We start from the raw sequence: 288,358 nt of genomic DNA on the forward strand, positions 1-288,358 counted from the left end.
GCACAGCTTTTGGAAGAGATAAAACAAAATTCCTTTTGGAGTCCCTAGTTACATTTATCTTTTTTAGGTATTTATCAACTGGTTTTCCAAAGTTCAAAGTGGTATATGGACTATAAAAACCACTGTAAAGCAGAATAAATACAGTGGAAATAAAAAGCCAATGGCATAATACAAAGAAGTAACAGAACAGAAGAAAATCAAGCAAACAACATGCTGGGGATGGGGGGAAACAAAAGTTTTACATCTTATTCTAAATTCCAACAGCAGTGTATATTTTAGTGTCCCTCAAGCAGAAAGTTATAGAGTTTAGAGGCTACTACTGTATAGTAAAGGTTTTGGGTCGCATCCAGCAGTTGTGCAAGCAGAAGCAGCCCACACAATTGGTCTTTCTCTTCCACTCTGCAGTCTTCCCTGCAGTAGGGACACAGTTGGCACTGTGGTCTAAACCACTGAGCCTCTTGGGCTTGCTGATTGGAAGGTCGGTGGTTTGAATCCCCATGACGGGGTGAGCTCCCATTGCTCTGCCCCAGCTCCTGCCAACCTAGCAGTTCGAAAGCCTGCCAGTGCAAGTAGATAAATAGATACCGCTGTGGCGGGAAGGTAAACAGCATTTCCATGCACTCTGGTTTCCGTCACGGTGTTCCGTTGCACCAGAAGCGGTTTAGTCATGCTGGCCACATGACCCGGAAAGCTGTCTGTGGGCAAATGTCGGCTCCCTCGGCCTGAAAGTGAAATGAGCACCGCACCCCGCAGTGGCCTTTAACTGGACTTAACCATCCAGGAGTCCACCTTCCCTGCAGTCTACCCCTACAATCATTCCCCTGGAGTAGGGTCTGCTGGGCAATGCATACAGAACTACAGCGCAAGGGAGGAATAATTCAGAACTGCTGGAGGACTCTTGCTGCAGTGAGAGGGGAAGGAGTGAAAATAAAGATGGATGGTTTGAGCTGCCTTCTGCTAATTTAACCATTGGAAATAACTCTCTGGTCTCAGCTGCTACCATCCTTGCTTGTCCCCAAAACAGAACATTGTCAGGTGCCCAAACCTAAACTGGTCTGCAGGCTCTTACAGGGATTTAGAGCATGCAATGTTTTCTACTCTAATCCCTTTAAGAGACTTCCAGCATTTATGGCCAGGGAACACCGTTCAGCATCAGAGAATGCAGAGGAAGTCCCAGGCTCAATCCCCGCTATTGCTAGTGGTTGTTTTGAAAAAGAGCAGGCGGGACATAGAATCACAAAACGGTAGAGGTGGAAGGCACCACGAGGTTCACCTAGTCCAACCTCCCGCAATGCAGGAATCTCAACTAAAGCATCCATGGCAGGTGGCCATCCGACCTCAGCATGATGGGAAAGCTTTGAGAGCCAACAGCAGACAAATCACACACTACTGAACTAGATGAACAAAGAGCCTGATCTAGAACATAGCAAATTCCTACCTTCCTGTGGCTATTATTGTTGTTGTTGTTATTATTATTATGCACTAAGAGACTGATCTCTTAGGATGAACAGGTTATTTCCACACCAAGGTCAGCCTGCCCTCAGCCTGAATCCCCTTGATCATTTTGGCTGCCCTTTTCTGACAGCCAATCCCGGGTACGACCGAAATGCAGTTTGAAAAAAGCAGTCCATTGCAGGTTATCTTGTGCCCATGATAGTTTTTCTGGTTTACAAATGTGTCCAGGGGCTCAAAATGGTTGGTGACCCCTGCAGTAAAGGTTGTGACATGTTTAGAGTATGTCTGTCTTGAGTTAACCCTTGTTTTCCATCTGTGAACCCCCTCCCTTTGTCCTACAAATAAAGTAAGCGCCCTGACCTATAAATAAAGTAATCTCAATTTTGAGGAATTCAGTGAAGCCCATGGTGCGCCTTCTTAATGGAGATTCATCCCCTACATTTTTCTCCTATGGCACCTTTTCCTTAACCCAGACTACTCTGTTATAATGCTTAAGGGTACTCAAAACCAAGCTAGGAGAATATTGCAGAACCTGCAATCACATATAGCAGAAACTGACTATATGTGATTTATTTATTTTACAAGTGAAGTAGAAAGTGCCTCTGCAGGGCTCCAGTTATATGGCAATCCTTACCTATAAGGAAAAAGGAGATGGGTTGTGCCCTTGAAAAAAGATCAAACTTTGAGTTTTGTTGTTTCTACAGTTAAGTGATTTTTTTTTTTAAAAAAAAAAATATCTATTGAAGATATGCACCTGCCACTTCCATGTTTATACTCTTATCAGGATAGTTCTGGTAGTGAAGAGAACAGTTGTCAATTCAATGATGGATCACCAGTGTGTTAGCATTATAGACCTGATTCCTTCTTTTCTCTCTTCCAAAAGAGGTATTCCCAGACATCTTCCTATTTTTAAACAACCAGCTGTTCTCCTAGCTAATTGTGTCCCTTTAAAACAAAGCTGCGGTCAACCCCTGATGTTTTTGAATACATGGTGAGCGGGCAACTTCAAAGACCCTGGAATTTTGGGATCTGTTTTATCTAACAGCAGAAGCCCAGGAAACATCTGAAAAGCAAACGTTTCCGTATTTTGTGTGCTGCTGTGATAAGCAGGAATTTTTTAATTGCTGTACAATTGTATGCAAATCTTTCCCGCTACATTTTCCAATTAGGGCAGGAGTCATCGATGGGGCACCCACAGGGGCACACATACCCACAGGGGCCCTCCCCTGTCACCCATAGTGCCTCCTCCCTATACAGTTGTACCTTGGTCCTCGAACACCTTGGTACTCGGACGTTTTGGCTCCCGGACACCGAAAACCCAGAAGTGTTTCAGTTTTCAAACGTTTTTCAGAAGCCAAACATCCAACATGGCTTCCAATTGAGTGCAGGAAGATCCAGCAGCCAATCGGAAGCCGCGCCTTGGTTTTCGAACTGTTCTGGGAGTCGAATGGGGACAATAGAATAAGTTGTGGTGCATGCTTGATTGTGGTGTGTGTGTGTGTGTTGTGTGGTGCCCACAACAGGTTTCTCCACTTTACAAATGTGTCCAAGGGCTCTGCCTTCCAGTGAACACAGACAAAACATTTTACTGTGTTGTAACATACTATGGAATACATACAACTACTTGCTAAGCAGGCCATCGCTATCATTCTGCCAACCAACAATGAGAACCTGATAGGCCTGGAACCAGCCGACAATCAACCTTGTCTTGATCAGTTTGGGTAGCATAACACTCACTATACTCACAATCACAGAGGCTATTTTTCTACCTTTCCCTAGTACTTGATGTCAAAGGATGAGAACAGCCCTAGAGGAATACAAACACTGCTGTACACACTACAGTTAGCCTGGCTGACTGGCCACATAGGCTGTAGCTTAGGCTTAATTTCCTATCCCCCCCCCCCCATGTGTGCAAGCTCAGCATGAGGCCTTTTCATGGTTTCTGGGCAGAAAAATCAACCTAGCAACCAGAAAAAGAAATTCTGGTTGTTTTCCACAACCAGTTTCCTATTAGTTAGTTAGTCTTTTATAGAGCAACCAGCTGAAAAGTTTTCCTTTGATTGTCCGACAGGAAGGGGAAATCTAAAGGTAAGGAGCAAGACTAGAAAGAGGGACCCTCAAGGAGGAGTTAAGAAAGAAAACACCCTCTGCCCTTTCTTAAAACTGTAGTATGGACAAGTTTGGTTTTTTTATGTGTACTGTTCTCTGCTCTCCCTAAACACTTGACTATGGTTGCATTATACTGTGCACTGTCTCTGTTTCTAAACTGGGCGCCCCCACCCCCTTTCTGTATCGCTGCTGTTGTGATACAAGATTAGCATAGTTTTTGAGCAAAGAAGCTCCACACTAGTTTTTAATACAGTATTTTAGTAACAGCACAGAACATTTTGTTAGTTTTACAGCTTTTGGTTCACTGTAGCCTTGAAGTCCCTTTTTTTAAAAAAATGAACATGACCTTTATATAGCCCATTCTGGAGGGTCAAGGTCACGGCCTTTCCCTTCCACTGGCTTTCCAGTTCACATCCTCTCCACCAGTGAACTGAGGGCCAGGATTGTGGTTGGTGCTATGTGCCTCCCCCTTCAATGCTCCACACAGAAATGTAGCTGTGCCACCAAGCACAGCTATTCAGGGATAGCTCAGTCAGTAGAGCGTGAGACTGTTAAACTTAACCTGTGCCCCACATAGGGCAAAAGGTTCCTGCATTGCAGGGGGTTGGACTAGATGACTCTCAGGATCCCTTCCAACTCTACAATTCTGTGATTAGAAAGAAGGCTGGATACAGATTCTGGGGGGTGAGGGCAGAACTTGTCAGCCTTAAATGTGGTTAGCCTATCTTTGCTGGTGTCACACAAAACAAGGTGTAACAACTGAAGGGAAAGGGAATTTGCTGCTGAGAATGGCATGGATGCAAGTTCCAAACCATGGCTTGCAAGGAGCAAGCGTTAAGTCTCCTGCAGCAAGAAATAAGATATTTTAACTGCAAGTGTAAATGTTTAATTTGGACTCAAAACCAGTTACAATGTTTTCTGACTGCCTTTTCAGAGATATAAAAAATGCCAGGAGGCACGAATATAATTCATATTTTCAAGTTAGGCAATGGCGTTAGAAGTACTGGCAGTAATTCATGTAAAAGGTGCTCCATCATTCAACTTAGGCAGTTATGAAAAATGATCAGTTTAGCACTGAAAAAAAGCAAATAAACCAACAGGGAAGATTTCATTTCTTATTTCCCCTGTTCTTGCATACGGAACTTCTGTGGCTGGTGCAATCTGATTTCAAATCTGCAGGAAAGACCACCACCACCCATCCCCACCGGCAACTCATTTGCATTTTACAATTTTAATATCTGCAAAGATAGGCGCATTGCACTCTTTCAACATTTCAGACCTGAAGGCAATTAAAAAAACAAAAACCACAAATGCTCTTGACCCTTCTAATTGGAACGTCTGGTCGCTGTAATCGTTAAGTTATAAACATGGCAGGCTTTATCCTGGATTCTAACTTATTCCAACACACTTCATTAGGAGAAAGAGATGAAAAATGGATTGAGCTGCAAAATATTCTAGGGGTTTTCTTCTTTTCAACCAAAGTACTCACTGTCTTGGCCTACTAAGGCCTCATACAATACACACGAACCAGCTCATCTGTGTACAAAACCTGAATACTTGTGGCCACTCAGAATTGTGGTTTTGCTGTGAAGATTTTCTATACGGGTTGGTCAGTACATACCATGCATAGACCACTTTGGTTTCTACTATCGTGATAATGCTGGGTTGAATCCAGATTTAATTTTCACTGCAAATACAGTCTTCCACACCAGTTTGCTTTGCTGTGGACTTGCCACCAGATTAAATAAATTGCAGTCAATCGTTCATTAATCAAAAATTAAATTTGCACATGGATTAAAAACAATAGTTCTATAAGCAAGCAGGTTGATTTTTAAAGCAAAATGTATGCTGTTTTTTTGTTTGTTTGTTTTCTAGATAGCACATGCATGTGAAACAGTGTCCTCTTCCAAGTATGTGAGAATGACAGGGACTTGCCTCTTTAAGCTAGTGCTTGCCATCTGTAGCTTTAAGATGCACTTGTATTAAACATGGTATTTTCTTTTTTTAAAAATAAAATAAAATAAAATAAAATCTGCTGTCCAAGTAATCAAGAGCACTTTTTAGGCAACTAAAAAGCATTCAAAACAATTAATTTAAACAGTTATTTGCTTAACCTTGCAGGTGTGCTTTGCTACTCTCTTCTCATTCAAAGCTCACCTCTCTCGGGTTTTCCTCTTTCTCCACCCAGGTTGAGCCTCTTTCTCCCTTCCACCCCCTCCCCGCCAATGCCACCCCCCTCAATTTCCTGTTTCAGAGGATTCCCAGGTGTAGGGAGTGGCAAATGTTTGGCTTTCCATACAGAAAAACAAGCATTTGGTGACGTCGTCATCACCCGAGGCCAGACTCTCAAAACAAAGCCTGTGTCGAAGGAAATGTCTGCTTAAAGACTTTGGTCTGGCTCCTGACTGTGGGTTCTAGCATAGCAGATTATATACGGTTTAAGAGACGGTTAACAAGTCTGGAGGTTTAATCTGGTTCTGTTCGCTGCAGATGCCAAGAAATCTTTCCCTCCCCTGCAGTTCTACCTCTTCACCATGTGTTTTTCATGATAAATGGCCAGTTTTCATTTTATAATCAGGAGATAGCTGAAGTTCCCCAGAAGCTCTCCTAATTTATTATGTTTGTTAAAAGCTTAAGATCTTTCCAAACTGCTCATATTGCATAGACTTTCACTCCCTCCTCTCTCTTTTTGCCAACCTAGTCTCTGGCCGCCCTTCCTTCTGCCCAACCAATCCATCTAGTCAAAAAGTGGAACACCTCAGGCATATTTTTTTTACAGACTTCTTCAAGTTTCTGACAAAGCTGCTAATCTGTTTCATCAGATAATTCACACGACTATATTTACATAGCAAAGAAGTTGTCCCAAGCTGATTTTCCCTCTTCCCCAGAATCAGTATTCAAGGAGGTTTCAAAAAATTAAAACACGGATAAAACCCAGAAAGGTAGAAACCTATAGTTTAAAAGATAATAGTTTAAAAGTATTTGAACTACAATAGAATCAAAATAATATAAAAAACAACACAGATAGTAAAAACAGCACAGCACAATGAAAAGCCCTTTCCTTAAAAAGAGTTCCCCAAAGCCTGTTCGAATAAAATGGTCTTCACCTGCTGGTGGAAGGAGAACAAGGAGGAAGTGTATCTAGGAAGGGAGTTCCAAAGTCTGGGAGCAGCCACTGAAAAGGCCCTGTCCTGCATCTCCACCAAATGTTCCTGTGACGGGACTGAGAGAAGGGCCTCCCAGACCACTGGTCCATTTTGGTCAGTGCTATCTTCCACTGAACCTGGAAACTGATGCACATGAAACATATGCTCTACCCTTGAGCAATTGCTTCTCCCCGGCTTAGTGAATTGATCTTAATGTCATGACTCAACTTGTCTAAGTCACTCTGAAAGGGCTTCTGGGATCTGTAGAGTGGTGGCCTAGATGTGCATTGGAACATTCTCAAGAGACCAATCTGGGAAGGCAAAATCTGCTGCATATAGTATGTTTGTGAACTTCATCATATTAATATACTACTTCATACATCTTAGCCCTTAAGTGGCACAAATAGCATGTTCGATGGATTTAGTCTACTAAGTCTTAAACCCAGTTCCCTCAAAATTGAGGAAAGTAGCCCATGATCCAATTATGTACAGCAAAAGATGTAGCGTGAAAGACATTGTTGTACAGTGGTTAGACTGCCAGACCAAGGATGCAGACACTCAGGGTCAAATTCCCATTCAGTCATGAAGTCCACAGAGTGACCTTGGGCAGGTCACTGTTATTTTATGTATTTATTTGTCACATTTCTTGCCTGGTCTTTAGATAACATGGAATATGGGTAATCATGTATGTCTCCTTGAACAAAAAGTACAATAAACAATGGCATCATGTAACATAACACATTGCATGCGAAAGTGTGTCCTATCAAATGTCCATTGACAGAACCATCAAACAGCTGCAGACATGGATAAAAATGGAAATATATTGTCAGATTTTAGGAAAATGGGACAAATGCTCTCTGCCTTCTACAATGATTTGTGGATGTCTGAAAGCTGGGAATCTCTTTGAGCATGGGATCACAAGTGAGAAGAACTCGCTCCACATTTTCACTAACTTCATATTGTGTGGGAAGGGAACTTTTAAGCAGGGCCTCTCCTGCTGTTCTGAACAGGTGCTCCCTAAAATTTGCCAAGATTTTTAGTGATGCATTTTCTGGTGAGGACCTGTTCCCCTTCCAAGAACACTGCATACCTTGGAAGAATAACACCCCATCCTTTAAGCAGCTTTTTTGCCTCCTGGCCTGAGGCAGATAATATTCTGTCCATCCATTCATCGATCTTACTTTCCACTTTTCATCCTTACCCATTTCAAATTAAAACAGACTATAGCACAGAAACATAAACATCGCAGATGAACGTATGCACAGGGACAACTACTAAGCACTGGCAAGGTAACTTTTGCTCTGGCAACATGTACAAGCACATGTAGAGCATTATGTTATGTGGGCCAAAGCACGAGGGCTCACCAGGGAGTCTACTGGATATGGGGGGGGGGACCCAATAGGCCCAGGTGATTGTTTCACACATGCTGTGAGGTCACAGAAGTGGTTTTTATGCTACTGTGTGCATCTGTGTTGGAGCCCCAGCTCCTTTGGTTTCTGTACTTGCCATTTCCCAGCTACGACCAAATGCTCCCTTCCCTCCTCAACACCAAACTGTGGCGCTGTATTCATATGGAAACACTTCCTCAGAGATCGGACGCCTTGGAGACCAGCTGCTTTTAAAAAAAACCAAAAAAAAACAACCCCAGCAAGTGTGATTCCAGCAAGATAACTAGTCTGCGAAGCAAAATTTGCTTCCAGTAAGCCTGGCAAGAGCCAGCAAGATCATATAGCAGCCAGCTTGTAACAAACATTTCACAACCACCCTTTCTTTCTTTTTAGCTCTAACTTATTCACTCAAAGCCTTTGGATTATTATTTTTATTTCTTGTACTTCTCTTCAGTCAAAATAGCTCCCTGACCTAGTACTTTCCATCCCCATATTTAAATTAACACTCCAGACTTGGCTGAGTTATGTCTGCACCATATATCCTCTCATTATATTTTTATATCATTGCCAGAGATGACACAAGGCATTTTGCTGCCTGAGGCGAAGGACAAGATGGCGCCTCCCATTCTATGGACAGACACCAACTAGACTGGCTTGGGATAGAATCTTCCACTGGACCTGAAGGCATCAGGATAGGCCATGTGGTCAACATTTGCCACACTCAGTGTGCAGCAGCGTTGAAAAAGGCAAATCCCATGCTAGGGATCGTTAGGAAAGGAGATGAAAAGAAAACTGCAGATCTCATAAGGTTGTTATACAAATCTTTGGTGTCACTGCATTTGGAATACTGTGTACAGTTCTCAAAAAAAGAACAAGGAAAAAAAGACAACGTGGGGTTGGGGAAGGTTCAGAAAAGGGCAGCCAAAATGATTAAGGGGATGAAGCAACTTCCCTTTTTGGTGCTTTGGCTGTATGACACGTATGCAACTTCTCTTTCTCCTAACGCTAGCAGGAGAAAGGTGGTCCTGTGCCCTACTTTACAAGTGCAACTCTCTATTCTGGAGGGCTGTCAGAAGACATCCATTTGAAGGCATCCTCTGTGGCAGCGGTGGTGAACCTATAGCTCACACCGTCGCCCTTTCCAACTCCCCACAATCCTATGATTCAATGGCTGGCCTTGCCAGGCTGAACTTCTAAAGCCTGTTCGTGCGGGAGGGAGCAAAATGCCACCGGGGCTTACTGGCAGTTCTGCACCGAGGCGCTTTAAGACAGCGGAATGGAATGTTCACGTTTCAGCTGCAGCCCGAACAGGCGGCAAACCAGCTACTCACACATGCGTGGCTTTACTCGGCACGCAGGCTGCCCCTACAAACTCTGTGCTGGGGCACCTCCCTCCCAGGCTCTGACTGATGGCAGCGGAGCACTGAACCACTGCACGTCTCCGGGCTTCGCTCTGGGATATCCTGTTCCCCTGCTTGGTCAGGCCAGGAAGCAAACCTTCGAGCTGAACTCTCTCCCATCACCATGGGTAAGTGCAAGATCCTCCCTGCTAGGGGACACACAGCAGAGGGCGAAGGAGACTGGGTCCCCCCCCCATAGGATTGTGGGGAGTTGGAAGGGAACCAGAGGGTCATCTAAGTCCAACCCCCTGCAAATTGCAGGGATCACAACTACAGCATCCATGGCAGATGGCGATTCAGCTTCTGCTCTGAAATCTCCCAAAGAAGAGTTTCTTGAAGGGAAAGTATCAAAACAGCCATGTTGTCTGGGAGTAATTCCCCTTTTCATGATTTCCCAAGCAAGGATAATGCAAACTTTTACCTTTCAATAAAAAATTGTTTGTATCAATGAAAGCTGTGTTGTTGTGTTTTTCTTTTAAGACAAAAGATGTTAATGTATGAGTTGTTTTTTCTAACTAAAACCTCAGTATTCAAGGTTAAATTGCTGTGTTGGCACTTTGCAATAAATAAGTGGGATTTTGGGTTGCAGTTTGGGCACTCGATCTCCGAAAGGTTTGCCATCACTGCTCTATGGTGTACGGAGTAGATGTGAGTTTCTTTTTTCTCATGTCACAGATACATTCACAGCAACATCCTGCACATGCCTACACAGAAGTTTGTCCCACTGAGTTAAATAAGGCTTACTACCTGGTAAGTGGATAGAGGATTGCAACCTTAGTTGACTTTAATAGGGCTTGCCAATGTGAAATGGTGCACATTTGCTGCCCATTGTTGTGTAAAATTTCCACATGTTTCTTTGGAATCTCCGGAAAAATTCTTTGGAGATCGTTCTGTACCTGGAGCTCAAGTATACAATTTGTGCTAGCAACATTGGATTGTACATAGTTCCAGGAACTTAAAGGAAGTTGAGATCTCCTTGATTACAGTGAGCCTTACTTCTCAGCACATCTATAGAAGTTCAGCCTGAAAGCCACTGTTAATACAGCCGTGCCATCAAAAGCTTTCTGTGTGTAATTTCTGTGTCAGGCTCCTGTTAAAGATAAAGGAGTGGGACCAATAAAAAAAGTGACTACATCTACCAATGTATGTATGTTTGTTTGTGGCATTTACACTACTGCCCTTTAGCCATTTTCTGACTTGCCCATTGCCCCACCAGCCCCAATGACCACCTGTCACTGGTTATTACTATAAGTAGGTGAGACAAGAGGAAGGGATTTATGATTACTGGAGTTTTTGGGTAAAGTAAGGAGCTTTGGGTTGTTTAAACAGGCCTTCTTGAAGTTGGTGTCCTCCAGGTATTTTGGAATACAACTCCCATCAGACAACGTAGCCAATGGTCAGCAATGATAGGAGTTGAAGCCCAAAACATCTAGAGAACATCAAGTTGGGAAAGGCTGCTGTGGGCACTTCCTACCCACTTTCTAACATATCTTTTGCCCTTACTTTCCCCCCAGTTTTTCTCCTATCCTTCAACCCCACAGGCAATGTGACATGCACTACCTCTCTTCCCACCATGGAGCATATAGACTTAAAAGAAAAAAATGAATGCATTGCAGCATTATTTATTCTGAGTTGTGAATTTGAGTTTTCTTGGCACACGACCTGGGATTGCTTCCTGTAGAATTTTGGGATTTTTGGCACAGAATCTTGACTCTCTTGCTCATAAGTAATGGCTAACCCAAGAACAGTCTGTCTTCACATTTCCCCTTGATTCTCAACATTCTGTTTTCAAAGCCAGAAACAGGAACTCTACACTTTTTTGTGGTTTTCATAATTTTCTAAATATATTCGGAAATGGCACTGTTTTCTCTTTCTTGATTTGCAGTTCTTAAGGTTCTTCCGTTGTCTCAGAACCCCACCCCCCCCCCAAAGAAATTTCAAGAAATCAGTCAGATGCCATCACTGGAATGATACTGAATTTGAAATGGGTATTATAATATATCTCTATATGTTTACTATTTTTAAGCAAGAGGAAAAAGCTGGTGAGCAATCTGACCATGTTTTCTGGAAGGTATTTTGAAAACCCATTACCCAGCAGGAATGAGCCATACATACGCAGATGCCCTGGATGTCCTGGGCCCTCCTCTGTGTCGGGCGCAGAAAGACACCTTGGATCAATTCCATGCAAGCCCCCCCCCTTCAAATAGTTGGCCCAGCTTCCGCAACACCAACCAGCTGTTAGAAGCAGTAAGTGGGGACCCAATCCAACTTTCTCTGTGTGCTCCATTTCCCTGAACAGGTGATCAACCAGCCTGCTATCCAGCCTGCTTTTACATGCAGGAGCCTGTGGGTTGGGGCCAATATCGCTTTTAAGTAAGTGCCGTGCATCACCAGCCTACCCCCCCCCCTTTGGGGTTCTGACAGTACTTTACAACTTGTACACACATTTTTGTTAATTGCAACAGCCATCCTACAACTTTCGTTCCAGTCATTCAACAGTGAAACTCAGACAAGCACCTTAAGGGGGGGGGAGTGTCTGCCAGACAGCAGGCCTTTCCAAAAATAAGATTTGTACCATTACCATTTGTTGTTGTAGCAAACAAGCGATGATCTATATACTGTTCATCTCGTTCCAAGCTATTTCGCTACCAAGAGAAAATGATTTTCAAACATCCAACCGCACTAGGCTCACAGTGGCCTGGGCTTGAGCCAGCACATTCAAGAGAGGTACACCTTGGTCGAAAGCACTGTAGTGTTGACAAGGTAAGGCTGCCAGGACCAAAGAGTTCAAATTCATCTTGGCATCATGTGCTCGCTAGATATTTCACAGATGCATTGGGGAATGGGAAGCTGTTGAAGACGAATCTGTTTCTCTGGAAGCACATAAGCAACATATCTTCTGGGGAGTGCAGGCTGTCCAAAGGCAACCTGAGCTGCAAACTGGAAGAAAAGAGGTGGTGATGCCAAGTATTTTCCAGTAAAGCAGCTGAAAATGAATAAAGGAAAAACGCAAAAATGTCGGGGAGGGAGGCACACTCCGCCCCCCTTTTTTGTGTGTGCAAGAAACCAATAAAAGTCTACAGCACAATCCCAGAAAGTGAAGAAAAGAAATCAAAAATTGTGCCCCATTGACTGGAAATGGGTAGCTACATTTATGGGAGGAGGTCTTGTTAGTCAGCATGGCTGCAGGGTTTGGCTAGACCACAGGTAAGCTGGCTCTTGACTTAAGACAAGAATTAGCTGGAGGGCCCCCCCCCCTTTTGTTGACACTTTCAAGTCTGTTCAGTGAGTCATCAGCTGCCTCACAGGCACTTTAGAGTGGATTAATGCTTGACTTCCAGCTAACACATTAGACCTCTTTAAAAAAGAAGTTGTCAATAAACTATAAAGCTCCATTTCTATTACTTACATAAATTACTTGGTAGCCACCTGAATTAAATTTAATGGAAAGAAGTCCTATTGACTCAATTAATTAATTAATTAATTAGGAAAAGGAGGAGCAGAGATACACACAGAGTGGTTTTATTTTGCAGCGTAGTCCCTGTCCCCCACTTTTTGGAAAAACCCTTAATATCATATTTACATGTTGTTTACTGCACTGTAGTGTAAGATGACACTAACAATATTTATAACACCACCCTGAAAATCAAGTTATGTTCAGTGGCTTATAATCACACCATCTTTTTTAAAAACAGAATGACACAATCAGTGACAAAATTCAGAATGTGTAAACTATGATGAAACTGTTCTCTTGCCTTTATCCCCAAGAACAACTGTCCTGTAACTGAAGTCACATTTGGCTTTTTGTATTTTGAACACGTGAACTCTTTAGACTTCTGAATCAAACAGTTGGCGCATTGCAGGAAATATAGTGCTTTATGCTTTCGAATGAACACTCTTCAATCAGCCGACCAGTTTATTTTTTTTGGATTTTAAAAATTAGCAAATAACTTATGAAATTTAAAGAGACATGTTATGTACAGCTGAGCTTTATGGCGGATACACAGACACACCTAATGGCACATTCACAGAATACTCTTTTAAATGTATGCAAGTAACTACACATGCATAGAAAAGGTCATGTGTATATGAACCAGCCTATTATGGAAATGGTTGGCATCAGTTTTGTATTATTCCAGCAACAATTATACCAGCTGCTTGCAAGGGGGTAGGGAAGTATCGTGTGAATCGACAGTCAGTGCTAATATGTCCCTAAGAATAAATGTCAATAGATTAAGTGTGCTGGCAATATTGTTCTGCTCACATTACTTCCCCTTCCCTCTGGGATGAAATTGCAAACTCAACCAGTGCAACTGGCACTAAACCAAACATATTATGTAAAATAGCAACTAGAAGGGATAATACTATGGGGATATAGGATTCCTTTCAGGGTAAGAGAAAGCCCAAAGCAATCTGAAGTTATATGCAACATTACTACAACTTTGATTTCTTTCCACACCTTTAACCAATTTTTATAGAGATTCTCCAGAGATGCAGCTATACAGGCAGCATGAAAATGAGAGGTTAAAGAAACCCAACTGTTAATCTTCATATTCTTTAATCAAAGAGTCAAGGTCATCTGACTCGCAGACCAGAATTGATGTAAACGAAAATGGACATGAAGCCTATTGCAGCGATTGCTACAGAAGAAATGCAAGTCTAACTCATTGAAGCAGACTTGGGACTACTCCAGGGGTGGGAGCAGATGCGGTACACTGAAAAGGCCGACAAGTAACACAAAACCATGGTTTTAGCACTATGTGGATGAGCCCAAATGACCCCTGAGCAGAGCATCATACTCACACAGTCCGCATCCTGCACGGTTGTGTGGACAGCTTTGGCAGAGTTTAGTTTTACTTTTAAAGAATCCTGGCTTAGCATTACACTCAAACCAGGGATCCTAGTGCAAAACAAACTCTGGTTGGTTTAACAAGCCAGCTGGGTTTCTTTAACACAGAAACAAAATCCGGCCAAAGAGCTTTGCCGTGTGTTGCAAAATGTAACAATCTACAAAAATTTCCAGCTGATGAAGACTTTATTCCGAAACAGTTGAACTATTCTGAATATAATGTACTGTCCTTTTGAAACTTCGGAGAGATGACTTCCTTTGAGACTTTTGTGAGACGTCTTCCTTTGAGAGGCAGCTTGGTGTTCCTCGCTGTTAATTGATTTTTTTATTCTTTGTTTGATTCTTTGTTTGAGCCAGTGTGGTGTAGTGGTTAAGAGCGGTAGACTCATTATCTGGGGAACCGGGTTCACGTCTCCGCTCCTCCACATGCAGCTGCTGGGTGACCTTGGGCTAGTCACACTTCTCTGAAGTCTCTCAGCCCCACCCACCTCACAGAGTGTTTGTTGTGGGGGAGGAAGGGAAAGGAGAATGTTAGCCGCTTTGAGACTCCTTCGGGTAGTGAAAAGCGGGATATCAAATCCAAACTCTTCTTCTTCTTCTTCTTCTTCTTCTTCTTCTTCTTCTTCTTCTTCTTCTTCTTCTTCTCTGATACATATAACAATTTGTAGTTACTTGCATATTTTCTGAGATGTGTTGTATGATATATACATCATTTTGAAGTGGCTTATCGTATATTTTGAATGACATCATAACCGATTATATATTCACTAATAGTTATTAGCCAGAGTGTTGCATTTGCATTTTTGTAGATTGTTACATTTTGCAACACAAGGGTTCATGTTTGTTCAAAGAGCCTTGCCCAGCCATGCAGGAGGGAGGTGTGTGAACTCAACACTCTGCTCACACTCATTCAGGCTTGTCCATGTAGTGCTAAATGACAGTTTGTTCATACACACACACACACACACACACACACACACACACCACTTCAAATGATAACAATCTCTAAGCTGTTTACATAAACATAATATAGAATGCATTCAAATTTCCAAAAACTAGATAAAAGTGAGACGTATCTCATAAATGAAACAGAAACAGCATACGGAAAAAATAAAACAAAATAAAAATAGAGGCAGCCCCCCCAAAAAAGCCTGGGTAACCCCAAGTCTTTGAGAGCTGCTTAAAGGTTATCACTCCCTCTGCCTCAGAGCATCCCAGAGGGATCATGTTACCACCAGGAACTCCCACTTCCATGGCATCACTGAGGGTGGAGTTGAACATAGCACTAAGTGGGGTATGCATGCCTCCCTCCCCCCCCCCCGTTGCTTCATAAACCTTTTCTGGGTGTTCATCCAATCCCTTAGAGCTGATTTAGGGGACAGAGAGATGGGAAGGGAAAGTCCCATTGTGTGAGAAGACCTCATTCTGTGCATGCAACAACTTACCGGTAGTTGAATCCTGCCCTAAGAACAATTTGCTGGTTTTGGAACAATCAACAAGGTCTCATCCGAAGATCTTAAAAGATTAGCTTGGTATGTACTAGGGGAGGCAGTTTGCTAGATCTCCTGGTCCCACGTTGTTTAGGCTGCAAATGTCAACAATGAAACCGTGAACCTGCCTCATTACCTAAAAGGCAGCCACTGCAGATCTTCCAGCTTCCTCTAAATTTGGTACTATGCCATGCCCCCACGGCAGACACTGTGTGTTATGCCACACACCCCACAGTGGTCACTTAATGACATGTGCCCTTGGCATAGATTATGTTTAATCTATAAAATGATAAACATTTTGATTTTTTTATTACGTATTTTTAGGTTTCATTTTCATCCTTTTAGTGCAAAGTGAAAAGCTGAGCATCCCACTTAAGCTCCTTGGTAGCTGCATCTTGGACAGGCTGCTGCTTCCAAACCATATTGTGGCTTAGCATGGTGTAGCACAGGCATAGGCAAACTCGGCCCTTCAGTTGTTTTGGGACTACAACTCCCACCATCCCTGACCACTGGTCCTGTTAGCTAGGGGTGATGGGAGTTGTAGTCCCAAAACATCTGGAGGGCCGAGTTTGCCTATGCCTGGTGTAGCATATATTCATTGTGGCTTAGCAGAGTGTAGCATATATTCCTTTGTGCAGCCTTTTCCAATTCGGTGCTCCCCAGATCCCCCAGTCAGCACAGCTGCTATTGTCCGAAACATCCAGAGGACACCAGCTTAGTGAAGGCTGCTGTAGAAAAGAAATATTGCATGTGTACAGCCCCATAACTCAGGTTTGAGGCTTGTCCCTACCGTCACAAACACGCACAAAGCCCTGTGGTCAAAGGTTTATCTAGCCCAGTAGCCTGCCTTCACAGTGGCTGAACAGAGCGCAACAACTCTTCGCAATTGCAATTTCCAGCAACTGGTATGCAGAAACATCATACAGAGTAAGTAGACCAGAACCATTGTAGCTTGCAGCCACTGATATTCGTTCAATCCTTTTTTTAAAAGCCATCCAAGCTGGCAGCCTTGCATCTAGCAGGACACTGAAAGGAGGACAGCATGTTATGGTGTAGCAGCCAAGTTCTTATTTAGTGCTGCACTAGAGCTGAGGATGGTTTCTGTAGAGTTATGTTTATTATTATTTACCACTAAGATTTATATCACACCTTTCCAATAAAATATCCAAAGGCAAAGCAGCATATAGTTGCCATAATAAAACAAGACAGACAGTATCAAACAACATCAAGGAAATCAGGTTTCTTGTTGTCAACTTCAGCCTTTGTCAATGTTACTTGTCCCAGCACTATAAAGTCATAAACTCCTTTTTAAACACTGGCTTCCCAGAAGACATTACCCAAGTTGAGTAAGCTCCCTTCATGTATTATTTTGTGCTAGCGACTATGTTCAGTGTGTGCGAGGCTAGAATTTATGACCTTCCAAAACTATTTATTTTATGTTTATAATCTGTCATTTCTCCAGGAACTTGTGGCAACATACATGGTTCTTTTATCCTCACAGCAACCTTACGAAAAAAATGTTTGGGCTGAGAAATAGGGATTGCCTCACAGTTATCCAGTGAGGGGGGATCTGAATCTGGGTCTCCCCCAGTCCTAGTCCAACCGTTTAACCACTTTGTCTTCCCACTTGCCGTTGATTTTGGTTTAATGAAGGCAACTTTATAAGCTTTCACCTTTATGCAAGAACAAACACCACAGTGCTTCTGCAGAAGCACAACTGGGCACCTTCCTCTGCCCCAGCTGCAACAAAACATGTCTCTCCTGCATTGGTCTCTACATCCACAGCAGGCGCTGCAACCTGCCAGCAGTTTGACCTTGCCCTCAAAGGTGCACTCCTCCATTGTCTCCCGAGACAGATGGATGCCAACCAACCAATCAACATAGGAAGCTCTACCAGGTTAGACTACTGGCCCATCTAGCTTAGTAGTGTAGGCATTGAGAGGCAGCAGCTTCCCAGGGTTTCAGACTAGGGACATTCCCAGCCCAACCTCAATATGCTTGGAGCAGAACCTGGGACCTTCTCCATGCAATGCAGATGCTGCACTACAGAACTATGGCCCTTCTCAACGGTTTGCTTCAGATGAGCTTTAATAATTGCAGTTGGCAAGTAGACATCCCCGTATCACTTTTCCATTACTGTCAAACAGGCAGTGTGAAATGTCATTGTTCTGCCCCCCTTTAATTTATAACAATATCTTTTGTTTCTACCAATCACAAAAGAGCCATGGACTTTGGGGTTTGTGGACAGCACCTAATGTATTTTATAGATGAGCTTTGCTACGATATGCAGCAACTTCATCACATAATTAATTTACATATAAGTTACACATTGTCAAGTTCATCTGACTTAATATTGGTTCAAGCTTAATTACAAATGTAGAGGCTGTTGAATTTTGTTGGTGTTTTTTTTTTTTTTTTTGACAACCAACCAATCAGGATTCAGAAAATCCAGATGGCAACTACATAGCATACTATTAGCAGCCCGGCTGCATCCCAAGACAGTCCCTGCTAGATATTTCTTTTACCTCATTATAAAAGAAGTGAAAACAGACAGGAATTCTTGGTTTTCAAACCACAGTACGTGATTCTTCTAATGGCCAGGTCAAAAAACTCAACAATAATGCATCAACATACCAAAAGGATCACATGACATTTGTGAGGTTAGATCAAGTATTAAGTGAACAGAGGGAGCTTATTTACAATCTGTTAGACTAGGCTCCCATGGTCCTGTCACTTTTCACTGGAGATGGGCCTGAACCAAAACCTCAGGCCTATTCTGAACTGTGTGTGAATTCAGATCCTCATCATGCAAAACAAGAGGGTTGGCAAGGGTACTTTCACATGTCCAGGTGCACAGAGTTTGCTGCAAGGAAGGAGGAATAATCTTGTGGTTTTGGCTGATGCCTGGGAGCCAGGAGACTCAGGATTATTCTTCGCTCTACCCTAGCCCCTGTGAATTTTAGGCACTCTGATACTTCAGGACGAAAACACACATAATGAGAGTAAAGAAGCGAAAATACTCAGCAAGTGAACCTTGTTTCAATAATAAAAGCAGGGGAGGAACTGAGTTATATTTAACTATAATAGCATATACATATTGTATCTTGGCACATCCCAAGGACTAAAATTAGTGAAACATGGTACTATATCTTGATATGCATTTGTTTGTAGTAACTTCTATAAATATTGTTGCCACTTCCATGGGGAGAAGTGTTGTCAATTTATCACTGCTGGCTAGAATTATTTTCTCAGCTGTGGAGCAGGTTAATTGTGGACACTAATAGAGAGGAATGCAGGGTAAACATTCCTTATACCATTAATGTATGTCATTATTTTAGCAGCTGTATGTTACCTTATTTACTGTCACACTAAGGTCATGCTCATTACTTTAAAGGTAGAGCAGCAAGTAAGTGAACACATTTGCACGGTGCAAAATCGACAGGCAAACTTTTAGCTGTTAGGATTCTACTGACAAAGAGAGGCTAGTGAAAAGTCAATGAGAACTAAAGGCTTAATAGTTAACAGCCTGTGCCTTCTTAAATTCAAAACGACTTTTAAAATTACATCTGCCAATATTTAAGTTTATTTGATAAATTAAAGCTGCAGTTCTGTTCATACTTATCTGTAAGTCTTACTGAACACAACAGGACTTACTTTTGAAAGACATGCATAGGACCACACGCTAATTAATTACATTATTCATTTATCTTGTGTACCGCTTTATATTTCAACAGAAATCTGCAAGAGATTTACATATACCAACAAAAATCCGTTTTAAAAAACACAATGGAGTGGGAGTGGTGACAATCCCACATTAAACACTAAGCAATACTATTGCTGCTAATTATTATTATTTACACATTTTAAGCAACATAATTAAGCAACATAATGTGTAAATCTCAAAACAATGGGGAGAAGTATCTCAAAACAATGCGGAGAAGTAGAGATTTTTTTTAAAAAGGAAAGCTTTAATACCATATCAGAAATGTTACCCTGATTAATTGTTGGGATGAAACTGAGTGGCCTACCACTATCAAAACACTGTCTCATGAACTGGCAGGACAACAGGGAGGAGGAGGAAGATCCTGGTGAGGGGTGCAGCCAGGACTGAGACAGACTGGGGGTGAGGAAGGAGAGGTTGGTGTTGGAAGTACTCACAGGGTGATGGAGGAGATGGGGTCAGTGCACACGAACCAGAGCAGCAGGACCCATCACCAGACCCAGAGAGGAACCTGTTTCCCGAACACGGCGGGCTCTGGGGTGTAGGGGGCAGCCGGTGGGGAGCACCAGGAGGCCGAGGCAGGCAAGGGCCCACAGCCCAGCTCACTAGCTGGCTAGGTGGGGCTTGCTAGCTCTAGGAGGAAGTGTGTGATTCCTCAGCTGGAGTAGGCTTGGAACAGGTGAGGGTCATATGCCTCATCAAGCCCAGATGCTGCAATCAGCAAGCAAAGTATAAAAGGGCATCAAAGCTGAAGTGCTGTGTCTACTCAGCTGCCCATGTTGACAGACCTCAGCTTGGATGCTCTGGAGGACTTTGGACATGTGGATACGTGGACTGCAGACTTTCACACTTTATGTGCATTGCTGCCTTCACACAACAGCTGATATTGTCTATTTTTAACTGATACTTCTTTTAAGGAGTTTTTTTTATATGAACTAGGTATATGCATTCAACTTGGGGTGCGTTTGTGTGTGCTACACCAGCTGTTGTGTGAGGGCAGCAATGCACATAAAACATGAAAGGCAAAAAAAAAAATAAAAAAATTCCCCTCAACACCCAGGAGACACTGCCTGGAAAGCAGTGGACCTATATATGTACACAAAATTTTATTGATATATTGTAAGATACAAGGTAGTACTATATTATAAAGGAAACACTCACTATTAAGGTGGGTTATCTAATAGATCCCCCCTCCCAATATTATAGATGTGAATCTGATGTTAGTGGCCTCCTCAGGGTCATACAGAAAATCCACTCTGTTTGCATTTTAATGTGAACCTACTGCATGTGCATTTCCCAAATGAATATACAAACAGAAAAAGCAATCATTTAAAACTTCGCTTTTCTGCACATTTTGCAATACAGTGCTCCAACCAAAATAATGCTTATATTAGTGTGCATTACACCAGGCAAGACTACATATAAAACTGTGTACTGTATAATAGATGAAATGCACATAAAAATATGTAGGCATTTTCATGTGGACATTTAAAAAGCAATCATAAACTAATGTGGAAATGGGAAGAATGGCGATGGGAGAAATGAGAAACTCAAAGAAACTGAAATTGACAGATTTTATGCATGTCAAAATTCAGAATCCACATTGATTTTTCAGGAAAGCTCCTCAGCTAAAGACCAGATTCCTGCTTGGTTGTCTTATCTTTTTGCAAAATCTACTGGAACTATTATTCCAGAATAAATGTTCTTCATACAGATTTTTTCATGAGAAAACTTTTCGTCATTGAGGGAAACGGATTAAACTTCAATACTACTTTTTTCACTTCCGGTTGGGCACCATTGAGATCGGTCGGGGAAATTTCGCTCCGAGATTCCCCGACACAGGGAGAGGGGAACCCGCAACTGTGCTGTGGACCCTGAAAAAACCCCAGGAAGAGCGTCCTGGGGGCATGGAGATCTGGCGGCAGCTCAGAATGTCACCCCTGCTCCCCAGTAAGCCCTAATAAGAGCGAGCCGAGAGCGAGCGGGAAGAGACGGAGCTCTGTGGATCCAGCGGCTACCCTTGCTGTGAGAAGCTGCAACTGCCGATTCTCGCTGGAGCGCTCAATTCCTCTATTAAATTCGGACTGCATTGGATTCCCTGGAATCGTGAGTAAGAAGCTAATTGGAACTAATTCGGAAGAGGAAGGGATTTAAAACAACGGAGGTCGATCTCTTGCCGTTGAAGCAGAAAGAACAGTGCAACAGTGTATCCAAGGCAATTGTCAATGTGTCAGTAACAAGAGGAAAGCTTCTGTAACTGTTTTCTCAGTTAATTTTGGATTTATTTTGAGTGAAATTGGATTGGAAAAAAGAAGTATCCTTTCTTCCGGAGGTCTTGAAAGGTTTAGCAGGGAACAAAGGAGTATGGCGGCTGGTTGTGCAACATAAAGGAGTTGTTTTGACTGCAAAGTTGTTTTTTGACCTTGAATATAACAAAGGAAAAATGGTCTGCTGCCTTTCAGAGAAAAACTTTGGAACTTTTACAACAGATGGAACAGGCCACAAGAGACTGGAATTTGGCTTTGCAGAACTGGGGACTGAGCTTAAATACAAAAAGGATGGAATTGATATCACCGGGTCCAGTAGAAATTCAAGAGCAGAAAGTGGAAGAGATTAAACCACCCAATGACTTGGGGCCAAAGGTGGCATCAAATGTAAAAGGACTGTCTTGCATGGAGGAAGATTCAGAGGATGGAACATATAATGATTTGCATCTTGAAAATTCTTCATTACAGAGGAAGAGAAGAGAGGTGCAACCAGTTTGGAGGGCACCTTGGTATGATAAGGAAAGACGGATTGTATGGCGAAATAAGAAAAGAGAAGGGAAGATGGTTTGGACTGGCTGTTGGGTTTGGGAATTTGCGAGCGTTGGAGTGGGTTAAATAGGATATGTTTTTGTTATCTTTCTTGTTATATTGGTTAAGACGTTCGGATTTGGATACTGGCGTGAATTGGAATATGTTAAGAATTTTTATCTAATAATTTCGAGACTGGAAGGAGGGAAGGGTATAGAAAAAAGAATAAATTTATAGGTATAAATTTAGTTTGATAGTAAAAATTAGCAGGATTTAAGAAAGGTTCAGAAGCATTTAGGAGCCGAGGTTTGGTAAAGAATATAAGGAGTAAAGCTCGATATCAGATTATTTGATACAAAAGGATAAAGGAAAAAGTTAGAATAGTTGTGTATAATAGATTTGATTATGAATTTGGAAAACTGTAAAGAGGATAGATAATGAATTCAATGGGGGGGATTCGGGGAAGTAAATAGATAATGAAATTAAGAAAAGGATGAATGTTTGGCCTAGGGAATTGGGCCAGACTTAAGCAATGATTTTTGTATGTTAAATATGTTAAATTGTAAATGTTTAGTTTTTTCCCTGTGAGAGAGAGGAGTAAAAATTTGCTCCCCCCAGTGAGAGGGGGGGAGGAGGAAAAAAATGTAACAACTATGTAAAGTGCTTAAAATTGTCAAAATTAATTAAAAAAATTGAAAAAATAAACTTCAATACTACTTTTATTGAGATAATCACAGTGTAAATAACTACAGGCAGTGACCATTTTACATGTGTCTCATTGACACACAAATGTGCACACATTGCCATGGACCTAGAAGTAGATGGGAAAGGGGCCATAATGGGTTGCCATGGACTTATGTGCATTCCACCAATGCATGTGGGGGCCAGGAATGCAACCCCTTCTTAAACAGGAAGTTGCCTGTACTGCAATCTCACTATATCCTCTACAACAGTGTTTTTCAACCTTTTTTGGGCAAAGGCACACTTGTTTCATGAAAAAAATCATGAGGCACACCACCATTAGAAAATGTTAAAAAAATTAACTCTGTGCCTATATTGACTATATATAAAGTAATTTTTCAATTTTTCCCACGGCACACCAGGCAACATCTCGCGGCACACTAGTGTGCCGCGGAACAGTGGTTGAAAAACACTGCTCTACAATAAGATGAGTGGCTGGGCTGTTGTGCATTTCTGCAAGAAACAGCCCTGAACTTACAAGGTCAATGAACTTTTTACAAATGAAACACACTTCTAAATGTTAATATTGATGGAAACAATCATATTAATGTGTTCTACAGAGCATTTATTTTCATTTTGGTTAGCATTTATTTCCATTTTGGTTAGCATAAGTTATATAAATCACAAACAGTTATTTCTGCATCAAAGTTGGCTGCATGAATGTGATAAGTATCAATGCTGTACTTTTAGTATAAAACCAGAGATATGGTGGGTTAGCTGTGTCAACCATTGCTTTTAACTAATATACAAACCTGGGTAATATAAATTATTTGCCATTATAAAAAGCAACTCTGTTAAGTACAAAAATCTGTTAACATCTATAACTTATGAAATGCAAGAAGCTCAATATTATGACACGTATTTCTCTTTTACAGTATTTGCATATGTAAGCTGAGACACATGACATATTATACAGAGGAGGATAAAGAATACTGAACACATTAAAAATGCTCAAAAAGGATAGCACTTCCAGAAATATTAGCACAGGATATAAACACGGAAACAACACAATGAGAATCTTAGAACTGATAGACAAAAGGAGTCACTGACAGTTGTAAAGCATTTGATGTCTGTCAGAAGCCTGTCAAAACAGCTCCTCTTGGATACAGATTGATCATGTTTATATTCTTACTGTCAAACTAGTATAGACAGTCATAGGTCTGAGAAAAAAACCAGTGCAGGCGCGCGCACACACACACACACACACTCATGCACACACATACATCAATGTGACAGATGTCTATAAAGATCTTAAACCACAACATCTTTCGTAAATAAAAAAAGAGACAATGTTCATTTTTTAATGAATTTCCACAGATTCTTAGGAATGGGGTTCATTTCATCTGTATGATGAAGGCCAATGAAGTGCATGAAGAACTTCGTTGCTGTTTGTAGATTAATGTAGATTCGAGATCACTTTAGATAGAAACATGGCATTAGATCATGAACTGTGTTCTTTTAATGAAGTGTTTAAACACATCAAAGTTCTACTGATGTTTAAATCCTGCTACCACATAGAACCACCAAAGAACAATTAAAAGGAAAAGGCTTCTCTGCCATCCTTTAGCAGATATGAGGTATTGTTTCACCCTGCAGTATGAAATGCAGTATGGAGTTATGTAAGAATTTTCATCAGAAATGTTTGATAAGTGATTGTGTACTAGGCAGGGGCAGCCCACCCTTGAGGCAAGATGAGGCAAGTCAGGTGGCAGGATCCACAGGAGCCGCAGATCCCAATATAGACCTTGATTTCCTCCCTTGTTCCTGATGTAGATCTTCACTCACCCCTTCTTTCCTGGTTGGGAGCGGTGCCATTTTATGCTTTGCTTCAGGTGCCAAAATGTCTTGGGCTGGCCCTGTCATTAGGCATTGTCATAAAGGTTCTGCAACCCATCCTTATACATTTTAACCCTAAGAAACTCTCAGTGGGTTCAATGGGGCTTTCTAGTAAGTGAGCATAGGATTCCAACCCTAGTCTATATTTACACTACAATGCAACTGAAGCTTTATTTTCTCTTTTGCTAGTTCAGCTCTTCCTTTTTCATAGTTTTGAAGCCCTTAAGAGTAGTGGATGGTCCTCGTAAAACTAGAAGGCAAACCCCTTTTAACAGTTTGAGGCACATCTATTGGTGATGACACTCCTTTGAGCTAATAGAAATTGGGATCTGTTAAGGAGTAAAAAGCAAGTGAGAATATTGTTTCCTCTTTCTCTGCAAATCCTCTCTTATTTGCACATTTTAAAATGCACACAAAAGCCTCAACTGTGTCAAAAATAACATATCAGGAACTACCTGGGTCAATGCAAGGAACCATAGCGCACCTCACATGCCGCTCATTTCTTTCAAATAAATTAGACAGCTACTGATCAGAGATGAACCATAAGTCTTTTTAAAATATTTGAAACTCCAGTCTCTATAAAAGGTGCATTTCAGGTTGGAAATGGGTACAAAATAATGGCAAAATGAATACATACCTTTAGTTATCAGAATTTCTGGCCCTCTGATCGCTCTCAGCAATTTCTCCACTTTGCTCCAAATCCTATTTAGCAGCCACCCGACTACTAAAGAACGTACCATGTGGCATTCTTCACAAGCAATTCACAGTTTATGACAGATGTTACCCAAAAAAAATCCAATGGTGTTTATTAAAAATAATAATAAAAAACATAGGTTCACAGATCAAAGTGCATTATATATTGAGAAATTGTTTGATACCCTTCACTTTTCAATAGTATCTTAGAGTAAATTATACAAAAATTACAAGTGGAAGATATTCTGCATTTAACTTTGGAAATTAAAACAAAACAAAGCTAAAAATACAGAAAGATGCCCAAATGCTATAAAACCACCAATGCTGCAATATTTTACCAAGATCTATTCCACTCCGTACTTGGTAGAGGAATATAATATTCAACATTCAAACGCAACTTATGAAAAGCTATCCACTGCTGTATTGTGCAGGAGTGGTTGGTGGGGTGGACAGCCTCTTTACGGCGGTGCCACTGCCACTTACTGGTGATAATAATAATAATAATAATTTTATTATTTATACCCTGCCCATCTGGCTGGGTTGCCCCAGCCACTCTGGGTGGCTTTCAACACATATGAACACACTTACTGGGATGGAGTGTGGGTGAGGCATGATGGCAGTGAGGACACAGTGGTGCAGGCCCACTGGCAGGCCCAATCTGGCGCTTCCACTGTGCACCTGCACTGTTCCAAACTGGCTGATGCCTTGTCCTTCCTCCATCCTGGTACGCACAAGCAATGCCACTGCCAAAAGCCCAGTTTCATAGTGCTGCACCACTGACTGCTACAACCCAGGCAGTATTGAGCTCTGAAGCAGTCTGTGGGCTTCCAAGACTAGGTAAACCTGGGGAGAGAAAGGGATACATTCCTGGAACTAAATGGGAGTGCTGTCACATATAACAAAAACAACAACAAAAACATACTATGCTCTGGGTGAAAAGCTTTCTACCAACATTCAGTCTGGAACAGCTTGGATCCCCTGAAAATAGGGGTATTTAAGAAACACAGACTTTTGAGTATAGTTCCAAGACACTGACTTTTAAAAATAAAAATAAAAAATAATAATTCCATGGCCACTAAGACTTCTAGCATAATACTAGTTATATAGAATACATCCAGTGATTATTTAAACCTGCTTATTGTTCATGCTCCATTATCTGTACTAGAAGTTAGCCCCGATTTCACCACAATTTTACACAATCATCAGCTTAACTGACACCTACAATTTACAAAGGCTATTTTTTGAGCACTTGAGATGCTTCCAAATTGATGGATAACAAAATACTGATATGCCTATTGTAATTGCCTCACCTTCTGCTAAATCAATGGTTTGTCTCTTAAAAAAAAATAAAACTGTAAATGTTAAAAGGTAGGTGTTCTGACTAGTCTTTGCATTAAAAATGTGTTCCTTGGCTTCAGAATCTACTGTGGTTCTCAGCAACTATAATTTCCACATAGCTTGTGTGCTCATCCCGCATAATTACACAAGTAATGGCCAGAGACCTGAAAAACATATTTTCTTTTCAGGAACATCACTAGATCTTTTAGTATCCAGTTACAGATTCTTTGAAATTTTGTATATGCATCAAAATTTTGCATTAAGGTTCTTCTAACAACAATGCATAAAAATGGCATACAGTACACAGAATTGTTGGTAAACTAAAGGAACTCTCCATTTCAGCATAGGCAACATTACTGAAAATAACCACAAACCCAATTCACAGAACTTATAAACAGGTTTTCCAGGCTAAATGCAAAAATATATTTATTGCAAGCTCTAACACAGTCTTCTGTATACCAAACCATAATTCAGCTGAAGGTAAGACAAACAGGAAAAATGCTGTCTGAGAACCATCTGACTTTTCTTCACATTCTTGAAGGCTCAAGATCTCTGTCTTCTAGTAAATTTATCAGCAGGCTGAAGCTGTCTTTTACTGCTTCCATATCATCCAAGGAGCAGGGCTTAAGTATCCAGCGTTTTCCTCGTGCAAGTGGTTCAAGTTCCAAATACTTTTTGATCTATTTTTTAAAAAAGCAATACGAAAAATCAGTTGTTGTATATAATTTTTGGCTTACTTTTCTTTTCAAGACAGAAGGTGTTGGAAGAATCTTGAATGCTCATTTTTAGAATTACTTTACAGCTGTTCTTGAAATAGGTTATATGCAGTGACATGCTGGTGTTTTTGTTGGGGGCGAATGATCTGCTTGGAAACCACCATTCTAACAATACATTTAGAAGCAAAGGAAGATCTTTCAAAGAATTAGATTTCATTTATGATACAGGCCACCCCTGATTATGAAACACATAGTTTCATCTTCAGAATTAGAACTTAACTTCTAACCTGCAGTACTGTTGTTGCAAAATGCAAAATATTCATCAACAAGAGAAATATATTTATCGAAAATATATTGAACAAAAGAAAATATATTTATCATGGTAACTTGCAGTGCACCCATTTCCTTGACAACGTCATTGGAGGTGTTGATCATACGTAATCAGATTTTCGTGTGGATGATCGTCATAGCATCATAAGCAAAAGCTGAATAAGACCCTTCAATTATTCCTCTGGACTTGCGACTTTTAAACCCCTAGCTCACCTTTTAATTTTACACAAAATAGCAGCTAAAGATAAAATGAATGGCTATAGCGACATCTGTATTTGTAACTATACAGTGGTACCTCGCAAGATGAATGCCTCGCACAACGAAAAACTCGCTAGACGAAAGGCATTCGCTAACGAAAGGGTGACTCGCAAGACGAATTTTTCTATGGTCGTGCTTCGCAAGACGAAAATTTCAATGCATTCCTATGGGAATTGAATTCCTATGCATTCCTATGCATTCCTATGGTCGTGCTTCGCAAGACGAATTTTTCGCAATACGAAATGACTCGCAGAACGAATTAATTTCGTCTTGTGAGGCACCACTGTATAACGAATAAAAAGAGTTCATTATATTTCTAACAAGTTTGCATGTGAATGATCAAAATATCTTATGAATGGCTTGTGGTTCAATCAGTAGAGCATGAGACTCTTAATCTCAGGGTCGTGGGTTCAAGCTCCACTTGGGCAAAAGATTCCTACATTGCATGGTGTTGGACTAGATGATCCTTGTGCTCCCTCTTCCAACTCTACTACAATATTTTATGATTCTATTATTCTCAGACCAATAGGCAACATATCAATGGATTTCATAACCCTCACTTGTAATAGCAGATACGAAAAATCTCTTTTACATCTTGTTCAAAACAATAGGAACCTATTTCATTATTTCAAGCTCTTTGGATAGTGATTAAGACCATTTAGGAGAATAATGCCTTGGCAGGCATTTCTCAAATATTTGTACAAGGCACCGAATGTATGTGAGGGGGGGAAGGACTAAAATCTAAATATATATAGTACTATATTTTAGGATTGCCATATTTCAAAAAGTAAAACATACAATGTATAAGAAGGAAAGGAGGGAGGGAGGGATCTTCGGTAACTGCTATTGTATGGACCAGAGCACCCCAGATTTTATTTCAAAAATCCCCAAAGTTGTTGTTGTTGTTGTTGTTGTTGTTTTTACAAAAATGCCAAAAACCATGAAATTTCGATTGACTTGTCTAACACCCCCCCACCCCCGATGTCAATTCTGCATTTGAAATCCCTGTAATGACTGGAAAAATCCAGACCCATGGCAGACCTATGTTCTATAAAAATCTATTATACCCTAAAAGTAATATATAACCAAGATACAATCTATAGGCAAAATTTATTTATTTGTAAAGTGATTTAAAATGGAGAAGATTAGTTTTGTTGGCTAAAGTATGAATTTAATTCTTCTTTTGAAGACATACTTCAGATGAAATCCTTGACATTACCATTTAGAAAGGCAGGAGAAAGACTTTTATTTAAATTTTTTTTTTATGATAAACATAATTTAAACACTAATTAAACAAATGGCGGCAACAACATTAATCTAAACCACCTCCTTGGGTTATTAAGAAATAATAATTTAGAAGCAGCTTGAAAAAATGCATTGTTAGAAGAGACACACAAGAATATGCTCCCTTTCTCCTATCTATACACTTAGGATATCTTACCGAATTATCCCTTCTACGTCAGTTTTATTGTGGCTAAATTAGCAACAACAGTTAGACAATGGGATTTGGATCTCTCTCTCAAAAAAAAATTCTATCATAGTTAAGGCAATGTATAATAGTATATAATTAAAAATGTAACCCACTTAGGTAATAAATTCCATAATGCTGTTCATACATACACTACTAAGAAGCTGAACTGAACTATAATTATAGGAATGCATGCTATGATTTTGGCTAGCTGAAAACGAAGGTTTTGCATTGATGATAGTACATTAACCGCATATTCTGAAGCAAAATGAATGACCACTGTGGCTTGTTTCAGCAAACACAATCTGACAGCTATATTCAGAGAGGAAGCAAAAGCTGTACAAAGCATAACAAACCACGGATCTAGCGCAGCCACTTGATAACAAAGCCAGCTGGTGCTAAGCTGACAAAAATGGCTGAGTAACCTGAGATTTTCACAAACCTCTAATGTAAAGAATGCTTAGCACACACACACACACACACACACCCCTCCTGGAAGAGCAGCGTTCTTTGCCTCACTAATTATACAGGGGCCTGTATTTACCAAGGTAGTAAAACTACCTGCTGGAATTAAGAATTTTCAAACATATTATTTGAAAATACTAAATATTAGTTTGTTTGTTCTTTTACAGAGCAATGACTAAAAAGAAAACCTTTTAGACAATCACCATTCATTCTCATTGCTCTGTAACATAATCAACCGGAGCCCAAATTTTTGCTTTTATTAATCTGACAACAGCACCCATGTTGACAGCCTAACTCATGGTAGTTGCTGCAACAAAAGGAAATTAATAATTTCATTACAGGCTTTGATGCTTCAAACTCTAGTAATATCACCCCCTGCTCTTATGAACATTTTTTTTTACCCTGTACACACACACACACACACACGAGAGAAAGTGACAGTTTCTTTCAGGCCACAGTGATAAAGAGTACATATAAGTCTCCAATAAAGCAGTTAGTACATATAAGTCTCCAATAAAGCAGTTAAAAGATTCTCCAGCTTCACTCTACATTGGAGTCATGGGAAAAAGAAAGTGCACTTTCTTTGAATTCTGTAGTTTTACATATCAGGACATAATAGCAATAATTTATTCCTTAGCACGTCTTAAAATTAGGTAAATACAACCTCAGATGAATGACACACTACATATTAAACTGTGTTATGGTTTATTTAACAGAAATAAGGATGGAGAAATAATGTGTGAAAAACTACGTACACCCTTTCTGCTGCCATAGGAATTAAGTAGCAGTCATGGGCTGTTGATCACATGCCCTTGCTTAATTGATCATCAGCAAGCGTGCCCACCTCTATAAAAGCCAAAGTTTTAGCAGTTTGCTGGTCTGTTTTAACACAATGCCAAGGAGGAAAGATGACACAATGCTCTTAGAGAAGCAAGTGCTGCTGCCCATGAAACTGGGAAGGGTTCTAAGGCTATCTCCAACCAATGTAAAGTCCATCATTCTACAGTGAGAAAGATTATTCAAAAGTGGAAAACATTCAAGACAGTTGCCAATCTTCTAAAGAGTGGACATTCCAGCAAATTCACAACAAGGACGGTCAGACCATGCAATGCTCAGAGAATTGCAAAAACCCCAAGAGTTACATCTCAGGCTCTACAGGTCTCAGTTAGCGTGTTAAATGTTAAAGTTCATGACAGCACAATTAGAAAAAGGCTGAACAAGCATGGTTTGTTTGGAACAGTTTCCAGGAGTCTCATGTCTCTAAAAATAAAAAATAAAACATGGCAGCATGGGTTTGGTTTGCAGAGCTGCATCTAAACAAACCATAAGACTTCTAGAACAATGTCCTCTGCACAGATGAGACCAAAGTGGAGATGTTTGCACAGCACCAGGTTTAGCAAAAACCAAACACAGCATATCAGCACACACACCTCATACCAACTGCCAAGCACGGTGATGGAGGGGTGATTATCTGGGCTTGTTTTGCAGCCACAGGACCTAGCACATACAACTATATCCCCGTTAGTCAGCATAACTGAATATTCTAAATAAAAAACCCCAAATGAATGGCTCACTTCCTCCTTTCAGTATTGAATGATAAAGACTTCTGAGAGAAAAAGTCATTTTTTGCAAATAATAAAAGGAAATCATAAGAGATGGCAAATCATCTTAAAAAGGTGTGGTAACAACAATCTGGTCAAAGGATGTCAGTAGAGGCGGATTAGGAGGAGTGTGACCAGTTTGCCTGTACTGGGCACTGAGCCGAAAGGCCGCCATAGGGGGCACCGCAACAACGATTTAGAATGGAAGGCAAGAGGTGGGGAGGGTGCGCCCAATGTTGGTACTGCATATGGTGCTGCTGAAATGTAAAGCCCAAAGTCCACCACTGGTGTCAGTGATTTAGGCACAGCTACTGCTATCAGCATGCAAGATCAATGGAAGCTGATTCCTGTCTCATCTCTCTCTCTCTCTCTCTCTCTCTCTCTCTCTCCCCGTAAAACAGTTCTCACTTTAACTACTTGTACACTACCACCCCAGTTTTAGTAACTCTGCCAATGTTGGTAAAATTGCCCTGCTCTATTTGCTGGTTGCTATTTTATAATGTTACCTAATAGATAATGATACATAGCATATGCATTTGAAACATTTGCTTCCAACTGGATTGTAATTGTTTATTCCATTGTCTTGATCCAGAGCATGCCGCATTTACTGCACGGAGGGGACAAACTGTGCACTTGGCAATTATTCTTCAATTGCAGTGAATGGAAATACCCACAAATGCAGGATAACTATGGATACTGGAATTCCTTTGCCCAAAGCAATCTTACTATGTGCAGTACATTTTTTAAAGCCACAAAACCACACATATGCACAACGAGCTGGATCCAAAGAAGAGTGAGTGGAACTCTTCTCAAGCAATGGAGGTTTCCTGGCTATAGCCCCTGGACCTGCTCAAACACCTCCTGGGGATCAAGGAGCCCTCTGATGAGACACAGGGAGCAGCAGGAGGAAATCAGAAGAATTTGGTAGGGATCCTTTGTGGAAGTTCCGTTCTGTTTGCGCAAGGCGTTTTTGGATCCAAGCCAAAACCTGCATTACAAAGCCAAATACACATATAGAGTAAGAGACGGTGACAATTTTACTGAAATAGTACAGAAATCATAATTAGATATATTGTGAGATATCTCACACCTAGTGAAAAGCCTGAAGGGTGACAGCATTTAATTAGCTTATTTGTGTCCCAAAGTTAAGCCTCTACTCTTGCATCCTATTTGTATTATATAAAAATAGGAGTGGCACTAGGAATGGCACCTGGTATACAACAAAACTGAGAAATATTCTGTTCACTGAAATAAGTTAATGAGTCTAAGTCCCAAACTCGAATATCAGAGACAACCAATTACCCTGTCTGAAACACAGGCTTGTAAAACTATCAGGTACTTGTAAAATGGTCTGCTACACACGAGTAATATGTTGTTTAAATGGCTTGTTTGACTAGATGCATTCACCATGAAATTGATTCTTTTAAAAGACTATTTTTAAACTAGATACAAGTTAACTGCATGGGCTGAAAATGAGAAAAAAACCTGGCATTATAAAGGGTGGGCTTCAAGTACGGGTCCAATTTTATGAGGTCGAGGGTTAGTTGAATGAGAAACTCATCAACTATAGCCATGTCCCATGCAGGAACCAAGGAGGCTGCATACCAGTAGATTATGCTGCAATTTCCATATCAAGGGCTGTAAGGTCTAGTGTTACTTCACCACACAGCTTCCCTCTAAAACATCACAAAAGACATACAATATAATGTCTTTGAAAAATAAGATAAGGAACTGGGAGGACAACATCCCCCCAAATCCTTTAAATGTAGGACCACCTTGTAAATGCTATTATATTGAATATGACAAAGTGTATGTGATTTCTGTGCACGGCTGACAGTTTGCAGCTTAAATCCTGGCCAGTCAAGCACCAAAAGCGAGATACAGCGCTAAAATCATGGACGACAGTGCTTCTGAGTATAACAAGGGACCCCAAAGTGTTATAATATGGTAGCATTTTATCTCTTTTAAAAAATAAGATGAAAAGGAACACAATGATCAGTGTGAGTGTGACTGTGAAACAGAATTTAATCACCATTAGTTAAGTCGCATATACATAATTTATCAGATATCCATGATACTTATACAACAAATTACCAAGCAAATATAGAGAAGAATATGTCTGGCTGAAGCACCATGGCATTTGTGAGGGTAAGTCTTGTCTCTTTAACCCTTTAAGGGTATTTGGTAGTGCCTACAAACATATAGATAGAGGTGATGATCCAGTCAACACTGTGTGCTTAGACTTTCAAAAAAAAAGTTTGATAAAGCATCTCACCAAACTTAAGCTTAAAAGTCATGGAATAAGAGGAGAGGTCTTCCTACAGATCAGTAACTGTGTTTTTATACTGTAAACTGCCCTGTGATCCTCAGAACATGGGTGGTATATAAATTTAATAAAATTAACAACTACGACAACAACTGTGAGAACAGGATGTGGAACTAGATGGATCTTTGGCTCTATCCAGCAGGGCTCTTCTTGCATTCTTTTTCTAAGCCTCACTAAATTAGAACTGATGTGCTAGCTGGGCTGGAGGGAGATTGCATCTTCCCTATGAGATATTGTGGTTTTAGGGTTGAGAGAATATTATATTTCCATAACCCAAAAGAGAGATGATTCCCACTTCCTTCAATAGAGACCTTTAGGATCCTTCACAGCAAACGAGTCACACAGAGCATTTAACATTCTTATAAAAATGATTGCCTGGAGGAAAAAACTATCCACTAGTTCCTGATGTAGGATTTATGAACTAAGGTTTGTTTGTAAGAAATCCCTTATATGCCATTAGCAGCGGGACTGACCCTCTGGAAGTGATGCCACAAAACTGTCACTCATTCAGATCACATTCACTGTTAAGTTCATATAGCTTCAAAATGAGTAATTTGCATTCTTAGAAAGTCAACTGAACTAAAATTATTGTTTTTATTATTCTATTTGTACTCCAAAATAAGACATTTCCCACTGGAAATGCAAGATGCCAAGTTGAAAAGAGGGTAATGGGAGTATCAGTGAAGAATAAATAAATATGTGCTAGAAAAATGTTTATACACTAGCACTGGGAGATAATGTAACAGCAAACTGTTCTGCCAACTGGAAAAGTTCAAGCTTTGGAGTAGATTCAAATTTCAAACCCCGAAAGGCTAGTCTGTGTTGTGCCACCGGATGATTAGCACCCACCAAAGAGTGCCAGCCACACTGTTTTGTTTTTAAAATAAGACCAGCTGCAGACAGATTCATGGAATGAATCTCTCTTCATCTTGTCTTTCACACCACAGGCAATGTGCCACATTGGAATCTGAAAGAGGAAACAGGCATAAGTGTCAGGAGAACAACAAGAAGTGAAGCTTCAGATTACACAGAGGTAATAAAAATGCCTTGTTTCAGAGTGTGCCTAGTCCACCACAGTGAAGATAGAAAATTCAAATCAAATTGGCAAATGCAGCCGCAAAGTGATTCCCCAATGCCAGTATATGCCTAGAGTATGATTCTTAGGATTTCAGACTCAGAGGAGATGAAGCAGAATGAGGAGGCCATAGCATCATAGTTTATAATGAACTGTGATTTATATGGTCAGGATTCAAAGTATGGGTTTGTCTTAGTGGCTTTGGTTTTATCATGCAACACTGGAAGGTGGTGGTACTGTTGCATGAGAAATTCATGCCCCAAACTCTGTTCAGTGTGCACTATTTACTTTTGTTGGTATCCCGACTGGTAAGTACATTTATATTCTTTTAAAAAGTGTATGAGGATTGATCAAGGTACTGTATAGGTAAGACAGAAGAGCAAATTGCCTGGGCTTAAACTAATGGGGGAGGGGGAGAGAGATTTGTTCAACAATTATACAGGTCAGGAACTGCAGAAACCTGTTGCCTTAAAGCAGCAGTGAAACACACACACATACATATACACACACAGCACATACAAAGTTGCAGAAAGTCACAATTACCGTTTTAGAGATACACAACAAGGAGTTTGAATCATACAGTTGTTAGGATCATAGTACATGAAGTAGCTCCATGTTGCATTATGGTGCTATATGGTGTTGTGTTGCTATGTGGCGCCCTGGCTCTGGAATTTTCTCTACAGGGAAACCTGCCTGGTGCTGAGTGATTTTTTTTTCGATTTTTTTTTTTTTCTTGTTTGGCACCAGATGAAGACCTTCTCATTTGCCCAGGCTTTAAGGATTGCTGACTTGCTACTTTAATTTCCAATGTTATTTTTAAAAGTCCTGCTGTTATAAACTTATTGTTTTAATTATTTATTGTATTTTTAAAAACTCCCTGGTAAACCACACCAAACATCTCTTCAGTTGTACCAAATGTCATAATAACCCTGTTACATTTATTTATACAAAGCAGCACCCAGCAAAACAAATTGTGGTAGTAATTAGTATTTCCACACTTCCAGGGGCCCAAAGGTTTGTCTGTCTGTGAATGTGTACTCCATTAGTAAGTTAATTTTCACATAGCTTTAGGCTCTATCAGAAAACTTTGCCTGTGCTTTCCCATGGTTTGGCACTACCAAAAAAGATGCCCAGAATTAGGTTTGGCTGCAAATTCTCTGACTATTGGGACGCCAAGTTTATCTAGGACAGACATCTATAAGCCTTCTTGAGCACATCAACACTGGCAACACTTAATTTAAAAATACCTTTAGCTACTGAGGGCTGATTCACACAAGTGAATGTTCACCACTTAGTGATAGTAGCATAAAATGGTGTTTTGCTAGTGCAAAAGCACCATGAGAGAGCTATGGGTGGGGATTTACCTAATTAGCCGGGTCAGCGGAAGCCTGTGCATGGGTGACTGGACAAAGAATTACAGGTGAAACTCGAAAAATTAGAATATCATGGAAAAGTTCATTTATTTCAGTAATTTAACTTAACAGGTGAAACCAATATATGAGATAGACTCATGACATGCAAAGCGAGATATGTCAAGCCTTTATTTGTTATAATTGTGATGATTATGGTGTACAGCTGATGAAAAGCCCAAATTCACAATCTCAGAAAATTAGAATATTGTGAAAAGGTGCAGTACTCAATCCATAACATCTGCAAAGGGTTCCTGAGCCTTTAAATGGTCTCCCAGTCTGGTTCAGTAGGAATCACAATCATGAGAAAGGCTGCTGACCTGACAGTTGTGCAGAAAACCATCTTTGAGACCCTCCATAAGGAGGGAAAGCCTCAAAAGGTAATTGCAGAAGAAGCTGGATGTTCCCAAAGTGCTGTATCAAAGCACATTAATGGAAAGTTATGCAGAAGGGGAAAGTGTGAAAGAAAAAGGTGCACAAGCAGCAGGGATGACTGCAGCCAGGAGAGGATTGTCAGGAAAAAACCATTCAAACGTGTTGGGTATTTTCACAAGGAGTGGACTGAGGCTGGAGTTAGTGCATCAAGAGCCACCAAACACAGACGGATCCTGGAGATAGGCTTCAAATGTCGTATTCCTCTCGTCAAGCCACTCCTGATCAAGAAACAATGTCAGAAGCATCTTACCTGGGCTAAAGAAAAAAAGAACTGGTCTGTTGCTCAGTGGTCCCAAGTCTTCTTCTCTGATGAGAGCAACTTTTGCATCTCATTTGGAAACCAAGGACCCAGAGTCTGGAGGAAGAATGGGGAGGCACACAATGCCAGATGCTTGAAGTCCAGTGTGAAGTTTCCAGTCTGTGTTGATTTGGGGAGCCATGTCAGCTGTTGGTGTTGGTCCACTGTGCTTCATTAAGTCCAGGGTCAACGCAGCCGTATACCAGGAGATTTTGGAGCACTTCATGCCTCCTTCTGCAGACAAGCTTTATGGGGATGCTGACTTCATTTTCCAGCAGGACTTGGCACCTGCCCACACTGCCAAAAGTACCAAAATGTGGTTCAATGCCCATGGGATTACTGTGCTTGATTGGCCAGCAAACTCACCTGACCTGAACCCCATAGAGAATCTATGGGGCATTGCCAAAAGAAAGATGAGAGATATGAGACCGAGCAATGCAGAAGAGCTGAAGTCCGCTATTGAAGCATCCTGGTCTTCCATAACATCTCAGCAGTGCCACAGGCTGATAGCATCCATGCCACGCTGCATTGAGGCAGTAATGGATGCAAAAGGGGCCCAAACCAAGTACTGAGTACATATGCATGCTTCTAATTTTCAGAGGTCCGATATTGTTCTATTTGCAATCCTTGTTTTGTTGATTTCATTCAATATTCTAATTTTCTGAGATTGTGAATTTGGGGTTTTCAACAGCTGTATGCCATAATCATCACAATTATAACAAATGAAGGCTTGACATATCTCGCTTTGCATGTCATGAGTCTATCTCATATATTAGTTTCATCTTCTAAGTTGAATTATTGAAATAAATGAACTTTTCCACGATATTCTAATTTTTTGAGTTTCACCTGTATAGAGTTAGGAGGGACCACAAGAGTCATTTAGTCCAACCCCCTGCAGTGCAGGAATCTTTTGCCCAATGTGAGCCTTGAACCCACAAGACTAAGAGTTTCATGTTTTACTGACTGAGCTATCCAGGTGAGCCACTTCAAATGGCTTGGAGGACCTGATCCGGGCAGCAGGCCACCCCTGATCTAAAGGATAGAGCAGGGGTGGCCAACTTCCAAGAGACTGCGATCTACTCACAGAGTTAAAAATTGGCAGTGATCTACCCTCTTTTGGAGGGTTCAGGTCAAAGTTGTTGAGCTTTTTTTTTAGGAAGGAAAGCCCTTTTTTAGGGGTTCACGTAAAAGTTGTTGAGCTTCTTTAGGGAGGAGGAAAGCAACATTGAGCTTTTTTTAGGAAGGGAAGCCTTGTTTTGGTGGTTCAGGTCATTTTAGGGGTGCAGGGCAAAGTCGTTGAGGTTTTTTTTTTAGGGGAGCCAAAGTTTTTTTGCTTCTTTGGGGAAGCCACTGATCTACCGGTGATCTACCACAGACGTCCAGTGATCTACCGGTAGATCACGATCTACCTGTTGGACATGCCTGGGATAGAGAATAAAAAAGCAAATAACCTGACCCTTGAGGAGCCCTGATAGACAAAAGAAAGGAAAGGGAGAATGAATTATTGATGGCGGCAAGCATAGTAACTATGGTAGAAATACTGTATGAGAAGAAAAAATTCACAAAGTGCTAAAACTAGAGCTAAAAAGAAGAAAATAATGAACAACTGTGTCAAAAGCACTGAACAAGAACCATATGCTTCTTAGACAGTTAAATACAATTAAAGTAAAAGAGTAACCATTTTGGAAAAGATTAGTGAATATCTTGTCTGTTGGTTGCAGTGACAGAGAGGCGGTTTCTGCTCCAGAGCTGGAGCCGATTGGTAGAACATGTCTTCCAAAGTGAGTGATGGGGAGGAGAATGTGTACAGTACATCCTAGTTGAGAGACAGTGCTGGTTTGATTGATGTTTCTTCTGCTTATTTGCAGATATTTCCAATATGTTTTCAGTGCAACTGCATTTTTGTTTTTTGCTGTTTTACTACAATTTTGCTATGTTTTGATTGTATGATTGGAGGCATTTGGGTCAAAAAGTAGTATATAAATTACACAGCAGAATGTTTTTTGTATATCGTAGTATGTTTACATGAGAGGCTACACAGATTTCCTAAGGTGGAAGTTTGTTTCAGCATCAGAAAATACATGAAGCATCCTGTCTGGTTTTGAAGGCTGGAATAAAACAAAAACAAAATATAACAAGAAACAAGTGGGCTGTGAGGAGTGCCCAGATCAGAAATGATGTAGCCAAGCTGGAAGGACTAAACAAATGTACAGTATATGATTGCCAAAAATTGCAAAAGATGTGCAGTACAGAATATGAATTTGAGGGAGAGGCAAGGAACCAGAAACTGTTCAACAGTTATGACAATTAATACTTGCGTATGTTTTGAACACACACGGCAAGAATTGCAATTCCCACATCAGAGTCATTTTCAAAGAGGTTCAAAAATATTTCTCAGTTCATCCTAGCCAAGATGAATGATGGGAGGTTTATTTTACATGGATCATCTGCCATCCTATCTGCAGCTTGTGTCAATGCAAGGCAGACAAGCAACTCGGCAAAATTAATGCACCCTAAAAACCCAGACTGTCTGTAACATTTGATTCTATTGGAGACTGCAAAGTCTCCATTACATCCTGGAAGTATTAGCTTCATAATATTATCATTTTGCCGTGACAATTAACTTCACTAACATAGTAGCTATGAGGCTGCCAAGTCATTCCTGGAAGAACTGCTGGGGACGAAACACAAATATACATATGCTAACAGAACAGAGATGTATCATTAATTTCTGCCAAAAAGTGCCATGATTCAATGAGTTTTAAATATTAACACCATACATGCTGAAGAGACAGTCTGCTAAAATGTTAAATTATTTTTCCTACTGTAATTGTGTTAGTTGGTCTCCCCTCTGCTACTTTATCACTATACATGAGATGGCACAGTGCCCTCTTGCTTAGCTATCAACTTCATTTTTCGGAATTCTATATCTTCACTGAATTACCGTGTATTTTCAGAATTATTTTTGATGCAGATAACATGAAAGCAAAGCAGATTTGAATAAACTTGACATCTGCATTTTTGAAGTAATATGGTCAATACTGATGTTGCCCTATCTATTTTAGTAGTACAGCTGGTGAACACTTGTTGAGGGATTGAACAAAGTCATTTTAATATATGTTAGTATTGGGATGCATCTAGATTAAGTTGTTGTAAGGTTAAACAGAGGTGAAGTGGATTAAATTACAAAGGCGGCATACGATGGAAGATTCAGTGTCTGAAGCCAAGGAAAATCTGTCCAATAGAGCCAGGTGAATTCAAGGGACATCTGAAGAATACAGTAACCCATTTCAAGTGTAGTTTTTTTGAGTGATATCCTTTAATAAGGGAGCACAGCAAGTTAGTTCACTAGCTGTGACTTCTTGTTTACAGGAAGAGGAGGTGCAGTTCACTACTCAAATGTTGAATTGCTTGTGTGAGCAGCTATTGGTATAACTGAGTACTTGTCTGAATGAGCATAGTAGAAACATCACATTTTTCTTTTGATAACCACATGGAGAGCAAGGCAATCATGTTTAAAGAAAGTCGGATCATGAATATGTGGACAATACAGATAGTAGAGGCCACTTCACATGTTATGTAGTCTGACTTTGCATGGTGGGACATTCTTTTCCTCTGTGGAGCAGGACATGAGGAAAGTCTGACTGGTAACTATAACAAGTTGCCTATCAAGTACCAGGCTCTTGCTTCTGATTATCTGTTTGTTTCTTATAAGTGCTCTTCACTGGCCTTATTTGGGCATTTTGCCTCATGTGACTACAACCATGCAGCATCTCATTGGCTGTGGGTTGCAGGGGCTTATGCGGAATGGACAAGTGAGTGGGTCCACTTGTCCATTCCGCATAAGCCCCTGCAACCCACAGCCAATGAGATGCTGCTTGTGTTTATCAGCTGCAAGCCAATGTTCAGGAGGCTGCTTCACTGTAGATGTGCCTAGCCCCATTCCCTTGCCTCAGGCAATTATACAGTGTGAGGCTGAATGTTTCTTCAATTGGAAGGGAAGACTAGCTTATATAGGGGAAAGTTGGTAGGCCAGGTGATTAGGGCTGCTTGTATTATTTATCTCAGAATGGCAGTTTAAGATACTATAAGACACATTATAAAAGACTAATACAACAAATTACAATATTGTTAATACCAGCCATATGAAATCATGTCAGAAGGAAGAGCAGAACCATAAAAAGTAATGTATTATCAGAGTCGGAAGGAAAACAAAAAGAATTTAAGCCACTGACTGTGCCCAACTAAATTACATCAAACAAGCTGCAAGACGTCAGGAGGATCTCCTTGGGGAAAAAGCTGTACAGTCCATGAGCAACCATGGAAAAGGTCCCACCTGCCCCTGCCAATATCTGCAGGTGGCACAAGGAGGGCTTCCTATGAAGGTCTCAGTTGTGATGGAGGTTCCAAGGGAAGCAAGTGAATCTTGTGATTCTGAACTTTGGAAAGTTGTCAGGAGTCCACAGACAGTATAAACAGCCAAGAAAGTGCTCCAAGGCATACATAGGATCCAGGTTCCCATCACAAAGTATTTACACCCTTGGTTTAAATAGTGGAGGAGAAAAGGAAAAGGGGGTCCAGTTGACAAAGAGAATGGCAAAGGTAACAAGTGATGACTTGTTATGTAAATAACACAAATCCACATTCATTCTGTTTATATGTTTGATGTCACTGTATGTTTTTAGGAGGTTTAAGGGTGGTGCTGTGGTCTAAACCACTGAGCCTAGGGCTTGCCGATCAGAATGTTGGCAGTTCGAATCCCAATGATGGGGTGAGCTCCCATTGTTTGGTCCCAGCTCCTGCCAACCTAGCAGTTCAAAAGCACATCAAAGTGCAAGTAGATAAATAGGTACCACTCCGGAGGGAAGGTAAACGGCGTTTCCGTGCGCTGCTCTGGTTCGCCAGAAGCAGCTTAGTCATGCTGGCCACATGACCCGGAAGTTGTCTGCAGACAAACGCCAGCTCCCTTGGCCTATAGAGCGAGATGAGCACCGCAACCCCAGAGTCGTCCGCGACTGGACTTATCGGTCAGGGGTACCTTTACCTTTTAAGATAAGCTACAACACATACAGTAAATGCATCTCAATAGCTAACTTTAAACAGGCTCTATGATGTCTCTCCCAAACCACATAACGGATACTGCAAGCCTGTCCCCGCAATATCAGTTTAATTCCACCCACTTGCAACCACTCAAACAAAAATGTTTCCTAAGCTTCAGGCTTTTTTGTAGAAGGACCTGCACATAAAAGAGCTAAGAGAGGTGCATACATCAGTATGTAATAATAATAATAATAATAATAATAATAATAATAATAATAAGGACTGAAAAGTAAACCGCAGTGAGGTGGTGGGAAGTCACGAGTGGAAAAAGATTTGTATGGGTAGATATATAATGTATTAATTTAAGGATTTATGCTGTAAATAACTCAAGAATATATGTATATGTATATGTATATGTACAATCTATAATCAATAAAAATTAAACATGAAATAAGGACTGAAAAGTAATGAGCCAGGTTTGTGCCTTTGCTTCACATTTACAACTGTCTGAAAAATCAAAGTGTAGACTATTAATAGCCTGAACAGATGTTCAAAAGATAGCTGGGGTTTCTGTTTGGCACCAAATCAATGTGATAAGATACTAAAACCTATTAACAATGAACAAATTAAAGAATAATGTGGAACAATAAACCATCTAGAAAGAAAATGAGAGAGATCATAACATTTGATCAGAAAGTTAATATATTTTTATTACTGCCTGGCAGCAGACTAGTAATAGACAAATTAAAATGTGTGGAGCTAACTGGGAGTTCAGCTACATGATAGTGAAGATGACTCCAGACAGCCCAATATTTATAGCAAATGAAAATGAATTTGACTAGACTCGGCATCAATATATTTTCCTTTATGCCTTACATTTCTGTACCTGTGCTTAGAAATCCTAGAAGAATCCAAAGGCTACTCAAAACCATATAATTATGGGTGAGAATAAGTCGCAACAAGGAGTTTTCACTGTATGTGAATATTTCAAACTGTAATGACAAATCCATGACTAGATGATAGGCCTTTATGGAACAAATCATTTCACTACTCAAATATACAACATAATGACAGCTAGTTTTATAAAGGCAATTTATTAATGCACACATTAAAAATGCCAAAGGTTATGAAGCATTTGGAGTCCTTTTAGTAGGGCAGCTAAGCTAAGGTTTAGCTTAGCATGTTATCTGAACCTGGGATAGTAGTTAAGGTCCCTTCTTTCTTTACCATGAACTGTAGCCAAGAAGAAACAATTTGCTCAAGCATGATCCTAGTCTGGGTGACAAGCTAAGCCAAACGTTAACTTAGCTGCTGCCCTGCACTGAGCTAGAACGTCTAGGGAGGAGAAAAGCAGCTATAATTTCCTCCTTGGGAGCCAGCGTGTTTGTGCCAGCCGTGGTTTGGCTTAGCGTTATGTGTGAGTGTAGTCAGTACCTGATATCAGGGTACATTAATCTAACCAACTGAAAACAGAATGTATGTAAAGAATGTAAAGCAATATGCTCAATATACTTAAGTACAAATTCTAGAACAGTTTCACATCAAGAAGAATATATAGTACTTGGATACTAAAAATATCCTAATCCATTCAGTCAGCAGGAAGCCCTTTTAATTTCCATCTATTTCATAGGAAGTTAAGGCACATCTGTGGATCAACAACACTGAAATACTAAGAGCACCTCATGTTGGCTGGATCATGCCAGTTGTGTTTTGTATACATGTTCCAATATTGATGCTGAACATTATGCAAGAGATGGACAGACTAGCAACAACAGTTCCTATAACCCATATACAGTTGTACCTTGGGTTAAGAACTTAATTCGTTCTGGAGGTCCATTCTTAACCTGAAACTGTTCTTAACCTGAAGCATCACTTTAGCTAATGGGGCCTCCCGCTGCTGCCACGCCGCCACCGCCCAATTTCTGTTCTCATCCTGAAGCAAAGTTCTTAACCCGAGTTACTATTTCTGGGTTAGCGGAGTCTGTAACCTGAAGCGTCTGTAACCTGAAGAGTCTGTAACCCGAGGTACCACTGTATATGTATTTTCCACTTCCTCTCTTAGTTACAATTCTGATATTTCAAAAATTGCACTGGGAATTATCAATCAATATATGTCCATAACAATGTTTGAAGCTGCATTTTATAACACACAAACACATTAAAGGGAGCCAGGCTCTTATCATACGCCAATTGCAGAAATAGACTAAAGCATGTGGTACAAGCCCACAAAATGGTTTATGTTATATTGCTCTTTGTGTTTTAAAGCCCAATATATGTCTGAATTTTTTAAAACATCAGAGTAAAGCAACGTAACTAAATACATGAGGTCAATGACTGTGATTCAACTCTTCCACTGATCTTAACTGAAGACTTAAGAAAAGGAGCCAAGGAAAGTAATGGGGAAATTGTATTTGTCTGACCTTGTGACAGATCTGTTAAAGCTATGAGCAACTTGACAGGTAACATCTGGGTTTACCGACTATGGGAATTTGGAAAGTTGCCATGCCCTTAACTCTTCTATTATAAACCAATCTTCTAGTGGCTGCTTTAAAAAAAAAAAAACCTAAAAGAAGTTCCTGGAGGTCCAAACGTAACTATTCTTATGGAAAAAAAACCCCCACCATTCACAGTCTTCCTGGATGCTTTTGCTTTCAGCGGGTGGGTTTAAATGGCAGTATGCAACATGCTGGAGCTGTTCAGCTGTCTAAAATGGAAAGGAACTGAGTAATGCACTGCTTCAGTTGCATATATCATTTCCATGTTCCCTTTGTTTACAATACTGCTTCTAGTTTAGCACTCTCAGAAGCAACGTGAAGGGGCTAATGCCACAGTCTGAAGTGGCAGGAAAGCAAAAGCAGACTCTATGAAAAATGAACCATTCATCTCTTCTCTATTTGTAAACTCTCCATCTCCCTACCCACAAACAGAAACTTTTAACACCTTTAAATTGCATTCCTGGGAATTAGTCTACCAAATTGATTTGAGATCTTAACTTGGGAGTTGTTTCTAATTCTGGTCAAAGTAGACTCACTGAAATGAATGAACCTAAATTAGTCAGGTCCACTAACTACAATAGGCTTACTCTGAGCAAGGCTAATACTGGATACCATGTTTTGTAATCAGTATTATTACCTATAGGAGCTGATTTATTTTAGTAATTAGCTTATTTTTCTTTCAGTGGTAATTTATATATGGGTGGCCAACCAACATAGCAAGTAATCATCACGGCTTGTCCTGATACTATTTTCTTCTTAGAATGAGCCCTCTATCCCCGATGATGCCAGGACCAAATGAATGCTTTCCTGGAAACAGAGACAATGTATTTTTCAACCGCATCTCTATTAATTCCTCCAAGGTGATTTGATAGAACACCATAAAATTTTATAACAAAAACCTTGAGATTCATGTTCCAATTCTCTGAATAAATAAACCAAAATGGATTGCATTCAGGTTTTGGAAATTTGTTTACTGACTACAGTGGTACCTCTAGATGCGAACGGGATCCGTTCCGGAGCCCCGTTCACATCCGGAGCAGTCCGCAACCCGCAGCGCCGCTTCTGCGCATGCACGGGTCGTAATCTGTTTCGTTACTTCCGGGGTTTGGTGCGTTTGTAACCTGTGCCATTTGCAATGCGCAGCGAACACAACCCGAGGTACGACTGTACTGTCCATGACACAACTAGCATAAGCCGCATTAAAAGTACTATCACATATAGACACCTACAAAAAAAAATTCAGCATATAAACAGCATACACAGCTGTATTTAAATTAAGATATCCTAGATTTGGGATAGGTTTTTTTAAAAATAATAATAATAATAATCCTCCAACTTAATGCCTGGTGAAATTATTATAACTGAAATGGGCATAATATGTTTTACACATACCCACTAAACCACAGAGGCTTACTAAAAGTGACCATCCACAGCCAAAGCTAAATTTCAAACACCACTGTGGTCCCTCACATAGCTAATGAAATTGGGGCACCATTGCTCCAAAGAGCTGCTCGATGTCCACTATGTGGGAAATGTACATAGAGATAAGCATTTTCTTTTATTAAATATAAAATCATAAAGCAAACAATGTGTGAGTGTTACCTTGTTCCCCAATTGTCCTCTTTCTCTTAGGCAGATGAAGTTAATTTCACTGTAGACAGTGTTGGAAAGTTTCCAGAAATGGAATTCACCCAGATAGAAGAGGCACTTGCTTTGGCTGTTGGAGTCAGAGAGTTTAGCCATGCAAGACTGGCACTTGTCTGTATTTGACTTGACGCTGAATTCTGATATTTTTTGCAGTGACAATGCAAGAAGAGACAGGTAGCAAAGAGACAGCAGCAGAGGAGGAGAAGGTGTGAGGAGTGTGGAAATATGGAGCTTTTGCTTTTTCGAAGGGCAAATGAACAGATATACCCTGTTCAAGCTGCCCAAGACCAGATGCCAGATCTCCAAAGGTGGGATTACATCAGAGCCTGACATCTCCAATGGCTTTAGTGCCCTGTTACTTAAGGACCACATAGGTAGAAGTGAGTTGCCAAATTAATGGATAGAACACATACATGCATTAGTTCTACAAGCTTACAAGGATAGTTAGATTTAAGGGAGAGGGGGAGATAATGCATAGTTCCTATAACCTACCTGATTAAGGATACCAGTTGTCTAAGCAAGGCATCTTGGGCAGAAATAAGCTAAAAATGATGCTATCTGTGGCAACTTTCTTTGTTATAGGTAAAGTGTACAAATAAAATAAAATACATGTTAAAAATGAAGCAAAAGTATCTTAAAACTCTACACAGTGTCAGCTAGCACATCAATTAATGCTATGTCTAGAAGACTCATTTTGTTGTTTTAAGTCCAAAGGTCATACCAAATCTAGCAAACTATTTGATATTGTATCACAGAATCAACATAAAAGTGACAACATAATCTCAACCAACATTAACACACAGGATGCCAACAAACCGTTCTTTCCCCATTTAAGCACACAAAGATCAGCGTGCATAACAGCTTTAACACTAGACTGTTCAAAATGGTTCAGAGCCTAATTAACAGACTGCCACTAGCTATTCCTGGCTGACTATCAGCTAAACTATGTCAAAATGGTTCACTTCTGTATTATCGTGCCCAATTAGAAACATGCAATGTATTTTCTTTTTTCTCCTGAAGATTTATTCACAGAGAGTATGCCCCTTCCTGCAACTACACCCCCAGAAGTCAAAAGGAAACGACCATAGAAGAGCTGGCCCAACTGAAGGATGCTCAGGTCCTACCTGAAGGCTTGCCACAGGCGTCTGGTTGGCCACTATGAGATTAGGATGTTGGATTATGCCAGCCACTAGCCTGACCCAGCAGAGTCTTCTCATGTTCTTATAAGAAAATTAAACAAGTATTTCAATGTTTGTTCTACATTATATTTGCAAGTGAAAATACCTTCCGCTATGTGTAGCCAATAATCTGACATAGTACAGGGCAGCTTCCAAAATGAGTACAGTATGTCTGTGTGTGCTACAATTCATTATTGTAAGAAATAGAATTACTTTACAAAATAGTACACGTGTATTTGGATCCTTAAACACTGCACCATGATGGACACTCTCCCAATGAAGACTCTGTAGAAAGGGGTTCAGTTACTGACTGTTTCTCAGCCACTAGCCAATTTGGACGACAATTACTCCTGTGAAATTCTAGCTCCAAAAGCTATAATAGAATAGGAATGAAATTTACCAGGTTTTGTTCTCTGTGCACTACTACTGGCCTCAAAGAAAAAATATAAATTCACAAGGTAATGGTGTTATCAATGCTCAGGAGCAGGTCAACTAAGGGTTAAAATAAATTTAGCACTGGGTTATTTGTGCTTGGGTCTCCAGATTTTTTTCCACTTCAAGAAAGTTGGGGAACCCAGACTTCCTCCCCCACCCCTCATCTAAATAATCATTTCTGCTGAGGAAGAAAAATGTGGATACACCAAGTGGCACAATGTGTATCCCCCCCAACAGGGTGTGCAGGCGTGAAGGGGAAAGCTTAAACACCCTCTCCTCCAGTGCAACAGCTCCAATCAAAATTAGGGGGATCTGCAGCTGCTATTAAGTTGGTGTCGGGCGGGGGGAGAGGAAAAAATGTTTGGAAATCCAATCACAGATCCCGTAAGTCACATCCAGTTTGTCCCCAGGACCACCCAGGCAAACAGCAGCAGCTGTTGTGATACAATGAAGCTAGTTATGCCAGTATTACTTAATTAAATGACTGAGCAGTCCAGCACCCTTCTCTGACTTTCTATTCTGTGGTCTTCACCCATTTTTACATCCCTGCCACTCTCTGGTGGTTGCCAACACCCTAGGCTCAGCACCACATGCCTGATTTAAATGATTGATTAAAAAGATTTTTGCCCTGCTTCAGGTAGCTTGCCACATAGATAAAACTTCAACATCTTCTTAATTAAACAATTAAAATCCCAACAATCAAAGGCAGCCATAAAATCATTTCAAAACACAGCATATCACTGAAAGAAAACCCAAGCAGGTATCAGAACAGGCTTCAAGACCGATTTAATTCCCTGAAGGCCAACTTAAAACAAGTAGACTTCCCATAGCCTCCAATGACTGATTGCACAGCATCAACAAGAAGCAGCTAGGGCTGTGCTGCTAGCATACACTACAACTATATGGAAGCAATAATTATTGGCGGGGTAGAGGGGAGAAGGAACGCATCTGGGCCGCTTAACCAGACTTGGTGAGCTTGGTGTGTTTCATGGGTGGCCTACGCAAGAACAGATAGCTACATCATAGGTAAAGTCTGCCTGCAAAGAAGACAAATCTTTTCTTGTAGTTGGTCCAAGATTATGTAACCACAGGGATCAAGAAATCTCATAAACTTCATTCTAAGTGAAAGGAACCATCTCTCTTACTGATATGCCCCTAAGAGCAAGCAGCTGTTCTCCACCTCCACAAGAGGAAAAAACAAGCAGGGGGTGGAGGGTTGGGGAAATCACCTTCTCATGTGGGGGAAAAAGTATGTGTGGGAAATCACCCTTTGCTACATACACAATCTCCTTCAAGGGGCGGGGAGATGTGAACTAACCACACCTGAACGCCTTCATAGTACTAGTACAGTACACATTGCATAGAATAATCTGTACACAGAAGAATGTTACAGCAATAGCACGATGAATCAAATGAAGCTTTTAGCCCAATAAGCACAACTCTATTTTGTAACTGACCTCTATTTGAAGAAATGCAAAACTTGTTTCTGGTGTTAAACTAGAATCTGAAATGTCTCTACATACTGAAGAAATGAATTATTTTCAATCCTCCCACTCTTACCCGGGAGCAATGTCTGCTTGTCACTTAGATACCTGTTCATAAAGAATATAAGTAGTAACAAGTTGATTTAAACAATTTATTGCCAAGAGTAGAAGCAGAACATTGTATTTTGTCTGCCAAGCTGATTAACCACCATAAACAAGCCCTTTAGGTTTAACATGACCACACCTCATAGCTATGTTACAAAAGAAAATACATCTTTCAAACTCACTTTACATAAAGAGTGTCTGATTAAATTGTATTTCTACTTACTGGCCTAGATATTTAAAGTATTTAGTAGAATGTGATTATATTGTTTCCCATTTGCAGAATCTGCAAGTTTGTTAGCAGCAAGTCTGTAATATATTATCACCCTACCCCATAATTGTGACTGGTCTTGAAAAACTCTGTATGCAGGTGTTTTCTAGAGAAAGTTATTATATATGCTTGGATAGTTACTAATGGCAGATCTTGATATCAAGATGCCCAATTCTTACTGAATGAAAAACAAGGTCAGATTACTTACATGATAGTAGAACTGTTGTGTTTCATCCACAGAAAACATTGAAGCCAATCATCTTTGTTTACTGCAATTTAGTTTATTAATTGTGAAAGTTCAGGCAGGTTGGCACTCAGAAGTAGTATGATATAAAAGCCGAAGTTTGAATCCAGCCATTAAATTTGTCAATACTGGTCTTGCTTATACTTCACAGTAAACCATAGTTAATGGTTTACAATGAGTATGCACAGGAGGTTGGATGGTCATCTGTCATGGATGCTTTGAGATTCCTGCATTGCAGGGACTAGATGACCCTTGGGGTCTCTTCAAACTCTACAATTCTATGGTTGTATGAAACCATGAACTCTAGCTTAGCATTATGTCTGAACTGAGGATCATGGCTTGTTTTGCTTACTACTACTACTACTACTACTACTACATTTATGAGTCACTTCCCATGAGGCCACCCAAAGCAATTTACAATGACATATATAAAACAGTTAAATCTTTAAAAACAATTGCATATATAAAAACAATTACAAAAATCAACTATAAATATAACAACAGTTTAAATCAACAGTAGCACATGCATCAAACCAAATCCCAAACAGATACCACCTGGGATAAAGATTTTACAGGACTATCTACTGTATTGTGAAATTAGATTTTATAGCCAACACATGACAGAATGAGAACTCTTGGTGTTGCTATATTCAAATGAATTAAGGTACTGACTTGCACTGGCCTATACCACTTTGGAAAGAGGTCTAGAGACAAATGTAACAAATAAAACAAATACAAATCAGGGATGTAACCAAGAAGTAACTAAAAGCAATAGTTGGAAAACAAAATGCTTGATCGATTCTTGCCTTAGTGATTCCCTACATCCCTATGTATTACTATAATCTCTACAGTCAGTAAGACTGTATTACTTAGCACATATATAGTGCCTTTGAGTGTTCAAAGTACTTCATTTACATATTTTGTCATTCTTTCAACAACCCTGTAAGGTAGTTCAGTATTACTATGACCATAGTGCAGGAGGAGGGTTTGAGAGTGTTGCTTGCTTGCTTAGTAGCAAGCAACTACTGTAGTGAGTTCATGGTAAATTCAATAGTTGAACTAAGGACTTCCAGTTTTCTAGCCCAATCTCTTAGCCACTATGCTATATTGGATGCAGTATGATATCACCCATATTTGCCCTTAAAGGTGGATAACCGATTACTATCGGCTAGAGTGCCAGGGCTATGTAGATTACAAACATCAGATGCAATGTGCAGTCACATGATTCCCCAAACAACCACTGTGCAGCTATGCTGTTGGCATTTATGCAACTTAACATCAGTTATACCTCTTATTTTAATATAATTCAGGCGCACTGCATTCCCACTGTTCAATGAAGCTTATTCCCAAGTGAATGTGTATGTATATATATATGTACCTGAAGAAAGTCTAATTTTAATTTCATATGACTTACTTCTGGAGAGACAACAGCTAGGATAGTACAGCACATTCCTTGAAAAATTGAGCTTGTCAAACAATTGTTCATTAAAGATATACAACATAAAATGTTACCTCATTCCGAACTACAACTCAGCTTCCCGGATTAGTTAAAACAGCACATGAATAGTAAACAGCTTCAGTTTACATGTGCAAATTAAATGTTCCCTATCACAGCTGTGAGACCTCATTCTTCAAATGGTGCTTCCAATGATGACAGAAAATGGTAGTACAAATGATTAAAACATTCTGAAAAGTCATGAGCCAGAATGGAATCCAACTGTCAAAGTATAAGCGATGTCTTGACTTCATTACAATGGGCCAAACTGCAGAGCTACCTGGCTGTTTTCCCCGCTCCACATTCCTGCACAAGAATGTACACTGTCACTTTCAAAATATACTTTAAGGACCTTGCATTTATTTTGTTAAAACCTTCAGGTGAAAGAGCTAGTATCAATTTCCTTTTCTTATTATTGCATTTTATTAGATTTCTTTCTCCAAAGTTTAAAAAATCACCTGCCCTCACCTGATTCATGAGTAGGTATGTTTACAATATATATGGAATAGACAAAACTAATTGCAAACTAATTAATAAAAACTAATACAAACATATTAATAAAAAGCAGGGGAGACAGCAACCTTTAAGATATAGCACAAAATAGAGAAACTTTACAAAAAAAGAAGCAGCTCTATTCAGAACTAATTGATCAGGGATTCAAAATATGCATAGCACTTTAAGATGGTGGTAACAGCACAACATAGTAAAATATTTAGCATTTACAGAGTGCTTTCTGAGTGTCCAATGCACTTCACATGCATTATCTCAGTAATCCTTACAAACAACTTGTAAGATATGTCAGTCTTATGATCTCCATCCTGCAGATGGGAGAAAGAGAGAAAAGCCTAAGGCGGAGAGATGTCGAGTTCCCCAAGGCCACTGATTAGTTCATGCCAGATATACGATTTGAACTAGAGAATTACTAACTCATTCCAAGCTCACGTTCAATCAAATTATTTGCCCAAAATAGTGTTCCAATGTACATGGATGCCATTTCCACAGTACCCAATGAGCTAAGCACTATTTTCTCTCCACATACTTCAAACAAACACAGAACTAGTGCTAAACATGCTCCTGGTATTGGGCCTCTAAATAGTTATGGTGTGTCTGGCAGGAAAAGAAGGAGGGACTCAGAACAGGAAAGACAGACTAGAAAAGCAATCAGAAGTGCTAGGTGCATGCGCAGCAGCAGCAGCCAAATCTCCCTCTTTGCATGAAGTGCTGGACACAGTAAGTGGCGAGATTACTAAGTGCCTCTGCCACAGGGAGGGGAGGGGTCCCCACCCGTCTTTAGGAGATTAGTTGCACATGCTGTTTTGAATTAATCTGTTCACAGTGTGTGTGTACTCTTTTGGGTCAAAAAGTGGCATATTAATAAACCAATGAATGAAAGAATGAACACAAGGCTGAAGCTTGAACCTGCCCTTTGGTAGAATAACTCAGCTTCATCTGCTATCTGAAATAGCTTACTTGATGGATGATGATAATATAATAATATTAATAATAATAATAATAATAATAATAATAATAATAATAATAATAATAATTTATTTATACCCCGCCCATCTGGCTGGGTTTTCCCAGCCAATCAGGGCAGCTTCCAACAAAATATTAAAGTAAAATATTCTATTAAACATTAAAAGCTTCCCTAAACAGAGCTGCCTTCAGATGTCTTCTAAAATATAACTCCAACCACTGACATGCCCGTGTTCAGTAAAGACAGCTCGGGGGGGGGGGGATACTACAGTTTCAGCTGTCAATATAATAACTCATGGGGCAAATATCCCTACCCTAATCCCTTTGAAGGGGTTTAACTTAAGGAAATGAAGTCTTCCCCCTCTCACTGCCTTTCCCAATCTGTAGGCGGAAGGTGTGGAGAGAATGTATTTCCAGGAAAGTAGGTAACTATAGCTCTCACTGTTTGAAAAGATGCAATAATAGAGACTGGAACATTGCCTAAAGCAGTTTTCTGGTAAGGGCAATTAGACATGAAAATATCAACATACATGCATCCAGAACTTACAAGCGTTTTTTCCCATGCAATACCAGACGTTCTCTGCCACTCTCATGTGGCAAGGGGGGGAAAGACACATGCTTATAAAAATAGCAGAGGGATGTTGAAAAAGAAATCAAGTTTCTTTGAAATACGTTTGTTTTCCATTTATGGGGCAGATATAGCCTGAACATAGCACAAAGTTAGCAAAAGAAGAGTTAATATCTCAGCAATCTCAAACAAGTCTTTCATGCTGGCAAATCTGGAGTAGTAATAATACATAATGTACTCAACAAGGGAGCCAGATCTCCAGGCAAAGATTTGAACACCTGTATGGAAAGACAGGGGAAAACCATTTACCCTACATTAAAGAGGAAATTCCCTGTGCAGGAGGGGCAAGGCAGCTGCAAATCATTTCTATCTATGCCCTGAAATGCACAGTCCTTTTATGCCCCCTGTCCCGTAGGAGGCTCAGGTGCCTTACTTTGGAAAATAACTGGAGATTGTGACTTGATAAATACCATGGCCATAATAAAACAGCAAAACAGCACCTCTGGGGCAGAAATTCAGATGGGAACATAGGAAAAAAGGAATGTGTTTTCATTTTCATTTTATTTTTTTAAAAAAGGAAATAAAGGAGAAAGTAGAAAAGAGTTGCAAACAGTAACATCACAGTGGCAAAGGATGAGCTGAAGCAACGCTGTTTAGCTGGGTGGTTAGTGGGTGGTTCCCTAGACCTGATGGATGGGAGGTTGCCTGTTCTTGAGGTGGTTACACTCCTTCTGAAGTGGCTCAGCTATGCCCCTATCTGATCTGCATAAGGGCACAAGGAGAAGGGGACAACAAGAGGATGAGATGGTTGGACAGTGTTCTTGAAGCGACTGGCATGAGTTTGGCCAAACTGCGGGAGGATAGGGGCAGTGGAGGACAGGGGTGTCTGGCGTGCTCTGGTCCATGGGGTCACGAAGAGTTGGACACGACTGAACAACAACAACAACAACAACAACAACAACAACAACAACAACAACATGCCCCTATCTGCACAGGGATAGCTTACCTTCTATGCTCTGGTAACCTCTAGGTTAGATTGCTACAATTCATTACATATGGTGCTTCCTTTGAAGACAGTTCAGAAACTGCAGCTGGTGCAGAATTCAGTGGCCAGGTTGCTTGTTGCAGCCAGATAGTCTGAGCATATAACACAAATCCTCACCTGACTGCACTGACTACCAATTAGTTTCCAGGCCTAATTAAAACTGCTGGTTTTGACCTATAAAGTCTTATGCAGATCAGGATCCCAATACCTCAAGGACTTCCTCTCCCTATGTGAACTGACTTTGACCCTGCAATCATCACCTGAGGCCCTTCATTGTGTGCCCCCTCTACAGGAGGCCTGGAGAGAGGCAAAACAAGAACGGGCCTTTGCAGTGGTGGCTTCCCACTTGTGGAATGCTCTCTCCAGGGAAACTCACCTAGTGCCATAGCTACAAAGCTTTAGGCACCAGGCAAAAACTGTCCTTTTCCATCAGACGTCTGGCTGATGAAGTTATCTATGGCCAATATGATCCATATAAAATGACAGTGATGGGATTTCAGTAGAAGCACAATCCACTGTGGAACAGAAATGTATGTCTCCTCCAAGCACAGTTCTGCATTATGATTAAATGAATAACGTATTTCTCTAACGAACAGAACTTAAACATGACACACTTAAGGGATGACCATCTACAAATAGACATTATGTCAGAGGCCTATTTCTCCAGTCAAGATTTAATAAAGGCCATATAAAATGCTTCTGGGGAGCACAGCTAGGGAGACAAGCTTATTTTTGCCGATTCAGATTGAAAGCTTTAGAGGCCTGGTTCCAGCCTTCAGGCAGCATACTGCATTGCTTGCCAATGCTTAAAGCTGTTACAACTAGGTACACATGCACATGCCAGAGAAAATAGAAGGAAGTATTAATTGGAATGATTGCAAATACATTCTTCTTCATAAATTATAAAATTGTTGTTTGCCAAGATTGGATTTAAAATAGAAACGCTCTCAGAAATTTTTATAAGGATCTGTTACAGTGTTTGGTGCAGCTATCTGAATCTGATCAAAACAAGTTTAAATCTATTTGCAATAATCTTTCAGAGATGTCTTATTCCATAAATAATATTCAAAACTGGCTTGGGATAAGTTTAAAAGGTTTTTGTTGACACTGGATTTTATGTTAATGGATGCAAATAGTTGAACACAGTGCAATCTTTTCACAAATAGATCATTTTACATTCTATGATAAGAGTTGAGAATTGCAAAGAAAACTAAAAGACAAACTATTGGCCCAGACCATCAATAACACTAAGCAAATCAAAGTATAAGAGCCCCAAACAAAAGTGGGAGATGAGATATCTGGTTGGGTTTTAGACAGACCATCCAAACAGCTGGAAAAGATGTTGATTCTCTTAGGGAAATTTATAATGCATTTGACTCATGTTTTTGTAGAGTTGTGGATTATCCTGTGGGATAAGAAAGAAATAATAAGAGCCAAAAAATTAACAACAGTATCTGGAAAGTGATACTATTCCTCTAGCTTTCTGCTAGTTTAAACACAATAGGAATAACGTAAAATAAAATTGACTATATTAAATAGTGAACTGTTTTTCAATTGTTTGCTAACTAAGCATTTTAAAAATCTAAGCATTTAAAATGTGGAATAAAAAAATTAAAATAAAGTACCACTGCATTAAGAGTAGAATCATATTTTATCTTCTGTAGTTATCACAATGGATTCATTTTTTAATGCTTAATTAGAAAGAGTCAAATTGGATGTAAATCATGCTAGCACATTATTCAAGGCTATTCAACATCTTCTATATGAAGCCACTGGGAGATCATCAGGGAATTTGAAGTCACAATGTAGTCACAATGAAATCACAATGAAACTAATATACGGGAGTTACTGGTCCTAAAGGAAGGATGGGCAGCCTGTGGCTCCCCAGAAGTAGGACCTCAACTCCCCTTTTCCGTTACCGTTGGCTATGAGAGTTACAGGGCTACTCCCGGTTCTAGAACATATTTAAAAATAGCCACAATCTATTCTTTCAGAATACAAAATTCTAATTGAGTTCTAGTATTGCGATGGTCATCACTGGGAGGTCTTAAAGTAATGACCTTTAACAAATCCAGAATGCAGCCGCTAGAGTGGTGACTGGGAGAAGCCGCCAGAACCATATAACACCGGTCCTGAAAGACCTACATTGGCTCCCAGTACGTTTCCGAGCACAATTCAAAGTGTTGATGTTAACCTTTAAAGCCATAAATGGCCTCGGCCCATATACCTGAAGGAGTGTCTCCACCCCCATCGTTCAGCCTGAAGACCAGCTCCAAGGGCCTTCTGGTGGTTCCCTTACTGTGGGAACTTGAGGTTATAGGGAACCAGGCAGGGGGCCTTCTCGGTTAGTGGTGCCTGCCCTGTGGAACGTCAAGGAAATAAACAACTATCTGACTTTTAGAAGACATCTGAAGGTAACCTTGTATTGGAAAATTTTTAATGTCTAACGTTTTACAATTTTTATGGGTTGTAAACTGCCCAGAGCGGCTTGGGAAACCCAGCCAGATGGGCAGGGTATAAATAATAAAATTAGTAGTAGTAGTAGTACAGTTCTGAATATATAACAGCAGAAGGCAGCTATAGTTCAGTGGTAGTGCATGCATCATTTCCTGGCATCTTTAGGATCTTGCATACCAGGACTGGGAAAGACCTCGTCTAAGACCCTGGAGAGTCACTTCCAGTTGGAGTTGACAAATACAGTGCTAGATTAAACAATATAGGGCAGTTACCGATGTTCACATGGGTGTTTTTATACATTTTAAGATAACCTTAGATTTCACAAATGCTATGCTGAATCATGGAATGATAATGAACTACAAATCATTAATGTTAAATGATGAACAAGTTCAGGTATTAATTTTGTTTTGATAGCCCAATAATAAGTCATCACAGTTTAAGCAGATAACAACAGAACAGATAACTCCAACCCAGAGTCCAAAAATAAGCAGCCAACAAAGAAACCTAAAGGGACTTCCTAATCAGTCCAAAGAATTTAAGCACCAAGCCCAGCATTTACTTAATCATAAAACTTAAAAACCAAGTACAGATGAAGGCCAACATATTCATTATATTTATTGAACCATGAAATTTTGACTCCATTTAAAGAAAGGTCATTTCAAGTTGCAAGTTTGAAAACTGAGTTCAAGCAAAGCATGAAGGACCATCTTGTTTGAGTAAACATATATAAGGTTCAGGCTCTGATCCCCCACCCGCACCCCACAAAAGGCATTTGGACAGAATGAAGAGTCATAATAGCAAGCTCATAAAACCAAAAGCGTTTGCCGTTGTTATTTAAAGAGGAATATTTTGTTTATAGAGGAATATTATTAGATCCTTTGTTATGCCCAAGTAAGAATTTTGATGTTTGTTTCTTGAATAGCAGCATCACCCCCCCCCAAAAAAAACCAACAACACAAAAAACCCACTATGAAACTCAGAATTTTGGAATCAGCTTGTGATTGAGTATGTGGTTCAGTTTTATTAAGCAAAGAATTCCAGTGAGTACACGCTTGCCCAAGAGCATGCTTAGAACAGTGTACTAGACCAGTGTTTTTCAACCACTGTTCCGCGGCACACTAGTGTGCCGCGAGATGTTGCCTGGTGTGCCGTGGGAAAAATTGAAAAATTCAAGAGAATTACTTTATATATCGTCAATATAGGCACAGAGTTAAATTTTTTAACATTTTCTAATGGTGGTGTGCCTCGTGATTTTTTTCATGAAACAAGTGTGCCTTTGCCCAAAAAAGGTTGAAAAACACTGTACTAGACAATATACTTCTAGACAACAATAAAAGCATGATAGAGGCATATAAGAGTATGTATGCATGGTGTGGAGTAAGTGGATAGAAAGAGGTTTTTCTCCCTCTCTCATAATACCAGAACACAGCCCCATCCAATGAAGTTGAATGTTGGAGGATTCGGGAAAGTCAAAAGGAAGTACTTATTCACTGTTAAACCATGGAACTTGTTGCCACAAAATGTAGTATTGGTCATCAACTTGGATGGCTTTAGAAGAGTTTTAGACAAATTAATGGAAGATAAGACTATCAATGGCTACTAGCTCTGATGGTTGTATATTGCCTCCAGTAATGGAGATGTTATACCTGTGTATATCGCCTGCTGGTGAGCGGAAATGAGGAGAGTGTTGTCTTCATGGCTTGCTTATGGGTTTCCCATAGCTAGCCAATATGACAGCGGGATGCTGGACTAAATGGGCCTTTGGCCTGATCCAGCAGGGGGCTCTTCTTATGTTGTTACCATTATGTTTATACTGAATTAGCCATTCTCACATACATATTTCTGAATCCTGCATCTTTTCCGCAATGATATAATTTACACTGAAGAACCAAGATACAGAAAAGGGTAAATGCACTTGCATTTGCATGTATTGTGGTTATCGGAGTGAGTGTTTTACTCTGGGTACAAGCCTTACTGTAAAACTCCCAACCAACAATATGAAAAGGTCAGCTAGCTAAACTGTCTTATCTGAAATTACTGGAAAGCTGATCTCTTAAACTGGTGTGGCCAATGAGCCAACAATATTAAGTAATTATATGGAGTGAATGTCTCATAACCTCAGCAAAAATCTCTGCTATATATTACATTGCATATGCAAGTCATCAAAGTTGCCATCAACTTCTGCTGGATGCGTTTACAAGATTTCTTTATGTTCTGCATAATGAGCCTGCATACACAGAACCATCAAACTGGATATAGTTTAGTTTGAGATGGATTCCCAATTGATTTCTCCACTATGAACTGTTGGATAGATTTATATAACACGCTAAACCCTGCCCAGATAATGTTGATCACCTGTTTCATATCCAATCCATTGTGTTTGTTCCTCCCACCCCGAAAATCCGTATATACAAATTTTGGTAGCAATATGCTTCAATGAAGACATAATTGTAGCATTAACTATTATGACATACATATTAATTTTTGTATATTTTGTATATTTTTAGATAAGGGTGGAAAACATTTTTTTTTTAAAAAAAAGGCTCTTAACTTTCTATTAAAAGTCTTTCTACTACCCCAACTCCGACATACGTTCATTGGTCATCTAGTGCTCTAGACATTCAATTTCTGTCCAGGCAAGTAGGTTTCTACTGGATACTTCATCCCAGAAATAAATAGGGTTTTTTTTTTGGCTACAACTATTTCTTCAATTCCAGCTCCTGGGACAGCTTGACATTGTCAAAACACTGTAAGAAAGCCCAAGATTAGAGTATTACTTTGGAAACTACTTGCACAGAGCTCTGGCATTAACTAGGAATTAATGAAGGACCATTCTAGGATGTTGAACAGGGCTACAGATAAAATGGAATTCATATATTTTTATTTATTTAAAACTTTTCTTAACTAGCCTTCACCAGAAGATTCGGGGGGGGGGGGATGCAAAAATGTGAAAATAATCCACACAAGAAGAGCAGAACTCGCATCCACATGCCATTTCCTAACTCAAAGAGTTCATATGGTCAATCAGGTTCCTCATATTGTTTTAATAACTAGCACTGCTAGGCTAGCTGTGATACAAACAGTTAGTTAGCTTAAGAAAAACTATTCTCAAAAAGGTCACAATGGCTTGAACTCCTCCAAACGACATGCATGTAAAGTAGATATATAAGGTGTGCTTTTATGAGTAGCTTATGTATCATTTAAGTGTTTTTTTAGTAAAGTTTTAAGAAACCAAACTAGGCATTATCAAGAGCAGAGCAAACAAACTGCAACAGTGTCAATATGTTTAGCTTCAAGATAATTGTCATTAATTACAGAAGCTTCATAGATATTTGTGCTGTCCTGTGGGAACAAGGCAAAATGTGCTGAAACACTGAACCACAGTGATACAAAGGGGCACTTACCGGTATATCTCAGCAGGATGTGTGGATATTTCTATTTTGTGCATGGTGTGGATTTTCATATAGGACCAAGAAGAGTTTCCTCATAGTAGTAATGTTAGAATGTAATTTATTTTATCTAACTTTTACGCTGTTTTGTTATCATATGTACCAAACATTTTTGGAGGCCAATGAGCAAAAAATAGTAATACATAATACCAGAAATCAGCAATTTAGAAATGTTTGCTTGTTTTTAAAACTAATTTAAAAGGCAGCTGTGGAAACTGTAATAGTTCATAACAAATCAAGGTTTTTCATAGGCCACCCATGAAATTATTTTTAAAGGGAGAGTTATACAACTAGAGAAGAAGAGAAGAAGAGTTTGGATTTGATATCCCGCTTTTCACTACCCGAAGGAGTCTCAAAGCGGCTAACAATCTCCTTCCCTTCCTCCCCCACAACAAACACTCTGTGAGGTGAGTGGGGCTGAGAGACTTCAGAGAAGTGTGACTAGCCCAAGGTCACCCAGCAGCTGCATGTGGAGGAGTGCAGACACGAACCCGGTTCCCCAGATTACGAGTCTGCCGCTCCTAACCACTACACCAAACTGGCTCTCAGAGAGCAACTGTTCTTATGGAAGAGTGATGAAATCCCCTCTATTCATGAATGGATCCAAAAGCTAACAGAAGATGTGGAGTTAGACAGTTTATCAGAAAAAATAAAGAACAAACCAAAACAGGAATTTGTCTCAAAATGGAAAGTCTTCAAAGTTTATTTGAAAAACAACTATAGCAGTTTAAGCTCTGTCGCAGCATTTGAATAACTTCAGTAGTAGCTTTAAGAAAGATATAAGACCTAAGATAAACCAATAATTAGTTGATCTATGATAAAAGTGTGTATTGGCAACAAATAATATATAATTGAAATAAGGAATAGACGGGAGGTCAGGTCTATAGTTCAAGGACCACTTTTTGCTTTATTGATTTGTAATTAATATTGTCTTTATCACTGTTTTTATTTGTATTTTTGTTTTTCCTTTTTTGGTGTGTGTGTGTGTGTGTGTGTGAGAGAGAGAGAGAGAGAGAGAGAGAGCAACAACCCTGCTTTAAAGCGAAATTATTTTCCCAAGAATGAAAAGTTTTCTGTCAGAAACTGACAGCATTACTTTTCTTAACAATGAGTGTTTTAGAAGTTACCATTAGTTTGGAGGAGGCTTAAACTGAACCACCAGAGTCATCACTGGTTGTAAAGGCAAGTAGTATGTTTCAAAAATTATGTTATTGTTTTCCATGTTTGCTGCATGTAAATGGAATGGGAAAATAGCTTTAGTTAATCTAGATCATATACTACAATATAAAGTATATAAAGTGTAGCTCAAAACTAAAGAGATGTCACTTGCTAAAATTAAATATTCAACATATCTATTAAATATATTGTGGTATCCATTAAATAAATTATAGTGCTGCATATATTATAATTTTATCTATGGTTCAATTTAAAAAATGGGGAAACTAGAATGCAACACTCTTTCCACCTTTATTTTCTATGAAACAAAGAGACAACGGGCAACAATCACTAAGTATCCACTGGATAGTGACCTTTCCAACTACTTGACAAACCAACTGGGAGCATGACATCTTTATTTACAACACTTTTTGTCAATGTTTCAAGAGGGTCAATGATACTGTCTTTTTGCAGCTGTCATCAGACAGCTGTTTTTTCTGCTGACCCATGCACTTTCCCCTCATTGTCAGTAATACCAGTTCTTCCTTGCAGCACTGGAAACATTGACTCTTCATGGTGGTTCCTTACTGGAGTTGTGTTTCCTGCCCTAAAGCTGCCATTTGCATAATCTACTAGCATCCCTATACCCTATTATATAGTTTACTGACAATGGCTCAAAGTTTTGGGTCTGCTAAGCAGATTATAGAATTCTTACGGAAATTTAAGTGGTACATGAGTGCAAATCATAAATATGGTAATCCTATAAAAGAGTGGGCTATGTCAGCTTCCAACACCCGGCAGCCATTTACAGTAAATTAACTGCAAAATCACGTTAGATATATGTGTAAATAGGTACAGTAAATTCTATATAGGAGTATTTTCTGTGTTGGAATTTTGTTACAAGTAAAGTGTATCTTTTTGCAAATGGGAGTATTATTATAGCTACTTAGCTTTCATTAACCTGCTCATAGTGCAAAAGTAGGACAGTTCTCTATACAACTGATTATTTGAAATCAAGGGTTAGTTAGCTAGAACAATGTGCTACTTGCAGCTCCTCAATGCGGCCACCCATAAAGGCAGTAAGCAGCAGAAGCATCTTTTGTTTTAATAGCAGATCTCATTCAGCATGTCAGAACCATCCACAGTATCATTGAGAAAACATAGAATGTTGCCTTATGTTGAGTCAGACCATTGTCATACTTCATTACAGGATTATTTGCTCTGAATGCACTGACTTGCATTTGAACAGGTCTCAAGTCTACCATCTTTGGTAAACAGTAACAAGTGTCCATTCACTAGGATAGGCAAATGTTTCAGTACAATTATGTTACATTTGCAAATTCTGCCATTGCTCTACTTTCTCTTGCCTTTCTCCATAAAGCTGCCATTTTTTTTTTTGTTGCTTTGGTGGCATAGCCCCAATACAGGAACCCTGCTCTATAAACAGTGGGCTGGATCCAAAGATGCTCCTTCACTCACAGCAAGAGTTATTTCATTCAAAGGCCTTCATTCCAGTGAAGACTTTTACTAAAGTTAGAAGGCAATTCTGCATCCCCTCCCACACTGTTCACTGTTTTCTGAAGGGAAAAGGAGGAAATGGGGGGGGGGGGAGAGAGAATCAGCTCCCCCATTCCATTAGCAGGTGTCAGAAGCATTCTGTCCATAAGCAGAACTCTGCTTTCCAGATCTTGAATCCAACCCACTCTATCTGCTCATGTGGAAGCCCACACAATATAAGAGATCCTCAATTATTGATATTTGGTGTGAACAAAAAACAACAACAAAACCATACTGCAACTGTTAAAGAAACAACCAGACCTTCAAAAGTGTTAACATTGATGGCTGCCCATAGCCGCAGATCCTCTGCATAGAAGTGCTGCTCCATAACAAAATAATAGAACTGCTATTCAAGGATAATAGAACTTCTCCTCTGGAAGCTCTCATTGGCTTGCTTTTCCCCCTAAAAGAATCTAATTATATCTTGGGTGGTAAGGAAGCATAAAGTTTCATGCAACACCTTTATAGTTTCGAACATGTGTAGTAACTGCAATGATTTGTTTATTTTTATAATGTTGCATCCAATGTTTTCTGTCTACTTAAGAAATAAATTTGTCAACAGAATAGGGGCAGAATACCTTTTTGGTGACTGCCCTTCTCCCTGCAGCCCCCCTCCGCAATTGTTGTTGTTGTTGTAAGTTATTTTTTATCCTGCCCTTCTACTGCATTTGCAGAAACAGAAGATGTTGTATTGATGCCCTATAATGCTAATTTACACAAGAGATATAAAGGAAGACAAAATGCTTCATATTAGAGATATGGGTCAAAGCAAAAGTTGCAACTGGAAGATAAATGGCACTTAACATGCCCATTTTTTTTCAGGAGAGCTGTTATCTATAATTAGGGAGAAACTGAATATACATATCCAACAAGTTGTTTTCTGAAAGCTCTTATCTACTTCTCTGCCCTTGCCAGGTTTTATGATGATGAATATGTTTAAACAGGGAGAGAGAGAGAGTAATATTCACACATTTATTTTCCACTGCACCTTTAACAACCATTTCTGTTTCAGATTACTGTGCTAGTCATTTCTGCTTGAACAAACAGAAGAGAATTGCAAGAATGGAAGACACTACATAGCGGAGAACAATCTTTCACAATCAGTGGCACCAATGGAAGAATGTGCCATTAGCTTAAACAGTTCTGTTCACTGATGGACACTATTGCAATATGCCTGGAAGCTGTAATGACTGAAGACATTGCATCAGAACATTCAGAATGACTCAAGCAGGACCTACCTAAACACACACTGGTGCCACCAAATATGGCAGTAGTGTGTTTCATTATGCAAGATTCAGAGCAACTATATTGTGACAGGCTTTCATGATGTTCTGTCAGGAACAGAACTTTTCAAAACGTTAGCATATACCTGTATACTATAGTTAGGGGGGGAATCTATAAAATACCTAATAATTAGACACCAGTCTTGAAATGCTCTCATGTATATATAATTTTATATTGTAAATTATATTCAGTCCATATAATCCAAGTGGGGTTTTTTGTTTATTTATTTGGGATATTTTTATAATGGCCTTTCAGGTGGACCTTGCAAAACAATTTAAAGCAACAAACATAAATTTGAACTATACAATAAAACAGCTACTGGGGGGACTTTTTAAAAAGTAGCTCTTTTCCTCCAGGGACAAGATGATTTTTGAGTAGCCTTGTGGTAGTGGTTGGGGAAACAGTGAGGCTCACTTATCTGGAACATCAGGAGCTATATCACAGAATCATAGCACTGTAGAGTTGGAAGGGACCCTAATGGTCATCTAGTCCTACCCCCTGCAATGCAGGAATCTCAACACACGGTCCCTTTTCCAATTTGAAACAATACTGGACCCTGCTTAGCTTTGTAAATGAGCTAGTGGTTTTATTGCTGTGCAGCAGTCTAGGCTGCTCTGTCTACTCTCTTTAAGCTACTCGAACTGCTTTTATGAATACAGTGAACACAGTGCACGGTTGTTGTTTTTAAATCCAAGCCATAGTATGCAGATATGCCCCAAAGCAATACATCTTATGTGGCAACAGGAAATATTGCAAACCCTCCCTAACGTGACTCTCACAAAAAAGGCAAATTATAATATAAAATATTTAACAAATTGTGTCCAATGCCAGGAAAAGTGTCAGGCTTTAAGGTGCTACTAGCCTATTTTCTCCATGTTTGGCCTGATACACCAATATATTTACTGTACCATAAGCTTTTGGGGACTAGAGCATGAATCCTATTTTTCAGCTGGGATATATGTAATTGAGGAAAACACAGATAGTTTTTTCTCTCTTTTTTAAGAAGCAAGAACATTCTTCTATGTTTTGGCAAACTGCAGCAACCCTGCAGAGACATTTTCCTTATGGAATTTTGATGTAAGGAAAGAGTAGTAAATACAATTATTGGAAAGTGCCCCAGTGTTTCTTCACTGACTAGGGCTTCATTTAGAATAAAATTATTATTTAAAAAAATTAATTGTTAAGCAGAATATCAGTACCAGCTGGGAATTTTGTAACAACCTATTACATAGAAATAGTTTGTATTAAAGAAGGGAAATGTTTAATGAGTCAAATTCCAGCACTTGTTCTCTGATCTCCATTTCATGAATCTCAACTAAACCATTTCTGTAGAACATTACCAAGGCTACATTTGTTCTTCAGTCCAGTACCTGATAGGGAATTCCTACTACGTCTGCACAGAAAATTTCCCTTCCTCCTAAAACAAAATACGGAAGCCCCTGCTGCACTCATATGGACCTACCATAGAGTAGAAAATGCATGCAAATTTGGCCACAAAGTACAGAGAAGGATTTTGTAGATGCTTGACATACCTGACAAAATCAAATGGCATCCCAAAGTTGCCTTTAGGTGTCATCAGACATGCCAGAAAAAGTTGGTGCAAGTCTTTTTCACACTGACCTCATTGTTCCAGTGTTAACATCTGAATAAACTACTCTGGCTGAATGGTTGAGTTTCCACACCAATGGAATACTGGAGAAACGTGTGAAACTTGCTGCTACAGTAAACCTGTGTGGCTGCTTGATGAGCTTGGTGGGGAGAAAAGCAGAACTTGACCATGACCCTATGACCTCCTTGGCCATGCCCCTGTGACATCCTAGCAGCCCCAGCAGGTCTACTGGGCACCAGCTGCCAGTGCTTAACACAAATCCAAATATTTGTCAAGTCAATGAAGCACTGTGAAGCTAAGGTTGAAACCAGATGTGATGCTATTTGCACAATTAGCAAGCATGAATGGCTTTTAAAAACTAAATTGCAGGTGCAAGGTCCTGATCTGGATCAGGACTCAGGCTTGGTAGGTAGGGGGGCTTTAAGGTTTCATTCCCACTCTGGCCCCAATTCAGGTTCAGTCCCCACTTTTGCTATTTACATTGGGTAGAGGCGATCCCATTGGAGCTTTCTTCCAGTACAAACAACAAATGCAGTACAAACAACAAATCAGGACTGCAGCAGGGAGTAAAGAATTAAATCAGATCATCCCCATGCCTCCAATGTACTTTTTAAAAAGCCATTTCAACCATTGTTAATGGTGTGAAAGACACAGTGTTTAGTATGGTCCTTAGGTGATCATGTGCAGTCTTACCAGAAGATTCTGGCCTAAAAGAATACATCAGGTAACAACAACTGTCCTGCTTAGGGGTTCAGTACCCATGGGTACCCAATACAGGAAGAGGCCAGCTGAAACCTGTGAGACTACCCCACCCCCCACCCCTTGGACACCCCTTGGAGGAAACCCAATGCAAGTTGAACTCTCTTCAGACTGGGCCAATTAAGTGTGAGCTAGTGGATGTTGCCAAACTGTATGTTTTGAAGGGCTGTGGTTAACCCCATGTGTTCCCACTGGCTTCTTCACATGCTTGGAAACCAAGACCTGAATAGGACTAAAGATAACAGAAAGTTTAACAAGCTGTCCGTATTTCAAGTGCCATGTTTCTCCAGTAACTACTGTTGTAAAATCATATTGAGAGTGCATAATATGAGAGTCTTAAATGATAAATTTAGCTAATATTACAGAGGACAGGAAAATAAAAAAAAATTGTTTGTAACCAAGTCTCCTCTTAAGTTAGAAGCATATTAGGATAGTATACACAAGTTCCTCTTGAGACATCAGGTTGTCTTGAGCAATCTCTTCTAGACAATACAAACACTTTAAGCCAACAGCTCATAATTCTACTGTAATCATCCAAACTGAACGCACTTGAATGCACTTATTGTTGCAGTCTATTGAAATAATACATCATGAACACCCATCTTAGAAAAGTGATGTTGTCCGTCTTATATTATATCAATAACAGCCAAAGATCATTAGATGGATCTATCAACAATTGTGCTTCCAACAAAAATTTGAAACCAAATTTCCCTCCCCAGGGAAACCCCCATCATTATTTAAGTCGTAATGTATATAAGGTTGTACCCAAAGGTTCCCTTTCATTGATGGAAGGGCTCCTGAGCTCCTTTGGTTATGTCCAATATATTCTCTATAAAATGCCAGTAAACCATATGGTTTTTTTCTAGCAACATTAAAATAATGCTAGATACTAAAAAAACACAATATTATATTTCCACTGAATAAAGGTAAATAAATAAAACATGTGGAAGATGAACTTAAAAAAAAAAACATGCATGCAAAATGCAGTTATTGCCTGCATTGCATATTATTAGCATTGATTTGATTTTGACCCAGCCTTCTACCCCTCTACTTCAATACAGTATAAGGGACCATGCATATTAGACATACAGCACACATGAAGGAAAAAAAATCCGTCGCTGAATAAAAATATTCCTTTTTTCTTTTCAGCCATTTTCTTTTATGTCACCTAAAATAAAATTAAAATAAAATAAAATAAAAAATAAACAAATCTGCTCACAGCCTTGTAAATTAAGCTGGGTAGTGGAAAATGAAAATGTGTAACTAAGGCAAATGAGTGGAGAGAGGTTAAGAGACTTGCATTTTCTTTAGACTTGGTGCCTAATCATTTGTAAAGGCTAATGTCTCCCCAGCCACTGGCTTCACAGGAACAAAAGATATGTCTGTTGCTAGAAGCCAATACCAAACTTATTCAAGATTATTAGAGTGCTTTAAAGTTATGCATGTACTTCAAAATTTTCAGCTTATCTGAACCCTGGAATGCATGATGCCTAAGAACATCTATCAACAAATATTCATTTATTTATCAACCTAATGCTTAGATTAATTTCAAAATTTGGCAACTTCACCAATTCCCCCCCTCCCCCATCTTTCATGTGCACAACAAATCCTGATAATTTTTTTTAAAATTGTGTTTGAGCAGCTTTAATTTAACTGGATGCTCTATAATTTGTCACCGTTTATCATTGAGCAATATGCCATTAAATCTTTAATTTGGCATTTCCTCTTGTTTGCAGTAGGCTATATACTATTTAAAATCCAAAGGACTGCAGACATAGATGGTGGATAAAAAATCTGTGAACCATAAGTAAATCCTTATAAGGAATGTAGGGGGGGGGGAGATTGTTCTTCAGTCAGACTTAAGCCATTACTTTCTTCAAAAGAAGAAAAGACACAAGTTAAGAAAAAGACACCGCCAAAGACCTTCTGCTCAAATGTGTATCTCCATGAAGTTTCCTGCTGAGTGCATATGAATGCACTACGATCTGGGAAAAGGATCCAAATAGGATTTCAAACATCCAAAAATTTTAACTCAAACATTTAGGTATTTCACCATGCTGCTATTCATTCATTCACTGATCTTTTTGTCTTAGTTTAAAGAGATGCTAAACAAAAGAAGACGAGCTCTACATGTATTTACATTCCAAAAGTAAGCTCCCTTTAACATCCCATCCCCCCCACAAGTCTGTCATCCCTTCATAGCTAAACAAACCGTAAAGTCTAACCCCATGTTCCAGAAGCTATATGTAACCAACACAGTTAAGCAAAAGGTTCCTGAAAAAAAGAAAAAAAGAGGGGAACCGAAGAGGTATTAAAAGTCATTATAGCTTCATGTACTGTTTTGACTATAAACGGCACACACTCCAATACTACACGTAGACTAAACTAGCTAAGGAAGGAGATCAGTTTCTTGCCTATTTTGGCTTTATTGAACTCTTTGTTCTTTAAAAGCTTTGGTCACTATTGGCCACTTTTATCACTAAAACAAACTGTTAAATGCAGTTTCCTGAAATAGTAGGAGTTGAAAAATATATACAGTGGTACCTCGGGTTAAGAACTTAATTCGTTCTGGAGATCTGTTCTTAACCTGAAACTGTTCTTAACCTGAGGTACCACTTTAGCTAATGGGGCCTCCCGCTGCCACCACATGATTTCTGTTCTCATCCTGAAGCAAAGTTCTTAAGCTGAGGTACTATTTCTGGGTTAGCGGAGTCTGTAACCTGAAGCGTCTGTAACCTGAAGCGTCTGTAACCCGAGGTACCACTGTATTGTACTGACAACAAAGATATTTCAAAGTATGACTTAATTAAGGGTTATACCAGATCCACTCCAAGTAAAGTTCTAAAGAACCACAGATTAATGAAGAACGTGGCAGGGCAGAAGAAACTCATCAACCTAGGTAGCCCATCTAAGAGAAGGAAAACTCAGATCCTAAACCTCTGCTGCCTTCTGGCTATACTAAATCATAAGAAAGGCTTTGGGAGTAAACCCAAGGAAAAATCCATACCATGTGCCTTGCAGGACACCTTTGGAAGAAGAAAAGGCTAAAGAGTAGACCCTATAAAAATCTTGAGCCCCTAAGATGGTTGGATAGAATTTTGTATGCCTTAAACGTATTGCTCTGCTTTCCTTTGGATCACATCATCAAGACCAAGAGAGGGTCTTGTTGTCTAGGCAGCTCAGGACCTCCATACACATAGCTTGTATCCCAGAGATGTCACTTTGGTGCTGCTAACATTTGACTTCACCCCCAGAGGTGTACTCCATTGTCTCTCAAGACAATGTCAACAACACTATCATTACATGGCTTACTGTAGCAGCTGTCCACTGAATAGCAATCTCAATACTTTCTCCACAAAGCATTGCAACCTACTTTTCTCAAATCCATTTTTTTAATGTTTAGCTAAATGGCACCAAGCAATCATACAACAGTATAACAGAGTGGGACATCATTTAAGATATTATTAGAATGAGCAGCAAAATTCATTGTGATAGCCAATCTCCCTTTTTCATAGTAGTAGTGATGTGAGAAGGGACATGGGTGGCGCTGTGGTCTAAACCACAGAGCCTAGGGCTTGCGGATCAGAAGGTTGGTGGTTCGAATCCCAATGATGGGGTGAGCTCCCATTGCTCGGTCCCTGCTCCTGCCAACCTAGCAGTCTGAGAGCACATCAAAGTGCAAATAGATAAATAGGTACCACTCCAGCGGGAAGGTAAACGGTGTTTCCGTGCGCTGCTCTGGTTCACCAGAAGCGGCTTTGTCATGCTGGTCACATGACCTGGAAAAACCATCTGCAGACAAATGCCGGCTCCCTCGGCCAGTAAACTGACATGAGCACCGCAACCCCAGAGTCGTCCAAGACTGGACTTAACGGTCAGGGGTCCCTTTACCTTTACCTTTACAGTGATGTGGAAAATATAACCCAATAGCTCTGTGGCACAAAATACTATTTTACCATGTTTTAAGTTTTGGCCATCATTTGACTTTTGAGTTAACATGAACAGAATGGAAATATAAGGAATACTTGTTCTTCCAAATAAATATAACTTGCAATAGAGGGGGACAAGAAGAAAGGTGTATGTAGTGTACATAATTGAACAAATAAGTGTGCAATGCTTGTGGCTTATTGTGCTTTGAAGGCTGGGGATATAAATATATAATTCACACATGGGGTTTTCCCGTATCAGTCACGATCCAGAGTAATACTGCAACAATTTAAAATTCTACTCTTTAAGAAAAGCCCTGAATTTATTTATTATTACATTTATATCCCACCTTTCCTCCAAAGAGCTCAAGCTGGCTTACATGGATCTCCTCTCTCCATTTTATCATCACATCATATGCTGACCAGAAAATTCACCATAAACTTGTGGCGCTGTGTGCTGGTGATAATCCTATATGCACCTCTCTTCCCTTTTAACTTTTTAGAAGAGTTCACATTCGTGGTATTTTGTTCTTGCCCAACACGTATCTTTTCCATGGAATGTAGCTCTTCAGTTCTCTACAGACATCCAGAGAGACATCCAGACATTCCCATGGAAGAACAAGAGAAGGGCAAAAGGAAGGGAGAATCAGTTCCTGCTGGCAGTGGGAATGAGATAGCACTTTTGGGATGAATGTTAGATGTGTGTAAAGGAGAACCAACTGGAACAGTTTTGACAAATAAATAAAAAAAGATTGAAACAGGAACGGCTAAGTACGGAAATAATGCATGAGCCTGAAACAACTAAGACAAAGAAGTCTGGAGTTTCACATGGCCATTTTGAATATAGACAAAATAAAATAAAAAACTGATTCCAGTAAGAAGGGGGGAGGAGCTAAGTACATAATTCCTGGTTTGATATTTCAACTTGTTAATTGCCTAAAGGTTACGGCAAAGGCAGCATAACCCAATCTATGGTGGCAGTTTCTACAGGGAGATCCTGAGATGTGATGGAGGATGTCACAGAATTCACTTGCATGCCATGCAATAACAATAGCAACCAGAAAGGCTTTCCTGAGGAAAGGAGATGCAAGTCACAAGAAGCCTAAGGTTCAAACAGTTTACATGCTAGCTGTAATAGCACTAGAAAGAAGCTTTGACATCTGGCTTAACAAATACATGCACTTTAAGATGACGCTGCAAGAAATAGTTCATCAAGTTGAAGTCACTAATAAGATAGCAACTCTTTGACAGGAAAGTAAAAAGTACATTTTGGCCATATGGATTCACAGTAAGGAGAAAGTGAATTCTGAACATCTCAGATGAAGATGCTAACAAAAAAGGGGCCAAAAATGACAATTCTCATCAAAAATAATACAGCTACTGCAGCTGCTAACATCTAAATAGCCACCTAAGGTAAAAAAAGGGGGGTTAAAGGACCCCCTAGATGGTTAAGTCCAGTCAAAGGTGACTATGGGGTGCGGCACTCATCTTACTTCAGACCAAGGGAGCTGGTGTTTGTCCACAGACTAAACCACTTCTGGCACAACGGGACACTGTGACAGAAGCCAGAGCGCATGGAAACGCCGTTTACCTTCCCATCGCAGCTGCACCTATTTATCTACTCGCGCTGGCATGCTTTCGAACTGCTAGGTTGGCAGGAGCTGGGACAGAGCAACGGGAGCTCACCCCATTGTGTGGATTCAAACCGGCACCCAAATACGGTGAAGAAAAATACTAACAGCAATTAACAATGGAGGCCAGGAGGAAGGAGTGCAGCCTAAATGGAAATGATGGTTCCATTTAATAGGTGTTGTGGGACCCATCGAAAAGACTACAGCACGTCACTGAGTCTTCCCCCCAAAGTACAAAGGATCAGCTGAGTAAACAGGGAGAAGGACTGATGAAATCACTTCTGTCAGGAAAATGCTGTTCTCACTCAGCATGTACTGTAGGACCTGTCACCCCTTCAGTCCCAAGGTGCTTGAATGCACCACAGGAAAAAAGACCCTGTGCTGACCAAGAATGAGTCAGTAGAAGAATGAAAAACACACACCTCTAAATAAAATACTAACTACCATTACAAATATATTGAAAGGAGAACACAAGGGAATTTCATTTCATTTCATATTTTGTGAGAAGAATAAGGGATGGATGGATGGAAACAGGAATGCTCATTTTAACTGAAACACTGAGCATGAGTAGGAGCATCGTTTCCTACTAGGGAACACAGGATATATCAGTTCCTTTGCCTCCCAAATGGAATCAGGAACCATAAAAATTGCAGATCCCATTCTCCCGTCAACAGGTTTTCCACACTTATCAGCCTATCACCCATTCCCACCACCCTTCTGAGTAATACCCCTCCCCACTCCCCCACTATATTTAAGGATCTGGTGACTTCTGTTTCAGTGTATCTGAAGAAGTGTGCATGCACACGAAAGCTCATACCAGGAACAAACTCAGTTGGTCTCTAAGGTGCTACTAGAAAGAATTTTCGATTTTGTTTTGACTATGGCAGACCAACACGGCTACCCACCTGTAACTGGAATTATTTCTAGACAGTGAATTGTATGGGAGCAGAATCCTGTGTGGGAGTTCAAAGAGACCATGAAGAATTATTAAGATAATTAAACCACTGATTTAATCTTTACTAGGCATCTTTCTTTTTTTTAAGTTTTTAAATCCATTTGGTTTGTTAAAAGAACACAGCTTTTGGCACACTTCATACTTTCTTTTATTCTAATTTTTTTAGTGTTGGCTATTTACAAACAAGTTAATACTATATAGAAAAACTGTGAAGAATATGGTTAAAACACACACAGGAGAGGGAAAAAACCCTTCTGCATCCATCTTGTCTTGATGGCCTTCTGAAGAGCAGATTCATCTGTATATTACTTAAACTTCCCCAATGAAATTCAGGTGAAATCCCTGAGGCTTTATAAACAGTATGCACTTAGCTCAACTACTGTACAGAACATGGTATTTGCCAAGGGGGAATTAATTATGTTTAGCTTGGTCTATTAAGACTACCATTCAGTGTACAATCATTGTATCACTACATGATAAACAAAGAATTAAATATTGAAAGCAACATGATCTACATTGTCGTGGAGAAAAAAACAGTTCCCTATTGGGTTTTTGAAGACTTTAATGTCATTAACAGCATCTTGCATAATTATATCACATGTAATACCAATTATTGAGGTCTATAAAATTATGAGAAAGGTGTATGAAATTATGCATAGTGTGGAGAAAGTGGAGAAGGAAAAGCTTTTCTCCATTTCACCTAACAGTAGAACTCAGGAATACCAAGTGAAGCTGAATGTTGAAAATTCAGGACAGACAAAAGGGGACAGTTAAACTAAGCAATCCACTCCTACAAGAGGCAGTGATGGTCACCAACTTGGATGTTTTAACTGTTGGAGGCAGTATGTGCCTGAATACCAGTAGCTGGGAATCACAAGCGTGGAAGAGTACTTTTGCAATCAAGTTCTGCTTCCTATAGGCATATCCTTATATTATTTTTGGCTCAAACCTCTCTGGTCAGATTAACATTTTCTGAGATATTCTGAGAGGTCCAAATGCATTTATTAGTTATTGAAAGCAGATAAATATATTAAATCAACTCTGGTATGAAATTATCATATTTTAGGAATTAAAGGTATGTTTTGAAATGAATCATGACAGTACATGCCCTAGAGTTGGCACATCTCTGTTCTACTATTTAGTCTGTCATTCTGTTGAGGCAAATAGATAACGCCAAGACTGTGCTTGTGATAGCTCTAATAGGCACTGACTAGATCTGCATAACAGTTGTGGTCATTATACTACTGTCAGTACTCAAGTGTTTCAGGTCATCAGTACTCAAGTGTTTCAGGTCATCCAATTCTCCCATATTATATGGAATTGTTGATGGACTTATTGACTATATGTCTGTAACAATATTGTAGCTCAAGTGGTGACTAAAACATGGTAACTAAAAGGTTCAACTAAACAACCTATAGGAAATGTTCAAGAGGAATTTTGCCTTCAATGAAGTCAGGGCAATGTTTCATCCTACGTAGCACTGTCAGATTCTGACTGACGGCAAGTCCTGTATATTTCTGTGTAAATTGTAAACTATAGCATGGTGGTGGACAATAAAATGATTAAACCATCTCAAGCATCATAAAATCTATAAAGACACAATAAGGGGCCAACACTGTATTCAATCAAGGCTATAAAGATACTTGGTGAAACAGAAATATTCCCAGCAGGTGACAACTGAACTGCATACAGAGCCTGAAGCAGAGTCCAATATGTGTCTGTGCACTTGGTTTAGTATGTAGTCAGTCTGCAACTCAGCTCATACCTACTTCTATAGCCAAGACACTCTAGCACAGTTAATGCATGTGCTGAACATGGAGTGTAGCCATGCCAAATTCAGCTCAAACTGATAATTATGGCATTCAATCATATTCATGTCAAAATTATAAGTAGCGCTTTAAAAGGAAGTTTGCTGTTCTTATGTCTCAGTTTGGGGCAGTGGCGCTGGAAACAAACAACATATAGCCACCTTCAAATATCTAAAGGACTGTCACATGGAAGAGGGAGCAAACTTGTTTTCTCCTACTCCGAAGGATAGGACCCAAACCAATGGGTTCAAGTTACAAGAAAGGAGATTCCGACTAAACATCAGAAATAATTTTCTGACAGTAAGTGCTGTTCAACAGTGGAACCGCCTTCCTTGGAAGGTGGTGGGTTCTCCATAATTGAAGGTTTTTAACCAGAGGTTGGATGGCCATCTGTCATGGATGCTTTAGTTGATATTCCTGTATTACAGGGGAATGGACTAGATGACCCTTGGGATCCCTTCCAACTCTACAATTCTATGATTCTAAAAGGCTTAGTCAGCTAATGATATAAGTGACATCCCAGCACCAGAGGCCTATAGCTAGAATGGCATCAGTTGAGTCACACTACAAAATGAGTGCCTTTTCTCACATTACAGAAAACAGAAAGACTGGAGAAGACAGGATGGTTTTCAACTGGTCAGAAAAGCAATACATTTAAAAAAAAAAAATTAAGGAAAGTCTTGACAAATGCAACTTTGAACAAATGTGTTAACATACTGGATAACAGTCTCAGATCCTCCTGGCTGATTTTCACCAGCTAGGATGGGCACTGATTCAACTTACAACTGATTGCTCACATTTTTCCAACCACACCCATCACATTAGTGGGTTATATTAGGACAAGACAGAACTTCCACATTCTTTGGTTTCAGGCTCTTCCTTCAAATCATTACACAGTCATAGGTTATTCAAATATGAAATAGTTGGTAAATAAATACAAGTTACCCATAACTCTAGGCAGAGACAAACTGATTTACTTGGGCATTTTTCACTCTAGGACAATTTAGCTAGAGATATGCTATTATTCTAGAAATATAGCACAGATTCTATGCCATTACATCTTCCATAAATCCAGAGATAGTTTTAGGCTAAAAGAAAACACTCACAACCACACATCAATTTGTTATATATTGTTCTAGTATCCTTCTTTAACCAGTTTACTCTTCTTCTTTTTTCAAAAAAGGGGTTCTGTAACCTACTCTGAGATGCATTGCAATGGCAAGGCTTTAATCAGTGCTTTTTTCGGGGTGGGGGTGGGGATGCAGAGGTAGACATACCCCTAAACACTTTGTGAATCTTTGTACTTTTACTGTATTTATTTCCCCCGATTTGAACTATAAAATGGTGATTTTCTTGAGTCAAAATGAGAGTATCCCTAAACATTTTTTAGGGAAAAAAGCACTCACTTTAATTGTTCCGAAGAAGTACTGAATTTGCATTTAGTTTGATCAGTGTCTGAAACAAATATGAAACGAAAGAACCTTAAGCAAGAAATACTACCCTGGTACAACTCCTCACCCTACCTGGCACAAATATGGATAGTATACCAGGACAAAGAAACCCCCAAGGATATTATTGCAACAGCAAATAATAAGGACAAAAGAAAACTAGAGCTCCAAATGGCTCACCCAAGAAGCCCCTTATGCATTTCAAGGAGTGTTGTTCTCTTTCTCTAATTCCATCTCTATACATATGCACTACCTTTGTCACTCCACTGAACACAAACACACACTGATCTTAAAACTAAACTGCAGCTCTTAAATAATGCATTACTTCCTAAGACACACACAAAAAAATCAGTATTAAGATTTACATTTTTTCAATTAACACAGCATTTAAAATATAGTATATAAATAAAATTTAATAGAAGTTATAAGAATTTAGTACAAATATCTGTTGAAAGCAACAACTATAAAAACGTTTCTGCCCTGCATCCTAAAAGCTCTCAAGTTACTAACTTCCCAATGCCTGGTTTTAAGTTACTCCACCCTTATTATTTAGGCCAAGTAAAAATAAATATATAATTGACCAAGGAGGAAAAATATTTTCCTTGTAACCTCTGATGAGGAAACTCTGGGTACACTTCCATAATATTTCACAGTATTTTAATGGCATAACTTTAAAGCATGCTAAAATTCTTCCATCAACATATAAAAGCATCTCAGCTCTATAAATAAACATCAAAACAGCAACTGAAATACTATCATAGCAACTCTATTGATGCCTGTGTGGCACCACAACACTTTAAAATAGGCTAACTAGCAGGGTACAGCTAATGTACTCTGGTGCAATGACATCAACAATTGCAATCAAACAAATAACTAGCATGTTTGCATCTTTCCCTATCTTTATCATTTGAAACAGAGTTTAGCACTTTTCATTATCAGGGTGCAAAACAAAAATGCTCAAGAACAAGAATCAATTACCTGAAATTACAACAGAACTGGAGAAAAAACAAACAAGGCACAGACATAAAGACATAGAAATCTCTCTGCACCGAGACACTGATGAAAAGAGTGTGCCCACCACACCTGCCCTTGAAAGATCACTCAAAGTCAAATTAGCATGGGCATGGGCATGCTCAGTCTAGTGCAGCCTTCCCCAAGAAGGTGCACCCAAGCTGTTTGGAGTCACAACTTGCATCACCTCTGACTATGGCCATACCGGCTAAAGCTAATGGCACTTCTAGTCAGAACATCTCCAAAGCGTAAGGTTTGAGAAGGCTGGCTTAGTGGATTCCCTGGACCTATGAAATATGCCTTTCAATTTCCCACCACACATTAGAATCAACACTGACAGGTGTTGAGTAAAGAAAATATCTCTCGTGTGTATCCTTTTTACCCTATGTAGTGAAGTCCACATATAAACACATACACCACAGCTTCTCAAAGCACACAGAAGACAATTCTAAATGCCTAATTGGAGCAAGTGCTATAGCTATACCATCTATTTCACCCTGAAAAAATATGAATATCAGTGTTAATAAGTGTCTACCATCTACACAGATAGGATAGGATAATCTGTATTGTCATTGTCCAATGCAGAACAACAAAATTGAACATCTACACTTTAGCAGATTTAAAAGTACTTAGCTTTAGATAGCCACAGGTAAAAGTTGTAAATAATAACTGCTGTGTAAATGTACACATTATTACAGATGAAGTGTCAAACCATACACAGAGGTCAGCTGTGTTTTTAGTTAATAAAGCTTTTGAAGTTTTGTTTGACTTCCATTGTGTTAGCAAGAGTTTCAAACACTAAAGGAAAACTGCTAAGATAACCCCATTTAAGATGATCACACACCTACTCATTTAATTAACAATACCATGCTTAAAATCACAGTATTCTAGCAGAAACAGATTTCCCATATTAAACAGTGTTGGCAAATCTTGCTATAGGTTTAGGAAGTCATTCCTGCAATTGATACCCACCAGTACAGCAGGGAGATCCCCTTCTCCCTATGTGACCATCTACAGCTTTCTACCCCAGCTCACTGATGGGAATTATTTCTCAGTGGACTATGTATGCAAAAGCATCAAACAACTAGCTCTGATCTTTGTAGATACCATTGCTGCAGTCATTTTGTGATTTTAAAAAACATATATACAAGAGGAGTATACATGAGAAAGTCAGGCTGGCTTGAGCTCAGGCTTGCAAAATAGGTTAAAAATAATATTAAAAGGTTTCTTTGGCCATGTGGAGAGCCAGTGTGGTGTAGTGGTTAAGAGCGGTAGACTCGTTATCTGGGGAACCGGGTTCGCGTCTCCACTCCTCCACATGCAGCTGCTGGGTGACCTTGGGCTAGTCACACTTCTTTGAAGTCTCTCAGCCCCACTCACCTCACAGAGTGTTTGTTGTGGGGGAGGAAGGGAAAGGAGAATGTCAGCCGCTTTGAGACTCCTTCGGGTAGTGAAAAGCGGGATATCAAATCCAAACTCTTCTTCTTCTTCTTCTTCATGTCTGAAGTAAGAGGAAGAACAAGCAAGTGGTACCGGTAGGTACTCTGTGTGGGGAAGAAGAAATGCTACTGGGTGACAGAGAAAAGGTGAAACTGCTCAACACCTACTTTGTCTCTGTCTTCACCCAAAAGGAAAGTGATGCCCAACCTGGTGATAACTAAATGACGTAAGAAGGGAGCTGCAGCCCAATATAAGAAAAGAGGTAGTAAGGGAACACCTAGCTACTTTAAATGAATTCAAATCTCCAGGGCCTGGGTTGAACAGGTAATTGTTAGGTGGATTTGTGGTAAGTTGATTGACCAAACCCAAAGAATACTCATTAATGGTTCCTTGTCATCCTGGAAAAAAGTGACAAGTGGGGTGCCACAGGGTTCTGTCCTGTCCGTTGTTGTTCAACATCTTTATAAATGACTTGGAAGAAGGAACTGAAGAGATGCTCATCAAATTTGTAGATGACAACAAACTGGGAGGGGTAGCTAATGCTTCAGAAGACAGAATCAGAATTCAAAATGAACTAACAAAATGAATTTCAACAGGGACAAATGTAAGGTTCTGCACTTAGGCAAGAAGAACCAGATGCACAAATATAGGATGGGGGACACCATTATTCTGGATTATGTGAACTATTCTGCACCGTCCCAAGTATAGAGGAGCCAGAGTAAACAAAGTAATGATCTTGTGCACCCCATTCTGATCCGATGATCATACAAATTTATGTAATCATTATGGCCCTACTTCCTAATTAACAGCAAAAATACATTTTGTGATTTATTTCCTTCTACCACAGTCAGCCAACAAAAACATCTGTTGGAGCAATATTATCTTTTAAAGGGTAAACAGCCAAACAAATGGGGAAATTTGTCAATTAGCTTTGCCATTTGGAATACTGTCCTTATTAGCAACAATGACACTATTTCTTGGCAAGATGAATGCAATAAAATCATAAATTTTAAAGATAAATATAATTTAGCCTCTGAATACTTCCATGCACTTGGTAATGTTAGCTCTAACATTGCCAGTAATTATCCTTAGTTTAGTGTCTATTCTGTTTCTTGGGGCATTCCTAGAAACTCGACATTGCAAAGACTAGATGTTGGATTGTGGTGGCATAGAGGAGGTGTGTTTTTTATCAGTTACATTTGGCAGGACTTACTTTTTCAAGAACTGGCTTCCAAGCCTTTGTAACCTCCAGATTTGATTACTGTAATATTGTGCTCTTGACTTCAGAGATAGTTCTGAAGCTTCAAGTTTAGCATAGAAAAATGTAAATCCTAAAGTGAGATACAGGGCTCAGTAAATATGTACCAACTTCTGGGGACAATTCACTGTGCACACTATGACCTGTTCATTACACTTTACCTTAACCATTTCACCTGGCCAAAACTTCTGAGAAGGCAGGACAGAAAGAAAACTTTTCACAACTTGATATGTGTGTGTGTCATATTCTGAAATATGTGTTGATTCTTCAGAACTTATGACCCCAAATAATGTACAAGGGAACGGGAAAATGTTTAGAACAAACTTTCAGGACTGCTTTCTCTCTCACCCAACCCCCACCCTAAAAAAATCCTATAGCCAGTCACATGCAGGTAATCATCTTTTGTTAGTTTCCACTTCTTCCTCATCTGGATCAGTTTCAACTATGTGACAACAAAGAAATGAAACACCAAAATAGCAGCAGCTACATATCCTCCGCATGACAGTGTAATTTCTTTTGCCTTAAGGCAGTGTCTAGCACTGAAATCATAGTCTGTTTATTTCCAACTGGTGCTACGTTAATATCAAAAAGGCTTAACTCTTCCTGATATGCATCTGAAGATAGATTGATGAATTTGAACACTATGTTCATATTAAAATTAGCAGAAGCACTCATTATTGCCAGTCCATACAAAATACAGGTGTGAATAACTAATCATTTAAGTTCATATGAGCAATAAAGATGACCTAAAACAATTATTTCAGTTATGACTACATATATATAAGTTCTTCAGACTTTTTCCTCTTTGAGGAACCACTGCTGATTATCCCAGGCCAATCTCACCATGGTTCTTCTTTGCCATACATTTTTATCCCTCATCGCAGCAAATGTATATGGTGGCCCCTTTTTGGCTTAAAATTAAAATATAATATATAAACACGAAGTAAAAGAGTTTGTGTAGGTGTAGATAATGTGACTTGCATCTGAATAAAAGTGGTAACCTACCTCCCACAAAAACTAGCCACACACATAAATATATATGCGGATGCACAGATACATACACAATTACACTCACCAGGGAGAATTCAGGAAGTTAATCATTTTTGAAGGAGAGTGGGAGCAATAAAGAATGATCAACTAATAGGTAAAGGGACCCCTGACCATTAGGTCCAGTCGCAGATGACTCTGGGGTTGCGGCGATGATCTTGCTTTACTGGCCGAGGGAGCCGGCGTACAGCTTCCGGGTCATGTGGCCAGCGTGACTAAGCCGCTTTCTGGCAAACCAGAAACGCCATTTACCTTCCCGCCAGAGCGGTACCTATTTATCTACTTACACTTTGACGTGCTTTCAAACTGCTAGGCTGGCAGGAGCAGGGACCGCACAAGGGGAGCTCACCCTGTCGCAGGGATTCCCGACCTTCTGATCGGCAAGCCCTAGGCTCTGTGGTTTAACCCACAGTGCCACCCGTGTCAGTGATGGGCAATAAAATGCCACTTCAAATTCAACTGAAGTTATTTATGTTACACTTTTGGCCCAAGTGGCTCAGAACACCAACACTATATTAGATATCAGGGCATGCTTGCATGGTAAGGTGCTGAGAGAAGAGCTCTCATCTTACTTTACTCATTATTGTGCATTAAAAAACCCCCACAAAACTACTGATCCTTCCAAACACACACATATTCACTCAATACTCTTGAGAGGGATGTTGTTTTTCCTAGAGAACAGAATCCCACCAATTACAGGTAGGTAGCCGTGTTGGTCTGCCATAGTCAAAACAAAATTTAAAATTAAAAAATTCCTTATTAGAGGTTTTTGAGAAGCTAGTTCCATCAGTTATTGGAGATGATGAAGGGGAAGAATTTGAGTGCCTCAGATGTTTTATCACCATTCTCAAACCCACCCTTCAAGTGCATGCAGTTCCTAAGGCCTGGGTCCTGGGTTGTCCCAACCTGCGGATAAAGGCTTAACTCCCAGCTGAACACCATAACAGATTACAGGATGGATGGACTTAAATCGGTTATTTAAATCAGCAAAAAAAATGTCAATTTAAATAAAGTTACCCACTGATGCTTCTTCATATGTATCTTAAACAGCAGTGCTCATCTGACTAATAAACTATGTTAATTTAAAGCTAAATAGAATTCTGCTTTCAATGTTGTCTCATTCTTGCATTATTTTGTCACACTGTACACACTATGCATTATTTCCTTTGTTACCTATACAGCAGTAGGGGGGGGAACTGTTGCTCATAGCCTGGATCTTGCCCAACTTCTAGTAGCCCACCAGCAGCCTCTTACCTTGGGAAAGTACCTCTCTTCCCTCTGGCAGGTGCAAATGATATGTTCAGTAGGCACATTGTTATCAATATTTGAGGAATTGCTTCTTCGCTTACATAGTATGGTATCCCTTAACTCAAATGTATCTGGTAGATGACACTCATTCAGTTTAGAGAATAATTGTATAGCTAATATAGTCTTGTAAGCCCCCCTCCCATACATATAATGGTTAACTTTCCTTGGGAGGGTTCTGGTGATTAATAGGGCCCTCCTCTGCTCCATAAGCCTTTCAGATGATTTTTCACTCATCTTCTATTGTTTCATCTCCTGTCACACTTAACTTGTATCCCAAGTTGCCAGCTTCTTTCATCCTACCTGCTCCTTCCACATTCACTACTTCTTCTGGTTTTGTTAGCCTTCCCCTCCATTCCCACTATTATTACTAATTTTGGGGCTACTGCTACCATAGTCAGTTCCTGCATGACCTGGGCTGCAGTGTTTATGCCAACAAGTTTGAGAAACAATTGTGTAAGGCACCTAATGAGAAGCATCATATGCATCCAGGTGATTTGAAGCAGAAATTTCTTCCTGTGCCTTATTAAATAGGACTTAAATGGTGGTCATCAAACTCCTAAAAAATGAACATGGTGTTTCTAAAGCTTAAAACTCTTAACACTAGCATGCTGATGAGAAGAAAGTGGGATTTTGATTGAAAGGAATGACTTAATTGGGCACGTCAGACCTTGTAGGTTAACCTACACTTGTTCTGTGAATTCAGCAATTGCCTACTGGTATGATGATCATTCCAAAAGGGTGTAGCTTGTTATGGTTACTAATTAGATAGATTTAAAGCATTTTAAAGACAGATGCTATAATGTGATTTATGGATTTGTTCTGTCACCTGGGAATGACCTCTTGAACTCTGCCTTACAAGTCTAGCACTGCTACTCATTTCAAGAGGTAATCTCCCTTTCAAGGGAAGCATTTGATACCTCTTCTAGAAGCAACATTAAAATGCTGCAAATGAATTGACACAAATTCAAAGGGAGTACTGCTAACAAGAACTTACATATGCAAATACAAGCTTTAAGGCTTGAAAGATTTTCACAGGGCAAATTATGAAGACTACAATGGACTGGAGCAATATAATTCCAATGCAGGTTAAGAGACTGTGTGCAACAAACAGAAAGGCATGCCAAAACGCTACTGCAATTGGTAATCTTGCTTGTACAATCCACAATTAAGCACCGAGGTCCCAGGGACTGATCTTTGTTTCACAGTACACCTGTATATCTGTTATCAACTATATGGATGGAAGAATGATTAGAAATGTTGTTTTTTTAATTGCTGCTTCTTCTAGGATCAACTCATTGATGAACTCTCCTGCTTTGGGTCACAGGACTAAGTCATTAATATCAAGACTTAGACACTAAGTAAATGCTCAATTACATCTACTGAAGATGACTTCTTCAAAGCTTCATTCTGAGACTGACATGCACTGATTAGCAGAATTCAGCATCCACTAGCTTTTTGCACATTACCTACATTCATAAGAATGCTCCATAATGAAACACTAGATGAATAACACTAATGAATCTTCCCGCCTTAACATCAGTACATCATGAAATAGGAAGTTATTGGTAAATTATGAGAGCAACAATAAAAACTATAGTTCATGAAACGCTCAAATTATCCAGCAAAATCTTTGGCTGCATTCATGTGGCTGTTTATTCCATTTTCACAAAGTTTCCCTAACTGTTAATTTCCACATTAAAATTGAGATTTCGCATGGTGTAAAAGGCATTTCCAGAACTATTGTGGAATATAGCGCATTATTGGCAAGTGGGTTTTTTTCTGGAGGCAAATAACACAGATATGAGCTACAGAAGTTGCTTTTATATTGTGTGAAAGCTCAAATATAATGCAGAAATTAACAGTTAAGGAAAAGTCATGAAAATGGAATAAACTACCATGTTAATGCAGCTATAAAACAATCTGCAGAAAATATGAAGAACTGAGATCCTGTTTAGTCTGCATTAATAGCTACATAAAGTAGATTTAAGAGATATCTATAGCAATGGCATTATAATTGTTAATTTAAAATATCAGTTCTTTATTTATTCAGCATGTAAGGAGACAAAAAGAACCTTAACATCTTTCCCTTCTTCCATTATGGAAGCACTATTTTATTTATATGTATGATTTACAATAACATATGTTATAGGTTTTTGCTGAATTTGAGGCTGATGAATAAAAAAAAGGCACTTTTTGCAGAATTTGTTAGGGACATTCACACAAGGAGGCAACACAGACTATTTCATAACTTGCTACCCGTTTCCAGTCAAGATAGCCTCACAGAAACAATATATTCAACCAATTTACTGCATTTCTCATAGCAAAATGACATCTTGAAACAGCAGGTTGCATGAAAAATAGCGATCTTATCATCTAAACTGTTTTCACAAACATTAGAATAAGTTTATCCTACTTTCAGATATGAAATAACAATGACAAACTACAGTATCTTTAAAAAAGTTTTGTTTGAGGAATTTATTTCTGTGAATCCCCATACAAACTAATTCATATCACCAGACTAATGTGCAGATTGGAACTTTGTTTCCTGCCTACTTTCCCCCTTTCTAGCTGTTCTATTGAAGTTCACATATTAAAATGAAAATGTCTATGCAGATTAGCAAAAACTGCAGTTTAATGCATAAATAGGGTTGAAGAGGCCTATGTGTGAGCAAATACAAAAGTGACCGTGCCCATAAATATACTGAGTCAGACCATTAGTCCATCTAGTTTAGTACTGTCTATTTTGACTTCGAAACTGTTCTCCAGGGTTTGGGACATAAGCCTCTACCTGGAGATGTCAGGGATTGAATCTGGAACTTTCTGCATTCAAAGCATATGCTCTACCATTGAGCTATGTGCCTTTCTCAAGCTTTTGCATAGCATGTCGTTTGAACTAGGACTTGCAGTTTGTCTCTGGTTAGCCTACAGCTCCTGGTTAGTGAGAAGAGAACTTAACCAGGAGTCCTGATTCACATAACATGCTAAGCCAAACCCTAGCCTAGCTTAGCTTGGGACAAGAATAAACTGGACAGCGAAGAAGCAAACTGGCTGTGAGCACACATCTTCATCCAGTCTTCGTAACCCAGAGTTTGGCTTATCATATGTCAGGGCTGGAGTCAGATGCAGGTCAGCCGAAGAAGCAGAGACAGTTGTCAGTGAAGTTAACTCCTTATTCAAAGCAATGAACATATAATCAGAACCACTCTCGGTAGGTATTGCCCTACGGAGCAGTTGCCAGGACTGACAGTCCCTGCCTTCCACCCCCTCTTCTGCCGGATGTTTTCCAAGCAATCTCAAACTGTGTCTGGGCATCTCTTTTGTTCTGCCCTACGCACCACTCAGCCATGTCCTTGGAGACAAGGTGGGAGGGGAGCTTGTCATAGTAGGGGAGGCAGGTTCCCTATTTGCTTCTGGAGCCTCCTGCTTCAGCCTCTGAATCTGAACTGCTACCTGTCGCAGGCTCTCCCTGCTCACTACGGTAAATCCTGTTGCCCCTTCAAGCATCCCACACGTCTCCCTCTGATCTCTTCTCAGTGTCCCACCACCAATCCCCGGGCTTTGAGCCTTCCTCCTCTGAGGGTTTCCCGGCTGGTGCCTCCCACCACACCTCATCATCCAACTAGTCCCTGACACCATGTCATGCAATCCAGCTCAAGAAGTTGTTTCACTCAGGTTTTTACTGCCATTGCAGAAAAACGCTACAATTAAAAAAGCCAAGTGAACATTTGTTCTCTAAGTCAAATTTTTGCAAAATCTTATCCACAGACTCTTAGCAATATAAACATTGCTGTTAAGTATAAGTCATGAGTTATGGCTCCTAAAGGATGCACTGAGACTTTCTAAGGCAACTATATGAGCATTTTAGGATTAATGCATTTAGCCTATTCCATATTTCTTTCTTCATAATACTGTTAGGATGCAAGCCCAGGTTTGAGTGAATTTTTGCATTCCCTAGGATTAATATACATAGTTATCTGTTAATTTAAAAAGCAGCTACACCCTACCTTATGAATCAGCTTCAACTGTACTACAATAACCCATTCTCTTAAGGCTGAAGCCCAAACTATATGCCTTCCTGCATCTCTTCTATTTGGCTGGGGTTCAAGAAGTCCACAGTTGACTGGAGAAGCTCTAGCACAGTTGAATGGGGCGGGGGAAGGAGAATAACTTGTGCCTGATTTAGGGCCACTGATTAAGGCCTGGTGCCAGATCCTATAATAACTTGCAATACCCCACTTGTTTGTATCATATCAATCAATCTCCTTTATTGGCATAGTAAGAGTATGTTGTATACATGGATTGAAACACAACACAGGTAATGAAACATAGTAGGAGGTACTTTCGGATAAAACTGTCCAGACATCCTAAGATACAAAGGTAGCTCTTAGGACCTATGGTGACATAATTCAATGGTGTCACTCAAAAGTCTTGCCACATTCTCCACAACATCATTCCTACAGTTATTCAACAGATAGGTCACCCTGGAAGAGTCAGTGCGATAGGTCCCCTCCTTCAATAAGGGGGTCAAATATTTGTCATATATTTTTGCATAGAATGGGCAATGAAATAAAATGTGTGTCATGGATTCGTTCTATCACATAAAATGGCCACAGGCTCATCTCATCATCATCTGTTTTGGAAAATACTAACTAGGATCCTAATCTATAAACTAGCCTTCCCCCTTTCCAGGTGCTGCCCAAAACCTGTAGACTACAACTCCCATCAGCCCTGATCATTGGTCTGTAACATCTTGAAGGTATGAAATTGTGGAAGGTTCGTATGCTTTTATGATTCACCTTTTTTGTTTTAAGTTGTTTTTAATATTATTTTTAATGCTGCAGTCTGCCTTTGGACCTTAGCGTGAAGGATGGGAAATAAATAACTAGGTATCTATCTGGGCAAGCACATTTATGGGACACATGGCTAAGCTGGGGGGGGGGGGGTGAAATCCCGTTGTACAAGTATAAATCCTTGCACTGATGGGATGGTTACTTAGCACAGCACTGGATACAAGCATAACCCAAAAGTGTAACCCACCTTGTATTCACCCTGGATGAGCAATGTATTTCCTGTATCTCTGATTCTCATCTAACATGTTTTGATTGATACTTCTGAGTATGTCAATGCTCTGTGCCCAGCACCTGTTAGCCTGGTGCCCAGGCCAGCTAACATTCCAAGCATGTCCCTTGAATCCACAGCTCCCCTGTGACTGTGCGAGCACAGACAGATGCAAGCACAACAAAGAAAGCCAACACTGGTGCACACCGGCTATCATCATTAATAGGAGACAACATTACTTTCACTGTCTAGGAGGAGCTAGTGCTCCAGAGATCTGCTGATGCATTACTCTGTACTTGATCCATTGGTCTACTGCTAACACAGCTATGCACCTATATTTTGCCATCAGTTAGTGGTGGCAAAAGAGAAGGCACCTTTCCCAAGAAGCACTGTCCTTACCAGTAAATTAATAAACAGCTGTTTGCATCTTTAAGGTTAGGATCCTCCACCTCTGTTTTGCAAATGGAACTCTAGTGGCACCCTGCAGTTCTGCACTTAAGTCCAAGTACAGACCGTGCTTGGAATATCTACTCAGGATTGCACACTGCCCTCTCATTTGCTGCCTAATTTCTTTTAACACATGTCTGGCAAAGCGTCAGCTCTTTAAACTGGCAGACTTTTGCTTAATTGCTGTGATGATCTGGTAAATAAAATGATCAAGGCAGCGAGAGAGCAAGCACCAGGTGTACAGCTAACTATGCAAGATAAAACAATTCCTCCCATGCAAATAGATTTCAGAGTTATACAAGCTTCCTTTTGCTGCTTAATTCAAACTGTAGTAGCCTGAAATATTTAGTTCTTAAAAAGTAATGAGCAACAGTCTGCGAGCAAATAGGTGTGTTTTATATTATGCTTGTTCTGGTTGAACAGTATTACCTTTCTGCTAAGAAATTACAATTAGAGATAAAATTTGTTGGACAAGGTGATGACTACAGAAACAAAAACTGAAGTTGATAAGCAGCAACCAGGCATTATTGCTGGGCTTGCTCAGCATTTTCTTAACTGTCTCCTGGAAACTCTCACGTGGATATATTTCCCCATCCAATTTAGAATACAAGACTTTGCATGGCATTAAATAAAATACTACTCCAAAGGATTTTTGATAAACATTTAACTGTTTAGCAATACTAAAACAGACAGTTAATTATAGAAAAACATGTCAGTGCACATATGGCAGCAGGATAAATTATGCACATCTGGATTACTTTTGGCACGAAATACAGTTAAGTGTCTACAGCCAAATTTAGCAATCTGTCACTAACAATATGTACATTTATTTTGAAGATGTTAAGGCCTCAAAGTATTTTTTTAAAAAAAATCTTCATCAACTTTCCAGATCATCTTAAGAGAACAAACAGGTGACAAAACATATTGCTAAAATTGCCTATGGCTGTATAAACAGGAAGAATTTCAAATCTCTTGCAACAGACACAACAACATCCATAATTTAAAGCAATTCTATTCCCTCATTGATATATGTTGAAATGTAGGATCAAAACATTTTACAACTAACAGGGGTAATCTGCACAGTAACTGGAAGATCTGTTTGGTACTGAGCAATGGTATCTCTAGTAAAATATATCATCTGCCAACAATTATTATCATTATAGAGTAAAATACAACAGAATCACATGGTTAAAAAAGCCTATTTGTTATTTTGCAGGGCAGAGCTGAACAGAAAACAAAACAAAATGATTTGTAAGTTAAGCTGCTCTTTTTTGGGTATAGCAAAAATTTAAATCTGGGCAAATGTGGATTACCATACAATACTGCAGAATTAAGTCTTACTGAATTCAATGGGGCTTACTCGCAGCTAAGTAAGGTTAGGATTGCAACGTAATTATTTTATGTATTTATTTATTGTTTTTATATACGTATTCCTTTTCTGCCAAACACACAAGATGGATTACAATTTAAAATATTAACACAAACAAATGCTACAAATATTCTCAGACTGACATCGAGAGCACCAGCTGCCCGGATTGGGCTTCCTTGTTTCTGCCTTGCTTCTGGACGCAGATATCTCCAATTGCTAGTAAGGCAATAGTCTTATTCTTTTTAAAATTTCTATTCTGTCTAATTTCCTAGAGAAACTCAAAGTGGCTAACAAATCAAATAACAGACTATAAAACAGAAAAAACCCACAATCTAAAGCCAGTCACAAAATAAAAATATTAGCATAAAACTAAAAACAAAAGAATGGACAATTCTAAAGCAACCATTGAAGTATATACCAAACTAAGCCAATGACAAACTTTATCAGCTGAAGGTCTTTTTAAAAAGTAATATAAATAGGCCGCTAATATACATTCAGCCCAGGTTCTCCGGATGGCTTTAAAAACATGTTAAAAATGGAGAACAAGCCTGTGATTCCCTGTCCAACCTAAAAATGGTGTGGGTGCAAAGGATCTAATGTATGGTGTTTGAAGACAACAGTGTATTGTCCCTACTCTAAAATAGAGAATCATTACGTATAAAACATATCCAAGAGTTGGAAAGAATCTATGCTTTACTGAACCATATAATTCCTTAAGGGAAACAGACCCACCCATCCTGCTTCTAAATGTAAATTCAAGTGTCTTTATAACAAATTCAAAGCCAGTAACCCAGCCAGCACTGTACTTCAGCTACAAGCCATGACAAACAACAAACCAGCATGAAAAACAAAATAGCAGAACAAAACTTGTATGGAAATGGGGGTGAAAAAGGCAAAGTGAAAACAGCAAACAACCTGACATCACATCATCAAGGCAATCCTGACCCTCAGGAAACAAAAAAATCATTCCCAGCTCTGCAAGAAAGCAGCAACAAGGAAAAGCCCACCAGACCATGTTTAAAGCTGGGAGTCTGGGGAGCACCCAAAATGACCCATGCTGCACTGAAGTGGTGGTAGAAGGGGATTATATGGCACAATGTTGGAAATTCATGCCAAACACCTGCTTGGCCTTCCTGCTTGGCCCCTCAGAGGACTAGTCCAGTAAAACTGTCTAGCAACAGCAGCAGAGAACACAATGCTGTCAGTTATCCTGACAAAGTGCCTGTATCACAAATGCAACCTATTTTACGCAGTAGCTATAATTTACTGCAGACATGTTGGTTACACCCTGAAGCAAACTGTAAATGTTCAACCTTTCCTCCAAGGAGCTCAAAGTGGTATGCATGGCTATCTGTGTTCCCAACAGCCCTATGAGATATGCTAGGTACAGAGTTGGTCACTGGCCTAAGGTCACACAGTGAGTGAGCTTCATGGCTGACCAGGAATTTGAAGCCTGATCTCACAGGTCCTAGACCAGGAGTCAGCAAACTTTTTCGGCAAGGTCCCTCAGACCTTGTGGAGGGCCGGACTATTTTTTTTTGGGAGGGGGGATGAATTCCTATGCCCCACAAATAACCCAGAGATGCAGTTTAAATAAAACAACACATTCTAGTCATGTAAAAACACGCTGATTCCTGGACCGCCAGATTTAGAAGGCGATTGGGCAGATCCGGCCCCCGGGGCTTAGTTTGCCTACCCATGTCCTAGACTAACATCAGCCACTACACCAAGCCACTACCTCCCAGACAATGCCATAAATATCTATACAGATCTCTTACTACTTCTCAGTAGTTCTTTGTAGTCCAAAAGCAATGAACACAGAAGCAGACTGAATTTGATATTATATATAATTTTTAATGATACTGCAGTAAATAATTTAATCCAAACCTGAATGCTTTGTAATACTTGTTTCCTTCATAAAGATTTTAATAAGTTCCCTACAACTGAACTTTTGTGGAAGCCTGAAACTAGACTGCAGACAGGTAAAAAGTGTACAATGTAAGCTAATGTTATGATAAGCTAGAGCAGTATAACTTTTGCTAAGGGAATACAGCTAATAACTTGTAAGGGAATCCATGGATAACTTTTGTCAGCTACAGCTTGCATCAATCTTGTTAACACCCCTTTTATTATTTCAAAAGAATGTAATGCGATATTTCAAGTTTTGTTTTTATTACTATGTTCCTTTAGGTAATCCCCACAGTTCGTTCAGCCCATGCAACAAACTCACTCTCTGCTACAGCAAAACACATTTGTTGAAATTTGAAAGCAGTGCAAAGATCTAAAGGTCTACTGCTAGACGAATTTTCTTGCCAGGCACATGTACAAACATATCTTAGCAGACAGTTAAATTCTTCTAAGGTCAATCACTCAAAAATAATATACGGTAAATGGCTGCCTGCAAACAAATCTTCAGCAAACATTAGAAACCAATACAGAGTTCAGTAAATGCATTCATATATCATAAATATATCATGAAAAGTGTAAATTGCTTTCAAAAATTAACTATTAGAGCTGTGATTATAAATACACCGTGGTATCTTAAGTGCCAATTTTATTTAAAATGTCAACAAATACTCAATAACAGATAGGAAAATATTGAAACCCTCATTAACAAATGACAGCATTTTAGTAATAATTACTTTGTGTTATTAAAACTCAACAGTGCACCAGCTGGAGCCAGATACAAAACAGTAGCTGTAGGTTGGGTACAAGTGTGTGTGACAGAACCAAATACTAACTGGTAGTTTAGGCGGCAGAGCCAACTATCTACTGCACCCCAGGAGCTATGCCCTTTCCATATACTGCTGCAAATTTACACCTAACAGTCTTCTTTTTTATGGTGAAGGCTATTTGTTAATTCCCATTTTCCACCTACTAAGAAACCTATGTATTTTGCCTAAAGACAAAGAAGGCCTGGGTAAGAGTCAGTTCTTGTGTTTTCAGAGATGGAAACTTGGTCATTGTTATTATTCTCCTTCCCAGGAAGCCTAGTTGCAACCTATAAAAGTGCCTAAATAGCCTTATTTGAATGTCAGCTATGTCCTCCCCCATTTCACCTTAAAACTAATACCATATGCAGACTCCATTGGTTTAATATCAGCTAAAATATTTTTCCTCTCATTCTCTCTCCCCCCCCCAGCCCCCAAATTTCTCTGAGCCAGTTTCAATCAAAAAGTTGTGCTATTGGGAGTCAGCACAATGAGTGCCGCTAGCACAATGGGGTTCCCCCCCTCTCCTCCCCCCATCATGACCTCCACAAATTGGCTCTGTGGGGTCAGGAGAACTCCAATAGCAGACAGAAGAAGGAGAAGGGAGATTGTTCCATCAGCACAAGCATTCTACTTGCCTGACAGGGCAATAATCTTAACACAATGTTGCTTTCCACCCTCTGTTTGCTATGTTTACTAGGGAGAGTTCCGGAGAACTAAAAAGCTTGAACACTTTGGTTTTGCCCTAATATAGGACAGCACATCTACCTTTACTTTACATAGCCATTTGATCAAACATACAATGAGTAACAAGATTCATGTCTGCTAGCTCTACCTCTCTAGCATGCCCTGCTAGGCTCTTCCTATACGTGTTCTTTGGACACTATGTAGAAGCATGCCCCTATACATCCAACCATCAGAGGGGATTGGGAGTTACAAAGTAAGAAGGGAGACAGGGTCAGCCAATGTAATCCCCTACTACGCACTGGATCAACTGTCTGCACGGGAAAATTTATAAGGGGAATGTCATAGCTCAGTAGCAGAGTACTGTACCTGCTTTGCATGTATAAGAACCCAGGTTCAATTCATAGCATTTCCAGTTATGGCTGGGAATGTCGTCCGTCAGAAAGCCTGGGGAGTGAGTCCCTGCCTGTCAGTGTAGACTGAGCTTGATGGATCAATGGCCCCGACTCAGTAGCAGCTTCCTGCACTCCAATATGTAGCCAGTAATATATATATATATTAATATGACACAACATGGTAGTAGCAAGGTAGAATTTTCTTGGCACTGCTGATAACTTAGCAAAATGTAACTTTTAAACTAATGTCTCATCTGATTACACTCAAGAACATTCTGTAATTTTAATCTGATAACGTGCCAGAAATATGCTCACAGTCTATGTGTACACAGAAACACACAGACACACACATACACAATTAAAACAAGAACAGCAATTAATTAGTAGCTTAAAGTTAAACATACTTTTTGTACTACTACATTTGAGCTATTTGTATAATTAGCTGTAATACTTATAATACCTTGTATGTTGTGTGCCTTACATTTGATATATCTAGGTATTGTCAACATAACTTTCTGATGGAAAATAAATTAATTTTCTCCAGCCGGAGAAAAATAGCAGGAAAGCAGACTTCTACAGTAAATCACATCTCATTTTGCAAGGCTTCAAGGTTTGAAGGACATCTCTGCTAAAGCTTTCAGTAACACTCAGCTTGCTCCCAGGGGCTTTAATTTGCTGCTATGGTGGTCTTCACATTGTCTTTTTAAAAGTAGTAACTATGATACATGCTGAACAAAACCTTCTATTATTTGAGGGAACCAGTGCTAACCTTACATCTTGTGTTGTACATGATGTGTCTATGCCATTAATTGCTTTTTAAACACTCTTTTATGGAGCAATAAAACTGGTGAGCTGGTAGACATGTCTAATGACTTTAACACAAAAGAACAAAAAAGCACAAGACAAAAAAGCATATACAGTACATAAAACAGTATATAGATTCCAACTTGAAACACAAGTTCTGCCAGCTCCTCCTCCGAGCAGTTCTTTTTTACCCTAAGAGGCTTTTGAAATATCTCATGAAGACTTGGCATATAAATATTTCAGAAGAAGAGAGAGGTATTGTTATAACACAGTAGGCTCCTGAAGCGTAAAAAGTGGAGTTTTTCAAGGGAATAGGCTTGTTTTTCTAAGGTACTGTTTACATTTAATTAGCAACAGAATTAGAAGGCACAGTCCTATAAACACTCAGAAGGAGTAACTTCTGAGTAGAAGAGTACAGGATTGCACCAATACCTCTGTTCCACTTGTGCAATGGAGTTTCTTTCTATTCTCCTCTGCAGCCTATCACACACTCTCAAAATGTGCTCTGGAGGGTTGGGGAACCTTCCAAAGCAGATGGGGTGGCATGTGGAGAGGAGAGGAGAGGAGAGGAGAGGAGGGAGGGGGAGTGGAACTCTGCTTGTGCATAATTGGATACAACCCTAAGATTTCCATGAATTACTACAATGAGCCCACTAGAAAGATGGAGGGCACAAGGAGAAGGGGACGACAGAGGATGAGATGGTTGGACAGTATTCTCGAAGCTACTAACATGAGTTTGGCCAAACTGCAAGAGGCAGTGAAGGATAGGCGTGCCTGGCGTGCTCTGGTCCATGGGGTCACGAAGAGTCGGACACAACTGAACGACTGAACAACAAAATCACTAATTTGAAAGTCAGATCTCCGGTTGTGAACTAGTGTGAAAATCAGACAGTTGTGAAGCAAATGGTGGAAGTGCAGATAACCTCAAGAAGATGCATCTGCTGCTTCCTGAATTTTTTTTCTAGCTGAAAACAGCTGCATAAGTAAAATTCAACATGACTATAGCATATTAAGGAACTCAGTTTTAGTTCTCAGCCCCTCTGACCTCAGAAATCCTCCGCCTAACCATTTCTATCTAGAAAATCTCATATGCGGGCCAATTTGACTATAGCCAATTTCCAGACATCCTACCTATTTTTGGCAGGTGATTACATGCAGATAATTCTTGTTATTCAGTAGTTCTCAAAATCCACATTGGTTGGTCAATTTCCTGACCAAAATTCAGCATCTAATGTGAACTATTTAAAAATACCTATAAATCTCATTAACCATCTCAGTTGCTCAAACATATGTAGGCTTTAATAAGAATTAGATTAAAAAGGACACAACTTTTGTACAAGATAGTTTGACTATGGATGCATGTCTAAACACACTTACTAGCGAGTAAGCCCCACTGAAGTTACTGGCACTTAATTAAACCACAAGAGTGAGGTAATGTAAAACTATTACCAGTATATTAAGATATACAAAGTGCATATATGCAAATGCTTTGACCCTTTGTCTGCGAGGAGTGGGGAGAGAAAGTATTAATATCTCAACTAGATATCCTACTCACTAAGAATTAAAATGACAAATAAAATCCTAATTTGGCATTACCGGAGTATATGGGGTAGCTTATGGAAAGAATTTAATCCTCTTTCCAGAGAAGCTAGGAACATAGACCTCCTGTTCTTACACCCAGTTCTGTGATGTCTGGCCAACATTGTAATTAAACTTTCATACTTTCACTGGATAGTTTCCAGTTACTTACAACAGCATGCAAATGGTGCAGGTGCCTATAGTAAGCTCCAAGAGAATTGGGTGTGGGTTGGAAGTAGCCTATATAGCCAGCAAAATGCTACCAGGTAGGAAATGTTCCATGAAGTACTACAAGTAAGAGCAGTGCAGGCAGTGACACAATGATTGGGTACACAAATAAATATTGCAAAAGACTACTTTGCATCATCCTTTGGTATTCCAAGTCATTGGTAGCATTCAAGTTTCTGTAAAAGTATGGTATTTACGTTCTGGGGAGAGGGGCAGCTTTCCCACAACATTTTAATGAAATTTTAAAGCCTTCAGTAATATTGTGCAGTATTGTGAAAACTGTAGATCACAGAATCATAAGAGGAATCAGTGCAGCAAACCCAGTGGCAAAGCATCCGCAAGAGAAGGCAATCCAGCCATCTCTTGAAGCTTTCCTGTGGTAGACCCCCTCACTCCATTAAATGGTTCCAATGTAGAACCGTTCTTGCCATTCAATCCAATGGTGCAAATATGTAAGATCTGTTTGGTAAATACAAGGAGACCAGTTTGCGCATTTTAATGTGATTTAAATTTTAAGGATGGGGTGAAAGTTTGAAGCAGGAGTGTTCTAATCATGTGAACATCCCTGCTCAAATGGTTGAAAGCAGAACTGAGGTGGGCGCAGCTCTTAATCCCCCTGCCATGTGTGTAGTATTTCAGTGTGCCTCAATGGCAAGGATTTCTTCATTGGTTTTCACAAGGCCTGCGAGTAGGAAAAGTGCTGCTGAGGACTAAAAGTTCACATTCCTTCCCATAGGGGATGTTTGGGGCAAGGGTCTTCTCTGTGGGGACTGAACTTTTACTTTTCCCAGACCCCTTCAAATTAACCCCTATGTAAACTGATAGAGAAGATGTCTTCCATCAGTTTGGATAGTGGGGTTCCCGAAAAAACCATCTCAAAAAAGCACACAGAAAGAGGGGTTTTTGTCCCTAGCACCCTTTCACCCACAAGCTTTATTCAGGTGGTCCATGGCACAATTCCCCATGAACAATTTGAAAATTGCCATGGGTCTTGGTGGACCACTTAATGTTTTTTTCCACCCATTGTAGCAATTGTAATGAGCTTTGCTAGATGCAATATGATTTTTAATTGCATTTTTACAGACATGCCACAGACTACCTGAATGAAGCTCATGGATCCCAGTTTCAAAACCCTTATCTAAAGTATGCACAGAGCTGGTTTTGTGATCCAGTGGGCATAAGACTTAGTTATCTAAACTTATAGGAGAATACAAAAACAAAGTGTGTCTTACTGTTTAAGAGCATCCATTTGTTTGGCTTCCTAACGCCTGAATGAACAATAACATAGCTTGGAAGACTGCACTTTCATTTTTGTAAATGACAGCTGGGCCAGAAATAATGTCTGGGTTTGCTACACATCAACGACTATCAGTGCAACAGCTTAAAAGTATATGCACACATCACCTCAGTTCTCTTAACACCCAAATGTTCCAACACTACTTCCAATGTAGATTCAAGGCAAAAAATAAAATTTAATAAAAATAGTCATAAAAGGCACACCATTATCAATATTCTTTTTAATATATGGAAGTATTAGTGCTTAAATTACTACTTTACCAACACAAAACAGTCAACCATTAGCATGGCTGTTTATACTTATATTTAAAGCAAAATGATCGAATAAAGCAAGGGTCCCCAAACTAAGGCCCGGGGGCCGGATGCGGCCCAATCGCCTTCTCAATCCGGTCCACGGACGGTCCAGGAATCAGTGTGTTTTTACATGAGTAGAATGTGTCCTTTTATTTAAAATACATCTCTGGGTTATTTGTGGGGCATAGGAATTCGTTGATTTCCCCCCCAAAATATAGTCCAGCCCCCCACAAGGTTTGAGGGACAGTGTACCAGCCCCCTGCTGAAAAAGTTTGCTGACCCCTGGAATAAAGCTAACATTCCAAACCTTTGGGAACGATGATGCCAACCACATGCTTATGCAAAAATTTCCAAACAATCATCACTTTTATAAGTATCAGAAATAAGAATTCTTTTGGTCAGAAGAGTTTTAAACCTTGTACATGAATAGTAGATTTGCTTTGGTGTTCCTTGACCTGTCATGAAATAAACCAGGCTTACTACTCTGGTCTAACAAGTCTTTTTCACACTGTTCAACCACACTGCATCTCTTCTCCACAGATACTACTTCTCTCCCACTCTCTGTCTAGCCATCCTCCCAGCAAAGCAAACAAAATGTTCACTGTAACCCTACATTATTGCTCATTAGATCATAGATTAGTGGAGTGGAACTGCCTGGAGTTCCCAAATGAGAGCGACACTTAAAAAAACACAACCCATCCATGCCAAATGAAGGAAAGAAAGACTGAGCATGGGGTCACCCAGATCAATGATCAAAAGAGACCAAAGGAGGAGGAAAGTCCCCCCCCTAAAATATTCTGTGTCATAAATCAGAATACAAACACACAACCTTCCCCTCTTTTTATTCATTTTGATATGCAACCATTTGAAGTTTTTTCACCCTTTCAAAATGTGGAAAGTAAAAAAAAAAATAGCATTCTCAGTTTTCCATTTCTTTAAGGATTCTTTATTATATCTGTCTATTGGCCTTTCTTCAGAAACCCAAGAGCTGTGCCCATAGAATCTCAGTCTCTTTCAAGGTACTGGCTGAACTTGGATCTACTTACTGCCAACCATGGAACTACACCATGGAACACTTTAATGCCATTTCTTGGACCCAAATAATAATGCATAATTATTTAGTAATTAACATTTAGGTTTCATTCATTTCTCCATTCCAAGATACTGCTTCTTAAGCGAAGAGTACTATTATGCCATTGTATCATAGCTTTCTGACTGGCAGCCAAGGTAATGAAGACCAGCCAGCATTTTGAAACAATGTATGATTTCCAGTAACTAATGTCAAAGTTTTTTCTTAAAAAAAAAAAATCAACTTTGTGGAGAAACATTGAAAGTGGTCTTATTTAACACCTATGCAAAGGGGGGAAAGTAATCTAACATTCTGGAAGCAACTTCAAAAGTAACCACGAGAAATGGAATTGACAGCCAGAAATGGAATGTGAAATGATTTTAATAATCTTTGATAGTAAGAGGTTGCCCCAAAGAAAACAGTAAGCAAGTTGTGTTTTTCTACATACTTGGCAGAACAGCTAAACCACAAACTAATTCTTATGAACAATGGTGGCCAAGCTAATAGCAAACAGCATGCTATCTGACTGCGCTATAAAAGGTGTAGAAACATAGTCCAGAATCCGTATTAGACAGACACATACTAGAGAAAACTATGCAGATTAATTTCCTGCATTTGTTGTCTCAGCACTTCCCACTGCAAAAGACACAAGCCTCTACAGTGGTACCTTGGTTCTCGAACTTTAATCCGTTCCGCAAGTCCGTTCGACTCCTGAAACCGTTCCAAAACCAAGGTGTGGCTTCTGATTGGCTGCAGGAGCTTCCTGCACTCAAGCGAAAGCTGCATTGCATGTTTGACTTCCAAAAAACATTCGCAAACCGGAATACTTACTTCCGGGTTTGTGGCATATGGGAGCTGATTTGTTTGACAACTAAGCCGTTCGAGAACCAAGGTACCACTGTATTAAAAATAAAAGTAGCAGTTTTGTTTCTTTGGCAGCCAAATATGCTTTAGAATAGTTCAGTTTCCATGCACATGTACTCAGTCTTTGTATTCTGTTACAGTATTATCCTTTAATACAAATACACACACACACACACACACACGTTCTTTGCAGATTTTCTACTACAGACAACCCTCAATTTGCACAGGGGTTGTGTTCATGGCCCCCCATGTGTGTTTGTGTAACACGGATAAGCCTGCCCCATTACGCCCCCTGTTCTGCACTCTTCTGGGTCCAAAGTGTCCCAGGCACAAAATGAACACACACAAAATGGTTGCCACCTGTATTCTTGCATTGGAATCTCATATTTGTGTTCTTGAATGAGATTTTTTTTTAAAACTATATTCATTACATTTACTATATTCAGCAAAAAGGAGCAGTCTGGCTCTGTTTTCACCAAGACCAAGAAAAGGATGGCTATGGTGTACGTTTAGTATTTCCCACAGTATTTCCCATTGTTCACACTGACTGGAGAATTACGAGTACCAGAACATGACTTGCCACCTAGAACTGCTGAAATGGTTATCACTTTATTTCTTTTAATTGCTCTGTTAATAACTGCCGATGATTGAACATCAAGAAGCTCACCTTAAATCCCCCACTTCCAATGCTTGATCTTAGGAACATCAAATGTATTCCAGTCTTCATGCAATGCAGCTTTGCAAAGCTAGTTTGGAACTTAGAGCTTTTTCCACTATTGCAAAATATAGATATAGGACAGCGCTATACTGATTCAAATGGGTCTTCTTTAAGCATTGAATGTCTGGATCTAAGCTTGAAACAAAATAGGAAATTCTTTCCAGTAGCACCTTAGAGACCAGCTGAGTTTGTTCTTGGTATGAGCTTTCGTGTGCATGCACACGAAAGCTCATACCAAGAACAAACTCAGTTGGTCTCTAAGGTGCTGTGTATCTGAAGAAGTGTGCATGCACACGAAAGCTCATACCAAGAACAAACTCAGTTGGTCTCTAAGGTGCTACTGGAAAGAATTTCCTATTTTGTTTTGACTATGGCAGACCAACACGGCTACCCACCTGTAACTGGATCTAAGCTTGATATTTATGGGGAACTAGAAACCTGACAGATAACATCTATATAAAGCACAGTCACAGGTACAAGGCTTGAAGCCAGATACCAGAGCAAAGCTTCTACTGCAGCCATTGTCCAGGCTACTAGTTAAGACTACAGAGTCAAAGGCATGTTCTACCACTTTTCTAACACCTTTCAGAAAATAATTAAATATTAATGCTTAATATTTAGTTAAAATCAGTTTTGCTTTGTTCAAAATAGTATTCCAGACCTTATTCCCCTAAATAAAACTGTAGTATTTTAGATCTTATTCCTCTGAATAAAACTGTATTGCTTTATTACATAACAGACTTCCAATAACATGTTTGAACAAAACAGTTATGTCCTCAGATTAAATGACGACCAATGATAGAATACAGTTCTGGCAAAATAATCATTACAAGAACTTAATTATATTAATTACTCTGCTTCTAGCTGTATAAAGATTGTTTCTAGATTCTGGATAGCTGGTATGTCATGTTTCTCTGAGGGTGTATGCTTGTCTGCTGCTGAATCATTGTTCGCTGTAGAAATGAGAGGGGAGAATGATTTCCTATTCCTCTAACAAAGTGCCATTATACACTAGACAGGCTACATTTCAGAATAAATAATGGAACAGACATTGCCCTTAGCATTATCTTTAATTCAAAAATTCAATACATCCCACTTGGAAGTAACATTTACAAATTATAACATATTCTTTCTACAGGTTAAAAGCTAGTAGTAAATGCAACACCAGTATCTTTTTTTACATTAGATTTAAACATAATATAGTAAACTCTTATTATGCTAGAACACACTATATAACCTAGCTGACCATTGCTAGGAAAATGGCACAAATACATCAGCATTAGTAATTGTTATTCATTACAAATGGTAAGTTAGGTTATGGTCAATGTACCCAGATAAGCAGCAGCAGTATATCACATACAATTCCAGTGTATGTGGAATGCACTATATTTGTAAAGTTGCCAGCATGACAGCCTTAGGACAGGTCCTGGCCAGAACTCTTGCAATATTTCATTGCTGAACCTCAATGTTCCATAACTAATTTCCACATATTTCCCATACATATGCACTTGATCCTTCTGGGACTGCAGTAACAGCTTTTTTAAATTTATTTATTTATTTATTTATTTATTTATTTTCTTCATAAATGCTGAATTTGCATGATCACATCAATACCCTCTTGAATTCGTGTACACCCTGATGAATCCCATGTCACGGGGGACCTTAAGATAGAATGGATGTAGCCAAAATACAGGCATGCAAAACAACTTGTTTCAGCAAAAGCTAAACCTGCTTAACAGAAAAAGCTGGTCGGTTTTTAAAATGCCCTCTGAACAGGAAGAAGAGTGAGGAAATGGCCTGCAAGAACTGACACAGCTGCATTCAGGTATCAATGGATCACAGAATGCAGTGCTGAACATGCTATCTTCTCACCATGAGTGGCTTCTCCAGTGTGGCAGAACCACCCATGGTGTACAAGAATACCATCTCTCTCTCTCTCTCTCTCTCTCTCTCTCTCTCTCTCTGTATTAAAATAGAGAAAATAATACAATAGCATTAAAATTAAAACTAAACATGTACATACAAAAGCAGAAGGATCCCTTGGGCAAATAACCTTTATTATTGATATGGGGGGGACACATGTCTTTTTTTCTTCTTTTCTAAAGATTTGCTCTGTTTATAAATATCAAGTTGTTGTCCTTGAGGTCTTATCTTATGATATTTTTCACTTGAAGCTGAAAAGTTGCTAAGAATTCCAAATAGCAGCATATGCCACAGGAGGCATCCAAACACTGTTATCATCATATAGAAAACTATTTTTTGTCGTGTAGTTGAAAATGTATCTTTTGTTTGTTTGCCCTATAGCATATCTTAATTTTTAAGTTAATCTTTTGGCAATTGCCAGGGCGCAGATTTGACTGTTGAATAAATTCTTATTTAACCTCTCTAAATATTTCCATTTTCTTATAATAAACATGCTGGTGTATAGGTAGCATAGGTAGGAAGATATAATCAATTATTTAAACAAATCAACCTCATTTGACTCATCCAGTATCCCCAGTAATGCTAATGCTATTCTTGCTTAGTTATTGAGTCATTTTCTAGGAGCACCATCTCCCAAAAGGCTGACACTGAAGAAGTTTCTCACAATAAGTGGAAATATGTACCTTTATATTTTCTTGAAGCACCAGCATTTACTTACCATTTAATAATGTCCTTTACTAAATAAAAGGACTTACCTACCTAAATGTATGCTCTTTTTCATTAAAATTCTTCAGATTTCAGGTTCTGTTTCAGGCTGGCCATTATTGTAAAAATCTCTAATCCAATATAATTCCTTTAGTGACCCTTAAAAAAAAAAAACTATTCTAACTATAGAAAAGTGGATGATAAAAAGCAAGAAAGTGAAGACCAGATAGGAATTGGTTGCTTCCATCTACGTTTGAATATTGTAATAGTTCTTAAGAATGGACTTTGTAGGTCCTTAAGATTTTTATTAAGACAACAAGTTGCTGCTACTATCATTTTCTATACTGATCCATGCTTTAAACATTTTCTTTCTTTACTAATGGTGTTTGTTAACTGATTTGTCTTGTAACAAATGAATATTGGGGATAACCAGGACTTTTCAATGAGCTGGAACTCATTGAAACAGTTCCGGCACCTCTCTAGTGGGTGCCACTGCCATTATAAGAGAAGGCATTCATAGTGAGTTCTGGCACCTTCCCTTCTAAAAAAAAAAAAAAAAAAGCACTGGGGATAACCTAACCCCTTTCAACTTTTGACTTCACCCATTGCTGAAATATTTAACCTTCATTTATTTTTGGCAATAGTGTAATGCATTATTGGAAATAAAAACTGGAAACCCCGGGAAAACATATAGCCTTCTTCATAAATAATGCATTTTAATTACTGCCATTTCCCCCTTAAATTGATCGTTTTTGCCAACTTTTAATTGTTTTTTAAGTTTGCTTTATAAGGGATATAAAATTAGCTTGCTAAGGTATATTTAACTGTTTGGGTATAATGACATTTAAATACCCAACTTGTTTTGAACCAATTGGTAATTGCAGCATACCAGGAAGGGAAGGGGGCAAGACATTTTAAGTACTGAACTACTAACTAGTCAACTAACAGAAGATTCTAAATGTCTTATGAAACTAGCCCAGAAGAAGCCTTATTCACACATTCCATTATGTCCTTAGGCCCTATGTTTGGAAAAATACAGACCCACTTTCCTCTTGGCGCCTCACTATCCAGTTCCATGTCTTCACCACCATTTCCACAGGTCCTGGCTTTCCAGGTCACTGCCTTTTCTTTGAGCCAATCTAACAGTCTGCTACTTGACTTCTTGTAACTCTTGGGTGGGTGCCAATTGGAATCGTCGAATTGTAAGTTTTTATTTTGTCCAATAAGCATAGGATATCTATTGTCACCACTATCTGCCTCAGTTCCTAATACTTCCCTTCTACAAAGGTTAGTTCAGGCACTGGGATCTGCCCTAAATCTTCCAAGGGTCCCAACCACCTCCATAGATGGCTACCTGCTATCAATAAATTTAAATAACTTCTTGTTGTTCATCTTAATGTTTTTAGCAATGTGTTCATCAAATTCTTTTTCAGCATCCCTTACTGTCTGTTTCCACATTTTTCTTGCCAAAGTTTGTGGGTTTTATGGTTCTCTTCATTTGGACAGGATTCGTTTTTTTAAAAGTAAGTCTTATTGCCTCTATAAGCCACTCTGACTCTGAACCACACTAGCTACCAGTGGTTTAGAGCAGGGGTGGTCTTCCAGATCTGCACCAGGCAGCATAACCAATGGTGAGGGAAGATGGGAATTACACGTAGTCCAATAACTTCTGGAGGGCCACAGGTTTCCCATCCCTGGTTTAGAACCTTGAACTCATCCACTCCTGAAAAATAACTGCAGCACATGACAGACAAAATCTGGCAGCTACTTTGTCTTAGAAGTGTTGTTTTTTTCCTGAAGTGAAAGCTTAATTAAATATTGTACTGTGCAAGTACAGATAACCTCTTAAAACCAACAGTTTCAGAGGCACCCTGCCGAAAATTTGTATTATATTCAATTGTCTATAATAGTAGTCCAACAACTTGTTTAAAACAGAAGGTTGCTGATTTCCAGGAGCCTCACATGGCACAGTAAGCTGATCCAGCAAGACATCAAGGGTGTAGCATTTGGGTGTAGTCAGCATTTGGGTGTAGTAAGGAATATGAATGAAGGAAATTGCTAAGCAGTTTATCTTGGCCTAGGGAATTCAAAGTCTTGCCACTGGGCTTAAGACTCCTGTTGAGTTAAGATGATGATACCAGGGTTGTAACTGACTTCCTATTCTGATACTCTTCACTACATAGCTGTCTGGGATGGAGGAAAGGCATGGTGCTTCACATTTATTTACACCAAAATGCAACTAACAGGTTGATTAAAACAGACTTACCGTTTGCATTATTATCACATGAAAATCCTCAAATATGTACAAAAGGTAAATGCATGGGTAACAAAGAAGGCAAATGGTTATCAAATGTGTGTGTCAAACTCTAGCAAATCATATCATCAGGTCCAACAACCAACAAGCCTCTGTAGGCAAAAAACAAAAACAAAAACCCATCACAAAACCCATGAGAGAACACCTAGATAAAAATCAAACTCCACAGAATGTACAAGCTTGCCACACACACAAAACTGTGAGTCGACAAGGGAAAAAAAGTCTGAACAGGCAATTAAAGGGGGGGGAGCACAAGGCCCAGATGGGTTTTCAATGGAGTACATTTTCAATGGGTATCTATAAGAGCTTCCTAGACAGCATTATAGAACCATTCAGACAAAGGTTCCTGGACGCCATTCAAAACAAAGGCAGCATTATAGTAATTAGCAGAAAATGGAATGCTTAATTAACTGGGAAAGAGCTTACACTTTGCTCATCATACAGCCCCATCAACTGATCTATTTGGATGCCAAGAAAATAGGTAAGGCTTGTCGCTAAGACAGGAAAGATTTTCTCTTTCTTTCCAAATTAATAAACCAAAGCCAAACTGATTTGACCCAAGAGGCTGCTGCTTCTCAGTCACCCTTAAGAAGCACTGGGGTTTCTCAATCTATTTAAAAAACAGCTTGTTCAATAATGTATCAGGATTGAGAGCCGGAACTTAATGTACTGAAGAGAAGATACAACATACACTGATGAACAGCAGGGTTTTGTGTAAATAAAGGCTTTCTTGATTATTAAAATTGCTTTAGGCTGCTCCCATCTGGGTTCTAACAACAGAGTAGAGACATCCGCATATGAAAACCCACACTGGGAGAAATGGGGACAGAGCATATTCTTTTTTCTTTTTTTAATAATTTTTTTATTAAAGATTTTCCTCGCTTACTGAAGCACATGCATTGTCTCTTTCTTCAGGTTGTGTTTTCTACAGATCATTTGCATTTGTTGTGAGACATTGGTGTTATATGCAGTATAGGGTTGGGAAGAAAAGAGTGGGGACGGGAGAGAGGAGTGGGGTGGTAAAGCTTATGTTCTTTTACTTAGTGTATGCGTGGGGGTTTTGTGTCAGTGTCACTTGGGTAGGTTCTCTTTCTATTTACTTCTTATGTTTCTTTGTTGGTGAGAGAGGTTGGGGTGGCCTAGGGTGTGGTTGATTGTCTTTGGTTGGCTGCAGTGGGATTTGTTTGTGCATGGAGGGGGGGTTGTTGGGTCAAGTTAGCCATATTGAATCGTATGCTGTTGGTGGCTTCGTGTTGTTGTTTTGTTGGGCTGTGTATGTGATAAAGGGGAGCCATACTGGAGTGAAGGTGTTCTCTTCTATTTCTCCCCATGTCAGTTTCAGTCTATTCTCCCCATGTCAGTTTCAGTCAGTGTTCCATGTTTATTCATGACAGGTCCCTCCAGTGTCTGGCTATGATGTTTCTGGCTGCTGAGAGTAGGTGGGTTATGATATCTTTATAGTGTGAGTGGGCATTGTTATCTTGGAAGGTGTTCAGTAGGGCCAGTTCTGGATGTTTTGGAGGAAAGGGTAAGCTGTTGTGGGAGTGTTTTCGATTATGTATCTCTCCAAGTACAGTGGTACATCGACTTACGAATTACTCGACATACAATTTTTTCGACTTACGAATGGACATCCGTTGGCGGTTTTAGATGGGGTTTACTCGACTTACGAATTTTAGATGTGGTTTACTCGACTTACGAATTTTTCCGAATTTTTCGTTTCCAATGCATTCCTATGGGGAAATCGCTTTTCCCAACTTACGAATTTTTTGACCTACGAATGTGCATTCAGAACGGATTAAATTCGTAAGTCGAGGTACCACTGTATACCCATTGTTTTGTCTCAGCTTCTAGAATGTATGGGATTATGTGGCACACTTGGTTGGCCATGTAGTATAGCTCTATGTTAGGGATTCCCCATCCTCCTTCTGAGGTGGGGAGGTGCAGGTGTTTGGGGCTTATTCTTGGCTTTTTGTGTGAGAAGATAAACGAGTGTAGTTTTTTCTGCCATTTGCGGTGTTGGGTTGGTGTAATCCAGATTGGAAGGGTTTGGAATAAGTAGGTTAATTTTGGAAGGTTGATCATTTTGATCATGGCTATTTTAGCTGAGAGAGTGAAGTTAGTATTACTCAATTTCTTCAGGTCTTTGTGAATTTGTCACCATAGAGTTTATAATTGTGGTGGTATAGTTTGTTGAGATTTCTGGTTATTTGTACCCTAGATATCTACTGAGTACGGCAGAGTTTTATCTTTTTGATATTGGTGAATTCTTTTTTTTGGGGGGGGGGGTGTTGAAGCACATAGCCTCAGATTTTGCAAGGTTTACTTGTAGGCCCAAGGGACAGAGCATATTCTGAAGCAAATCTCTGAAATCCTGTTTCTAATATTAACCTCTGAAGGAGGGACTTGTCAATGCAGGAAGTTCATCTTGTTCCAGAGATTTTGAACGTTCAGATCATTCTGGATAAGCAAGGAAATTCCAGCTTAGGATGTTACATTACAACTACAGGTAACAAACAGTGAGCAAGTCATGCTTCGTTAAATCCTCACTTCCTCAGTGTCTAAATTGGCTTACTGAATATTAAATACGATCCCTAAAGGAGTTGTTCTGTGTGATTTGCCTACTGTATAAATCATATGTTTAGAAGAAGCAGGACATTTCTAAACAATAACTTAATTTGTTAAGATATCAAATAAGAAAGCATAATGTTCAATGTTAAAACAGGAAGTCATCGATGTAAATATACTGTCAAAAGAATTGGAATTCTATATCATCTTGGCAGCATGCAAACCAATGGAAAAAAGCCACAATCTTACACTGGGCATTTGGTACTACCCACTCTGGAATATACCTATAATTTTAAAAATTGCACCTAATTTGAAATTTTGACAAGGACTAGAACCTCCAGAGACTTTTTTATGTTTTTGCGTTCCTTTATGACATATACAGCTGACCATCATTTTCAAGACAACTCTCTTCACAAGCCTGGCAAAATTGGAACTATACTTGATGATTCAATAAAGTTGACAGTCTTTACATAGACTTTAGTTATTCTAAATCATATGCAACTACTTGTTCTACATGCCTATTTTATAGCTTTGTCTTTCATCTTTTAATTTATTTCTGTAGTTATAATTGTTATATATATTTTATATATATTATAAAACAAAATAATAATAAACTTTACTAAAAAGGGGGGAGCCATAGAATAGAGAAGCTATAAAAATTCTCAAGTCTTTTAACATACTTTAAGGGTATGGATACATGTACATTAATTTTCACATAAGCAAGTAATATTACCACAAAATTCTGGATCTGATTCCTTGGTTTGTGAATTAAGTTACATGTGTTTTTCTTCTTAATGGGTTGGATAAATAATTTGTACAATGCTATTTTTAAAAATGCCATATATAAAGAAAAATATTTGCTTAAAAAGCTTCAAATTTGGAAAACGTACAGTATACCTCCCACAAGTCAATATCACTAACAGCTGTTGCAGAATCTTCTTGGCTTTTGCATAGTTTTAGGCAAAAGGGTTTTGGAACTACTAATCAGCATTCATACAGCATTTCAGGTTGAAAAATGTTCTGTGGTCTTCAAGATTGCCCTTCAAGGTACCACTGTCACTATTATCACCATATTAAAGATAGGTGAGCATATCTGAGAAATAGGCCACCCAATGCATATATAGTAAAGAGAGGACATAATGTTGACCTTTAAACTCCTAAACAGCCTAGGACCTGGATACTTTAAGAACTACTCCATCAATAGGATTATACCTAAATAATATACCTAAATAATAATATACCTAAATAATGAAATCAGCATTGCATGCCAAATGATCCCATTCAGGTGCATGCAAAGGTATGGGCTTCTGAATTCACATATCCCCATCAACAGTTGCACTCTCTTGGCTTCAACACCACCACCACCACCACCACACATCAGGAATGTCAAAAAGAAAGACCACATATTTTGACAAGACAACACTAAATCCCTCTGTTTCAATAAATGCATAATTTACTGAGCATCGTTATGCATTAAGCACAGAAAATTGATTTTCCAACTGCTAGAAACTAATGAACATCTAGGCTTCATTTGTCTCTTTAACTAGAAATGTAACTTGTTTGAGTTAGCTTTTTGTATTTCTTCTTCTATGAAAGGATTAAGTCTACAGTGAGTAAACTCTTTTAAAAAGCTAATCTGAGATCTAAGAAAGTGCCTTACATTGAGTTAGACCATTAGTCCATCGAACTGGCAGTATCTCTCCAGGGATTCAGACAAGTGTCTTTTCCAGCCCTACATGGAGATGTAAGAGAATTAACTCTGGGCTTTCTGTATGCAAAGCATATGCTCTTCCACTGAGCTATGACACCGACACATGTACTTTTGTGAAATTTTCATATTAGTGAAGGATACAAAAAAAGAAAAAAAAAAGAAATGGGGAAGTACAAACACTAACAGATTTATCGTTGCAGCTTAACTTCTTATGGACTACGGTACCACTTCATCAGATGCATGAAGCTACACATATGACAGAGCAGGTTTAATCTGTGATAGTTTGTTCCGGTTTTGGACATTTCAATTGGCCCAGAAATTGATAGCTAGATTAATGTTTGGTGTTAGCTGCAGGAAGTGCATAAAACAAGTATTATGTGAGCTTTGCTGCTTGCTCATTTGTTTCCAGGCTAAATTCAAGGGCCTAGTGCTCACCTTTAAAGTCCTTAAACAGGTCTAACGCCAGGGTACTTGAGAGAGCTGGTTCACTTATGTTCCTTCCATTGCAATTTGGGAATGAACACCTGTTGAAAATCTTACCATTTATCAGGCTGATGGCCACTATCAAATGTTCAGTGTAGACCCAAATTATGGAACCATAATTACAAATGCACAGTTTTGCCCATTCCTCACAGTAACCATATTATAAACAAGATTAACCCTCACCCTCCTGGAGTTGGAAATCTGTACTAAATTTTTAAAAAGTTAGGAGCAGGGACTGCAACTTAACTGCTAACCATTAGCATGAGAGTAAACATGAAAAGCTTTTATACAGAAGTGTGTATATTGCTGGGAGCTTTACGCATTGGAGGACAGAGAGTGCTAAGGCTGTTCAAAAAATGAAAACAAGATTAAACTAACAGCAAAAAAATCCCTAGATTAAAAAATAAACAAACAAACAATGCAGGCGGGCAGGCACTTTCAATAGCTTTTGGTAAAGTCAGTTAAAAGCATCATTTTCCCCTTAAGCAAGATGTGTTGAAAGAAGAATTCATCAAACCCTTACAGGTCCTGCACATCACACAAAAGGTCCATGTGCAGTGTGTGTGTCTGTGTGCACTCTCTCTCTCTCTCTCACACACACACTTCCCATCACAGCAAATAACTAGGAGCATATAAGATCGTGCTGTGTTAAACATACCTCTTGTACTGAACGAGCTGCTGGCTTGTCCTGATGATTGGCCAATATTAAAAATGGCAAAGTGCATAACTGTGGGTGCTGAAGCGCAGAGTGCAGTTCATTTCTAGCAATTTCTAAATCATCTTCTGAAGAGGCACTGTCTAATACAAATATTACTCCTTGGGATCCTTGGTAGTAACGACTCCAGTACTTCCTAATATTGTCAGCTCCTTTAGTGATAATTAAAAACAAAACAAAAACAGAAATGTTGTCAGACCAAAAAGAGCAATAAGATTAAGTACTCATTTAAATAATTAACTATTTTATGCCCTGAGATCTTCAGATAAAGGGTGGTATGCAAATTTAATAATTAATAACTAATTCCACAGCTTGTATATAAAAATAAGTGAAGTGAATCTCTGCTCCTACTCATGTTCATATTTTAACCTTTTACACTCTCAGTAAAGTGTTATCAACTTCATGGGACATATTTGGGTCTTTCAAACATGGCCAATCTTCTCTGTTCCTAATACCAAAATGGCTACTGCTTTCTGGCTTTACTTTTGCCATTTTAATTGTTACCTGTATTGTGATTTTTTTAAAGTTGGCTAAAAATATGTAAATAATAATAAAATTTATTTACTTCCATCTCAATACCTTCATCTCTCTCTAGGACACTCATCCTAACACCTCTCTGCTCTATTTATTTATTCATTTATTTATTTGCTTCCCTTCCCAATTTACAGATATTATTGGTTTTTAAACACTTTAAACTCTCTTCTGGATTGGTCCCTGCCTTCCCTACCAGACACTCCACTACTATTCTCATAATTCCTGCCAGAGGTCTTCAGAGATGCAATGCCACCTACCACTTAATAAATATTTTTTTTCAAATGGCATTTAACCCTTTGTACAGCTCCTTAAAAGGCTACTTATTCTGCAGAGCCCCTTTTTATCTGGACTGCAACAACTTCAGCTGATCTAGAGAGAATAGAACTTGCAAATCATCATCATCCAATAGCAGTTTATCAACCCCAGGACTAAAAAGGGTAAGTGAATTTGCCTTTTGTTTTTCCATTCATTTTTACTTCCCCCTGAAAAATCTCCAGCTGTCTGTTACTCAGATAATGAACTGACAGGACAATTTGTCTGTTCCAACTCAGAAATTTTGCCCTTATGCAACTGCTAAGCACCATATTGGGCACTAACCCAATGTCCTCATGGAAGGCTGTCAGCGTCCGGCAAAAATAAAAGCAGACTGCAAGCCTTACATAAATGAGAGTTCTGTTTAAATAAAACAGTAACTTTTTCTTCAAAGGGAAAAAGAGAAGAGTCGTGTTTCTCAAGCAGTCTTTTTCATCTGCAATTTATGTCAGCATTTAACAGATAGATTAGCAGCTGACCAATTTATTCCCATGCAGTGAGTCTCCTCAAAATGTAAAATTGAAAATAAAGTTTTGGTTTTCTTGAGCCACACTCAATGCTTAAAAGAGATCATTAACATGTTGATCAATAGGGTGATCAGAAACCAACATGCTAGACTTTCATATAGGTAAATATATCCTTATTAAATAAGTTTAAAATTTTAAAGATTTGCCTTTTGCAATAGCCACAGAACTAAAGTTGCTTTGGAACTGAATACAGCAAACATATTTTGCCAGAGACGTAGTATGTCCTGATTTCTATCAATATACAAGATTCTACTTGCCTCTCCCTTCCTATTTAGAGTTTCCTTTCAGATTTCCATTCATGAGCAACTCAGTCTTGGGAAAATTACCAGATTTCGAACCAGTATCACACCCAATACTTCAGACACAGTTCATAGAAGATTATCAGTTCAGGAACAGGCAGATACTACTGGCAAACTAAACAGTTTGTTTGTTTTTTCCCTTTGGTTCCCAATAAACTTTCTTGAGTTGTTCCATGAGTGTATGGATGAGATAAATAAATACTTGGACAGCAACCTTGGACAGCTTCCTCCTTTATCGGAGGCCACTGGCGGCCATGATTATTATGTTCTACCACCACTGTCAGAGCCAGTATGCCTCTGTTCCTGGGAATCACGGGTGGCAGACTGCTGTTGCACTCATATCCTGTTTGCAGGGTTCCCACAGGCATCTGGTTGGCTGCTGTGAAAACAGAATGCTGGACTAGCTGGGCCATTGGCCACTTGAGCAATATCACCAAATGGGAAGCATTTCATCATTAACTACTTTTAAGACCAACATTTCCATTAAAGGGGCATCACCATACAGAATTGTTTTCTGTTAAAAAAAATTGATACAGTGGTACCTCGGTTTTCAAGCATCTCGGAAGCCTAACATTTTGGAACCCGAACGCCGAAAACTCAGAAGTAATCGCTTCCATTTTTGAACGTGCCTTGGAAGTCGAATGGCTTCCACTGCGTTTTTTTCTTTTTTCTCCACTGAGTTAGCCGACCATCCTTTGCGCCTCAGTTGTCGAACATTTCGGAAGTAGAACAGTCTTCCAGAATGGATTACATTCGACAACTGAGGTACCACTGTATGGAGATTTAATAATTGTGGCTTAATATCTTGGCTAGAGTCTGCTTAGTAGATGTAAGTAATTGAAGCTGTAATAAATTGCAGTTTTAGTGTGGTAGCACCTACACTTGGGAACTCCCTGTCTATTGGCATCAGGCAGGCATCTTCACTGTACCACTTTTGGAGTGCTTAAAACATTTTTGTTTAGGTAAGCCTATCCAGACTCATATGTGTTGACATGTTTTAATCTCTTTTTAACTGTTATTTTAAATTATGTTTAAGTGTTTTTAATTCATCATTTTAATACTTATAGGTTTTACTACACTCAAGCAGTGTATATATTTTGTTAAATGAAGTAAAATAACTATCTCTTCAATGTGTACTTCAATACAGTAGCCTAAATTGATAATACCATTCATATGAATTAGGAGGTTCTTAGGTTTTTGCTACTCAGAGATCCGTCTTGGCTAAAGTTCAAAAATTCTCATTCCTTACACAGGGTGCACACTCTTTCAAGACACCACATTCCCAGCATTTGTATGGATATTATTTTTAATGCTTTACTAGTCCTACTTCTGAACCAGTGTCAGTGGTGCAATAATCCATCTCTGCACAATACATGACTTAAGACAGAAGTAAAAGCCAGATCACTATTGCAGACCATGTTCAACTAATGAGTCCCACTAGCAGAAGCCAGCAGAAAGTCTTCTGCTAGCACAACATGAATCCCCCCTCCTCCCTGCTTTGACTGGGAGAACCCTCAGAATAGCATGCTGGGGGCAGAGGGAGAGGGTCATTCCATCTGGCAAGCTGAAATGCTTGCACTGACAGAACTGCCATAATGCTATGTTGAATTCCTCCCTTTAAGTAGATACATAAATTATGGAAGTTGTGCACTGCAAAGTAGAAATGCAAGCTCTGCACCTCAGCTGCTATTCTGAATTTCCCTTGCTTTCATCCTGCATCATGTCCACTCTAGATTGTACCCCTTTAAGCTTATGCTTAGTATCTAGCAGTCACAGGTGCTTGTTAAGTATTAAATAAAGTATTATTTATTATCATTAAGCGAGAGACCAAGAAATGGAAAACTACCAGTCAGATATTCACTTGATTAATAGTGTTATACCTCCAAGCTCTTTTACATTCAAGATGGCATTCTGGAATGGCACTGCTTTTATGCTAAAACCTGAAATCAGAACAAAAAAAAGTTAGTAATTTGTGCAGTGCAGAGACTATCCAAAGCCGGATGCTTGTTAATAGTAGTAGTACTCCTCTCTGCTTTGGGCCTTCAACCTTTTGTGAGCTTAAAGTGCCTGGGCAAGGTTTCAAAAGTTATCTTCTCCCTAATCCCTTCCCTAATCCCAGGCCCTTCCCTTTCCTCCATTCCTCCGAGATTCATTTTGCTGCCAAAAATATTTAGAATTACTTCAAAACATGAATCATAGAAGCAGGATAGTTATATAAAATAAAACAGTGTAACAGTATTTTGCATAATTTTGACAGAATTAGGGACATTTTTTATTTTGGAAAGGAAGCAGAGGAGACACACGCTTCCAAATTCTGTTTTCCGTATTCTATTTTATCTGATTGTAAAGTGTATCCTTATTCCATCCAGATAATCGGTATAATAGCAGTGGATTCAAAAGGCTGATGGAAGATTATCAGTTGCTTTCCAATTCTGTTTATCTCTCTACATTCTTTCAATTCATACCACTCTGTGAAATCAAATTAATCTCTTTGTAATGAGAAATTGTACAAACTGATATCTAAATGCAAAATTCAGAGCCTCCCAAACCCAAAAATAATTTATCATTACATATTTTCAGATACACCTGGGGCACAACTTTTTTTTGGATTAGAACTGGATATACGTTTCAGTAAACCTGAAGCAGTGAGTATGGGCTGGTGAAGGATGTGGCAGAAGACAAAGGATGGAAGGGTGCCAATCTAGAAACAGCTGCTCCAGGTAAGGTAGGAACAGTTCCTTAAACTGGAGCAGCTGGACTTCTCTAAAAAGGTATCTGCAGGAGGACAATCCAGTAAACACTGCTTCCTCACATTCGTCCATTCACCTGCTACCCAGTACCTAGGATCAGGGCCAAATGATCCAGTCTACAGTGATGCTTTCCCAGTTTCCCTGCACCCCATTAGCTTCAGTGCAGACTACATGTACAGGCCTCTGCAGTAGTCAAGTTTTTTCTTCAGGACAAGTTTACTACCCATATGGGAAGAGAGAGTAGTCAGTGATGTGTAGGGGACCTCATTACTGGCTCTGAATCACACTAGATGACCCTTGGGGTCCCTTACAACTCTATGGTTCTATGAGCAGGGGCGTTCCTAGCCCCTCGGCTGCCCGGGGCGGGAACCTGCCTATATATTTGATCACTACAGCTTCACATCTGAAGTATTATTTATTAAAGGACAGAACAAGCTGCAGCTAAATGGATAGACACTAAATACTCAAATGGGCAACTTTCATATTATTTGCACAGAGTTACAATTCAGATATTTACCCAAATGGAAAATGTTAAGCAATCTTTAAACACACACTTTAATTTGATTTGAAATAAGCCAATAGTTTTGCCACAATTTTGAAAGATATATCTAGTTTCAGAAGTTACATAAAGCATTAGCTTACCTGTTGTTGATACTATATTATCTCTATTTTCACTGCAGAGCTGAGACAGTAGACTAGTCTTGCCAGAGCCAGTGAGACCTATACAAACCAAGTCATACTCTGGTCGTGGTGGTGGAGGCCCTTTGCAGCAAAGTGCTCGAAAACACTGTTGAGGAAAGAATAAAGAATATTTAATATTTAATACCACACAATTTTAATATTAATATTTTTTAATAAAAATGTCCAAGAAAGAAGACAAACAGAACTTTGGTAAAAGTCAATGGGATTACGATGTTGAACCAAGATTACTACACATGAATTGGGTCTAAAGCACACCCTGTTTTTGCCATATCATTGCATTCAAAGAATTGTTCCAGGTACGTTATTTCAGTATGTTTCTCAAAAAGATTTTTAGCTACTACATTTCACTACATACATAAGATTGCATTCTTAAAAATGTAACTCTCTTTAAAGAGGACTAAGATCATTGCTTGTTGCCCAGCCGACATATTTCTTATTAGACTAGGAAAAAAAGTAATCCATTTACTTAATAATCAATATCACACGGCTAGCTAATCACAAAATGCACTACTCCATTTGATAAATTATATGTCCTTTCACAGAGCCAACAACTTAATGAAGGAAGCCCTTCCTGCCTCTTTTGGATTCCTTCCTCAAGTATGCCAAATCACACAACGGGCTTGAATGACCTAGTTCCCTCCTATTTTAATCTTTTGTTATGGTCGTCTCAAGTGAGAATAACTATCGACAATCTTCATATTTCCCATTTATACAGAAACTAAAGGTAAGATGCTAAATTCAAGACACTAAACCTCAGATATACGTTACATCATACAAAGAAACAATGAAAGGATAAAAGTTGCTGTAAAGATACAATCTCCAGTCGATATTAGATACTGTGCTAAAACTTAAAGGGGCTATTTGAAGGTTCATTCCATACTATCACCAGGTTCTGGAGGCAAATATTTCCTTAAGTTACATTTATGCACTGTAATTTTGTACCTACAGCTAAATCAGTGATATTAAATATTGTGAGACGAACTTCAGGGCCCTGTGCACAGAACCCTTCCTAACTTTCCTTTGCTGATAGCAAGAACAGAACAAGAACACCAGTGCAAGAGTGAAGACTCTTCCACAGCAGAATAGTAATATAGAAAAATATGGTCCCTTGCACTAATGGCCACATTAACAAAACAAATTTGAGCCTATAATGAGCAAGGTGACTCAGACTCATTTACAGATGACTGGCATTCTATTCATTTCTGATAATCAGTCATTGGTTAAAAGTTTCCTGAGATGGTAGATAGATAGATAGCCAGATAGACAGACAGAAAATTGTGGTCAGATATATTTATGGCATAGTTGTTGTTTTTTGTATAATTCAGCACCATTCCAGTGATGTACTGATGTGGTATTCTCCCTACCATGCTTCAGTTGTTTCAGTATATAGTTTTATTTCTCTAAAAATTATATCATTTCCCACTTTTCAATAAAAATCTATTTTTAAAAAAGATTACTCTATTAATAGCAATGTACTTGTATGTATTATTCCTTTGCAATATCTTAAAAGCTATTGGTCATCTGAAAAAGGAAACCTCATTTTTCCTATGGGACATATTATTTTGCCATCTAAGACTAAGTCGAAAATGTTTTATAGATTTCAAAAGGCAAATAAATTCTTAACACATCAGGAGCCAAAGGTGGTAAGAATACCTCAAGAACCTGCTGCTGCAGTTTATAGTGCTTTAGAGAAAAGATTCTGAACATTAAACGTGCAGTTATATAAAGGTTGTACCTTCATACTTAACAGATCTGCACCTGTGTTTATACAACACAGTATTTCTTAGCTTAATCGCTACAGTTGATTTGTTATTGTAGTTAGAACCAGACAGTAAATATAGCTACGGGACAATAAACTGCATTTTTTTAAACGCCTCAACTTGTTACCTAGATTCATTATACAGAGCAGGGCCTTGCCATTAGAACAGAGCTTCATATAACCAGTCAGCTGGTGAACAAAGCTGAAGATTACTTCCCACGTTACAGATCATGGGTTGTATCCAACTAAGTTCAGCTCAGAGTCAATCGACTGAAATTAACATAAGTAGAAGAGGGCTACTGCAGACCTCCCATAAGCATCTGGTTGGCTACTGACTAAACAGAATGCTAGATTAGATGGGTTCTTGGCCTGGTCCAGCAAGGCTCTTCCTATGGTTCTCCTTTCTTTATATTGGTAATTAGTCTGTACAATGAAACATGTGTTATTTATTTTTACATTTCATCCCCCAAAACATTTATTAAAAGAGTGTGTGATAGGTAGCATACAATGGGCTCAAGCCCCTGCTCCCAAATAAGTGGTAGGATTATGCTTAAAGGTAAAGGTACCCCTGACCGTTAGGTCCAGTTGCGGACGACTCTGGGGTTGCATGCTCATCTTGCTCTTTAGGCTGAGGGAGCCGGCGTTTGTCTGCAAACAGCTTCCGGGTCATGTGGCCAGCATGACTAAGCTGCTTCTGGCGAACCAGAGCAGTACACGGAAACGCCGTTTACCTTCCCGCTGGAGCGGTATCCAGGGGCATAGCAAGGGGGGGCGAGGGGGCGGGCCACCCCGGGTTCCATAATGGAGGGGGTGGCAAATTATCAAGGAACAATTTTTTGGGGGGGGGGTTGAATTTGTTTTGAAATTTTTATTTGAATTTTTTTTTGAAAATGCCTGCTCCGAAGGTCTTATCTTACTATACTAGGGATTATATAGCTATATATGAAATTTCATGCATATCGGTTAATATCTTGACCCTCCTCCACCAAAATAGCTGTTCACTTGGCTGTTTTCCTATGTCATGAAGGCTGAAATTTCAGTTCAGAGAACACTTACTGTTCCCAACCCTAACCCTGTGGAAAGCCATCTAATTAGACTTTAATTTGATTTTGAGATGTTTTTAGGAGGTAATTTAATTATTGTTTGATTTTATACCAATGTTATGTATCTGAGGTTAGCCACCCGGAGCCCAACTTCGGCCGGGGAGGGTGGGATATAAATAAAAGTTTTTTATTATTATTACTTGTTATTATTCCTTTGTAAGAAAATATGGAATAATGTAAAACAATTTTTGCGAGGGGGGGAAATCAAGGGGGGCTTGACAATAAATTTTCCACACTGGGTACCACCTGACCTTCCCATGCCTGGGGGGGGGGTGACAAATTTTTTTGCCCCCGGGTACCAATTTACCTTGCTACGCCCCTGGCGGTACCTATTTACTTGCACTTGACATACTTTCGAACTGCTAGGTGGGCAGGAGCTGGGACCGAGCAACGGGAGCTCACCCCGTCGTGGGGATTCGAACCACCGATCTTCCGATCGGCAAGCCCTAGGAAGATCATTATGCTTAGCATCATTATATTAAGTGGCATCTCACTAAAAATAAGGTAATTTATATGACTTTGCAAAAGGTTTGGTTGATTAAGCCCCTATACTTCAGCACTTGCTTTAGCAAAGTACATGTTAACATGTAATATTCCCAAGTACCAAACAAAATCTGCACTGTTATATGATACAAAAAATGTTTTACATTTTAGCAAATTTTATCCCCATTCTTCCTATATGTAGCCAGAGGAAGCTTGCCATGGGTGGTTTATATTATTGTAAGGCAGAGGCTTTGATTTAGCTATGGATATTTGGGTCACTTTGGGATTCAAACATCATTTCAGAACAACATGAAGTGAGCAAAAGAATGTGAAAGACAATGGGGAAGGGTGTAGGAGAAAACTATCTAATACAGAACACAGACAAGACAGTTCCTACCTACAATTCTGCCTCCATCTATTATTATTTTGCTGCTCTATGTTTTCATATTTCTACAATCTAATAGCCTCTCTCTGAACCATCTTATTCCAAGTGTTTGCCTCCGCACAAGCCAATCGTAGAGAAGGAAGGTTAAGATTTCAAATTAACAGCTGAAGAAGGGTCACTAGATTTGTAAGTGGATGCTGTGCTTCGTCCTTTGATAGCTCATTAAATCAGGAATGTCATCCCTAGAGCTGGACGTGGTCTGTTCCCACATTCCCTACCTGTTGTAGAAAATGGTTTCGGTAAGTAGGGACATGGGCTGGGCTGGTTGACGCCTCTTTATTCTGAAGTATTAAGAAATTGGGCAATGAATCCTGGGAAAGTTGCACAAACCATTAAATGCTACCTCATCCCACACAAACTACCATACTCCCTAAATCCCAGATTACCAATTACAGAGTCTCAAAAGCTCTTGTAATGAAAACTCAGGAGAAGATAGAAGCAAGCAAAACTAGCAACATTAGAGACAACATTACTTAGACTGAAGAGAGAGAAAACAAACCACTGATGGAAAAACACAAGAAACCAATGAGGAATATAAATATGGAGAAGCTGAGGAAACAGCTCCCCTTGTCATTTCCTGTTAAAATGAAAGATGGGCGCAGATTATTCAACAATAGCCTGGAGCACAAAGCTGTGCTAAAAGCCATCCTTTTACAGATCTTCAACTAAGCTAGAAAAGCTTCTTCAATATGATTCATGAATAAAGTATGCTACAAGCTTGGCTAAATGAGCCCTATTTTGTGAGTACCATAGATGTATTGATAAATATTCTACAACTGCCAACTACAACCAACTAAACAAGCATTAATTTGAACACTCACTCTTCTATTATCCCCCGAGACAGACGCATGCCAACCAACCATAGGACCACAGAAACCAAGCATTTGAATAACATTTAAAGGGCTACTAACTGTATTTTAAAACTAATTTAGATGCCTCTGCCATCCCAACTTGTTTGTAAAAGGATCAGTTATACACCAAGCCTGTGAAATTCCATTTCACTCAAACCCTTTCTTGTGAGCATAGCCAACACGGAGCCAAGCACCAATTCCATACTCACACAAACATTTCATGTAGCCACTATCATGTGCGAATCGGCCTAAGAAATGGTGGCATTCTTTCAGTATGGATTAAGGAAGAGCCCGAGTGTTAGTGCTATTTAACTCCTTAATCTACCCCAACAATGTTTGTCCTGCAATCACCAAACACCTGCCATGGCATCTCAATTGCCAAGAACTGGTACCAGTTTAGAAAAAGGTGATATTTACTACATTATTTAAGATATAGTCCCCTGCAAGATTGTTATTAATCTGGAAGAAAAATTTATTAATTTAGTAATCTACTGATTTATTAAATGTATTAATCTAGAAGACAAAGAGAGGATGTGAATGAGCAGCATCTCACTGAGACAGGAGAGGGCAAGAAGTGGGGTTCTGGCCTTTCACCCCCAGGTGTTTTGCCATAGTACTCAAACATAATTAGCTGCCTATCAGGATACTGTTTTCTGGAATAATGATAATAATCCATCATTTGCAGGTCCAGCACAAGAGTCTGCACCACCTAAGGCAAGGGAAGAAGCCAGTGCCACATGCACACCCTCCCTCCTTTTCCCTCTGCAGCTGCGAAGAGCTTGAGAACAGCAGATACCCCAGTACAATGCACATGTCTAAAACACATGTGATCAGAAAATGAGGAAGGATTAAGTCTCTGTTTGCATGTTTTGAAGGAGAAAGTAGCAATTATTATTATTATTATTATTATTATTATTATTATTATTATTATTGCCCTTCATAAATGGTAGAGCACATACATTTTTGTATTTTGTTACTGACACCCATGTCAGGACCATCATTAAGACCCGGTCTCCAATGAGGATATGACAAAGAAAAAAGCAAGTGTAAAAGAAGACCATATAGAGAAAAGATTTCTCAAAATGAATTGGAATAAGACCAGAACCTCTTATTAGTTCTGCCAAGTGTCTGTAAATACTGTACAACTCTGAAATTATTGCAGAGATGACACTGCGTTGACTAGTTGGCTAGATCTAGTTTCAATGTTTCAAGATTTTTCAGTTGTATTTGTCTAACACATGCAAAATGTCTATTGACTGTTACATGTTGACTGCTCAGTAAATAAACTACACATATTATCATTTGTGCCAGTTTTATGGGCACAACTTCCACAGATATGACACATATATTGGAATAAAAAGCCTAAAACTGGAATAAATTGACTTTTTCAAAGTAGGTAGTAAAACACACAAATCTTTCTGCAGGAACACAGAACCCTGCAAATAAACCATGCCAACTCTGAATGTATGATGTGAACTCAGTTCTAATGCAATTCACCAACCTGTACAGCATAATGCTCTGTGTTTTCGTCCTATAATTTTGAGTCACAAGTGAGATTCCTAAGGCCAAACGAGAGAGATTCCATACAACATTAATAGTTTTTAAAGACTACAAATAAACTTTCTCCAGGTCGGTGATGAGTTATGTTTTGACTTTTCCATCGTATATTACATGCTGCTATTCCAAAGTTTTTATTGCACAAGAAGTGGAAGGAAATGGCTTTTTTCTTAAATGTACGTGAAAAACTCTAGCAAATAATATATACAACCAGGTTTGATATAAAGCTAAAAACATCTGATGCATGAAGCTCCCTGAATAATAGGTTGGTTTGAAGATTTGTTTTAAGGATATAAATTAAGGAGTTTCAACAGTAGCCCTAAACACAAGTCTAAACCTGTTCTTCAAACAGTGATGAAGTTACAGGATCCTGGGGCACAGGTCTAGGGCCCCAGTCTGCAAAATGAGCAGGAGGGCTCCCAAACACAGCATTGAAGTGATACACATCCCCATTTAAAAGGTGGGCAGCATATCACCAGTAAGTGCACAATCTAAAATTACTTAACTGCACCAGTGTCTTCTAACAAGAATTTTGCAGGTGGAATAAAGGTTTCCTGTGCCTGTGATATTCCTCTCCTTAATTAGGAAAGAGCTGAAATTTCAGAAGACTGTTTCACAACTATTGTCCACAATAGGGCAGATTGTTAATAATAAAAAACCCTTATGAGAAACTGAGCCAGACAATGTTGTTACAAAGCCTGTGTATCCTAGCACTTCCTTCTTTGAGGAGACCCCAGTTTTCCGCTCTATTACAGCCACTATCCACTTCAGTGACTAGCCCTTTCTGTTGTCTTGGTCTTTAGAAAAACACACAATATTTTTACAGTCTTGAGCCTGGGGTTTTTTATATTTGCTTATTCACACACAGTGCTGCGCATTAAGATTACTATTGTATGTTGACTGCAGAAAAACAACAATTTGCCAAAGGCATGGGCTTTAGAAAACAGATCACGGTGCCCTCTGCAATAGAGCAAGAGCTCCAATACGTCTAGGACAAGTAAATGAAAGGAACAGGACGTTGTCGTTTTCTAAAGGGCACTGTTCTTTCGTTTGTTATCTAAAAGCCAGACAAGTACCACATCATATGCGGCTACAGAAGACGAGACATCTTGTTCAATGCAGGACTATAAAAATACAAAGAAACAGATGCACAAAGTTTATTCCACCCTTTTTATTTTTATTTAGCTTTATATTATTGGTTTGGGGGTGCTAATGAGCAAAATAGATATTATGCCCTGGCAAATTTAATTATAGGCAGTCCTAAACCCAATGTTTTACTTAACCTGAGATGTCCAGAATAGGGTGAAGAGACATCCTGATGATAGTTTAAAACTAGTAAAATGCAAGAATGAGGCTTTAGTGCTGCGAATTCTGTGTGCAATGTACTATTATATTTGCAAGCAGAGTTTAGATAAGTCGTTGTTCAGTTCATTTTAAATAAACAACCACCCAAAAGCTTTCAGTTGAAGTTGTACAACTTCCTTGTACAGACCAAGTCTATTTATTTACTCACTGCACTTAATATCCCATCCTTCAGTCTGAAGACTTCCAGGACAATTTGAAAATATTTAAGAACAAAACAATACAAGCAGTTAAAAACAGCAGCACAAAAATGGAATCTCAGCAGACCAACTGAGTAAAAAGAAAAATTAAAAAGCAAAAATATTTAAAAGGCCTGAAATATTTTTTTTAAGTATTCACCTGGTTTCAAAATTTCATTTCCTAGGGACAGCATTCCAAAGTTGGGGTACCAAAACAAATCCCCATTTTCCAGTCTCTAATTGTGTCCCCCTCCAAAAGCAGGGGGGTGCACCCAAAGCATGGCTTCTGAAGATTATGGTATTCAGACCATTTTATTTATTCATTCATTCAGGGTTGCTGCACACACTTTGCAACAACTCACTCTGGTTTGCCACCAAGTGTACAATACCAGGTTTCTGATGAGGATAACTGTATATGTGTTTTTTCATGTCTAGATGCTACCTTTATACTTGTGCTTCAGACCTATTAATAGTGCCAGAAGCAGGGCCCAAAATATTACAATAATCACAAGCAGGTGCAAAACAAGGAAACTGTTTGTAGGAGATGATTGAAAGAAAGGCAATAAATTAAAGTCGTTTTAAGAATGTTCTTTAAGTACCTTTTTCACTCCAGCCTTTTTGTGTTATCTTTTCTGTTTACAGGAACATGGTGGGTACCAGCAATGGAAAAGTCAGAGAAGCCTACATCTCCCTGAAATCAATGGGCCATAAGCACTCAACTTACAGATATAAACAGATTACACATCTTTAACTAGCTCTGGACTTCATCCAATCTCTTGTAAGGCTTAACACCATGATGTTTCCAATCTCCTAATTACTATAATAATACTATTTTCAATTGTGTTTAAAGGTCACGTGTGCACATTTTTGAAAGGAAGCAGGCCTCCAAATTTGTTCTCCTTTCTCCTCCTTACTGTAAAGTCAAATTGCATGAATCTCATGCTCAGTAATCGCATAGTTGTTTATTATTGTAACAAACAGAAAATAAGTTCTGGAAGTAGTGTAACATTTCAGGTGTACTATCTGAATCCTTTTACACAATTTGTATTACTGCTTCTAAATTACTAAGCCTTCCAAAGGCCAACACCCAGCCTTCCTTTTTCCACCGACTCTTTGTAGTTCCTGTTGGTCTCCAGCACCCCTTATCCTAACTGTTTTGTTCTATATGGTACTGCAACTGAACAGTGCAAAAAACAACATGACTACCACATGGAAACATGGTGGTGTCTATATCTGCTTGCAGGTTCTGCAGAACTATTTATTTAGCTTATTTTGCTAATGGCTGCACAAGTAACATGAGATAATTCATTGACCAGGTTTGGTGTACTAGAAGCCACTGTAAGAAGCAGGTGCATAAGGCAAGTGAAACCTTGTTGCCAGTGACAAAATCTGAGTTTCTGACCTTTAATTTTCTCCACAAGGCATAGATTGGGAGTATGTTTCATCAGCATCTGAGTACTGTGTCCTGGGATCAGAAGTCACCTTTAAAATGTATCCACTACATGGAAGAATAGGGGGAAACACCTTTGTTACCTTTCACGTAATCTCATAAACACTGAACACCATGTATAAACCAATACTTTTCTGTATAAACTATACTTTTCTGTTTCATATTGCTACGTGGGAGAAAAATACAAAAAATAATTCCACTGTTTTACACTGCAGTGACTGGAGAAACTAGGAAAAGGTACATCCAAAATTGTAGTCTCCATAAAAAAGCTAAAAATGCTTTAAATAGTGAGAAGAGTGATACATCCACCATCTACTATTACATATTTGGATTAAAACAACAGCCAGTCCCTTTCTTTGTCACCTGGAAAAATAAAAGTAGCCTGCAGCGTTGGTGTGAACAGAATTCTCAAACAGTCATACAAGGCATTTAGAAAAAAAACAACAACTTATCTACTCCTGATTTTCTAGCAGGAAGGAATGATAGTCCCAGAGAGTTTTGTTTCCATTTAAATCTCTCTCCCCACACACATCAACCTCTCCCCCCTCCCCCAGCCCAAAGGCTCCCTACTCTCCAATTTATCTTTTGCTCTGGTCAACAGCTAATGGTCCTTGCCTTGCATAGTAGCTATGACCCCTACATTTGAGGTGGTATGATCAAAGACACTCTGGCCAGACTTGGAAAAACATTTCCACTGAGAATGGACATAGTGCCTGTCAAAAGGTTATTCCCACTGTGTACAGGGAGCAGCTCATGTTACTTCAGTGTAACATGAAAGTTCAAACTCTAGCCGCAGTAATCCACATACATGTTTTTCTTTCTAAAAGCAGCATATGGGACACACTGACTAAAAGAACACACATCCGTCTTATCTGAAAGGGGAAATAAAAGGTTTCCTCAGTCAATCCAGCTGCAAGTCACTGATTTTTAATAATTTCTAAAACACAAACCATCCATCTGAAAGTGGTTCCTATTGAATCCGAGTTTGGGAAGGGGTGGGGGCTCTGTAAATAAATTAGGCTCCCTATATCTTGTAGAAAACAAAATAACTTGGCGACGTAAATCTTAATGTCAGTGACAGGAAGGCTTTGGTGAACCATTACCATAAATCTGACAAACGCTAATTTGATGGGTGGCTGTATCTGTCTGCTACAAAGCCAGTCTAGACAGTCTATTGAGAAATCCTAAAACACAACTGTTTGTTCCCCGTAACACCATCTGGATATGGCAATAAGAGCCGACCCAGTGCCATTCACACATGGATCAAAGCGCATGCTAATGCCATCATGAAGTCATACACATAAAAAATTCAATCTGAGAACTCTAAGCAATTTTGCTAAGTCCTCAGCAGAGAAACCTCAGACTTCGCTCAGACTCAAGCTAAGTGCATGAAGAGGGAAAGGCGGGGGTGGAAAAGAGAGAGAGAGAGAGAGAGAGAGAGAGAGAGAACAGAATATTTAATGAGCTTGGCCTTCTAAAGGAATGTTAGGCCACCCATTGTATTGGAAAAGGCTCATGTCACACTTCAGTCATGGCACCCATCAGGGAGCCGCCTTTACAAAACTGATCCGAGGCCTTTCGTAATTACCTGTTTCAGACCAAGCACACAGAAAAAGAAGGGTCTCCTAGGTGTAACTCTTCTGTTTATTACAATAAGCTGTTAGATTGCTCTGTATTACAACAATATTCCAAACTTCTCTCATTAAAAAGTATACTGTGGCATTAGATCAAAGCATCAAGGGCCCCCTATTGAACTTGTTTAAGTATTACAAATGTAAAGAGCAAGTCTGGCTGCAGAGGCAATTTCTTTCCCACCCCCACCCCCAAATAAAATAAAATCTTCCCTCAAACTTGATTGGTGTATCTGTATTACTGCAAGACATACCGGTATTCAGACCATACTTTCCGGAAGACCCTTGCCTTGATTATTTCAGTTCATCAACAAGATTCTAACAGGTAATTTCTAGGATGAGATGGCCTTTTCCTCCAGACGGTTGTTCCCCACTATGCTGATTTTGCATATTTAATCTCAGAGAAGAGTTTCAAGAGGAACAGGCAAATTATGCTTGTTCAGTGAAGACACACATAGTTCAAGGATGTGAGATAAAATGCTTCTTTGGGAGCTAGCAAAGGATGTGCAAGTGTGGCAGTAATACTGTTCAAATGCTGTGGGGAGGATCTAATGAACAATGTGTAGAATTTTCTTTTTTAAAAAAAAAGCATATTGTGGTAGCCTAGAGGAATTTGGCATTGTTTTCTGTGCATTTCTGAATCTCTTACATATCACATGCAGCTTTTGAAATTTCTCCTGGTTTGCCATGTGGCAAAGGCCTCAAGATCCACCGGATTCAACAAACTAATTCTTAATTCTTTGGATTCTGGCCTGAGCCACCAGTATTGTCAATACCAATTTCTACTTCAAACATAAAGCAAAGTATATTGCAATTTAATACAGCAAAGAAAGTATGTGGCCAGAATTATCATCATTTGTTACTACAGGAGTGTAGTTCAGTTTGCAGTAGAACTTAAGCCCCAAAACTCATGAGTACCATTTAACATGTACAGAGCATCACACAAGGGTAGTTACACTGGTTATTTATTAAAGTAAAGGGATGAATATGGTGTTTTATGCCAGAAATGTCTCTACTGAATTGTTTCATTCTATATATTGTATCAAACTTGTGTTAAGGTTAATATTTAGCTATTACTTTCACGATACTATGCAGAAGTAAAATTTCATTATTTTAATATCCCACACAGTGAATCAGTCCAAGAAGCTTTTAAAAAAGTTTTGACTATTCTAAATCAACAGTAAATATCCTCACCTATATACAGTTATTTCTAAACCTGGGGTTTCCAAACTGTGGTCCATGAACCACTAGTGAGATATAAGCTTACCGTAATTTAGGTGGTCCACTGTGTGTTTATAAAAAATACAATTAAAAACTATACAGCACTAGCACAGTACATTACAATTGCAACAACAGGCAGAGAAATCATTAACTGGTCCACAAAGACCCTTGGCAATTTTAAAAAGGTCTGCTGGGGAGAAAGTGGGAACCACTGTTCTAAGCCAGCTGAAGTTTAATGCACTATAATTTCATCATCTGAGAAACTATTCTTGCAATCCAATAAAATAGTAAAGCAACTAGGTATTGCTAAGATTTTTGTTTCCTTGTTTTCTGTTTCCAAATGCAAGTAAACCGACATTAATACCAATGTTTGTTCAAGCTATTAGAAAAATATGTTTGAAATCATAATTCATAACCAGTCATAACTTTACTAAGTGCAAACAAGTTGTTTTAGTAGTTTCTCCTAGACATATTCTAACCATATTGCAAACAACTTCTCCTTAAATTCCCCATGTGCTGCTATCAACTGACATTAAGCATAGAAAGATACACCCATAAAGGGGAGTGGGAAGAAAATGGAGGAGAGAAACCCATTTTGATTCATGAAATTTAATAAACAGCATAGTTTACGAAGTCCTAAACGCGGGTGGCACTGTGGTCTAAACCACAGAGCCTAGGGCTTGCCGATCAGGTGGTTGGCAGGTCTAATCCCCATGACAGGGTGAGCTCCCGTTGCTCAGTCCCAGCTCCTGCCAACCTAGCAGTTCGAAAGCACGTCAAAGTGCAAGTAGATAAATAGGTACCACTCCAGAGGGAAAGTAAACGGCATTTCCGTGCGCTGCTGTGGTTCGCCAGAAGCAGCTTAGTCATGCTGGCCACATGACCCGGAAGCTATACGCCGGCTCCCTCGGCCAATAAAGCGAGATGAGCACCGCAACCCCAGAGTTGTTCACGACTGGACCTAATGGTCAGGGGTCCCTTTACCTTTTAAACTTTAGTCCTGCATGCGGGTTATGTGTCAAAAGTCTCAAATGCAGGTATAGCACAGAATATTGAAAGAAAATCTGGCGTAAAGTCAGTTCTTGAATAACCAGGTCTTGGATTTCAATAAAACCCAAACTATGTCCAAGTAGAAGCAAAGAATAGAATGCGGGATTTAAAGTCAGGGCTGAACTTTACAGAAGCTTCACAGCAGAACAACACCGCCATCTACTGCTCAGTATCATTACCTTTAAAGTCACGCCTGAGATAAACCTAACGGAGAATCATTGTAGTGTGTTCCTCAAGTTACTGAACTAGGGAAATGTTGGCAAATTTAAAGAAGTTAACACACTGTTGTTCTACTACATTCCAGCAATATGCCAGTTACCCAGGACAAGCAGGAATCACAAGTGAATAAGAGCCTGTGAAACTCAAATGAACTCTAGGCTCCTAATTATGTTGTGGGATATTGCAAGCAATGGTGCAAAAGTTTATTAAAAAGTTCACAGTTCTGTAAAGTTTGCATCTTGTTTTATTCTCACAACTTATGGATTTTAAATCAAGCTCTTAAAAAGTGAGAAACTTAGGGTTAAAAAACACACACAAATGTTATTGTGTGGTTAAATGATCTTCTTTCTTACTCTAAGACAAAGTGGTGAAAGCTGGCCAAAGCTACTCAACAAAAGTGTAGTAGAGCAAGGATCTGAAACCAGGTCTTTTTGGTATATATTCAGTATAATAATAAATAATAATAATAATAATAATAATAATAATAATAATAATAATAATAATATATTTATACCCCACCCATCTGGCTGGGTTTCCCCAGCCACTCTGAGTGGCTTCCAACCAAATATTAAAAACAATACAGCATCAAACATTAAAAGCTTCCCTAAACAGGGATGCCTTCAGTTGTCTTTTAAAAGTAAAATAGTTGCCTATTGCCTTGACATCTGCTGGGAGGGTGTTCCACAGGGCAGGCGACACTATTGTGAAGGCCCTCTGCCTGGTTCCCTGTAACCTCACTTCTCGCAGTGAGGGAACAGCCAGAAGGCCCTCAGTGCTGGACCTCAATGTCCTGACTGGGTGATGGGGGTGGTGACGCTTCTTCAGGTATACAGGACCGAGGCCGTTTAGGGCTTTAAAGGTCACCACCAACACTTTGAATTGTGCTCGGAAACATACTGGGAGCCAATGAAGATCTTTTCTTTTAGGGCTGGTGTTATATGGTCTCGGCGGCCACTCCCAGTCACCAGTCTAGCTGCCGCACTGTGAATTAATTGCAGTTTCTGAGTCACCTTCAAATGTAGCCCCACGCAGAGCACATTGCAGTAGTCCAAGCAGGGGATAACTAGAGCATGCACCGGAGTATCTCATCATTAGATCACACTAGTTCTTAATATCTTCAGAGCTGGATGTATACAGCCACAAAATTGCTCTTATTTGCTAGCTGAAACAGTACAGAAATGTCTTTTAAATAATGAGCACAAGAAGCAGGGGCTTCTCAGTGGTTGCCTCCTGTCTGTGGAACTATCTGCCAACAGGTATTTCCTTTGCTTCATATTGCATGGCTTTTTTTCTGAAGCTGCTTTTAACAGAGACATGTTTGATGGAAATGTCAAATTTTCTTATTCCGTAATAGCTATACCATTGCTGGTTCTATTTCTTGACTGGTTGAAGTAATATATATTTCTAAGACTGAATTTAAAAAACTTTTTTAAGTTATTGTTTTGTTGAAAGGATATACTGCAGTTTTCTATTTAGAAGCTACCTTAGGAGGGCTCTCTTTCCCCAAAGAGCAACCTAGAGATATTTCAAACAAATATTTTTGCTGGGGTCAGTGCTGTGTCAATGCTGAACAATTCCCATTTAATATATGCCAATGCTGAATAACTGCAATTTAATATATGCCAATCACCAACTACGGATTAAAAATGTAAGAGAAGCTTTGATTATTACTTTATCCATATGCAAAATTCCAACCAATTCAAACAGTGTAATAATGTACAGTGGTACCTTAGTTCTCAAACGCCTTGGTACTCAAACAACTTGGAACCCAAACACTGCAAACCCGGAAGTGTTCCGGTTTGCGAACTTTTTTCAGAAGCCGAACATGCTCCGTTTCGAGTGTTATGCTTCCAATTTGAGTGCCACACTTCCGTTTTGAGTGTTACACTGAGGTCTGTCTGCTTTTGCTATTTATTTTGCATTTTTGTTTCTGCAGGTTTTTTGTTTTGGTTTTTGTGACTGTGTGGAACCCAGTTCAGCTACTGATTGATTGACTGTGTGACTGCAATACATTGTTTATTACTTTTATTTTATGTATCAATGGTCTCATTAGATAGTAAAATTCATGTTAAATTGCTGTTTTAGGGATTGTTTTTAAAAGTCTGGAACAGATTAATCTATTTTGCATGACTTTCTATGGGAAAGCATGCCTTGGTTTTGGAACGCTTTGGTTTTGGAACGGACTTCCCGAACGGATTAAGTTTGAGAACCAAGGTACCACTGTAATACATTTGCACTAGTTCATATTGTGTCAGCAGCACTGGTTCAGCAGTTAAAGCCCTCAGAGGAATAGGGAATAATTAAAATTTCCATGTTATTTGCCCCGACCTAAAGTTAATGACTAGGGACATGCCAGAAGTTCGCCAGAAGCGGCTTAGTCATGCTGGCCACATGACCCGGAAGCCGGCTCCCTTGGCCTATAGAGCGAGATGAGCGCACAACCCCCAATATTGAAACTGCCTATAGTCTGTGTCCTCTCCCTCTCTTGGGTGATCTGTTTTCAGAGGGAGACTAGTACTACATGCAAATCAGTGAGTCCACAGCAGAAAACTCAGTGCTTTAATGAAGGGATGGAAGTGATTTGTGGCTGAAAAATGGAAAGCTTATACAATAATGAACCTTTCCTAAAGGCCCTACCCAAAGGACTCTACTTTCCTTAACTGGCTATTTTGTGACTTATTCCAGCCAGTGAGCCTCAGGGCTCTGGTTAAAAGGGGGGTGGGAATGGAGTGTCCAGGTCTGAAGTGTGCCTAACCCCAATCTAAAGGAATGTAATCTCTAGACCTCTTTATTCACATGAGGTTGTCAATAAGCACAGAATGCTCCGGTGATGAGAACATGGAGAACAGTTGGATCAAGTCCAGCATCCTGTTTCTGACAGTGACCAGTGAGATGCCTTTGTGAAGACCACCAGAAAAGTACAAAAGCAGCTATCCCTTCTTGCTGATGGCAGTATATGGTATTCAGAGAAACATTCCATATGAAGTTTCCATTTTGCTACTCATCGGACTGTATTTCATACATTGGCCTACCTTCCCCCTTTTAAAGGCCTCTAAAACAGGGAGTCATCAAGGCATCTTGTAACACTTCATTCCTTAAGTCAACGATGCATTGTGTGAAATACTTTGTTCAGAAACTAATTTGGGTGACACCAAATTATGGTACTGTGAAGAAGGAAGGGGAGAAAGGCGATCTTCCCACTTCTTGTGTCATTAATAATTTTATGAATCTCTATTATGTATTCATTAGATATTAATGAGACAGTTGAAAAGAGTCCCTCTGAAAGAGTTGGAACATTAACAATAATTCTCTAGTTCAGGGGTCAGCAAACTTTTTCAGCAGGGGGCCAGTCCACTGTCCCTCAGACCTTGTAGGGGGCCGGGACTATATTGGGGGGGGGGGAATGAACGAATTCCTATGCCCCAAAATAACCCAGAGATGCATTTTAAATAAAAGCACACATTCTACTCATGTAAAAACACCAGGCAGGCCCCACAAATAACCCAGAGATGCATTTTAAATAAAAGGACACATTCTACTCATGTAAAAACATGCTGATTCCTGGACCGTCCGTGGGCTGGATTTAGAAGGCGATCGGGCCAGATCCAGCCCCCGGGCCTTAGTTTGCCTACCCATGCTCTAGTTGTAATGTAAACAAGTGCTATCCCAGAAGGCACATCACATCTGCAAATAGAGTATATAGAGCTGAACATGGTTGCAGAATCTATGCAGAAACAGCTACCTTTCGGCATGTCCTGCTGGCAAGTTCAGTTGCCAAGGCCGCGGCTTGTCTAAACCCGTCTTTCACATCTGAGTTTGCAACTGGAGGGAGGAGGAAAATTTGGCACAGGCATCATTAATTGCTGACCCATATAATAAACTTTGCTCAACTTGTTCTTTACAAACAAAGTGTCTACAATCTTACATTGGCAAACGTGTATGTGGATTTTACCAGACTACAGTCCAACTGATTTTCTTCCAGACAAAGCACTATGGGACGTTCATCTTCAAGACAGTGGGCTCCAAATGGAGGATAGTTACGAAGATGTCAAATAAAAATAAGACCAGGTTTACTGAAACACATATTCCCTTTCCCCAGCAGAGCTCTTATTACAGAGAAACATTGCCGTTGAGAAACCACTAGCATTCAGCATTGGAACAGATTAGTGAGAAGTGTTTCCTTGCTCCCACTGGACATTTCTTAAAACAATCCCAGCTCTTCTTAGCACATAAATCTTGCATAAACAACAAAATGCAAACAGCAAAACAATCAACAGCTTTTGTAGCTTCCTACACCAAGCAATTCCAAAATGGTGGATTAAGAACTCCAAGTGAGCCCTGTAGACTGAGAGTGTTGGTTGCTAGTTTGCCAATAGCACAGAACCAAGGACACTGGGGCAAGATTCATACATTACTGGAAACACTGGCATGGGGAAGAATCATTCTGCTTACCGATATGGTTCTTTCTACAGATGGAACAGTGTGGGACCAGAAGTCAGAGAAGCTGCTCCAATCCATTCTGGTTACATTTGAATCATGCCCAAATGGGCCTCCATCCATAATTACAGCAGTACCAGTCCACCTTTGCCTGAAAAAGTGGGCTCTTTGCTTTCTGCATTGCACTGCACATTCTAAATTTCTCAGTAACAGTTTTGACCTCCCATAATTCTGCAGGTATGTGTGGAAATATTCATACAAGGTTTGCAAAATGGTTCAGAATTCAGAGGGACATTCTGTATCCTGTACCTTCAACCTTTATTTCTGATTTTCTCCAAATGATATCAATGCCATTTGCTATTAAATAAATTGCACACAGCTTCTATATCAAACATAAGTTTCTATTCAGTTGGCATCAACCTGAATAGCAAGTCTTCCTAAATTTTTTGTGAAGGACAGGAACTGATGTTAAAGTTCCATAATTCTGTGGACACCATGGGGAAAACTGCTATGCTAAAAAAAAATCAACTAGATTTTAAATCACAAAAAGCTGGTATGAGGAATAGGGCTTTGTCTGGTTATCTCAGTGGGCAGTGACATACACATGGGTTATCTAAACCAGTGTTTTTCAACCACTGTTCCGCGGCACACTAGTGTGCCGCGAGGTGTTGCCTGGTGTGCCGTGGGAAAAATTGTGTTTATTTGATTCCTATTCAAGAGAATTACTTAATATATAGTCAATATAGGCACAGAGTTAAATTTTTTAACATTTTCTAATGGTGGTGTGCCTCGTGATTTTTTTCATAAAACAAGTGTGCCCTTGCCCAAAAAAGGTTGAAAAACACTGATCTAAACTAGGTAGCATTGCACCAAAACATAGTATAAGTAGACAGTTTTAGGTACTTTCTCCAGAGAATAAATTAGAAAGAATCGTGGGGGAGGGGAAGACTGCATCTATAAAAGTAAATTACAGGTGTCCTTTCCTGAAATTTGGAAGAATGGAAATTGTTGATCTCTTCCAAATTGTCATTTGTAGCACAGACATCATTTCACAGCACTTTACTTAAGGCCAAACTTTTCATGGGTCTTATGGTGTCAGCAAGGATGGGGTGGGAATAAAAGAAACTGTCACAGGAAGACCTCTAAGAGTGGAGGTGGTTCTGGGGATCATTCTGATTTTGCGTGGGTTTGTATCTATGTGCAAGTCCCGAGAACATAACCCCCGTGTTAATTGCTGTCCTACTGTATGTACTTCTTTATTTCCCACAACCAAAAGAAATGAAAAGGGTCAAGGGTTTTATATAAGATCCATCTTTGGCTCCTGATAGCAATTGTTAGCAGGTAAGCTATATGCATTTATTGTGCATAGAGCACTGGCAGGAAGCTAGAAAATAGTTTGCTTCTTATACAGAGAAACACAACTGACACTAGATTGTGAAAGAAAAGGATAGGAAGATATTGTGAACTTCTATTTTTTTCCAAGAGGTAGCCAGACTGGTTGGAATGGGCAGCATACCTGGTATATATTTATTTGGGACATTTTGACTTCAGCAGAAAGTAAGTTCAAAGGCAGAACTTGAAACTTTGAAATCTTGGGAAAAGAAAAAAAGTCTTATTCTGGTGCCAAGAAGATAACAAAGTAGGTGCACCAGGTGGTTCCCTCCAGGGTGTGTGGGGGTGGGGAGTTCCTCAAGACTACCAACACCAGGCACTCTCTCTCTCTGGATGCCACACACCTCACCTCAGAAATATTGGTTACTCCTGACAGATGGAAGGTTTTTCCAAGTGGGGCTTTCAATCTAACTGGAATTTCCTTGCACTTTACTGTAAACTGCTTCTTAAGTTCCCTGGAGTTTAAGAAAAAAAGAAGAAGAGAAGAGCTGATAAGAGAAAGAAAACATGAAGATCCCACTGGATGTGCAGAATTGGTTGTGCAACTCTCTGGATTGTGGCCTGACTTTGAAAGACAATTCTAGAAATCCAAGTCTTCCCAGCTGGCTGTGACACAATGCTATTGTCTCATCATGATGAACCATGTCCAGAGACCAGGACTTTTTTTAAGGCCACCCAATTAGCTTGGTGGTTGGTTATTCTATATCACTGAGGCCATGAAACCTTAAAAATCAACTATTGATGTTTGACAAAGGTAATTGTGCAGACAACAATGCCAAAGCAAATCCATTCGGTTTACATGAAGTGCAACCATCTTGAAATTATCTACTCATAAGATAATGTAATATAAGCAACTGTGCTTCCCCCCTCCATCTGAGTGTGTGTGTGTGTGTGTGTGTGTGTGTGTGTTGGTCAAATATTTGTCATTCCTTGGAAACATCAGGATGCAACACAAATATTTATTACTTTAACAGATAAAACAGACCTTTCTCCCTCTCACAGTATTAGGGTGGGGCATCTGAAGCACAGAGTTGGGTGACTGCCTTTGTAATTCTTTGAAATTTATAAAAATTTAAACAACAATAAACAAAGCCAAGAAACACCACATGTAGTGTCTTTGTTACACTCATTTTCCATAAATCATAGAGAACACAAATTCAGTCCCCAGGCACCTCAAGAATCTCATTATTTATCGAACAATAGTCCCCTCAAGGTAATGGGTGTCTCCAAAATAAACGGTGACCTAATGGCGGCCTGTAGCTCCCCCCCCCCCCGTCAATAATGTGAAGAATGGAAATCAAATTCCCAAGACATTATCCTGTTTTACTAGCCCTATCAGCTATCTACTATGGTGTGTGAGCTTTTCTGAAAGCGGTATCTGCTATGTTCTCCCATACCTTTTCTGAAAGGGCTATCTGCTATGTTCTCCCAATCCATTTTTGTTTTCCATTATCTGGGTATCTCCATCCTCACCACCACCAAAAAGAGCCTCACCCAGTCCTTGTACAACACTTCCCATATTGTTCCATCTAACATTTGCAAAGCTGCCTGCCACAGCCAGCCCATCATGGATTTTAGGCAAACTCCTAGGGGCCGAGGTTCTTTCATTCCCAATAAAATATTTTAGGGGGGTGGTGTCCCCCAAGTTTATAGGCATTGCCATTCAAATGGTGTGTGTGCGCGCTATGTCATGTAGAGCAGGGTTTACCTGGGGCCCCCTAATATTTTATTCAGCTTGGCAACCCTGGTTGTGGCCCATTATTCACAAGAAAACTGATGGCTAGATAAAAGGCATCCATGCAAACATACCAAACCTTATCTGCAGGTTCTTTAGGCTAGAATAAGCAGGCATATTGCAGACAAAGGGCTTCAGGTTTTGTTTTATATTATGATCTAAACTCTTCTTGGCCCTATTTCTCTTTTATGGATCCTAATCTCCAGTAAGTCTTAAGGAAATTGCCTCCTTTTTAGAAAACCACCATCCAGATGTGGTGGGATGTTGGAAAGATGGAACCATTTTTCAGCATGACCATTTTAATATACCAGCATATGCTGCTTCCAAAGAATACATTTGGGTTCCCACTTTTAGCAAATGATGCTCAAATGACATAGACAGTAAAATGTCTACCATCAGGCATCAGCCAAAAGAAAAGAAAAGAAAACAGTGCAGGAATCCAGTCTCCACCTGGTCTAGTGAAACAAGCTCACATAGTGCATTTCTCCCTTGAAATATATGCTTAAATTGCTGCCAGACAATGGAAGCATCTTCTTCACCATAGTGTGATTGTTAGCTGCCTTTCCACAGTGGAGGCCTGCAGGGAATCTATTGGTGTGAATGGTTTGGGGGGGAAACACATAGTTGCCCCCTGCTGCAAATATTTGGCTTAAAAATGGGCTTGCCATGTATGTTTCAGGACAGAGGTCATGTGGAATTATTAGAAAAAGCTCCTTGATCGCCATCCTAACATATTATTTCTTTAATTAAGTACTTGGTACAGCATGAGATGCTTAATCTCAGGGTGCATGGGTTTGAGCCCCACATTGGGCAAAGGATTCCTGCACTGCAGGCAAGGGGTTGGACTAAATGACCCTTGCGGTCCCTTCTGAATTCTATGATGCTATGATTCTGCATGTTTATACTGTAGCCTACTTTCTTTTAACTTTTCAAGGTAGTGTTCACAGTTCTCAATCACCCTCCTTTTATTCTCATGACCACACTGTGAAGTGATTAAACTGAAAAAGAGTGTAACTGGCTCAAGGTTGGGGACATGTGAAATTAACTGGATATGATCATCTCCTTGCTTAGACAGAAAACATATATACTCGCCATCCCCATTCTGCACATTCTTTCTCCTTCTAGTTCAGGTAAACCACAGGAAAATAATTAGTTACCCCTGTCCCCCTTCTTCCATACATCTATACAACCATCCCAATGTTTACTCTGATGCTTTTTTCATGTTCAGACTTTTTCCTTAGAAAGTCACTGGCCTGGCAACATTGCACATTTGTAACATTTTACTGCAAACTTAGCAAAACACACAGTAGTGTTAGTTTAAGACACAATCAACACTGTAAGCAACCTGAGACGCCTTATTTTCTCTAGCTACAATCTGCATTTTGCTATTTTACATTTTTTAGATTCAGATACAAATACAAAAGACTTATCTAGCATAATATTTATAATCAGTTTACCAAATTCATCAAAAGAACAACAATATCAAATTTCATCTGTGTCCATTTCACTTTACTTGTTTCTCAAGTTAAATGGTAATTTAATGCATGGGTCTAAATTAAAATTTTGTTCAAAATGCTGAAAATTATGACGACATATCTGAATATAGTAAATTATTTTATAAATAAAAAGATTCAAATTATTAATAACACCCTCCTGCCTGTCTAATCATTCTTTTATTGAAAGTAGAGCTTGCAAACATATAACAACTTCATCATAGTGACTATAAAGGATGTTAAAAAACTGTGCTCTTAATTGTCCCAAGCACACCCAGCCCTCACTGAGGACCTGCAATTAGAAGTTTAGTTCTTTATAGGCAAAGCCATGGGTGTGCAAACTAAGGCCCGAGGGCCAGATCCGGCCCAATCACCTTCTAAATCCGGCCCGCGGATGGTCTGGGAATCACCGTGTTTTTACATTAGTAGAATGTGTGCTTTTATTTAAAATGCATCTCTGGGTTATTTTGGGGCATAGGAATTTGTTCTTCCTTTTTCCCCCAAAATATAGGCCGGCCCCCCACAACGTCTGAGGGACAGTGGACCGGCCCCCTGCTGAAAAAGTTTGCTGACCCCTAGATTACAGCATCTCCTAAACTGCAAGAATCACACACACTGCTCATGCTAAATAGCTGGCTAGGAATCTCCTTCTTCAGACTTGTGCTCTAACCCAAACAGTTGGCACAACAGCACGACCACTCCTCCAGCACATTTAAACCCCTTCTGCCATAGTGCGCACAAGCAACTGGTGACTTTCCTGAGTGGCAGCTCCAACTGCTCCTGTCGCTTTAAGACCCTCCTTGTCTCTAGAGACACTGGGGTAGGGGGTGGCCCAACTCTCTCTGGGACTGTCTCTCCCTCTGCGACTGTCTCATCCACCTCTGTGCCTTCCTGCAACTTCTTCGCCTCTTCCCCCATCTCTGACTGCCCAGACTCTTCCTCTTCCCCCTGCCTCATAGGTGGTACAGAACCTGACAAATCACTGGCCCCTTCCACTGGATCATCTTCCTGCCCTCCTGCCTCCTCTGCCCACCCTTCAGGCTCCTGCCTGTCCCTGACATCCATAGACCGAGCCATCCATAGTTGTTTGGTTTAAAAAAAAAAAAAAAAATAGTGGATCTAGTGTTTCCCAAAAATGTTCATTAAATCATTACTTTTAATTCAATACTTCTCAGCTTTTACTCATTGCCACCATATATGATAAAAAGTCCCCCCTTTTTTCCTTCCTATGTTTTACACCAGATGGACAGGAAAAAATGTATCCATCATAGTTATCTGCATTTTGCATTAAAAAAGGGACACCATTTAATAAGCTTGATAAAACAGCAAGCAGGGTTTTTTTTTTTTGTATAATCTTCAATATGAGCATTTTAAAAAACTGCAGGTGACACTCGCCATAGAATCAACACTTGTTATCCTCATCCACAGTGGAAAAGGTCTATTCAAACATTACCCTTGTCATAACATATGTGTGTGATCTAAAAAAATAAAGGAAGGGTACAATCCTAACCGTTAATCCAGTTAGGATCCAGTGGAAGGTCTGCAACAACCACAGAAAGTAGAAAAAATACTACTGCCAACAGTGTTTCACACAGTAGCCAGCAGAGGCCCCCAAATGGGGCATGAGTGGGGGAGGTGAGGGAGAGCCAGCTAAGGATCTGCTAGATACTATGCCAGTCCAGGTCCCAGACAGAGGACTAACACAGCTGGCAAATCAAAATAAACAAAGAGAAAATACACTCACACCCCTCATGCCCTTGGTTGTTGCAAGCAGCAATGTTTCAGAGGGGGCAGTTAATTTAGGGTTCGAATCTTGTGAAGTTTCTGGACCAATGGTCACTCTCACTCACAAACTCTGAAGGAGGTTTGTGAAGCAGGCTCTGCTTCTGTTCCTTTCCCAACAAGAGTAATCTGCTTCACACCTTAAGCATTAGCAAAGCAATGTAACTCCTTATCATTTACTAGCTCTTCAACCAAGCCCTTTAGCTTATTAATATTCCAGCCTTTAAAATGTGTTTGTGAGAGGGTGGCTATTGTTTTGTTGTTTCTGTCTTAACTGTTTATTTGTGCTCCTATCTTGTGTTTTTATCTTGTGAACTGCTCTGAGATCTTTTGATGAAGGGCGGTATATGACTTAAATAAATAAATAACAATAACAAATAATTCCTAAGGCCGGGCCCAAATCACTCTGCACCCATGGTGATTCCCCCTTTCACATTATAATGGCAGTGACCCCAAAGGACTGCTGCTGCACAGGAAGAAAATTGGCTGCCATCTCCTCCACAAGAGCACATGGAAGTGATTCACATACATGCCTCTCCGGGCTCTGGCTAACTGTTTATATATACATGCATTCTGTCTTATTTCATTTATGAATAGCTTCCTATAAAACATCCCAAAGCAATTTAAAAATAAAAACATTTAAAATATACAAAAAAACATTTTAAATTGTTGTAACCCACTGTGGGACCTTGCAGTGAAGGCAGGCAAGAAATAAAATTAATAATAATAATAATAATTTCTAGTCAATACAGACAGAATCTGATAATATATCTCTACTTCAAGGGCTTGTTGTTTACACATAGCCTATTAGTATCTTGTAGCTGCTACATAATTGTTTATTTTCTTTCACTTGCAGTTTTAAAAGGATAATTTAAAGAAAAGAAAAAATTAGAATGCAATTGCTACCTACCGTGTTTCTCCTAAAATAAGCCATAGCCATAAAATAAGCCATAGCAGGATTTCTATGTATTAGCGAAATATAAGCCGTTCCCCGAAAATAAGCCATACCCCAAAAATAAGCCATAGTGACGCAGCACCTCCCATTAAAACAGCCTGGAGAGGCGTGGCTATGCAGCGTACCGATGCGACGCTGTTAAAATAAGACATCCCCTGAAAATAAGCCATACTGTGTTTTGTTGAGGAGAAAAAAATATAAGACGGTGTCTTATTTTAGGAGAAACACGGTACAATGCTATATCAATCCATGTAATGTTGATCCAGGTTTAGGAAGATCGAGGACTTTCCAGGTTAACATACTCCAACGTCTATGTTTTACATAATGTCAAAGTATTATGAGCTGTTTACACCAATTAACTAACAACCCTACTGCAGTTTTGGCAAGGAGTTTATTCACATGTCATTGAGTTCATTAAAGATTAAATTGCACCCTCTAGTGGTACAATGCATACTTTGAAAAAATGTAAGTAGCTGTGCAACTAGCCTTGTTTCAAGATTGTAAATGCTCTCTTGCTGATAGAAATTCAGGTTGTTAATCTCTTACCAAGTAAAAGGCATGTGCCTCAGGTGGAGTTAGGAGAGAGAAAAATCTAAAAGGTAACTCAATACTGTTGGATAGACATTTCAAAATAAATTGCATCTTGAATTTTAAAAGTTAGAGTCTACATGATTCCGGTTAGTGTTTCAAAGGAAAGAATTCCTAAGGTTCTTGCTTTCTTTGTTCATCCTTTCCTGCAGTTTGAAAAAAGTACTCCTCAGCATTGTGATGTATTACATATTTATTTGTAACACACCCAGTAAGCGGAAAATAGGCTGATGTCCTGAATACGTTTACTTGGATAAAAGTTTGATTCAGTTCAATCAGACTTATTTCCATGTAATCACACAACATCTAGAGACAGGGGTTAGATATCTCTCTTTTTACAATTTTTCATCATTAAAAAATACCTTGGAATTTGTATAAATTCAATTTTGTTTGTTACATCTATACCTTTCCTTAATCCTTGGAGCTCAGAGCTGTATGCCCGTATTAATGTGGATATACAATCAACATATGCACACCATAACAAATCCTAGCCAATGCACTGGATTCCAACCAAGGTTTGAATTTTGCTAAGTAGCAACCCAGTGGAATATGGAGCGCAGCTTACACAGCAAAAAAAAAAAAAAAAACACAGACTCCTGATTGTAACTGCAACAAATAACTCAATTCGATATAGAAAGTTAAATAGTATTATTAAATGTTATGAAAATGATATGAAATGGAATTATGAATGTTTATAGAACTTACACAGAAAATAAAATGTATAGAAATTAATAGAAGATAATATAAAATACTTTAAGATAAAAGTATTTTAGAATAAAACAATCTACAAAGAATTGAATTTAAAGCAACAAAGCAAAATTTTGGATATAATATGTCAATCAACCAGTGTAAATAATATAATCTCCTAACTCTCTCCAGCCCACGCTTCCACAAACTCGGCCCTCCAGGTGTTTTTGGCCTACAACTCCCATGATCCCTAGCTAGCAGGACCAGTGGCCAGAGATAATGGGAATTGTAGTCTCAAAACACCTGAAGGGCCGAGTTTGATGAAGCCTGCTCCAGCCCATCCAGTTGTGAAACAATTCTAAGTTCCCTAACATATGAGATCAGTAAAATTCAGTGTTACCAATTAAGAGGCCTTGTAGTCTTCTTCTTGAGCAAAGCACACAAACAAGGCAGATAGCAGGTAGCAAGAAAGGAGAAGAACTTTACAACCCCTGCCCCAAGGAACTGAGTATGCCTTATATATAGATCAGTAATGGGATCAGGAGCTGGACCTTTCCATTAAATTCTCTACTAACTTTACTACTCATAAGACGTAGACTATGAATTGCTATAATCTAGCTGAAATGGGGAGAAAGTGAGCAACTGTCAGCAGAACTCTGGCACACTCCAGGACTGGTCTGCAAAATATGTTATGCTGTCACCATTGTTTTGGCTTCATTACCTCCACACCGCTATTCTAATCAAGATCTCAATTGGTCTTACCTAAAGCAGCAAAAATGTGCACATAGACCCAAGCAGCTTACCAGTATATAGAAGAGACACAGTTCAGAGAGACAACTACATCAGGCCGCAGTTTCCAATGATGTTTGAATATAACAAAGACAAAGGTCAACAAAATAAGCACAAAGTACCGGTACATACAGTGGTACCTCGCTAGACGAATGCCTTGCTAGATGAAAAACTCGCTAGACGAAAGGCATTCACTAGCGAAAGGGTGCTTCGCAAGACGAAGTTTCCTATGGCCGCGACTCGCAAAACGAAAACGTTTAGCAGTTATGTTTTCTTTCGTAAAGCTGCGTTTCCTCCGACTGTGCTTCACAAAACGAAATTTCCGCTATACGACAGCACTCGCGGAACGAATTAATTTCATCTTGCGAGGCACCACTGTAATATACAAATGTGTGCCACCCTTTTTAACACCTGTAAAATGTAAAGCATTACAAATTACTGGAAAGAAAAAGAGCAACAGCCAGGAAAAGTAGTACTGTATCTATTTCCTTTCTTGCTTGGTTCTTCCTGACAATGCTCTTTTTACTCAATCACTCTTCACTATAACTTTGGTCACTGATTAGACAATGTAGCATTAAATATTAAACTTACAACCTGCCGCTGCAGGGCTTCCGATTGGATAATCATGTACAATCAAACCATTTGCTATCTTGGTGAATGCTGGGAAGTTACAAGGCTGGATCTCTTGGGAAGCAGGTCACTTGACCATTAAAACCAGGATATGCTGAGAGGTTTGCCTACCTCCCAGCTCCCAAAATAGGTTTATTTGAAGATTGCCCTTCCTGCTGCTCCAAAACAGGAAGAATTACAGCTTTGTTTGCTGCTTCCTGGAGATTGTTCTCTTTCTTCTTTTCCCTGAAAGTTTTAAATGAGAAATGCAAACTTCTATGGCCGAGTCATTGGGCAGGAGGGACACTGCAGCAGAATGTGTAGTGGTATGCAATCTGAACTGTTCTGAAGTTATTCACAAAATGAGTTTCCCTTCCCCATAAACACCTATGGAGTGTGTCCAAAGCACAGTCATTATTTTTTGTAAAAGAATTCAGGTGACATAGAGCGAACCCCTACACACACACACCGTTACTTGGAAAATTAGAGCATTGTAGAATAAGGAATGACCTCAAAGAGCATTCACTCCAACCCCTGTAAATTCACGAAAGCCATGACTACAACATCCCTGACTACAGCTGCTCCTCTGGTTCATGCAGTCTTTTCCCTTCTTTCAGTCTGAGATAATCATAGATGCACATTGAAGATGTCACAACAAACTGTGTTTGCTACTCACCAGAGTTTAATCCAAACCAACCAAGAAACTTCCAAGTGTGGTTTCAGTCCCTGGTTTGTAGGCAGCTATGCGCAATTCAGACACTATATTATAGCAAACTATGGCTATCCCAAACCATGGAAGTGTGGGGGAAGACACCCATGGAGAGACTCTGAAACATCCAGCCATTGAATGGGAATTGGCTCCATGATGTCTGCATTGACTCACTTAAGATTATTCAGTTCTTGAACACATTACTTACCAATAACTTATGCTTTAAATTAATTTCAAGTACATTATTGCACTATACCAGGGAAGTCCAACTTCCAAGAGACTGTGATCTACTCACAGAAAAAAATGACAGTGATCTACCCCTTGGGAGGGGGGGTTCAGGTGAAAGTTGTTGAGTTTTTTTAAGGAGGGAAGTTCCGGGGGGGAGGTCCGGCAAAAGGAAAGGGGAAAGGGGATTAGTCACTCACCAAAAGAACACAATGAAAACAACCTGCCTCTTAGCGAAAACTCTGTCTTCTGTTGCAGCGATCATCCGAAAATGGAGGGCAGGGCAAGGGGGTGGGGCCGGATGCTCTTAGGCAAAATCAAAGGAAAAGAATCTTGCGATCAACAACACTCCATTGGAACCTCCCAGGGATAGACCAGTCAATCCTGATTGTCCTGTTGGATATCTCTGCACTATACGATCCATTGCTATTACATATGCAAAGTAAAAAAGATTTTGACACCTATAAAATAGGCAGATACATCATTCTCTTTCTTCATTGGAATGTAGGTATTGCATATTCTCCCTTCAACATTGGTTTGAGTAAATCTAACAAAATGGGATGAAGAAACCAACCCTTTCAATCACAGTTAATTTTCTCTTGATATGAGTAATATAGCAGAGGAATAAGAGTTGTATCTGTATCGTATGGCAATCACCAGCAGCACAATAAGGTAGCTATCTGGAAGAAACTAAAGCAGAGGCAAGACACTAGAATCATAATTCTTTTATGATAATAACTGTTTTACATTTACAAAAAGAAACTTTGTGTTCCTGTTTCTGGCTTGGTGACTAGATCTGCTGGCATCAACATGACAAAATACCTATCATAGTACAAACAAACAAGTTTGGACTCCCGGAGCTCTAGAGGACTTAGCATATGAAGAGGTTGAAAATCCCTGCTGAAGAAACAATGCTGTTTAAAAAAGTGCATGAAGTGACTCAAGATATAAAAAGAATGTTCTGTCCTAATAAAAAGCAAACATAGATAACTTCTTTATAAAAAGTTAAAACACAAATGTCAAAAATCCTTTGAGTGCATGGCTTTTTATAATGCAAACCATAAGATAAGCACATTCTACAAACTTTTTTATGAAGTAATTTAAGTGCTTATATGCCATATGATTGAGCTGGTGTAATTTTTCAGTTTGCTTCAATTACAGGCTTACATTGTGTTGACAAATATAGCTAAACCCAAGTGCTTTCAATGAAACCAAAATTACCATTAAACAATTCTATTCAATTGACAGAAGCCTGGAGTTCATTTCAGTTACGCTAAAACCAGAGGCTCTGCCCCTGATGATAATGGGATTTGGATTGGGCCTGATATACACTGGAAACATACATAACTGCTGCACACAGATGTATATCCTGGGAGACTTTTGCTTCCATGTTAACATCCCTGAGGTTTTATATACTACGAAACTGGTATGTTAAAACCATGAAGAACCATACCAAAGAACCATGCAGTGTATGCACTAATGTTATCTCATTACAAGCAGTTTTGAAGCACTTGAGGTCTTCATATTTCAGAATACACGTAAGAAGACACTAGGTTACAGTAATGTAGTCAATGAATTGACACGCATAGTAAGCACTCCTTATCATGCATTGAGAAGCCACTGTAGCTGGAAGATGCGCGGATTATGCTTTGAACAACTATGGTGTGCGTGAGAAAGTTCCTACAAATTCAGTTTGCATTGGATTATTTATATCTGCATCCTGTTTAGAGAATGAGTCCAGTCCTGTTTAAGCCATTTTTGTATATTCTTTACTAGAGTTATTTCTTACTGATGGAGGCTTCCAGTCAGCACTTGCTTCCTGTCATTCACACCCCACAAAGCGGATTTCCACCCCAAGAAACAGATTGTCTTTTGAATGCATAAACTTTTAAAACAAATGTCTGCTCCTTTTATACAACTTTAGTGGTTAGAATAAAAGCAGATACTGAAGCATTAATAACCATAGTTTCCTCATAGTTTTCATATACAAGAAATCATTTTAGACCCAAACTACATATGACAGCAGCAGGCCCCCATTTTTACACAATTCTAAAGGATAAGAACCCATCTTGACAACCCCCACAGACACACCTTCAAGGAAAGTCTAACCATACCCAAAAAGAATCCAAACACAGATGGCTATGTTGGCCCATTTTATTTTATTTTATTTTATTTATAAATTATTACTTGCCTTTCACCTGAAGGTCCTAGAGAGGATTAATACAACATCAAAAACCAGTATGATACATACAGCAGGAGTTTATAGCACCATACCCAGAGCTTAAACAAATAGACCTCAACCCGCTGAAAGCAAACTTTTAGCTTTTAATTAGAAATGCAGTGTTACCATAAAAACTGTAAGCATGAAGTAGAGACTCCATCAAAGAAAAGGAAAGAAGAACCTAGCCTGCCCCTGATTATTTTAGTCAGTCTCTTACATCCCCTATGCTTATCAGATACAAACTTAAAATAAAACCTTGTTATCACCTCATTCACTTACCTGAGCAATGGCAATTCATCCATTACTATGATCACTGAGCAATAGCAAAATGAAGAGCCACTGCATTTCTCCTTGTCACTTAATGCTGCAGTTGCTACTGCCAGGCAGCAGCAGGAAAAATGAAAGAGCTCTTCAGCAGAGTATGCTAAGTTGAGACCAGATGAAGATCACTGAAGCAGAAGTTTCATTCATTGGAGAATGTGCCTTTAAAACACCCAGGAGCTTCTGCTAAGATTTTGTAGGAACACAAGAGTTCAACTACTGTTCTTCATTAGCATGATCAAGCTGACAATCAGTTGCATTTAGTCCCAATGACCTATTTACTAATTCTTGTCCATCCATATGCTCCTCAGATAACCTTTAGAAAAGGTTTTTCCTCAACCTCAAACAGGAGTCTAAAACAGGGGCTGGGAACAAATGTGGGCCTCCAGACCTCTCTATCTGGCTAACTCTACCAAGCCAAAAAAAACACCACCACCCCAGGCCAAACACCTACTGGCCCTGCTTCACACCCTCCTGAATGTTTTTATCTAGCTGGAATATGTCCTTGAACTTTGGCAACACTTCTTGCTTGCCTGGATGGAGGACAGAGAGAGCTGTGCAAGAGAGTTGTAAAAGCTAGCCTACTGTTAAAAGGTAGCGTTTGTTTTACATTTTAAAGTGTGTGCACATTTGCCTTTGGTGTGTGGTCCTCAGAGAGTTGCCCAGAAGTGTGGCCTTCAGGCCTAAGGAAGTTCCCCACTCCTGGTCTAAAATGAATCTGCAATGTTACCTTGCCTCCAGCATATATACACAATGCTGTGAATGAGGAAATGGATTATTATCTGGCAAGGACAGGCAAAATGATTGTTACTGAGCATATACATCAGCTACACAGAAACAGGATTTTATCAAGTTTCTCACTGTATCCATTGGGATTCACTACCTCTCACAGGTAATTTTAATGCATTGGTTAAACCACAGGAATTTGGAGTGCAGGAAAAAATCCTATTATCGCCAGCCAAATCATTGTACACCAAGGCTAACTATGACCGAACAGATGGATGGTGGAATGCAATATGAAAGCGGGGGGAAGGGGGAATGATTTTCCTCTGTTATTATGCATTTGGATTTTTTTTCCTGCTTGTGTCCATCACACAATAGGAAAGGGAGGAGTACACAGGATATAGCCTAAAAGCTATGATAAATTGTAATTTTATTTTCCTTCCCCCTTCCCCCACAATGGGAAGCAATGGAAAATAGCAAAATGCAGACTTTTCCATACTATATGAGTTCACTCCAAAAGGATTTCATTATACAGGGGTATTTGGCTTTAAAAGATCGACACTATTTAGAATTATTCTGTTTATAGTGGTAGCTTTTTTTAGTGCCTTTATTGATTTTATACTGCTTTGTATGGCTTTTAAGCTGACTTTTGCTAATTTTGTGCTAGTGCCACTTTTTGGGGGGCGGGGCATCCCGACACATGTCGGGACGGACTGCGCATGCGTGGAAATGCTGCGCATGCGCAGTCCATCCGGGCCGGTGCTGCTGCTCCCGCAGCGACCGAGCGAGCCGCTAGGCGAGCGGTGGCTCGTGGGGCTGCCCCGTTGGTGCTGCTTTACAAACGGCCGGGGCAGCCCCATGAGCCACCGCTCACTCAGCGGCTCGCTCGGTCGCCGCGGGAGCAGCAGCGCCGACTCGAATGGACTGCATGTGCCCAGGCATGCGCAGTCCGCCCGGGCTGGCGCTGCTGCTCCCGCGGTGACCAAGTGAGCAGCGGCTCGTGGGGCTGCCCTGGCTATCCATAAAGCAGCATGGACAGGGTGCCAGGCAGCAGGCTCGGCTTGGGGAGTAGCGGGAGGGGCCGCCGAGTGTCACCCCCCTCCCCTGGAACCCGGGGCGCCCCGCCCCTGTTGCCCCTCCCTTGCTACGCCACTGCTCCTGATTGATCAGGGTGTCTGATGAGCCACTTCCTTGGCTTGGCAGGCTGTATTCAGCCTGCAGGATAGCTATCCCAACAAACAGGTAGCCAGTTTCTCTGATCAACTTCCTTGGTGGCATCTCAACTGGGAAAGAGGAAGGTTCTGGTTTAGATAATATTCTTCTCCCACATAAGCAAGATCTCGCCTTCTATCCCTATCAGTTCACCCACCCATATATTACCTTGTCTTTTATGTGAAAGTATTATATTTTTATAGTATATGCACACTTAGACCTGAACAACATAACTGGCATCTCAGATAAAGTGCAACATCAAGTACACTTTAAATATTATTCCTTCTTGTAGCAGCCAGAATTATTCCCCACAATGCCAAATTCATAACATTCTGCAGAATGTAAAACCAAGCTGACCAAGCTGTAGTGGGGGAGGGGGAAGAAATTAAATTATTGTACTATCAGTAACAATGAACCCAATCCCTAGGAAACAGTTCCTCCTCCTAGATAAGTTTGGTGAAATGGTTCCTTCTATTTCTCTATCAAAGAATGAGGTGGAGAATTCTGGGAACATTTGTTCAAATCACTACCTGATTGCAAAGGAAGCCCAACACCTGAGAGGAATCTGGCTCAGGAGATGTCCATACTCTGCTTATCATATGCACCCTGTCTCCAGTACTGCAAGGTTTGTTTCCCATACTCAGGGCCGGATTTAGGTTTGATGAGCCCCTAAGCTACTGAAGGTAATGGGGCCCTTTATATGTCCAGCTGTCTTTTGTCAACAACAAATTGTCACTGTTTTTTGTGTTGAATATATGCTATACAGTAATTTATTGACCTAATAGGTATCTAAAGCCATTTGCACATAACAAAATATGTATTTTATCAAAGTAATTGATATAGAAATGAGCAAACCAGTGATATTTTAGGGAGCAGGCTAGCAGGCGAGGCCCATTACTTACATCATAGGAGCCTACACAACACAAACACTGTTGCTGTATGTAGGTTTTATCTTATTTGTTTTTTATCTTATATTTTGGAAATGTACATCCAGTTTTTTCCCTTTAAATTTTTTTTTGGGGGGGGGAGCAAGAGAGTGGGGCCCTAAGCTATAGCTTCTTTAGCTTATACGTAAATCCGGCACTGCCCATACTTAATAGCAAGTTGAAAATAAATACTTCTGCTTTCCTGCAATAATATACTGAGTTTTTTAAAATATTGGCTATTACGTACGTATTTCTGGTGAATATCTGTTTGCTCATACTTTTTTTTCTTCAATGTGCAAAGTCTACAAGGTGCCACTGTAGCCCCTTTCATTAAAAAAAAGAAGATTCTGTACTCTGCATTTTCCATGAACAGTACTAAACAAGATTTAAAAATGTCTTTCTTCATTTTCAATGCACATTTTAAAATAAAAACCAAAGAGAGTTAAATAAAACCAGGCCACATCCCATGTTTGCAACAGGGGGGAGGGGAGATAATATAATTTTTGGACAGAGTACCAATACTAAAATGACAGTCATTGGCTTAATAGTGCATATTCTATATTTATAGTCCCTTCCTTCCAATGCTAGATGTCAGCTGTTTAATCAGCGCAAACACCACCCTCCGCCAAGACAAAGGGCTGCACACATTCACACTTTCACCTAAGCATCCATTAGTTCTTTTCTCATATTTTCCCTCATCACTTTCCCCATGGACAGTTAGTGGCCCAGCCTTTGGCAGAGAACACACACAGGTGGCTTGCTCTGCCCTTATGGCTTTAAAACTCCCTGCTGTAATCCTGTCAATTCTTAGATGACAAACATAGCCCAATTAGATTAGCATTTAGCAGGGAGACATCCAAAGAAGTTTGAAAGCTGCAGTAAAATGAACTGACGTCAATAAAGAGGACAGGATATGGCATTCCTCTGTCAAACTGCCACAGAACCAGACAGATTTTGGAGTGCAATTAAGGATCCACAACTGTTCTTTAAGTCAATAGCTGCAGTATCTTTTTCAAATTATTTCTAAAGTTTTCCAGATTAGATAAGCCTGCAACAGCAGCTCACATCTAAAATGTCCAGTTGTGTTGGGAGCTGACCTTCTTAGGCCTACAGTTCAAGGAAGGAGGAGGATCTACATTGATTACAATTATTGTAAAGGTATAATGTCTCAATTTGAGATGCAGCAATACCTAGAGTAATCCTTTAATGTGCCTGTGCCTACACAATTGCTGGACACCTGCCCAATCTAGGATTACACTCTTGCTCCTCAGGCAATATGAGTCTGCACCGTTTATGATGCATTACTTCTGTTGGGAGCCACCCAGAGTGGCTGGGGTATAAATAATAAGGTAAAGGTAAAGGGACCCCTGACCATTAGGTCCAGTCGTGGACGACTCTGGGGTTGCGGTGCTCATCTCGCTTTATTGGCCAAGGGAGCCGGCGTTTGTCCGCAGACAGCTCCCCGGTCATGTGGCCAGCATGACTAAGCTGCTTCTGGTGAAACCAGAGCAGCACACATAAATGCCATTTACCTTCCCGCTGGAGCGGTACCTATTTATCTACTTGCACTTTGACGTGCTTTCAAACTGCTAGGTGGGCAGGAGCTGGGACCGAGCAACGGGAGCTCACCCCGTCACGGGGATTTGAACCGCCAACCTTCTGGTCGGCAAGCCCTAGGCTCTGTGGTTTAGACCACAGCACCACCCATGTCCCACAGTATTATTATTAATAATAATATTTTTATTATAAGTTGCCTCCTTCCTGTAATATTCCTTTATTACATATGTGCACTGTGCTCATAAGCACTAAGTACTGCCAAGGCAAACCAAACAATCACAAGGAGCACGTGGACATTGCTTCCAAACTACATTTATGCATACCATCATGTGTAGGCAATATCCACATCCACAATTGGGACAAGTGCTCCTGGTGAAGGCAATGCACAGCAGTGTCTCAAAGTTGACTGCTTATGTGTGACTGGTCCCAAACTAAATGGGTAACATATGGAATAGGGGGAGAATGTTGGATGGGCCAAGAACAGTTCCTTCCTACAGCAGTGCTTCACCTTCCAGGAGGCTGGCAATGTTGGCATAGAAAGTAATTGTATGATCTACCCATGCCATTGGGTCTCCCCATTTTAAATGCATGAACTCTCATGTGAAAGCAACAACCATGCTGCATCGTAATATAAGAATCAGTATTCAACGTCTGTCTATAGCTGGTGAGCCAGTTGATATTGAATACATAGAAGACAGAGATGCTTATGGTGATTGGAGAAGTAGATATGCCTATCCTGGGTGAAGACACACTGCCCCAAAGCAACAAGTTCACAGCTTGGAGGTATTTCTGAAATCCAGAAATACAGGTGCTGATGGTGGTGGCAGATAGTAGATGATGCTTGATTCTGATAGAAAGTGCTACGCCAAACTGTACCCCATCTGGAAAATAAGGACATTGGTACTGTTGTAAATGCCTGATATCACTACTGTAAGGCACTTTACATAAACCTGCTCTGGAAGACAGTCCAAAACTACAGTTGCTTTAGAATGAGGTGGTACAGCTTTTATCCAGTGCTAATACAATTCAATAATATTACAAGAGCTCTACTGGTAACCACTTAGCTTTCCAGGATCGATTCAAAGTGCTGCTTTTCACCTTTAAAAAGCCAGGACTCTATAAAACCTTAGGAACACTATTTCCATTACAGCGCTTTCAGTTCAGTTAACAATGCCCTTTTGCAGGTGTAGTTATCAGAAGTGAGGATGCTTGCTACAAGCAGTGCAACCATATTTGGTCCCCTCAACAGATAATCCCCCCCCCCATCAAACATATGCAAGATCTGTTCAATCAGTGCTTTTGGCAGAGCCATAAATATTGTTGTGTGTTTGGACATGTCTTGGGTTATAACTGGTGCGGCACTAGTTTGCCTTTTGCTCAATGCTCGTAGGGTGTGATATAATTGCTATGATTTATAGTTATGTTCTATTATAGCTGTGTAATTTATGTTCCTAGCTATAAGTCAAAATGTTGTGAATTGCCTTGAAAGTATTTGTATCCTCAAAAAGGGAATATACATGAGTAATGATAAAATAATAATAATAATAACAACAACAACTTAAGGAACTTGTGTAAATGTATAAAGCCAAACACTTCACCACAAGAAGCCAACTTCTACAGGACACAATTTAAGCACGATACACTGGCTGGAAATACAGAGTAGCTACAACAAAGGATCTAAGGCACAAATACTAGAATTAAATTTGCAAGCCTCGATCATACATTGCATCAAAAGATGGCATATTGCTTACCGTGTAAATGCCAATTCTACAAACAGCACATGAAAGCTGGATACATCCAGACATTCTCTAAAGAAATTGAAATACAGTATTACCAAGTATTATTAATGCTGGGGGAAGGGGAGGAATGAGAAATAAAAGTGTGCTTTTTTCTTCTGAAACACAGGTTTATGCCACATGTTTTTTCCCCCCATCATAAGTTTAATCTTGGGAGGCTGCAGGAATTTTTTAATAACAGTGCACAAAGGTTGGCCAGAATAACAGGCTCCAATTCCTCCCACTGTACCACCATATTTTGAAAAAAGGTGTGTATGTCTATTCTAGTTTAAAACTGTTTATCATCACGGGTTTTTGTTTTTTTATTGCCCACAAAAATATTTTAGCTTTCATGATTGCGTTTTGCAGTGAACCCCTGAGCACCTAAATACGAAAAAGTGACATAGAAATAAGTTATCCACATTATTTTATCATTCAGCACTACTAAGGCAGGCTCATAAAAGCAGTTCATTCCAAGAAGTGTTATGTTATCTTGCTTGTAGCAAGCATCCTCACTTCTGGTCCCAAACAAAAAACATATATATGTACACATGCAGACATCATATGCCATTAAGTTGCCTAGAAGAAAGAAAGGAATCTCAGATGAGAAGCAAAAACACAGCCCTGTCAGGGGCTACTATATTACTTGCTTATATGGCCTCATATTTTTTCCCCCAACTCCTGCTAGATCTCTGCTTCAAGTGGTCATATGAATGAGACAATATATTTCAGAAAGACATAAATGAGTTCTCTTTTTCATAACCTCGTTTGGTAATACCATGTCTTTCAGGGACAGGAGAAAACTAAAAATCACTTTGGTGTCTTAAAAACATAAAATTTTCTCCTTCACAGTTTGAAAGTTTGAGGTTTTATGTATGAGTGCAGGTCAGATAGGTAGCACAGCATACAATACATTAAACCTCCACAGTGTGTTGAGGATTCCATCACCGGTGCTACTAATTGCTTCCTTAGTAAATGTGAGAGAGAACACAGGTTACAAAAATGGTTACAATTTGGTCCTGATTGATTGGTTCATTTTTTATCCTAATCGATCACAGAAGAACAGTATTTTGATCCATTTTGCCTGACTGACAGTTGAAAAGGAGGAGCAAATATATATCGGTACACAAGAGCAGAGGATTACGGAATGAATTTGTGCCTTTGAGGTTGCAGCCCTACTTAGATTGTTAGCTCTTCTACAGCAGGGAGTTAACCTTCTCTTCTGTTCCTGTGCACTGAAAGCATTCAATAAATAGTATCTATTTCAGTTGTATGCATACCAAAACAAGCTGTCTGTTAACTGTGACAACAATCTGACTAGCTAAAGAACAACGGGTTGTATGCAACTAATCTTTACTCAGAGTAGACCTACTGAAATTAATGACCCTTAGTCATGTTCGTCCATTTCAGTCGGTCCATTCTGAATACTGTACAACTTAGTTGAATACCACCCACCTACAGTTATGCTCTGGGTTTTTTTTCTATTTAGGAATAAGATATATGGTTTAGATGCAAAACTATAAAGCTAAACTTGTACTGTACTTGCAAGAGAGGAAAGTCCTATCTAGTACACTAGCTTACCTCCCTCTGTCTATGTATTTTGATGTTAATTATTTTTTTGTTTATTACATCATCTTTGATAGAGTAATTAAATAAGATATAATTAAAAAACCAAAGTTACAAAATATAAGTTAAAATCAAACTTTTAGATTATATTGTGTACTGACAATGACTTTCTGTCTTCCAAATATAATTAAAAGTTGAGCTTTAAAGACTTGTATCTAGCATGCATCTGATTTCTGGATGGGGGGGGAAAAACCAGATTGTAAATGTATTGGATTGTTCTAAGGCTACAATTAGCAATTGCTTTACAGTAGTTAGTTGGATTGTTTGCTGTCACAGAAAAAACAACAACTTGCTTTTGGTATGCATATTTCTGTTAAACAAGCTCTTAAGAAAGAAAATGTAGCAAGTGTATGCAATATTGAGATTTCTCCCAGCCCTCAATTTCCCAGTACAAGGATGCAAGTAAATTTCAACATGACGAAGCTTAGTAAAAGATGTTTAGAGTTATTATTTTAGTAAGGAAGCCAACACATACAACAAAGGTTATGTAACTTCAGTTTGGATTCTTATTCAGCACACAATTAATTTGCTTTTGACCTTTAGCAAATGCTACAATAATAAGGCTTTTCAGCTGCAAACAAAACCAAGATAAATACAAAAGGAGTGTAACTTAAATATGAAACTTACTGTGATCTGTACAACACCCTTGTGAATAACAAGAGTAGAAAATGTAATTAATATATTCAGCCATCAAATACGAGAGGGAAAGGTTAATTTTGTAATTAGTTTTACAAGAGGGCTGAAAGAACAAGTACAAGCAAGACTGTAGCTTCTCTATAGTAACTCCTTAACACAAACTGAGGTGGAATCTACACATATTAAAAAACGCTGTGAAAATGTGTTTTTTAAAAAACCGTTTTGAAAAATACATTGAATTTTGCATAGCTCACTGTCGCCATCTAGTGCCACATTTGTATATTGCACTTTGCAACACATTTAAAATGTTTTATTTGGAGCTGAGCAGTTTATTGTTTTCAGAAGCTTTTTTAATTTTTTTATAATAAAAAACCCACACAGCTAAAAAAAAATATTAAAGGTGCTTCCCCTCCAGAAATAAATTCAGCCTTATATAGAAAATATTCCATATCTTATATAGGTCACTATCCTATCTTGTCTGCTAAAACAAGCAGAAAAATCATTGTCTGCCAAGACGCTTGGCAATTTTCAAGTGGTCCCTGGGGAAAAGAGTTTGGAAACACTGATCCATCTCAATACTAATGTTCACTTCTGCGAAGGGTGGTATAATTGACAAACATAAAACAAAAGAGAAAAGTCACTTGAATTCTGGTCAACAGGCACCTTTGCTTCCATTTGGTGTCTTTTCAGGAGGCATTACTGTCCTATCCAGTCATCTGTAATCCTTTCTGCTCAAGATAGCATCATTCTGCATACATAGCTCACAGCTCACTAGCTAAGTGTGGCATGCCTATCTATGTCCTGTGTCATGTACAATCCTGAGTGTAGTGCGGGGGGAGAGATGTCTCTTGGCAACTGTAGGACTTGCAAAAACCACTGTCTGAACCTCATATCCAAGGTATACTGTATATCAACAGATATCTTTTTAGATCTACAATTTTAATCCAGTATGACATGGGCCTTTTCTATTTTATCTTGCTGCTTTTCCATTTTTATCATGCTGTTTTTAGTGTCCTAATCATTTGTATTGTTATCTGCTCCAACAAGCCTTTGGGCTGAAGGGTGGACCACTACGCATAACAGAAAGTACCTTACATTGCACTATAAATCACCTGGAGATGTCCCATAGGAAGCAATTCATTAATGAAATAAATAATGATAGTAATGATGAAGAACCAGTATTTTTAGTATCTGCTCTTACTTTAGCACAGTTAATAACGGATTGGTTTGATACAGAGGGTCAGATTCCACTTCAAATACTTTGGATATATTGTTCACATAGATTATGAAATGGGTGAACAGGCCCATCTAACAATTTATCTGCAGCAAGCGGCTGCTATACCCATTAGCACAGTGGCTGAAAAGGCTTAGAAATATCTAACTATATCCATAGGTGGGCTGATTCGCTGATTGCACTCTCAATGCATATATTGCAGAAATGCATAAGAAAGCCCTGATTTTTTTCAGTGTGAACCACAGGCAATAGCAAACAGCTAGTGTGTGTGGGGTGGGGGAACTACACATCACAAACCTAATTAAGAAACAAAGAGAAGTCATCATAGAAAATATATTTTTTTTACTGTTCAGCAGGCAGATTTGCTATGGTCAATTTTTACAATGGTATGCTGAACCGCTGCAGCTTATGGTTTTGGAAAGACACATTAAGAAAGCTGGCAAAATTTGCAGGGCATTATCAGTGAAACAATTAGACGTATCAACAATTAAACACTATGGAAATACATACTTTTAAATGTCCCTCATATGGTAACCTCAGCTTCGCAGACTATATATGTAGGGCAAGCCTCACCTATTAGAACAGTCAGGGCAGCATGGACTGTTCTCTAGCTACCAACTGTAGCCTAGGTAAGAGCCACTTATCTTTTCTAGAGATATTCCCCACAGCAATCTACAGTGTCCAACAGAGGACAGATCTTAGGTGGTCTGAAAGCCATACAAATAAATGCTTATTGTTAAAAGTATTCCTGTGGATAATGGGGTGCGAACTGCAGTTTTAACCATATATTTATATTTTAATGTTTGTGTATTTTAAGCAGATTATGAAGAAAGTGGGTGAAAGCTATCAAAACTATTGCAAGAGATAAGAAAATTGAGAAAGGGTAGGATAAATGTATGGTTATGAAAAGTAAGCAGGGCAATCCTTTACCCACTATTATAATTAAGGAGCATCCAAATGTATACTGTATTTTTACATGTGTAACTGGAACATGCAACACAGATTTCTAAAGTTGTTTTTCTGAAACAGTAAATAATTAAAATGTACCCTTTGCCACAGGCTACAGCAAAGGGTTGCAACAGGTTTCAAAGAAAAACTATAGTAATTCATGAAATATTGGGTGTGTTTGCGTGCCATGGCAAGCCATGGTTAATGGTTAACCATGAATGCACCGATTGCTCCCCTAGAGCAAGTGGAAGAAACAAAACACAATCCTTGGCATACATCCAAACTAGGTGTTGTACTCTGTTGGGTTCCAAAATAACCACAATCTAAGGCCAGTGTTTGTTTATGGCTCACCAACTGTGGCTTATTTGGAGAAAAACAAACCAAAAGTCCAGTTTGGGGTATAATAATGTTAAGCCAAGGATTGTGTTTTGTTGCTCCCACTTGCTCTACAAGAGGAGCAAAGTGGGAGCAATCTGCTTAACCATGGCTTGCCATGATGTGAACAAAGCCAACAAAGTGTGGCCATGTGTCCTACTCCAGAGAGTCTAAATCTCTTGTCACGATAAGAAACCATAAAAAAGGGGGAGGAGTGGCAAAACATAGCTGGCCACCCTAAGCTAAAAAAAAGTTCAACAACTTTGGTCCGCCACAGGGTTGCTACGGTGCTGGGAAAAGCAGCAGAAAATGCTAGAAGTTTATGACCTTTATGATATTTTAAAAGTTACCTGGGTGGGGGGCTGTGTATAGCAGCAGTTCAACTAATTAAGGATTACAAGGAATGAAAAGAGCCAGAGAATAACAAGAGTTTCAGCGGAGGGTGGAAATATGTTGTCTGGATGGCAGGTCTACCTGTAAATGGATGGCAGATTTACCACTGAGAAACAACAGAGGGGTACTCCTGGAATACAAGATTCACAGAAGACAAGTCTACGCAAGCCTGGCATCATTCAGACACCAGATCTCCTAGAAATGGTAGACCTGTTTCCTGATTATAGTTACTTTTATTTTATTTTATTTTATTTTATTTTAGGACTTTCGTGCTCTAAACTTAAAACAAAAAGACAGGCTTTGAAATGGAATATTGTACTGTGTGTCAGTTAGGATTTCTTAAGAAAAGGTTCAACAACCAGCCAAAGCTTTCAATATTGGGCCATTTTTAAGTTTCATTTACTTACAGTTTACTGCAGTTTTCTGCAAGGAGTTTACATGGCGAGCATGAAAGAGAAAACAAAACATTTGCACTCACAAGTTGTTTCAAGTTAAACATTCAAGACTGCCAGGCACCTTCATTTGATGCTTAATCAAAGCCTTGGAACAAGCAACAGGGAACTAAGTCATGATGCTATATTGTAACTATCCACACCAAGGAATGCTCTCAGAAATCATGCAGGAATAAATAAGCAATGTGTGTCCACAGGGAGCCAGTGAGAGACTGTTTCCCCTGCAAACATAAAACCTAAGTTATCACTCCACAGAACTGAAGCCGATGCTTGATTCAACAGTAGATAAGTAACATTATAGAACAATAATATTTAAGTTCCAAAGTCCAACCTGAAGATTCCTCTTGCAACGTATCCTATTATAAAATAGCTCCACTTTTGAAAAACAAACAAAAAAATACAATACATACGTATCTCTGTAAGCTTTTGACTTAATTTTACTTGCATAAAAGATAAAGAATTTTTTGTTGCAATTCCTAATCACACAGGGCTGCACTGATTTAAGAACAGCCACAGGGGTATATCAGTAACAAAGTAGCAGCAGTATTTTCATATTGGTATACATTTGACTTTGGCAATGTCAACAAGAGTTCTTCACTGCGAAAACAGGCATCAATTGTGACCGGCCATCATGGGGAATTTGCTCCCATACAAACAAACAAACAAACAGGTCTCAAAAACATATTATAGCACATATTATTAAAGTGTTGTAATACACACCACAGATATACACAAATGGCAGGAAATGATCAAAAACTCAGGGTGCAGCCATCAGAAAAATGTTGGCCATGCCCTAACAGGCATGCACACTAGCTTCTGTGGTACACCTCTACACCAAAAATATCTTGCTGGTTTAATTGTACAAGTTTTTGAACACTGTTCTGCATAGACACAGAAGCCAAATGTGTGAGTGCATAGAGACCAAAGACTGTTAAGTGTTGGAAACAAATTAGGTATCATTTAACTCCATGCTGAAAGCACAAAAACTGCACACTTCAGGTGATCTCTCAATAATCCATGTCAACAATGGATGTGAAGAAGCTGGAGTTACCAAGAGTGACAACTGCCAAGGTGCACTGAACATACATCCAACCTGCTTCAAATGAACCCTGCTTATCCTTTGTAAACTAATTCAGCTGTTAAATGGTATAGTAGTTTATTGAACACAAGTGAGATTCAGAGGTCCCCAGCTGAGAGCTCACCAGGCGTCCTTTGGCAAGGCAGCAGACTCTCAAGCCTTATCTGCATATCTGCACTATAAGTTTAAAACATTATCAAACTACTTTAAACAGTCATGGGTCCCGCCCCCCCCCAAAAAAATATCTGTGAACTGTAATTCACAGACCTACAATTCTCAGAGTTGTTTAACCGTCAATACCTCTTCCCAGGGAACTCTTCCTTGATATCCAAAACAGGATAATCAATCAACATCATCATAAAAAGAAAATTATTTATGATACTCTGAAAATTTTTATGTCTCTTCCAGCCTTCACAGTGTGAAGCAGACATAACCAATCATTTCCATAAAAAAGCGTTGAGGAAAAAGAGGGGGGGGCAAAGAAACTCAATGAATGCTACATGAAATTTATTTAAACTTATTTTCTGACCTGTTGCTGAGTTTCTGCTTCTTCATATTTGTCATGTTTATCATGGACTTATAAAAAATGAAGGTTTGTCAGAATTAAAAAGAGTTTCTCTACCCTTTCACATGTCAAATTGTCTCTTGATTTTATGTATTTCAAAACATGTTAGTGCATCTGGGTCTTATATTCAAGAGGTTTGCTCTCAGTCTACAAATTAGGACTTTCTTGTTCTCAGTGTACAAAAATTATAACAATCCAATACTGTTTTATGGTTATGATTATTTTCTTTATTAAATTGGTATGCCACCCTTCATCTGAAGATCACAAGATGGTTCACAACATAGAACTACAGAATGAAAACACAAAATACATAAACAAAACAACCACCACCAAATAACCCTCCTCCCACAAACACATTTAAAAGGACATTGGTTATTTAATCTGTCAAAAGCCTGGTAATTGAGAAATGTTTTAACCTGGCACCTAAAGGTATGCAATGAAGGCACTAGATGAGCCTCCTTGGGAAGAGCATTCCACAAATGGGGGCGGGGCACAACAGAAAAGGCCTGTTCTTGTGTTGCCACCCTCCGGACCTCTTGTGGAGGGGGCACACAAAGAAGGGTCTCAGTTTATGATTGAGGGTCTAGTTTAGTTCTTATGGGGAAGGGTGGACCTTGAGGTACTGCTGTCCTGAGCTATTTAAGACTTTATAGATCAAAACCAGCACTTTGAATTAGGCCTGGAAACTGATTGGCAGCCAGTGCAGTTGGGCCAGAAACAGTGATGTATGCCCAAACCATCTGGCCCTGGTAAGCAAACTGCCCACCCAATTCTGCACCAGCTGAAATTTCTAAACTGTCACCAGAGGCAGCCTCACATATATAGTGTGTTAAGGTAATCTAACCTAGAGGTTACCAGACCATAGACAACAATAGTTAGACTATCTTTGTCCAGATAAGTGTGCAGCTGGGCCACCAGCCAAAGCTGCTGGAAAGCACTCCATGCCACCAAGGCAACCTGAGCCTCAAGCAACAGTGATGGATCCAGGAGTACCTCCAAGCTATGCTACTCTCATTTTCCCATCTCCTGCCCTTGTGTTTTGCCAACTGACTCTTCAGAGAAGCCTTCTATCAAAAGTGTATCTGCAGTTTTCCAATTTTCCTAACTACAAACATGTAGCAAGCTTGCTACAACCCCTCCACAACTCCCAGGGCAGATCACCAGTACTTTTTAAGAATTTCAACAAGGATGGAGAAAGCTTTGCCTGCAGATTTATTTTGAAGCTATAAAATACATAGGAGCCCTGCAAGAATACCAAACTTGATAGCTGGGAAGCTTTTACCAGGTGTGTGTCCTGTTGACATATTATATAATCACAAGAATAGTACATGAGTATGAGTATGTAAAACATTCCAGATCACACACATTTTATCAGCACAACTTGCAGCTTAAAAATGCTCTTCATCTTACTTAGTCAACAATGTTGAATTGTGGTTAAATCACTCTATAATACCAACCTAAGATCAACACTGAATATAGTCATTCTGCCATATTAACAGCATCCTTGCACAGTGTATGCCACGTGTGAGAAGTTTTTGAAAATTACATTGTTGTAGGGCATTCCCACTCTTCCTGTTCTCAGGAGTTGTTATTTTGATAGAAAGCTTCTGTTATTTAATAAATATCCCTTACTATTTTCAATCTTTCTACTTTCATGGAACCATTTCCATATTAACCACCTTACAAAGGGGAAGGCTATCCTAGAGCAAATATTTCAGGCTTGAAGGATCTATTTGAGAAAGAAACAAAAAACAAGAGTTTCAGGGCCAACTGCTTAAAGCATAGGTAGGTAAACTAAGGCCCAGGAGCTGGATCCAGCCCAATCACCTTCTAAATCCGGCCCACGGATGGTCCGGGAATCAGTGTGTTTTTACATGAGTAGAATGTGTCCTTTTATTTAAAATGCATCTCTGGGTTATTTGTGGGGCATAGGAATTTGTTCATATATTATTATTTTTCAAAATTTAGTCCGGTCCCCCACAAGGTCTGAGGGACCTGAAAAAGTTTGCTGACCCCTGGCCTAAAGCAAGTCATAAGCCTGGTTTTTATTTGCCACTTTTCTCTGTTTTGTGGCTTTATTAGAGCTATATTTTTGCTCTTGCATTATTGAGGGTTGACTAGGAATCAAATTTACATTAGTGAGTGTAGGGAGGGGGGCTTCTCAACCAGCTTCCTTTTCTCCCCTTCCCAAAACATCAAGCCTTTTAGAGCTCTGGGGATTCTCCTCCATGACTCTAAGCTTGCTGTTTGCTTCCTCTTCCATGAAATCAACATATCTGAGGCAGTATGAGGTAGATGTCACCATCACCATGGTGACAGAGCTGGTGTCCAGGACTGCTCTGCACTCACCCCAGGCACAACAATGATGAGTGATCCGTCATAGCCAGGGGAACAAAATCAACACTTGCCCTGTCATCTGCCCCCACAACAAGGATACAAGACTAGCCATGAACTCAGGCATCACTCTCCTCCTTGTGCTCCACCTCAAAACAGTGATCGACTGTAGGGTCTAATTACCAATTGATGTTAACATTATGATTAGCATTCACAACATGGATTTATTAACAATTAAAAGCCAGGTCCAGTGGTGGGGGAGTATCTGGATTTCAGCATCCAGGAGACGGGTGCTAAAGTTCACCCTCTGCAGCAGAGCTTTCCAAACTTTTCATGTTGGTGACACACTTTTTAGACATGCATCATTTTGTGACACAATAATTCAGTTTTACTAGCAAACTGGAGGTTAGACTAACCCCATTCCAGCCCAGGGAGGAGTGTGAGGAGCGTTTGCATGACACACCTACACACTGCAGCCAACACGCTAACATCACAACACACACTTTGGAAAGCTCTGTTCTACATTCACAATCTTTGTGAAATCCACACACAAACATAACAATATGCGTTTTCTTCCAAAAGCTAACTGCCATATTTGAGGAAGAAATCACTTCATTGCCATCACAAGTAGATGGACCCTATGATACACAGGATGACACACTGGCCCTCAACATCATCTGCCAGCTGAGATTATACACTATAACATATCCAACACTTCCCAAATACTGAGTATTTTAGGGGGAAATTGGTAGCAGTAGCCAAGGAATGTTTCAGGGACACTTGGCTGCTGTTACCAACCACTATTATTCCTATTGAAAAATACTTGATCAGCTTCCAAGGGAACCTTGGATTCCCTTAGAAGACCATTTGAAAGCCACTTATCTAAATTATTCTAGATACAAACATGGCTAAATACAGTTTTATAGACAAACTTATATTGCAAGTATAAGTTTCTTGATTTTGAAGCCCAACTACTAGCGCGGATTTATCCATGAAGCTTTCTAGACAGCTTTTTAAAATAAAAATGAGGCAATTTACAGGTACATGGCCTAGGCAACCAACATTTAAAAAGTGTTGGTCATCCATCACTAGATACTTCCAACATTAGCATTATTGTAACCTGATTCTATGGAGTTAGGTCCACCAAAGCCACAGCCTGCGGAACATGCAATGGGCTGAATCTGCCATTTTGAAAAAAATGGCATACCTGTATCATTAAGAAAAATATGTACATGCACAGGATGACTATGGTTATTGTTCTGTTTTTAGTTTTGTTTAAGAGGTTGGGGTTTTTTGTTTTTTGTTTGTTTTTTTGACAAGAAGTGGGAAAAGAAATCATATTAAAGTTCCAAACTCTATTCTTCTGACTTTCCTTTCATACATAGCAAAGCAAGCAGACTACCACACATAATACCTAGACATGTCAAAAAGCAGGGATTTGAGATTCTAGTCTCACATTTCATAAAATATATCACAAATATAATAAGGTACCATCCTTTGGGTGAGTTATGGCAGAAAAAGAACTGATACAGGTACATTTTAAGAACAGCAAGAGCAGGTGCTGAAAACCTTTGAAAAGAAAGAAAAGCAAATATGTCATATTTTAACAATGCACTCCATTAGCAAACAGTGAGGCTGCATGCAGTAATACAACAGAAGGGAAGGGCAAGAAACTGAGAAATAGGTCAGTCTGAGCTCAGCTAAGAGCATATTGTAAATTTCCCACATACATGAGCCTATTTCAAAATCAATTAAATATACTGTACTAAGTGTTCAACAGAGTTCTGCAGAAGTCATGCATTTCAATGTTTCCTTCAAATACACATGAGAGACAGATTTATCTAGATACAAGTTTCCAGAAAATCACTTGAGAAATCTCCAGGTTCCCAGGGAGCATGCTTGCTCTTGGAACTCTCAAGTTCATTACTAGTGGTCCATTAACTAAGCTCTTAAAAAGAAACATACCATCTCGTTAAACATCTTCTTTCCCAGCATAAAGACTGAACACAATCTGTTCAACAAATATTTTGGAGACAAATGAATCCTTTACACATAAATATAATGTGCAAACTCTCTCAGACCTCACCATTTTAATTTTTTTCAGCAGTAAACTGTTTGTTTTTGTTTTCATTTTAGGGAGATGCAGTAAGGTGGGCTAACTGAAGAGCTAGAGAAATCTATTTGGATCAAATACTGCTCCCATTTAAAACAACAGAGAGTCTTGCCGAACCTTAAACACAAACCAATTTATTATGACATCAGCTTTCATAGACTACAGTTCACTTCATGAACTTGGATCCTAAGTTAAAGGTGAGGTTGGTGTGTTTTGGTGTGAGAGAAAGAAAGAAAGAAAGAGGTTAGAGGTAAATGAAATGTGGGATAGTACTGAAAGTGATAATTTTTGATCATTCATAAAACAGTCATTGGTGATCAATGACTGGTAAGCCAATCAACACATGTAGCATTAATTTTTTAAAAACACACACCTTTGACAAGCTCAGTCCAGAACTGATAGAACTGAAACTCCTGATGAACTGTGAATGAGCTGTTTCACATTCCAGTTTCTCTTTGAAGTTTCTTTGTTCAAAGATGGGTACTTCTAAGGTCAGTTACAGAATATTCCAGATGCCGAAGTCTCCCCACCCCACCCTGGTTTCTTAACATTGTCATTTCTGATGACAGATTTCTGTCCGTTTATTGCTTTGTACAAAGACTGATTTGTTTGCCAAGAAGAGCATTGCTAGCAGAGGGTGGCATACCTCATACTGCAAGATGTGCAGGTGAATGAATCCCTAATGTTGTAAATGACATTGTTAGGTCCTGTAATAGTGTTGCCACAGTTGGCAACCATGTCCAATAAATAGAGAGTAGTTTGTTCGCATTTCTGTTTTGTAACTGCTGAGTAACTCTTTTAGGTTGGTGAGCTCTCTGGAAGCAAGCCCTGCAAGAGGTTAATGCTATTGCCCAGTACGTGTTGCAGATAAGTAACAATACAGAAAATCATAACAAAAAACTTCAAGGAGATCATGAAAGTGCCGAATTACAGTAAGTACATAAGAGGAGGATCCTGGACCAGGTAATAGCTCATCTAGCCCAGCATCCTGTTATCACAGTGATCAACCAGATGCCTGTGGGAAACCTACAAGGAAGATTTGAGCAAAACAGCACTCCCTTCATGGTATTCAGAATCATTACTGCAAACAGCTCATGGCTAGTAACCTTCGACAACCCTCTCCTCTTTTGCCTAATCCTCTTTTAAAGCTATCTAGGTTGGGGATCATCACTGGCTTCTGTAGGAACAAGCACCACAGTTTAACTATGTGTTGTGTGAAGAAGTACCCGGTACTTTCTTCTATCTGTCCTGAGTCTTCCAACGTTCAGCTTCACTGGGTGTCTGTGAGTTTAACTATTATAAGAGAGAGAGAGAGAGAAAAAATCTCTATCCACTTTCTTCATGCCATACTTAATTTTATAAACTTCTATAGTGTTAACCTCTAACTCACCTCTTCTCTAAATTCCAAAAGCAGCAACATTTCTTCATAAAGGAGCTACTCCTTCCCCTTGATCATTTTGGTAGGCCTTTTCTGAAACTTTTTGAACCCTACAATATCTTTTTTGAGATGAAGTGACCAGAACTGTACATGGTATTCAAAATGCAGCCACACAATAGATTTGTATAACGGCATTATAATATTGACAGTTTTATTTTCAATTCCTTTCCTAGTGATCCCTAGCATGGACTATCTCTTTTTCTCCACTGCCACAAACAGGGTCAACATTTTCACTGAGCTATTTGACATGACCCCTTGGTCTCATTCCTAGTCCTTCACTGCCATAAGCAGACCCCATAAGCGGATATGTGAAGTTAATGACCCACCCCCCAGCATGCATCACTTCACACTTGTGTACATTGAACTGCATTTGCCATTCTACTACTCAGTTTGGAGAGGTCCTTTTGGAGATCCTTGTGATCTCTTTTTGTTTTAACTACTCTGAACAATTTAGTATCATCAGCAAACTTGACCATTTCACTGCTCATTTCTAACTCTAGATTGTTTATGAACAAGTTAAAAAGCACGGGTCCAAATACTGATCCTTGATGGACTCCACTGTCTACATTTCTCCATTTGGAGAACTGTCCATTTATTCCTGCTCTTTGTTTTCTGCAACTTAACCAATTTGTGATCCACAAAAGGACCTCTCCTCTTATTCCTTGACTCCTAAGCTTACACAGGAGCCTGGTAGTGTACTTTGTTGAAAGCCTTTTGAAAGTACACTATGCAGAGGCATAGGAAGGTCAGGTGGTACCTGGTGCTGAAAATTTCTTGTCCCACCCCCATTGGTTGGTTTTTGTGTGTGTGTGTTTTTGCCTGCAAAAATAGTTTTACGTTATTTCATATTTTCTTACAAAGGAATGTGGATTCTGAGCCTCTAATAACAAGTAGATGACTATGGACAGAGACTTAAATCTACATGATGGATTGTGTTTCGGCTTGGGTTGTTTTATTTATATTATTTATTTATTTATTTATTTATTTATTTAATAAAATTTTTTTTAAAAAACCTGCAAAGTGGTTTACCAAAACAAAAAACAAAAAAACACCACAGCAGTAAAATAAATAAATAAAAACAATCCTACTTTAAAACATACAAAAGCTAAAATATTAAGATTAAGATTACTTCAACTTCCTAAGCATCTAGGTATGCTTGCCTAAAGAAGAATGCTTTTAGCAGGTGCCCGAAAAGAGTCTAGCAAAGGCATGTGCTTTGTTGCAATAGGCAGGGAGTTCCAAAGTGCAGGTGCTCTCACAGTAAACAATGCAGTACAGATATTATGTGGAACCTGTAGTAGTGTTTGAAAGTACTGAAGGGGAGGATTTATTTATTTGTTTATTCATTCATTCAGTTGCACTGAATTGAAATTTCAGCCTTCGCAACATAGGAAAATGGCCAAGTAAACAGCTATTTTCTGGAGGAGGGTCAATATATTGATATGCATGAAATTTCATATACAGTACAGCTATATAATCCCTAGTGTAGTAAGGTAAGACCTTTGGAGCAGGCATTTCCAAAAAAAGGTTTTTTTTATGAACCGCCCTAGTAGGGCAGTAATTGTTCCTTGATAATTTGAAAAAAGAAAAAAAAAACCTCCATGATGGCACCCGGGGCGGCCTGCAGGGCGCCACCCCACTCTTCCTACGCGCCTGACACTATGACAACCAGATCACCTCTATCTAAATGCTTCTTGACACTCTCAAAGAACTTGAATAGGTTCATGAAATAGTATTTTCCCTTGCAGAAGCAATGCTGGTTCCGCTTCAGTAAGGCTTACTCTTCTATATGCTTGGTTATTTTATCTTTATAAATACTTTCCACCAATTTTAATGGGACAGATGTTAACTGGCCTGTAATTTCCAGGATCCTCCCTGGTTCCCTTTATAAAAAAATGGTGTTGCATTGGCTGTTTTCTGATCCTCAGGTATGGAGGCTGATGTGAGAGGCAAGTGACATATTTTTGTGAGAAGATCAATTTCACATTTAAGTTCTTTGCAAACTCTTGGGTGGATTCTATCTCCTGTGAATTGAATTGGGACAAAGTAGTTGTACTTTTATTAGCATACGACAAGTGTTAACTGGTGCACAAATACCAGAATATTATTATTCACCAACTACAGTTTTGTTAATTACATAATTATCGCTGTATCTGCACTTTCTACATCTCATTTCCTTCTGACCTCACAATTACAATTCTGCCCCTCTTCTCAAATATGTTACTATATACCTGTAACTCAGCATAACACTTCATACACCTGGTGAAATGGACTGTTGTCCACAAAAGCTTACACCAGGCATGTCCAAAGTCCATTTCGGGGGCCTAATCCGGCCCACTGGTCGGTTTAATCTGGCCCCTGTGGCAGTTAATTTCCTGGGGTAAAATCCTAAAAAAAACCTCAACAACTTCAACCATAAAAAAGGTTAACAACTTTGGTCAGCCCTTTGGTCAGCATTCACGGCCCTTCACTTCATCAAATCTGGCCCTCTTTGAAAAAAGTTTGGACACCACTAGCTTATACCATACTAAATTGTTAGCCTTTTAATGTAACTCTTATTTAAAGCAGGCCCCCACCCACCCAAAAAAAATATTTTTGGTCTCACAAACAGCAGCACATTCCACCTCAAAACAAAATATCAAACAGTAAAAAAAATCTAACTCCTATTAGGATAATTAAACCAATCTTACATATAGATTTTATGGGCCAATTTATTCACAAAGGCCTTCCCTATGAGGTTTTGACAATTTGAGAACTCAAGCAGTGAAATTACTAGGAGCCATAATATAAGTTTCACAGGTGCAGTCTGCACAGATGTTGGATCACATAAGTTGGCATCTCTTCATATATTCCTTTACTTCTCAACCACTTTGTAAGAATCTAAAAGCAAGGAGACATAGCAACTCACACCTCTTCCATGCAGCAGCATATCAGAACACTAACACTTTATGACTAAACAGCTTATAATTTACTTTAATTACTTGCAAGTGTTAACCATTAAGTGGCAAGATGTATTCTGAAATGCAAAGAAGTGAATTGTTTGAAAAGCACAGGAAAACATTACTGATTATTTATACTCCAGAGTCATCAATCCAGCAATAGAAAGTACGGTATATCAGCACGCAAGCACACCAAACCATGTGTGTTTGTTTACTACCAGTTAGGTAGACTTTGTTTTGTTTTACTTTAGATTTGAAAAATCATCCAAGCAAACATGTTACTGTAAAGTTCTTATTTCATATGTAACCACAATTCGGATTTGTACTTGCCAGTGTTTTCATGAACCTGAAAAGTCATTCAACCTTGGAGCAAACACCCGAGATAAAATCTCTTTTTGTACAAATAAGGGCAACAGTCATTAAAGACTGCTAAATGTTACTGCTGAATACCAAACTAGTCAGGTAAAGAACTACAAATGCCCAGTTTCAGTTTGATGCATTCAAGCGTTCCCTCTGTTTATACATTTAGGAGGAAAACTAGTGACCGAGGTCAGGCGTTTAGAAGTCTAATAACCAAATGAGTGGAACTATAGTCCTCTTTAGGAAAACCACTCTTGGCTCACTGGCCTTTAATAGTTTTAAGTCTGATTTTAAAAAAAAACAAAAAACCCTGGAGGTGAGGAATGCAATTTCCTAATTGAGAGCTCACAGGACACAATAGGGAAAGCCTCTTCCCATCACCCTACCATGTCAACAATAGAGAGAGAGAGAGAGAGAGAGAGAGAGAGAGAGATACTCAGGTTTGTTTGTGAAACTGATGCTAAAAGGACCTTTACAGAACCAAGTTTCACTTATTCAAAAAGCACAAACAATTATCTGTAAAATCCAAGAGACCTTTTAGAATGTACTGTCACCATGAACCATTAAAAAAGAAAAAGCATACAGATATCAAGACATAGGAAGGTGCAGGCTTGGAAACAAACTAGAAATATATTGGGAATGGCGATTTCATTCAGTTTACGTCAAGTACCTACCAGATAATCCATGAACTAGGGTAACAACTGGGATTAGGCGTTAATAGGTCACAGAGTAGCCTGCTTCTTATCAAGCAGTCTCAAGCTGGGTGAAAACGTCTGGAGACTGATAAGAAGTGGCTGTCGTCTCAGCGGCTCCTACGGAAGGAAAAATCTCAGGGACTACGGTATGGAGTTGCCGTCGCTGTGAGGAAGCTTCCCGGGGGTGGGGGAGGAAATCAGGGAGATCTCGATCAGCGGTTTCAGTAACTGGATGGGCAAGGGATGGATCTCCAAGGCTGCCAATGCACTGCTGCTCGCCCTGCACCGTCTCTGTCCGGCGAACCCGGCACACTTCCCTCTGCGCTCAAGTCTCAGCAAGCATGCACTCAGCAACGGTAGCAGCGCTGCTTTTGCAGCCAGACCCAGGAGACAACTGAGAAGCAAAACACGAGCCCAGCCCAACCAGGTGCCCGTGCAACCCGCTGCAGCGCCCGATGTTTCAGGAACAGAGAGAGTTTCCCCCTGTAGCGTCACTGTCAGCTGATCATACACGTGAGACGAAGAAAGAAGGCTCTTAAAGGGACACACATGCTTTCCCAGCCTCCCTACAGTACTTGGTTGGGGCGTGGGGGAACTCAAGGCAGATAGGAGAGGGGGGGGGACTTGAAAGGGGAGATCGGGATGAGGGAGGGAGGCGGTGGAAGAGGGGCAAGCTGTGCGTCAGAGGACGAAGGGGAGTTCACGGGAGGAAGGCACGAGAACAGCGGCAGTAGGGCAGAGGGGAGGAATGAATGGGAGGGCTGCAATGCAATAGGAGCGGCGAGGAAAGTGGATCGGGGACGATGCATGTTTCAAAGCTGAGCCGGTACAGACCAGGAATGGGGAACCTGTGACCCAGATGTCATCAGTCCCAGCCAATATGGCAAGTGGTCAGGGTTGATGGGAATTGTAGTCCAGCAGGATCTCGAGGTCCACAGGTTCCTAATCCCTAGCACAGACTTTGCAATACCACGAGTTGTTTAGAACAGGAAGAGGGGCATGGAGGTGGGTCGGAACTTGGAAAGGGATGGAAGATGCAGTGAGGTAAGCTAATCCTATGCATGTTTACTCCAAAATACGCTCCACTCAAATGAACATGCATGGGATCTGGCTGTATGGTATTACCACACTTAAAAGTAGGTCCAGTCACGGACGACTCTGGGGTTGTAGTGCTTATCTCGCTTTGTTGGCCGAGGGAGCCGACATACAGCTTTTGGGTCATACAAGAAAACTGAAAGCTGCACCTCAAATCTCCTCCTGCGCTGCTGTTGGGGTCCTCCTAAAATTACATTACCTATCAAAAGCACTCATCGCTTGTTCATCATCAATTCCCTGCTTGTGGCAGCAGATCCAAACTGTCTGTCTTGTAACTTTTTTACACCAATGCATTTTGTGTAAACTCTTGCTCTCTCTGGGAATGGAACCTTACCTATTCTCCCTAAATGTGAATATGATCTGGAGTAAGAAAGCTCATGACCTCATTGCTGCTTCCTTTTGTTTTTGACACAGTACTTCCCAATCACAACTACACTAAAATCCTGAATATGAGAGTTGTTTTCCATCAAGTAGCATAAGAACGTAAGAGCCCTGCTGGATAAAGCCAATAGCCCATTTAGTCCAACATCCTGTTCTCACAATGGCCAACAAGGTGAACCTGAGCGCAACAACACTCTGCCCATCTGCAATTCCCAGCAACTGGTATCGATATTGTAACCTTGTTCTCTACTTCTCCACCAGGGAAGACCAGCAGAAAAGGCTTAAAAACAAAACACATTGGATGTTTCACTCTAGCCTTCTCATTGATCTAATTGGTGAGATCTGCTTTCCTAAATGTCAGTCATTGGGTAAAAACTGTGAAAGGTGATAACAGGGTAGTTTCTCACACAAAAAAAACCCTTAAGAAAAATTGTATTCTTATATATTGCACAGTACCTGCATTTTGCCTCATGTCACAAGTTCTACAAACACTAGAAAAAACAAAATAAAATAAAAAATTCCTTCCAGTAGCACCTTAGAGACCAACTAAGTTAGTTCTTGGTATGAGCTTTCGTGTGCATGCACACTTCTTCAGATGGTGCATGCACACGAAAGCTCATACCAAGAACTAACTTAGTTGGTCTCTAAGGTGCTACTGGAAGGAATTTTTTATTTTATTTTGTTTTGACTATGGCAGACCAACATGGCTACCTACCTGTAACTGAAACACTAGAAAGTTACTCTTTGGAAAATGAAGGCTGGGCTATGGGTTACAATTCATGTGAGGAGCACTCCTTGCAGAAGCCCAGGGCTGGTGGCACTGAAGAAGCCCCAAGGTCACAATAGGCCTTCCTGCTTAATCATCTTCTCAGTGAAGTCACGGCTGACTTGCTAAGTAGACTGAAGACAGTACTTTCCACCATCAATTACATAATGCACAAGTAGGGTCTCTCTTGCTAAGATCAGCAGCAATTAGATAGGCACAGACGTTAATTGCTTGCCTCAAGTTCTGTAGGTCCTTAATTTGCAGCTGCTAATTTGAGTATTTTAACACTGCATTTAGTGGTGTGTGGAAGAATACATGATTGGCCCTTTGCTGCATAGTCAGTATTATGCTTGGTGGTGGTGGTGGTGGTGGTTGGTTGTTGTTGGTTTTAAGTGCTATTCAGTGTGCAATGTTTTTAAAGCAGCAATGTACATGAATAGCAGCACAAAAAGTACATAATTGTTTAAAACAAACACCCAGAGTTAAGCCATTCTACATTATTGCCTTTTTAAAATGTGCACTTGGCCTGTAAAAGTGCAATGAAGGGCTCCTTTCATATAGATAAGACTGCCTTATATTGTTAACTTGTCCGTAAAATCAAGTATTGTTCATTTTCCAGTGGGGATCTTTCCCAGCCCTGCTGGCCAAGCTCCTTAACTAAAGCTGCCAGAGAATACACCTGGAACCTTATGCATCCAAGGCATGCATCTACTACAAATCTGTGTATGCACAAAGACACAAACAATTATCAGAAGAGTAAAATTATGCAGTATAATTTGAGGACTGCCTGTCTTCAGATGTGCCTGCCTATATGCTAAGATCTTCAGCTGAGGCCCTTCTTCAGACATTCCCACAATATTAGGTAATGGAGTGGCTACCAAGAAGACATGGGACTGCACTTGAGCCATAGCTGTTGTTTACAGAAGTAACTTGGACAGGCTTGCCATAGCAGTTAGTTAGGATACTTGAGAGCAGCAAAGTATTAAAGAAAACTTTACAAGTGTGTTTTACGGTGTTCTAACAGACAAGAATAGTAAAGGAAGAATTTCCATAAATTGGAATATGTCATGGTACAAGGGGAAATATAGGAAGATAACAACTTTATTATTTATATGTACAGTGGTACCTCGCTTTACGAACAGTCCTGTTAATGAACTGTTCGGTTTACGAACTCCGCAAAACTGGAAGTAGTGTTCCGGTTTGCGTACTTTACCTCGGTCTACAAACGGAAGCCAAACGGTGGAAGGGCACCAGCGGCGGGATGCCTCATTAGGGAAAGTGCGCCTCGGTTTAAGAATGGATTTGGTTTAAGAATGGACTTCCAGAACGGATTAAGTTTGTAAACTGAGGTACCACTGTACTCTGCTCATTTGGCTGGGTTTTTAGATATGGCAGCATACTGTATCTAAAAACATCATAAAAACATCAAGCATTAAAAACCTCCCAATACAGGGCTGCCTTCAGATGTCTTCTAAAAGTTGTGTAATTGTTTTAACTCCTTGACATCTGAAGGGAGGATGTTCCACAGGGAGGGCGCCACTACCAAGAAGGTCCTCTGCCTTAACCTCTCCTTTTCTACTCAGAATTAGTGCTCAGTTTCTGAAAGGTACTAGAGCCCAAATTGGCACTAAAATCACTTAACTGCTTTAGAAACTCTTTAATCTCAGGTGTGGGGCCAGTTCAGGGTACCTAATAGTATTTTATACATGCCTCACATCATCATCATCATCATCATGTTCCAGGGCTGAGCATTAGCCTTAAAATACATGTTTGGGAGATAAGCTCTGGTGAGGCTGCCTCAAACTAAGTCAAACATATCCCATCCACACAACGATCTCCATATAACTTTCCTGGCTTTGTACACCCCCCTTTTATCTGAGGGAGGGTATGGCGGAAGGAACAGAAAAGTGGAAAAAAGGAAGCTGGAAAGCATTTTCATTTCAAACTACCCTCCTCCCTGTCCACATTTCCTGGAGTGATTGTTTGGCTTTAATAACAGAATAACAGCAGGAAATGTAAAAAACAAAACAGGGTTCAATAAATAGAGGCCAAAATGTATGAGAGACTCAGATTTTATACTCAGCCATAGCAAGTGAATAATGATTACTGGTAATTCTAGCATTGAAGAACAGCTCATACAAAATGAACCTCAATGTTTTAAGAAAGTTTAAGTGCAGGTTGCTAGTATTACTGCATTGTTTGCTGTAGTTACCGGGGGCAGTCGGTCTGCACACTCAGTCAAGTTAATCAAACTCTGTTATTGCTTAGCAAACGGGGGACAAGTTTTAGTGCCTTGCATTTCTAAATTGTTGGTTCCGGCTTCATCATTAGTGGGTCATTTGATTGGTGCCCCTTAAGTTTACCATTTCAACTGAGAAATTGGAAATGCAGATACAGCTGTGATCCTCATGGAGATTGGGGTGGCATGTAACAATATTATGAAGAAACATTAGAAATGCGGGACTGGAAGACTTGTAAAGGTGTTGGTTTTTCTGCTGACTGAGTCAGCAAACCTCATCTCCCACTTTCATACCTTTCCTAAGTGCTAGAGTGGAATTCCAACAAGTACTGAAATAGCTTTTTATTGCTTAAGAGTCTGTAATATTCATAATACATCATTTTCACCAACTTTCGTTTCTGATAAGATACTAGAGAATGAAATATGTACTATAAATGGATAATTTCCTTCAATTTGATACTCCAGAAATATAAATCAGTTCCTTTTTTCTACACTAGGAAAAAGAAAAATCTGTTCCTAAACCTCGCTACCTTGCGGCTATACTCATTTGTGACAAAGGCTTTGGGAGTAAACACAGAGGAAAAATCTGTACCTGCTGTCTTGCAGGACATCTTCAGGAAAGGAAAAGGCTAAGGAATAAACCTAGTGCTTTTTTCAGGGGGGACTCAAGAGTACACAGTCCCAGCACCTCTCTCTCTTTTGGTTAAAAAGTATGGCACTTACTGCAACAACTTCATGGTGAGTACCAGCAAAATCTGGAGTGAAGTCCTAAGATGGTTGAATATTGTCTTGTACGCCTCCATCTGGCAACTCCTGCAGCCTAGCTGGTGCCACATCATTGAGGTCTTGTCATCTGGACAACCCAGGACCTCCATACATACTGCCCAGGCTTGCATCCTAGAAAGGTCACTTTGGTGCTGCTAACGCAACAAAAACAATTCAGGAGTTAGCAGTTATGAGTTACTAGACTTTTCAGCCACAACAGGTGCTGTGATTATCCAGTGGTTTCACTTCACCCCTGGTAGATGGGGGGGATGGATGCCAACACAATATTTGTAGAATGTTCTTTGGAGTCAGGCCACTGAACCTGATCTAGGCATCTGGGTTTTCTCTGTGAGCAAATCTGAGACAACAACACTGCTTCCAGTAGTTAAATGCCTAACAAAGTGTATAAATTCAAATCACTTGATGAAAGTATTTGAAAGTATTTATTTATACATCAAGTTTGCCTCCTATACACATTTTCAACATATTGTAAAAAAAAAGAAAGAAAACAGATTAAGCAACTGTATGTCAAGCTAAGAATGCTGCTAGTCAAGTTGTTCAACTTCCTCTCATCTATGACACTGGATGCATATGATATATTCATAATGTCTGTGTTGTAAGGAGATTTCATTTGCAGTAGATGTTCCTTAGGATACCTCCTTAGGATACCTCCCCAATTGCCAATTCACATAATCAGGGTTTAAAAAAGAAGAAACTAGATGGTCAATGTGAAATGACTTTCAGTTATATCTTAAGCTTAATCTTCATTCCTTGTCCAAAATATGGCATGTATGCACAATACACACACGGCAGAATGAGGTGATAGAAATATTTTTCCGGGACATTGTGATTTGCAATCTAAATCACTGCAGAAACATTGATAAAATGGGCAATATACCAACAGGTTATGTGTTCTTCACAACTGATTGCATTAATTAAATAAGAATCCATGCCCACTTTGAATTGTTGTGCATACATGTTAGGCACATTTAAACCTATTTATTTCAATGGTTTTAAATATGTTTAACCATGCTGGATAGTAGCCAGCATCTTTTTTTTCAGTTAGTAACAGAAACACAATTTCCTCAGTTTCCCACCTTCATCTATCTGTCCTCATTGATGCTTCAGAAATGTATGAATATGCTATTAACATATTTAATGTCTGCATTATTTTATTTATGAATAATATGTTCATTCTACCCTTCCCCCAAGGATGCTCAGGATAGTACACCTTGTTCTCCCCTTTGCCTTATCCACCCACCCTGATTTTGTCTTCACAACAATCCTGTCAAAGTTGCTCAGGCTGAGATATACTTATGGTCACAGTCACGGTCACAGTGAGCGCAAGGGCTGAAGATGGATTTGAACTAGTCCAACATTCTAACATAATATAATAATTCCAGCATCCATTCTCAGGCTAAATAGCAACTCTAAATTAAAACACAGCCAAAACAGAGTCTACAGACCTTCCATTGTTTAGCCTAGCTTTGTATTGTTCCTTTCCAGGAACACTACTTTGCAGTCTAAATATTTTCATTTGCATTGCTGCTTATCTGAGTTATATTGCTTCAGTTGATATCAATTAAGAAAAATCAGAGTACTTTAGCCAACACTTGTTCCATTAGTCAAAATTTTGTGGCAAAGATAATGGGTTGTATTCAGATTTCTCCTTCTGTCAATGAAGGACACTTTCCATGTGTAAATAAAACTCCAAGCCAGCAGAGCCTCTCCGTCTGCTTACTGGACTCACTAGTGGGAAGGAAGAGGAAGCAATTTTCAGCAATCTCCCACTTCCCTCTGCTGTACTCTGTACCACCTCCCACACTTTCCCAGATGATCCAACAATCCTCCAGAGCAGATTTGGGGGAGGGGGGTATGGGACTACTCCTGCAGGAGGATCCAGTTAATGGAGTCCCATTGATCCAGCCTGGTATTCTTATAAGTTTCAATTTCACCTTACCCCAAAGCAGCCCACCACCAGCACTGGAACCTAGAATGCAAGTAAACTTGTACCTAACTGTTATTAATCTCAATCACAAGATATTACTGAATTGAACAGAAGAAGCTGAGGGGAAGGGAAGGCATGGTCTCAAACACACACACACACAAACACAATAAGTAGTAGAAACTGAAGAGAAAGTGGGAAACATTGGCTGTATCATGATACCAAGTTGAAATTGTCAGCATTCCAGTTGTGACACCTCACTCACTAGAACCCATCATTTGGGCAATTATTTTCTCCTAGCTTATCGTACTTTAAGTGTCAGTGTCAGGGGGAAGGACAAAAGGAATCCTTGAAAACTAGTTGATAAAAGGACTACTGTAACATTTTAAACTTTTGTTGCACTATGTAAAGCCTTATAATTCAAGGTGTATTCTGAAAGCAACAAGCAGAATACAGCCCTAGGCAAAACAAGAACAGCAGATAACTGTGGCATCTAGGAGAATTATGGGTGTTAATGAGGCACAACACATTCAATTATAGGCAACAAACTAGGAAGTATGGTTTGTTCCTCTACTCTCAAGGTAACAGGAGCTTTTAATTGTGGGACAATATTTTGTAAGTTACTACTTTCTACTGTAGCAGAAGCAAAGGCTACAGTGAGGAAATTATCTCATTAATCTAATACTCTGAAGAGTCATGTCTGCATATTAATTTAGTTTAATAGCTCAACTAGAGCCCCTCTCATTCAGGAATTTTATTTTCTCTTTATGGAAAATGTCTACATGCATGCAGCAGTTCTCAATTTGTGAGCATGTGATGTCTTCTTTCCTATATTACAGTAAACCCCTGAGGGCATTACATGTTTGTGCATGCAAAGCTCACTTCCAAACATGCACTAGAGCTGCAGGATTGTGACCTCAGCATCTTAGTGTATTTTTCCTTCTCTCTATGAAAAGGTATTTTCACTATAGATTTACCCACATTTGGAATAGAACAACCTACTAACTGAAACAAAAGTTATAAAATCAATAATATATCATATAAGACTTTAACCATGGCCAATAATAAATTTAAATAAATATATCATAGTATAAATGTCATTAACCATAACCATTTTTTACCTGTCATGTCATATACAAATTAGATTTCTGACTTATTCTCCAGAAAAAGCATAATACATTTTAGTTAAGGATGGAATGAGATCAGGCAAAGAACATTAAGTGCTGAAGATTTTCAGTGTTGGAAACATTAAAGCCAAGAGGGGGAAGTGAACTTAAATGGAACCTTGGGGAACACCAACAAAAAGTAGAAAAGAGAAACACAGAACCATTAACAGAAACTTAACAATTGGTGAAAAGGAGCATGATCCATGGTAATTAAAAGCAGAAGAGAGATCTCAAGAAGAGAAAAACAGAAAAAAGAGACTTGGCACAGAGTAGATAAATTGGGAACTGGGCAAGAGCAATTCTGAATGAATGAACAGATAAAAAATCAGACTGATGCAAATTAATGAGAAAATTGTGGAAAATTTAGGAGTCAAGAGAGCAAGCTTGCCTCCAGAATGGCATATATTAGTGCTACCCCAATCCACTCTTCCACTACAAACTATGAGTGAAAAAGTGTGGCTATTCTAGAGTGGTGAAATGGAAAGATCCCAAGTGATAGTCTGAGAAAGTGAGAGAGAAGAGGGTAACCCATAAGCACTAAATAGTGGGGAAATCTTTTGTTGTAAGAAGGTGGTATATAAATCCAAATTCATCTTTAAAAACCCAAAAAAACATAATGGATTCAATCCACACTAGTGAACTCTGATACATATCCACTGAGAAGTATGCCTCATTTAGAAATAGGATTATCTTCCAGGTAAGCATGCATAGGACTGCAGCCTAAGACCTACCCAGTACTTCATTCCCATTAAAATCTATGAGAACTATGATACAGTCGTACCTTGGCTCCCAAACACCTTGGAAGTCGAACGTTCCGACTTCTGAATGATTGAAAACCAAAGTAAGTGTTCTGGTTTTCGAACATTCTTTTGGAAGCCGACTGTCCAACAGGGCTTCCACAGCTTCCGATTGGCTGCAGGAACTTCCTACAGCCAATCAGAAGCCACGCTTTGTAAGTTGAACATTTCAGAAGTCGAATGGACTTCCAGAATGGATTCTGTTCGACTTCCAAGGTACAACTGTACTCATGACTTGTTTAAGTTCTATACTTGTTAGCAGAAATGAAAATTGCTGAATATGGTTGCATACTAAGGGTAGATCCACACCATACATTTAAAGTACCTGACTTTTCCCCAAAAGTCTTGGGAACTCAAGTTTCCTCCTTGCAGCTACAATTCACATCACCCTTTAACAAAGTACAGTTCCCAGGATTCTTTGGGAGAAGTCATGTGCTTTGAAGTGTGTAGGATGTGTTTAAATATATGGTATGGATCTGCCCTAGGTGTGACTAACTTTTTCAGGATCCAACTCAATGAAGTTTATTTTATGCATTTGTTTTACTTATACTTTATCTATCTTTTAAAAAATCTCACACACTCTTAGGCTGCATGAACAGAAACATACATTCCAGATCAGTAGTAACAGTTGTCCTCAGTTCTGTGCTGGTCAGGCAACATCTAAAGTACTATGTCCAGTTCTAAGCACCACATTTTAAGAAGACTTTCAAATTAGCTTAAGCTTAGCAACATTGTGTCATCTACTGTAGGGGTAGGAAACCTGTGTTCCTACAGATGTTGCTGACCTGTAACTCCTATCAGCCCTAATCATCAGCCATGCTGGTTGGGGCTGATGGAATCTAATATCTGACAGGAGGCCACAAGCTAATTGCAACCTACTAGGAATTTTAAAGCCTGTGGGCAAAGCTAGTCAGCTTTCCATGCCTACCGGCAGGTCAGCTACACATGAATGTTGTCTTTGCAAAGCTATTGTGATTTCATAATACCATTCTCAAATTAGGCAAAATAAAATCCTATTTCTTCTCTTTCTATTCACCTTGGAGGAAATTCTGCACTTTTCAGACCCTGCCCCCCTTTTGGGAATGAATTGCAAGAATGAAATTGTATCTGTAGGCTTGCCACAATATTATTGATTAGCAGCTGCAACAACTCACACAAATGGCAAGATGTTGCTAGCCAGGTTCTCCATAGCAGTCTTTTAAAGATAAATTGCCCAAAGTCACAATTCTACAGCCTAATTACACTATACTTAAATCTTATTACAGGAAAATGTGTCTCCTTGTGTGTAACTCAAAATACAAAACAAATTTAATACATACAGTTAAGTGCAGTAGTTTTCAACCAGTGTGCCGTGGCACCCTGGGGTGCCTTGAATGATGGTCAGGGGTGCCACAGGCAACACTGGCCTCTGTCCCTCTTCCCTTCCCTGCCTCCCTCCTCTGATACCCTCTCGTGTCTCTGCCTCCCAAAGGCTTGCACAGCTATTTGTTGCAGTAGCCCTGGCTACAAGCACCCCAGGTAAATTGTGCCTCTGGAGCTGGCCAGTGGATGCTGGTTGCCTGGAGCTGATGTGGCATCAAAGTAAGCAAGCAAGCAAGCAAGCAAGCAAGCGGGAGAGGGAGCCCAGCCAGCTAGTCTCCCAGCCCTTGCTGCTGTGAATGGACAGACAATTCCCAAGTCCATGTGGGGCAGTGTAAGTAAGGGGTATCTCTCTTTGGGGGCAGCGGAGCGATGCTGTTCAGAGATCAGCGATGGCAGCAGCGGCTGCCCAGAGGACTCCCAAGGAGAGGAGAGGAGGCTGAGGGAACACTCCACAAGGGAAGATGTTGTGGGGGGGGGGATGGTAAGAGGCTGCCAGCTCTGCAGGAAAGGGATGACATAACTGGGCATCTGAATCCTACATAGTGCTGCAGAAAGAATGTAGTTGGTCAATGGAGCCATGGACTCGAAAAGGTTGAAAACCTCTGAGCTAAAGTATTCCTGTGGTATTTTTTCCAAACCACAAGGTGTCAGTATAATGCATTTTCCTGGGGACGTGTTTAGCATTTACAGATCAAATTTTTGGTAACTGTACAGGTCCCACAGTATCAAAATACCAAATTGGGATTACATTCTATAAAGGCCAGCTAACATTAAAATGAAGAGTGAATTTTCAAATAATACAGAATTGTTCTCCAGACTGAATGTTCAGGAAACTTCTATTTCTGAGTGTGCCATTCAACTTGTATTGTCTATGCTTACAGTTTAGTTTAGTTTTTTTAAGGAGTAAGGCTGCAGAGCAATGTAATGCTATAAAATTTAACAACATAGACTCGTTATCTATTACCTTCTACAGGCCATGCCTCCTCTGTATGCCACAGGTCCTTTCTTATAAAGGTCTTTTAAATATCCTAACATGCCCCTTAGAACTTGTACTACATTTCAAGTACAGTACTGCATCTGCAAGGTTTCAATATACTGGAATCCAGGAATCTTGGTAGTGTTGTTCTAAGTTGGCGGGTAACATCAGTAAGACATGCATATTGCTATCTTAAGAATGTCTGAGCACTGCAACATATTGCTGCACACCATCCCAATCTCAGAGCAGTGCAAGATTCCAAGGTTCCAGGCGCTTACCCTGGGTTTGGATTCCTCAGAATATTGCACAGCAGAGACTGCGGTGTCTGTATGATATATGGTTTAGTTACACATATATACAACCTGAGCCTACAATGGACAGGTTCACAGCATTAAAATGCCAAAAGGGCCTTGCTTCTCCCATAGCCACAGCCTTGGATTCCAACAGAAATCAGATATAGCTGTGTCTCCCAGCTGCCCAGCCTGCAACCTGCCACCTTCCAGCTGACATAGCTCAAATCTTAACTCTGGCTTTTGTATTTCTAAGTCCCAGAAAATTGAGGGAGAGGGCCCTGTCTGGCACAGAGCCACTTCCTTTGTTACCTCAATGACCCATACTTAGGTCATTACTTCACCAGGAAGCTAGGCTGGCTATTCCAGGAACTGAATCTGTGCTGGATCCAGAAATTAGAAGGTTCTCATAATACTTGCTACCCACCCCCACCCCCCAAAAATCATAACCATATCTGTTTGGTTTCCTAGAGAGATTTTCCTTAATTCTTTCATGCCTGCCTGTGGAAGAGTCATTCTGTAGGGAAAGGCTAAGTTAAGTAGAGAGCTAGGTGCTGCTTAGCCCTGAGTCAGATACCTTGTTTATGCTCAAGCTTCTTACACTAATGCAGCAGAACTGTGGCTGCATTTAGCTGAGGAGCTAAACTGTAATCTGCATTGCCTATTTGTTTTTTAGTAAAGGAACAAAATACATTCCTTTTAAGAATCACATCACTAGACAAAAATTGTAAGTATGATTTATTTACTTATTTATATACTGCTTACATACCAAGAGATACATGAGTACAGAGGTGATTTGATGTCAATCTGTTTTGGTGTATCTATCTCAAATTTCCTGCAGTCCCCAGTTCTAGCCCTACTACAGTTCTCATTTAAGACTTAAATCCTCTTGTTTTTATTTTCAAAATGTGATGTACTTACAATCCATTGGCACAAAAGAACGAACAATCAAAGGCAGCAAATATTGGTCAGAGAAGATGTTTCTAACAGTCTGAGTCTATTATTTAGTTTCATAGGGTAAGTTCCACTTACTGTGTTTTTCCATGTTTAAGATGCTCCCATGTATAAGACAACCCCTATTTTTTGGAACCCAAAATTTAAAAATCAATATTTTAAACATCAAACAGAACAACTTTGAGCTTTTTTTTTTTTACAGGTCACCCAAAGTTAGGGTTACAATATTTCAAGAGCCTAAGCCCGAATCTGAGCCCAAATGGCCCACGCCTGAGCCCAAACCCCAACCCCTGTGCATTCACCATCCGTGTATAAGACGACCCCAATTTTTTTACTAATTTTTTTTTAGCAAAAAAGATCATTTTATACACAGGGAAATATGGTAAATGTCCCTCGTCTAATGCTACACTAGAAGTGGGGAACCTTCTTGCACTTGTGGACCAGACTTTCTCAGAGAGAAGTGACTGGGATCGTGTATCAGTGATGGTGGGGTCAAAGCATAAATATTCATTGATTTATTCACACATACACATATACAAGCTTCACTTACAAATACAATTGTGAAGGGGGCAGAATGCAGCCATCAGCAAGGAGGAAGAAATGTGGCCTAAGGAGAGTGCCATAGGCTGGACTGAAGGGCTAGATTTGGCCCAAGAAGCAAATATTTACCATCTCTGTTGTATATGCATAAAGAGATAACTTACAGCACTTCTAGTGTGCTGGTATTTTCCCCTAGTCTCTGCATGGCACTGCCATACAAGGGCCATTTCATCCCACTCATAAGGCCAGACAAGTAGCATTTTGGCCCATGGGACCTGAGGCAGCTCGTACAAACAGCACCAGTTATGTCTAGTATAGCTATTTTGAGGCAACAGATCATTGAGTTCAGTCTGTTCTACTCTCCAAATAAATTGTGCTTCTGTTGTAACCACATTTTTCTTTACATCCCAAACCTTAACACAATTCAGTTACAATCTTCAGCCCACCTACTTTCCCAAATTGCATGAAAATCAGGCGTTTTCACTTTTAAGTAAACGTTATTAGAATTGGAGTGGTATTTAGAAATATATGTCCTATTTATTCCTGCAGCACTCACCACCCTGACTTAGGTGCCACATTATTAAGGAGGATAACTGTTAACTGACCTTCCCTGATACCTTTGGCAACTTCCTAATCCAAGAAATCGACTGAAACTGAAACTAAACTCTGGCATGTGCTTTATCATTTGTGCTATGGATACATGTTTCAAGAAAGTATAAGTAAATAATTCACTTATATATCAGTGAACATTTGAAAACCTCAATTAAGGAAATGTGTAGCAGTCAGACTTTGGAACTCTCTCCCCAGAGAGATCAACTTTGCCCCCTGCTTATTGGCCTTCCCATATAGTCTTAAAACCTTTATGTTTAGAAAGCTCCTTGGCCTTTAAGGGCCTCTTTTGACCACCACAACTACATTGCTCTTTTTGAGGTGGCGCTTTTTAGTAGGGTTTTATTGATATTTCATTGTTGCTGTCTCAGTTTAGAATTCTTAATTTTAAACTGCCTTGAAAATCCCTTTGCAACATCTTAGATCTGAGCTATTGGTTCAGCTTTATCTTAGGGCCAGTTTAGCCATCTAAACTGCAATCCATAAAACATAAAGGGTCCTGCTTCCCACAGCAAGCAAGGTGATGCTTCATGGTAGTCCACGAATGGGGCATGAAGGCTTCTCCTATTGCTGTCCAGCAACTGGGATTCTGAGACAAAGAAGTGCCATATAACCACCATATAATCATTATGACCAATAGCAACTGATGGACATCAATCATGAATACATAAATCTTCTTTTAATGCTAGATATGAAGGCTGCAGACTCATGTGCTTAAAACCCAGGTATGCTGGGTTATGTGTTGTGGGATAGGATGAGAACTTAACAGCAGAAGGAGTGAGTGGATGGGTGAGGGAAAATGAACCCTGTTCTGCCACAACTTATTTCTCCATAGCCCATCATCTTTGATGTTTTTCTCTCCAAGGGCTCACTTCTAGTCCTGGAACCTGTGAGGGAGGAGGAGTTCAGGCAATGGACTACAAGGAGGTAAACTGTGGAAGGGATAAGGTTTTAGTGCACTCTTTTTGCTCCTTAATTTGGACCCCACCTGTTCTTACAACTTGAGTATCAGAGATCCTAGATTCAGCAACTGTCATGTATAGCTTGGCATTTCTGGTTGTGACAGGAATTCAGCTAGATGAAAGTGGCCTCTCTACTGAATAATCTCTGCTCCAGCCATAACAATTTACCCTATGACTCGCTGCCATTATGAACATCTCCATTTCAATTACTCCACAATCCTGGCAGCTACTGATGAGCACAAGTAGATCTAATGTGGAGTTCACTCACCATAGGAAGAGTGGCCTAGCTCTCAATATCCAAAAAATCAAAGTGCTGAACCAAGAACCCCTCTGAACCACAAATCCAGCTTAATGGCGTAACATTTTAAAGTGTTGATCACTTTTCCTACCTGGGCAGTTATCTTTCCAGCATCGCCTGAGCTTTCTCCCTATTGAAATGCAGAGTGTTTGAGGACTGGGACATTTGCAGGGAAACCAAAATGCTTGTTTACAAAGCTATTGTATTACCAACTTTACTGTACACTTGTGAAACATGGACCACTTATAAACGCCATCTCCAACTCCTCAAATGATTCCATCAACAATGTCTCCAAAAAGTTTACATATCACTTGGGAAAATAGGCAAACTAATGCCAGTGTACTGGAAGAAGCAAAGATCACCAGTGGTGAAGCAATGATTCTTCAACATCAACTTCGTTGGACTGATCATGTTGTTTGGATGTCTGATTATCATCTTTCAAAGCAACTACTCTATTCCCATCTTAAGAATGGAAAGCAAAATGCCAATGGACAACAAAAATGGTTTTAAAACGCTCTCAATAGAAATATTTAAAAATGCAGTATAAGCACGGATAATTGGGAAACACTGGCCTGCAAGCGCTCCAATTGAAGCATAGCTTCTAAGAAAGCTATTCAAAGTCATAGACTTTGAAGAAGTACAAACTCAGGACAAAAGGTAGAAACGAGCTAAGAGGATTTGGCAAATCCTCACCATGATCAACTCCCACCCAAAAACCTATGTCCCCACTGTGGAAGGGGAAACCCAGTCAGATGGGTTGTGTATAAATAATAAATTGTTGTTGTTGTTGTTTAGTTGTTTAGTTGTGTCCGACTCTTTGTGACGCCATTGACCAGAGCACGCCAGGCACTCCTGTCTTCCACTGCTTCCTGCAGTTTGGTCAAACTCATGTTAGTAGCTAAATTATTATTATTATAAGGATTGTGGACCCAGAATTGGCCTCCACAGTCATTAACACACTGTTAAGACCATATTAATGGAAAACCATGTTATTTGGCAACAAATGATCACCAAAGAAGAGAAAGAGGGATGTTTACAGCAACCTATCTATAGTTATTGTAATATGTGCTTCAGCCCCTAATTAGTAAAGCAGATGAGGTCAGTTTAATTTCTGCAAGGCTTAGAAGTGCAACAACTGAATTTGTTAGACCCGAGCAAAAGAACTTTTCAAAACAGCCTATTTGACTTTAAAGCTTTTAAAGGAGCTGAAATACCCATATGCTTTATACATTACATTTTAACGTGTATCACCACCTATCACGTATTTTACATGGATATATTGAGATATGTGCATTGTCCCAAGTATTTGTTGTGGACACACATTGCAGGGATCAAGACTGGCCTGCATCTCTCAGCATTTTGCGAAGCAAACACAAGTTTGTTGCTGTGTAAAATGAAGCTACTTCATTCACACAATTGTTCTGCCATTATTCATATATTTAAGGATTCATGTTTCTGAGAATGGTGGTTGAGAGACTAGCTACGAACTAGAAGTCCCAACTTAAAACTTTTCCATATCTTACTAGGTGGCCTTAAGCATCTGTATTTTTCTCTGTCTCTCACAACACACAGCATAGGGCTATAATAGTACTATATTACAGCATTTATGTATGCAAAGCACATAAAATGTTTTAAGTACACAGTATTGTTACTATGTATATAACTTGTTTTGAAACTTGCTTCAAATCATCCTTTAGGGCACATAAACTCATGATCAGACTCTGAAATCTGCAATGCTTTGCATGACTGGCTTATAGAAATATGTCTCACAGAACACAGATTTGGCATCTGGATACTTTTCCTTCCAGATTCAGTGCTTTACTGTGGCCTGCACAGACCTGCCTGTTAATAATTTCCAGAGTGCTATCTGCTCTCAAGGATTTCTGAGCAGCAAGACAGTATGCTACTTGAGTTCATTAGAGCCATCACTGTCATATTCAAGCTAAAATAATTTGGACAAAACATTGAAGATGCCATTAAGCCCTATAATCAGACGGCCTGTGGGACATACTAGATGGTGCTAATGTTGACAGTTTTTCTTTAAAACATTTGAAATAGCAAGCTGACTGCCAAAAGTAGAGGGAGTTATTTTTACAGTTTTCTATGAGCATGCAGCATGTTCTATTTGTTATCAGATGTTAACTTCCAGTTCTGTCCTGTACTTCAAAGGTGTCTCTGCCACAACAAGAAATATAAGAAGTGAAAAAAGCAACCAAGCAGGGCTGCAGCTTGCCTATGTCACTTGGAGGGGCTGTCACATTTTCAGTTGAATGGAGTAAAAAAATTGTGTTTTCCTCACACCAAAATACCTGTAACCCTGTCACCAAACCCAAAGGGTTGTATCCAAGTGAGTTTTATTCAGAAATTAGTCGTATCCATTAATTCAATAGGTCCACTCTGAATATGACTAATATTGGATACAATTCAAAGTATTTATATATATTATTGTGCCTTGGGATGAACTCCAAAATGCTTGGACTTAACCTTTGAAAAATAAGCACATGGTTGCACTGTAAGAGTACATTAGAAATGTTTAAGTTGAAAAAGAATACTTATTTTAAGTTCAAAAGTTTTTATCTACTTACAATTAACATATTCCTTAAATTATTACATCTTCCCCCCAAGTGATCTTGAAAAAAATCTACCCTTAGTTAGGGGAAAATCTTGGGTGGGCAACCCTGAGTCAGTTGAAAGGAGTTGGAGCAGTATCATTTTTGGAAGGTTATTGCAACCACTGGTGTTTAAAACCCATAACTTTTTGCATTCTAAAACAAGTTATTCTTTAAATAACTGATTTAATTTTGTTTTTAAGTACTAGATGGGGCAAATCAATATTGCTGGTGGGGTGGTTTATGTGTATGGACTGAGCCCAGCCAACCTGTGGCCTGCAAACCTTGAAAATCTCGGTTTTCATGATTGTAATTCACATGTTTTGTTGCTTAATCAGATGGCTGCTACAATAATAAGTAAAATAAGATTTAATACATTGCTGATATGACTCAGCAATCATATCATGCATTTCAGTGTATCTGTAGAATCAAACCTGTCTGCCAGACAGTTTGTTTATAAAGGCACCTCTCAGTTTTTGTGAAGCTACAGTTAACTGAGCTAATGTAAGTAATAATGTTAACACAAATTTTCAAAAGGGACTTCATTTTTATAAGATTGTGACATTTGATAGCCCAGGTAACTGACGGGACAAAAATCTTCTCCTTGGTAATTTAACAAATAATGGTTAACAGAAAATATTTTCCATTGCTTTATAAGAATGTAAAAAAATTCCTTTGGTTCACCAGGCCTTTTAAGTTCAAACTACCGGTATGTACTGAGATTGAAGGAGCTGGAACCTTGGTGTAGTAAAGCTTCTATGCAATTAACAGACTGTTATCTCCTGAACACAGCTTTATAAATTGCATGGTTCTTTTATGTAAGGATAGCAAGGATACAATCTAGCAAGGATGTTTGTTTAGTTTGGGTTTTTAATTTGTTCCCCAAAATGTAGTAGAAATACCTCGCAAAATCTCAGAAGCCAGGAAGAAGGCTCTGGAAGACTGGCAAAGGACAAGAGCAGGATTTCAGGTCCTTTCAGCAAAATAAATTATCTTTGTATTTCTAGACTTGCATTTAGTAGCTTCTGAAGTTTGGACCAGTTGAAGTTTCCAAGTCATCTTCAAGGGCAGCCCCATGTAAAGCATGTTATAATAATCCAGTCTGAAAGTTACAAGATAATAAATTACAGTGGCCAGGTAACCTCTGTCCAAAAGAGGGTGTAGCTGGCAAACCAGATGGAGCTGGAAAGAGGCACTCCACATCATCAAGGTCACTTGAACCTCCAGTGGCAATGTTATACATCCATTCAATAAACAGATTCAAGCTTTGTACTTGAAGAAAACATCCAGAGCAATCAACTTCTTGCTCATGAGGGAAGAGCATAAACAACTTGCATTCACTGTAACAGTATAGTTTTTAAAGAAATAAGAATAAATAGGGGGGCATATACCACAATATACTGATGTACCCTTAATCATAACAAAAAAGAGAAAGTGTAGAATAATGTCATATAAATGCCAACTAATTAAAATGACAACCTTTAAAGCAGCTCAAGCTATAAATAGAGGTCAATTGTCAGCTTGTCAAAAGATGCAGCATGCCTCTGGATTTGAGTCACACCCAGTGAAGCAATAAGCTCTGCCAGAGCTAAAAATAATACACTATCTCAACTGATAAACTAGTCTGTAAGTGGGTGTACAACTGGAAAGGGTAAACTACTCTATTCAAGACTGTTCTGCTCCAGTTGAACAAAACAAAGAAGCAGCTTTATCAACATTGTTTCAGCAATGGAAGGAGTAGTTATACGGCATTGGGTGGAAACTCCAATACGTTATCAGGAGCATTTTGCTGATCAAGATTTGGATGCGTGCAAACTAAACCACTCTCTGTATGCCTTGCCAGGCCCAGCAACAGCCACTCGGACAAAGAATATACATACAGTCAAGAGTACTGCTGAAACAGAGCAGAACCATACAGATGAAGAAAAGCCTAAATTTCAAGTCTTACTAGATGTTGTGCAGTTCCGTCCTGAAGATGTTATCATTCAAACCTTTGAAGGCTGGCTCCTGATCAAAGCTCAGCATGGACCCAGGATGGATGAACATGGCTTTATAGCCAGAAGCTTTACTAGACAATACAAATTGCCAGACAGAGTTGAAACAAAAGATCTGAATGCTCTTTTCTGTCATGATGGCATTTTGGTTATTGAAACTAAGACCCTGAGCAAGAAATGAATTATAGACTTTTTGTTACTGGTGAGACAATATTGTTCCTACTATAGCTTAAGCAATTATGTACTGTGGTGCTCTGCATGCAGAACTGCATTTACAATGAAGATAAAGACAAGCCTTTGCATATTTTACCCAGTTTGATTGTTTGATGTGAAAGACAGTATTTGCTCCCAACAGCTGCTGATGTACGGACATTCATAACAAGGCTATCTGACAGAACAGCATGAAGGCTTGAAAGGATGTACAAGATGAATGCAAAAGAATGTGTAAAGGGAAGGTTTTACTAAAGAAGAGCAGAAACAGGAAGCTGCGTTTGGAATCTTAAGGCACTTGTATTCAAGAGGCAAAAGATTTAAGCCTAGAGCACATTTTTATTGAAATAGGATTTTCATGCTGGAAACTGCTGCATTATTAGCACTGTGGCCATGATCCGAAGAAGTAATCTGTGTATAAGTAAACCAACCAGACAGGTGGACCTCTCTTTAAAGTTTGCCCTATAGCACCTATAACAACTCCTGCTCCTGAAGAGGTAAATCAACTTCTAAACCGAACAATGACTTCTCATTCCCAGATATATTAATATACTGTATTGAACAATTGATCTTCAAAGTGTTTTTTCTCCAGCTAAGATTTGTTATATATGCTCTTCTAAATACTTCAACATTCTGCTTTTGGGAGAACAGCAGCTGTGTAAGTAAGTCTGCTCCTTTCAAGTGTAGTTAAAATAAGTATGACTGCTGAGCTATGAATAGTAAAGGAATTCAAAGGAGAAAGAGCCAAGCTAAATACAGGCTCTCATTATGGGCACCTGTCATTTGGACACATTAAAAGATAAAATATTGTTGCAATTTATCTAGATGCTTTTTAATTTTATTACATTACCTGGACTAAGACTGTTGATGCAAAAGAATGCCAAATCAGCTCTCCCCATCAGCTACATGCACTGTTGGAGGACTTAATTGAGGGGATGGGAAGGAGAAAGGAGTGCCTAAACCAGCCCCTAAGCCTACATCCCCATATCTGTGAGGTGATCAGTATTGTCACTGATTTGGAAGCATGCTTGGAATGAACCACAGTTGCAAACTGATTGCTGCCTTGAAATTCTATTCTGTCTCCAGCTCAGCAGCCTTTTATACTCCCAGCAGGATGATGTATATACAGTATAAACACCTCTTTCTTTGTGTATCATTAGCTGGATCAGGTTAATTTTAAATTTAAGATCTGCAAATTGCTCAGAAATTATGAATGCAAACATGCATCTGGAACCATACAAAATGGGGAAAGCAACTGAGTAACTTAAGAGTAACAACAACAACAAACAGTAGAGAATACTATAGTAGTGCTTCCAAGCAGGTTGTTGAGAGATCACAAATTGGTAGTTGGGAGCAAACTTTTAAAAAACTTTTTTGATTTTCTCAAGAAAGGAAAACTCTGGATTAAATCAGAGTGGGCATTTTTGATCCCTCTTTGTTTCTCTTTATGTATTTCCACAAGTCATTACATTTTTAGGGGACCAATATTAAATGATAATCTCAAAACATTTTATGAAATATCTGTAACTGGATTTCCAAGGGTTGATATATTACAGTATAAGTGCTACATGTGACACTTTCTAATCTGATGAGACACAGTTATGAGAGGTCTGCAAAAAGCACCACTATTGCTCATAAGCAGTACTGTGACATTTTATGAGTTCCATATCACTGCATGACATACCAGTACATAGTTTAAGGCGCAATCTGACAATGTGATAGTCTTCTGGAACTACCGTATGTGTTTGCTTTCTTCAAGTGCCTGGCCCATGGATGCCATTGTATAAATTGCAAAGCAGATGTCATCAAGCAATATTAAACTTCCTAAGCAGCTTATATTTATAAGCAATCACGAAAACTGTTCCTGACAGTATATTGTTTCTGCATGTTATACTAAGCAATTTGCAAATATTTTCTTTTATAGTTCCTAAGGCCAATGAACAATAATGCTCCCCATTCCAAAAGTATCATCCTTCAAACCTTATGCACCGCATGATTAGATAGCCAAAACCACCCAGTGAACAAAATGTTTACCAGGCACTTCTATTTTAAGTTCAGCATGAAGTAGATCACATGAGGTTTCGCTTCAAATTAAAAGACATACATCATGTACTTAGCCTAATAAAAGTTTCACATTTTATTCACGACTATTGAGAGCCTTGCCTCCTATCATCTGTTTCCCCCCATCTCCCTTTTCCCCAAGGGAAGGCCTTTTTTGGCTTGGAGAAAGTGGGGGCAGAGTGGCAAAGAGAACCTGACACCAAAATCTCAGACACATTGGTAGAATAAAAACCTAAAGGTGGATAACTTAGAAAAAGATGTTTTTCGTTTTGTTTCTCCATCTTCCACTAACTTAAGTAGACATCTATTCATAGAAATCAAACAAAATTATTTGCACACAAGACTTAAGTATTTCAATCAATGAGTTCAGCACTTTGAACTGAAAGATACTTCACAACAGATTTTTGAGTAAATCAAGCCTTTTCATAGTTCTGATTCTTGGAACTGAAGCTAGTGTTATCTGCAAAATTCACATATTAATCTGATTAGCATGGAAAAGGAAGTGACTTTAAATGTATTTCATCAGTCATTTTGGCTTGTAGTTCTTAGATAATGAAAGTAAATCAGCTGACATATTTCACAGCTATACAATCATTATTTTAAAAAAAGAAGCTTTACCTCCTTCACATTTAAGAAAGATCAGCTTCTCTCAGTTCCCCGGAGAAATTGACTGATGCAACTTAAATCTTAGAATGTGGTAAGAAGAATTTGCTTAATAGCAATAGTACAAATGAAGCAATTTAGCAACAGAAGTAGCAACAATTTTAATATGTACAATGTGTTACCTCCCTTATACTGTAGTACCATTCCCTTCTGACATGTGCTAGTATGTTCTCCCACTGTGTTTTATCAGGAATTTTTTTTAAAGGAATACTAGTGGGAAGAACTGATGTACCAACATAGATTTGTTTACAACAAAACTATAGATTAGGCTTTTTAAGTGGACTCTCCCCACACACAAACACACACAATTACTACTGTTAGCTTTAATGTAATCTCATATAACGCTTCATTGTGTGCAGAAATGCACTTAATAACATATTGTTGTGAGTTAGGGGGCAGATTCCCCTAGAGGTCCTGGGTACCAGATCCCCCCCCCTAATTTCTAGACTTAGTAAATGTAGAAAATTACTAAATACTTGAAGTCTTCACCCAGGTGTGAGACAGCTTAGCAATGTAAAATTTCAGACTGAATCAGTTTCCTGGCCTGGAATTGCCTGGGGAGAAAAACCATCATGTAGTAAAAAAAGTAAAGGTACCCCTGACTGTTAGGTCTAGTCGCAGACGACTCTGGGGTTGTGGCACTCATCTCACTCTATAGGCCAAGGGAGCCTGCGTTTGTCCGCAGACAGCTTCCGGGTCATGTGGCCAGCATGACTAAGCTGCTTCTGGTGAACCACAGCAGGTAATGGGCAATTGACACAAACAGTAACCCTGTGCCAGGCAGCAGAGGAGTGTGAGCCCCTCCTCCCATGAGGGGATGATGAGCAGAGACAAAGGGCATGTTTAGGATTTTAGTGTTTGATTATGTAACCTGGGAGGGAGAGTTCCACGTGGGCAGTGGGTGGTGGTGTAGGCTGAAGGAAAACTGGCCTTTAAAAAAAGAGTTTTGGAAGGGTGGGGCAGACAGAACTCCATGTGGGGCTGGCTGGGAGAGGTTGTACACACAGACTGGGGAGCATAACAGTCTTCTGCTCTGGGCCCAAGCTTGCTGAAGCTATGAGGGCAACAACAAGATAGATACACTCCATCCTTCAACTCGGGTGTAAATAACCTGAGTTGAACCATATTTCTTCACCAGCCTGACCCATCTCTGCCTCTTGGCCTTCCTCCTTCCTTGCTTCAGTTTCTGCCTCTGATTCTGGACTTCTCTCTGCCACAGGCTCTCCCAGGTCTATAAGTGCTGTTACCTCTTCACTTTCTGACACCTCCTCTACCGAGTCTTCTACCGCTTCTCCCTATGATCACTCATCATTGTCCCACCACCATTGTCCTGGCAGAGACATTGTGGCTTGGGCACATGCAGGCTCCGCACTGCCCAAACAGTTCACCAGCTGAGTGGGAGGAGGCAGGCAGACTCCGAAGGCCCCACGGTGCGCCCTGCCCCTATGGGTAGCTCATGCCGCCCCAGGCCCCCAAGCGGCTTCCTCCACCACTGCTGGGCTCTGAGCCTTCTTCGCTTGTTGGTTCCCCAGCTGGTTTCTCCCATCATTCCTCTGCATCTAACTAGTCCATGACAAACTTCTTTTTCACTTAAGATTTCTAAACTAGAAAGTTACTGTATTACTACTTTCAGTGCTTTTTTTAATAGAAGAAGAGATGCTGGAACTCACCATGAACGTCTCTCTTGTTATCTTATAATGGCAATGGCACCCACCTGAGAGGTGCCAGAAGTGAGTTCCAGCTGAAAATAAGCCCTGACTACTTTCATATTCAGTCAAATAAATTACCCTCTTTCTTACATCACATTAGAATCTGTATTTCATCTGCATAACCAGACAACTTACCTTTTCTGCCTTAGAAGAACTGTACGATGAGAAATGCTGATGTACTTCCACTTTTTAAAACCCTTCTCATCTCAAAACCACACATGGTATCAACTCTCAACAGAAATTACTGTTCAAAATAATATCTATAGAACCGGTAACTCTGGTTTCCAGGGAAATGTTCTGTTGTTACTCTTTCAAAATTCCAAAGCATATGGTTAGAGCAAAGCAAATCACCTCCCATAAAATACAGTGAAAACTATACTTTTGAGTTATAATTTATAATGAACTCAGGAATTATCTGGAAGTGTGTGTGTCAGCACTAAGTCTGCAAAATAGCATTTTGCTTTTCACTGGTAAACTGCCTTTTCATATTACAGTACTCAGGGTGGCTTATAATCCATAGAAATGAAGTAAAAATGTATTTATTGATTAGTGTCATAACTTCATTTCTGGACACCTCAAAGATGAGTCTAGCTCAGAAGGGTTTTCAGGGCCAAATAGCACCTGATGCAAGTTGCAGCTTTCCCTCCTCCCATTGCTTTGGGGCAATGATTTTCAAAGGGACCACAACAAGGAGGAAAGTGTTGACCCTCTCCCTGTAATCCTGAGCCCGACTGCCCCTACACTGCCCTGCAGCTGCTGTTTGCATTTTTAAAAACGTTGAAGAAACTTAGAGATGCATTTCCATTGGCATCAATGGGAGCTTCCTTGTCCCTCAATCTCCATTTCACCACCCAAGATACTACATTACCCATAAAGAAACCCTGTTTGTAAGTAGTAATATTAGGATAGGTAGAATTGAAATGTTTGTTTACTTTCATACACCCAGTGCCAGCCCACCCATAAGGTGGGGTGAAGCAGCTGCCTCAGGCAGCTGCCTCAGGTCCCCAGCTGGGGATGCCCACAGCTGCTGGCAGCAGCACTGATTTCAGGCAAGATCTCATGAGATCTCACCAGAATCTGCCAGCATCATCACCACTTCATGCCACCTCTGCACAACCTAGGTAAGGGATGATTCAGCAGTGGGGGGGGGGGCAGGGCCTCATGTGGTGAAATGGGAACATGCTGTACCTGCATACATCCATTCTATTTTGCCTTCTTAACCTTTTTAATAAAATCTCTTAAAACTGGCTGTTGGAGTTGTTTGCACCAATCTCAAAGCGATACTTCCTCACATGCCTAGACTATTAGACTTCATGTTACATTTGTGTATTAGTGGGATTTCACCATGGAAAGCAAGGTGCCCTGCTTCTGCAGGGACAGACAGGAGAGGGATGGATGATTCCTCATCCCCATAATTAAAATCAGTCATTCAGAGCCTTGAGAATTGTCGTTGCCTCAGTAATAGAGGAAGGAGGGCTGGTGGCAGCAAATCTGTTTTAAGAGATTGGTGCTACTCCTCTTCCCTGGCATCCAAGTTGGTGTTCATCACTACATCTTGTAAGAGGAGATTTCAATGTTTAAATATGTGCTGTGTGAAGAAATGCTTGCTTTTGTCTGTTCTGAATCTTCCAACATTCAAATTTATTGGATGTCCCCTGTTCTAGTATTATTAGAGGGAGAAAAGTCTATTGATCCACTTTCTCCACACTATCAGTAATTTTATAAATCTCTATCATGTTCCATTTTAGTCACCATTTTTCTAAGCTCAAGACCTCAAAATATTGTAACCTTTTCTTATGGGGGAGTTGTTCCCATCACATGATCATTTTGGCCGACCTTTTCAAGACTTGCTTGCAATATCCTTTATGAAATGTGGTGGTTAGACATGTGAAGGCTCTGGGAAAGAAATTGAAAAATTGGGGGAAATTTCCCAATTTTTCTGTTTTTTCCCCCCTGCTTCTTTGCATCTCCAGTTGCAACCAGAATTGAATACAGGATTCAAAGTGTGGTTGTACCACAGATATGTATAATGGCATTATAATTCTGGCAGCTTTATTTTAAATCCATTTCTTGATTATCCCTAACATAGAATTTACCGTTTTTATAGCTGCTGCACACTGCATTGACATTTTCCTCTGGCTATCCACTATAACTGCAAGATCAAGTGACAGCAGAAGCAAAAAGAAACAGCAGTAGTGCGGAGGAGCATGTGAAGTTTTGAGTTCCCTGCCTCTATATCCAATACATGCAGTATCACCAGGATAGAGCCATTTCTTTACACAAAGAATAAATTTCACAAGAACAGAAAGTTACAAGTTACAAGGATAACTATAGCTATTTCTCAAAATCAATACTTTCATGTTCAGCTGAACCCCAAAATCCAAGTTCTATTCAAATGTATATAAGATAAACATTTACTGGTGATCAAATATATTTCAGCATTCATTTTCACTGATTGCTGAAAGACCACATATTACGGTATATATTTTCTCTGCTTTTAGCCTGGTAGCTTGATTTTCTAATACGTTTGGTGCCCCCTAGTGGCATTACGTACATTAGTTTCTAAAGTTCTGTATGAAATACTGATACAATTACTGTAGAGCTAAATAAAATAATTTAAAATAAAGAAAGCCTATTCATAATATACTGAAAGTATACTTTCTTTCTCCTGGAAGTTTAAATCATGCTCTTTTTAAGTAGCACTACTTCCTTTGAATTCATCGCTGTTTTATACTTGTTTGATGCCAAATCCCACAGAGAACACAGCAAGGATGGGGGTGAGCAGCAAGGCTAAGCACCCAAACCACAGATAGCTCAGAGTAAGCAATTCATTCCAACAAGGGTTGGAAGTAGCCTGAGGCCTTTGTATCCATACTACTTCCTCCAGATTCCACTACCCTGTAGAGAACTCCAGAGCCTTAAGGGCCAATCCTCTTGCATGAAGACGGGCACTCTCCCTGTGTATCAGAGCCTTTCTCCTGGTGCACTCCCTAAACTGCTGGACTGGTGATATGTGGTGGGAGACATCTGGCTTTTCAGGGGAAGGTGCCTGTGCAGGGCTGGGCTCTAGCCTTATAGGTCCCAGAGATCTGGGAGGTTTTTCTTTCTGGGGGCTGCTTTTCAACAGCCTTAGATGCAATGGTCACATTATCTTCAGCAGTCAACTCTGGCTCTGATATGGTTCCCCATCTGGTGCCCCTGCAGCCACCAATTCTATGTCTACATCACTGAGTCAGACAGGAACTCCAGCTCCAGCTCCATAAAAATGGACATTGGTTATTGTTGTTGTTGTTGTTGTTGTTGTTGTTGTTGTTTGTACCCCGCCCATCTGGCTAGGTCCCCCAAGCCACTCTGGGCAGCTTCCAACAAATATTAAAATACATTAAAATGTCACAGATTAAAAACTTCCCTAAACAGGTTAGCAATTAAGGCAGTTGCAAGAGTCACGGTTTCCCCAACTGATCTAGTCCAACACATACACATACAACCCATCTATCACAGTAGCCTATCAGAGTATATTAGCAATCAACAACATATTATCCTATCACAAAACTGAAATACTTTTGATGAAATATTTGATTCCATTAATTCAGAGGTATAGCAGGTTGGTAGTAGCTATCCTGTCACTTGGGAGCCACATACAATTTTTGGGTTGCTCATTTCTCTTCCAGTTCCAAGCGGGTAAATAAAGTGATGTTTCAAGCCAACAGCTTATCCTTGTTTTTCCTACACCCCCAGCAACATGCTAGATGTGAAGTGGAGAAAACATGAGGAAAGGTAACAGTAGCAGCAAAGACTGTAGCACACAAGTGTAGCTAGTGGCTACAAACCAAAGGCCATCCTGTGTAACAGAAATAATGAAACAAAATAGGAAATTCTTTCCAGTAGCACCTTAGAGACCAACTGAGTTTGTTCTTGGTATGAGCAACAAACATATCTACATGCTTCTAGCTACCATCCCAAACATACCAAACAATCCATTGTATATAGCCAGGCCCTACGTTACAGCCGCATCTGTTCCAACTCTACAGACAGAGACTCTCACCTAAGAGATCTACAGCAAACCTTTTTAGAACTAAAATATCCACCTGATGAAGTTAAACAACAGATCAACAGAGCCAGACTGATACCCAGAGAGAACTTGCTGCAAGACAGACCCAAAAAAGAAAATAACAGAACACCACTAGTAATCACATACAGCTCCCAAGTTAAAACAGTACAACGCATCATCAGAGATCTACAACCTCTCCTAGACAATGACAGTTCTCTTTCTCAAGCTCTGGGAGGAAGACCCTTCATCGCCTACAAACAGCCACCCAATCTCAAACAGCTCCTCACCCACAATAATACAACAACAGGACTCAACATGGACACTGGTACCAGAGCCTGCAATAAACCCAGATGCCAACTTTGCTGCCACATAAACCCGGACAACACCATTACTGGTCCCAACAACATCAAACATACCATCTCAGGACTATTTAATTGCTCATCTTCCAACATTGTGTATGCAATCAAATGCCAACAGTGCCCTTCAGCTCTCTATATTGGACAAACAGGCCAAACCCTACGCCAAAGGATAAATGGACATAAATCTGATATCAGGAATCACAAGACAGAGAAACCAGTAGGAGAACACTTCAATCTCCCAGGACATTCTATAAAAGATCTCAAAGTAGCTGTCTTAATACAAAGAAATTTCAGAAATAGACTGGAAAGAGAAGTGGCTGAATTGCAACTAATCACCAAACTTAAAACCATGGAGAAACCTGGTTTGAACAAAGACATTGGATTCTTATCTCATTATACATAACAAAGCTATCTTTAGCCATCTCACCCCTTGCCTTTCCCTGCAAGACTAATTGCAGCCGTTTAAAGTCATCAACAGGTTTTCCACACTTATCAGCCGATCACCCATTCCCACCACCCTTCTGAGTAATACCCCTCCCCACTCCCCCACTATATTTAAGGATCTGGTGACTTCTGTTTCAGTGTATCTGAAGAAGTGTCCATGCACACGAAAGCTCATACCAAGAACAAACTCAGTTGGTCTCTAAGGTGCTACTGGAAAGAATTTCCTATTTTGTTTCGACTATGGCAGACCAACACGGCTACCCACCTGTAACTAGAAATAATGAATCATACTGTCTTGGCTCAGGAGTATTATTACTGTATTACTGTATTTTTGCTGTCAAGGAGGGGAAGAGATGCTTATTGGATTTTCTGCCTCAGGTCCCCAAATAACTAGCCTGGCTTGGATGCTCTGTTCCTTGATTTGGTGGGAGGCAAGGGTGGGGTACCATTTGCTACTTTTCTTCAAGCAGTTAAATGTATTTGGCAAGTCCTGGAGAAGAGGATCTTTAGCCCTTTGCCCCTGCCATGGTCCTGTGTGGCAACAGCGGGAGTTTTCCTCGCATTATAAACAGGTTTCTTTTTGGGGGAGGGGAGCTCCAATTTTTTATTAAGGTACAAGCGATGAGTTAAAATCCCCCTTCCTTATAGCCCCATGCTGGTTTATCACCAGCTGCCACCCCCAAGTTATTTATTATCTACACAAGAACTAAAAATGTGAATAACAAAGTTTAGTTCCACAAATCTGAATTTACCCTGAATCTGGCTACCACAACAAAATGTCTATTTCATCTGCTCACAAAGGCCTTGACACTTCGTCAGGAACATCCATTAAAAACATTTCTTTTGTGTTTTATATAAAAGAAATAGGTTTAAATATCTCACTGCTAATCACAAATTGAATCAATATTTTATGGTATCATCTTGTTAACAGTCCTGCTATTTTGGAAGCTCAGGGGTGAATGCCAGAGCACTACCACCCAGACAGAAGAGGGAGTTATCAGCAGACTTGCTGGAACCCACAATTTGCAGAAATGCACAAAACTTTAGGGGAGAGGGAAAACCAAAAAATGTCCTAGTCTGGAATGAGCATGTTCAATGGAATGGTGTGGGGGGGGGGGGCGCAGAAAAACAAGTAGGAAGGAAGTGGAACAGCCTAGAAAAGAGCATGGTAAACTGAACAGAAGTACTTCACGGTGCAACTTTTTGTTGCAGGTCCCACTTGTACCTTTTTTGTTGTTGTTGCACTGACCTTTGCCTTCCTCACCTATTGTACCTACCTTTTATCACCTCTTACTCATTACATGGTGTTTTAAAATGAACTCTGCAGAGGATGGACAATGTCCTTTGCACCGCAAATCACCTAGCAATATGTTAAGTATTTATCAGAACTACATTCCACTGTGTGTGTGTGTGTGTGTGTGTGTGTGTGTGGTTGCTTCTTAACACATCAGTGAAGCCTATTTATATTATGGACAGAGTGCAAACTCAAAGCCCATTTTCAGTATCCTTCCAACCCAATCCTTCCAATCCACAAAGTTATTTCTGTAGCTTTACCCTCTAACACTTTTCTAAGGCGGTCAATATTTATATTGGTGGGAAAAAACCAAAGTATAACTATGTATCTACATGCAGCCAGGTCTGTTATGTTGTACACGGCCATTCTAGCTAGAAGGACAAGGAAGATATGCAAACAACCAGAAAAAAGGCCTTTAAAAATGGGTAGGTGGTGAATTATAGGAAAGGAAATCTCTTTGTTCTAATGCTTATAATTATTTTTTAAATGTTATAAGATTTTTTAAGGAAAGAGTTCCCTCTTTCTATAATTGTATATACCGGTAGTAATTCTATATCTAGGAGAAAAATTACTTGCTATAGGAAAGCAACCGTGCAATGTAACAATTCCAAAAACCTTATAAGGACAATGTTGCTAATGTGAAAGAATCCACAGGCAGAATACTAATAGGACAGAGAGATAAATAAAGTACACAAACCAAAAAGCCTTAACCAGCTATGTGGAACAATTGTTTTATTCACTGATTTCAGAATATTATTTGATGGTGTAAGTAGCATGAACTAATGCAGGCTACAGTATTGGCAAATCACCCTATACTTATTTATGCCTTCTTTTACTTCTGTCTAAATGTGAACCAATTTATTTCTTCAAATCCTTGCATAACTATGGAACCACTTGGTGCCCATAGGCAATTCACTACATCTCATCTTCAGTTCTTTATCTTTAAAAGGCATATAAAATTGACTCACCTCAAAGAAGTCTGTTATATACAGTGAAATACCGGTATCACCAATGAAAAGAATCAAACTATTTGGATGGGCTCCCAAAAAAGATGGAGATAGGGCTAGTTTCTGGGTCCCTTTTAAATGTATGTGCACTACATTTGAAAACAGCCCACATGTTAGGACTTACTTCACCTGTCTCTATTTCCTAATATCACATTATCTGGAGTCAGAGCTATGGAGAAGATCTACATGATAGAGACTAGTACTACAGATTAAGACAGCAAGGAGAGTAATTTGTAAGGGAGGCACTGTTTTCTAGTAACAGTAATTATTTATTATTAATTATGTATTAATGAGGTAGGGTGGCATACAATGTCCCCTCCTTTTTATCCTCACAGCAATCTTCTACAGTGGATTAGGATGAGAGGTGGTAGCTAGCTCACGTAACTCAACATGATTTGTGGCTGAAATGGGATTTGAACCTAGTCTAAACCCATCACTAACCTCTTCACTGCACTCACTCTCAGTGTGTACATCCAGACTAAATTAGGAGAGTTGCCACCACATTGGCACCCTTGGAATCCTACATGTGCACAAAATCAGCACTCTCCCACCGCAGAGTCTTAGACTTGATAGTAAAACCAATCGGTTGCTTCTGCGTTACTGCCAGTAACCATCATCAAATACAGACATATTCTCCTAAGCTCCACAACAATTATAATTTATACTACTGTTTTTTTTTGTTATGTATACATCCTGTCCCCTTTTTTACACTGGTTATGCATACATTCTGATCCCCACCTTTTAGTCAAGGACTGAAGTTGGACATACTTCATTGCCATATGGAAACAGTGACCAATGTTATACTTACTACAAAAATGGAACAGTATATGAGACCAGAGTTTTGAGGATGAACAAAATAAAAATTCCAAAATGCAATACAAATTAAATGTCTTATACTAATAACAGTGTCAAAATTATTTTTGCATTACAAAAAGAAATTATAAACAAATACAAAAATCTTAACCTACGTGCTTTATTCAGACGAAGTATGTATAAAATGAAATTAAAGAATGCAATCCAGTAGTTTTTACTAAAATATAACGAATCAATACATTCTTTAGAACACCTGAACACCACAAGCCACTAGGGAACTGAAACTGAACTTTTTCTAGTTGCTTTTTCTTTTATTTTGCAAATAGAGGTAACAGTGCAGCCCAGAGAGTGGTTTGAAAGCAGCTGACACTTCTAAGATGTCCTGACCTCCTGTGGAGGAAGAACAGAGTGATACAAACCAAATAAATACATATAGGTGGCATATTGTATGCCACCAAGGTCAGTGTCATGATGGCATGCTCCCATCCATGCTTCAGATTTAATGGTACAGCACTAAACTAGAGATGCAGAAAGTTCTCCTTTGCACTAAACTAGAGATGCAGAAAGTTCTCCTTTGCACTAAACTAGAGATGCAGAAAGTTCTCATATTCAAACCCCACATCCCTAGTTTAAAAGCATTAAAGTTCTGTACGTATTGCTTTTCTCATCATTGTAATGTTGCAGTGTTCAGTAAAAAAAGTATCTCTTGATAGCAGCATTCCATGCAACTATTAATGGCGCATGAATCCTAATCCTTGCTGAGTCAGACAAGCCCAATAATCAACTACTGAAACTGTCAGTTAAAGGCAACATAGTGTTATACAATGCAAAACACCAGCAACTCACATTCCCAACCCTTGAAAATTCAAGGACAGAAGCAGAACATAATGTACTGCCGTATGAAAATTTTAAGGAACCTGAGCATCATATAATACAGTATAATGAAGCATAATACAGGCCCCACAATTTTCTTATAAAGCAATTCCCCCACCCCTGAAAAAAAATGTGCCATGCAATGATAACTAAAGAAAAATAATGAAACATATATAAATGGCCTTCCAACTTAGAAGTGTCCTAACTTCTGTGATGAGAGTAAATAATTAATAGCTTTAATAGGCAGCGACAATTTTACACGAGTTTCGTTACTGACACCCCCCCCACACACACACACTTTTTTCATTAAAAATTTTCACATTCCATTCAATTTACTCATACAATCATAATCATCTACTTCCCCCCCCCTTCCATGGCTCTATATATTTACCCATTACAACTGCATAGTCTGGCTATTCCATATGTTTTATTCTCCTCCCTCCTCATTATATCTTCATATACTTTAAACTGCTGAATTTACTCCAACCCTGCTGACATTTTAACCTGTTTAGCATTATTCTTCAGATATTCTGCAAACATTTTCTACCATCCTGCCCTCTTCCTGGTCTAAAAAATCCCGCACATTGGTGGTCAAACATCAATTGTATGTGCACAAAATGGTTGCTGCCTGTACTTTGGAAGAGACTCAGTAAGTAACAGAAAACAATTCCTACCTGGAAGTGGAAATTCATGTTTTGCCTGGAGGGTGGGGGAAAGTGCATGAGAAATCCTGGTTATGTCCTACGTTGGCCTATGGGAAGCACATGCTTGCAAGACAACTAAGGAAATTCCTCCTGTTCAGTCATTTGTAGGATGCAGAAAGGAGGCTCAGTGTGGCTTCATGCTTGCCCATGTACAAACCTAGATATAGAAAAATAAGAAGTTTTATTTTCTATTAGGCTTGTTTATGTGATTGGAATTTTCCGCAGATCCCACTCCTAGTCTTGATGGTCTGAATTGCTATCTTCTTTGTCACAATATCTGATTTTTTTGTATTCAATTTATATTGTCACAACTGGTGATTTAGCTTTAGGCAAGGACTAGACAGAACAAGCAGTTAGGACGCACCACAACCCCCTGGGTACTTGAAGGTTAGGCAGCCTCAGAGGCTTTAGACTACAAAAAAATTCTGCAGCTACCAGCATACACATACAGGTGAAAGTCAAAAAATTAGAATACCGTGGAAAGGTTAATTTCTTTCAGTAATTCAACTTAAAAGGTGAAACTAATATATGAGATAGACTCATGACATGCAAAGCGAGATATGTCAAGCCTTTATTTGTTATAATTGTGATGATTATAGCATACAGCTGATGAGAACCCCAAATCAACAATTTCAACTTTGGGGTTTTAATCAGCTGTACGCCATAATCATCACAATTATAACAAATAAAGGCTTGACATATCTTGCTTTGCATGTCGTGAGTCTATCTCATATATTAAACTCCAGTAGCTAATGAAAACAATTGCTTACATAAATGGACTTTTCCACGATATTCTAATTTTTTGAGTTTCACCTGTATATTGTAAACAATTAAGAACTGTGTACTCAAATTCATGTTTGGGCTAAAGGTGGGTCCCAATCCTGAGCAGATCTGTTGTGTCCCCATGCTATTTAGCAGCTACATGAAACCACTGAGAAGTCACCTAGGAAATCTGGAGTAAAGTGTCATCTACACCTGGTTCCACTTCTCCTGGCCATCACGCCTTGAGTTGTCTTGAGCCTAAGGTTGTGATCAGTAATTTAGGGATGGTGGCAAATAGAGTGAAACTTAATATGGATAAGAGAGGTGTTTAAGATTGGGGAATCACCATATCTAGGAGTAGGTTACAGCCTGCTTGGGTTCATAGACTGAAGGTAGTCTTGGCTCAAATGCTGTCTGTGAATATTCAACTGCCAGGGGCAGTGGTGTAGCAAGGTGGGGGCGATGGGTGCCTCCCCCTCGCCCGCTGCCGAAGCCGCCGCCAGTGCTCTCTGCTTACAAAACAGCTTTGGTGGCGGCGTAGGGGGAGAGGAAGAGTGACGAGCAGGTTTGCGAGCAAGCTGCAGAGCGAGGCTGCCTCGCTTCACAGCTTGCTCGCAGGGTTTGCCGGTGGCGTGGGGGGTGTGACAAAAACAATTCCGCACCGGGTACCATCTGGGCTTGCTACGCCTCTGGCCAGGGGCATCTGGTGTCTTTTACCAGTTTAGGTCTGTAGTGATAGCTGAAACTTTTCTTGGGTAGCAATGATCTGCGCATTGTCACTCATATTTTAATAACATCAAAATCAGACTATTTCAGATAATTTTCTATAAAGCAACGTGAAACTGTAAGCATAATGATTTAAATAGCTATTTGAATGTAATGCTGCATATATTAATAATAATAATAATAATACAGTAGTTGCAAACCGATCCTGCAAGTGTTTACTGTAGAGTGAATGCAACTCTGAATTTCAGCCAAATACTAACCCAATCCTAAATTTACTCGTAAGTAAACTGAACTATGTTGTGGGGGATTGGGGGGGGGGTGCGTGTGTGCCATACCATTCCCTAGTCAGGGTCGCAGCTCACGTTGGTGAGTTGTTGTTTTTGTTCTTTTACCCGCCTAATTTAGGTCTCTCGGCACTTTTCCTGAAGTAAATATCTCCTCAGTTTCCCGCCTTCTTCCCTCTCGCGCGCGCCCTCTTTCCCTCAAGCCTTTCGAATGCAGCGGCTTCTCCCGAGGCAAACGCCAGAGGGCAGGCGGGGGCCACGGGAAGCACAACCCCCAAACGGCAGCCCGCCCCCTCCCTCTTGGCCCCCGGCCCAATCGATGGGGGCGGCAGCTCTGCGCTCGGCTCCCCAGCCCTTGCCTCTCGGCTCTGGATTAGCAAAACTGGCGACGTGGGACAATCCCCCGGGCCCGGCCCCTTCCACACACACACACTCACACAAACACGCGGGCGCGCGCGCGCGCACTCCTTCCCTCCCTCCCTCCCTCCCTCGCGCACACCCCTCCGCCTAGCCAGCCGACTCGGACGAGGTGAAGCGGGGACTCCAGCTGCTGGCGATACCAGTGACGGGGCTGCCTCGTCCCTCCTTCAGTCACTGAGGGCAGCCTGGGAAAGAAAGGGAGGCGCTCCCCCCGCGTCGCAGAGAGAGGGGCAGAGAACTCACAGGGGCGAACCGTGAGGAGAATAAAAGGGTCCCGGCGGGTGAGGCGGAGGAGACGAGGAGGCTGCCTCCAGGGGAAGGGAGCAGCGCCGCCACCCGAGTGGGCGGGCAGGACCTGCGGGCCGGACGGCGGGGGGTTTGGGGGCGTGAGCTGCGTTTGGTTGGCGGCGCTGTGGGGCGGCCCGCCTGCGTCCCCCATCCCCGGCTGGGCTGCGGCGGCGGCGGCGGCGGGACCATGGCGCTGCTGCGGGCCCGCGCGCTGTACGACTTCAAGTCGGAGAACCCGGGCGAGATCTCCCTGCGGGAGCACGAGGTGCTGAGCCTGTGCAGCGACCAGGAGATCGAGGGCTGGTTCGAGGGGGTCAACAGCCGCGGAGACCGGGGCCTCTTCCCGGCCTCCTACGTTCAGGTCATCCGAGCGCCTGTGGCCGAGCCGCCCGCGCCTCTGCCTGTGCCGGCGCCGGCACGCTACGCCAATGTCCCCGGCGGAGGCTTCGAGCCCCTGGCGGCGGTGGTGGCGGCGGCGACGTCGCCCGCCACAGCCTTCAGCAACCCTCCGCCGGCCCAGCAGCACCACCATCACCACCAGCAGCAGCAACACCAGCAGCTCCCTCCGCCGGCAGAGCTCTTCCAGGTGCTGCCTCCTCCACTGGCCACGTCGGGCTTCTCTTCCTTCCAAGCGGTGCCTTCCTCCTACGGAGGGTCCTCCTATCAGACCAGCCAAGGCAGCGACGACGACTGGGACGATGACTGGGACGACAGCTCGACGGTGGCGGATGAGCCGGGCGTCCTGGGCAGCTCATACCCGGACTATGAAAACGCAGGGATGGGGGTTGGAGGCCCCGGTGGCTCCTCTGGCAGGTACCGCCTCTCCACCCGCTCCGACCTGTCCCTGAGCTCCCGGGGCAGCCAGCCCGGTGCTCACCTGCACCACCCAGCCGGCAGCGGTGCCAAGAGTTCTGCCACGGTGAGCCGCAACTTGAACCGCTTCTCCACTTTTGTGAAATCCGGCGGCGAGGCTTTCGTGCTCGGAGAGGCGTCGGGTTTCGTGAAGGATGGCGACAAGCTGTGTGTGGTGCTGGGCGCCTACGGGCCTGAGTGGCAGGAGAACCCTTACCCTTTCCAGTGCTCCATCGAAGACCCCACCAAGCAGACCAAATTCAAGGGCATGAAGAGCTACATTGCCTACAAGCTGGTGCCGAGCCACACTGGGCAGCAGGTGCACCGGCGCTACAAGCACTTTGACTGGCTCTATGGGCGCCTGGTGGAGAAGTTTCCGGTCATCTCAGTGCCGCATCTGCCAGAGAAGCAGGCCACGGGGCGCTTTGAGGAGGACTTCATCTCCAAACGCCGCAAAGGCCTGGCCTGGTGGATGGACCATATGTGTAGCCACCCGGTGCTTGCACAGTGTGATGCCTTCCAGCATTTCCTCACCTGCCCAAGCACCGATGAGAAGGCCTGGAAGCAGGGCAAGCGGAAGGCTGAGAAAGACGAGATGGTGGGCGCTAACTTCTTCCTCACAATTAGCGTGCCTGCTGGTGGTCCTGCTGCTCTGGACCTGCAGGAGGTGGAAAGTAAAGTTGATGGCTTCAAGAGCTTCACCAAGAAGATGGATGACAGCACCATTCAGCTGAACCAGACAGTCAATGAGTTTGCTCGCAAGCAGGTTACTGGCTTCAAGAAGGAGTACCAGAAAGTGGGGCATTCCTTCAAGGGCCTCAGCCAAGCCTTTGAGATGGACCAGCAGGCTTTTTCAGTTGGCCTCAATCAAGCCATTGCCTTCACTGGGGAAGCTTATGATGCTATTGGTGAACTCTTTGCAGAGCAACCCAGACAGGACCTGGATCCAGTGATGGATTTGTTAGCTCTGTATCAGGGACATCTGGCCAATTTCCCAGACATAATCCATGTCCAGAAAGGTAATGTAGTTTTAACTATATCAGCTTGCCTCTTTCACCCAATTAAATTTGTATAATAGAAGTTAGACTTCTGAGTTATTGTAGTAAAATGTTCCAGAGGAGTATAGTATCCATGTTAGTTTGTTGTGTCAAAACTAAAGAGTCCTGTAGCACCTCAAAGACGAAGAGCCAGTGTGGTGTAGTGGTTAAGAGCAGTAGACTCGTAATCTGGTGAACCGGGTTCGTGTCTACGCTCCTCCACATGCAGCTGCTGGGTGACCTTAGGCTAGTCACACTTATCTGAAGTCTCTCAGCCCCACTCACCTCACAGAGTGTTTGTTGTGGGGGAGGAAGGGAAAGGAGAATGTCAGCCGCTTTGAGACTCCTTTGGGTAGTGAAAAGCGGGATCAAATCCAAACTCTTCTTCTTCTTCCCTTTGTACCAATATGTATATATAATGGGTCAAGTTATTGAAGATTACCTCATGTCAAATTTGGTTCTAGATTTGATTTTAGGCCACAGTCCTTTGCACACCTACTGGGCATAAACTTCACTGGTTGCAGTAGCAATTACTTCTGAGTAAGCATGATAGGATTGGGCTATAAATTTATTAAAGACTATGGCAGCATAAAATAGTCTTTAGGGTGCCACAATATGCTGGTTTTTGGTAAAACACTGGAGACAATTCTGCCTCAGAAGTTAGCCTCTTCTGCTAGGATTTATGGGCTAAAGTTATTAAGGAAGTGCTGCATTTAAGGATGCTTGTTTTGAACCCTTAATGGTATGTTATTACCCTACCCTTTTCCCCCAAGCAGGAAACTATACTTGCCTATCATACCCAGGATTTGTGTTTGTTTGTAAAACAGGAGTGTAGTGAAGTCCTGAGCAGTATTTTAAAAGATTATACTTGTTTAATTGTGTCAGAAGAGACCATTGCTTACTGGGTACCTTGTGAGTAGCTTCAGGGTTTTATAACAAGACGAAGTCAGCCACAGAACACTTTAATTAATTTCAAGCCACATATGCGTTGTTTGGATCATTAATTAAATGAACATTAATGTGTATCACAAAGGAGCTTTAAAAAAAAACAAATACACTCTCTGCTCTGTCTGGATTTAAGGTTCACATTAGGGATGGGGAGCCTGTGACCCTCCAAACGTTGCTCAACTGCAACTCGCACCACTCCTAACCATTGGCCCTGCTGAGTACAGCTGATGTGAATTGGGAGTTGGACCACAGGCTGCAGGGCTGCAGGTTCTCAGTCCCTGTAAGATTTGGATGCTCGGGCTTTGTTCCCATAAGCACTGTGTAAGATTTGGTCATAGATGTACAGATATCTAGTACATTAGTAGTTAACATTTCTGGGTTATTTTCTTTAAAGGCATGTAGGATTCTCTTTGTTTCCTTGCACCTGGTTTTCTACTGATCTAATGTTTCTCTATTTTAGATTTTAGGCCAGTTTATGTAAATGAAATCTAATACAATACAATCTAATACAATTCAGAGATATGTGATGAGGTTTGACTTCCTCTTTGCAGATACACCTGTGAAGTTAGTACCCATTCATGACAGTCTGTTCATCACCTTGGTGTCTAATTTCTCTGTGCAGCTCTAATCAGTTAATGTTTTCCACATATCAAGGGCCATAGATAAAAATGTAATCCTTTGTGGTTATCACTCCAGTCAGGACTATTTTTATCCAGATAGAAAAACTTAATATAACAAAACACAGTGAAAAGAGAGGTGGGAATTTTCACATGACATTCAAAGCTGTTGAGATAGGTCTTCCAAGGAATATACAATTACTCTTGAAATCAACTGTAACTTGAGTATTACATGCTAGGAGCCCACAAATACATTGCTAATAAACCTTTTCAATATTTGATGTTAGTGTATGGATAAATGCTCTCATGGTTGTATTTATATATTACCGGTAATGCCAAATACATTGTAATCAATGCTGTTGACCTTAATAGAGGTTGACTTGTTTTGTCAATGGATTATAGTACAACATTTTTCAACTGTGTAAATGATGGATGATAAATTGTGTGACTTCTAAAAGATAATGACACTCTGAAAATACTAATTTCTCACAGTAGTTGCAGCAAAATGCAAGTTGGACCATTAACATGCAAGTGCTTCATGAGTCTTCATGATTCTTCATCTTTATGTAGACAACTTTTCAAAAATTGCCATTTGAAGGAATACCTGCTTCAATCAGGTTATAGGCTATGTATTGCATTACAGTGCCATTCTTCAAACTCATTTGAAATGCTGCCTGCACCTTCAGGGACAATGTGATTGCTGTGTGCCTTTTCAATTGTGCTACAAGAAAGGACTTGGTGGATGCTATTCATTCGCTCTTTCATCATAATTCAGAAAACATTTAAAATATGAAAACATACTATCATTTTCACTATCATTTAAGTGCTTTTGCTTGGGGCATTATTTGTAGCTGGATTATTGATTTAAGTACAAGTTATTTTACATGGATAGGGGTGAGAGTTTGTCTTATGAAGGAAAAAGCAATAATGGACACCTGCCAGCTCTTGAAAAGATTGGCTTGTAAGTCAGCCCATTTGAGTAGAATTAATGTGTGCCATGGATTCGTGTTGGCAGGCACTAAGTCAATTAAAAATGGAAGTAGTTGTAGTGCAGATATTATCAAGCTGTTCCTTGGCCACCTTACATGTATTACTTGTATGCCTAAATACTGTAAATCAGCCTAGATGTAAACCCACTGCAGAGTTTTCTGCTGACATTATCTCAAGATGCAGTAGTACCTTAGATTATGCCAGCACAACTTGTGCCCCTTCAAACTAAGCACAACCTATGGGCCATGTTTAGTGACCTGCCAGGTGTTTGACAAGGCCCTGTTTAAGTCCCAACTCACAGGAGGTTTACTGAGATCTTGCTAGGCTAGTATACATGACTGGTGACCTACATTTGGCTTGCTGAGTCACAGATGATGCATGTCTGACCCACTTCCTCAATAATTTGTCAGCATTTTACAGTGTTTCAATCAAATCCTTCCATAGCTTGCAACTGCTTAAGCAATTCCTCAAAAATATTTGTTTCATTTTCTAAGTATATAAGCCATGTGCTGTTTGTTTATTTTTCTATAGACAATTCAAGTTTATCCCATTCATTCTTGCAACACAAACTTAACACAGTATCATTTAGCAATCCAATGTCTATGAACCATGATAATGATAAACCAAACTGTGTCAAAATAGTTACATTGTGGGAAAAGGTAAAATATCAAAATGCACAAAGCACTACTTTTCTTCGCCATATGCTGTTTATCAAAATGGAGTGTTATAGTGGATAATGCTCTGGAGTTGGAGATGAGAGGCTGAGAGTCTCTGCTCAGATTTGAGTTTACTTATTGACTTTGCGTAACTCCCATTATCTCTCTACCTTGCAGGGTTGTTGTGAGGATAAAATGGATTAAACCTATATACACTGCCCTGTGCCCTTCTAGAAGAAGGGTAGTGTGTACATATAAAATAAATGCAACCTGTAATAAAATCAGTAGAGCCTATCATGACCACATAATTACTATTACTATTATTAGCAATAGTTACAGGTGGGTAGCTGTGTTGGCCTGCCATAGTCAAAACAAAATAAAAAAATCTTTCCAGTAGCACCTTAGAGACCAACTAAGTTTGTTCTTGGTATGAGCTTTTGTGTGCATGCACACGAAAGCTCATACCAAGAACAAACTTAGTTGGTCTCTAAGATGCTACTGGAAAGAATTTTTTATTTTGTTTTTATTATTAGCAATAGTACTTATGTTGGGCAGAACTCAGTAAGCTCCTTGGTATTCCTGGGAGCAGTGAAACAAGTAGGAAGATGGCTAGATTGCAAGTGGTAGAAGATGAAGTAAACCTACAGTGTTAGAGCTCATTATTAAGTTTACTTGGTGTCTGTGATGACAGCAAAGAACTAGTTCTTTTCTAACACTGTTATATATCCTCATATTGCTGTGCATCGGAGCTTTTTGGGATGGTGTGGGGCCTTCTGCAGTCTGGCCCATCTGATGATGCTAAACTCTTGGAGGTCCACTGTGATGTGTTTGCAAACTTAGCACAACCTTAAAAAAACACAAATCAAGGATAAAATTGCTGTCATCTACCATAGCTCCTGTTGTTTGGTCCCTGCTCCTGTCAACCTAAGCAGTTTGAAAGCACGAAGTACAGGTAGACAAATAGGTACCGCTCCAGTGGGAAGGTAAACAGCGTTTCCGTGCGCTGCTCTGGTTTGCCAGAAGCGGCTTTGTCATGCTGACCCGGAAGCTGTACGGTGGCTCCCTCGGTCAGTAAAGCGAGATGAGCACCGCAACCCCAGGGTCGTCCATGACTGGACCTAATGGTCAGGGGTCCCTTTACCTTTACCATGGCTAGAACATCACAATTAAATTGAGTCAGTCACCACATAGGGGAGCAGTGTTCACCCTGTGCTATACGTGGTCCCATGTCTCCTGAAGGGATAGGTTTGTCACTTACAGGTGCTGCTTGATCCAAATTTGTCATTAGCAGTGCAAGTTGCTTTTTAGTTTTACCAACTTAGGCTGGTATGCCAGCTGCAACCCTCTTTGCCAAGACCCTGGCCTCAGTTATCCATGCTCTAGTGACCTCCAAGTTGCACTACTCTAATGCACTTCTCATATGTGGAGCTGCCTTTGAAGACTACAGAAACTGCACTTAGTACAGGTAGCCGGGGTAGAGTTCCTGGCCCTTGCGCATGTCTGCAGAGCATGCATAAGCCCCTCCCCCATTATGCCCCCCCCATTACACCATCTTCCAGGTCCAAAATGACCCACTCATCAGTGGTCACATTCCAATATAATATACAGTGGTACCTCAGGTTACAGACACTTCAGGTTATAGACGCTTTAGGTTACAGACTCCACTAACCCAGAAATAGTACCTTGGGTTAATAACTTTGCTTCAGGATGAGAACAGAAATCATGTGGCGGTGCAGCGGCAGCAGGAGGCCCCATTAGCTAAAGTAGTACCCCAGGTTAAGAACAGACCTCCAGAACGAATTAAGTTCTTAATCCGAGGTACCACTGTACGAGCAGAATGTTTGCTGCCTGTACAAATGTGGCTGCTGGCTTACTAATGGTTTGGGCATTATGAGCATTTTAGGCCAGTGCTACACCAACTATACTCCAGTCTGGTGCAATTCAAAGTACAACTTTTGACCTGTGAAACTTTTTACACTTAGCATCAGGGTTGAAGGATCACCTTTCTCCATATGTATCTGCATTAAGATTCTGTTTTTGGTGCAAGTTGTAAGGGTTAAAGGAAATGACACCAAGTATCCAGGAGCTTCACTTATGACCCTCACTTATGTCTGCAATAGATGTGACTGGTCACAGGGTGTATCTGTATAGCTAGTTAAGCAAGTAAAAAGCTTTAAATGAATTTTTAAATGCCAGCTGTGGTGTGGGTGAAAGTGTTTATGTGGTTGCTGAAAATGGAATATGGTAATAATCTGTTTTAAGTTAGCATAGTTTATCAAATCATTGATGAAATTTTGTATAGAATTGAGAAACAAGCCATGCTTGCTGACATACACTACAGCACAATAGGAGGCATCTTAAAGATTAAAAGATAATGTGCTAGTTACAGGTAGGTAGCCGTGTTGATCTGCCATAGTCAAAGTTGGTCTGCCATAAGTTTGTTCTTGGTATGAGCTTTCATGTGGATGCAACTTAGAGTTGGTCTCTACGGTGCTACTGGAAGGATTTTTTTTATTTTTTATTTTGTTTTAGATAATGTGCTAGTTTTTCTTCCATTTATCCTGATAGCCCATTCTTATGGATACAAACTCCATTAAAGACTAAAGTTGATTTAAAGCCCATGCTTAGCACTGTAATATCGTTTAGACTAATGAAACCTTCTCCCAAGGTTGTAGCTTGCCAAAAGTGATGCTTTGCCTGTGTGAAAATATTTCTGAGAACTTCCTTTTCATTCCACTCCCCACCTCACCCCTGCAATGTTATTAATGGAAGTGAGCAGCCTTCCATATACCCACACAGCAAGGGTGAATTCCCATCTGCAGTGCCACATGGGTGGACCCTCCTACTCTTCTCTTTACCAACTGGGGGAAGGTGGGGAGTGGAAGATAGATCTCTCATCTATTTTGTAGCAGGCAGAAGGCACACAAATCTGAAGCTCATTGATTTTGTGCCATAACTCCTGTCCTCCAAGTTCTCTGACATATGCACAGGGGTCATTGACAAGCATATATCATGGCTGGTTAGTAAGCTAAACTAAAATTTACAAACTTTTGAGAATGATGCATTGGTCCTTTTGTGTGTAGTGAAAAAGCTGAAAAAATACTGTTTTAACATTTCCACAAGAAAGTATTAGATGTATTGGGGTGAAACACTTTCCCAGAGTCTGGTAAGCTTGTCAACTGCATAATACTAATCATGTGTACTCAGAAGTAAGTGAAGTGAAATTACTCTCATGGTAAATATTGGGTTGTCACCTAAATCACTCAAAATGAATCGCCCTGAGACCCCCAGGTATAGGGAGGTATATACTGTAAATTCAATAAATAATAATAATATTTTATTATTTATTTAGAGCTCTTGAGCCAAAAAGGCTCACATAGGTCAGTTAAAGCAGGAATCAACTCCTGAAATGTTCATTTTTGTGAGTTTTTATTATGCACCAAAATAATTTGCTTTGAGGGAAATTGTTAGATTTTTCATCTTGTAAGTCAGTTGCAGTGGTTGAAGAACATGGATATCTAAACTTATGATGAGTACCTTAATAATCGTTTCAATCAATTTGCACTAAGCACTGTTAACTTAGACTGGTGTTTGGTTTCAAACTGACTCTGGAGATTTAGGCAGAAATTTTCCCCAGCTCTGCTTTGCCAACTAGAGAGGCTGTAAATTCAGTTTGCACCACCACACATGGAAAGCATAAAAGCACAAAAAGGATTAACAGGTTGCCCGTCACAATCCACTAGGGTGAAACAAGCTGCAAGTCCAGTTGAATAAGTACATTTCTGCTACTGGGCTGCAAAAGCCTTGTGTGTCAATTTTGAAATAGCTGAAGTTCCTAATTATTGTTTCCTTGTGCAGACAATGTTTCTGTCTATGTAACTACAGGTACAAGTCAGGTTCCTTAAGCATTTGTACCTGGACTGTTCTTGCTTGGAGTGTAGTTTGTAAGTAGTGTCCTAGGCTGTGTGATGGTATTGCAGTGAAGAAAAGGGGTTTCCTCATAAGTGGTAACATGAAAGTGTTTCCTTATTTCAGCTAGAAACCACCACCTACAACTTTATTGGGAAATAAATTTACAATTCTTAGTGCATGTCTGTTTAAAAAATAACCTGTCGGCCAAATTCTTAACTGTCTGTTACTAAAGCTGGAACATATGTTGAAGCAACTGATAATTTAAAAAGTTCAAATCAGTGTGACACTTTGCCAGAGTTGAAAGCTAATGGATTTCATGGATCAGGTTTCAGCACAAAAGTGGAAACCTCTGATCTGAATTTTCATCCACAGAACCTGACTGCAAATTCGAGTTTTGTTTGATCCAAACTCGAGTTTTGTTTGATCATCAGGAGACAAAACAAGCTACAAAAGCTAAAAAAGCACTTATAGTGAATGGCTTTCTTTAAGGAGGAAGTAATCTGGCCCTTAAGGGACACGGGTGGCGCTGTGAGTTAAACCACAGAGCCTAGGGCTTGCTGATCAGAAGGTCGGTGGTTCGAATCCCCGCGATGGGGTGAGCTCCCGTTGCTCGGTCCCAGCTCCTGCCCACCTAGCAGTTCGAAAGCATGTCAAAGTACAAGTAGATAAATAGGTACTGCTCCGGCGGGAAGGTAAACGGCATTTCCGTGTGCTGCTCTGGTTTGCCAGAAGCGGCTTTCATGCTGGCCACATGACACAGAAGCTGTATGCCGGTTCCCTCGGCCATTAACGCGAGATGAGCGCCGCAACCCCAGAGTCGGACACAACTGGATCTAATGGTCAGGGGTCCCTTTACCTTTATCTTAATCTGGCCCCTACTTTGTAACACCAAAGACCATTATTTTCTTTGGAGCTTGAAAGCTAAGGTTGGTGGCCAGTATCTAGAGGAGAGCACACACAGAAACTGATGTCATAACTTCTCTGTAAAAGCTCAGAAAGCAGTTGGGGATTGCACAAGCAGTTTAAAAGGGATCTTGGGGCAAGGGTGGGGATACTGTATGCAGGCACGCCAATGACAATGCCCTTTGGGGGATTTGGTACTGGAGGAGGTAAAGAAAAACTCCCACTGGTGTGTGTACACTGTTGCACCGGCAAAGAAATGATGTGACGACAGGATGGTATCAACGGGAAGGCAACCCCAAGCCACACCCGAGGGCTCCCTTTTATTAGCAATCTCATACACTGGTTAATGATTAGTCCCACAGGAACAACTTCAAGGACCAAATAAGGAAACATATAACCCATTGGTGGTACACCCACACCATATAAGGACATGCTCCTACACAGGGCACCCCGGCAACACCCCAAAACTGAAGTAGAAGTGCTACAATAAAAGCAACTTGGTTGATACCCCAAATAGCTGCACCATCCACTGATTTTAGCTTTCCATTCTCAAGCTTGTACATTTAAAAACTTGCATTGACAGGATAAAAAATTTAGGATGGTGTTTGTTCCAAAAGTTAAAATAGAAACACAGGGGTTTTTTTACACTTGCTCCCTTACACTGCTTCATATGCCCATGGCAGTCTAAACTGTCCACTATAGTAGTCAAAACAAAATAAAATTTTTTTAAAAAAAAAATCCTTCCAGTAGCACCTTAGAGACCAACTAAGTTTGTTCTTGGTATGAGCTTTCATGTGCAAGCTCATACCAAGAACAAACTTAGTTGGTCTCTAAGGTGCTACTGGAAGGAATTTTTTTATTTTGTTTTGACTGTGGCAGACCAACACAGCTACCTACCTGTAACTGGCACTATAGTAGTATTTGCAATGTGTCACTCTGAGTTTTTATATTTTAAAATTCGCCGAATAAGAAAGAAGGGTATTTGTGTTTTAAAGGGGAAAAATAAAAATCTCTAAGAAAAAATGGCATTGTAGCAAATAGAGGTTGATAACTATTCTATGACTTTTCACTTCCATTTCAACTTTTATGAATGTGTGACTCTAAAAATGCTGTAAAGTTAGGGTGATAAAGTACATTGTATGAGTAGATTCAGCATGACTTAACCCTCCTCTCTTCCCTTCCCAGCTGCTCCCGTCCCCACCTATATCCCTTCTACAGGGTCCCCCAAACTTAGATCACATAGTGGGTGGGGAAGGGGAACTCCTGTTGTGCAAACAAATCTGCTCCGCAAGTGATCTGGCACAGTTGGGTGTCACACATTGTCATTAATGATATCCTTGTGAAACTCTTCCCAATTCCCATTCCTTTAAAAAAAGGGGGGAAGGAAGGAAGGATGGAAAAAGCTAATGTTGCTTTGCAACTTCATTTTTATAAGCCTACTTGTTTTGAGTTAAGGTAACCATCTTGTCACAAAACCTGTATGAGTCATAGTGTTTTGTAAGTTGGCATGGATAGTCTCAGTTAACACAATAGGACTATTGCTGTTTATGATTCAGCTGGGTAGGATACTGCAGAAGCACCAGAATTTTCTAGTCAATAATACTAAGTGCAGCATATGAATTGTTGTGCGGGTGAATGGGAATTCCCCAGCCTGGTGCCTTCTAGACGTTGTTGGATTCCAACCTCCATCAGCACCAGCTGGAATGTCAATTTTTCACAGATGACAAAAGTTGTACTCCCAACAACTGGAGGGGACCAGGTTGGGGAAGGCTGTGGTAGACCATTAGTGAATGTCACTTTTAGCATATTTTTTCACAGTATAGTAGCTAACTGGAAGTGTGATTTCTAAGTGAATTGGTCTTTGATCTTAACCCCTTTAATGTTAAGTAAATGAACATTTGACTTCACAGCTTTGATTCCATTTCCAATTGTGTTAACTGTATTTCTGCATTAAGTAAAGTGTGTGATTTGTATAGCAGTATTCAATGTATTTAATCTAGAGCCATAAATGTTCTTCCTTAACATTACATAAAGGAATGTTTAAAGATTCTAAATGAAGGTGGCTAATTTTGCCTGCTTTGACCTAGGATTTTAAAGTTTGTCATATAAAATTGCTGCACAGCAGGGAAGAGGAACCTGTGGCTTTCCAGATGTTGCTGGACTACAGCTCCCATCATCCTTGATCCTTAACCTATGCTGACTAGGGCAAATGGGAGATGAAATCCAACATTTGGAGGGGCACAGGTTGCCTACCACTGTTTGGTCCAAATCCTGACCTGTTGTCTAGCCTATTCCACTATATAGATAAGAGATTCTTACTAGTGGGGGTTCTCCATCAAATAATTGTTGTTTTTAATTTTTTAATAAGCAAGTATTCATAACTTGAGTTAAGATTGTACATATCTTCAGCTGGTGTTCCTACACATGCACCTGCATTTTGCTTTTACATAGTTTGATTTAGAATTCAGGAAGAGAAACTCTTTACTATATTTTTTTAACATTCAGTGATTTCCATGCCTGATGGAGGACAGAATTGCACAGAGAATTGCACAAATTGTTCCTTGAGGCAGGTGTCCTACTCTGTAATCCATTAAGATTCCTGCAGCTTGTGATTTGCATCTAGTGATGTTAAAATCAGATTTATGAACAGATCATTTTGGGGCCAAAACATATACTTGTTTCTACTCTTGACTGCCATAGTCAAAGTGTGCATGCACACAAAAGCTCATACCAAGAACAAACTTTGTTGGTCTCTCAGGTGCTACTGGAAGGAATTTTTTTTTTAATTTTTTTTTTACTATGGCAGATCAACACGGCTACCTACCTGTAACTGCCATAAGAAAGTTTTTGCTGGGATTGGTAGAGAGTTTATAGTACACCGAAATAGTACTCTCCAGCCTGTAAGTGCTGGTAACCAGGTTATGTCACCTCAACCAGACTACAGGAAAGATGCTAACATTCTTGATTTATGTTTTTTTAAAATGTAGCAATTTTATTTGCCAAGTTCAAAAGCTCATTTAAAGATTCTGTTAGTTCCTCCTTCAGACCCACTGTCAGTTGGCATGGCACTGCTACAGTATATTTATTAGGACTTTTGTTTTTACGTTTCTGATGAAAAGCCAGCCAAAACATTTTTAGCTCCTACAGCAATACAGCCAAGCCTTATCCTGGTTTGAAAACTATTAGAAGTATTATTTACAGGATCAAGTAAGCCAGAAAACAAGAAAAGATGTTAGTTTTTATTTATTTAAAAAGAGAACTGCTGTTAAGAACAATACATCTTGAAATACTTAAAACAGAACACTGCTTGCAACAGCCAAGGGGAAACAGGAATGTCATGAGGCCAAGAGAAGGCATTTTTAGCCAATTGCATCATTGCTTCTTGCGCATGTAGAGGCTACATTGTAGCCTATGCTGTTCTACTATGATCATATAGCTGAGTCTTGGCTGTGTATACATCAAGTAGCCTCACTTTTTGCAAGCAGCTGGTCCAGGGGTCTGCAACCTTTAAGACAAAAAGAGCCACTTAGACCCGTTTCCGAAGAGAGAGAAAAAACTGGGAGCCGCAAAACCATTGCGGCCCACAAAAATATAAATACCCAGAAGCTCATAGCACAATTTAGACAGGTAATGAAGAGCAGGTAATGAAGGCAAAATGGCAAAATATCACGAAACGCTCCCCCCCCCCAGCCAAACAACAAGCACTGTATTAAAGGAACCGTCCGAACGCCTGACGCTGCAGGGGCAAATCTAGAAGGGGAAATCCAACCCCCCAGAATACTTCCGCCCCATGAACAGCACAAATGCAACCCTAAAAGTTTAGCAAACTTATGCAAAAGCACACAGCATGCACACTGCCCCAATCACTATTGGCCAGCAGAGGGGCTGGGCAAGGCAGCTGAGAGGGGCTGAAGCAGGGGGCTGGTCACGTCCCCCCTGCAGGCGCAGGAAAACATTCCTTCAGAATGGATAAAACCCTTCTTTCAGTCCATGGGACTCCCGCTTCTAGGGGGGCAGGGGGCTTCTGGGGGGGCGCTGCCCCCTCCTGCCCCCCCCCGTCGGTACGCCCATGCTCGGGCCCCTTTCGCCACGCTGCTTAAGGGAAGTCTCCTGCGCACCCCCGAAACAGAGCCCGGGACCAGTCATCCCCTGAGCTTTTTCCCATGCCCATCTCATCCCGTTGGGCCGCCCTTAGCTGAACAGCCGGGCTTCCTTTTCCTTCCCAGACTGCCATGTGTCCTGGAGCCGGGCCCTTCCACTTTTTTAAAAGAGGGCTTCCCCCTCGCCCGTCGCCCACCGCCCCTGGCCCAGCCCGCAGCTGCCTCCTTATCTCGTCGAGTCGTTGTGCCTCGTCGAATCGCAGCAGCCAGCAGCTCCACCAGCAGCAGCCAAACACAAGCGCCAGGACAGGCGCCAAGGAGGGAAGCTGCTGCAGTCTGCTGCTGCGCATGCGCTGGCACGAAACGAGGCACGCATGAGCAGCACAGCCGCCGGCAAGGTAGAGAAGTGGGTGGGTGCAGGCGGGCCAGCAGCGCGGCGCAGCGCCCCCTATATTTCGGCGCTAAACGCACCGGCCCTGCCCGGAGCCGCAGCAAAGGTGCAAAAGAGCCGCATGCGGCTCCGGAGCCGCGGGTTGCAGACCCCCGAGCTGGTCCATGATCCATGATGGAATGCTATTGCAGGCTTAAATTAGTTGGTAGAGTTCTGATAAAATCCTCATCGTTTCACTTGGTAAGTTTTATTCATTCTGTGTGCCAGTGCAGGGTACGTAAGGCCATAAGCTTGCATCGTTTATCCTAGCTGAAGTATTCTCTCATTACTTGAACATATTGTGCATAAACAATTGGAAATGCATGTCTACTACTTAAAATGAAAAGAAGTTCAAAACAAACAAGGCTTACTCTTTGTCTGACAACAACCAGATGTTGTATGTACGTCATACTTAGCCTAAATCTGTTTTACTAGTTAAACAAACATTTTTATTCAGGGAGATGGCTCACCTTTTGTGTTAATCAGTTTTTGAAGTTCTAATCTACAGTTGTTTTGAAAATGTGCAACTAAAGCAGTCAAGTGACTAAAAATTATACATCTCTCCATAATGTCTCGCTAAAGATCCTGTGAGTTCTCTGTGACTCAGTGTGACTCAGAAGTGCTAATGGAGAATATGCAAGTGATATCTAACCCATTCATCCATTGTCCAGATTTAGGACTCTTCTTTGTTTGCCAGACCTAGCCAGTTCATTTATTCATTTGTTCATTCATTCATTTGTTATATTTATGTTTTGATCCTATCATTCCAGTAAGGCAGTAGTTTTCAGACTGTTCTGGGACCTCAGGACCCTGGGGTTCCTTCCAAGTTTAGGCTTCTCAATGAGAAAATCAATAATGGCAAAGTTCCTTGGAAAGCAACTTTCCACCTTAATTGTTTTCCCCCTTTTATGCATACCCCTAGGGGAGTATTGAATGTCTTTCCAAATGCACTCTTGAGAATTGTCAATGTACTTTGAACTCACTGTGCATAAGGGAACATGCTCTAGAATCCCTTGCAATTTGGAAGAGTTCTTCAGCAGATAAATTGGTGTGGAAAGGATTCTAAAAGCTTTAAAATAAGTGCTCTAAAACTGGATTTGGCGTGCATGTGGTTCTCACATGTTCTCAGGAAGTGGCTTAGGCCAATCTGGTGGCAGCTGCATCCTTTTTGAACCAAGCTGGCCAAATCACCCTTGTATAGAGCTGCCAGTTAAAATCCTACTGTAGCTACTTACTGTACAAAAAGAAAACAAGTTTTAGCATCGGACTTACTTGACCATAGAGGTAGATAGGGGTCCCCATTTCAAGGAGTATTTGCCACAATGGTCTCTCCCCCTGACCTCAGCATATTTGACGCTGTCAGCATTCTCCACAATCCTCTGTGAGGATATACAACCTTCTGGGACACTTGATATGAGGTTGCCTGTGTATTTTCTCACCCAAAGTGTTGAAAAGAAAACTTGAGCCACACCTGTGAAGTGTACACCATTTAGAACTTTGTGAAGTGTACACCATTTGGAAATGTACAAATTCAGTTGCAACAAACAAAAATATGTTTGCAATGTGTTGAGCATTTAACCTCTTTTATGCCTTTTTTATCTGAAAGTTTTACAAGGAGAGTTGTGCATAAGTTATGGGGACAATTCTAAAGTCTGTTTTTGCCTTTTAATGACTTAGATTGCTGTGAAATTACAACTGGAATCTAGAAGTTTGTAGAATTGGATCTGTCTTATTTACTTGAGCAGTGGCTATAAATTCAGGCTTGTTGGGCTGAAAGTCTTACAGAAACACAGAATTGCAGGAATGATAGTCTCACTTCCTTGCTCACTTTCTGTGGCCACACTGAGCACTCCAGAATTCACATATCTTCATTAAACTTGTTTATAATGTTGCTTTTTGTGAAATGAACAGAGCTGAATTAAAAATCAGTAGCTCTTCTTCACTTTTCACTTCTGGTTTACGTCATATATATGTTAAAGGTGTTACCTTAAGATAATGTCATCAATTATTAATCTGCAATCATGCAAAAGAAAAGCTATGCTCACCCTTGAGTTCAGTCATATCTTGTATTTTGCAGCAAAGTGATGTAAGTATGGTACATAGTACTGGTGATCTAAAATGCATATTCTATGTGGAGTTTGCTTACAGCAAACAATTGTAAGCTGACTTGTAGGGTGAGGTAAATATTTCAGCCCAAGGCAGCTTACAATTGATCTTAAAAAAAAAAAAAAAAGATTTCAAAGCCATGTCTAGGTATGGTAAACACTTTGGTGCTACATGCAAAACGCACACTGGATACTCTGCAATACCATGATGCATTGCAGAGAAAATTTCTTAAGCAAAGGTTTTATTGTGTCATAGAGTATAGGAACAATTTCAGAATTCTTTAGACTGCAAACAGCAAGCGTAATTAGCAGTATAGCTTTTAATTAGACTTGTTCCAGTCATCTTTTAATTCCAGTATATCTTTTTTGTTCATTATGCAGGAGCCCTTACCAAAGTGAAGGAAAGTAAGCGGCATGTAGAAGAAGGGAAGATGGAGGTTCAGAAAGCTGATGGCATTCAGGATCGTTGTAACATTATTTCTTTTGCCACCCTGGCAGAAATCCACCATTTTCACAAAATTCGAGTGAGAGACTTCAAATCACAAATGCAGCATTTCTTACAACAGCAAATACTTTTTTTCCAAAAAGTGACGCAGAAGTTAGAAGAAGCTCTTCACAAGTATGACAGTGTTTAATACGCTTAATTCCTGTACTTTGAATAATGGGTATTTCTAAGCTTGTGGATGGAATGAACAACGGATACAAACTCCACTCTCAAGTACCTCTTGGCACCTTTTGGGATGGTGTACAAGGATGATTTTGTAATCTGTTCTGGAGTCCAACTGAACCTAAAATTGCCTAAGGAGGACATAATTATGCCTATATAGTGGAGACTGTACTACACATTGTAACTAAGTTATACTCCAAATGCCTACACTACCATTGTAATGTTTTTGAAATAATGATTATACTATTTGCCTTACTGCTTTTTTGAAATACAATATTTTAGTGCATAATATGCTGTAGACCTCAAAACCTTTTGGGTCTTTAAGGAAGTTGGTTAGATAAAAGCCTGCTTCAGATGCCTTTTTAAAATTCTCTTCGGTATGAATTTTTTAATTCAGCCAATTCTCTGTTTACAAAATTCCTGTTAGAGCAGCTATGCGATTTTGTGCCTTTAGAATTACAGTTTTTCATTATTATTATTTTCTAGTAAACCACATTTTTATGACTGATTGAATGAAGGGTTGGTACCTCTGATAGGGCCTGATTTCAAACCTCACAGTGACTGAAAAATAACTTGCCATGTAACTTGCACACCTAGGTATTATGATAAATTTTGGCTGGAAAAAAACCCAGGATCTAAAATCATTTTAGACTTTGTGCTGATTAAAAATACTATTTATTATTTGTACCAGAATCTTAAATCTACGAGCAAGAAATCAGCACTGCTGTATTTCCTTTCTTAACATGACAACATAAAATGTTTCACTGTAACATGTCTTCGAATAGAAACTTTGGACCATTTATCTAATAAAAGAATACTGAAGTATATCAGTGGGATAAGAGTAGAAGATCAGTGGCTCATACTTGTATGTATGTATTGTTTGTGAGAATTGCTTAGCGTGGCAGCTGATTTATTTGGTTATAAACCTGGTGTTACATTGTCAACTGAAATTTGCAAACCACAATTTGCCAGTGCGGCCAAACCAGTCACACTATCCTAAAACTGCCTCTGTAGGAGTGTGCTTTGTGGCATAATATGCCTTGGCCATCTGCAATAGCAGCAGCGGCATTGTAGTGTGCCTAAGGACTTACCTAAGCCACACAATTAATTTTTTTTTTAGTTCCCCCAATTGTAATTTAAGTCAAATAGCAATAATTTTGAAATACTGTCTTTATCCTATAAATCTGTCACCTTTTAATGTAATTAACTAACCCACAGAAGGACCCAACTGGTTCTGCAAGCCAAAGGGGCTTTGGATTTCAGTTCCTTAAATAACAACCACTCGTACTGAATGCCAAAAACAAACAAACAAACATCAGCAACTCCTTTAATCAGTCTTAAAAGTAGGTCTGCTGCACACAAAAAAGAAAACAAAAATCCTTGTGGTTGTGTGGCCCCATACATTGATAGGACAAGCTTACTTCCAACTTTAAAGCAACTGCTAATATAATATGGAACTTTGCAACTCTAGTAGCACAGGTGTGGGAACAATATCACCCATACAAGAAAATTTACAAGGTTCTTTCTCTTATTAACTACATTTTTTATGTATGTGCATGTTGTATAAAGGGAGGAGGGAGGGAGAGAGAGAGAGTAATGGCAATTCATCATGTTGACATAACAAAAGTCAAGTTTGTAAGTTTTGCTTTAAGTTGTGATAGTAGTTGTTCCATGGCACTTGTCTTCCTGGTTTCACTGTTTCACTGTTTCATTTCCTGGTTTCAACCAAGGAAGAGAAAAAATGCAGTCAAAATACAAATTCCCATCTAATCACACAATGGGGTTACCTACTAAGTCTGATGATTTAAAGTAAAGAAATAATGTGAGTACTGTACTTCTGTACATATTTGTGCATTGTGCATGATCATATTTTCACTTTCAAACTATGCTAGAGTATCTTTGAAAAAAATCTATGTGGCATTGTACATCCTACTGTACATAGGATACCTTGACTACTAGGAATTTGTCCTGTGACCAACAAGCACAGCCTTTGAACCTACCATGCTCAGGCAAGCATGCTAGGTTTGGGGGGCATTTTTCTTTGGTCTTGTGGTTTTTTTATTTACCAAGGGAGGTTCTTTAATTCCTTATGCAACAATCCTTCAGCTTCTGGCTCTTTTATTGGACACTTATCCAACATATATTATGTTCATATTTCATCACTGTTTTTCATGGATTCATCATGGATACAGGGAAAAGGTGAAGAAAATTAACTTCTAATACTAAACTGATATGCAGGCTCCAAAGCTTTAATCTTGCTTCCCACCCCCTACCCCCCTCAGAACAGATTATGGGGCAATCTAGTTTCTCCATGTAGGACTTGGAGTGCATATCTTTCAGATGTTTAGCAGGTCTGCCATTACACAGAGCAGGCCAAAGTTGCTGTGATGTGTGAAGATGGTGCACAAATCAACCTCTGTATATTTTTATTTATAACAACCACTTTATATGCCATCATTTTGGGCGCAGCTCAACATTATAAAAACATCATAAAATCAACAACCAAAGCTAGTAAAGGCACCAGTAGCAGCAGCATTAACTGCCATTAAAACCCTTTAACCTTAAGCATAATAAAACATAGGCCAGACTAAAATAAACACAAGAGCCTTGCTTGATCAGACCAAAGGCCTATCTTGTTGAGGATCCTCTTCTCAAATCGACTAGTCAGATACCTATGGGCAAGCCACATGCAACTTTAGAACAACAGCTCTCTTCCCCACTTAGGAGTCATAGCAACTGGTATACAGTATATTGCTTCTGACAGTAGGGGTAGAGCATAGCAATTGTGGCTCATATCCATTAATGAATTTGTCTTCTACATCCTGTGGAAGCAAAATTTATAATTTAACCGAGTTGTGAGGAAAAGTTCGCTGAAAATATTCTGATACAAAGACACCCAGTCCTTAAATGGCAATTCTTTAAAACTGGTATATAGTTCTGCAGTGTTGAGGGTCATGTGGCTTTTGAAGCATTCCTCAGAACCTCTGCTTCATTCTCCGGTGTCCAGGACAGACATGTTTGCACCGTCCTTTAAGTGGGAACACATTGTTTTTAGTTGAAAAGAGATTCCTTCCATGAGATCTGCAGAGGCAGTGAAAGAGGCCTGAAGAACAGGTTTGAAGGGACTTTAGCAGCATTCCCTCTGCATAAAAACTCAGGGCTTCCCCCACCCTCCTTTGAACTTTCCTTGTTATAAAGGCCAAGCAAATAGATTGTTCCATGAGTTATGCACGCATATGGGGCATTGAGTAACATCGTGGCTTTCATTTTAGTAAGTGTTGTCACTGGATCTTCCCAGCAAATTTAGAATGATAGTCCGATTTTACAAACCCAAGGGAAGGGGAGTGAACATGTAACTTAGCTTAGGGATAACTGTTCATATGGTTGCATTCCGCAACTTGTTACTGTTTTCAATGGAATGTTTTCCATTGCCAGTGACCACAAGTTAACTGTTGCTCGGAACTTCTTGTTTCTTTTAATGGGAAATGGGTAACTTTTCATGGTGAGCTGCTTCTCTCCCTAAACACTGAATGATATCGTGCTAAGAACAGATGTGGCTTCTTCAGTGCACTGAAGTGTGCCTTTACAATTTGCTTTGCTGAATTCAGTGCATGCTCGTGCAATGTCCACAGCTTATGGTAGGTGACAGACTGGATTCCAGACAGTTGTGTTTATATCTTTTTAGTGGACTGACCTGCTACAATGCTATAGCAAGCTCTTGGGTCTTTCAGAAGACTCATTCACACATTACACTGAACACAGGTACAATCTGTACAGATGTACAAGTGTGTGTAAGAGAATATGCTTGTTGATTTTCACAGATCAGCTGGTGGGTACATAGGTACGCAAACTGTACATTTGGTAAATGTTACATGTGAATAACTACAAGTGCACAGCTCAGGTGCCAGTATACACAGGTACACAGATTGTACGATTGTTGAATGTAAAATGTGAACACCCCTGAAGACATCTTTATTCTAATGTAATCAGGGGTAGCAGGAGATAGTGACCAAGCGGAATTTAACTCCCTGCACTTCAGAATTAAAGAACCTTCTTCGTTAAATAACAAATCCACAAGACCAAAGAAAAATACCCCCCAAATCAGTTATCATTCTCACATTTTGCCCTGTCTCCTTCAAAAGGGTGGGCACATTTAAAACACATTTATGGTTTGTTTCAATACATGAAGAAGAAGAAGAAGAAGAAGAAGAAGAAGAAGAAGAAGAAGAAGAAGAAGAAGAGGAGGAGGAGGAGGAGTTTGGATTTGATATCCCGCCTTTCACTCCCCTTAAGGAGTCTCAAAGCGGCTAACAATCTCCCTTTCCTTTCCTTTCCTTTCCTTTCCTTTCCTTTCCTCCCCCACAACAAACACTCTGTGAAGTGAGTGAGGCTGAGAGACTTCAGAGAAGTGTGACTAGCCCAAGGTCACCCAGCAGCTGCATGTGGAAGAGCGGGGAAGCAAACCCGGTTCACCAGATTACGAGTCCACCACTCTTAATCACGACAGCACGCTGGCACTAAAGCCAAAGTAACTCTGATCTTTGGACTTCTGTGACATCACAGCAGCAATGGCCAGTGAACTAGGAAGTTAATGAGCAGCATTTGCTTACTCCAGATTTTGTATTTTGGGAGTTTGGTTATTTTTCGGCAGTGGCAAAATTGCTGTGTTTGTTTTGGTCTTTTTTGTTTTTGTAATTTTTCACCCCTTGTGCTTTAATTTGACATCTCCGTATCTGGTAGAAGCAGCAACAGCTTGCCCTTGTGACCATGAGTGCCTGGGGCCGCACGCCATCACTGGGACATGTGCTCATGCTACCTCAGCACTTTGTGGGTGCCTTGTCCCCACCCCCATTTAAAATATTGAGGGGACTAGGGCACCAAGGAGTTGGTGTGCCTGTCTGGTAGCAATGAAATGCACACAAAAAATCCTGTTTTCCATTATGGCACTAGTAGGACAAAACGAAATGCTGAATCCTATGTACCGGTATGTTTGTTCAACAGTAAACCCTACAGGAGCTTACTCCCAAATCAATGTGCTTAGGATTGCAACCTTAAATATTTTGAACTGTTGTCATTAAACAGAAGGTTCCACCCTGAGAGCTCTCCCAAGTGGAAGGTTGCAGTTTCATTGTCGTTTTGATTGGGCCATAGCAATATTGTCTGCTCCTTGTTTTATTTTAAATGCAATGTTACCACGCTTGATCTCTTGTAATGGTGAAGTAGCCAAACCTAAATAAATAGCTCAGCTAATATTCAATGGAAAGAGTTATATAGAAGTACTTGGCAGTTGTGGAAAGTAGGAGCCTGTGGGGAAATGGAGCAAAGATACAAAAAGGCCTGGCAAGCTGGAGAGCTTCCAGGGCAGATTTCTAGCAACCATCTGAACACTCCCTGATTCATGTAACTAGCAGGGCACGTGACTTTACAGTGGTTTGCTTAAAGCCTCTTACAGCTGACCTTTGTTAAGACATCTTTTAATTGTGCTGACACTTTCTGATGACTAAAGAGAACACGAGGTTTTGTGTTCTCCTGTGATTACTCATGCACCAGGAACCTTGTTAGCACCAACCTTGCAGTAAAGAGCAACTCTTACAACACACGGTCTGGTTTCCTGCATTCCTACCGTTGGCACCTCTCCAAATTCAACCTCCCACGTGAAAAAGAAAACTGAACACTTTGACTGCAGCAGTTTGCTCTGAAAATTTGGGAGCTTTTGTAGTGCAACAAATAAAGCTAATCCAGAATCACAGTTTAAATACTTTGCGGTGTTAATTAGTTGAGGTTAGACAAATGTATATGTGCTCTAACAAAGCAATCATCCCAGGCCTCACACATTTTTCAGCCGAGGCTGTGGAAGTGTTTGCAATAACACCAACTTGCTGAGATTTCACTATGTAGACATCAGCCGAGCCCTCATTCCTGCGCCAAAGTAAATAGTCATATACTTTTGTATTGCATTAGTATGTACAGCACAGCCTTATGGGAAGGTTTCAAAACTTTGAGTGTGCCCATGTTTATGTTGCTTTTATAGACTAGATTTTAATGGGGTTTGCATGGGAGTTCAGGTTTATATAATGAAACAATAGAGATGTTTCTGGTGTCTTTATGGGAGTCCTGCTGTGCAAAAGTAATGATTCCATTCCTCACCCTGATTCACGGTCAGCATTTCATGCTTCAGAAATTATATGAGCCACAGTAAAACTCATGAACACTTTAATGCCAATGGTGGGCAATCCAATAAAAGCTGGGGGAGGCTAAATCTCATTTAAATCAATAGGACTTAAAGACAAGGTGTGACCGGAAAGTTCGGTGAATGGTAACAGAAATCGGACAGCGAGAAATATTCAAACATACAATCGGCATCGGAGACCCACGAAATGCTCACAACTGTGTACAGAGTTTGAAGCTGCAACTCGAAAGACAGTGTATGAGTGGTTTAAGCATTTTCATGAAGGGCAGCAAACCATCGATGATGACCCTCGGTCTGGCAGACCGTCGACGAACAGAAGGGCGTCAAATGTCAACAGAGTTTGTGAGATATTGATGCGGGATTGGCATTTGTCCGTCCGAATGATAGCAGAAGAATTGCATATTCTGCGTGAAATCATTACTAAGGTTACTGGGTTGTCCCATCCTCCTTATTCTCCCGATCTGGCGTCACCCGATTTCTTTCTTTTTCCAAAACTGAAATTACATGTCCAAGCTGCTGTGATGAGGGAACAGAAAGCAGTACGAAAAGAGGACTTTTCCAGAAGTTTCCAACAGTTCTATGAACGTTGTCAATGGTGCATTGTATCAGAGGGGGGCTACTTTGAAGGCCTGTGAGGTATGTATATTCAAATACTGTATTCCGATTTCTGTGACCATTCATCAAACTTTCCGGTCACACCTTGTATGTTACAGTGCAATTCAAACCACATCTGCTCAGAAGTGCTTGCTGTTGATTTCAGCAGCTGTAGAAATTGATGAGTAAGTTAGGCATACAGAGAATTGGTACACCTTGACCATGAAAATCTAGGTAAGCTGTCTTTGTTAGTTATATACTGTGTAAATTATGGATTTAGTTTGGTATAGACAGCTCTGCCTAACAATAAATAATGTCTTCCTGCTATAGTTATATGGCAGACACAAAACTTACTTCCTTTGGAAAGACTTTTAAGTACAGCATCATTTCCAGCTATGAAATCCCATGTTCCCTGTTCTCTCATGGAAATGAGGTACAAATATTTGCAATATCAGTGAGAGAGAAAAGAGGTTCTCTACTCATGCTAAGTAATAAAACTATAGGACAGTCTGTGCCTGATAACTACCAATCAATAACCACTTTCCTGCCTTTCCTGCACATTAATTCATTACAGTTCTGTTGCACTTGGAGATAACATTAAAAGACAATAGGATTTGCCTTCAGCTTCTCGGGAGAATATAAATATTGCACTACAATGAGTTCTTTGTGATATCAAAAAGAATGTAAAAAGAGTATCTATTCCATGTAGGATTATAGAATCAGGAAGGAAAATTTCCAATACTTAGAAGAACTAGAGTAATCTTTTAAATCACTAAACCTTTATCTTTGCCTTCGTACATTCCTGTTAACACTGTGTGTGTGTGTTTTTATGATGCCATAATTTAAGCGATAGATTGCATCCTGGTTTTTTCCTTTCTCCTTTCAAAAGGAAGTGTTGTAGGTTTCTTCAGTGTTTTACATAAAGAACCTAACAAATATTCTAGGTTTGGGAGACAATCCCATTGGTCGAGATTTATTATTTACTTAGGCCACAATCCTAACCATGTCTATTTAGAAGTAAAAACCACTGAATTCACTGTGGTTTACTCCTAGGGAATTGGATTAGAACTGCAGCCTCAGGCTGTAATACTTAACAAACAATTGGAGTTACTTTTCAGTAGACGAGGTAGCCAGGATTGTGCTTTAAGGGTACAGTACTATTATTATCTGGGAGTAAGTCCCATTGAACTCAGTGGGGAGTTTGCTAAATGAAAAGTTCGGTTAGTTTAACAGAAGCCAGCCCTGCCTGAGGCATTCCAAGTCCCAGGTCTATCTACCAGTAATTTTGGCCAATGCTTTTGCATATGCAGATCACAGTAGAAAGTAAATCTAATATCAAAGCAATATTAAAACTGTAACTAACTTTGACTGCCCTTTGCTTCTTGATGAGGAATTGCTGGTTCAGAACAGACTAGTATTCACTACTACTACTCCTTTCTTTTCTTTTTTTACAGGGAAACAATAGATGAGCTTCACAGCTGCGGCACTGCTGCCTTTCCAGCTGTAGAATGTCCCTAATGTGTTGGAAGCAAAGCAACTACTTTCCTTTGGATGCTAGACTTTCCAAGCGCAGACTGATTCAACAAATGTCAAGACTGCTACATCTCAAACTGCAGTCTTTCGTCAACCATGTGAATGGGCCCAATATTTTGTGCTGAGCGCAGGCCTGGCGCCAGCTGTTGGCCAGATTAGGTATTTGCCAAGGGCCCCAGGGGGTTAGAAGGACCCCTTACAGGGCAGACAAGTCTGCACGGTCATTCACCACCCTCCCAGCCAGACTTTTTTAGTGGTAGGTGTCAGTGCTGCTTTTGAAGAGGAGCCAAGCTCAGCTCCCATCCATGGTGGCCACCCAGCATATTAAGTTACCCCATATACAGTGCCCTGGCTAATACATAGATGAAACTGATTTCAAAGATAGAATAATAGAAGTGTAGAGTTGAAAGGGATCCTCAGGGTCATTTAGTCCAGCCCCCTGCAAGGTGAGAATCTCAAGTAAAGCATCTATGACAGATGGCCACCTAACCTCTGCTTATAATTCTCCAAGGAAGGAGACTCGAACACCTCCCAAGGGAGTCCGTTCCACTGTCGAACAGCTCTTACTGACAAAACAAAATAAAAAAATAAAATAAATCCTTCCAGTAGCACCTTAGAGACCAACTAAGTTTGTTCTTGGTATGAGCTTTCATGTGCATGCACACGAAAGCTCATACCAAGAACAAACTTAGTTGGTCTCTAAGGTGCTACTGGAAGGATTTATTTTATTTTTTATTTTGTTTTGACTATGGCAGACCAACACGGTTACCTACCTGTAAGTAGCTCTTACTGTCAAAAAGTTCTTCCCAATGTTTAGTTGGAGTCTCCTTTCTTGTAACTTGAAGCCAGTGGTTTAGGTCATGGGTAGGCAAACTAAGGCTCGGGGGCTGGGATTCAGCTCAATTGCCTTCTAAATCCGGCCTACGGTCGGGAATCAGCATGTTTTTACATGAGTAGAATGTGTCCTTTTATTTAAAATGCATCTCTGGTTTATTTGTGAGGCATAGGAATTTGTTCATCCCCCCCCCCCAAAAAAAGTATAGTCTGGCCCCTCACAAGGTCTGAGGGACAGTGGACCGGCCCCCTGCTGAAAAAGTTTGCTGACCCCTGGTTTAGGTCCTACCCTCCAGAACAGGAGAAAACAACCTTGCTCTGCCTTCCATGTGACAGCCCTTTAGATACTTGAAGGTGTTTCACTTTCAGAAGAATGGTGTGCAAGTTTTGTCACGTTCAATGAAACTTCAGGGGGAAGCACAACTTACATCATTCCAAAATAAGATATTGTAGCACTCCAAATCATTTGCCCATAGTAGATCTAGCTGAAAGGCAACATATGGGGATGTACATTGATCATTGTAATGCATCCCAAATTACTATTGCTGTATAATTATAAGTTTATTAAATTGTACAATCTTAGAAAGTTGTATAACCTTAGAAGGCGTGTGGTTGTGAGGTGGCATGGCTGTGACAATCATGACGGGATGTACTTCTGAACTGGTCACTACATTACAGCTTCCACTTGTTTTGTTTTCTGTTTCACCATGACTATCTTGTATTACAGGACCTGGCAAGATTACAGGCAACAGCTTGACACGACAGGGTCAAAGAATGACAGTACGATTCTTTCATGTTTACTCACTAGTTACATTGTGTTCAATGGGGCTTACTCATAGTTAAGTGTACATAGGATTTCTGCCTGAGTTATGGACATAATACAGCACTATGCATTTAAAAGCATTTGGTGTCAGAAGAGATGAGGGATTGTATACCGGTATTTTTTAATAGCAAATTAAACAATTCCCCTCTCCGGGGTAGTCTGAGTAGTACTATACTTTCTTAACTTCTCTCCCAGTTAAAGTATTACTCATAGCACAACAATTTTATCTTTTCTTTCCCTCTATCTGAAACAAGTGGGGGGAAAGCGAACACTGCATGATGCAGTCATGCAAGGATGACTTACAAAACTATCACGTGACTCAGGCAGATGGTTGGATCACTAAGAAGGGTCTCAGGTGATCTAGCCATGAGATCAGCTAATCTATAAAATGTTGTGTGGATAGCCTTTGGGTGAAGTCAGAGATTGCAGCCGGATAAGAGATTTATGAGTGAGCCACTTCGAATGCTATCTTAAAGTAGGGTTAAGAGAGTGATGCCAGTATGGTACAGTAATTGGTATTCCATTTGGGGGCCCCATGCTACACTTCTGCCAAGCAAGGAGATGCGGTTTTTATGCAGATATAAAAGACAGTATGCCTGTCTTAAGAACTGCAGCAAACATAGGGTCAGAATGAACCCCTAAAAGGGGAGGAAACAGGTCACATCTAGCAGCTAGTGAAAAACATTATGTCCAAAGAAGCCACACGCTGTGTAATTCTTTTGAGTCTAATAAGCAGCAGTGGATGAAATGCTGATTCATTGAAACGAGTCGCACTGCATAAACAGGAAACTGGAGTTGCGGCCACACAGAACCATCAGAGCCTCTGAGATGAATGAAGGGATGAGATTGAAATTCTTTCCAAGGGTAGAAAATCACAAACTCTAAACTGGACGGCATTTCTTGCATTTAGCAGTTGAATGCGTATTATTGATCTTATTTCCCCACCCTTTCTTCCTCTCAACATGCTGACCTGTTTCTACCATCTGCTGAAAGTATCATAGACAGCACTTAGAGGCCTGGGCATTGATCTCGGGAGACACCCAGCAGCTTTTAGGGTTGGTTCTTTCAGTGTCTCCTGCTTAGTCCCCATCTACTGAGATTGATCTCTGTGACAAAAAAACAAAAACCCCTTCGGCTGTGCGGAATTGCAACTTGCCTCCACGTGCTGTGTTAAATATTTTCTAAAATACATCCCCGGAAGCTTTTCAGATCACAACCTGTAATGACTCAAGGGTGTTAGCCATGCTGTAAGTTGGGAACTCTTGTACTGTACATGTAAAGGTTAAACGTAAAAATAAACCAGATATTTGGAATGTTTAAATATATGATTCCATTATCATAAGATAATGAGCTGGCTCCTATAGGAGGCAGTGATGGCCACCAACTTGGAAGGCTTTAAAGGAGGATTGGACAAATCAATGAGAATAAAGCTGTCAATGGTTACTGGCCATGACAACAACGCTCTTCCTCCGTGGTTGGGGGCAGTAATGCTTCTGAATACCAGTTCCTGGGAACCACAGGAAGGGACAGTGTTGTTGTGCTCAGATGTCAGGGACTGTGCTGAGGAGGGCTGCACAAATGAGGAATGGTAGGAGCCTCCCCCTCCCCCCTGATCCTGATCAGGATCCTGAATATTCCAAGGAACAGTGGGACAGTATAGATTTGGAACAGTGGTTCACAGAGGGACATAGTTCAGAAGACAAAAGTTGGGAAGAACTGGGTGGTAAACAGCTAGAAGAAGAAGAACCAGGAGAGATAGAATTAACATTCTCTGGTTCGCTGGAAAGTGTCCAGCCGCTCAGTCCAAGGTCAAGAAGATTCGATAAGGTAGCTACACAGAAGGCACAGTGGTTGCAAGATCAGTTTGCAAGACAAGGAAGTGACGAGGGTGACTCAGGGGAAGTGGGTGTAAACCTTAATTGGGAACACCTTTACTCCAGGAATGGACTCTTTGTTCTTTCACTGTGATCATTAAAATCTCTTTAAATTGTAAGAGACTATTTTTGCCTTGTTCTGCTTATCCATGGCCAAAGGGAAAGAGGAAGCCGCTTCCCCAAAGCCTGATATCAGGTCCTGCTTGCAGGTTTCCTATATATTCACTTGAGTGGCCACTGTGAGAACAGAATGCTGGACTAGATGGGCCATTTGCCTGATCCAGGAAGTTGTTCTTATGTTATTTAACCAATTGTTTGACTCTTCCCTGGTAAAGTAGTCTTTCAGTGATGCTACTGCTGTTGTGCAGGTGGGATTTAAAAGTAGCTTGTGGCCTGTGAAATATGCAGAATTTGTTCTTGAGACTTTGGTTAGCATCACCAGGATCTGGCCAGGTTTCTTAGGGGAACATTAGACAACAACCCCCACCCCCACCCCAAACCCCTCAATGTTTCTGCAAAATCTGATTTCTTACTTTGGCTGGCCCATTTTCACCAGCCAGGAGGGCAGGGCCTTGATTTACTCCAGCCGCAGCCATGATCGTGCTGGCTGGGCTAATGGGAGTTGTAGTCCAAAACATCAGGGATGTACCAGGCAGGCAATAGCTGTTGTATTAGATGCATAATAATTAGATGAAAAGGTTATTTCTTTTACATTGACTTGAGAAATGAGTTTTCTGAAACAGTCTTCTGCTGCAATGGCCCTGGGCTTCAACCAAGGTAATGGGTAAATTATTCATTGTGAATAATTTATCCAATCAATATAGACATTTTTTCATCAAATGAATGATTCATTCCTTGTTAACATGTTCATTATTCACCCAGTGCCTGCCTTTAGCCAAATTTCAGATTGAGTCCTGCGGTTCTGTGTGAAATGGAAGGTTGATGGGTTTCTCTGAATTTTCTTTTGCCTGGATTTATTTTTCCTCCTTGTTCTGTTTGTTATGGTTTTAGAACTGGCAGAATCAAAAATAACTTAAGAGAGTATACTCAAGATCATGGACATTTCCTCCCCTGACACTAGGTCACAAATGTTCACACTGTTTCATATATAAACAGATAACACAGAGAGAAGAAATCCATTTCCTTCCACAGCTGCTTTTTAGCAAAAAGAAATGTGAACTAAATCTTCCTGTTTTTCCTCTGCATTATTCTCTCCTCTTGATTTTTTTCTAGTATACTTTTTACTCTCTGCCCATTAACAAACAAACAAAAATCAGCCTACTTTAAATTGGCAGAGGCAAGGTTGTTATCTGAGCTACTTAAGTTTTTCCTGTTTCTTAATTGCCTTAAGCAATGCTCCGTAAAATAAGAGTTTTGAGAATATAAGGTTGGCCATTGAGGTTGGCAAGGTGGGCCAGGGCCACATGCTCAGTGGAGGGCCACAAGCTGGAATGTGTGCAAAGGAGAGCAACCACATTGGCAAAGGGTCTGAAAATCAAGTCTTATTAGGAACGGTTGGGGGAATTGGGTATGTTTAGCCTGGAGAAGAGAAGACTGTCTTCAAATATCTGAAGGGCTGTCACATGGAAGGTGGAGCAAGCTTGTTTTCTGCTGCCCCAGATGGTAGGACCCAAACCAATAGATTCAGCTTACTAAAAAGGAGAATCCAACTAAACACTAGGAAGAACTTTCTAAGATGGTTTAAGTCAATCTTTCTTCACAGGAAACTCTGGGAATTGTAGCTCCTTGAGGGCAATAGGGGCCCCTAACAACTCTCAGCACCCTTAACAAACTATAGCCCCCCCTAATTCTTTGGGGGGAGCCATGACTATTTAAGGCTGATCGCCGAAGAACTGATGCTTTTGAATTATGGTGCTGGAGGAGACTCAAGAGTCTCCCATAAACTGCAAGAAGATCAAACCTATCCATTCTTAAGGAAATCAGCCCTGAGTGCTCACTGGAAGCACAGATCCTGAAGCTGAGGCTCCAATACTTTGGCCACCTCATGAGAAGAGAAGACTCCCTGGAAAAGACCCTGCTGTTGGGAAAGATGGGGGGCACAAGGAGAAGGAGGTGACAGAGGATGAGATGGTTGGACAGTGTTCTCGAAGCTACCAACATGAGTTTGACCAAACTGTGGGAGGCAGTGGAAGACAGGAGTGCCTGGCATGCTCTGATCCATGGGGTCATGAAGAGTCGGACACGACTAAATGACTAAACAACAACAACATGACTACCGTATTTTTCGGTCCATAAGGCGCTCCGGACCACAAGACGCACTTGTTTTCTAAAGGGGAAAAACCAGGAAAAAATGTTTTCCTGGTTTTCCTCCTCTAAAAAACAGGGAGGGGGGCGCTGGAGGGGAAGCCCCTTCTCCCTTCACAGCGGCTCATCCCCGCTTCCTTAAAGGGACATGGGGACGAGGGGAGAAGGTTTCTCCCCTCCTCCCCATGTCCCTTTAAAGCAACAGGGGATAAGCCTGCTTTTGGCATCGGGGCGCAGGGTGGTGGAGAAAGCAGCAGCATCTCTGCTGTTTTCTCCACCACCCCGTGCCTTGCACCGATCCTTTTGGGATCGGCGGGCAGCGCGTGGGGTGGTGGAGGAAATCCTCTACCAACCTCCCTGCCGCCCACCAATCCCAAAAGCAGGCTTCCCGCTGCCTCCTCCCATCCCCCGCCGCGTTCAGCGGGAGGTGGGGGGAGGCAGCAGAGATGTTGGTGGATCGCGCTAGCAGCTCCGTGAACGGAGCTGCTGGCACGATCCACCAACATCCCCTTCACTTCCCGCCGCCTCCCCCATCCCCCACCGCGTTCAGCGGGAGGTGGGGGGAGGCTGCAGAGGTGTTGGTGGATCGCGCTAGCAGCTCCGTGAACGGAGCTGCTGGCACGATCCACCAACATCCCCTTCGCTTCCCGCCGCCTCCCCCCATCCCCCGCCACGTTCGGCGGGAGGTCGGGAGAGGCAGCGGAGATGTTGCTGGATCGTGCTAGCAGCTCCGCTCGCCGAAAGAAGCTTCTTTCGGTGAACGGAGGTGCTGGCATGATCCAGCAACATCGCCGCTGCCTCCCCCACCTCCCGCCAAACGCGGCAGGGGATGGGGGGAGGCAGTGGGAGTGAAGCCTTCGCTCCATAAGGCGCACAGGGATTTTCCCTTCCTTTTTAGGAGGAAAAAAGTGCGTCTTATGGAGCGTAAAATACGGTATTTAAAGTGGCATCACAGTGATTTAAACATATGGTGGGAACGTGTCCTAAGTTTTACTCCGAGTAGGCCCATTGAAATTAATGGAAAGAAGTCAGGCATAGTGATTAATTTCAACGGGTCTGAGTAGGACAAGCTTTGGATGCAATCCTAAACGATACAACTGGGAAGAGAAAAACCTGTCACAGGAGCTGCTCAATGGTGGCAGGTACACATTGGGACTGATAAAACAGAAGGCAGGGAGACCAACAGTAGATGGAGCTAGAGCCAATGGCAGGCAGAGACACCCTCTGGCTGGTTGTAAGAAAGACAGCAGGCATATGGGAGCTGGCTAAGGGCAGACTGAGGTTGGTAGGGCAGTGCCCACTCCAACCTAATGCACCAGCCTCCCCTGGTGCTGCTGCCCATATAAACATAAAATATTGGCACAGAGTTCTAGAAATCCTTATTTTCATGATATGTGAAAGGTTAAGATTCATATTAACTGGAACATTTAATGAACTGAGCCAATCCATTTCAGACATTTTGCCCTTTTAAAAACAAAAAACAAAACAGTTATAATCCAATTTTTACTCAGAGTTAAACCTATTAAAACTTTTCTGCTTTTCAACTGTTTTTAGGTTTTTACACTTTTATTGTATGGTTTTTTTAATCTTTTGATTGTTGTAAACTGCTTTGATATATTTTTATGATTCAGTGGCATATAAATATATTTTCATAAATTAATAAATTAAATGAGTGTGCCTGATAAGCCCATTACTTTCAACGGGTGTTCTCTGAGGTGGACTAACACTGGCAACAACACTGTGCTGTAATATTTAGGCAAGGCAGGAAAGAAAACCCAGCTTGTAATTAACAGAACAAGAGTGGAGTTTGTGGCTGTGATTATGATTCAGGGTGGCATTCATGCATAATGTGACCCTGGGGGGGGGAGTATTTAACCTGCCTGTGCCCCATAACAATGCACCTGTCTGCTGTTGTGTATTAAGTAAGATATTCTGTCAGCCGGGTAGAGTACTGTCATTGGTCAATTTAAAGAGTACAATCACAATCCACAGCCTGATTGGGTCCCGCTGGAAAGTTTGAATGTTATTGGTTCCCGCTTAAATGTATCTTTTCCCTCTGTCCCAATGTGTCTATAAATAGAGCTTTCCCTACCCCCTATTCCCCAGTCTTGTCCAATCCTAATAATAAAGAGCTGTTCACTAAGAAGTGTTACTGGACTTATTGCTACCAGAACCCACGACACAACATCTGCGTGTGAACAAGGGGGGATGTGACATTGCTGTGTGTGACACAGATATGCATGGCACATGGTGAGACACAGGCAGGGCAGTGTTAGGCCACTGTGCATGAAAAGACACACATTGCCTGGTGCTCTCCTGAGGCCATTTCCATTAAGCTCCCTTATGCTGATTAATCCATTATCTGCACTCAGCTTTAATCAAGATTGTGAGGTACACCCAGTTCTAAGCATTAAACAAATTGGCAAGGTAATTATTATGGTGCCACTGAGATGCAAATAGCTCTTTCAGCTGCACTGGTGACTAACATTTGTTGGGCTTCCCCTTCTAACGTTCAAGGATGACATTCTGTGCCCATTGAATCTCTAAGTGCTTCTTGTAATCAAAATATTGTTAAAGTGCCCAATTGCCACAGCTGCTCTTAAAAAACACCAGTGTTTGTTTTTAATTAATTTTGTATGTATCCATGAGTTGGGACACGGGTGGCGCTGTGGGTTAAACCACAGAGCCTAGGGCTTGCTGATCAGAAGGTCGGTGGTTCAAATCCCCGCGACGGGGTGTGCTCCCATTGTTTGGTCCCAGCTCCTGCCCACCTAGCAGTTCGAAAGCACGTCAAAGTGCAAGTAGATAAATAGGTACTGCTCCGGCAGGAAGGTAAACAATGTTTCCATGCGCTGCTCTGGTTCGCCAGAAGCGGCTTAGTCATGCTGGCCACATGACCCGGGACCTGTACGCCGGCCCCCTCGGCTAGTAAAGCGAGATGAGCGCCGCAATCCCAGAGTCGTCCGCGACTGGACCTAATGGTCAGGGGTCCCTTTACCTTTACCTTTACCTTTACCTTTACCTTTACCCATGAGCTGGGATTTGGATCTTTCAGAATCCCCTCTTATTAAAATATTCTCAGCACCTGAAATCTGCAGTTGCTGTCTTGCAAAGGTCATGCAAAAAGTAGGAAAAAAGTCTTTCTATGACATCTTTTTTTAATTTAGCAAGATTTATATGCCACTTAATAAAAATAAATAAACTATTTAAATAAAATGGAAAAGGCCTTTCCCTTTGTGCTGCAGTCCTGGTGAAAATCAGCTCCACCTTGAAGCTGACATTGATCCCTTGTTGACCTCTCTTGGCTCAGGGAGGGAAGCTCCTAGGAGCCATGGTCGTTTTTGAGGCTTGCCAAATGTATTCCTCTTTCCACCATTTCCACATGGTTCTGCACAAGCCGAAGGCTAGTAAACGTCAAAAGTGTTGGAATGAAGGGAAGCGTGGAATGATACAATAAAAATTAAACCCTTAATTAATTTTGCCTGCATGCATGTGTAGCAATGCTCTGAGAACGTTTTCGTCTTCTGGCATTTAATTTCATTGGTGCCGTAACTCCACAGCTCCACAGCAGGGTTGTGCTGAAGAGTGGGTGATTCTCTTTTTCCGCAGGAAGACCTGTAATTGTATACTAGATAAAAGGGAGAATTACATACATAGCATGGAATTAAGAGATCCTCCCAGACATTAGCCCCAAAGCTTAAGGGTGATTGTGGAACTTTGTAATCTGAATCCTTTGAAGCCGCTGAATTTCTTGCGACGAAACCTCTGAAAGTGTTGCATGCTTGGTTTTACTCAGAGTATATGCAGGGGCATAAGACAAGCCCCACAATAACATTGTTTGATCTGTTTTATCTTGCTTGTTGGAACACTTCAGAGGCTGCAAAAACATCTGATTGGATTGGACGGCGACGAAATGGTTGATTAAACTAGCACTCCTCACGTTTGAAGCATGGGAAGTCCGAAAACGAAAATTAAATTTAAAATGAATAATTTGGTAGAATTTGGTATTTGTATAAATAATCCAGAATGTAATTTGGAATGTAATATGATTGGCTGTTGAATTGGAAAATCTAATAAAAATGTTTTATTATTATTAAAAAAAAAAAGACGAGTCCCACAAGATTGGATCAAGGATTCATACTTCCTTCAGAATGCTGTTTCCAACATTAGCCAGCCAGATACTTCTGGGTCCAAAAAGTAGGGTAGGAAGACAAAAACCCTTCTGATTTGCTGGGACCCGAGTAGAGTGCAGAGGTTTACTGCCTCTGAACAGGAAGGTCCTATTTTACTATTATAGCTAACAGCTATTGATAGTCAAAAAAAAAAAAAAATCCTTCCAGTAGCACCTTAGAGACCAACTAAGTTTGTTCTTGGTATGAGCTTTCGTGTGCATGCACACTTCTTCAGATACAAAATGCACACGAAAGCTCACACCAAGAACAAACTTAGTTGGTCTCTAAGGTGCTACTGGAAGGAATTTTTTTAATTTTTATTTTGTTTTGACTATGGCACACCAACACGGCTACCTACCTGTAACTGGAGCTACAGTATTGATAGATTTGTGGACAGTGTCAATAAATAGCAGGGGTGATAAATCTCAAGCCCAGGGACCAAATGTGCCCCTAGGCCCTTCTGTTTGACCCAAAGGACTCTCTACCTAGGCAACTTATCACAAGACCATGAATTACATTCGAAATAATATTTAGAATCTATTGGACTCCATTTCATTTGTATATAAAAGGACTGTCTAATGCAGCTTGTTGTTGAAGATGTAATAAAGGATAATGCCTATTTGAAACATATATTCTTACAGTGTCCTATTCTCACTACGTTTTGGGAGAAAGTGTTGAACTGTATACATTTGACTGTATGAGGGCACCTTCTTGATATTCAGCAGCAAAATGTCATGTTCTGGCCTGGCACTGCCTCTCTCCCACTATAGATGGTAGTGTGTGTATTCTTTCATAGTGTGGTAAGCCATCCCTGCTTGAAGACCTCTGAGTCATTTCACCAAGTGGGGTCCTGGGCTTCTTCCCTGATGGCACCACTGCATAAACAGAAGCTCAAAGCAGATACTTTTTGTGTTATTGCCTGGGACTGAGCATTTCAAAGGGAGCCTGAGAATGAACCTTGGTGAGCCCTCACTCAAATTAAGCCCCGGATTTTAGGATAAAAGCCATGGAATCTTACTGGCACTCTGCTCACAGCAATAATAGTTTCCAGAAGAAAAGCAATGTTTTCCATTGGGAAGAAACCCATGGTTACAAGAGTTATTTCCTAGCTTACCGAATGGGGAAGACTGAGCAAACCATTGGCAAATGCTACAAGCTACTATAATTAGACCATGGCAGATTTGCTATTTTATACGTTTGACAAATGCAGGCCTATAAGAAAAGGGTTTTTAAGGGAAGCATGACGACATTTCCCGACTTACCACATCTAAACTAAAATGAGTAGCTACTGTATGTAGCTGGTGGCCAAAGAGGCAACACTCTGTGGTAGGGGAACTATGAAGGAAGTATTTAGTAAAACTAATGGTCATGGACTGGATGAGGGCCAATCATAGACAGAAGAACAATTTATAAGAGGTTTCTCTGCCCAGTTAGGTGGTGTTCGACTTGCTTTGAAAGAGGTTTTATTCCCCCTTAAAGGAGTAGGCTTGAAATGTAGGAGTGCTTCTAGGCCCAGCATTGGTGACTGAGCTCCACGTGGCCTCAGAGCACCTTTTACCAGCGTCAGCTGACCCTACGTAGGCACATAGGACTATAGGAAGTTGTCTTATACTGAGTCAGGCCATTTGGACATGACAGGTGCCAAACAGGAATCTTCTGTGCACGTACTATACCCCACAAAATAACTTTTGCTTTCACCATCTCCCTAACCTATTTTTTTAATTACAGGTATTTGTAATTTTTGGGTTTTTTTTAAAAAAAAAAAGTGTTTGGAGGTTGGCTGGCATGGGCATGAGGGATTTGGGAGGGGTGGGGGGAAGAGCTATTGATAGTGTTTTGCTTCTCCAAATATATATATATAGAGAGAGAGAGAGAGAGATTTAGAAAACAAAAATATATATTCAGTATTCAGAGAACTCAAAAACCTCAGTCCCTCTTACCCCCAGCATCCACTGACCCTCTCTCCAGAGAACTTAATGTCATCAGCATATCCAAAGCATATTCACAGTATAGCAGGAAGAGACAGATGACATTATAAAAAGGAGTAGAATGCATACACCTATTAGTCCTAAAAAAAAATTGTACACCTATAGGTATCATGCCAATAGTCCTGAGAAGTTATCCTAAAAGACTGTTCAATAAAATAATAGAAGTTTTCCTAAAAGACTGATCAACAGAATAATGGAAAAAATTAAAGTATAAGCTTTGTTCACACTGAATTTCAAAGGTCAGGGTGCTGGGAGAGAAAGTCTGGTTCCTTATATCCTCTCCCTATAAATATCTGGATTCCCATACCTTTTTATTATAAATGTTTCTATCTTGTGCCATCACCATTTTCCAGCAAGGGAAGGGTATTATTCTTGGCATCATTTTAAAAGAAAAAAGAAAAAAGAAGTTCCCTTGAGAAAGCTATAATATTGTCTGACATCTGTCACCTATTGACCACTTGAAAGACACTGTCTGTATTGCTCGCAGCTATGCCATCTGGATTTTTGAGGAACATCTATATCCTATTTCTGCACTCAGTCAGTCTGAATAAGGATGTGTGATGACTGAATCAGGAAGATTTTGCCAGAATGCAGAAGCCAGATTACTAGCAGGGGTTCCGTTTAGAACTCACAAAATCCTGTTTTGAAACAGCTGCATTGGTTGCCTGTTTGTTTGGGGGCCCAATTTATGGTTCTTGCATATGACATGGGCCCTAATTATCTGAAAAAAAAGTCTCATTCCCTTCAGACACTCGTGTGTTTAGATTGGCAGAGGGGGGCTCCTTGGTAGTTCCATTGTCTGCATTCATTTGAAGGGAAAGAGAATTATCTGTAGCAGCCCCTAAGTTGTAGAAGTCCTTCTCTACAGTGATGCACCTGACACTGTCCTGGCACACCCACTTGGACTCAGAATTTGAACCATTACCACAACTGGAGGACTTCAAAGTTTTATTGATGAAGTCAGTAAGCATCCCAGCATGTGTACAAACAGGTAAAATATGGCTAGGCTTAGCTAAGATGTTGATTCAACACTTGACAGACCCCCTGCACTCTCCCTTCGAAGAGTGGAGCAAGCACAGCTTTTTGGCATGATTGACTCATGAGCCTCAAGACTAGTCAAGCAAATGGGAACTCCTCCATAGTGGTTGGGCATGCATAGTCTACTCACATGGGCACTGTCATCTCTACATCCTTTCAGTTGGCGGAAGAGATGACTCGGCCAGCTCATAGTCATACCTGTCCCCAGGTGCCTCCCATGAAGAGGGAGGCTCTCCATTGACAGGGGAAGGTGCCAGAGCCACTTCCACAGTTGTTCAATATCATACAAGTGGGCCTATCCTCTGGCAAGCCAGTAGGCACTTCCTGAGCTCTATCTCCCAATCCTCTGTGACTGTCACATACCCTCCAACATGTTGAATCCCCAAACCGGGACTCATGTCTTCCCGTCTGTGTTCCTGCATAAGTCGTGTGACCCGTATGAGATCACAGAGGTGAAAACACATGCTTTTGGGGGGCCATGATCTCCCAGTTCCCAAAACTGCACACAGTCCTAAATACAGCACTGGGGGGACTGTGCTCTCATGGTGCCTGAAAACTCATGTTTTGGGGTACCATTTGAGACCATAGCCCCCCGAATGTGCTTTTTCCAGGGCAAGATCTCTGCATAACATTGCTCAAGAACACAGCACCCAAAATGGCTGCTGCGCCCTCATGGGGAAAAGGGGATGTTCTGGTTTTCTGGGATATTTGCAGGGTCTGAGATCAGACTCCTCTTGGAGTCCAAAGTTCTCTCCCTGGGCCAGTCTCTTCCCATTCTTCAAACTCTTCCCATTCCTCCTTATCATCTCACCAACCTCTCCATGGCAGATCCATAGGACTTATGACAGGCACCTTCACTGAGTAGCTTTCATTATATGCTGAGGATGCACCTTTATATCCTGGCCTTTGACACCTGAGTCTATATTTTAGGACCCACATTATTGTCTTGATTATTTTAATTATTTTTATATTGGATTTTAAAATTGTTGTAACCTGCCTTTGGACCTTGTGGTAAAGGGTGGATGATGATGATGATGATGATGATGATGATGATGATAGAACATACCAAGAAAATTATTATGTTCTTAGTTGTCTGACAGATTCCAAACCCCCAAAGCCACTATGTCGTATCAGGACCACCAATTACATGAGGAACAAATCTGCAATTAAAAGTTTAGCTGAGAAAGGCTCTGTCCTCTGCACACCCAGCTAAGGAAGGCAAATGGCCGATAGTTAATTCTTTATTGATGAAAATACACACTTACAGCAGCTCCTAAGGATACAAACGCACACACGCTTCTAGCATCTACGCAGCTGGCATTAACTTTTCCAGGTTTGTGCCTGGCAAGGCAGTTGGGTGCAGCCTCCCCACACACCCTGGGCTTCCCCCACCCAGTCCGATGCGGTGTGCATACACAACCTGAGACTTTTCCTGCATGGAAGTTGCTGTTGCGCTTCCCTCTTGAAGCCGCTCCTGGTTCTTGGAGATAGTGGGCTGGGTATGGCGGGGATTCAACCAGCCCATCCCTTGCCTGAATAGCCTTTTCGTCTGCTTCTGACACATCCTGTGCCCCCACCTTTGTCTCTGATTGCTCAGACCCTTCCCTTTCCCCTTGGCTCCTGCCTCTCAAGTGGCACTTTTAGTGCCTCTCAAGTGGCACTAAAACCCATAAATCACTGGCCCCTCTACTGGGTCAGCCTCCAGCCTGTTAACCTGTCATGCACTTGTCAGAGCCCTGCCAGTCCTTGACATCCTGCAATCCTGCGCATACTCCCCCCCCTTTTTTTTGAATAAGCTGCATTTCATCTACTGCTGAGTAAACAGGATTCAACCCTAATGACTGTATAAGTGGTGAAACAATCAGCATGGGAAGCAAATGGTAAGTAAATGCCCTAAAATCGGTTTTAGGAGGAGATTAGGGTGTGGCTTCTTCCCAGAAGAAAGCTTGGCCTGAGATGCAGGTCCATGGCAACCATCCTCAAATTATATGCATGGAAGGAAAAATTGGAGACGGCTGTAGCTACAAGAACTGTAAAGAGAATTGTGTGCCAAGGAAAAGGAAAAGTGTAATAAGCTGCAGCTGAGCATATTAACTAGTGCAAAACGTACAGAATTGTATTGATGGAGAATGAAAGTGGGTTGTTTTCATTTTAGGAAAGGACATGGGTGAGACCCTTTAACAATTACCAAGGAATAAACAGATAGCAACAAACAAATTCTCACATGCCTCAAAACAGTATCTGTGAGAATTTTCCGGAATATGCTTAGCCCAGAAGAGTTCTGCTAGGGACCCTCCCACAATGGATGGGAGCCAGGAACATTTTAAATGTTGGCTGTAAAAGAACAGTCAGTTGAAATAGATATATGAGAACTAATGTTTTATATGATTCATTTATTTTATTAACAACCTGTTATACCACCCCATCCCAAATATTTCAGTGGGTAACAATATGTCAGTCATAAAAATCACAATAACACACACTCCCTATCTCTAGAAAGTGAAAACCAGACTAAATGATGCCTTACATCATTTCCAGAAGATGTTCAAACTCAGGCTTTGGTGAGTCTTCAGGGGGAAACAAATTCCCTAATTAAAGACAGACAGCAACAATGTCTATCTGTACATTGTTAAGTATAATAACTATTGTGTGCATTATGTTACAAATTCTATTTTAGAGAGAACTGAGGTGATAAGGATGGGTGTAGTCCTCTCCTGCTTGCTAGGAGTTTTCCCTTCCTTATTAGAAGGAACAGATGTCAAGACTGTCTTAACCATTATGTAGGATACAATGTAGCATATGCTATAATAATAATAATAATAATAATAATAATAATAATAATAATAATAATAATAATAATAATAATAATAATAATTTATACCCCAGCCACTCTGGGTGGCTTCCAACAAAATATTAAAAATACAATAAAACATCAAACATTAAAAACTTCCCTAAACAGGGCTGCCTTCAGATGTCTTCTAAAAGTCAAATAGTTGTTTATTTCCTTGACATCTGATGGGACAGCATTCCACAGGGCAGGCGCCACAACTGTAAATTCTAATCACAACTGTAAATTCCAGGCCAACTGTTCACCCATCTTGCTCTCTGCTCTGAAGGTCCTTCTCCTCCTCCTTCAACTTCAGTTGCTCTTAACTTGGTAGCTTGTGATAGATCTAAAGGCCACCTTAACTAAATACGCCAGGAGTTGCTGGTGTTGGCATTGGCCTATCCTATAGTATGACTAGGGGACAGCGCAGGCTGTGGTACTTGAAAGTGGCCCAAGGCCCATTGGTGGGTCCTGCCCCACTGTTTGAGAAACTCTTCGCTAAGGTGATGCTTGTGCTGACTCATTCTCCTAAGTACAGATATAGTGTCGGAATACGTTTCACGGATCCGCCATGGATTTATATTTATTTGGTTATTTTATGAGGTTTTCGGGATCTATTTTTGGTATAACTACGCGCGAAAGTGAAAGTGAAAGCATGAATGAATAGTGTGGTTCACTTATGAGATTAATCCGCCTTTATTTTATAGTTCCGGTCATGTTCAAAGTTGTTAATGAGCGTTAAACTTGCTTCCCGCCTTTTTGGAGGGCAGCAACAGTGATTTTATTGGTTGAGACATTGATGATGATGTCACGTTTGTTCCCTAATAAAAGGCAGAGGCACCCCCGCTTAGGCACGTTCAGTTTGGGTTAGACGTTCGTGCATTCTTTCCGTTTCGCTTTAGTTGGGTTTTAGTTGAAGTCAAGTTTAGTTTAAGGGATTAGGAGCGGGCTGGATGGGTTGGATGGGTTTTCTTTAGTTAGAGTTAGATCGCGGAAGATCATTCGGTTTAGTTTTAGTTAGGTTTCTTTTAGGTTTAGCCTAGGGCTAGGTTTGCGGAAGATATTTCGGTTTTAGTCTTATTTAGCTAGCCTCGCGGAAGATTGGGCGCGCAGGGACTTTAAGCTTAGGAGAACTTAGCTTAGGGGACGAGCCTATGCGGGTTCTGCCGAAGCCACTAAAGATACAACCGGTGTCTGTCTTCCTTTGGGGTAAAGGGGGAGTAAAAGGTTCAAAGTAAAAATTTTAATTTCTTTAAGTTGGTCCATCTATTCAGAGTCAGGGTATATTCTTTTTCACGAGGCAACTTTTCATTAAGAAGGCAACTAGGAACTCATACACCTTCGGAGTCATCAATTGGCTTACTCAGCTTCCTTCGGATTGTGAGACTTGGCCGGCGACCGTGCTCAAAAGCACGCGGAACGCTGGCCGCTTTCCCCGCAACTGGTACCTCGTGCATAGCCAGTCCAAGGCTGCGCACGAGGAGCTCCAGCACCCAAACCCCGACAAGTGGTGCCCCTCTCTGAGGCGAAGCGTAGTCGAAAATCGCTTCCACGAAGACTCCGGTTAAAGGCAACATATCGGAAGTGGCTCGGAAACAGACGTTGAGAGGTGAGGTATAACGGCCCGGTTTATCCAGGATTTCGCTGCAGTAGCGCGAATCCACCGCTTGCCCAAAATAGAGTAAAAAATTGCCCCAAGGGGTCCCCGGGTAGAGCGGCAAGGAGTTTAATGTAAGCCTACGGGCAGGGTAAGGTCTTCCCTAAAGCCTACGGGTGGGAAGGTTTTCTGGCAAAAGCCTACGGGTGCCAGGGTTTTCGGTCAAAGCCTACGGGTAGGGCCGGTGTCTCCCGAAAAGCCTACGGGTGGGAGGGAAGGTTTTCTGGCAAAAGCCTACGGGTGCCAGGTTTTTCGGTCAAAGCCTACGGGTAGGGCCGGTAGCCCCTAGTAGAAGCCCACGGGTGGGGGCGGAGGTTTTCTGGCTAAAGCCTACGGGTGCCAGGTTTTTCGGTTAAAGCCTACGGGTAGAACCGGTGTCCCCTAGTAGAAGCCTACGGGTGGGGGAGGAAAAGTTTTTGGAAAAGTGTTAAAAATGGGCTCCTCACTCTCAACTGCTCAAATCTAATTTTGTGAAGATTTATTGTACCTTTTGAAAAGAAATGGTCACCCTGTCTCTGAATCAGAAGTAGAGCTTTTAGTTAGAACTATTGGGGAAGTTTGCCCTTGGGTTCCTAAGGAGGGAACGAAAGATCTAGCTTCATGGGAAAGGATCGGGTTAGAATTTATGGCCAACCCGAAAATCGGAATTCCTGTGCAATTGGTATGGAGCAAAGTAAGAAACTGCTTCCAACAAATCGCTCCAAGAAATGTTTTGCTTAATGGAACAGTGAATTTAGGAAGTACTGCTCTTAACAGTGCCCCTGTGCTGCCGCTTGCGGTTGTGCCATTTTCGGCCCCCTCGCAGCAGCCAGTTCAGGCCCCGTTGTCGTACACACACTCGCCCTTGTCTAATTTGTCATTGCCAGATTCATTGCCGCCTGTGCCGGTGCAGCAGACGCCGTCGGCCTTTCAAGCCCCGCCGCGGACTGCCCCACCGCCAGTCGCTCAGCAGCCATCGCAGGCCTTTTACCAGCCAGCGATCTCAAGTCAGCAGCAGCCGCGGGCCTCGCTCCAAGCAACGGTCCCGCTTCCTACATCGCAAGCCGCGCTTTTGCCAGCGATCCAGCAGCAGCAGCAGCAAGCAGCTTTTTTGCCAGCAAACCCTGCTGCCCTGCAGGCCGCGCTCAAGCCAGCAGCTCCAGTTTTTCAGCAAGCTGATTTTCAATCAACAGCGATCCAAGCTTCAATGCAAGCAGCACAACATCAATTTACCAACCCTTCGGCACCTCCAATGCCAATGCAGATTCCAAGACAAGAGCAAAGCCAAACAATGATGATCCAGATGCCAGAACTTGCAGTACAGAGCCAACAACCTTATGCTCCAACTTCAAGTCAGCCATCTTGTCTTCATCCAACTTCAAGTCAGCCATCTTGTCTTCATCCAACTTCAAGTCAGCCATCTTGTCTTCATCCAACTTCAAGTCAGCCATCTTGTCTTCATAGTCAGCCATCTTCAAGGCATCCAGATGTCAAAGACTCTTTAGCGCCATCTAGTGGCTCATCATTTGGAAAGCATCAAGAAGATTTAAACTCACTGATGCCACCTACAGATCCAACAGCAATGCAACCCATCTGCAGAACTCAAGCTTTGGAAGCAGCTTTGGGACAAATAGACTTTAGTGCTGATCCAATGCACATCTTTCCAGTGATCCGTGCCAATGGAGGACAACCTGCAAGATATCAAGCCATCCCTTTTGAAACGCTACGTGAACTGCGAAAGGCCATACGCGAAAATGGACTTCAAGCTCCTTATACTAGAAGTTTACTTGAAGGACTGTCCACTAGTAGACTTCTGCCATCTGATTGGAAGTTAATACTTCGCACCTTCCTGTCGCCTACAGATGCTCTTCTGTGCCTGCAAGAGTGGAAAGAAGTAGCAGCTAGACGTGCAACACCACTCGCCACAGAAGATATGCTCACAGGATCAGGACATTACTCCAATCTCAATCAACAGCTAGCCATACCTGATGCTGCACTCGTCACCATAGCAGACATCGTAGTCAAAGCTTGGCGCAGATTACCCAATCGCACAGATGCCAGCTCAGTATCAGGATTCGCTGCAGTTAGGCAAGGTCCTAAGGAGCCTTATGGGGATTTCGTGGATCGCCTGATTGTTGCAGTGGAACGCCAGATAGAAGATCGTCATGCCAGAAACATGCTGACAAAACAACTCGCCTTTGAAAATGCCAACGATGACTGCAAGAATGCCCTAACAGCAGTTGCAGCTCGTCCAGATGCCACATTGACTGAGATGCTACGCGTCTGCCAGAATGTTGGTACCCACTCCTACAAAGCACAACTCTTGGCAGCTGCGGTACAGATGCCACGTCAAGACAGCTCTACGCCAGTCAAGAAGTGCTATGGGTGTGGAGGCGATGGACATTTCAGGTCACAATGCACGGCAACACCAAGGCCTTCTGCCAAGCCACCAGAGAGATGTCCCATCTGTCAAAAAGGATTTCATTGGGCGAATGATTGTCGTTTGAATCCACAGAATACATCACCTACCTCATCTCCAGTTCAGGGAAACGGTTCTGCGGGCCGCGCCCCGGCCCCGGTAAAACAATAGGGTGCAAGCTCAAGAACATCATAAAGATCAACCATCCCAGAAAGACGAACAACGCTACTCCTTATCCAGGTCCTCAGGAAAAAAGAGTGATCCAGAGAGATGTCTACTCCTCAGATGTCCAGAGAAAAGATGTGACCTCATCAGACATTCAGGTTCCAGAGGTTTCGTCGTCTGCCTTACCTATCCAAAGGGTTCCAGCAGGTAACACAGCATTCAGCTCACCTCCTGCTAACCGCCTTTCAGTTCCTACTGATGTCACCCCTGCTTCACAGCAAGCAATCACAGTCAAGTCTCTGATCGCAGAATTGCCTTCAACATTAAGAAAACATCCTACTGAGATCAACCTTGCAGCACCTGAGCTTTACTCACCCTCGAGTCAAGGTCAATCTGTCATTGAAGGACATTTGCCCTTGATGAAACAGCAATATCCAGGTAGCAACCCAGCTGATGATCACTTTCCATGTGGCCAAAGAATACAAATGAGTGAGCCAGCTCCCTCTTGTGGAAGCTTAAACATCACTCCGGTTAGCAATGTCCACACCTTTGTGTCACCTCCAGCTTTTAAGCTCAGCCCGCCACAACCAAACAACTATCAGGAACAACAACTTCGACTGCCTTGTGTCAAAGAAGAAGTTCCATCCTGCCAGTTTGATGCACGACTGACTGAATGCCAGCAGGTTCAACAGCATCAGCAACTTTTACCAACAGAAGAACCTCAAGTTTGCCAACTCAACGCAAAGCAGCTTCAAAGTTGCCAACTTCAGCAGTGCAAGAAACCTGAAGCCAAGAAGATGTCTTCAGACACTGCCAATGAGGAACAAGAAGCTTCTTCTGTCCCAGGTATACCACTCTTCTTAACAGAGGACTGTTACTTTTCAAATCCATGGTTTGCTCAGCAATTGCCAACATCCATTCGTGGTCCATTCCCAGACACCTCAATCTGCCTTATTCTGCCTAGGATGGATCGCCTCCCTGCCACAGTCACATTGACTGCAGGCCTAGTTCGAATCACAGATTCATCGCAGTTGCTGATTCCAGGATTCTCAACAGTTCCTTGTGTCCTCACAAAAGGTTTGGAAATTGCCAGACTCTATTTGCTTACTTCCACGCCTGCAGCTCCTGCAGACTCTTTGCCTCCTCAGGCAGCAATGGCGCTAATCAAGATTACAGAGGAACGCCCACACCTCGTCTTAGAAATGGGTGGACGAAAGATCAAGGGTCTTCTTGATACAGGTGCAGATGTCACAGTTATCGCCAGAAAGGACTGGCCTGACCAGTGGGCAACGACTGTCACCCAGGAAGTCTTCGGAGTCGGAGGTTTCGAACCCGCCCACCAGAGCGTGCATCCGATTACCTTCCAGTCAGACTCAGGCTCCATGGTGCAGCTCCGTCCACTTGTTATGGATGTGCCTATCACCCTTTGGGGTAGAGACTTATTGTCAAAGGCAAGAACTGTTGTCCATACACATTTTTGATGTGGGCCTTTGCATCAGCGCCAGTACATGCTCTTCCACTCACATGGAAGGAAGGACCCCCTGTATGGGTCGACCAATGGGCGCTGACGTCAGAAAAGCTCGCTGCAGCAGAGGCCCTAATCAAAGAGCTGCTACACCAGGATCGTGTGCAACCCTCTAATAGCCCTTGGAACACTCCAATCTTCGTCATCAAGAAGAAAAGTGGAAAATGGCGTTTACTTCAAGACCTGAGAAAGATCAACGAGAGAATTGTTCCAATGGGTCCCCTCCAATGTGGACTCCCTAACCCTAACCTCATTCCTAGAAACCATCAGCTCGCGATCATCGATCTCAAGGATTGTTTCTTTACTATCCCGCTAGCACCTGCAGATCAAGAAAAGTTCGCTTTCACTCTACCTGTGTTCAATAACACCAGGCCAGCTTCCAGATACTCTTGGAAGGTCCTCCCTCAAGGAATGGTGAATTCACCGACTCTCTGTCAGAACTTTGTGGATAAAGCATTGCAGCCTTTCAGAGCACAATATCCAGCCTTAGAAGTTTGTCATTACATGGATGACATCTTGATCCATGGGGAGAAGGTCTCAGAGCATCATATTGAGCATCTTACGCGCATCCTGAACTCTTTTGGGCTTTGTATTGCCCCAGAAAAGGTACAGCGCACTGCTCCATTTCATTATTTGGGTCACAAACTGCTTCAAGATACAGCCCTGCCAGAGATGCCAAGCATAGTCATCCCAGAATCCTTTACCTTAACACAACTGCAACATCTCTTAGGACAGATAAATTGGGCTCGAAAGTCTCTAGCAGTTCCAACATCTGAACTCTCACCATTATTTTCTGCTCTTAAGGGACATACATCTCCTTCAGATGTTATTCCGTGCACCTCTGAGATGCGTCTTGCTTTACAAGGGGTAAACACAAAACTACACCAAATTGCTGTAGATCGTGTGCCAACAGCTAATTGCGCTCTTTCATGTGCCATCTTCACTACACCAAGATTGCCTACAGCAGTTTTATACGTTCCAGATACTCCCTCAAAAGTGGCAATCGTGGAGTGGATTCATCTTTCACACACGCCTCAAAGAAATGTGTACCCCAGCATGGACGCTGTTGCTGATCTCCTTGTTAAGTGCAGAGGCCGTGCAATCCGCTTGAGTGGGAATGATCTGCTTTCCATCTACCTTCCTTTCTCTCAAGAACAAGTGCTAACTTTAATTCAGTTTTCAGATAGTTTCCAGATTGCTATTGCAGATTTTGTTGGTTCAATTTTGTATAATCCTCCTAAGGACAAAAGATTCACTTTGTTACAGCAGGTAAATTATCACCTTTCCTCCATGTTGGTGCTTCAGCCTATTCCCTCTGCGAAAACTCTGTTCACAGATGGCTCCTCTTCCTATGGTGTCCTTGCATGGCGGGAGGATGGACAATGGAAAACTGTGTTTACAGAGAAACAACTTTCAGCACAGAGATCGGAACTGGCAGCAGTGATTCTCGCTTTTCAGACTTTCACTGCAGAAGCGTTCAACCTTGTTGTAGATTCTCAATATGTATATAGACTGTTATCATCGCTTCCAGTTGCTTATCTGTCTCCATCCATGGACGAAAATCTCTTTAATTTGTTCGCACAGCTTCAAGAACTATTGCAGAGACGTTCATTTCCCTTTTTTGCTGCACACTTGCGCTCTCATTCTAACCTTCCAGGATTCCTAGTGGAAGGAAATGCAGTAGCAGACGCTGCCCTCAGGACTCTAGCTTTCTCCTTGTTTGACAATCCTGTGACAAGCCATGAAACTTTCCACCAATCAGCAAAAGTTCTACACAAGACCTTCAACATTCCAATGTCACAAGCAAGGGACATTATTTCATGCTGCCCTTCGTGCTCCAAATCTCCTATTTGCTTGCCGTTTGATGCTGTAAATCCTCGAGGCACGGAGGCGAATCAGCTGTGGCAGATGGACGTGACACATGTCCCAGCCCTTGCCCCAATGTCTAAATTGCATGTCACAGTGGACACCTTTTCAGGCTTCATTTGGGCTACAGCCTTGAAGGGAGAAACTACGAGGCACGTCATACAACACTGCATGAGAACCTTTTCAGTTATGGGAAAACCTCAAGCCATTAAAACAGATAATGGCCCGGCCTATGCTTCCCAGGCCTTTAGTGACTTTTGTGTGCAATGGAACATTTCCCTATCTCATGGGATTCCGTTTAATTCGACAGGCCAAGCTCTCATTGAAAGGACACACCTCACTTTCAAAACTCTGCTCCACAAACAGACCGCAGGACGTCACCTTCCAGCCTCGGAGATCCCTTTGGCAGTTGCAAAGGTGCTGTTCACCTTAAATTTTCTTCTCTTTCCACATAACAAGCCTCATTCCCCAGTGGATCTCCACTTCAAGAAAGAAGAACAGCTTCCTCGACCTTTGGTCTCTTATCGCCTCTTGCCTGACATCGAATGGCGAGGACCAGTTCCACTCATCACTTGGGGTCGTGGGTATGCTGCAGTTGCCCTTGAAGAAAAGGCTGTTTGGGTGCCTGCCAGGTGTGTGCGCCCTTGGAGAGCCAAAGAGCCAGCTTGAGAATATTCAATTCACTATCCGACTGCACAAGCTTCCAATGTCAAGTGCAGCAACTCTTCAAAAGTGCTCAACAAACAGCACCAGTTGAGTTCTGGGCAGTTTGTCTTATTTTCCTACTGCCTAGGCCTTTTGTTTGCCTCTGGGCGGCCTCTGGTTCCTGGCTGCCTGGATTTGTTCCAGTTTTACTCTTTCTCATACTCCCTGGCAGATCGCTATGATTTGCTTGCTTAACCTTTTTTCCTCTACAGGTGTTCCTGTATCCCTCGTATGCAGAACTTTATTCAGGAACTCTTCCTGTGTTCCGTGAACTTTCCCTATCCTCCAGGATCGTATATGCCTGAGTAGAAGACGACCGGCAACTCATTCATCGTCTTCATCTTCCTCTCCAGTGTATTTTGCAGTTCTAAAACTGTCCTGTACTTTTATTGTATTTACAAAACTTGCATTTTCGATTTTGTATGCTTCTTGAAATATCCGCCTCGCATGTTACATGTGTTTTCCTTATGGTTTGGTAATTAATGATATGGGTGTTTATATATACAAAGCTTTCTGAAATGGTTTCCATTTAGAGCGTCACAATTTTGATGATATGTGTCACGGAGACAAGCCTGGATAGGGAGAGGAGCGTGGGAGGAGGATCAGTGAGGGAAAGCAGCAAAACAGACAGGCAGGGGGAGGGGGCGAGGTATCGAGAACCGGGCCCATTAATCTCAACAGATACGTCCGACGATGAGGACAGCAATCTCTTAGAGGTATCGCCAGAAGAAAGGGGGAGTGCTGATGTCAGTAATAAACAGGGGGAGGGGAACAAAAGCGGGAAGAAGAGATTCACGCGTCACTTCCGGAGGACCAAGGGGTTATTGTGTTGGAAAAGGCGCGTAACGGAAGATAGCAGTTAGGATGTTTGTTTTAATGGAGTATAGACGTGAATTATAGCTCTGTAATTAGTAAGGACAATAAAATGCTTTCAAAAGCGAGAAACGAGCCGGGTGTTATCTCACCGCAACACCAAAGGCAAGGTTGCCGTGACAACACATCCTAACTCTACTGCGTTGCTGTGGGACTGTTGGAAAGGAGATATGGAAGGGGTCGAAGAGAAGCTGAAAGCTGCGAGGGCCAGCTGGGAGATTCAAGCCAAGGAAGCAATTTTGAAAGTTCGGCAGGAAGAAGAAGCCAGAGCTGATGATTTGGAAGAGATAAATAAGCGTTCTGAGCTTCGAGTTGCCAAACTGGAGGAAGATTTACGAGATCTTCAAATTAGGCTTGATGAGGCTCGCAAGACCGGTGGAGGAGGAGCCACAGCAGTGGTGACTCAGAGGCAACAGCTGGCATCAGTGAGTAAGTTTGATGGGGACCCCAGGGGATATTTGGGGTTCAGGACTGAGGTTGATTATGCCCTGAGGGTGAGAGGGAGAGACTTTGAGACTGATGCTGAGAAGGTAGCCTTTATCAGGGGCGTCGCTGGGGAGGGGCGGTGGGGGCGGGACGCCCCCAGTGACAGGGTGAGCAGCGGCGGGTGGGGGTGTCAAGCGGCGGCCCCTCCCGCCACTCCCACGCGCCGCCGCTCCCTCCGTCACCCCCGGAGCAGCAGCACATGGATGGGGTGCTTCTGCCGCTTTTTTTCGGCGGGGGGGGCGACCCGCGAGGTGGGGGTCACCCGTCACCCCCTCCTCGCTGGTCACCACCCCCCCCGCCGAAAAAACCGCGGGGGGGGGGCGGGGAAAGCCTGGAAAGGAAGCAGAGCAGGCGCGTTTAAGCGCCGCTCTGCTTCTTTTTCCGCTTTCCACCGCTTTTTTTCGGCGGGGGGGGGCGACCAGCGAGGTGGGGGTCACCCGTCACCCCCTCCTCGCTGGTCACCACCCCCCCCCCCCCAAAAAAACCGCGGGGGGGGGGGGGGAAAGCCTGGAAAGGAAGCAGAGCAGGCGCGTTTAAGCGCCGCTCTGCTTCTTTTTCCGCTTTCCGCCGCTTTTTTTCGGCGGTGGGGGGCGACCAGCGAGGTGGGGGTCACCCGTCACCCCCTCCTCGCTGGTCACCACCCCCCCCCCGCCGAAAAAAAGCCTCGGAAAGGGGGAAATCCCCCCTTTCTGTATACACGTGCGTCGTGACGTCATGATGACGTCACGGCGCGCGCGTCGTGCCCCTCCCCCAGGGGGTGCCTCTGCGCTGCCGCCGCCCCCAGCAGCGCAGAGGCTAGCGACGCCACTGGCCTTTATTATTTCACACATGACGGGGTCAGCGAGAGAATGGGTACGCCCACTTTTGGCAAGTAACAACCCAGCGCTTGGGAATCTCCAGGATTTCTTGGATGCCATGGCGGCTCATTACACAAGTGACATTGATCAAGAGATAACAAAGCAGGAACTCATGAGTCTCAGACAAGGGAAAGGGACAATGAGAGATTATGTGGCTAAATTTACCCTTCTCTGCCATAGACTGGGATGGGAGATTTTAGCCCCACAAACTGAAGCGTTCTTTCAGCAGGGGCTGAACCCGGAAATTTTGGATGAAATAAGCAGGGGACCGAAACCCAAGGATACGGATGCTTATATCAAACTGGCCCTGCAAGTGGGGGTTCGGCAGGAACTAAGGGAATGGGAAGGGCGAAATGTACCGGGCAGTAAGACATTCCATGCTTACAGGAGGCCTTCCCAGGGTGTTCAGCCGGTTCAGGGAAACAGGCAGCATCTGCCCCCCGAAGAGCCAATGGAAATCGGTCGTTGGGACACAAGAGAAAGCCTCAAAGAGAAACCTCGCAGGGAGCTGCTAAGCAAGGGGGAGAAGGAGACGCGCAAATGCTTTGTGTGTGACAGGACGGGACACCTAGCCCGTAATTGTTCGCAGAAGCGAGTGTGGCAAGGGATGGCAGCGGCTGTGGGGCAGGAGGCGAGTGGGGAAGCACAGGAGCAGGGAGACGCCAAACGCCTGGTTGGAAAAAAGAGAGGAGCAGACCGACCAGGCGGCACGCAAGTAAACCCCCCACAACAGCAGAGTGCAGTGACTCCAAGGGAGCCCAGGCCGGGAATTGTGCTGATGGTACGGCTGGAATTGCCAAACGGGTACCCCCTAGAGGTAGAAGCTCTACTAGATTCGGGCAGCTCAGCCTCTTTCATGTCCGAAAGCTTCGCCAAGGCCCACCAGATCCATTTACTGCCTTTGGATTTTCCCCTGGTGGTGACCACAATTGATGGGAGAGAGCTGCTGGGGGGCCAAGTGAGACATCAGACACCGCCCATGAGGATGAGCGTCTCGAGGCATCAGGAAGTGATTGCTTTCAATGTCACACACCTGTCCGGAGCGCCAATCATATTGGGCATGAGCTGGTTAGATCTTCACGATCCGGTCGTTGCCTGGCACCAGAGGTCGCTCACCTTCGGATCTTCGCATTGCACGGAGAATTGCCTGATGGAGGTGGAAACGTCGGAGACGGAGGGGAGGATCGCCACGGTACGGTTGGAAGACTCCAGGGGAATTCCACCACAGTATGAAGATTTCAAGGAAGTGTTCAGTGAAAAGGAAGCCAACAGACTGCCCCCCCATAGGCCGTATGATTGTCAAATTGAGTTGCTGCCGGGGGCAAAGTTGCCTGCAGGAAAGTTGTATTCTATGTCGGAGCAGGAGTTGCAGGAGCTGAAGGAATTCCTCACACTGAACTTGGAAAGGGGATTCATTCGCGAATCGAAAGCGGTGGGAGGAAGTCCGATTTTTTTCGTGGACAAGAAAAATACGGCACAAAAACGCCTTATTTGTGACTACAGGATCTTAAACTCGCGAACGAAACCGACCGCCTTTCCGATGCCCAGGATCGACGACTTGTTGGCGGCAGTGCGAAAAGGGAAGATTTTCACGAAGTTGGACTTACGAGGAGCTTACAACCTCATACGGATCAGAGAAGGAGATGAGTGGAAAACAGCTATGTTTACCCCGTTTGGCACCTACGAATACACAGTGATGCCTTTTGGCCTCCAGGCGGGCTCACACACCTTTCAAGCCTTTATGCACCATGTGCTGGGTCCCTTGTTGTACCGGAGCTGTGTATGTTTCTTGGACGATATCTTGGTTTATTCGGAAAATGAGAAGCAGCATGAGCAGCATGTGAGACAGGTGTTGCAGAAGTTGAAACAGCATCAACTGTATGCGAAGCTGGAGAAATGCCAATTTCATGTGCGGCAAGTGGACTTTCTGGGGTACAGGGTGTCGGACAAAGGTCTGGCAATGGACGGGGAGAAGGTAAAGGCAGTGTTGGATTGGAAAACACCCAAGACCAGAAAAGATGTACAACGCTTCATTGGGTTCAGCAATTTCTACCGCAAGTTCATCAGGAATTTTGCGCAGCTCACTAGCCCAATAACTGACACGTTGAGTACTAAGAAGAAGTTTCAGTGGACTCCAGAGGCGCAGGAGGCGTTTGAGCAGTTACGCAAGGTATTCGCCTCAGAGGAACAGCTGCTGCACCTCGACGCGGAGCGGCCCATACGCATGGAAACTGATGCGTCGGACAGGGCGGTAGGAGCGGTACTGCTGCAACAGGATGCAGCAGGCGACTGGAGACCTTGTGCGTTTTTCTCAAGAAAACTCAGCAAATCGGAACGCAACTACACCATCTGGGATAAGGAGCTGTTGGCCATTGTAGCGGCGCTCAAAAAATGGAGGCATTTCCTTATCGGAGCCCGCCATCAGATCCAGATCTACACGGATCACAAGAATCTGGAGTACTGGAGAACAGCCAGAGTGCTCAACCAGAGACAGCTCAGATGGGCGGAATTTTTTGCCGACTTTGATTTCAGGATCCATTATGTCCCGGGGGACAAGAATGCGAGGGCGGACGCCTTGTCTCGCAAGCCGCAGTACCTAGAGGACGAGGGAGTGCCGGAGGAGAGACATGTGATGCCACCCAGCCGATGGCAGTGCGCTGGAGCCAGGGATCAAGAGTCTCTCATACGACGTCTAACTAGGGAAGATGCGTTTGCGCAGCAGAAATTCAAAGACCTTCAACAAGGTACAGGGGTGGAAGACGGCTTCGTAGCCAAGGATGAACTGTTGTTCTACAAGGGAGCATTATATGTTCCGGGCGATCACTTGAGGGCTAAGGTTCTCAAGCAACTGCACGATAGCCCTTCGGCAGGGCACCCGGGACAGCAAAAGACCTTGCAGTTGGTCACCAGGGATTTCTGGTGGCCAGGGGTGCAGGAGGACGTCAACGGCTACGTGCAAGCTTGTGATTTGTGTCAACGGGTCAAAAGTGACAATAGACCCCCTGCCGGACTGTTGCATCCCATGCCCACCCCGGGGAGGCCATGGGAGATGGTGTCCATTGACTTCCTGACAGATCTGCCGGCGTCGAAGGGCAAGACGGCAGTGTTAATCGTAGTGGACATGCTCACCAAGATGTGCCATTTTGTGGCTTGTCCCAGGGCGGTGTCGGCAGAGGAGACAGCCAGGTTGTTTGTAGACAACGTTTTCAAGCTGCATGGAGTACCATCGAGGGTCGTGAGCGACAGAGGCCGCCAATTTACGTCGCGGTTCTGGCGCAAGCTCATGGAGCTCTTGGGTGTGGAACTCAACTTGTCGACGGCCAGGCACCCGCAAACGAATGGACAGGCAGAGAGGGCCAATGCTATACTGCAGCAGTACCTACGTTGCTACGTTAGCCGACGACAGACGGACTGGCCAAAGTTCCTAGCTTTAGCGGAATTTGCCTATAATAACTCAGTTAATGTTTCCACAGGGATGACACCCTTTCTTGCGAACTATGGAGGACATCCGAAGTCGTTCCCGAGGGGAGAGGATCGGGGCCCGAGTGTGCCAGCGGCAGAAAATTTTGCGGAGGAGATGCTCCAACTGCACGAGCAACTCAAGAGCACGCTGGACAGGGCCAAAGAAGCCTATAAGAGGGCTTCGGATCAGCATCGGAGGGAGGGGGAGGCCATCAGGGTGGGGGACAGGGTGTGGTTGTCCTCCAGGGGGCTGCCCACCAGAAGCAGGTGCAGGAAGTTAGAGCACAGACGTTTGGGACCCTTCCAGGTAGTGGGCCAGGTCAATCCCGTAGCCTTCAAGCTGAGGTTGCCTGAGGACATGAGAATTCACCCCGTGTTTCACAGAGCGCTGTTAACACCATACAGGGAAGGGCACCCTTATCAAGGGGAAGGGGGGGTGACAACAGGGTCTTCAGTGGAGGAAGTGGGGGCAGGCAATGAGGCCACTGAGATCCTCGATTCCCGGTGGAGGGAGGGGCAGGTGGAATATTTGGTAGCCTGGGAAGGGGAGGACCCCGAGAACAACACATGGATGCGCCATGATAATATTCAGGAGGAATACCTCAAGGCTGAATTCCATGCGTTATACCCACAAAAGCCAGCCCCACCGGGGTATGAATGTTGGCAGGGACATCAGGAGGAGGGCATGGGGGACCAAGGGTCCAGAGGAGGGGAGGAGGCAGAGGAACCCCATCCAGACTGGTCAGAGGAGGAGGTGGACGAGGTAGTGTCATTCGCACCCTTTACGACGGAACAGTGGAAGACGGTGTTTGAGTCGGATGAAAATGAGGACACAGACTTCCTGGGGTTTGTCACTCCACCGCGCACGGAACAGTGGCAGCATGGGAACGGGGAAGTGGAGAATGTTAGCAAGATCATACACCATCCGCTTGAGTCCAGCGACTCCGGGGAGGAAGGGGGCTTGGAGGAGGGAGTGGATGTCACGGAGACAAGCCTGGATAGGGAGAGGAGCGTGGGAGGAGGATCAGTGAGGGAAAGCAGCAAAACAGACAGGCAGGGGGAGGGGGCGAGGTATCGAGAACCGGGCCCATTAATCTCAACAGATACGTCCGACGATGAGGACAGCAATCTCTTAGAGGTATCGCCAGAAGAAAGGGGGAGTGCTGATGTCAGTAATAAACAGGGGGAGGGGAACAAAAGCGGGAAGAAGAGATTCACGCGTCACTTCCGGAGCACCAAGGGGTTATTGTGTTGGAAAAGGCGCGTAACGGAAGATAGCAGTTAGGATGTTTGTTTTAATGGAGTATAGACGTGAATTATAGCTCTGTAATTAGTAAGGACAATAAAATGCTTTCAAAAGCGAGAAACGAGCCGGGTGTTATCTCACCGCAACACCAAAGGCAAGGTTGCCGTGACAATATGGAAATGTTTATGTAAGGTCAAAGCATCGTCTTTGTGCAGTTCTAGTCATAGACATATTCATGCATATGTGTTTCATTTCAAAAATCTTAAATCTCCACGTTGTGCTTACAAAAGTTGTAGTCTAAAATATGTGTTTTGACACTTGTATACCTTATTTGAAATGCTTTCTTTTGTTCAAAGAATTGGTCACTCTCAGATTTGTTCAAGATATATATGTCAAGTCTGGTGGCATCCTACCCTCTTGGTACCCCTTTTTCTTTTGAAAAAACCCCCTCTATATGCTACCTTTGGCAGTAAACCAGGTTCCCAGCTTTTCCTTTCACTCTATTTCCTGCTGTTGATGGGAGACCCTTATGTAGGTGGTTTAAATCCCATCTCGTTTTTGCTGGAAACCCTTGCGTAGATGGCTTAAATCCTTTCTCATGGCTGGGAGACCTTTACTTAGGAGGCTTAAATCTCAACTCACGGCTGGAAAGCCATTACATAGGTGGCTTAAATCCCCTCTCTGGAATCGGACCCTAGTTCCCCGTTACCTGTGGTCGCTGTGGTAAGTCCGGAATCTACCTTCCTGAAAGTTCCCTCGATTCTGTAGCCTCAGAGCCACAAACCTTTTCTTTTACCTTATCCATTTTTCCTCAGTTTTCCAAATAAAAATTAAAAAAAAAATGGGGGAGGGGTCTGGGTAGGCTATGAAGCCCCAGCTCTAGTTAAATTTTATTTTGGGTCCCGGATCGGGACCTCTCTTATGTTTGGGCAGTCGTTATCCGTTATTTTTAATTTTGGACCTGCATCAGGTCCTCTCTTGCGTTTGGGAAGTGATTTGTTGTTTTATGCTGCACGTGAAAGTATATATGCCTATGAAGTTAATTGTTGTTTTACGCTGCATGATGTATATGCCTAGAAAGTTTACTGTGTATTGGATCGATCTCTTTTATGTTCAGCCAGTGGTTTGTTATTTCCATGACTTTATTGCTACATTATTGTACAAGTATTTACTCCTGTGAAAAGGTGGATATGGACAATGTTGGTAGTGTTTATATCAAAGTCTATATCAAAACAAATGGTAATGTTTATGTCAGGTAAATGCTTATGATATCTCTAACCTTCTTTTTATATAACTAAAACAAAAATAATTTAATTTAAAACAAAAAAAAGAAAGATGATATGTCAGAATACGTTTCACGGATCCGCCATGGATTTATATTTATTTGGTTATTTTATGAGGTTTTCGGGATCTATTTTTGGTATAACTACGCGCGAAAGTGAAAGTGAAAGCATGAATGAATAGTGTGGTTCACTTATGAGATTAATCCGCCTTTATTTTATAGTTCCGGTCATGTTCAAAGTTGTTAATGAGCGTTAAACTTGCTTCCCGCCTTTTTGGAGGGCAGCAACAGTGATTTTATTGGTTGAGACATTGATGATGATGTCACGTTTGTTCCCTAATAAAAGGCAGAGGCACCCCCGCTTAGGCACGTTCAGTTTGGGTTAGACGTTCGTGCATTCTTTCCGTTTCGCTTTAGTTGGGTTTTAGTTGAAGTCAAGTTTAGTTTAAGGGATTAGGAGCGGGCTGGATGGGTTGGATGGGTTTTCTTTAGTTAGAGTTAGATCGCGGAAGATCATTCGGTTTAGTTTTAGTTAGGTTTCTTTTAGGTTTAGCCTAGGGCTAGGTTTGCGGAAGATATTTCGGTTTTAGTCTTATTTAGCTAGCCTCGCGGAAGATTGGGCGCGCAGGGACTTTAAGCTTAGGAGAACTTAGCTTAGGGGACGAGCCTATGCGGGTTCTGCCGAAGCCACTAAAGATACAACCGGTGTCTGTCTTCCTTTGGGGTAAAGGGGGAGTAAAAGGTTCAAAGTAAAAATTTTAATTTCTTTAAGTTGGTCCATCTATTCAGAGTCAGGGTATATTCTTTTTCACGAGGCAACTTTTCATTAAGAAGGCAACTAGGAACTCATACACCTTCGGAGTCATCAATTGGCTTACTCAGCTTCCTTCGGATTGTGAGACTTGGCCGGCGACCGTGCTCAAAAGCACGCGGAACGCTGGCCGCTTTCCCCGCAACTGGTACCTCGTGCATAGCCAGTCCAAGGCTGCGCACGAGGAGCTCCAGCACCCAAACCCCGACAATATAGCCCCTATATTGTTAGTTTTCCATTACTGCATTGGACATAGTTGAATGCTGACATCGTCATTTGGCTGCACTTTGAACAAGTGGTTATCATGAAAACTGTTGTCAGGGAAATGCCATTTCAAACCACCAAGGCTGATGGTTGCAGTGATTCTGAGGTCACATTTTTACACAATGTAAATAAAATGTTCCCATGATAATGTTTATAGCTATGGGTCCTTGAGAATGCCAAATTAAGCAGAGTCAACCTAAGAATAATCTAGGGATGAACTGCATGGATATTTCTTGGTCACAAATATTCATCAAGGCAGCTAGGAATTCAAGCCTTACTCGTGTAATCTTGAAGTAGGTTTGTCTCAAACAAACCATAGTTATGATTAACCACAGCTTGCCAGGTTCAGACAAGGCAACAGGGTACAGCTACTCAAAAGCAGAAGCAAAATATTCCAAAGTCCATGTGACCACATTGTAGGTAGGAGGAGTGCGGAGGATGGAAGCCCTAGGCTTACCTAGGTTTATTCCCATCATGATGAACCATGGTTTATTGTGGAGTTCAAATGCAACTTACACTCATATATGCATAGCAGGAAGAGAAAATTGCTGCAGTTGCCAATGAGTTTTTGGAACGTGGCAACACTGAGCTTGATTGCCAACATTTAACATTCCTCCAACAGAATTTGCACAAGGGTCAAAGAACGTACCAGTAATTCATACTGTGAATGGTACCATAATTACATGGGAATATCTACATGGCATAAGTATTTTTCTTTATTTCAAGCAGAGGAACAACTGTGCCAACAAAGCATTGACGCTCATTTGGAAAGCTGATTTTCCCAGCCCTGTCCTGGGCTGGAACACCAGGAAAAAGCTGCTTTTGGCAGCAACTTGTTGGGATCCCAAGAGTATGTCCATGTGGTCCGGCCTTCTATTTTAACTAATCAGACATAGATCTAGAACATTCTTTCCAATTTCTCCTGTCCAATAATTCTAGCGTATGGTTAAACCAACAAGAAATTTTCTTTTTTTTAAAGGAAGGAAAGTGGGGGTAGGAGAAAGCCCAGTCTGAAATAGCTACTTTTTATTTATGCATTGTGCCATTTTTATATTAGGAATAATACTGTGTGTCTGGTACATTTGTATTTATTTTACGAGTCATACTGAAATAACTCAGTTGCTTCTTAGGGCAAGGGTGGATGAATAGCTGCTGCTTTTTATGAAGCCAGCTGCCCTGACTTACGGCTTGCCATTTCTCCAAACTTTTACTGTTCTCCTTCAGTGAGTCTAAGCCTGATTATATTATCTTTTGCTACAATACACCCCCCTTTTCCAATGAACCTTAGCTGGAACTGCTCCCAAAGGAGTCCTGAGTATGCATAATATGAGATCTGTACTTGATTAAACAGAAAAAAATGTAAATAAACTTTTCACTGGGGCTGTAATTTCCTCCCCTAGTTGTTGTCCATCCCCAGTGACACTTCATTATGTATATTTCTTTATAGTACTTCCGATGTATGAAATGCCTTATGATCTTATCTCTATCATTCTGCACTTGCCCTGCAAGGTAAGTGAATATTATTGCTATTTTACAGATAAGGATATGAACATGGGAGAGAGCAGATATGGGCAAACTTCCCCCAGGATTCTAATCTGGATTGCGAGACCTCAGGCCCAGGGGCTAAGCGTGGTCCCTTGGGACTCTCCCCAGGTCACCCCCCCAATAGCCTTACTTTATAACCTCCATGAGTGTGTTTGCCTAGCTAGAATGTGTACTTGAATTGGGGCCAGCCCACCCAAGAGGCAGGGTGAGGTGACAGCCTCAGGCAACAGGATCCACAGGGGCGGCAGATCCCAATGTAGATTTTTATTCCCCACTTGTTCCTGATGTTTCTGATTATCTACACTCACCCCTTCTTCCCTAGCAGGGAGGGAGGTGCCATTTTGTGGTTTGCCTAAGGTGCCAAAATGTATTGGGCTGGCCCTGCCTTGAACTCTGATAATACTTATTGGTTGCCTGGATAGAAGACAGAGAATGGTGTGTGTGTGTGTGTGTGTCCGTTCCAGCTGAACCCTAGAGCTGTTAAGCATTAAATGGCATAAGGGCACTGCAGCCCCAGTAGTTTTCCAAGAAGAGTGGTATGAAAATATTACAGAAAGATATTTGAAATGAAGTGATGAGATATATTAAGGGTGCGATACAATCAGTTAATTTCTTTTAAAACATTCATCTTTTATCTAATTAATTTCAGCTTTGCACAGTGAAACAGACAGCTAGTGAGACAGATGATTCATGAATATCATTGAACAGTCTGGCTGCATTCCAAAGGCATGCGGAATCAGCTCTTACTATTCTGGCCAGATCTGGGTAAAACAGGCTTGAATGGTTGTCCTGCCTGCACAATATCCTGCAACTTTATTTGCCATATCAGAAGTCAGAACGTTACGTTTGTCATATGTAACATCTGTTTTCTGAATTGGAAGTAGCAGTGATTTCCAATGTACCCCAAAATAAAATTTCACACAATGGAACCTGACTGACACTTGGCCTAGAATGGAACAGAAGAAGTGGTTAATTGGTTGTGTTCGGTGTCAAATCATTGGCTCAGTATTATCTACATTGGCCCTTCTCTATGGTCCTGCCTTTCAACTCAGAGCCATTTGGAAATGTTGCTTGAATTGACTTCCAGCGAGGGCACCATTGCCGGCGGCTGGGAGCTGTCTTCTTTCTGATACAGCTCCGGTTTTCCCGGGGAGCAGGAGACCCGCAACCGCACTGCGGGCTCCGGTAAGCCGCGGGAGGAGCGTCCCGCGGTCTGTGCACTCCGGCGGGCCCCTTTGCGTCGCCCTGTTCCCGGGCTTCCCTTGTAAAAGGGAGGCTCGGGTGAATGGGTAACGGCGCGGGGCTGTGGAGGCTGTCCCCAACCGGGAAAACTAAGCGGCGGCCGTCGCTGGCACTTGAGCGCCCCGTTCTTCCTTATTTGGATTAAATTAAGAAGAAACCCGTAAGCTGTAAGTACGGGCTTAATTGGATCTATAAATTGACTTGATTGGCTTTAGGGGAGAAGTTCTAAAAAGGAAGTCTGCTTCTCTCCCTTGCGACAAAAGAATAGTAACACTGGCTCTGGCTGTTGCTACTTTCGGCTGATACAAGGTATTTGTTGACTTTGTGGATTTACTAAGAAACCCCTGTTTAGGGGTAGAACTGGGAATTTTGAAGTATTTTTTCTGTGTGACTGTGGATTATAAAAGGAAGAAATTTTGCGCTCTGATCAGGGGGAAATGGTGGCTGTAATGATCTTGAAGATGGGAAAGTACTGATTCTTGTTATTTCCTGCCTGCATCTGCCCCCTTTTGGTTTCGTTTCCACGATGCCTCCAGATTCAGCAATGACTTTGGGACAAAGGAAAATCCTTCTGAAATTAGAACTTTTGCAGCAGAATGTCACCGAGCTTGGAACTGCTTTTAAGGACTTGGCCAAGGAACTCAAAGAACTTAAAGAAATAACTAAAGAGCGAACTTCTGGGAACTTATTTGAAGTAGAGAAGATGCAACTCCAAAGGGAAGAGGAACATTCCTGTAGATGTGAGAGGTCCAGGAATGACTTTCGGGACGTTATAACGGTCTTCTGGGGTGGGAGCCCAGAAATACTGGAACAACAATTTTGGAAATCACAACAACAATTTGATTTGGAGATTGAAGTGGAGATGCCTGATGATGAAGAATTATTTCCCTTGAAGAGTTCAGCAAAGACACTTTGGGACATGGCTTTCGTTTTTGGATATCAAGGAAAAGAAGACATTCTGGACAATGGTTTGGGAAAAGGTGGTGGGGAGGCCTGGTGGGGGGTTGTGATGGGAGGAGAGAAAATGGTAAGAAGGGGGGTAGGGTGAAAGAATGTATGTGAGTATTAGGAAGGCTTGCCACAGTACCCCCGACGTCAGAGAGTAAAAAAGGATTTGGACTAGAGAAGAAATACTTAGGTTTTTTATGATACAGTATTGGTTTAAGACTTTATAAGGTTTGAATTAGACGCAATAAGCAGCAGTTTTACGGAACTTAGAAAAGAAAAGGTTATAAGAAATTAAGATTTGTAATATGAAGTGGTATTTTTATTTTTATTTAGAATTTAAATGAGATATGAGGTTAAGATAAAGAAGAATAATGATGGTGAATGTATTGTTAGAATAACTAGAAAAGTTACTAAAGTAAATTACCGGTAGAACTGAACGTAGGAGAGAGAACGGGGGAAGTCCCTCAAATAAGATTTGGAACAAGATTTTAATTAATGGTTGCTGTGTTCCGGTTTGTAAGGTTTGTATTTGTTTTTCTTTATATTTTGTTGATGTTGTTTGTGTTTTTCTTTTTTTCTTTTTGAATGATTGTCATTATATGTTGTTTTTAGTTGTGTTTATTTTGTTTAATGTGGAAAACCAATAAAATTCTTTTTTTTAAAAAAGGAAATGTTGCTTGAATTGACTTGTGGACTTATTGCAGTCATCAAGAATTAACATGACATGCTCCAGCCTTAGCAATTGTCTTAATTAAACAATTGTTTTAAATTTGATGCTTTTGCCAACACAGGGTGCTTCTAGAGAAGAGCATAATATTGTAAACATCTTGTTGACTTGAGATATTACAAACGGTTCACTAGCAACAGGCTTTGCTTTTGTTTGTTTTTTAACTTATCAGTTTTTCCCTGGGCTGGCATTTTGATGAACAGCACCAATCCTACAACAAATGCCCAGCTGGAACCACCCCAGTGTGCAATTCGAAAGCTTTACAGCTTTCTGCAATACAAACTACCCAGTATCTTAGTTGAAGATAAACTACTGTACGTATTGGGAGGAGATATACATTCAGGAAAAGTGCACCTCTTTATCATAACCAGACTTACGTTAATGTGAGTTTATAGATCCTTTGTTCTATGCTTTCTTATTCTGCTCTTCAGTATTCTATATTTATAAGCAGATATCAGAGTCAGTGTTACTACCAGGAATGTTAAATGCACTACCACATTAAATCATCTAATCATAGTAATTATTAGAGAAAAATGGGAAGCAGCTGCTGTAACAGAGCACTTTGGTTCCAAAACTAAAGACAGATGGGCATGATAATACAGCATTATTAATGACACACTTTGCCTATCTATTTTACATAGTATTTCCCAACACTGGCAGGTTAGTGAAATGCAAGCTCCTTTTGTGATCTCACCCTTTGACAAAATAGATAATACAGCATTATTAATGACACACTTTGCCTATCTATTTTACATAATATTTCCCAACACTGGCAGGTTAGTGAAATGCAAGCTCCTTTTGTGATCTCACCCTTTGACAAAATAGATAATAGAATAAGTTGGTGTTTTATTTTCACATGCATCAAAGATATATGAGCTGAGCAATTCATTCACTGTTTTTTAGAGTTCTTTCTGTGGAGGCACCCTTTTGATCACAAAAGTTAAGTGAAAGAACATAAAGGAGTCCTGCTGGATCAGATCAAAGGCCCATCTAGTCCCACATTATGTTCCCACAGAGACCAACCAGATGCCTACAGGAGATCCATAAGCAAAAGCACTGTCCAATTCTTGTTTTCTATCAACTGATATTCAGAAGCATAATATTTCTGATACTGGAGGTAATATATAGCCATCACGACTAGTGCTAATGGAATATTGCTCTTCCACAAGGAGGTGGAAATGGAAGTTGAATTAAAACAGAAGTTGCACACTGTACCACACTGCTATACCATCTACAAAAATAATGCAACACCCATCTCCCCATTTACATGATTCAACATACTGTTCCATGCCACTGCAGTCTCTGAGCAGTGCAAGATTCCAGGGGTTTGAGGCACTTACCTAGGGTTAGTGTCTCCTTCTGAAAATGAAGCACAGTGGAGACTATGGTGTCTTTATGGTATATTTACACATATATACAACCTGAAGACTCCCTGGAAAAGACCCTGATGTTGGGAAAGATGGAGGGCACAAGGAGAAGGGGACGACAGAGGATGAGATGGTTGGACAAAGCGACTGGCATGAGTTCGGCCAAACTGCGGGAGGCAGTGGAGGATAGGGATGCCTGGCGTGCTCTGGTCCATGGCGTCACGAAGAGTCGGACACGACCGAACGACTGAACAACAACAACAACCTGAACCTATGATGGAGGGGTTCACAGCATTAACACCCCAAGAAGGTCCTACTTCTTCCATAGCTACAGCCTTGGATTTGAGCAGAAATTAGCCTCTCGCTCACTCTCTCTGCCTTCCCAACCTCCAGCTTTTTTCCTCCAGGTCACATCACAGCAATCTCTGCCCTCAACTCCAGCTTTGCCCTTCTACCTAAGAGCTGGTGAAGGAGCCCCACCCATTTGTTATCCAGCACAGAGCCCCCTTTCTTTTCTTAATAGCCCATCACCCTTTGTTCACTCCCAATGGGCAATCACCTGAACACAATATATCAGGGCAGTTCATAGAATAAAACACAAGATAAAAACACAAGTAAATAATTAAAACAAAATAAGCAAAGCAATACCCCCCTTCTTCCCACAGACACATTTAAAAGGCTGTATAATATTAATCAACCAAAGGTCTGGCTGAAGAGGAACATTTTCACCTGGCACCTAAAAATATACAATGAAGGAGCCAATTGAACCTCTGTGGGGAGAACATTCCACAAATGGGAGCCACTACAGAAAAGGCCCGTTCTTGTGTCGCCCGCCCACCCCCGGACCTCACGGGGAGGAGGCACACAAAGAAGGGCCTCAGATGATTAACACAATAATCTTTTAAATTATGGTCGTCGTAGTTCAACAACATCTGGGCAGCACCACATTGACTACTCTGGCATAATGTGTGGCATCAAGTCAAGCAGACTCAGAGCCCTGAGGGAGGCAGATTTCACTCTGGAGTGCACAGAGAATATATATGCAGGGGGGGGAAGTGGTTACAAAGCAACTGAGAAGTCTGGCAGCAGTAGAGAAGCAAATGATTTCCCTACCATGAAAATGCATTTTATAACAGCAAAAAGATAGCCAGCCTTAGATTTAGCACTGTCAAAAAGTACAGGCATAAAAAGATTTCCATGCTTCCTATAAAACTGGCATCAGCCGAAACCATAAATGCCTGTCCTGCTGCAAATGTGAAAGAATGTCAAAAGAGTGGCAAATTTAGTCATTATGTTATAAATGACTTGAGATAAAGTCTCAAGGCAAAGAGATGTTTACACTAGCAGAAACAGATACAAACCCGCATGGTTTCTTCATTGGCACATTGAACTTTACAGTTCTGGCAGGTGAGTGGCATGGGCTTCTTTTCAATAATAATCATAAAATAGTGAATTTACAAACTCGCACTCTCGGCTGTTCCAGGTAGCAGATTTTAATACACTAACTGCATAGCATTGTCTTGAATGTGACTGAAACAAATATTTGGACTGAATTTGGAGCAGGTTGTTTCAGTCCACTGAGAAACAGGGGACACAATTTCTGAAGAGCCCCCCCCCCCAAAGAAACCCTTTTTGTGATGTTTTGGGGAAAACATACATTTGCTATGGCAGAGGCAGGTGTCTTTTATTAACCCTCACCCCCCAAAAAAGTGATGTCAGCTACCAAACCTCTTCCCTCTCAAACAGCATTCTAGGGAACAGTTATGCTGCTCTTTCTGAGGTAAAAAAACTGCTGCAGCCCTGAAGCACACTATTCACTCTTTCTGAGGTAAAAAAAAAAAACTGCTGCAGCCCTGAAGCACACTATTCACTCTTTCTGAGGTAAAAAACAAAACAAAAATGCACAAGAGCAAATGCTGAACTCCATACCTGAGAGTTGCTAGAGAATCACTCAAGGCATTTTGCTTCCAGAGAGCAAGTGAAAGATGGCGCCTCCCTCCAATTCCATGTACATAAACTGACTAGAGACTGGCAAACAAATCTTACTCTAACACTGGGCATAGAATAGTGTCTTCCTCTGCACCTGAGGACAGCAGGCTAGCATGGGGGGGGGAGGGCAGGGCATATGACCTACAAAGATCTCTCCTTCCAACTTCTTGTTGCTACAGCTTTCTGCTGCCTCCAGAATCTGCCACCTGAAGCAACGCCTCCTCTACTGAACTCCAGCCCCAGAGTTACATGTGAATAGAGTGATGTTTTAGAAGCAGTTTGGCCTCAAATTAAAGACCTGGCTCACTTACATAAAACCTTTTAAACAAACAAAGGAGAAAACCAAAACTGTCTCCATGTTTTTCCAAAAAGACCTTGACCACAACGCTGGAAGAGACTTTCTTGATTCTGAAGAGAAATATTTTCTTTAGATGCCGAAATGTAATGGCAAGTGGGAACCAAGTGTTCCATGAGTGAGTGCAGGGGGTGGGGGGAGCAGTTTTGGAAAACACCACCAGAAATGAGAGGCCTTGAGCAGCAGCCATGTTGAGATTGGTTGCAGTTAGAATTACACAGTGCTCTACACTCCTGTTCCATCATTTTATAACAGTTTGCATGTGTCCTTGGCTTGAGCCAAAGTAGAAACAAGATCCGTGAAATGTAAGGTAGTAAAATAATTTTGGGAAATGATATACAGTATGAGTTGAAAAAAAAGTTTAAATAACTTTTTCTAAAAAAACCAGAAGTCAGTCTTTTAGGAATTCTAGATGCTGAAATCCCAAGGGAGCAGAAAAGACTATATATGTATGTTACCACAACTGTGTGGATGTTATTGGCCCACAGATGGAAAGAAGATAAAGTCCATACCAGAGAAGAACGGCAGATTAAATTGATGGATTATGCCGAAATGGCTAAAATGACCTGAAGAACCAGAAATCAGGAAGTCCAATATTTTAATAAGGAATGGGGAAAATTTATAATTTATCTTAAAAACCATCTAAAATTGTTAGTAGGATTGGAATAACACTTGTAGTTTAATGGTGAATTGTGGGCATAATGGATATGTAAAAGATTTGGATTACCATAAAAGATGCAGGAGGAAACGATTAACAATATGACCCACAAAGGGGAGGAGGGAAGTCCAGGAGGTTCTTTGTAATCTTGTTTTTATGTTGTATGTTGGATATGTGATTGTAAAACTTTAATTTGAAAAACCAAATAAATAAATAAATTCAAGAAAGAAAGAAAGAAGATCCATGATATACCATCTCACCTATGCAAGCTTACTTAGAAGTTAGGACTCTTGCTGGTGTGTTTACATAGCATTGGCCTCCCCGCTGCCTCAACCCACCCACTACTAGGGTAAACCGCTGGAAGTCCTGCTGGGAAGTCCACAGATGAGCACTATCACCATTACTGTCTGCTACATAAGCAAGCTTTGCCATCTTGAGGGCAGTTGAAGAGTTTCTTTCTTGTTCTGGTTTTGCCTGCTGTTTGTGTCTTTTCCACCATGTAGTCATGCAATGACCAGATACCGCAAAACCCTAATCTATCCCAGCCACATAACATAGCTTCAAAGTAGCTCAGCTTGCTCCTTCTCTCTCTCTCTCTCTCTCTCTCCATTGTCATGCTTTTGGTTACCCATGGATGAAACACAGCTAGATAAGAACTTTCCATTATCACAGGAAAGAAAGATGGCGAGATGCCATCATGGTGGGTCGAAAGTTATGGCCTAAGAAAACAAGCTCAGTCTGCACACATAAATGTTACCTTGCAGAAAGGCTTTCAACTAGATGCAGATGGCAAGGCAAAAGGAGGATAAGATTGAAACCAGTTGTTAGGGAGCTTTTCTCTGCACCGTAAATTATAGAAGGCTGTGCTCACATAGCAGAAGCACTGAGGGGGGGAGTTATTGGGTTATTGCTTTTGGTTTGATTTTATATGTTGTGGTCTTGTTGTGAACCGCCCTGAGACCTCTGTGTATAGGGTGGTGTATAAGTTGAATAAATAATAATAGTAGTAGTAGTATTAGTAGTAGTCAAGAAGCAATAGTTTTGTGAGACAATCAAAGGTCTGAGGAATGCACTATTATTGTCACACTGAAAGAGGCATGCAAATAGTTAGATGATGGGCTACATGAGGGGCTGGATAAAGTTGGGGGAGAAATTCAATAATGTTCTTTTCCTGTAACAATATGCAAACTGAAACATAGCTGTCCTTTGAAATTTGCACATTTCTGAATTTTATGATGCAGTTGTTCAGGAAGATAGGCTAAGGTGTGCAAAAACGTGTATATTGTGGGGAAAGTACATAAAATGTATATATTAATGAAAATAGAATTCAACAAATATTAGGCAATAATTCATACAAAAATGTGCAGATTAGGAGGAACATACACTAAAATCCTGACAAACTTTTTTTTCAGTGGAAGAAAATCACAAACCGACACAAAAGTTAAGACTGGAAAAATGAGATATGGATAGAACCAAAATAGACAGATTCGTCCCAGATTCAGGAGCCCGATTATCACTGGATTTCTCAGAATCAAAGTGACATGCTAGTCATAGGAATGGCTTTCATGCTCCTTACCACCTCCAGCCTAGTTTGGACAGCCTTTAATTGCTTTGTAAGGGAAAATTTTCTAAGCTAAGCTTGGCTTGTGTCTTATAAACTGTCTGGGTGACACTTTGATATTCAAATACAGTAATAAATTGATTACCATACAATCCTGCGCCTGTTGGCTCAGAAGTAACTCTCACCCTATGTATAGGATTGCCACTTCAGTTTCTATTCATGCTAACAAAGATAGCCTGTAAATAAGCCAATCTGTTTGCTTTGCAGTCATGGTGCAATGAATAAAACATATTGGATTCAAATTCCTCTGCAGCTATTAGGACTAGCCTGTGGGGTGATTCACGCTGTAAGGTTACCTAAATTGCTCAGAGTATACCAGTATATTACCTTTCTAGCCAGGGTTTATACACTGGGACTAGCAAGAGGGAGACAGACAGAAATTCAGTCAGAAATATTTGAAATGAATATTGAAATGGCCTTTGCTTTTCAACTGATATTGGATTTTATCAGCAACAGTTCTGGAATGTTTCTGGATTGATTGATTGATTGATTGATTGATTTTGCACACCATATGGGACATAATATGGAAACTATTCTCCTTTTGTTCAGGGGTGGGGATCTTGTGGTCCTCCAGATGTTGGACTCCAGTTTCCATCAGCTGCAGCCAGCACAGTCAATGGTTAGGGCTGGTGGGAGTTGTATTACAGCAACATCTAGAGGACTACTGGTTCCTGGTCTCTGCTATGGTTGCACAGCTTAATTCTGGTTCAAAAATATAACTAAAGTGCTAACCCACACCCAAATATCCATTGTTGTCCAAATGTCCAGTATCTAATTTGGTGTACTCATTGCATCAGAATATTTTGTTTTGTTTTGTTTTCAAGCATTTATTAAATTTACCTCTAAGCAGCTTTGGTAAACTGTTCTAGCTCCACAGAAAATAGCAATAAATATGCTGGTTCTGTTTCACAGGGTGCTTCTACCAGAGCAGTTGAGAACTACTTTCTACTTTTGAAGCAGGTTCAAATTAAAGCTCAGAACTAATCAAATCACGTTGGCCAGCTGCGCTTGGCTCATTGGCTGCTGTGAGCTGTTCTGCCTTCTCTTGAAACCACTTTTTACCTCTGGGAAGCTGTGAAGATCAATGACTGGAAAGAAGAAAATGTGTGTCACAGTTACCTATGAGGCTGAGGTGGCCATTTTTGGTAAGTCAAACCTAATACTGGCAACCTTGAAGACTGAAATACATGTTCAGCAGAAAACGTTTCTGTTAAGAGATTTGCAACTCAATACATTTTACAAGTGGCTTGTACTAAAGCTGGCAGTAGATCCTGAATCTGGAATGTCAAGTGTGCCAAAGGAGGGAAGCAGTCAAACTTGCCAGGAAGCCTTTTCACAATAGACCAAAGTGGGTCTTGGGACCTCCCTGATGTCATATAGGAGCGTACAGGTGAGAGTGTCTTACTGGTCTCTGTAACAAGGGTGCTCTATTGTTGAGTTTCTGGGATACAGCAGCCCTGCATCCCCACTTGATAAGAGTTCGGTCTCATTCTCTGGAGGAACTGGGTTCTTTAGGGGTATTCAGAGGAGAAGTGCTGTTAGTTCAGTGAATTAGCAATTGGTTTGCATGCAGGAGGTCCGAGGTTCAATTCCTGGAATGTCCAGGTATGGTGGGAGGAGGCCTCCATCTGAAACTCTGGAGAGCCACAGCCACTCAGTGTGGACAATATTGAGCTAGCTAGGTGGACTCAGTATAAGGCAGCTTCCTATATTCCTATTCAGAAGGGCCCTTCATTCAAGGGAGATTGCATTTTAGTTACTGAGCAATCTGAAATAAACATCACACCAGCTCTTCCTGTTCTTATTCTGACATATATATATATATATATATATATATATATATATATATATATATATCAAAAGCCATATAATAAACAGCAGTGATACATTAGACACACATGCCACTAGCCACACATGCGAGTCATTAAATCTTGGCAAATGTATCAGCTCCTTCAAATATTTGCTGATGTGGGCTCCCACAGGATATTTTTTCAAAAGAAAGTCTGGTGTACACATACGTTTCATATGCTGAGTTTGCACTGATGTGGGCTCAGCCAAGGAAACAGGTTTCCATAAAGTATTGTATGCTTTCTGGTTTTATTGAAATCCCCATACCTCACACTCACCGTAAAAGAAATCTGACAGTGAGATAAATTAAATCACTACCCTATATAATATTAAGCTGTACTTTTCTCCGAAAGGTGACACTCCTAATCCCAATATGTTCTACATTCTGTCAACAACCAAATTTATAGAACTGGAAGTAATTCACAATCCCTTCATTCTCCTTTATGAACTTTCAAAGAATTTAATAAATTAAGTCTTGAGAAAGGGTTACCCAATTCTCTAGAAAAAAATAATCATGAATAAGATTTTTTGGTTCTGTTTATTTCATCTTTCCTACAAGAAGTTCAAAGCAGCATTACATGAGAGTTATTTATCTTCAGAAAAACATCATGAGGTTGTGAAGGTTTGGCATTCTCTAGGACCAATAGCCTTCTCCAAGCCAATGTCCTCCAGATGTTGTTGGACTGCAACTTACCGGTATGTCTTGATTACTGTAGTGCACTCTAAATGGGGCTTCTCCTAAATGGGGCAGAATGCCACCACCAGAGTATTGACAGATACTTCTGCATGAAGGAATGTGACACCTATTCTGTGGGATTGGCCCCGGCTGCTTATATCTCATCAGGCCCGAGTCAATGTGATAGTTTGGACTTACAAAGTTTTGAATGACCCAGGTACTTGTCCAGAACACCTGTTGCTATATAGAGTAGTCTGGGCTCTGAGATTGACAGGGGATGTGGTACATTATGAGGAGACAAAGACAGGGCCTTCTTCATAGTGGTGTCCTGGCTTTGGAACTCTCCTGCTGGAGGTGCCAATGGCTACATCATTAGTAAGCTTCCAGCATCTGGTTAAAACTGGAGATACTTAAGTAATTCTAGCTTTAACTGATGCCTAAGGTCTTTGTTTTTTTTGATCTGCTGTGGTCTTTCATGGTCCTAAGGCAAAAAGGGGAAATGGCATCAATTAAAGAGAGTGGAAGTTGGTTTACCAACCCTTCGCAGAGAGAGCCAGTGTGGTGTAGTGGTTAAGAGCTGTAGACTCATAATCTGGTGAACTGGGTTTGTGTCTCCGCTCCTCCACATGCAGCTGCTGGGTGACCTTGGGCTAGTTATACTTCTTTGAAGTCTCTCAGCCCCCCCCTCACCTCACAGAGTGTTTGTTGTGAGGGAGGAAGGGAAAGGAGAATGTTAGCAGCTTTGAGACTCCTTCGGGTAGTGATAAAAGGGGATACCAAATCCAAACTCCTCTTCTTCTTCTTCTTCTAGACATGGACTATAAAGCCTTTCACTGCCAATCTTTTTACTCATCAGCTGGTTTCACAAGCTGTGTTCAGACATTCACCTGAACACACAGTGTTTAATAGTGAGGGCAGGCTATGCAGACCCCACCACAATGTCTCAATATCCTGGAGAGTCACTCCCAGTCAGCGTAGACAATACTGAGCTAGATGGACTTTTATATAGGATTTTGAGCTGCAGGCCTTCCAATTTAGCCTCTGCTGAGCTCCTCACAAAGGACCTGTGTGTTCCTCCCAGTGCTGAAGAAAAAACTGGACAACTGCTAGCTTTTCATTTTCTTTTGTTAAAATTCCAAAAGCAGTAGGTAAATCAGCAACTAGGGATAGGGAACCTCCAGCCCACATGCTGAATGCAGACCTGCAGGCCTCTCTCTTTCTCCAGCTCTCAAGACTCGCTCCAGACCACACATACCCTCTTTCGCCCTGCTCCACACCCTCTCTCACTGGCTGAAATGTGTCTTTGGACTGTGATAGTGCTTCAAGCTTGCCTGGGTAAAGAATGGGGTGGGGTGAGGAATGTAGAAACCCTCTGGCTTTTGCATGGATAGAATGCAGCCTCCATGTTTTCTTTCCCAAAAGACAATACTGAGTACACCCATGATCTACATCTCTCTGGTGTAAGTCCAAAAGGTACAATAAACCAAGTTAACAAGGCAAGAGCTAATGCAAACACAAAGCCCACCTTGAGCATACGAGGTCGGTCACAAACACTAATATAATTCAGCCACTATTCTTTTTCTAAAGGGACGTGGGTGGTGCTATGGTCTAAACCACAGAGCCTAGGGCTTGCCAATCAGAAGGTCAGCAGTTCAAATCCCAGTGACAGGGTGAGCTCCCATTGCTCGGTCCCTGCTCCAGTCAACCTAGCAGTTCAAAAGCACGTCAAAGTACAAGTGGATAAATAGGTACTGCTCCGGTGGAACGGTAAACGGCATTTCTGTGCGCTGCTCTGGTTCGCCAGAAGCAGCTTAGTCATGCTGGCCACATGACCCGGAAGCTGTACGCCGGCTCCCTCGGCCAATAAAGCAAGATGAGCGCCGCAACCCCAGAGTTGTTCGTGAATGGACCTAATGGTTAGGAGTCCCTTTACCTTTACCTTTATTCTTTTTCTATTTCTTTCATTATACAAACCCAATCTGGAAATACAAAACCCAGAACACCTGGATACACTTTTGTTTTCTTCTTCTTCTTCTTCTTCTTCTTCTTCTTTGTATTTTTATTAAAGATTTTCTTGATTTACAAAAGAATGTGCAATGTCTCTCTCTCATATTTTCCCCCATGTAACATTCTTACAAATCAGTTTCATTTGTTGAGACATTGGGAAGAAAAAGGGGGGAAAGAGGTGGACAGGGGGAAAGATGGGTGATGCAGTTTAAACATCTGTTGAGAATGACCTTTTTGTACTCAATACTTAAGGCTGATTTTACCTTGCTGTCTGTAGCACTCTCTTCTTCCATTCCTTCCTCACTACCTCCAAGAAACACACACATTCAAATGCATATCTTGGCAAGCTCTGGAATTTTTGGCACTTGAGCTGTCTGCTTCCTGTCTTTGTTATGCTTGATACTTCCAAGATTTTGGCTGGCTTCCAGGAATGAACCTCTTTGATATAAAATAGTAGGTTTCTGGCCTTCTAAGAACATGGCCTAAGTAAGGGAACATGAAGGAGATGGGAAGCACCTGTTCAAGACTGACTAATCACCATCATCTGAATAACTGTACAATTCCAGGGGGAAAGGACAGTGGAGAACCATGCCTGACCAGCAATCTCTCTTCAGTAAGATGTAATGCTTTGCTGTATTTCAGTATGTTAGTTAGGGCTGGGTGAAAGTGGCTCCCTAAAATTCTACATCTTAGTTGCAGATGGCGAAATAGTGGTGATGCTGATGGTGTTCACTGAATATTCTCTGGGAAAGCTTAATTCTCCAAGCACTGGGAAGAGGCGAAAAGAGACAATTCTGAGAAAATTATCGTCTGAGAAATTACAGCCTACACACACCACTAGGTAAGCTGCTTCCACACCTCAAGGGAAAGGATGGATACAGCATAATGTAGGGCTGGGGGACAGGAGACAGTGAGGCATGGTAGCGGCTGTGAGCAAATACATTCTTTGGACAGAGACCTGGTGCAAACCACACATGACAATTGCAGTTGGATGTTAATTGCCCCTGAAGGTGCTTTGCATCAGAGAAGGAATGGAAGGGGAGGGCTTACCACACCGAACCATTTTACCCTAGTGTGGCTCTCCAGATCCGTGTTTGCAAGGTAAACATGGCTTTGAAATACACTGAGGCGGAAAGTGGCTTTTAAATAGCCACTTGCCTATGACAAGCAGGTATTACCTTTAGACAACCAAGTTGGTAAGGAAACTTTTGTAAAGCTGAAGTGATTCTCTTTCTCTTTCCTTTTTAATGTGTTGATGGGTCATAAATGACTTAGATTGCTAAACAGTGGCTGGTGTACTCGTGATTCTTTTATTTTTGTGGGCTAATAAATCATGTGAGAGGATCGCCGAAGAATTGATGCTTTTAAATTATGGTGCTGGAGGAGAATCTTGAGAGTCCCATGGACTGCAAGAAGATCAAACCTATCCATTCTCAAAGAAATCAGCCCTGAGTGCTCACTAGAAGGACAGATCCTGAAGTTGAGGCTCCAGTACTTTGGCCACCTCATGAGAAGAGAAGACTCCCTAGAAAAGACCCTGATGTTGGGAAAGATGGAGGGCACAAGGAGAAGGGGACGACAGAGGATGAGATGGTTGGACAGTGTTCTCGAAGCTACTAACATGAGTTTGGCCAAACTGCGAGAGGCAGTGAAGGATAGGCGTGCCTGGCGTGCTCTGGTCCATGGGGTCACGAAGAGTCGGACACGACTGAACGACTGAACAACAACAACAAAATCATGTGAGACATACAATAGAGAATATCAATGTATTTGTTGTTAACAGGGAAATTATGCAGAGAGCAATGTTTTTCCAAAGCAAGGGGCAGCAGGAAGCAACATACAAAATTGATGCAGTAAAATATTATCCATATTGCAACACTCTGAAACTCTTTATAATAATTGTTTTATTAATGTTCCAAAGTATACAGTGTTTCTGAAGGTCATCCAGAAGCAAAGGACAAGCAAAATTCTTCTCATGTAAATTTCCTGGAATTTATATTCTCTCCTTGTAGAATCCTTTTCAAAAAAAACATGAGATTATCTTTCATTTTGCAACCATTTTTTTGTCAGTTTCCCCTAGCCATTTAACTTAAATATCACTGAGGTGTGGTGGCAAAGACTCAAATATTTATGCTTGGTTCAGTTAGAATCGCAGAAGGTGGAGAGGCCTGCCAGTTTGACTCCAATGTGTATACAGACAAGATTCAAAGTTTATTTTTCCAGAATTAGTTTCAGTGAGTCCTGCTGGATCTGATGAAAGGGCAACCTAATGGGAGCCACAGGCCAGTGGTAAGTGATGCCAGGGAAAATGTGGGGAGAGCTATGGATGTGCCTCTTTGTAGAGTAGTAGTAGTAGTAGTAGTAGTAGTAATAGTAACAGTAATAATTTTATTATGTGTACCCCACTCATCTGACTTGGTTGCCCCAGCAACTCTGGGCAGCTTCCCCCCAAAATAAACCCAGCCAGATGGGCGGGGTATAAATTACTACTACTACTACATTAAGAACTTCACTATACAAAACTTTCCTGCCTTCGGATGTCTTCTAAAAGTTCAGACACTGCAGCCTTAAAACTTGCAGCGCGCTGGCGGCTCCAATCGCAGGGGCGGGGTGCCGCCCCGAGTGTCAACCCCCCCCCCGGGTGGTACCCGGGGCAGACCGCTCCCCGCCCCCTTGCTCCGCCCCTGCAAATGGCTCAGGTTACAAATGCTTCAGGTTACAAGCTCCGCTAACCTGGAAGAGTTACCTCGAGCTGAGAACTTGTGTGCTGGCGGCGCAGCGGCAGCAAGAAAGCACGCCTCTAGTTAAGAACAGTTTCAGGTTAAGAGCAGGCCTCCAGAACAAATTAAGTTTGTAACTAGAGGTACCACTGTACCATGAGAATTGTATACCATGCTTTCTTTTGTCTCTCCTGAATCTTCCAATGTTTGCATGGAGGAAGCAGCAATGACCCCCTTCGGCCTGCACTCCTTGGCATCACATTGAACCCCACACTGGAGAATCACTTGCCCATTTCTGAAACTGCTTTTAAAGGTAAGCACATGGGGTTGTAGTTGCAACACATGACCAGCACATGAGCTCCATTGGATCCCAACTTAAGTTTTGAAAATGAAAGCTTTCCAAGATTTCAAGTGTCCTAACCTGGACCACAATCCCGCATATTGTTTGATAGTATCACTTTTCTTGTGGTTGTGCTGTTTAAGGCTATTTTTAAAAAGTTGTTTTATTAATAGTGTTTTATAGAAAGTGGTTGTTTTACTGATGATTTGATAATTATTTTATATGATTTATGTTGTAATTGTGGTGTTATTTATTGTATGTAAGACACTTTGAGACTCACGTGGGTAAAAAGCGGCATAGAAATATAATAAATGAATGAATGAATGAAAATGAAGTTGGAATCCTGTTGGGATTTTCAGAATTTCAGGAATGTAATTGTGCTCAGGATTGCAGCCCCCTTTGACACCATGATCTCTTTCTTCCTCTCGCTTAATTCCACCTATATGGCAATTGGCACAATCAAATTATTTACATTCCTTCTCAGCAGCGCTTATTACTTCTTTATTATTTTGTTTATTATTTCAGGCTTGGAAGAGCTTCCTGCCTGCTCCAGTTAACTAGCTCAGCAGTGGGGAAATGGATTTTTAACAGCACTTAATCCACAGGCACTTTACATTTTTTGGTCAGATGTTTTCCCCGTTTTCAAAGTGTTTGTGCAATGACAGCCACAGCTATGCTGTGAGAATGATTCCTGGAACTGAAGGGCAATTGAAGCAGAGCAAGTCTGTTTCTACAGAGAATCATCATCATCCATCAACAAATGAGTGTATTCAGAAAATATTGGGATGGAAGGAAACAAAAGGATTTTTGTGGCGTTGCTACAATTCTTTATTGATAAATAAGCAGAAAACTGTGTTTTGTTTAGCATGAAATATACAGCAGAGCTGATAAGGACTGCCTTATCCTTTTGACCAGCAAAAAGCAAAAAAAGTTGGCCTCATAGCATTTATACAAGGCCTGTCCAATCCAGAAGCTCCCTATTGCCTATCAGTTTCAAAGAGAGGGAAGTTGAAAGCACCTATTCCTTTCTACAGTCTAAGGGTCTTAGCACAAACAGCTCACTAGAAAGTCCAGTATCAGCATGTGCTATCCTTAAGAACATCTTGTTCTCAGAGTGGCCAGTCAGATGCCTGTAGGAAGACATTAGCAGGGCCTGAGTGCAACAACACTCCCCATTTTCGATTTCCAGCAACTGGTAGTCAGAGGCCTATGGGGAGGTAGAACAGAGCCATCATGCCTAGTAGCCACTGACATTGTGGCCTGTAGCCATTGATAGTATCTTTAGTAGCTGCCAGAAACTAGCAGGGCCCACACCTAACGCCTACCCTCAAATCTTACCCTCGAATCCTTTAGCCATTTTTCTAGTGCTCCCAAGGCAAAACTAGGTGGCCCCCAGAGCGGGGTCTAGGAGCTACCATTCAAATTTCCCACAACCCAGTGCCCTTCAGATGTTTTGGACTACAGCTGCTATCCAGTAATCAGGGATGATGGGAGTCGGAGTCAAAAACTTCTGGAGGCCACAGGAAGGCTATTTTGGAACAAATGTATTTCTTCTCTCTACTAAGGCAGATTGACACGATACATTTAAGCACAGCCAACCCACTGTAGTCTCCCCTCACAAATATTCAATTGCCAGCACCCTTAGCAAACTACAGTTCCCATGACTCTTTGGGGGAAGTCATGTGTTTTAAATGTGAATGTGCCCCATGGCTCTGGATTATTGTATCGGGGGAAGCCCAGAATGTGATGTGAGAGGTTACAGAATTTTCCCATTTGTACTTGATCGGAAAACTAATGCAAATATATATATGAATAATGATGCACATCTTTAATACAGCAGGGAACACAATGTGTCTTGGTTAACACCCATATGTGAGATCCTTTTATGGTAGAAAATTTCAGCACGCAATTTAAGTTCTGCAATGATGTGTCTCCCTTTCCTCACAGCCACCCAGTCTTTGTGGCTGTGCAGCTATCGTCAGGCGGTTTCTAAGCTTCCATTGTTGTCTTTAGCAGAAATGACATCAGCCTGGCCACAACCCAGAACCACAGCGCTGCTTATATTTGCTCTGCAACATTCTCTGCAGAGTCAGTCAACCTCTGCACTGCAAATGTAGCCACTGATCATATTATGGAAAGCATTGCCAGTGCTGGATAGGTAACCCACCTTTCAGGAAGCAATTTAACCATGTTTAGTGGTGACACATGCGATGACAGGAAGAACTTGTTCACACAGAAGACAATTAATGAAGATCTTCCTTTTTCAGGGAGCCCAGTATGTATATGAGACACACCGGTATCTGATGTTGTTTCTATTGCTGATGTTTTTATTGTTGTTGTTTGATGGCCACATGATTTTAAAAGAATGTCATGCAATTGTGATTAGTTCTATTAATCTAGGCCTCCTAGGCCCAAATGGAATACAGCAATGGAAAAGTCCATCTCCGTGTAAGGCTGTGGAATTTCAGTGAACCAAGGTAACAGTCTGTGTGAGACCTTGGAGCTTGTGTTGATGATAAGAGTGAGAAAAACATTCCTGAGAAGAGGTTGAGAAGACCATCAGCAGACAGCACAGCAGGTGCTGAAGCCATAACATACGTGTGTGTGTGTGTGTGTGTGTGTGTGTGTTAAAATATATCTGTGCGACAATGGAAAACAATGATGCATTGCGGTGATACCAGTAGACTGTGATGTGCAGTGGGTCAAAAGTGATGCAAGCCTCTTCATTTGTTCAGTGTTCCTTCCATATCCTTCACATATTGCTGGACTGCAACTCCCATCAGCCTTGACCACTGGCCATCCTGACTAGCGGTGATGGGAGTCCGACATCTGGAGGGCATCACATGGCCTAAACTTGTGGCCTACATCATTCATAAAAGCAAAGGGTAATATGAGTTAGCCTCACTTTCCTCTAGTCAAGCACACCAACTCTATGGGGCTGAGGCCTCTACAGCTCCACCATGTCCTATCACGCAGGGCTCACCCCCCCCCCATCTTGAGGAGGGAGAGGAGGCCTGGTGGGATGTCGCCCTGACATGACATGGCCTGCCAGGATGTCGCCCCAGGCCCCGTGGCATCGCCGGATGTTGCATGGCCTGATGGGGTGTCACTCTGTCATCTCTGGACGCCATGCAGCCTGATGGGAAGAGCAACCCTGGGCTGAGCAACACAGCCTGGTACACAAATATTGGGAGGAGGCCTAGTAAGCCTCTCCTGATGCTACAGTCATCACGTGCAGCCCCCGCAATGTTGGGCACAACTCTGTGCCTGTCCTCCAGTTAAATTATTCAGTAACTATTCCATCTTTGCTTTCTGAACTGAAGGTAGCATAGTGGTTAAGAGAGTGAATTGTGAGGAAGTCCCCACTTCAAATCTTACATTTGTCACGAGCTTACTAGGTGCCTTTAGGGCAGCTTTTCTATCCCTGTTTACTTCTGTTTGAGGAAAAGGTGTGAGCCAACTTTGCTGGCCCTGGTGCCCAAAATGCACACCCTGCTGACCCTGTGCCCTCAGTGCCCACGAATTGAGCATGAACACCTGCAAAGAGAAGACATGTAAACACACCTAGCTAAATGTGCTCCACATGTAGCTGCATGCCCCCTTGCAGATTCCCATGCCAGACACATGCACGTTGAGGGGGATGGGTCCAGTGGGGCACCTGTTATCAGGGTGGGGTCAGCATTTCCATCCCACTGCTGTTTCTCCAAATGATAATTTAAAAGAGCAATTTAGAGCTTTTCATGCAACCTCAGTCCTCCTATCTGCAATGCTGTGGTCTAAACCACAGAGTCTAGGGCTTGCCAATCAGAAGGTCGCCGGTTCGAATCCCCACGACAGGGTGAGTTCCCGTTGCTCTGTCCCAGCTCCTGCCAACCTAGCAGTTTGAAAGCACATCAAAGTGCAAGTAGATAAATAGGTACTGCTCCGGTGGGAAGGCAAACGGTGTTTCTGTGCGCTGCTCTGGTTTTGCCAGAAGCGGCTTAGTCATGCTGGCCACATGACCCAGAAAAACTGTCTGCGGACAATCCATCGGCTCCCTTGGCCAGTAAAGCAAGATGAGTGCCGCAACCCCAGAGTCGTTCGCGACTGGACTTAACTGTCAGGAGTCCTTTAACCTTTACCTTTACCTTTAAGGATTGTTGCGTAGGTTACAAGACAATGTATATGAAGAAAGAATATAAGAACAGCCCAATGGCCCATCTAGTCCAGCATCCTGTTCTCATAGTGGCCAACCAGATGCCTTTGGGAAGCCTGCAAGCAGGACCTGAGTGCAACAGTACTCTTCCCTCCTGTGGTTTCCGGGGGAATATATCCATAAAAGCTAGTAGCCATT

The 288,358-nt window shown here is 40.9% G+C and overlaps 3 protein-coding genes across 10 annotated transcripts; 2 read left to right on the plus strand and 1 right to left on the minus strand.

Moving 5' to 3' along the window:
• Window positions 1-25,714: 25,714 nt before the first annotated feature.
• Window positions 25,715-204,706, minus strand: ARL15 (ADP ribosylation factor like GTPase 15). 7 transcript variants are annotated; one of them, XM_033164796.1, is made up of 8 exons: window positions 170,594-171,153; window positions 159,048-159,063; window positions 153,405-153,461; window positions 115,923-116,067; window positions 114,411-114,470; window positions 110,802-111,010; window positions 109,610-109,681; window positions 27,512-27,641 (listed from the first exon to the last, which is right to left on the minus strand). In XM_033164796.1, the coding sequence occupies exons 3-7, from the start codon at window positions 153,456-153,458 to the stop codon at window positions 109,616-109,618; spliced, it is 534 nt and encodes a 177-aa protein (XP_033020687.1). In that variant the 5' UTR covers window positions 153,459-153,461; window positions 159,048-159,063; window positions 170,594-171,153; the 3' UTR covers window positions 27,512-27,641; window positions 109,610-109,615. The 7 variants fall into 7 exon arrangements, with proteins under 7 accessions (XP_033020682.1, XP_033020684.1, XP_033020685.1 ...); XM_033164791.1 differs by lacking the exon at window positions 109,610-109,681 and having other exon boundaries at window positions 25,715-27,641; window positions 170,594-171,140; XM_033164798.1 differs by lacking the exons at window positions 27,512-27,641; window positions 109,610-109,681 and adding an exon at window positions 88,304-88,622.
• Window positions 189,877-197,379, plus strand: HSPB3 (heat shock protein family B (small) member 3). Of its 2 annotated transcripts, XR_004427595.1 has the most exons (2): window positions 189,877-191,069; window positions 197,113-197,379. XR_004427595.1 is itself a non-coding variant. In XM_033164799.1 (1 exon), the coding sequence occupies exon 1, from the start codon at window positions 190,097-190,099 to the stop codon at window positions 190,541-190,543; it is 447 nt and encodes a 148-aa protein (XP_033020690.1). In that variant the 5' UTR covers window positions 189,877-190,096; the 3' UTR covers window positions 190,544-191,393. The 2 variants fall into 2 exon arrangements, 1 of the variants encoding a protein (XP_033020690.1); XM_033164799.1 differs by lacking the exon at window positions 197,113-197,379 and having other exon boundaries at window positions 189,877-191,393.
• A 2,432-nt stretch (window positions 204,707-207,138) lies between the features above and the next one.
• On the plus strand, window positions 207,139-225,093 carry SNX18 (sorting nexin 18). Its single transcript, XM_033164044.1, has 2 exons — window positions 207,139-208,901; window positions 223,962-225,093. The coding sequence occupies exons 1-2, from the start codon at window positions 207,218-207,220 to the stop codon at window positions 224,213-224,215; spliced, it is 1,938 nt and encodes a 645-aa protein (XP_033019935.1). The 5' UTR covers window positions 207,139-207,217; the 3' UTR covers window positions 224,216-225,093.
• The last annotated feature ends 63,265 nt before the right edge of the window (window positions 225,094-288,358 follow it).

The sequence above is a fragment of the Lacerta agilis genome, chromosome 11 (assembly GCF_009819535.1).
Source record: "Lacerta agilis isolate rLacAgi1 chromosome 11, rLacAgi1.pri, whole genome shotgun sequence".
Lineage (NCBI taxonomy): Eukaryota > Metazoa > Chordata > Lepidosauria > Squamata > Lacertidae > Lacerta > Lacerta agilis.

What these genes read in the sequence shown, in the direction of transcription:
- ARL15 (XM_033164791.1), bottom strand. Translation starts at nt 153,458, where the DNA reads ATGTCTGGATGTATCCAGCTTTCATGTGCTGTTTGTAGAATTGGCATT. An exon ending in GTAGAATTGGCATTTACACG is followed by an intron (nt 116,068 to 153,404) that starts GTAAGCAATATG and finishes TTTCCTCAACAG; the next exon opens with TGTTTTCGAGCACTTTGCTG. An exon ending in GAATGTAAAAGAGCTTGGAG is followed by an intron (nt 111,011 to 114,410) that starts GTATAACACTAT and finishes TTATCACTAAAG; the next exon opens with GAGCTGACAATATTAGGAAG.
- HSPB3 (XM_033164799.1), top strand. Translation starts at nt 190,097, where the DNA reads ATGGAAGGAGTAGTTATACGGCATTGGGTGGAAACTCCAATACGTTAT.
- SNX18 (XM_033164044.1), top strand. Translation starts at nt 207,218, where the DNA reads ATGGCGCTGCTGCGGGCCCGCGCGCTGTACGACTTCAAGTCGGAGAAC. An exon ending in CATAATCCATGTCCAGAAAG is followed by an intron (nt 208,902 to 223,961) that starts GTAATGTAGTTT and finishes TTCATTATGCAG; the next exon opens with GAGCCCTTACCAAAGTGAAG.